The sequence below is a fragment of the Rattus norvegicus genome, chromosome 11 (assembly GCF_021556685.1).
Source record: "Rattus norvegicus strain SHRSP/BbbUtx chromosome 11, alternate assembly SHRSP_T2T, whole genome shotgun sequence".
NCBI classification, from domain to species: Eukaryota; Metazoa; Chordata; class Mammalia; order Rodentia; family Muridae; genus Rattus; species Rattus norvegicus.
The window spans coordinates 88,980,950-89,246,234 of NC_141544.1; the positions used below are offsets into that span (position 1 = coordinate 88,980,950).

The following is a 265,285-nucleotide window of genomic DNA, read 5'->3' on the forward strand; positions in this document are numbered from 1 at the left end:
GAGTACACAATTAGTTTGCTTTCTGATACAAATCTTAAAGACTCAATAACAGGAAACCTACAAGATAGGCTCTGCATATTCTGGGGGACATTGATTATCAGTTGAATTCTCGTGAACATTATTCTTTTAATTGCTACTTACTTTTTGTGACAATTTACAATGTTTTCCTAAAAAAATATCTATTTGCAGTGTCTCTCCCTACTACCTATTGAATGTTTATTATTGTTTATTAAATGCTTAACACTTACTACACCTACATCTGTTCACTTTCTTCCTTTTTCTAGAGTAGATTTGGCAGACATGTCCACTCTGGTTGTGTAGGATGACCCTGATTTTTTTGTCTAGTTTTCTGCTTCTGTGTTTAGCTTTTAAAATTTGTATTCCATTCCTCTCGGGCTTTCTTTGCTTTTACATGATCTCATCTTTCTTCCTCTTTTATCTTTCTTCTTTTCTTTATTTTTCTTCCTTTCTTTGTAAAGCTTGTGTGTGCTTTGCTCATGAGCTCACAAATTGAAATCTGTTTTTTTTCAGTTTTTTTTTTTTTGTGTACTATTGTAATGTATGGAGGAGTAAGTTCTCTTGTGCATGTGATTTTTAATTTAATACTTCTCTGGTTTATAATTCTAATTTGTTTATAATTTCCAAAGTGCAGAATTGCCCAAAACATGATCTAGATGGCCGTGACTTTTTACAACTTCTTTTGTGTTCAATTGTTTATTTAGTTTCATAGCCATCCTTGTTAACCTTATCTTCAAGTATTTAGCGATGCATTGCTAATAGGTCAGTTTATGCCATGTGAATGTGTAAAAGCCCCCACCATCATTAGGAATTTGTGCAATCTCCTTCTATAGTAAACATTGTGAAGCAATATGGATTAGGAATGCAATTGTAAAAACCATAATTATATTATAATTTTGATTAAAATTATTTTTGGTTTCTCTAATTCCAAGCTAAACTAAATAAGTTATGATATGCAGTTTATTATATAGAAAATATCTACAAAATTATATGATATTCTAATTTACAACTTATCAATAGAGTAGTACTTATTTTTTATGTGTCCCGAGGTTCTTAAGACAGGGAGTTATGATCTTCATAAAATCATGGAAACAATTAACTGGAGTCATTTCTGCACATATGAAAGTTGTGGTACACATATGAAAGTATAACCCAAATTTGTGTTGGAGAATAAACAAATAAAACACTTTGGATGCAAAGCTTTGAAGTATACTAACAATGCCATAAATCTTCGTAGTTATTGAAACTGTAATTAATAGTGTTAGCCCACTGAGCTGTCTCCCCAGTGCACTCCTCTATTTTAATTCTTAAGGGAATTAAGGGGGGATTATGACTCAAAATGTCTCAGTGTGATAGCTATTATTATTATATCTCCATTATGGATAAGAGAACTAAGATGCAGATAATTTAAAGGATTGTCAAGGTCTTAGACAGAGAAAATGGTAGAAATATAATTTAAACCTGGGTATTAGATCCCACATCTTAAAGATTTATACTATATACCAATGAGCTAAGCACCGGAGAAAACGTTTAGAAGATCAACTGTTCTCCTAGAAAGGTATACAAATTAAATGTGTATTCCTGTGCCCTTAGTATGAATTATTAGCTTACTAAGTAGTTCTTTGTGAATTCTACCCAGACGCAAAGGCAAACGCAGCATAGATGAGGGCTGCCAAACCCCGTAAGCTGAAGTGAGCCTATTATGATTTTACATTTTATTATTTGTTTTCATAATGAGAGCTTGAATGTCACGTATTGTGGGAGATAGTGTTAAAATAAGCCTTCAGGAGAAAAGTTACACTTGGCAATGTCAGCTGCTCCTGTCACTGAGGAAATGCAAACACGTGAATATTTCAGGTCCTCACCCGGCCCTAAAGTACTCATGAACAAATGGCTTCTTTGAAACTATTTAAACCACTGTGACTTGCACTACCATGGTATATCTGAGTAATGGCCCAAAGCCAGCATCTTCCCACTCAAACTTTGGATTCTAGCTCAATTCTAGTCCCAATGAAGCCAGTTTCAAATTTATCTTTCTCCTTGAAGACATGGCAAGAGTTCCTGCCTACAATATTGCCTCTTATAGGCATGCTATATGAAAACACATTAACTTTTCCATTAGCTTTGGTAACCTAGTGCTCCTTCAAAACTTGGACAATGATTTTAAGGGACAATCATCAATGTCCATCTCATTCTCTAGGTCCTTACATACTGTGCTAATCGCTCAGCAACCTTTCCACTTGGGAAATCTAAACTTTGACTTTAAATGTTCAGTCTTCTGTGATGATGGAACCATCTGTATGCTGAAAATTAACCCAAGTATGTATCCCTTTCTTGCATATTTTTATTAATGCTACTCTTTTTCTTCAGGAACCTCTTCCCCTACCAAGCAAAATTTAACAAAAACTTTACCTCAACTGTAAGACCCAACTCAAGCACCATTTGAAAAGGGGCTCTTTCTCAAATGAATTCAAACTTTCATTTAAAACTTCTAAATTTTATTTTTAAACTTCTGAGGAAGTACAGATTTCATGTACTTGCTCACAATATTTCATACTGAATCCCAAATAGATCAGTTAAACTCTGTGGTTAATGCAGTTGAGGCTGAAAAGGGTAAGAAGCTAGGAGAGCCACAGCAACATTCTCCGAGTCAAATCTATGCTCTACCTTTCGTATGTTTTATGGTAACTAATTCAGTCTTTCTTAGTTACAGAAGGATACACTAGATCTTATCCTTTATATGCTATGATTTTTATAACATGCTACTCTTTTTATTTCCCAAGCAATTCTATACATATAAAGTACAATCGCATTCTTAATACAGCCTGAGGAATTCCATTTGAGTTTTATGCATATGCAATGTACATTTGTGATGGGAATGTGCATGTTCTTGTGTTTCTGTATGTGAGAGGACCTGTTTTTACCATGGCATATGTATGACATATGTATGACATATGTATGTAATCAGAGCACAACTTCAAGGAGCCCCCTCTGCCTTACACCTTGTTTGAAGCAGGGTCTCTCATTGTTCTCATGGTGTGTACCAGGCTAGCTGGCCCACATCCTCCTATGCCACAGGTATGTGGATCATAAATATAGTCTATCACATCTGGATGTGCATGAGTTGTGGGTATAGAAACTTGGAACCTTACACTTGTATGGTGCATGCTTTATCCTCTGAGCCATGTCCTCTACCCTAGAGAAACTCTGGTTTTGTGATGCATCATGAAGTCTCGCTGTCAACTAAGAGGTTTTGTTAGGATAGTCCAACATGCTCTAACATTCTCAAAGCCCAGGTTGATCATAAAGACCCAGTCTAAGAACGAATTTGAGTGTAGATTCAGAGTGAACACTTCATGTAAATAATCACAAGGTCTAACTCAGACGTTTATCTACCAGAAGTACCTTTTAGCAAATAAACTAAGATGTTAAATATTTAACTGAGTTGAAGAGACAAGAGCTAAAGGAGAGGAAAAGTAAAAGAAACAAAGGTGTGTGTAAAGCTTCATTTGGTGTCTTAAATGTGGGGCAAATAATCGCCTGGTTTTCAGAAGATGCTACAATTTTGTGTCTATGACTATAGTTTGAATGTGCAGGTGGACAAAGTTTGCTTTTCTTAATTTTTATGATTCAGTCTAATATATGTGTAGGATTTTTTCATTCTACCAGGTAGTAGATAACTAAATCTTGATCAACTTTAGGATTCCCCTCTTTTTCCTAAATTGCTATCTATGTATGTATCAAAGACATACCTTGTGCGACATCTCCAGAAAGTATCTGCTTCCACATACTCACCCACTGAAAGGGGTGGCTTCCATATACTCACTCAGCCCTTTGATTTGGTTTCTCTGCTTTCTCATCATGGGCCACTGCTTACTCAGTCCTCATCCTCTGGCCTGTGAGATCTCTCTGTGTCTCCACTCCACCTGTGGGACTCCTAGATGGCACTGAGCTACGCAAACCTGGAAGGCTCAGCTTCCACTTCATCACTCGACGACCAGGTGTTTTCCATGCCGCAAGTTTACTTCCTCTAGAGGGTTTCTTGGGAAACAGCACCCAGGTCTCTCGGCTGTCTGATCCCATCACTTTCAATAAGAATTCATAGCACTAACCTCCTCCTTAAAGTTTGGGGTTATAACAAGGTGGCAGAGTCACATATCCAGGGTCCTATGATATTTGCATATTCCTTGCTTTGGGCTGGTACATTCTCGTTGAGTCTGGGTCTAGTTCCTTGTTGTTGTGGAAAGAGTGGGATAAGCATAGGTGTGCAGTGTCTGTCATAGAATACTCTGGAGTGCTGTAGAATTATTTGAAAAGGCTAAGAAAACAATATGGTTATCGTTGAAAGCCAACCATTCCTAGAAATCATCAAGCACTAACAGCATTCACACATTTTATAAAACTGTTATTGTCTAGTAAATACTTTCCAAACAATCTGAGATGCTATACAACCAGCCATTGCTCATTGCTACTGATGAAAACATCCTCTAAGTCTAGCTTTATAGGTAGGCAGGCTCGTCCTAAATCTTCACGCTTCATCTTCCAAAATCTTTCCCTGAAACCACAGGCCATTTGACCTTTAGAAAAATTGAATGTGAGATATTGCTATGCCATCCTTTATCTCAACTGAGGATATTCTACAAGTGCAAGTGCATGCCCCCTGTATTAGCACAGGACACATACACTTCAAATTGGCCTGGCTTAACCAAACAAGAACACATTCCTTCTCAACACTGTTTACCATGGATATTATTGGCTAGCTGAACATTGTTCTACAATCGATCACGTGGGTACCTAGAAGCACTCCCACTTCTAAGATGTGCCTCTTCAGACAGTTAATCAGGTTCTCTCCTTTTCAGGGAGAGCAAAGGAGTGTGGGTTATGCTATGGGTGGTGTTGATTTTTGACACTCCCGACTTGGTTGGATATGAACCCCATGTCTTCTACTTGCATACTGTATGCACACTTTATGTAGAACATTATGTTCTACACTAATGTACAACATTAGAAGGAGCAGTGTGATAACCCATGTGCCTGCTGGGGAAACCAGGCTGCCAAGCCTCCTCATCTCTGATGCACTCTAATAGGTGTATGTTTAAAGTTCAAAAGAATAGTCTCTAAAATCATTCTCTTCTGTTATCCATTTTCTTTGTGTATGTATGTGTGTATGTATGTATATATATATGCATGTATGTACATATATTTTTATTAATGTATATTGCAGGTCAGCGAACAACTGCAGATGTTATTTCCCAGGGCCCATACTTCTTAATATTCAAAGCAAGGTTTTATACTGGCCTGAGCCTCACCCAGTATGCTGAACTGGGTGGTTGGTGAGCTCCAAGTATCCTTTTAATTCTGTCTACCTCCTCTGTGGTGAGATTCCAAATCCAAGCCACGACTGGTGGCTTTGTTACATGGTTTCCTGGGTCAAACTCCAGTCTCCGTACTTACAAGGCCCTTGCTTCACTGACTGAACTAACGGCCCGCCTCACTCCATTTTCATTATAAATAGAATAGGTTTATCTACTTTGAATAAGGTAATTGCAATAAACATAGTACTAATAACTGCTGGAAAAATACTAGCTATCAATTCCATTTTTACTATGAAATAGACTTGATTTGTGTTTCCTTTAATGTTTATGGGATGTTTTACTTGCACATACATGTGTGTTCCACATGCATCCCTGGTGTCCAGAGAAGTCAGAAGGGAACAGCCAATCCTTGAGAAGCGGAGTTCCAAGTGATTGTATGTCTCCTGAGGTTGGTGCTGGAAACTGAGCCTGGGTCTTTTGAAGAAGCACCAACTACTCTCGACTGCACAGTCCTCTCTCCAGTCCCACTGAAATATGTTTTTAGGTATATGAGTGCACTGTCACTCTCTTCAGACACACCAGAAGAGGGCACTGGATCCCATTACAGATGGTTGTGAGCCATCATATGGTGGCTGGGACTTGAACTCAGGACCTCTGAAAGAGCAGTCAGTGCTCTTAACCACTAAGCCATTTCTCCAGCCCCAGAAATTTATTTTAAGTAATAATCTCACAGTCAAATTGAATATTGCCTCTGATCTACTATAACTTAGCTAACTAAAATTGGTTAATATAATTTCTCTCTGAGTATTGCTTCCAATGTTTATATAGAGACATTAATAAGGACTTATTTTGTAGAGGTTCAGGAAGGCTTTAAGGAAAAGGAGCAGCCATATCTGGGAATAGTCGTTGATACAAGGTAAAATCTTAATAAGTAGGTATAAATAAGAAAATAATAAGGGTTTTTGTTTAATTCTGGGGGGTCGTTGTTGTTGTTGTTGTTGCTGTCGTTGCTTTAAACTGCTAAGTCAACCATTATTACTTTAAGCCTGATACTGCAAACCAAGCTTCTACGCTCATCTCTTATTTTTTAATACTGTCACCAAAATCTACACGAACCATTTTTAATGGCTGTGCCCCCATTCCCAATGTTGAGAAAAGGATAAGCTCCGAAGCAGCTGACTTAAATAAGTTATGCAGAGATAGAAAATGTACAGTTACGAATAGAATCCATCGAACCGTGCGCAGTGCTACATTTTAAATGAATCATTTCCTTTTAAGGGGAGATTGGGTAAGAAAGATTTTTCTTATTGTTTTGACTCCTTGTTTTTGTTTTGGTTTACTTTGTCACAGTTTCCCCTTAATCACTCTGTATGTTTGATCTCCAAATGTTTGGGAAAGGAGGATGGTCAAGGTCACCCTGGTCTGCTGCTTTCCCTGAGGCTTGAGGGGATGCATCGGGAACTTAGAGCAGCTGTTCTGAGGCCCTTGTTTAGGGCACTTAAAGCACACTGTCGCTTTATCCTCTTCTAAGTACAGAAATGTCAAGAACCCGTGGAATGGGATTTGACCCATCTACTTTATATTTGGATACCACTCTTACTGAAGATAGATGCAGGGGTGGGGTAGGAAGAGGAGGAGGACAAAGTAAGAGCCTGTCGATGCCAGGTCAAGGGGACCCATATTTTTAGAGTACCTGTCACTTGTGAGACTTTGTGCAGAGTACCTCAGCATTCATGGTCATACTAACCCCTCAGAATGAAAGCAACTTAAAAGAAAGCTAAGAGACAGTTCCCCTGAGGGAGAAGAGAAACTCGTTGAGAATTGGATGTACCCAGTTCCATGGACTGCTCACCCTGAAGAGAACTTTTCTCCCTGAGTGGAAGGGAGCCACCATTCCACTGTCCCACTGGCTGCCTATTTTTATGTTCAGGAAGTAGTTATTGCAGAATCATGAGAATTGGAGACGGAAAGAATCTACTAAGCAATCCATTCCAGCTTGAAGCTACTTAGGAAGAAATTTTAGTCTGCTCTCCAAGGGTGTTTTGGGGCCACCGAATTCCTCTCACTATCTACTGAGCCAAATTTTCCCAAAGCAAAAACCGGGTCAGTTTTTTTTTTCTTTTTTTTGGAGCTGGGGACGAACCCAGGGCCTTGTGCTTCCTAGGCAAGCGCTCTACCACTGAGCTAAATCCCCAACCCCAGGGTCAGTTTTATAAACAAAAGCATAACGGTACTTAAAAGTCTTTGCATACATGGAGGTGGCTTCACTTACCACGAATCAGACATTTTCCCCTCTACATGGCAGCTTTCTGTAAATGAAACTCCCAAACCACTGCATATTGATGAGAATATATACACACAGATTAAAAAACACAAAAACTGCATGTAAAATACATCAATCAATGAGCAATGAGACAAATCAAAATTTAGGTGACAGATAATTACCTCGGTGGTAATGAGATCCATTTTATCAATATTACTCTGAATATTTGCATAATATTCAAGTTAGAATTATAGCAGGAAGATTCCGAGAAATTGCAATCTGTCATGTATTAATAAGATTTTGCTTGGACACCAGCTAAGACTCCATGCGCTGTAGTCAAAAACTGTTGGGTAAAGTCACTCTTCAAAACACTGATGTAAATGTTTAACTGTTATTGTTACTAAACTGTGTCAGCAGGTCTTAGCGTAGTACCTGATGAGATATTTTAGTATTAGTTTAATCTCCTACTTTGAACTGTTAGGTAAATTATGTCAATTACTTCTATAAAATGAAACACTTTAATTAAATCATTCTTAGCCCCTTTAAGAGTTCCAGTAGTTTACCCAGCCTAGCAATTCTCGATCAATAAGACTTGCTGGAGAAATGTTATACACATTTTTACTGAAATATTTTTCATCATAGGATATTAGAGTGTTTTTATTGGGCGTTATCTGAAAATATTGACTTATTCTATGGATGGCTCTATTATAAATGATGTTTCTGTGGTGTGTCCTGATGTTCTAGAAAAATAAATATATACATTTTAGGTGAAAATTCATAAACAAAAATACTATGCAATAGTTAATAACCACTTCAATAATTAGGCTTTTCAGAAAAAAACAAGCAAATGGGGTTTTCATGTGTAACTCTCCCTTCAGCAGGGCGATCTAGCAATTTGAGGACACTATGCCATTTAACTAAAGAACTGCACCAAGCTCATCAGGTTCACATGCTGTGTCCCTTCAATGACTGGATTCTCCATGACCCTGCTAACTCTCCTTAAAGTTGGTTGCACTTAACAGACAGATTGAATGACATGAGACTGCAATGACTCGAAGGGTCTAATCTTTTTCCTTCTGTTTCATGTGATTTCTTCTGCTTTCTGAGTTCCTTTCACGAATCTCCTCCTGTTCTGTGCTTTCCCCAACCCTGATGGGATGACCACTCACCAGGAGGCTTCCCGCAGATCTTCCTAGTACTAACTGCTGTGAAACCTCCTTGGTTGTCTTACTTACAAGTGTCCCTAATCTTTTTCTTATACTTTCCAGTTTTGCAGCTCCAGGAAGAAGCTCAGAAACTCCCTATAAACAACTCTAGATCTTTATGTGGGATCACCAGTCTCAAACACTCAGTGGATTCTTGAAAAGACTATAATTTTATAGGCACCAAACACCAGTGATGGGAGATCGTCAACGCCATGGTCATCAACCAAAGATGCTTGAGAGAGAAAAGGATGGGGTTGCTGTTCAAGGTCACTCATCTGTTAGTGACACCACCAAATTAGAACTTCAGTCTTGTGACTCCTAATATAGAGCTCTTTCCATCGAACAATTGTCTCTTTTCTGGGAACAAAGTTTTAAATACTCAGGATTGTCCAATACCTTTAAATGGCCTGGTGTAAACTCCAAGGACCATTAAGCTTCATTCCTCCTGGGGTCACTCTGACACACAGCCCCGAGTCATCCATCCTCAGACCACTCCAGGCGAAGAGGAAGGTGAGTGTTACTGACTGTGTGTGTACACTAGTTACTACAAGTATCTGCAGTTTTAAGGACTCCTCATGGATTGCATTTCTCTGCAAGTTGCCCTACAGTGACCCAGACACAACACTGACAGCTGTGGTGTAAATAAATAAAAACAGAGTATTTTGATCTTAATGGCAGCAGGGTGAGAGGCCGGGGATGAAGAGAGAGGCAGACAGAACTTAAACAACCACAGCTGTGAAAAGAACACTTGCAGGCCAGGAGAGAGGGGGAGAGGAGGGAGGAGCCAGAAGATTAGGCTCCCACCAATGTCAGAAATGCTGGAGGAGCATTTGGAAAAGGGCACGCATGCTTGGGACAGGTGGGAAGTGTTTACATTAAAACAAGAATATCAAATGCCTTCCTAAGTACTGGCCAGATCTCTACGGACCCAAGTTGACCCAAAGGGGAAAGCCAAAGTCCTCACGCTGAAAACAATCCCAGACAAAGCTTCCAGAATTCCTTATATTCCATTTGAATAACTGGATGTCACCATGTGCATCAAGATGTGCTCCTACCAGTGACTGTGACCTCTGAGCAGTCATCGCTCTCACAGGAAGAGAAATACATATTTCCTAGCCCCATCAGATCTGATTGATCAGAAAACATGGACAGTTGAGTCTGAATTCTGTTTAGTATTTCGGAGACTTTGATACACAATCACCTGAGCTCCTCTGCTGCATGCAGGATGCAACTCAGCTTCATCAGAATTCTGCATATATCTGTCACCCTGGTTCGAATGCACACCTTTATCCATCAGGATCCTGCGGCACCCATGAACTGTTATTAGGAAGCCCAAGTCTCCAAACAGAACTGCCCTGGCAGGAAAATATATGATGTGTATTACCCATGGCTTAGGCACTAGAACAGTTAAATCTACATGGATTAATCTCAAAACTCATGCATTCAGATTCATGGTGTCCAAGCCCATCCCAGCCATGCATCGGTGATGCATGATGGTAATGACCTCATCCCTAAGGCCAGTGAAATAGTCCCCTGCAGTATACGCCATCTAAAGAATGGAAAATATTTTCCAAACCATTAAGTTCCACACAGATGTCCAGAGAAACTTTGGAAATTTGTCCCTGAAGATAGGTCAGTTTATCATGAATAAACATATATTCTCTAGCCCTTGATATAATGATACATTTTAGGTACAATGATATGATGATTTGGCATTCGGAGATACAGTCAGTAATTCTAATTTTTCTGTATATCTCTACCCACACTAAATAACTGCTCTCTGACACCCAGAGACTACTTAACATGTTTTTGGTTTTTGATGTGTTTATAAAAAGATAAAGAGAGGGGGGAATGCTCTATGGAGGTGTAATCAGGTATGCGGGAAGGGGTGCCTTGGTGGTCCCTTGTTGAGGCATCCCTTTTCTCTAAGGGGTCATCCACACAACTGTGTAGTATAGAATAGAGTTTATTCAGGGCATGAGGAGGGGAGTTAATAGGGTAGTTGGGGCAGAGAAATGCAGGGAAAAAGAGAGTAGAGAAGAGGAGGCTGGCCATGGAGAGGAGGTGGGGGAGAGAATGGGGAGAGGCAGGGAAGGGAAGACAAGAGCAAGAACAAGAGAGCAAGAGAGCAAGAGAGAGAGGAGGGGGCAAGCAGCCTCTTTTATAATGAGTCAGGCATACCTGGCTGTTGCCAGGTAACTGTGGGGTAGAACTTAGAGTGCCAACAGTTTTCAATCTCTATCAATAATGTCTTTGATATGAAGTTGATTGGCTAGTTGAGTCAAACTAGATCAATTACTAACGTAAGGGTTCTAAGTTCAAATCTCTGTGTGGCATGCATGGCCAACTCCACTATTGTTTTCTGGATCTGATTGTTAGTTTCCAGATAATTCTGGTGATTCAGTTTGTATGGACTGGCACAGACAGATCGATATTCCCTTTGGAAATGACAGGTACACCCACTAGTATTGCAGCTATACCTGGAAGAACGTGACAAAATTATTAACAATGATCCTATTTCAAAGGAAGACTAGAAGAGTTTGAAGGTCTAGAAACCTGTATTTTGGCTTCATATGAGGCTCTGCCCACATATTATTTCTCTCAACACATCTAAGAAGACTCTCGGTTGCCAAGAGATGCAATGGTAAAATTATATAATATAACTGCTTTCCTTTTTTAGGAACACTGGTGTTAGGGGAGGAAGAAATAATTATCAACGTAGTACTGATTTTATGGAGACCTGTGGTAGGTGCTTTACAAATGAAGGACTATTTCACTGTGCTCGGATGAGGACAGGTCGTCATCCACTTTTCTCATTTTGTCAGTGGGAAGCCTGAATTCCCAAGGGAGCTTCCATTTTGTCTCCTTCCAGGCTCCTTTAAATACTGAGAGGCAAAGCATCTAAAAGGAAAAAGCCTGCCTGGTGTTTGTCATTACCACTACCCAGTTCAAAAACTAACTGCCCTTAAACCTTGCAGATAATGACAACTCAAGTAGTAAAGCTCAAAGAGTACAGAGGCCATCATTCTAACAGGGAATTCCACCAAAAAGAACTTACACCCGCAGATTCTGGGAACTACAAAAGGAGATCTGTAGCTATGGCATTAAAGTATTGTCAAAATCTAATAACGGTAAAGATGCTATAGTGCTAAAGATAGATGAGTATGGGGTAGCTCTCTCTCTTCTCTCTCTCTCTCTCTCTCTCTCTCTCTCTGTGTGTGTGTGTGTGTGTGTGTGTGTGTGTGTGTGTGTGTGTGTGTGTGTGTGTAAGGAAACAGGTAGTAATCTAGTAATCACTAATTAAGAGTCATCTTAACATCTGCCTGCCTGAAATACTTTTTGAGCAATCATAAAGCAATTGTGTGTGTGTGTGTGTGTGTGTGTGTGTGTGTGTGTGTAAGGTATTATAAATATGTAACACCATCAAAAGCTCATCTGTTTTATTTATACAATGGTGGCGGCTCAGACTGTGGGGAAATTATTTCATACCTCCTGCCTTAGTATTCTATCACTAAAATGAAGTTTGTTAAATGGCCTTTATAGGCCATATACATTAATCTGAAAAACAATTATATAACAGTGGGTGTGAATGGAAAGGATGAACTGCTGAAGGTGATATAGGATAAGAGAACACGTTCTGAGGAAATGGTCATCCCTGGTGGTACAGCAGGTAGGCTTCAGCCAGAGACTACAGCCGGCATCCCTGAATCATTACTCATGCCAACCTCAGTCATAAAGCAAAAGGCAAGTCTGAGCTATTCTTTGATTTGTTGTGGTTTTATGCTCTTTAAAACCACACCTACCTATATAAGGAGCACAAACTTACTGGAAACGCATATGAGACACTTTGTCTATTGGGTATACTAACCTCCGGTCCAACCCTTTCATGATAAAGCCAGGTTGAATTTGTTAACAGCTTGCATCTGGTTTCCAAGCCTGCCCTTATCTAACCCCAGGGAACCCTAACTCAGCCTGAGTCTTTAATGAAGATGCAAACCTTGCAGTCAGGCCAAGGAACCCTTGTTCTTCCCAAACTCCAGTCAGAACAGCTTGGGCTTCCAAAGGTACACAAAGGATGTTAGTGTTTCCTACCCTTAATAACCAGGCAGAGGTACCCAGGACTCATCCTGGACTCATTACCATAATCCATTTTAAGAGCACCAGCATCACAAAGCTATTGCTGTGTGTGCTGTTACAGGTATCGCTCTGAAGCTGGGTTCCTGGATGCCTGAAGGCCAGGGAGCTGTTGAAAAGCACAGGCCTCCAGGAGCCCGTGGGGGAAACTGCTGGAATGTTGTTTATCTTCGGACTGCAACAACTGCTCCAGTGTTTCACAACAGGAAGGTCTGACCCGAAGTGAGGCTCAGGCGTTGAAGGCTTAGAGAAGCAAGACCTGAAATAACCCCCACGTGTCTGCTACCTTCTATCTCTCCACGCTGCGGAACCTTTCTACCTCCCCACACTGTCGTTATGGTGCCAGGAGGCAGTCAAGAGCTGAGGCCGTGGAATAGACAAAGTCTTGGAGAAGCTCGTAGTTAACATTGTACTCCAGCTGAGATGGACGTGCCTGATCCTGTGGCTCTAAAGGTGTTGAGGAAACCGGAAGTACGCCTTCTCGATGTCTTACCTCTGTGGATCTAATGAATTATCCCTTCCTGTATAGCATCCCTGTTTTTAATTCAGATTTTTATTCCCTTCCTGATCTCTTATATGAAAAGAGAAAGTGTTATGAATTCAAACATAGGCAAAGCCTGATAACTTTAATTAAGTCACAAGTGATTTGGAGAAGTGAAGTTTTAAACAGGCTAACTCCAGGGTCTTAGACATTTTGGTTACCCTCTTGAGTCCAAATGTTCAAAGAAATAGCAGGAACCTGTGTTTGAACTATAAAAGGAGAAAGTGGCCCATCCTCTGGAAGCATTCGAGTCCCCGTGGGATAGAGCACAGGATCCTTAATGTTCTGCAAACACAATACAGTTGAAGAAAACAGCGGTACACCTTAGACTATATATATGTGCTCAGAGACTCTGCCAGGGTTCTCCTAGAAAAACATTGTCCTATAGTATTTATGAGCAAATCCAGCCAATTCAACTGCTTTTAGACAGTCTACGTCAAGTTGATTTTACTGTGAAGAAAGAAACAAACCTAGAATGAAGAAAGAAATGGGTTTGTTTGTTTGTTTGTTTGTTTGTTTGTTAGCATACCAGAATGGAGAACCAGTTCCGATGAGGAAAGACCAGGAATATTTAAGAAAAGAGAAATAATTTCATCTCCAACTCTTTCTCAGCAATGTCTAACTCCTTATACACTGTCAGGTCACAATTTGCTAGTTTCTGGACAAATTGAGAAATCAGGCCGTTCTTTTAGCCAGCAAACTGCAAACATTTCCCCTGTGGAATAAACAAATAAACACCATCTATTATTTTTTCGTCTGGAGGAGCCTGGAGAAGCGCAGAGAACATAGAACTAAATGATCAGCTCTGACGTGAGGCTCAATAAAACAACGCCTGAGTAACCCGGAAAAAAACAAATGGATTCTGACAACAGGTTTCAGAAAGACCGGCAAGCAATCAAGAGCACATGTCCAGGGCCTGAAGATTTGACAGCATCACAAAGGGTAGGCACAACGACAGTAGAAGCCAAGGCAAAAGCAGGTCACGTGACAAAACCTAGAGTAGCATTAGGAAGTAGCAGCACTTGGTTGTCAACATGGCGGCTGACCTCATCCCGTCTTAGTGGACTCCATCCTCACACGCCTGCAGCACCTATGGGGTTTCTGTAAGTGGCACACTGATCTGCTTCAAAGCGCAGGATGTGAGTCCAGTTACATGAGTTTGAGCCTTAATTCTGACATTGGGTCAATCTACTTTGAACAAGTTTTCTGACTTTTTAAGGCTTCAAGCTCTTCTCCTACCACAGGAAGATAAATAAAATCCCCATTGTGGGTTTTTTTAAATCCTGCAGAACTTCTGACAAAGTACCTGCGCGCGGATAACAAGGGGCATGCGCTATTACGATGACTTACTTGTTTTCTTTCTCTTACTAGATGAAGAAATGTCACAGAACAAAATGCCCCCTATGTTATCCAAATAGTTCCAAACTTAAAGGTGATTTTCCTGAAAACTCTCACAAATACTTGAATGGATGAATGACTGTATCAATAATAATGAGAATGGCCAACATTCTATCTAAAATTTCCTGTTAGCACATCTGATTTCCGGTCTTGTCACCTAGCAGTGCGATCACTATAAAATAGCACTCGCAGCTCAGGACTGCAGCAGGCATCTTGGCTATGATGATGGGAATACTCTTAGACAACTGGAAGTACGGATGCCAAGACGCAGGCAGAGAATGTTGGAGTAGTACTGTTGTTGCCTTCCTCTCTGAAAGACCTCTGCTTGGCCTGTGGCTAAGTTCTATCAACCGCAAAATGGAAAAATAATTACAATGACCAGTTAATAGGGTGGATGGATGGCTCTAAAAAAACTCTTTGAAAGGGTGATTGATTAAAATGTAACTAGATAATGAGGGAGTACTGAATCCAGATAGAACTGTAAGAAATGACATTTAAGTAAGCCACTGTGTGATCTTTTTAGTACTCTTTCCAAATTCAAAATTATTAGTGAAAAAGGCCAATGTTGTCAGCTATGTGCTATTCAAAACTTTCAGATAATTATATAGCAAACTCAAACACAAAATCGATTAACTCACTCTTTTTTGAATTAGACTGTGTACACTCGAACATGTGCACCCCTTCTTTTGGTTTCCTACTGGGCAGCGAAAGATATTTGGCAGCAGAAAAGTGTAAAGGCAAGGGCACAAAAGGTAAGCCTTGGACAGGATGGGGAAAATCCTTGGAGGGACAACTGTGGAGACCCTTTTTGTTGTTACTGCAGGATCTAGAAAGATGGCTCAGTGATTTAGATCGCTCTTAGCTCTTGTAGAAGACCTAGGTTCAATTCCCTTCAGCCACATGGTGGGTCACAATCCCTGTAACTCCGGCTCCAAGGAATCCAACACCCTCTTCTGATATCACCAGGCACAAAGTATGCATATATCTTATAGACATATATGCAGACAAATCTCTCATAAGTGTAAAATAAAATGAATAAATATAAAGCTATTTTAAAATTACTTTTCATGAAAACATCATACCTTATAAAACATTGGCCATTTCTATATGATAGACCCTAAAAAGTTACTTCTATATAAAAACCCATAGCTGGTTTTAAAACCATCGTCGCACATTATACTTCCTGCTTTTATATGAGGAGCCTGATCCTGATACCTGGGTCACAGGGCCTATTGGAATTTTTTTTTAAAGTAATAACAAGAAAAATGGAAAGATTCAAATTTAATAAATGTTGCCAATACCAATACCATAGAAAATAAAAATTTAATTTATACAGCAACACTGATAAATCTAATAAATAAAATACATGCTGACTGGAAGAAGCCAGTCCCCAAAATGTATATTACGTGCATCAGTTTATATGCCTTTTATATGCCATCTTGGAAGAGAAAAAAAAACTATTTATCGGGACAGGAATCTGGAGGTAGGCAGAGGACTATGCTCTATACACAATGTGCATAAGGAAATTCTGGGGAAGACATCGTTCTGAATTTGGCTGGTGGATACAGGGATACATGAACTTCCAAGGCCCTAACTGTATCTCCATGAAGCCCCCTGGGGAAAAAAAAGAGTATGACTAGAAAGAAAGGCAGTGAGCATAAGGGTGCAGCATGATTCAGATGACCTCTGGCCTTCCACCTTCATGGGATTCCTTCTCATCACACGACTTTATGTATGGTTTAAATTTCTCGTCTCACTTCTATGAAGACTGTGTTCAGCCTTGACACTGCACCTTTAAAAGTCTGTAGGCACCTTGGATGACTCTCAAACTAAAACTCTAGATCTTTGTGTCAGGACATAAGGTCTTTGAGATTTCTGATCCTTTCTCTTTAAAGATCACCAAACCTGCTGAAATTTCCACCTCTGACTCTCATCCATCATTCACCTCTTCTTTCCCCCAGGCGGAACAGTACTTTTGCTTGCTACCTTGCACTCGGACCTTGAAATGCACTCTTCTCTGCCAAACTCACCCTACTCCCCTTCTCCCCTGTGGGTATCACCTTACTGTCTCTTAATAGTTCGTCTTTATCAACCATCAGAGCTCAGCAAATGTCAGCTCCCCACCATACTTCTTTTATAGCACATCATAGACACCATATCCTTATTGTTGGGTGTTGAATTGTCCCTTCCATAAGAGCTCCTTGAAGACAGAGCACTGGAAAATAAGCACTACAGAAGTGTATGCTGAGTGAATGAATATGAAAAATTAAAATTTTGGGTTAGAGGACTTTCTAAGAGTTTACCTTTAAAACTCAAAACCAGTGGCACATAGCAAGAACCCCAGTCTGAATTTCATATAAGTCTTAGTATAATCAGTCTCTGTGTTGTAAAAGAGTTTGAGGTCAACCCAAGGACAGGGACTATGATTTCGCAGTGTTGATGTCAGCTGAAACCAAGATTTGCACATTTGCATGAGACAATAATCACGTAACTGCCTTGATGCTAGGCACACTAATATTTTGGCCCTTTCCAAACAGGCTCTGCAATGTAATTAGGAGATATTTGAAAAATGACACCATACAGTAAAATTCAACTTCACCATCTTTTCTTCAACCCATTTCTGATCCCTTTAAACCTCCCTTAGAAATACGTCTCTGTCCTTTCTGTATGTTTATAGAGTGATACTAAGAATCTTTTTTCTGAGAATTCTACATGGCAAACTATCCCTTACTTATATAGTCAATATTTAAGTCTCTGTATTTAAAAGAAACCCAAATTTTCTGGTCAAATCAGGCAGTGGAAATCTATGCTAGACTATATGGCTGTTGTTCTTTGAAGATGCAGATCAGCAGAAAATTACTTTTGGGATTTTGTTTTTATTTTTCTTCCTTCCCATTTCCTGATGATTCGTCGTAGATGTCAATTTCTCCATTTCTCTGCCTTTATTGGCCAGTATAAGGTCAGGTTTGGAGGGGGCCTGATGCAGGATCCTTCCTATAGGTTCCCACCAAATGGCCATGGCTTGCTATGAGACCTTCGTAGAGTTCTCTGCCACTTAGAGGAGGCTTATGCCCACTGCTGAGCAACATTGGCTATTTCACCTCGCCAAAACAATTGTAACGTCCATGTTAGTCTGAACTCATCTTTTAGGGCCAAAAGATTCAAGTGTAATTTATTTGTTATACTTTCTCTTCCCATAGAACTCAACCTTTCTAATGCTTCAAACTTTAATAGGGTTCCTCATGTAGTGGTGACCGCCAACCATAAAATTGTTTTTATGTTTATAGTTACTTCATAACTATAACTTTGTACTGTTATAAATCCTAATGTCAATACTTTTGGAGATAGATGTTTCCCAAAGTAGTCATGACCCATGGTTAAGCATTGCTGAGATAGATTGAGCTGACAACTGCAATCCTACTGAGTCGTCAGCAAGTTATTCTTCTGGGGGTTTGAGGTATGTTTCTCTAAACAAACTTCTGACTGTCCATGCCACTCAAGAATTGGGCCCTTGGACACAATTTTTAAGTGGCCATTCAGAACACAAAAAGAACCAAAGAACCTCATTCTATACCTTTCCCTCAGCTGACATCGGTCTCTCTCTCTCTCTCTCTCTCTCTCTCTCTCTCTCTCTCTCTCTCTCACACGCACACACACACACACACACACACACACACACACACACACACACACGCTTCATTCTGTCTTCAAGTAAGCCTTTCAGCTCACCTTTTCGTGATCCTCCCATGTTCATCGTATCCCCCTCCCATTTAAACAGTCTGTTCAGAGTTGGGTTTGATGAATGAAGATATGAGACACACACACTATAGAATATTTATCAGCTGCAACAAAGGGAAATCATAAAATTTGCAGGTAAATAGACAAAACTTGGAGATAACTTATTCAATGGGGGCCACCTAGACTCCGAAGGACAAACATAGCATTTTGCCTCTTATCAATCAGTTCCTGGATCCAGACCTTTAGATGTGAGTATGTAACCCGGAAAAACTGCAAGAGATAGAAAAAGAAATAGAGACTTTAGTTCAGCGAGCAATGCAGAGGGAAAGAGAGGGTTACCTGTGATTTAAAGGAAAAGAAAGAAACAAAACTGGGGGAGGGAGATAAATGCAGAGGGGGAGAGGAAGGTAAAATCACAATAAGAATATCCAAAGTTATAAGAAACTATTAATATCTATTTACCTAATTATAATTTAAATTATATGTAATACATATAAGGCTGGGTAGTGCCATATAGTTTAAATAAAATGTACCTTCTAGATTGACAATCTTCTCCCAAGGAACCATAGACTATCTCAAAAATTCTCCAAACATTATAGACATTGCTGTTCCCAGGGGAAGTCCCTAGTACTGAAGATGTCCCAGTAGGCATGCTAAGGTTGAGGGGGGAAAAATTCTCATGGAGCTCCAGCACTAGACAAAGAACTACAAAAAGCTAAGAAGTTCTCAGAGCAGGAAAAATAGTCCTCCTAGGGGAAGAACCCACCAATTGGTCGTTCATTACCAAACTGTCAGCCCTGAGATCATGGGCATATGAGTAGCATTTTACAGACTGAGCAAGTTGTAGTTGCATACTTAGGAGTGTGTTTGTGTGTGTGTGTGTGTGTGTGTGTGTGTGTGTGTGTGTGTGTATGAAAAAAAAGAAATAGAGGATATGAATTTGAAAGTCAGCAAGAGGAATACATTGGAAGGGATGGAGGGGAAATGGAGTAGGAGTGAAAATGTTATAATTATATTTTAATTTCAAAGGATAAAAATACAATAAAATATAATACACGAAACTGCTAATTAATAAAACCAAAATAAATAAAGATCCATAACTTACTACTATGTAATGCCTACTTTAGCTCCAGTTCTGATGGCAAAAAGTAATCAATATTTGGAGTTCTTTGTATCCTTAATTTTAATTGTGATTTCCTTCCCAGTCTCTTTTCAAGGGTGCATCTGAGCCCTGAGAAGCTTGTGTTACACAGTGAGGGAAACATCTGTGACTAAGCTAGTCTTAGCTAAGAGATTTACATTTCTACTTGCAGGGTAAAAATGTTCTGCACCTAGCTGCTTTCTCTCCTCATTGACCATTCCCTGTGTTACAACAGGTTGCTTTCGCTTCCTTCCATAATAAGACTTCCAAGTCAAGTGTTGATATCCTAGAACCTTCTTCTCAGACTTCTACACTGTAAATGGCCACTCTATCCTTCTAGTTACTTTTTCCCAGAATTTGAAGTTATCTTTGATTCTTCTTTTTCTCACAGCCCATTTCTATTCTCATAAAACAATATCACCCCCACCTGGCTTCCAAACATTCACTGATTAACCATTTATACAACTCTACACTATAACAATCTGATCCAAATGCTAGCATCTGGAGTACTGACATGACCTCTTTAATACTTTTTCTGCTTATTCCTTAAGCCCTACAAGCTGTGTAACTCGCAACATCTAAAGTGATCTTGCTAAACTCTAAGTCACACCATACTGTTCCTTTGCTTAAACAGCAGAAGTCTTACCACCTCACCACTAAGAGTCAAGTGAACTCTTACAATGTCACGTACCTGGGTGCACAGGGCACTTGGCATCTTGCTACTTGCTACTCTTGCTGCTTGATCAAGCCATGACTTCTCCGTCCTCTCTAGCTCGTCCAGCATGTGAAGCAAGGCAGCTGCTTCCCAGTCTTGTGATCATTGTTCCCAGCTGTGGTCTGCCTCTGTTTTCGCCCTCAGTGAGTTGAAGATTTCAGCCTTGGCTGAAATTAAAATTATCTACTCTCCTCCAGCAATCTCCTCTCAACATTTTTCCTGTAGAACTTTCCACTTCTATGTGTTCCTTTGTTATGCATATTGTCCATTCTTCTCTCTCTTCACTCTTCATCAGCAAAATATCACTTAAGTAGGAGTCTTTTTTTTTCTTTGCCTTATTACTGAATCTTGGTTTATAAAAACAGACTCTTGTATATAATTTGCCCTTAAAATTTCATGGCTAATCCAGATGTTACAAAGGTCTTACCACATGTTCTCCATTTTTTGAATGGCATCTCTTTTTTTTTTTGAAAATTGCAAATAAAAAGTTTAATTTCAGAATCCAAGTTCATCATTTATAAATACACTAAAGCGTAGTCCACGCAAATTCAGACTAAGCCTACATACAGTATTTCAACAAAACATTTTTTTAAAAGGTCAGAAGCAAATGAATGATTTATCCATAATATTTGATTTGAAATGAGAAAATGAAAAACTTTTTTTAGACATTATAAGCAAAACCTTTGGAGTCTGGTAAAGAATCTGACAGCTGAAACTTCATTTTGATTGAATGGCATCTCTTATTGACCAATCCCCAGTGAGATTTTTCCCAGGTCTACAAACTACTGTCACAAGCCCTTACAGAGAGTCACCACTGCCTTCTGAATATCTGTTATCCAAGCTTGAGGTTTCTAGTCTCTGAGGGGCATATATATATATATATATATATATATATATATATATATATATATATATGTGTGTGTGTGTGTGTGTGTGTGTGTGTGTGTGTGTATACATATGTGTGTATGTGTGTGATGATATGATATATTTGTATAGGTATATGGATATGATGTACATATGCATTGATATAGGTATAAGGACATGATGTATATGTACATGTCTGTATTTATTGTCCAGATAAGATGCTGTACCAGTATTTTTTCTGTGCTGTTAAGCTTTATTATTCTGTCACCTTATGACTCTACCTTAATCTACTCATAAAGTAGGCTCCAGTTCATCTTCCACCTCAGTTCACCCTATTTGAGCGAAGTTTATTGAGCCATCATACAAGTTCAGTCAGTTAACCAATGAGTGGAGAGGACTGTTTTCTCAGCACCCTTTCTAAGCTTCTATGGCTTACTTAGTTTTCTGCCAGATGTCCATTTTCATCCAGATAGAGTTCATCTAAAAGCTTCCTATGGAAATTAGTTATTGCTTATACACCAAAACCCATCTATACCACAAGCTTCATTACTGATTTTCAAAATGCCTAGATTTCTAAAAGCCCCAAAGCATTTCTTCTCAAGGGTTTCATCCCTGGCTTTTGAAACTCAAAAATGTACGTTTCTTTCTTTCATGTATTAAAACTTGTGGGCTAACAAGTTACTCCGAGGTCATGAGGCTGGAGTAGAGAATCATAAAAGCATATTCACTAACTTGAAAACATCTTATTGCACACATATATGTATATATACATATATACATACATACATGTATATGTATATATACATACACACATATTTATACATATATACATATATATATATATATAGGCTCAATGGCAGGAAAGAGGAAAACCAACATGCGTGGTCTAGGATCCTGCATGCCCAATCTGTAACTCAACCTTTGTCCCAAGGGATATTGTTGGGGTCTGGGTGTCACCCTACAAATGACTCAGACACTGATAAACAGGATTGTTTATTACAGTTAGTTAAACAGGATGGTTTATTGAACACATACCCCAAGATTGATCCACAATTTCAACAGCTCAAATCTGCATGCTGGACATTTCTCTGGGCTAGCTTATAAAAGCTAAAACTACCAAAAAAAAACCACACACACACACACACACAGACACACACACACACACACACACACACACATACACACACACACATACACACACATACACACACATACACACACATACACACACATACACACACACATACACACACATACACACACACATACACACACACATACACACACAGACATACACACACATACACACACATACACACACAGACATACACACACATACACACACATACACACACATACACACACATACACACACATACACATACACACATACACACATACACACACACATACACACACATACACACACACATACACACACATACACACACACATACACACACATACACACACACATACACACACATACACACACATACACACACACATACACACACACACATACACACACAGACATACACACACATACACACACATACACACACATACACACACACATACACACACATACACATACACACATACACACATACACACACATACACACACATACACACACACATACACACACATACACACACACATACACACACATACACATACACACATACACACACATACACACACATACACACACACATACACACACACATACACACACATACACACACATACACACACACATACACACACATACACACACATACACACACATACACACACACACATACACACACACACACACACACACACACAATGAGCTCATACACTGGTGCTGCAACTGCTGCCCATGGCCAGCCCTGACTTAAGCCATTTTAGACCTAACAGTTCACATTGACCTTTAATTTGATGGGTTTTACGTGAAACTTATAGTTGTGGAATTTCTTAAATAATAAAACTTATAACATACAAAACATAACAGGGTTTGTGGTCAGCATGACCCTGCTCTGAATCCAGTTATTTTTCTGTGTCAATGACTGGCAGGCATAGCTGCTAGGCATGGAACAAAAAGGCTACAGCTATTAGGGCTTAACAGATATGATGAGAATAGTTCTCATTTAAATGCATGATTTATTTGTTTTATATTATTATTTTCCTGTGGAGCAAAAATCACATGAATCAGTACTTCTGGATCTCCTGTCCAGATATGCTGAAAACAAACGTGTTTGTTTGAATAACCATGTGTTTAAAAAAAAAAGGACAGCAACAATGACAACAAAACTGCTTTGTTCTCCTAGGACCTCAGAGAAGTTTCCTTGTCACTTGGGAAACATCAGGAAAGCACCAGGAAAAGCGGTCAGTCAGAAAAGCACAGTCAGAATTGGGAAGAAAACATATGGTCATGAGAAAGGGGAGAATGGTGGTAAGGAAAAGCTTTTAGAACTTGTTGAGAGGCATGGAGGAGGATTTAAGCTGCAACGTCAGTCATTTTATTACATCCCCAGCTCATTTCTCCCCCACACCCCAATTTTGCTATAATCCACTGTGAGCTGAGGTAATGCAAACTCATTTTCATATCAGCGAAGGGGATTAGGAAGGTAAATCTTCCAAGGAAAAATTATTCACGACACGTTTAGAAGCCAAACACCACATAAACCATGTTTATCTCTGACTTTGTATTATTCATGCCCTGGGTCCCAGAGATGGCCGTGAACAAGTAAAGGTAATGAGTGAGCGTCAGCCCTCGATGGTCCACAGGTCACCTGGGAGCCACAGTCAGCTGCACCACTTCTCAGGGCCGCAGAAGGTGGAGTCAAAGTTCTTTGTGGAAACTAAAATCACAAGCATTCCTTAATCATTTTTAAATTCAAAATAGCGTATTTGCATACAACATATTATGATTATGGTTTTCTCTCCTCCATCTCCTCCCAGATTCTTCCCACTGCTCTACCCATCCACATCCATAGCATTCTTACTCTTTCTCTCTCATTGAAATAGAAACAGTCATACAAAATAATAATAATGATAGTGGAAGTAGTAATAGTAATAGTAGTAGTAGTAGTAGTAGTAGTAGTAGTAGTAGTAATAGTAGTAGTAGTAGTAGCAGTAGTAGTAATAGTAGTAGTAGTAGTAGTAGTAGTAATAGTAGTAGTAGTAGTAGTAGTAGTAATAGTAGTAGTAGTAGTAGTAGTAGTAATAGTAGTAGTAGTAGTAGTAGTAAAAAAACAAAAAAAATTAATTAGGATATAACAAAACAAACAAAAAAAGGGTTAAAGAAAAAGCGTAAGAAATATGGGCAGACACTAAGACACAGGTTTTTTTTTTTTTTTTTTTTATTTTTTTTTTTTTATTAACTTGAGTATTTCTTATATACATTTCGAGTGTTATTCCCTTTCCCGGTTTCCGGGCAAACATCCCCCTCCCCCCTCCCCTTCCTTATGGGTGTTCCCCTCCCAACCCTCCCACCATTGCCGCCCTCCCCCCATAGACTAGTTCACTGGGGGTTCAGTCTTAGCAGGACCCAGGGCTTCCCCTTCCACTGGTGCTCTTACTAGGATATTCATTGCTACCTATGGGGTCAGAGTCCAGGGTCAGTCCATGTATAGTCTTTAGGTAGTGGCTTATTCCCTGGAAGCTCTGGTTGCTTGGCATTGTTGTACTTTTGGGGTCTCGAGCCCCTTCAAGCTCTTCCAGTTCTTTCTCTGATTCCTTCAATAGGGGACCTATTCTCAGTTCAGTGGTTTGCTGCTGGCATTCGCCTCTGTATTTGCTGTATTCTGGCTGTGTCTCTCAGGAGCGATCTACATCCGGCTCCTGTCGGTCTGCACTTCTTTGCTTCATCCATCTAGTCCAATTGGGTGGCTGTATATGTATGGGCCAAATGTGGGGCAGGCTCTGAATGGGTGTTCCTTCAGTCTCTGTTTTAATCTTTGCCTCTCCCTTCCCTGCCAAGGGTATTCTTTTTCCTCATTTAAAGAAGGAGTGAAGCATTCACATTTTGATCATCCGTCTTGAGTTTCGTTTGTTCTAGGGATCTAGGGTAATTTAAGCATTTGGGCTAATAGCCACTTATCAATGAGTGCATACCATGTATGTCTTTCTGTGATTGGGTTAGTTCACTCAGGATGATATTTTCCAGTTCCAACCATTTGCCTACGAATTTCATAAACTCGTTGTTTTTGATAGCTGAGTAGTATTCCATTGTGTAGATGTACCACATTTTCTGTATCCATTCCTCTGTTGAAGGGCATCTGGGTTCTTTCCATTTTCTGGCTATTATAAATAAGGCTGCGATGAACATAGTGGAGCACGTGTCTCTTTTATATGTTGAGGCATCTTTTGGGTATATGCCCAAGAGAGGTATAGCTGGATCCTCAGGCAGTTCAGAAGACACAGGTTTTTAAATACGCAGAAAACTGTGAAACCAAAATCAGAAACCATAATATAATATAAGCAAAGGAAAAAACCGAAAGTTCCTTTACAGAAGTGTGCCCTCTCCCTCTCCCTCTCCCTCGCCCTCTCCCTCTCCCTCTCCCTCTCCCTCTCCCTCTCCCTCTCCATCTCCCTCCCCCCCTCTCTCTCCCTCTCCCTCTCCCTCTTCCTCTCCTTCTCCCTCTCCCTCTTCTTCTCTCTCTTCCCCTCACTCTCTCTCTTCTCTCTCTTCCCCTCACTCTCTCTCTTCTCTCTCCTCCCTCTCTTTCTCTCCCTCCCCTGCCCCTCCACCCTCTCTTTTTCTCTCATCTCTACCTCTCTATCTCTCCCTCTCACACACATACCATGTGAAATTCAAGGTAAATGTTGTTAAAAAAGGGAAATCGGGCCAACTGGAAAGTGCCATGTGGTTATTCTACTTCCTCATTGTTTTTTGGAGACCCTTCATTAAAAACCACAGGCTAGACCATTGGTAAACTATGTTCCATAGCCAAATTCTGCAGAGCACAAGGCTGAGAATGGGGCTCTGAAGATTGCTTTGTCAGAGAAGTGCTTGTCACACCAACATGAATAAGGGTGTCCCCACCCCCAATACCCACACAGAGAGCCAGGTATGGCAGCCTGAACCCAGAGTCACAGTACAGCACAACGGAGGGGTAGAAGCAAGGGAGATCCCTGGTATTTACTGATGAGCCCAACTGAGTTAGTCAGCAAGCTCCAGAGTCATTGAGGATAAGGGAAGGACCAAAGATTTTTGCCAACCTCTGCCCTTCATATTCACACATACACTCATATGTGCACATATGCACACATTTGCATGCATATATATAAATGATAAAGAAATAGACAAACATGGAAGAAAGTATAAGTGAAATTATTGATTTGTAGAGTATGTATTAAGTTCCAAAGTTCAGTGTCCCTATCATGGTTTCCTTGAGAGCCAGGCACACACACTGATGTTGTCTGTAGCAGTGATTTTCAACCTTTCTCTTTCTTTTTTTCTTTTTTTCAGAGCTGGGGACCGAACCCAGGGCCTTGTGCTTGCTAGGCAAGCGCTCTACCACTGAGCTAAATCCCCAACCCCGATTTTTAACCTTTCTAACAGTGCAATCATTTAATAAAGTTCCTCATGTTATCGTGACCCCCCAACCATAAATTACTTTTGTTGCTATTTCATAACTGGAATTTTGCGACTGCTATGAATCATAATGAAAATATCCATTTCCAATGGTCTTGGGAGGCCCCTGTGAAAAAGTTGTTCAACCCTAAGAAGTCCAGATCCACAGGCTGAGAACCACTTGACTGTCCAGCAGCAGAAAGGGTTAACTGCATACAGCAGAAACCATACAGCCCTGAAAGCCTGCAGGACTCACTTTCTGTCTGTGTAGAGAGGAGACTGTTGATGAGCTACAGCGGACATCTATGCCTTCTTTTAAAGATAAGCGAACTTAAATCCAGGATGATGTTTCATCACAAAGTCTCGCAGCTGCAATACAACAGAAACCGCTCTAGAACGCAGCCACCTTAATCCCATTTAGGATTAAGTCTCATTACTATATAACCTGAAAGCCCCAGGGATTACAAGGTATCAGCCAGTGACTATGCTATGAGAGCCACAGTCTCTACTCAAAGGCTTCCAGGAAAACAAGCGGTCAATCAATATATTCCCTAAGGACAGGAGACAGCAACCTCTGACAGACGCTGTGGCTGATTCACTTCATGCAAGCATACCCACTACTATGTGACAGGAAGATAAACCCTCTGTGTCCATCTGAATTGAACAGCAGGCCTTTTGCTTGGAGCACTGTGCTGTTTGCACGCATCGCCATCTTGCCACTACAATGTGACACAGGGACATTTCATGTGATGTGGACTCTAGGGAAGCCTTAGAAAGAGATTGTGGACAAGGGAAAGAGTTGGGCTTAGTTTTCTGCGTCAGGGTACATTTTTATTTTTTATTTTTTCCTGGCTGGCACGTGTCTCCTTTTGTTTGGAATAATGAAGATAATTATATATTCAAGGGATCAGACTCTAAGCCCACTGAGCGATTAAGAGATCCTAGTGGAGGCAATCATGAGAAAATGGAAGGGAGGATTACCCAGAGAGACAGGAATCAGACTGCTTTCCACCACTTGCTCAGTGCAAAGGCCTAATTGCCCGCTCATTCTCTTACCCTAATCACAGATGCTCCAGGCCTCCTCTAGGACAAGCGCCTTTCCTAAGCCCTGGTCCTGGGACGTCAGAAGTTTGTAAGGGTCTCTTGAGAAACCATCGCCTCTCTGGTCAAGTTTTATTTTATGTTTTTGTGGGGTCACTGACTTGTAGTCTTACATCATCTAGGTACTGAGGCTCCTGCTTTCTGATGCAGAATCCAAGTTTTCATTTTCTTCAATTAGGGAGAAATCATCCATCTACTTAGACAGCTGTCTATTGAAACTCACGATTGGCCGGTATTCTTTTTGGAAACTGAATCAAACTGTGAGAGAACAGAGTTCTTGACCATAAAACCTGGGTTTAGTTAAATTGGGAACATTGGAAGGAGCAAAGAAAATGCAAACTGGAGACTGACTAACATGAAAAGTCTAAGTGCAGGTTGTCCGGAGGCTACCTAGAATTTTCTTAAATCAATGAATATATGTGTGTGTGTGTGTGTGTGTGTGTGTGTGTGTGTGTGTGTGTGTGTGTGTATAGAATTAACTGAAATGGTGTTAGAGGAGGCATTTGCCACATGAAAGAACATGAGTCACTCAGAAAAACCACGGTAGGGCAAATAAAGCCATAGGAAAGCAGGTAGAACCCAAGGGAGAGAATCTGAGGAAGGGGCTGGGAAGGACTGTGGGCATCTATCAGTAATACCTTCTCAGTGGTGTCCTAAGTGGAATGAAGGCAGCTGTACCTTGAAAACAATATAGTCTCTGAAGGTCTTTCATTAATCATGACTCTGAATGATAGGAACAACTTTGGCCTCTTTCTTCTTACCACAGAGTAACTCTTTTTTACCCGGGGACCACAATATTTTGACTGGTTATGCCATAAGCTAGCTGCGGACATAACCATGACCACTTTAGCAATAGCTAACAGCCTTAGACTAACACACTCTCATCCCTGTGGCAAGTTTGTTACCAGTGTGATTTCATTTAATCCTTAACCCTTTCCTATATAGCAAGCTTTCTTCACTCTGGGAGAGAGATGAGGAGATAGAAATTAGTAGGAGGGATGAGGCTATGCAAGGGATTTTCTTTTGTTTCTTCAGAACAGGATCTGATTATGTAGAGCAGGCTGGCCTCCCACTCTTGAAGCTCCTCTCCCACTACCTACCTCCTGAGTGTTGAGACTACAGGCAAGAGACACCAAAGCCAGCAAAAGAGAGGAGTTAGAACTTAAATCCAAAGACTTTGAGAGTTTGAGTCTAGAGCTGAGATTGAGCATGGGCCAGACAACAAAAAAGAAACATCAAATCAAATTAGACTTCCAACAGAGGTCCTCATGACTGCATCACCTTGGCCTCCCCTCACTTCTCAGTCTCCTTGCCTTTAGATGAGGAGGAATCTGTGATTCCCTTTATTACCTTTAAAATCAAGGCAGTTCAGCCTAGCCACCAAGCTCTTCCAACATGAAAGTCAAGGAACAGAGTTAAATACAATCAACTGAAATAGAGTGTGATTGTGGAAGGTGTATTTCTAAATCTTCCTCCTCCACTTTTCCCTCTCCAGTCCTGTTTCCCAAGTTTTAGAGACTTCCATGAACAGCCACTGTCACCCCAGAAGAAAGCATATGTCACTGTCATCAGGTTTTGTCTTCTTTTCGGCCCATCAACAGAGACAATAATCCAAGCTGTTTTCCTCTGTCAAGTAGGCTTCAAACTGATCAGGGTGAGGCATTGCATCAAAGAAAAACCAACAGCTAAGAACAGGTAGGTGTTAAAAGCTGGCATCAGGACTCTGTGTGAAAATGTGACTAAAATGTATTTGCTGGATTGGAAGTGGCCAACCGGTCCCTTTGTTGATTTTCACACCACCCTGTTACAGAAGAAAAATCAGAATTGCCAGAAGTCAGCCACAGGTGGGAAGAGAAATAACCCGTCTATCTGTCCTTAGGTTGCCGGGGCAGTATCAACATTTTGTCTGGCCTTTCATTCTGGAAACACAAGCCAGTGGTCTCAGCTTCAGAATTCTTAGACTTCTTGGAACCGTGGGTTTAAAGTCTTGGCAAGCCTGAATAATGGCTTTAGTCTCTTGTCTCCTTCAAAAATATGGAGAGCAAATGACTGCTGGTATGTTCTTCATGAAGAGCTCCAGCCCGGCCACTCAGTGGATTTTGAAAGATGCCCCCAGGTATCTTTATCCAAAGACAATCTCTGAGTGCTTATTGTTCACTTTACTAGAGTGGAGACTCTTTAATCATTGTCTCTGTATTTGCTTTAATCTAGAAACTGTCAATTTATTAGCTCATAATGTGCCTGAAGCTCCTCTCCGTCTTGCCGTGAGACAACTAGAATAAATTTAGAAGAGAATTGTGAAAAAGGTCCAGTTGTCTGAGAAGAGGGTAATGTAAGGCCACAGCTTAATTAGAATTCGGAATGAAAGTTTTGTTACCAAAAGACATGTTCCACATTTTACCACAAGTGGAGAAAGGTTCTATGAGTGCCGTCTATAATAACAAGGAGTGAGTGAGAAACCCTAACCGGAACCTTAACCCTAAAGGGATTAGTTAAAGGATTATTTATCAAATACCTGAAGTTACATGCTGCAGAGGATTTCCAACACCAATGTTTTTTGGAAGGCTCTTTCTGAGGTGCTCTAGACAACAAATGCAATAACTACACCAATAAAAGCCAGAGCTGAGACTCAGTGTAGAACACTGCAAAAGTTACCACCAAGCTAGTTACTGGAATAACTAGAGAGTCAAAAGACTAGTGTTCAGAATACAGGGATAGCTTAGCAGTGCAGGGCAGACAGTCCGGAACAGTAGATATGGGTCAGACTAAAGAGAACTGAGAAGAATTCAAAGAAAGGATATGAAATCATGCTGTGGCCTTTGGCTACTGGACTTCCTGAGGCCCAGCCACCATCTAGCTGGTCACTGCTATCACTGCAATTCATCCCAAGGCTTCATCCCTAGGCCCTCACTATCTCAGCCATTCTCCTAGACCAACTCTCCTGCAAAGTAATGCATTTGGTTTGCTTTGCTTTGCTTTATTGTTATTGTTGTTATTGTTGTTGTTGTTGTTGTTGTTGTTGATGATGGTGATGATGGTGATGATGGTGGTGATGATGATGATGGTGGTGATGGTGATGATGGTGGTGATGGTGATGATGGTGATGATGGTGATGATGGTGATGTTGCTATTGCTTTTCAAATGATTCACCTAGTTTCATCCAGTCCTTTTAAGGAAAAGAAAATTAGGGCCCCTGAAAGTTTTGACTACTGGGTCAAAGTGACCCAGGTAGGAAGTATGGTGCAGTAGACAGAGCAAAATTAGATCATCCAGTCTCCAAATTATACGTCACTCTTCACCTTAAGTCTTTCCTAAGAAACTATTAACTTTCTTCTTAATCAAAAAAGATAGGTATTTTTACTAAGTCAAAAAAGAATGCTTGAGGTGGTTCCCAAACATTAGATTTGCATATGTAAGAGCGTATGTATATCCGGGGGAAACAGTAGCCTTTGGAAGCTAACCTAAGTACCGCGTCTGTTTTGAAGGTTTTACTTGTGACTTCCTGATTTGATATAAATTCTGCCTGCTCTACCATTTAGCCATCGCTGCTGTTATTACCAGAAATAGACTGGAGCATTAAAGGGACTTCAATGTCACCTAAATACCTTCTTATGAATGAAAAGAACAAAGCTACGAAAATCCTAGGGTTTGGGAGAGGGGCAATAATAACGGTCTACCTCACTTTTAAATTTAGAAAAATAGACATGCAGAAGGTAATTACCCTAAAGCCTGTTTGCCACCATCCGGAACTTAAAACTGTTCCCATCTTATCATATTGAGTTTGAAATTTTCAGAAAAAAATAAAAATTATACAGTTCATCGGGAATAGCTTTCTCATGTTCTAGTCTCACTCACCTTTAGTGAGCCATCACCTGCTAGCCTTGTACTTGTGTTTATGAATGCTCACACTGTATCACTCCACAGACACATACGTGTGCTGTGCTTGCTGCCCATGTGTCAGTGGCTCAAAAGTACTCTGCTTTTGTAGGACAGTATATTACGGTTTTCCAGAAAGACGCAAAAAACCAGAGAAACGCAAAGTTATGAGCAAAATTAGTCTTATGTACCTACTAACAGTTGAATCAGAGAGGTTCAGTATGGGGTTCCCCGTAACATAGACCAACCATTTCTGGTAATATCTCCGGTCTCCTCCCATTTCTTGACTGTCCTGTCCCTCCTATTTTAAAGTGCTGTGGACGCTTTCACCCCCTCCCCCCAACCCCCATGCCTCCATTCAGAAAGGAATCACCCTGGAGCTGAGGAATTTCATACTAGGAACAATATACTCTTTGACTTCACACTTTCCCCTGAGCAACAGGGCCAGCCAAGCAGACACCAGGCCTCACACGCCGTTCTGAATCTGTCAGCCATTAGAATTCTAAACCCTATTCGGCTTTGCCTTGCTTTAGTCAGCATGTCACTGCGGGGAGGATTATGTGCTTTCTCCACATAAACATCAACAGAACTGAGTGCAGTAGCTTGCGTCCTTGGCTAAGGCATTGCCAGGGAGAATTTTAAATAGCATTCAGCAGACAGGAGGGATCTGGGGCCTTAATGGGCCATAATTAGAGAAGGCATAGCCTAAACTACCCTTTGTGTGAAACTTCAGAAGTCTGAGCTTTGGTGTAGGAGAGATTTGGATACATGAAGAGCTGCTTCAGCCACTCTCCTCTTTCCTGTGCTGGAGAGAGGGAAGAAAAAAAAATCAGAAAAGAATAAAATTCACAAAGTAGTGGATGAGCTGCCACTCACACAAAAGGCCTTAGGGACCATGTCCCCACCCTCTTCATTTAAAGGATTAGAAAGCAAGGGCAAGAGAGGGAAAGGCTTTGAGCATTGTGCAGGGGTGTGCCTGGGACAGAACTTAAGAGTTTACTTTATACACTGCCCTGTACAGGAGAGGTGGAAGGAACCCGAGGACTAAGACTGCCTTAGCTTGCTCCTGTGTTGCTGGGATAAAACACCATGACCAAAACAGTGTGGGAGGGAAAGGGTTTACTTTGTCTTAAACCTCTGCTTCATAGTCAATCATTACAGGAAATCAGGGCAAGAAGTTAAAGCAGGAACATAAGCGGAGACAGAGGAATGATATTTTTGGCTTGCTGAGATTGCTTTGGTTATTGTTGTTACGTTTTGTTTTTGTTTTTGGGGGGATATACATCCCATGACTACCTGCTAAGGTTGGCACCTCCCAGAGTGAGGTTGGCCTCCCACGTCATTCAGCAAAGAAGAAGATGTGCCCCCAACCCCCCTAGATTTAACCTATAGCACAACCTGGTATTTTCTCTTCCCATGTACCTGTAACTCAAATCAAGTTGATTAATAATAATAATAATGTTGATAAGAATCGATATTCTCAAAAAATTCCATTGCAGGTTTACATGGCATCCAATAGCACAGTTTTTTCAAGCAATGCAAAATAATAATAATTAAAAAATGTAAGGACAGGACAAGCATAGGGTACCAAGTGGGAGAAAGACGGTCTTATTTTATCTTAAATCCTGTGAAGATAGTATATGAGCACATAGGTAGAAAATAATTGTGTCCTCTTCTAACAAAACGTTGTAAATGTGATTGGTTACAGAAGGTGGAGGCAGGTGCACGAAGATAAAGGAAAGTTTGACGTATTATACTAATAGCAATAGTTAGTACTAGCTAATTTTAGTATCCCTAAAAATTTAGAACACAATTAGAACAACTACGGTTATGACCTTCTTTTAAAATACAAATGCAGAAGCGGAACCTCAGGGTAACATGTTCAAGGTTATAAACACGGTAGTAATACAATCAAGGTTTAATTCTAGAGGTGCTGCCTGCAGAACATCTCCTGTGACCACATAGACAGGACGGCAGCTGTCTTAGTTCAGCCGGGACTGTCGTGGTTTTAAGTGATATGTTCCATGACAACCACCTAAGAGAAAATTTGATTTCTTTTCATGTGACTAAATGACTCAGTCAATATGGAAACGCAGAGTACATGTGCAACCTAGTTAGTCAGCTGCTATGAGCATCTTCAAGCCCCTCCCACCTAGGACCTGGGGAGACGGCTCATGGGCTGCTTTTCCAGATGACTTGGATTTGTTTCCAACCATCCACACAGTGGTTCACGGTCATCTGTAACTCTAGTCCCACGGGATCTAACACTTTTTTTTTTTGACTCCTCAAAGGACATCCAGTAAAACCAAGACCGGTCTAGATGTTATATCACTGTAACTTCCCCATACACCATTTTTGTTTGTTTGTTAATGCAGGTTTTTTTTTTCTTTTTATTATTGGATTTTTTTGTTTAAATTTCAGATGTTATCCCCTTTCCTGGTTTCCTTTCCATAAACCCCCTATCACTTTCCCCCTCCCTCTTCTTCTATAAGGGTATTCCCCCACCCATCCACCCACCCCTTCCTGCCTCCCCGCCCTGACATTCCCCTACACTGGGGCATCAAGTCTTGGCAAGACCAAGGGCTTCTTCTCCCACTGGTGCCCAACAAGGCTATCCTCTGCTACATATGCAACTGGAGCCATGGGTCTCTCCATGTGTAGTCTTTGGATGGTGGTTTTAGTCCCTGGGAGTTCTGGTTGGTTGGTATTGCTGTTCTTATGGAGTTGCAAACCCCTTCAGCTCCTTCAATCCTTTCTCTAACTCCTCCAATGGGGACCCTGTTCTCAGTTCAATGGTTGGCTGCAAGCATCCACCTCTGTGTTTGTCATGTTCTGGTAGAGTCTCTCAGGAAACAGCTATATCGGGCTCCTGTCAGTATTCATTTCTTGGCATCAGCAATTTTGTCTGGATTTGGTGGCTGTATCCAGCCCCATGCACCTTGACTAAGACATATAGATAAATGGAGGCTCACAGTCCCCCAGAGGGAGAATGGGGGAAGTGTGTCAGCAATGGACTAAGTCTGACCCAATGTCAGCTCGTGGAAAGATCTTGAGACGCCTTTATGGTGAAATGGAGGAAGAGCAGACATCCCCAAACCTGAGACTCCTGTTTGCACTTTCCTCTGATAGGGAAATTAACACTGAGAAATGTAGTCACACACCTAGAATCCCATCCTTCTGATACGAGTTTTGCATGGCTCGCTGTCACTAGCCGAGCAGTATAGTATCAGTGAGTAACCAACACTATCAAGAAGTTCCCTCTTCCCTTCCAGGCTAGGAGCTCTTGGCTCTTTCTGATTGGATGAGTAGTATCCATTCTCTGCATGGAAAATTATTTTCCATCCTTCAGAGCAAGGTTTAAGCTACCTTGCTTAAACACTTAACATGGACTGCCCACTATTAAATTAGCCACTGCTCCTCTTCCTTCTATCCACAACCCCACACTTTAAAGATGGGAATCTTAGTCTACCATACTATGGGGTCACAGCATAGATATAGTGAAGGAGAGTTGCTATATCTCTCATTGTACTGGAATGCCACCTAAGCCAAGTATTTTCCTGTTCCTTCTCTCACTCTCTACCAGAGATATCATCTGCTCCTGTGTGCATGCATCTATGTATCTAGTTATGAACTCTGATGTTTGTACATGGAGATCTGGATAATAAACAAATATATTAAGGCTGGAGAACCATTTCTTTATCATTTGCACCAAGAACTACTCCAAAAATCAATCAAAAGTTAAAGGCAACTGGCTCTGAATAGTTGTATTAGGGGCCCATTCCTACAGCATCTAAATACTGGCTCAAATTATTTGGGGTTAAGAATCATTATCAATGGGAGGGGAGGCCTTTGGTCCCGTGAAGGCCCGATGCCCCTGTGTAGAGGAATGCTAAGCTAAGTCGGTGAGGCTAGAGTCAGTGGGTGGGGGAGCACACTCTTAGAAGCAGGGGGAGGAAGGATGGGATAGGGGATTTACAGAAGGGAAACATGGAATGGGAATAAAATTTTAAATGTAAATAAATAAAATAACAAATAAAAAAAGAAAAGAAAAAAAAAGAATCATTACTCCAAAGAAATAAATACAAGTTATGGAGTCAGTTTCCAATTTCTTCCCTATGACTTAGACTACTACTTAAAGTTTTTCCCTCTTTTTAACCCACACAGTAGGACCACCCTAACAGACGACTACTTCCATTATCCATGAACTCCACATATTGACAACCCAATAACTCTAACAGAGCACTCATCCTTCCACAGGGACATACCACGCCACACTGCTCCAATATTGGCACTTGGAGGAATCTGGATGAAGGGTAATGTCAATAGCAAATCGGTAAAGGACTGATTAAGCTACCAGAGGAAAAGGGGGCCTTGTGTTTGAAGGAAGGAAGCCAAAGACTCTGGAGGGAGGTGATCTGTGAAATTCAGGCTGGGAGTTTAATGAGTTTGAGGCGTGAAAAATCCAAGCTCCAGTGCTGCATTCCCTGGCAGCAGTGAGCAGGGCAGCTTTCCATGCCCTCTGTGGCCGAGTTCTATTTTAGAATATGCTCTGTGCTGAATCCAGCCACACAGCTGTGAATGTCAGTTAACTTTTAGTTACGGCACTCCATTCAAGCAAAAGGAGCTTGGTCAGACACAGACAGATCTGCAAAAGAGGAATGTAGATGAGGAAAGTCAGGAACAGACAAAGTTGATGGCTTTCTAAGGAATGACTATGAACGTGTCAAAAATACAGCAAGCTTAGCCCAATGGGACAGGCAAGATGTCTATATGAAGTCTACAATAAGTAGCATTGGCAATTAACAGTGGCTGGCGCGGCCCACTGAGAAATATTTCATTTAGCGTTCAAGATTCCTGTGACTCCTACATTGTTCATATTCCTTCTTGGTCAAGACATGATTCTTGTGACCTCAACTCATGGAAAAAAATAAGAGTCAAGAGTGTTTTCATCATGCTCCTATGCTCTCTATTCTGAAATCCCCACCAGGACCTAAAGTGCATAGCTATCAAGTCTTGTTCTTGAATGCTTTGGTTAAGTGGGTGCCCAACCCAACATAGGAAGCTGTGTTGGGTTTAAGCTCTTCAGCTGCTAGACACCACGGGTGTGATCACCGTGGAAGTTAAGTTCCTCGTCAATCATTTCGAGACACCCAAGGAGGTCATTAGGATGCCAAAGAGTTGACAGGCCATAGGAAGACTATTCTAGTCTACCTTACAATTTCTATTTGACTACACACTTAAAGGGCTGTTCCCAAAACAGAATGCAAATGACTGTGTGCCAAGCTGGTACAAACAACAGGCCATGATCTGGGGGAGATTTTGTAATTGTGGCCAGTACTGTAATGGAACTCAGTGTCAGAGGTAGAAGCCCTTTGGGGTTATCTTTTCAAAACATGTTTAAAAGTAATAACCAAGGGTCAGAAGGTAACTAACTTGCCCAAGGCTCACATAACTACTTAGAGGGAAAGTCTGGACTAGAATTAGTGTCTTGCACTCTTAATTTATTAGTCCTTCCTGTACTCAGTGGATTTTACTGGCATGATAATAAAAGTTCAGAAGATGTCCCCTCAAGGTTCCTTCTGGGACCCTCACACAGAATGTAACAGTCTATCCACATAGATGTCATCCCTTTTCTTAAATTTTAAACAGTAAGAGACTTTTAACAACTACTGGTTAAAACTGTGGTTCTATCCCAGGTGGCCTCCCTTCCCTTAATCTTTCCTTCAGCTGGTGACAAAATGATTCAGGATAATTCGTCGGGTTTGCAGTTGGTCAAAGTTAGGTAGAAGAAAATAACATGGCTACCAGTCACTTTGGTGAAGAGTAAACCAATTGATTACTCGACTTAAGATTGATAGGTTATTTCTCTACTGCAGGTAAAATGAGCCAATTCAAGCCAGATTGGATTATATTAAAGGCAGGTTTACTGGGTAGTTGCTCTAGGATGAGAGACCCCAAGGACCAACCAGGGCCAAGGAAGTCAGCATGAGGAAAGGGGTGTTAGGGAAAGAAGAGAGAAATAAAAAAGGGGCCATGCTCCAGAGAGAGAAGAGGAAAAGAGGAGTGAGAGACCACAATGTCTGGATCATGAAGGGAGGAGCCTCTGGAAGAAAGGCAGCCCAGCCCGTAGGCTGAAAAGTTCAGGATTAGGGGCAAAGAATGCCAAGTAGGGACTGAGGGATGCTGGGAGAACCTGAAGGCCAGGTCTGCTTTGGTATGTGAAATATGCATGTCAATCTCTTGTCCAGGGGTATGAAATCAAAGATCACCTCCAAAATTATTTCTACCACCAACTAGTACTGAATTTCAAATGCAGGGAAGGACCAAAGCTTGGACATTATAGAGAAAGAAATTGCCCAAGGCATGCTGCACAGAGAAGGGAATGGGACAAAGACAGACTGAAAATACAGAAAATCAGGCAGTATTCTGTGAAAATTCATTCAAAATATAAATAGTATGTGTCAAGAAACTTTTATGTTTTCTTAAATTCAAAAGGAATTTGTAAGTGTTCAAAACTATTGCCATTCATAAATTATGAAGTGAGTGAAACATACCTGAGCTATCAATAAAAATTCTACAAAGGTGCATTTCAGTTAACTAAGAAAACATTATTTTAATTTCATAGAAAATGGTGTTGCAGGACAAAAGAGATGGTTCAGTGAATAAAAGCTCTTACCTCAAAGCTAAAAACCTGAGCTCAATACTAGTTTCCACATTAAGGTGGAAAGAAAGAACCAACTGCATGGAATTGTCCTCTGGCCTCCACACAGGCACACGTGCTCCCTCCATGTGATAAAAGTAAACTTACTTAAGAAGTAGTTCTGGTGGTCATCTATTGTCTCTCTGTAGCTGTTTAAAGGAAGAAGAGAGAAGACCCCCACCCTGGTCTTGTTGAAGTGCCGCCGCAAACATTTTTAAAGTGTTTTTTTAAGTATCTGTTAAGCAGATTCATGGAAGGAATTCTACCATGGTCAAAGGCCACATTGAAATTATATTGAGCCAAAATTTTCACCAAGAGCCCACCAGTCACCATGACACTGAGCACAGAAGGCAGTAAGGAGTGAAGGTCAGGGGCCTACTCGGGTCCTTCTCAGGTGAGGAAGTGATACGCTGCTTCTCTGATTGCAAAATCCAAAACGGCACATCAGGCATTCATTCCATTTACACCAGAGAAGGCAGAACAAGTGGCGAAGCATTTGTCCAACATGAATCTGAAGATGAAGAGAAATTGGCTTTAAAGAAAGACAGAGAAACCATGAGACACAGATTTGAAGTGTTCAAATCCAACAGTGTCGAAATGGTTTAGGTGTCAAATAAAGCATACAGGTCCAGATAGTCCTGATACTGCCAACAATGGGTTTGTATGGCTCAGAGGACTCCCATTTAGTTGTAGCAAGGAAGAACTTGGTCACTTCTTTTCAGGGTTGGAAATTGTGTCAAATGGGATAACATTGCCAGTGGACATCAGAGGTGGAGCACAGGAGAGGCTTTTGTGCAGTTTGCTTCACAGGAGATAGACAAACAGGCTATTAAGAAACACAAGGAAAGAACAGGGCATAGGTATACTGAAATCTTCAATGGTAGCAGAGCTGAAGTCTGAACCCACTATGATCCTCCTCAAAACTCTCATGACTATGCAGTGCCCAGGTCCTTATGAGAGGCCCCAGGCTGGACAAGGGTATAATAGCATTGGCAGAGGACCTGGGATTGAAAGAACGAGGCGGGTGACTATAGTGGATATGATGACTCTGGAGGATGTAATGATGAGGATGGTTTTGAGTCTGATAGATTTGGAAGAGACCTAAACTAATGATTCTCAGGAGTGTGTGATCAGAGATATGGAGATGGTGGGTCCAATTTCCAGAGTACCAAAGGGCACTGTGTCCACATGACAGGATTGCCACACAGAGCCACTGAAAGTGATATTTATTATTCTTTTCTTACCTCTTAAGCCCCATGAGAATCCACATTGAAATAGGACCTGATGGCAAGGTTGAGTTTGCTACTCATGAAGACGCCATGGCAGCTATGGCAAAAAGATAAACCAAATATGCGGCACAGACACGTGGAGCTCTTCTTGAATTCTACCACAGGGACGCATGGTGGGGCTTCTGATCATAGCTATGTAGAGCTCATTTTGAATTCTACAGCAGGGGCAAACGGTGGTGCTTATGGTAGCCAGATGATGGGAGGAATGGGTTCATCCAAGTAGTCTAATTATGGAGGTCTGGCCAGCCAGCAGCTGAGTTTTGGCTAATGGAGGTGGTTATGGTGGTCAGAAGAGAATGATCAAGTTCTTCAGGAAAATGCAAGTGACTATCAATCGAAACTTACTTAGGAAGAGAGGGAGCACCAAAGCTTCCACAGGAATAAAAACTGCATTTATAGGAACTGGATACAGTAGTAGGTTGCCCAGCATATCAATATGATGGTAATTGGGAAATACAATTGCTTCTGATCACTACCGGTCAGCTCCTTTCTTTCTTTCTCTCTCTCTCTCTCTCTCTCTCTCTCTCTCTCTCTCTCTCTTTCTTTCCTCACTCTCCTTTTTTTTAAGAGAACAAAATTTAACATTATAAAAATTAAGCATTACAAGCTTTAGAGTCCTGCTTACTGTAAAGCAAAAGTTATGATTGTCTTCAAACTTTAAGCTCAGCATTTTCAAGCACTGATATATTCACATAGAAGATAAGTTCAGTGTTGTCAACTCCACTTTCAGCTATCCTCGAGTTACTTATGTTGTAAGAGTGTCCTTAAGCAGTAAGCTTATTTTGATTTATAGCAGTTTCACTTATGTTAAATGTTGCGCTTATACCACAATACATTGAAAATGTGAGATGCATGTTCAGAAGCATGCTTTTTCTGTAAAAGTCAAATATAGGAGCTGTGTGTATGATATAAAGTGACAACATTTGGCATGATTGTTAATTCTAGCTTTTTGGTTTAATATCCTATAAGGTACATGAGTATACACTTTCAGGGTTTCTTTGTTTTGTTTTTGGTTTTTGGTTTTTGGGGTTTTTTGCTGCTGCTGCTGTTGTTGTTGTTGTTGTTGTTGTTGTTGTTGTTGTTGTTTTAAGATTTGGGACAATTTTGAGATGTGACACCAATACTTTAGAAGTTTGTGTAATGGTAAATATTACAAAAAGAAACTACCATCCCAGGCTAGTGCCGGCTCCGGCAGGCCTCATGGCATTTGCAGGGTGTTTTCATCTTAATCAACAAAGCGTCTCAACCCGATTAGCTAAGTTTCCAATTTCCATCCCAAGCTGTTGCGGGCTACTCTCTGGGCCCTGCAGCGATCTTGCCACCATGGCTAGCCCCACATTGTTGCTGGCTACTCTGTGGCCCCAGCAGCAGCTGGCCTCTTGTGACTCTCTTGCTGTGGACTGCCCATACTCCCAGCATCCACCCTGGTGTGGTTATAGTCATAACTCCCAGTAAGCTATTAAAATCAAAACTCAATAAGCTTGTAATTTATCAATAAGATTTATGTCTCAAGTTCTCCAAACAATAAACTCTAAACCAATTACTAATGATATAAACTGCCCACCTAGATAAGACAAATTGTCCTATAAAAATCCATCCCTTATAAGATTTTCACAGCCACCTGTGGCTATTTAAGGCCACACAGATCTGGGTCGATTTTCTCTGCCTCCATCTTGGTTCCTCTCTTCTCTCTCTCTCTCTCTCTCTCTCTCTCTCTCTCTCTCTCTCTCTCTCTCTCTCTCTCCCTCCTCTCTTCAAAACTCTGTGCCTGTCTTACTTTTTCACTGCCCAGGCACAGGCCTTGCCTTATCTTGCGCCTGCCTTCACCTGCATATAGACACCCATCTACAGGTTGGTCATGTTGTTTGTATGGAATTCTGAGGCTCTGATTTAAATCTCACCTTGCACTGTGAATTCCATTAGATGTATTGTACTAAGTGAAAGTTGTTAAATAACCCTTCCTCTTAAAAAGTGGAAAACATTTGCTTCTGAAAGATAATTCCATTTTTAAAAATATCATCCTATGAATACACGATCATCCATTCCATAGTCAAAAGTGAGTATGTTTGAAGCATTAGGGGCTATGCTAAATAATTAAGGATTTGTGTTATTTGTTCCTAGAATTTGTTGTTTTGTCATTTTTATCAGACTTATATTATGTGCAATTGGTGAGATTAATTTTGTCATTTGAAACTAATTCACTTTTGTGCCTTAGTTTTAATTCAAAATATTTTTCATAGAGGAGCCTCTCTCTACATTATATAAGGTCTAGGCTCCCTCGAATGTAGGCTGCCATTTTGCTGAAGTGCCACTGTGATGAATTCACACTGATCATAGGAACATCTAGTGTCCTGACCCCAGACATTGATGTCTAGGAATAGTAGTAAGTTCTCATGTGAGCTACGTGCATTTGGAGCCCACCCTTAGCTGCTCTAACAGTGCCTTCCTTGGAGATTGGTGATTTGAGGAAGCATGGGGAATCTTTTCATATTGGTACAGTAGCAACATTCCCTAACAGCAATCCACCTGGTTGGATGTACCTGCTGGTTTCAGGAGCACAGCCTAAGCACATGGCTATCCTTCACCGAGCTGAGTCTGTTCACTGCCTATATCCACAAAACCCAAACCACCCACATAATCTCACTTTACTTTTTACCAAATATATTTCATCTTTGGATGTGTTTGATGTTCAAATTATTCTCCCTCATTTTAGAGAAAGACATAGCCCAATCGTAGAGATGAATTGCTGAAACTTGAACTATTTAATTATATTTAGAGAGTTGTTGGGGGGATAAAAACAAGATAATGCAGAGGAACTATCCTAGCTCAGATGCCAGCACCTAAGTGCTTGGTAAATGTTAGCTTAATGTCAGATAGTTCCTTATCCGTAGCAAAGCATTTGTCTGCTCTGCTTCATGAAGCACCCTAATGCCTTGGAGGCATTTTTAGAGTTCCTTGAAAGAAACTGTGGTCACAGCACACAAGCTTCAAATTTCTTTGCCGCAACACACAGTGTGGGTTGTAAATATGAAACAAGACACCTAACCCACGGCATTTTTGTGAAGCTGAACAGTTGAAAAAATCATACTGAAACCATATCTGTGGAATTTGTCCTCATAACATAGAACTGACTCAACGTTCCAACACCTCCCTTACATAACCTTCATCACCTTATTCTATTCCTCAGCATCCTGCTTCCTTCAACTGAATAAAAGAACGAGGTATTGGTAACATGAATACTTAAGAGACTGAGAGTAGTCTAAATCTTAGAAACACAACAAATTTTACATAGGCAAGAAGATATCATTACACTTGTACTAAAACAATGACAACGATGATGATGATGATGATGGTGGTGGTGGTGGTGGTGGTGATGGTGGTGGTGGTGATGGTGATGATAATGATGATGATGATAGAAAATAAGAAAAAAACCTATAATGAACAAGCAGATGATTTCAGGCTCACCTGCCTTCTTCCACAGGCAGGTATAAGATCAGAGACACTAAAACAAGCTGGAAACACCATAACTTCAAAACAGGAGGGAGCTCTTTACAGTCTGGATAATATAACAGTAAATACATGTTTAAGAAAGGGGCAAAAAATAATAACTACAGGAGAGAATCAAGCTTAATCTCCCTGGTATGGATCTCCACAGTGAGGGAAATTATAGCAAATAAAGTTGATTTAAAAATAGAAATAAATCATACTATATCATAATAATGAATACAAACAAGTCAGAAAGTAAAAAAAAAAAAAACAAGGAAAGGGTAAGATGAGGACAAACTGCGTCATTCTCTTGGGGAGGAAATCAATAAATGACGTCTGATGTGAATGAACGCATGGATAGAAATAGTATCGTACTTCAGCTATTGAAATAATCAAAAAATAAGAAAAATAACTTTTTAAATGACATATTGAGTTGAAAGGCAGATTTGGGTTGAAAGTTATCATTTTTGAGCACATATTCTTAGGATCTGGTTTTCTTAAATGTGGGGTGTAGTATAGCAAAAACATGCAATTAAATAAATGCTTGTATTTTCTAAACATTCTTTGAAAGGATCAGTGATGTCATCATTTCCTCTGCATTGCTGTCATCCAGGACCTCATTACCACCTCTTTTCTTCATACCTATCCTGCTCATTGGGATGGCCTCTAGACAGAAGCAGCTTTATCAATTTAAACTAATTGCAGCATAATAATTTTAATTTTTATGTCTATACCTGTCAAAAGCTCTTTCTCCATCTAAGGGTGACCTTGTACTTTCTATTCTTGTGCCTATTTATGTGGTGGATTACATTTATTGACATACCCATATGAAGTTGTCCTTGCATCTCTTGAATGAGGACCACTTGACCATAGTGGAAAATTAGGGGACCATGAGAGGGGCTTTCGAAGAAGAAGAAGAAGAAGAAGAAGAAGAAGAAGAAGAAGAAGAAGAAGAAGAAGGAGGAGGAGGAGGAGGAGGAGGAGGAGGAGGAGGAGGAGGAGGAGGAGGGGAGGAAGAAGGAGAAGGAGAAGGAGAAGGAGAAGGAGAAGGAGAAGGAGAAGAAGAAGAAGAAGAAGAAGAAGAAGAAGAAGAAGAAGAAGAAGAAGAAGAAGAAGAAGAAGAAGAAGAAGAAGAAGAAGAAGAAGAAAGAATGATGCAGATGATGTTCTAAAGTAGGAATGGTAAACAATGGAGCAGAAAACCTGTGGGATGAAGATAGGACTTGGAAGGGAAGGGAGAATGGTAGAGAATGACAAACACTAAAGACCTTTGAAAAAGTCATATGGAAACTACCACTATAGCTTTCGAAAACGTCTATGTATAAACATATAAAAAGAGTTTAAATGAAGCCTCCCTACAACAAGGGCGCAATGCCCCCCCCCCCCCCTAGACACAATTATCTCTAAATCTAAAGGCCCAGTGTCAGGAATGGGTCACCTCACTAGGCGTTGTTGTTCAATGAAGTTCCCAGAGAACCCCAAAGTTCAACTGTCATTAATGCTCTTGAAGTTATTGTCCTCATAACTCAATAGAAAGACCATATTGCTGATAATATCATGTAATTGTTTCATAGAACGTGGAAAAGCCAAGCTGATGCTCATTCAGAAGCATCATACCTACCGGCGAGCTTTCATGAGTGCTAGAAGGTGCTATGCACACAACTGGAGGAGAAAAGTCATTTTCTGTTCTGTCCACTGTGAACCCTGTGAGCTTCAACGACAACTAGCCTGCAAAGACGTGCTCACTGCTATAATGGTGGCCGTGACTGTAGCAACAGTCTCGGCTCTTACATTTCTGAACGAAAAAAATTTTTAAGAGGGACATGTTGGTGGAATAAACACCCAAGCATTTAAATTGAGTAGAGCGAGCAAAGAAGCAAGAAGACACTTTCTACAGAAGGCATGGGCTGACATGAGCGGCAGGTGTCCCAACTGTGGTGGATGTGAAGCTATGTTCATCTACGGCAGTGGTTTTCAACCTTCCTAACATTGCCACCCTTCAATATGGTTTCTCGGGTTGTGCTGACCTCAACCAAGAAATTATTTTTGTTGCCACTTCAAAACTATAATTTTGCTACTGTTATGAATCATAATGTAAATATGTGATATGCAGATCATCTTAGGCGACCCCTTGTGAAAGGGACCTTCACCCCAAGGGGGCTGTGACCCATGGGTTTAGAACCAATGTTCTACATGTATCCTCCATCCTGTGTCTCCCCTCAGTATTTACTTCCAGAAAAAACATGATCTTCTTCAAAGTGCATATTTTTTTCTAAATTTGAGTCCATTATAACTAGATATAAGAACATATTGTCCTTGAAGTTGAAATGTTCACTGGATAACAGCACTCTCAGAAGGCTTCCCTAATGAGAATGTCCCAGAAATGTATTGGAGGCAATCCATATGGAAACCAGTACCATCCATTTCCCTTTACATCCTATTATCAGGTCCCTGAGCAGGACCACGTAGAGAAACACACCAACTATCTTTGAACCTTAATTACACACTTTCTGCTACCTTCACCTTTCACTCTGTCTTAAGGCTCATGAGCATTCCTACTAATATTCCGTATGCCCCATATTGAGGGGTCTGTTAGTTAATTCTTCCTAGAGCTAACCTACTGTCTAACCTCATACCTTTTAAATTTTATTTTTAACTGAAGTAGAATTAGACCACTCTGTAGTAATGAAATACTAAAAATCCCACCCTGGGGCTTCTTCTCCATCCTAGACCATTTATGTTCTGAATGAAAGACATGCACAACTTTTATATTTTTAATATATCTTAGACAGTACAACAGCTGGGCAGCTGCCTATCCTATTGCTGTTAGAATCTACTTTACAATCAATGAACCCAAGTTATTACTATTTATTATGTTTCATCTAGGCTGCTCCTAACTCCAACTGTCCAGGCCATATGGCCACATTTTTGTGACTCAGCTATCCATGGCAACTCCCCTTCTCCTCTCCTGCACCACCACCACCACCACCACCACCTTCTTCTTCTTCTTCTTCTTCTTCTTCTTCTTCTTCTTCTTCTTCTTCTTCTTCTTCTTCTTCTTCTTCTTCTTCTTCTTCTTCTTCCTCTTCCTCTTCCTCTTCCTCTTCCTCTTCCTCTTCCTCTTCCTCTTCCTCCTCTTCTTCTTCCTCTTCTTCCTCCTCCTCCTTCCTCCTCCTCCTTCCTCCCCCTCCTCCTCCCTCCTCCTTCTCCTTCCTCCTTCTTCTCCTTCCTCCTTCTTCTTCCTCCTCCTCCTTCTTCCTCCTCCTCCTCTTCTTCTTCCTCCTCCTCTCCCTCCCCCTTCCCTTCCCCTTCCCCTTCCCCTTCCTTTTCCTCATCTTCTTCTTCCCTGAGGGCTTCCTATTCTTCCCTCCTCATAGTCCTCTCTCTCCAAGCCTGCAAAACCCCAACCCATTCCAGCTACTGACTGTCACCTTTATTCACCAATCAGAATTAACTTGGGGGTAGGTTCTCATGGGCAGCCTCCGGGTCTTGGGGGTCCACACTTAGTATTACAATGGGCAGTGTAAGAGAAAATTCCAACTTCTTCCCACTCCCTTTTCCTTAATCTCAAGTTGATAGCCTTATTTTCTTTAAGTATGATTGTTTTACACACACACACACACACACACACACACACACACACACACTTGTAAAGTGAGTCTTTTTTGATGAGGGGTATGCCTATCTCTGAGTATAAGGATCAGATTTAGAATGTAGGAAGGAATGATGCTGCTCTTACAAAGCGGAGGTAGCAGATTCTTTTCTGACGTCCATGGCTTGCTAGCCCTGGGAAGCTGGCTTGCCTTCCAGTACCAGGCATGATTTTCCTTGTGTTGACTAGGTCTTAAGTCCCACTAGACAGCTCTTGATTGCCACTGACATGTGGGTGCCACTGCTTTACATTTTTATCCATATCTTGCCAGGTTGGTCATTGTAATGGTTCATCAGTGATGTAGTTGGATAAAGCTGTTTAATTGCTTCCTTCCCTCTGTAGCTTCTCTAGAAACATGGAATACTATTTAGCTGTAAAGAAAATGAAATTTTCAGATAAATGGATGGACCAAGAGTCAGAAAGACAAACCACATTTTCCTTATCCATTCATCTGCTGATTTAGGTGGTCTATTTTTCCTGGCTGTTAGGAATAGAGTGGCTATGGACATTGCTTTGCAAGCATCTGTAGCATAGGATGTGGATCCTTTAGGCAAAAGCCAAGGAGTGGTACAGCTGGAATGGTCATAGGGTAGATTTACTTTTAGGTTCTTGGTTTTGGGTTTGTTTGTTTTTTAAGTTTTTTTATAGTGATTTCCATACCAATTTGTGATTCCCACAAACAGTAGGCAATTAATGATGCTCTATATGGCCCAGTGACGGTGGCAGGGGTTCCTCACTACCCACCCCAATGTTCTGGACCCCCCAATAAAAAGACCCACACATGCAGCTTTATATTTAATATGCCTTAATCATCTCAATGTTTGGGCCACTTCCAAACCACTCTCCTCCCCTCTGCTATTCCTGAATTGTTACTTACTAAAACCTATATCCCATCCTGGCTGCCCCGGACCCAGTCCTGCTGCCCTCCTGGGCCACAGTCCCCAACTCTTACATGTTAGCTGTCTCCCTCTTCTGTACTTCTCAGGCCTTGTCCTGCTCCTTTCCCATCATAGCAGTCCTAACTCCTTCTTCTCTCTCCATCCTCTTGCCTGTGAATCCTAAAGTCCCACCTCTGTATCTTCACCAGCCATTAGCCACTGGCAACTTCATTTACCCGTTGAAACCATCTGGAGGCAAGGACCCTCAGCCTTGTACATTAGGGCTGTCCTGCAATTTTGGGAACCCAATTAACATGATGCAAGCGTTAAACCAAATCCACAATGAAAATGAATGGTGGTTCCTCTTTCCCAACAACGTCAACTGCCAACATGAAAATATTAGACAAATTACAAAACAGAAAGTATGCAGAGATAATCTATCCCTCCCCCAGTGACCCACTTTTATTAGTCAGAACCCTTGAACTGCTAAGCACTAGAGATAGTGTATTTAAACTTGAGCGTGGGGAAGGGAGCAAGTATTTAACATCCAAACGTCAATGAAACAATGAATACAATACATTGAACACTGAAATTCTCCTCTTCTTATATGACCTACTTCTACTAATCCACCACCTAGAAAATCACTAAAGTCAGACAGCTGGTCTCTATGGCTTCTGGCTCACTCCTACCGAGTAGTTGAGCAGAAGCACCTAATCTTCTCTTCTTGTCCAGATAGCTTTTCTGTGCAGAATATCTTTCAGGTCACCATGTTCTACTTACTATTTGTGGGACTTAGTTTTCTGCTAACTAGACTCCAAGCTCCTACTAGCATGATCTCTAGACATCACCCACATGGCCATCCTGATCAGTTTATCCCTGTCTGATGCTACGGCATGGGCCGATGCTACTATGGACCTCTGCTGTAGCTGTAACGAAGTCCCTGAAAACCAGCTTTTGTGAAAAAAAAAATGTCATGTCTTCTCAAATCAAGGAGAAGGCCCAGGTTAAGCCACTGTTTTGTCAAAACCATACTACAAAATGTGGTAGTTTCAGAAAATGTTAGGCACGGGCTACAAAAGACCTTGCTCTCAAAATATCCATAAATCAGCATCATAAAGTACATTTACTGGATTTTTGATGTGAACAAATGTAGGTGTGCATTGTCTATGGAGAAAGAATAGTTTAAGAGTTGTCTTTAGCATTAAGTCAGGCTTTAGTTTCTCTAGAATGGCCATTTTAACCTCTGGGTCTTACTTTCTTTGGTGTTTTCCCCCTTTCTCCAAAATACTTTCTCATGTAGGGTCATGTAGATAGCATTCACATTATATGTTTGAGAAAGTCGATTGCAAATTCATTGGCATACACAATGTAAAGATCCTAATGCACTGTTGGTGTAAATACTTTATAAAGTATTGAGACTACTATGGGGAGGAAGAATGGAAATTTCCTTTCCAGGTCTTGGTCCAGACGATTTCTAAGGAAGGGAACAGAATGCACAATGTGGTGTCTATTTAACTGTGGCAGGCATGGTGTAGCTCAAGATAAACATTGTAACAGAGGCCTTCTCTGGCCATGGCAGCTTCTTGATTACCTAACTTTTTGCCTATGGAAGAGACAGATAATACTTTGGAGGAGGGCCAATTTTGCAGCATTGTTTGGGTAGTTATATCTATAATCCCAGCCTAGAGCTTTCCCCCCTGCTTGTCTGATGAAGGTCTAAGTGTCCTTACATTTATTAAATAAAATATGCCTGTTTACACTGATGTGGTATCACATGCCTGTGGTCACAGCATTTGAGAAGCTGAGCAGGAGAATTGTCATGTATTCCAGTCCACCACCAGCTACACAGTGAGCTGAAGACCAGCCTATGCTTCTATATGAGACACTGTCTCAATAAATAAAGAAGACAGCAACAAATGATGTTTCAAATGAAATGATTTGTGTTATGTAACAATCTGATATTGGCAGAATGGAAGAATTAAGAGTCATGCCTGAAACTATTACTCTGTGGTGGTTTTTTGAGGCATGCTTGTCTGTCTTGGGGCCAAATCACTATTCTAACCCTCACATTTCATCATTCATTGGACAGAAAGTGAGTGGTCCTGAGGCAGATTATGGAAATGACATTCCAATTATTTGTCCACTAGGAGAAATTTCCCTTGTCCCATTTCTTAGGGGTCACAGAAATAATTGCCATCTGTGTCCACTTTTGAGTGAGGCTACAGAAGCGTATGTAAGGCCTTTCTACTCGGAACATTGGTCATCGGGATCTCCCTGTGGGGTTATACCTTAGATTGTAAGAAAGAAAACTATGAAGTAGGAATACAGACAGCAACACTCCAGATATTTGCTAGTGCAGTTCTTTGTGCCCACTGGATCTGTCCATGCCTCCTCTACCTGGTGATGGATGCTTCTGCATTTGCCCAACTTTATGGTTAGAGGTCAGGTAGTGCCATGTATAGCACAGCACCTTAGGCCGCATGAAGCTCAATGCTCACTACCTACCAGAGTCCAACAGCAAGCCAAAGGAAAATAGTTATCTAGCTATATGAAATATGCTAGATATGAGTAGGTGGAGGGGAAGGAGAAGAAGGAAGAGGAGGAGAAGGAGGGGGAGTAGGAGGAGGAGGGGGAAAGGTGGGGGGAGGGGAGGGGGAGGAGGTGGAGGTTGAGGTTGAGGGAGGATGGGATTAGGGGCAGTGGGAGGAGGAAGAGGAGAAGGGGGAGGGGAAAGAGGAGGAGGAAGAAATAAAAGATGAAGAAGTAAAAAAGAGGAGGAAGAAAAGAAAAAATAAAAGAAAAATGAAAACAAAAACAGAAGTGAAAATGAGGGGTATGGAGAGTTCTATGTATAGGAACATTAGTACAAAAGCAGTCTATCTTGTTAAGAAGCTTGATTGATTCCTTGAACCAAGCCACAGGCTAACAAGACAATCCATAAGGTCCACTTCAGAACAGGTCCATGTGTTTCACAGAGGGAGAAGAGAGCGTAAAAGGGGAGGAAAGGAAGATCTGAGTTGTCTGAGATAGCATTGTGGTCAGGACACACAAAAACAACTTGACCATGTGGACAATACAATTTCAACACATTTCTACATACATAATGCTACACTAAGATGCCTCATGTGTGCATTAAAATGAATTAATCCAAGCTTACACATTCCATCCAGTGTCATGTAATGAAGACTTCTGAAATATTTGATAAGAAATCTTTGATGAAAGTTTAAGATAGACGAGACATCGAATGGAGGTGGAAAGGGCCTCATGGCTTAAGGCATCACATTTCACCTTAGCTTCGTGCCTGAAATAAAATCTGGCTAACCTTTTGCCTTGGACTTGGGGGCTTAAAAGGGTCTAGCAGACAATATCATACTTCCCCTTTGTGACTTACTGGGTTGTAATAACCAGATAGAATAACTATTGGTCCAGCAGGATTACCTTTCAAATTGAGTTCTTCCTTAGCATCCAGGGAATGGCATCAGCAAAGAAATCTGGAGGCTTGGCTCCAGAGTGTGTTTGGAGCTCATTGTGGGAGGTGCAGACCAAAGGTGAGTTTACACATCGGTGACTAAAGTTTCCTGTCACTGAGCATAAGAAGTCACTCATGAGCAGCGTCCCTAAACCACAGGTACAGGATGTGGGCACAAACCCTTGTATAATTGTTGGCCAAATGCCAGGGAGCATTTCATCCCTGTGCAAATACTTGGGCTGTTGGGTTTTTTTTTGTTGTTGTTCTTAACCTTTCAAAACCACAGGCATTAGCCTCTCTTTTTCTTCCCCTTGGCAGAAGTCATCTTCTTTTCTCCAACATGGTCTCTTGTGGGTAAAGAATTTCTAAGGAGCTTTTAAGCCCGAATTTAATACTTTTGCCCTCTCCCTGCTGCCCTGCGAAATGCCAGGTAGAGGTAAAGCCACCCTACAAAACATCTGCTGGCACTGCTGGCGCTGCTGGCGCTGCTGGCTTCCGTAGCATTGTTTGGGCGTTTTGATCAGATAGGAAGTCAGAGTGTTCCGTGAGCAGCCTTAGCCTTTAAGAAAATAAAGATGATTTCTGGAAATCCCCCCCAAACAACTATGGCGTATTGTTTTCTCACTCTAGAATTAAGCCACCTATGTGATACAAAGATTGAAATGAGTACTTTTCCCTGGGAATAGGGGTGCTACACTGAACAGAGCAGTGGAGTAAAAATAGGAACTAGAAAATGTAGTCTAATTCCAATATTGTCAAGCATTTACTATATGTTCATTCTTTCTATGCTTTTCTTTCTTTCTTTCTTTCTTTCTTTCTTTCTTTTTTTTTTTTTTGGATTGTTTTTTAAAGCCTATGTTTCATGTGTTTCTGCAAAATGAAAGCATTGGTTTGGAAGGTTTCTATCCTTCCTTAGCCCCAGGGCTCTGCAAATTGGCACCTTTAGTAATGTTTCAACAAAGGGACAATGAAACTGGGTCTCAAGGCAATAGATCTGGGAGCAGCCAAGACATAAGCTAGCTTCTTTTTTCTATGTTAAAGGATGGGCAGAAGTCTGGCGACTAAAACAGTCCAGCCAACCACAGGAAAATCAGGCATGTCGACCATTACCAGCCTTTCCTCATAAAATAAGAAATGTGGCAACCTTACTTCAGTTTCCAAATGCCCTCACACCCTGGCATGCAAAGTTAAACTATACTACCCCAGTCAGCATGTTTTTAAATGAAAGAGCTGGCAGAGAGACACCTCTTGTTCTGAGTCAACAGAATGAGACTTAGGCGAGATGTATCAGAAGCCTGTGAGGGATTTTGCTATGGTAATTCAAGCAGATTCTGAAGGAAGCCTCACTAGAAATTTGTACTGGGAAAAACTGAACGTAACCAGATAGATAAGAAAGACCAGGTTTTGTGGGGATGTGATTTTAGTTTCAAGGTTCTTATATCCAGTCTAGTTTCAAAATAGATGGATAATTTCCATTTGGGAAACTTTAGTGGAACATTTCAGAGGACAGAGGGCAAGATCCAGGTGCACACGTGGCTCCCCAGGTCTGCAGCTGTCAGCTGAGCACAAGAACAAAGAGCCCAGTGACAATGCTAGGCATCAAATAATAGTAGCTTCGTGTGACAAAGAAACAATTCCTTTTGGGAATTGAATTGACTTATTCTGGATGCCTCCCTATTGGTCTTTGGCCAAAGTCATGTTATACAGGCAGGACCTCAGTATTTTCTGTATCAATGAGATGGCTTGACGCCATTTCACTGAGGCTCCACATCTGAGAAATAATCATAATCGGGCCCCGGATTGGAGATTAGAAAATCAATCAATAGGAAAGTTAAAGTTATTTTATAGGAAATTACAAGACTCCTTAAGTTCTTTCCAAAACAGGTATCTAATTATCTGGCTGTTTAACAACAACTGTTTAGAGAATTTTTATATTGACTTTTCAGATATTGTACTACGCCAATGCTGTTCACAGTGCTATGTAATCACCTGTTTAGCAAGTGAGTTGAGGGTCAAGACTTCAAGAAATAGTCCTTCAATCTTTGGATATTTGACACTGAAAAGGTGTTCATGCTTACCTAGAAACATCTCTCAAATTCCCAAGATCTCTTTCTCATGAATAACCCAGAGAAAGCCATGTATGGAAGCTCTGTGCTCAGTCTTCAACATATGAAACAGATACCAGACCTTGGGATTAACTAGACACTCTTCCTCTCTTTCATTCTGCGTAGCTTTCACTGAGGCTGCTACACTGTGTCCTGTAGAAAGTCACGTAGGGATGTCTGAATGAGCTTTGCAAGAGGGACATATATACACAAGGAAATCAGTCATCGAGGAGAGCCTTCAACAGTAACTCAAGAGAACAAGCCAGGCATTTCAGAGGCTTCTGCCAGAAAATGCCACTACCTGGAGGCATATGGGGGGTTTTGGGGCAACAATATTAAAATAATTGGCCAATAACACCTTCTTCAGAAGTGCTGCCAGAACTATTGAATGACTTTTCTTTCCACTACTGTTGACAGGACAGCTAAGGATTTCAACATTTCCTCTCAAGGTCTCAATAGAAGTTCCTTGCCTTAGGGATTGAACAATGTTTGCCATGGTTGGGTGAAGAAGGAGGTGTGACAGAAGGAACAGAGGAAGGAACAAAATAGTAATGGAAGTAAGGAGAAGGAGGCAAGGGCTGTTCAAGTTCTGGTTTTGAATGTGTGTACCAAACTGATAAGTGACTACACCTGAGTCTTTGGTTCTGAGGAAGCAAGGTTTCTAAAAAGAGAAACACTGTAAAGTGAGCTTTGGAGGAGCCAAGAATGAATTACCTGTAACTTTCCACCTTACCATTAAGGTAAGCATCTCAACTTCAAGTCTCAGGAGAGGCGAGGAAAACAAAACAAAACAAACAACAACAAAACCAAAAAACAGACAACAAATAAAACCTTCCTGTAACAATGTTTATAGTAATCCATTTAAGCATCCATGATAAAGAAATGGAAGATTTAAAAATTTTTAAAGGAAGAGACTAAAAGAAATAACTCACTGCCCTGGGTTGTTCAGAGTTACAGCTAAGAGGACAGAAGAAGAAAGGAAAGAAAAAAGATGGGTATAAAGTGAACAAGACAATATTTCAAAGTTATTACTTCAACCCAAACCCTCTGAAATCACAAACTCAACAAGAGAGGGAGCCAGCCCATCACCACAGCAGACATGGTGCTCTTGCTTTTTCTGTTCCCCAGATTGATATTCCACAAAAGATTTCATTAGATGAAATCATGTGCTGGAAAAATACTTGAAAAACCAAGCTGTAAAAGAGAAGGAGCCATTGGCCAGTATTGACCGACTGTGGAGTGTTATGGAGCCATTGGACAGTATTGACCGACCGTGGAGTGTTATGATCAAATTGTGCTTTAGAAACTGACAGTAAGGTACATAACTAATTGAAAAAGTTTTGGCGTGGGGATCCTAATTAAGAGACCGTAGAAACAATGGAAGAATTGATCACTATAAGTGAAGGAGGGAATTCAGGAAGGTAGGGTAATATTTTTTCTTCTTTCTCTTCAGTGCTAAGGATCAAATTCAAGAACTTGAGCAAGTTGGGCAAGCTCTATGCTAATGAGTTATACCTCTACCCTTAGGAAAATGTATTTTAACCTTGGATACAGTAACATGACGTCACATATCCATGTATTAGTATAACAGGATGCATTTGGCATACAGTTCAAACCAACCGAAACTGGCAGGTTTTAAGGATGGATGATAAAATATACCATAGAGAAATCTGGATTTGGAAAATGCTGAGTGCACGGGGGTGTTGGAAACACTGATGTAGGGACAACTGGCAAATATAAGAAGAGCCTGAATATTGGGATACATATCAGAAAAGGAACTGAGGGTTGGAGTGCCCTCATAAACAGTAGATAAAATAGCAGAGCCAGTGGAAGCCTAAGGAGAATAAAACAGGGTCTGTGGGATGGAAATGAAGATGAGGAAAGTCTCTGTGGATGTGAGGAACAGTTTCAATTTCAGCAAATTTAAATGTAAATTGTATCACAGGTGGAAGTTCAATTTCTCTCATGTGACACCTAAATAGTCTATCAGTCTAATCAAGCTTTTAGATTTCCTAAAGCACTAATAAGTCAGTCCTTTAAATATTATCCAAAAATAACTACTATAGTCCAAATATGTAGTGAATTTAAGCAAATTGGTTATACATAGATAATGTACTTTATAACAAAGACTCTCAAAAGCCAACACTCCCACGAGCAAGGGAATAGCCAAGTTTGTTGCGGTTTCCAATGAATGACATGAGCCCTGTGTAGGTCTCAATCAGGATGGGTTGGGTTAAAACCATCAGTTCCTTTCTACTTCCAGTTCCAGCATTCTTGTGGGCATTCTGGATAGCTGGAACAAGCTTAGATGTGAACCCAGACAACTGAAAAACAAAAGGTAAAACATCAAGTTAGCAACTCCCGGGCAGCTCAGGAACATCCCCTCCCTAGTCAGTCTTCAGTTGTGTGATGGCCCAACTGGGGTCAGCAAGTCTTGCTTTTTAACCATGAATGGCTTCTCAGAAAAGTTGGCATTGCTCTTGCTTGGCATTTAATATAATACTCAGCCCACAAAGCATGCACATAGTATTATTTGCCTTATTTATTTTTCATTATTCATAACTTGTACAACATTAAGGAGTCAACTTAATATTTGCCAGTAGCCTTTATGAACTAGACACTTGTTGGGCACTGCTGAATGTGAAAGGCCAAATATGAACAACTGCCACCCTCAAAGTCAATTAACTATGAAGTAGTCTACAAAATTCACCAACTAGAGTAATGCAAAGGTCATTATAGCAAGCAGGAAAAGAGACAGAAAATGCCTATGAACACAAAAGAGGAAAGATCGTGACACAGTTAGAAGATATGAAGAATGGTGTCAAAAGGAGACCCTTAGACAATTTTGAGAGAGCAGCAAGATTCCCGTGGGGGGAAATGAGGTTCTGCAAGTTATCGAAAGCCTAGAGATGGGCACTGTGTTTTCCTTCTCAGCCTCCTTCCTTGCCACAAGGAATTACTCATGCCTCTCATTACTACAAAGACAGAGAAGACATTGAGTCTCAGAATTTCAAAGCATATTCCTTAAGCACAATGCTTGAGCAACAGTGTGGAACTTTTGTTATTGATTTTCTTAGTTTGGAGAACTAAAAGCATGAATATTTTAGCAACCTTATTGAGTGTACATATGTATTCAGAGCTTATGGTCTGTCATTGGACAACTTATATGGGAGTTTGTCCCTGGAGAAAACCAATTCTCCCCTCTGTCTGCTACCACTGACTACTAGAACCAGTAAGGACAGGATCTTTGGAATTTCAACCTAACTATGAAGGCTGAGGTCATTATGTCAAAATCCAGGCATTCATATTTCCCATCACATCAAAAAAGACACTGTCTAAAAGCAGGCATCCTCATCTGCAGGCTTTATAGTCTTTCTATTTCTCTTCCCTTTTCTTCAATGCTCCATGAATGGCTGTGTTGTACATTCCACTGGGGTTGGGCATCCAAGAGACACTTACTCCCTTCATTTTGATCAGTTGCGAATCTATGTAAAAGTCCCCATCTGATACAAAAAGAAGCATTTTTTTTGATGAGAGATGAGAACTACACTTATTATGGCTATAAGAGTAAGTAATTATAATACAATTACAAATAATTGTTTTGAAAATCAAAAACAACACTATTATCCAGAATGTTATTGTAATAGGTAATTTTGCACTGGAGACAAGAGTTGTAAAGAGAAAAAGGAAAGAAAGAAAAAAAGCAAACCAAGCAGGTAGCTTGCTCCAATCTCTTCATTCAAACCAAGGTCATATTTTTATTCTTTTCATTATGCTTAGTTTAGAGGCATGTTTTCCTTTAAAAGGAAAATTATTAATAAAAAGCATTGAACTGCTATCTAACTTGCACAGTCCATAATTCAACCACAACATTTTGTACTTTCCATTTTCCTTCCATGATTGAAAACCACATTCCTCCCCCTTCCATAATGCCTCCCTGCATACCCAATTTAAAAAAAATGTTTTTCTTCTGGGACTGAAGAAATGGTTCAGCACCTTGAAGCATTTGCTGCTCTTGTGGAGTACCGGGGTTCAGAGCCACATGGCAGCTCACAACCATCTGAAACTCCGGTTGCATAGACTCTGACACCTTCTTCTGGTATCCAATAGCACTGGGATATGCAGAGATTTAGGTAAATAACTAATAATTATAAACTAAAAGTAAATGATTAATAATAATTATCACAGTACTTTTCTTCGGTTGCATTTCTGTCTCTCAGACACCTGGAGCACTACTAAAACACAAGAAGTCTCTACTCATTCGAACTTGCATTCCCATCCTGTGGAGCCCTTACCTCTGAACACACACACACACACACACACAGAGAGAGAGAAAGAGAGAGAGAGAGAGAGAGAGAGAGAGAGAGAGAGAGAGAGAGAGAACTTATGTGTACATAGTAGGGGCAGGGTAGTGTAATGGGATAAGGCTGGGATTCAGAATCACTGCAAAAACAATTACAAAGTTGTTTCTCATAAACAATGCATATTATCTCTCCTATTGCCATCATCAGCATCACCATCACCATCCAAAATATACAGTCTCCTAAAAGGTACAACAATTCATCTCAACATTTCTATTTGCCAAGACCACCTGTCTGATTGTAGTGCCTTCTTAGAGATCAGTGTTTGTCAAACTAGATTACTGAACACTTCCTCGGCTCTCACATTAAGCCTCGTTTATTATGGATCCCCTGTGGTCTCAGAATCTAAGCGTTGGAAAGAAAATATTGACACTATTTCATATTCAACACATTGCATTTCATTAGCTACACTTCATTCCCAGCCATGTCTGAAACACTCTCAAAGGAGGTAGGCATGCTTACAGAGACAAGCTGCTCCTTAAAGGAGTGGCAGACAAAAGGCCACGTCCCCAAGCTGGCTCTTGAGCATTTCAAGCACCTGAGCTCAATCTCTGTGACAGGAACGCTGTGTCATCTGATATGAATGCCACCAGCCACATACTTTTGTCTAAAAGCTTTTATACACCCACCTCTGTCTCCCGCTTTTATTTCTGTCTCAAAAACAAAGGGTCAAGTTTTAACAACTCCAGTTACACAGGGGCTGTGTGAGGGTTGAGGTGAAGCACACCAGTGTTCATGGAGGAGGAGGAGGTGCATATGCTTGACTTTACAGCAATTATTTACCAGCTGAGTGCCTGGGCCCCTGGTAGCTTCAGGTGTTGTCTGCCAGCAGCTCCCGCCTAGAATCTCAGTTTTCTTTATTACGACCATCACTTACTTCCTGTTTATACTGGGCAAAGGGACCAGGTTTCATGCCTGCAGGCCCACATTCCTGAGCTCAGAGAGTTTTCCAAGCCTTCAGGCCACAGGTTTTCAACCTCTCTCTGTAGAGAAAGAGGTACCCTGGGATGAGGAGCAAATTGTCCAATACTGAAGATGTAAAAGTACTTGTCAAGTTGCAGTGCTGGTCAAAATGCATGGTGTGTGTGTGAACATTTTACCTGGAATTATCCATTGCTTTGCACGAACCCTGTAACTGTGGATAACTCAGCATATAGATAAAACTAAGAAGATGGCGCACGTTTTTTTCGACACAAGTTTCCACACAATCTGACCAACGTTCTCATCCTGACCACCTCAACTCTCTGCTCTGAAGACTACACACTCTTAAATCACCTCAAGTTTTGCACAAAATGATATGATTTTTGCCACTTTTCAGACATAGCAGTCCCCCTTTCTGAGATCTCATAATACCTTGTAATTTCCTCAATTAACAGTTTTATGAACACTACATACAAATTTGTGAATAAACTTTTCTGAAAGCCACCCCACACACACACACCACAAGTGACTCCAGGGTGAACTCTCTTGAATATTCCTTAGGATTCCAGGTTCCTAACATGCTGTCATTTTGTTGAGCTCCAAATCAGGAAGATAGCCAATAAGAATTTGCTGAATTCATGTGAAAGGAAAACAAGTGGCTAAAGTTAAATGTGGTTAAAAAACTATGAACTCTGTTTCAATTTTTCCCTGGAAAGAATGGGTAAACAGTCCAGGAAAGAGAAAAGGTATTGCAGAGAGGAAAACAGGAAGGGGGACAACATTTGAAGTGTAATAAATAAAATAACCAATAATTTTTTTGAATAGATAGAGTGAAGGTGACTATTGAATGGATTGCTGTGAATTTCTGTAGTTGGTCTGTAATCATTCAAGGTGTCCATGAACTTCAGTCTGGGCCACTAGTGCTTCTCCAGTGGTTGATGCCACAAAGTTGGGAAATTCAGCAAAGCAAGGGTTAAAGGAAAAAGGCAAGGCAATGTCTTCTAAATACAAAATGGGTCAAACAGGTTGAGCCTGAGGGCAAGATAGAAATATATACACGTCTCCCTTGGCATGGCAGTGCATACAGATTCTCCCTTGATTTCAGTTTCCTGCTTGGCTACACACCTTCATCACCTCTCTATCCCTCCCTCCCTTCCTTCCTCCCCCATCTGCTCTCTCTCTCTCTCTCTCTCTCTCTCTCTCTCTCTCTCTCTCTCTCCTCTCTCTCTCTCTGTCTCTCTCTCTCTCTCTCTCTCTCTCTCTCTCTCTCTCTCTCTCTCTCACACACACACACACACACACACAGCATTTCATGTATATATAAGGAACTACTGTAGGTTTATACCAAGTTTCGTGAATATTGGTAACGATTAGGTAGCTATAGATGTATCTTCCTTAATACATGGCCTTAGTTTGCTCCCTTAATCCTTGTGCTTGAGTGCCTTGATTTTTAAAATGAAGATGTTGACACCTATTTTATAGTTTTTGTTAGTTGATTTACCTATCAATATACACTATAAGCAGTAAATATAGTGTAAACTGATATAACAATGTGAGATTCTTTCTGTGTACTATGCAAGGATCTTAAATGCACAGTAATCCAGTACCTTACATTCTCACAGTTGTGTATTATAAGCAGTACCGACCATGGCACATGTGCAGATTTCTGAAGATTTTAAGGTGAGCTGGTAAGAAGATCTTCTGGAAAGAAACCTTTTGAGCCAAATGTCATGTGGAAGTGACCTACATTTGCTGTGATGGGAACAGGAAGTTACATCACACTTGAGAAACAAGATTCGGTGGTAATGTTTAGAGATATGTATGAACTTGAACATCTATATGTATTACTACTTCCTTGTCAAATACCTTCCTAAGCAAATACCCAGTAACTCAGCCCTGATGTGAAGTCACCTGAGCTCAATTATCTCTCTCCAGTTCAACATCTCTATAGCAGTTCAGACCTAAAGTTCTACCTGTCTGACTACTCTACTGATTCCTCGAGCATAACAGCGCATAAGCTAAGCTAACGCTCCCACTCAGATTATCTCCATTAAGAGGTAGCCACCATCTAACAACCAGTTAGTGCCTCATCCTAACTTCTCTACCATTTTCTATATCATGTCAGTCACGTGCTTCTTATTCACTCCCTGACGAGTAATTTGAACTCCTAACTCACAGGGATCTTATTTCTATTATCTCAGTTGTTATATATTCATATCAGGGGAATCTGTAAGATTACACACCAGCTGAATTATTCTTTCTCTGTGGATGCTACATACACCTTTATCAACCACCAGTCTTTTTTACTGGAATCAAACTTCTGTTTCAATTCTTTGGTTTCCACATTTAAATCTCTGCCTATTTACCTGCCTCTTCTGTTAAATGCTTACGTTCATATAGTTCTAATATTATCTCATTAATGTTTGTGTCCTTAGCAACAATTCTACCTGTATTCAGCAAATGCCAGAAAGGGTTCAGGGAACAAAGGGATTCTAAGTAAAGTACTCTGTAAAAGGATCAGTTTGAATATATCTTTAATAATAGGTTATTTCATTAGCTTGTAAGTTCTTTGAACACTTTGGTGACGTGTAACTCAACTTCACAGTTTCTCTTCCTTGGGTGTGACACAGTGTTTGTGAAATTAAGGTGAATTGCTCCATGAGTTTGACTTAGCATTTCTCTCATTTTTCTCTTCCTCCTATTTTATCAATAAGAGAAATTGAAAAAAACATAATCCTTTAAAAAATCTCATGTTACAGGTAATATTCACATAAGCACTACTCAAGACTCAAGAAGCCCTCTTCCAATCTCCTCTTCTACATTAGCTTAGCAAAGTCTTACTCCAACTCAATCCTGGATAAAGCCATGATTACATATAGTTATGACATATAATGCAACAACAAAATGAAGCTGACACTCGGGGACCTAGACCAAAGCTGTATCACCTCACATCCCATATGGAGGTTGTTTGCTTTCCCAGAGGACTGCATTTGGAAGGATCTCTGAGTAAGGACTGGCTTTAGCAAATGAAAGTTCCAGGCTGATGCCAAGAATAAAAAAACAGACCTTGGACATAGATGAATAGTTGAAAAAGTAATGATCTAGCAATGATCTCCCTGACCGTGACCTAAACTTGTTCCTCCAGACTTTACCCTATGAGATGTCCCCCTTGGTCATTTCTGCTCTCATCCCTTGAAGAAACCACCTACTCTGCTCTGTAAGGAATCCTGTCTATGTTCTACACACTCACACAAAGAAAAGGGAACCTTAAAATCAACACATTTCACAGAGCCATATAGTAATATGATTGACTAAAAACCAACCAAACAACTAATATTGATTAGCCATATACACAAAAATGCATGTACACACACACACACACACACACACACACACACACACACACACGGAGCACTAGTACACTAGGCTCTGGTCCCCCAATTACATTCACAAATGCTTAGACAATGTTTCAAACTCCTTTCAAAATTTGACCTTTCATGTCTTTTGAAAAATTATTTGATTTCATCTGTACATAGCCGACTAAAACAAAGTATTATGAGGGCATTGCACTTCTCTGTCACTCATAGAACCTTCTCCTTAATCACTCATTGTAAACTTCTTCCAGCAAAGGACGTTCAGAATTAAGTACCTACTGCATCAAGTCCAAGGAATAAGAGAAGGCGTGTCCCAGGAAGTGATGCATTTAATAACTAAATTACTTAGTATTTATATTAAGAAAATCCAGCCATTAATACAAAATATATATCATTTTAATGATTAAAATTTTTCTTTAAAATAAAAGGATATTCCCTTTAGAAAACTCATGAATATGCTTTTTAGTCTGGATTAACAGGCATCTTAGTAAATGTCTCTTCCATTGCTAATAATGAAAACCAGGGGTTTTGGGAAGATGTTAATTGTAAAGGACAAACGATATGATGGAAACGTGTGCCTCTCGAAGGCACTTCTGAACAAAGGGCGATCTGGTGCCCTGAAGCTGGACACTTTAGAACAAAACCTTCCCTCTGCCTCTTGACGTCTTCAGCAAGTCCAATCTTAGAGCAAGCTGGGTGGAAGCTTTATGGTGCTGGTCTTGGTTCTCACTTTGTTTTGGTTTCTTGGCTGTAAGGGGTAAAGAGTCAACCTGGGAGCTGATGTTGATGCTTTGCCTGTGGGATTGCGAAACTGGTATCACATGAAGTGCAGCAACATGATCCCTGAACAATTCAGTAGGGGCAGTAGTCGGAGCCAGGGTCAGTTTTGAAACCCTGAACCTCCGAGGACACCTGCATGAGTCCCAGGAGGACCTCTAACTTTCCCTGGGCACAGAAAGGATCGAAGGCAATTTCTCTCTGCATTACTGGGAATTAAATTCCCATCTAGCTTCTAATCACAGACATGGTGCCTCAAAGGCTCGTACATTAAGGTTCTTACCAATTTATTTATTTACACTGCACAAACTGACTTGCATAAACGTGAACATTAATGCAAGACAAGAATTCTAACGTGCCAGCAACAGAACTTACCAACAACCAAGTTTTGAATTTATACTAAACCAGTTACAACATTTTAAAGTAAAACAGACATCAAGATAAACATTTAAAAAAAAATGACAGAAAAAATGACCAATCTCCTTCTGTATGTCCATACTCTGTGTATTTGGTTTTGTGAAAATAGCTTGATTTTTCCACTAAACCTTCAGACGCTGCTGTTTTACTTTCTTTGTAGAGTGTCCCTGAACTTAAGTCATCTAGAAACAAGAGGATAGTCCAAGGGACTGTCCCCAACAATGAAGATCTCAGAATCTGAGAGGATGATAATTGAAGGCATGACATGAAACACGGTTGCTCTGAGTTCTGTGGAGCGTTTAAGTATGCTATTCCTTTGAGTGGGTAACAGTTCCGTGAGATCAGCAGGAAGGGTAGACTCGACCACATTCACTCTAGATATGAAACCACCAAGACTTCATGGAAAGAAATGGCTTTGGATGATATGACCACAGAGCCAATATGACAAAACATACTCCACACTATTCCATATTTCTCCCCCAAATATGCCAATTGCCATGTGCCTGTATAGAGAAAAAATCACGTGCACCCTCTTGCAATAAATACAATCAAGCCAAACATAAGTATTATGGTTTTTATAATATTCTATTAGAAGAAAATAACAAGAGGGAAGGGGCACATTATGGTCACATAAATATAGTATATAAATATATATAAATGGTTTCTATGAAAAAGCTATACTCTTCACGGCTAAAGAGGCATTGAACTTTTATCTGACCTTCAGGTTGTGTCTGAAGTGTTTTTAAACCATAATATGTTCTAGACACACACAGCTTTACCCACAGAGCTGACATGTGACAAGGTGCCACCTACCTTGCAGATCTCAAGGAACTTCTCACTGGTGTGCTTCATAGGATGCTCAGTGAAGGTGGCATAGGGGACCTCAGTGGACCACGGGTTCCAACGAGACAATACAGACCACCCCTCGGTGCTCCCCCAGCAAATCCTTAGGCCTTCTCCTGGTCTCCTAAAGGGAGGATATTTTTATTAGATTGACAATGTCTCTTAGATAGAATCAGCACGAAGAACGTGTTAGTGAACTGTGACCCTCCACTGAGGCTATTTCTTTTGGGGTAAGTGGTTTATCTCAAACCAAACTGGTAATGAATGTAAGAGGTGAAAAGATGGACTTGCTTTCAAGCCGGGTAGATGCAAAAGACTGTTGAGAATCCACATGGAAATGTGAGCCTCACTCAGGACAGAGACCAATAGCTGGAAATATAGATGCTGGCCTCATGTTGATGTTCTGATGAGTGGAAGAAGTAAGGAGGAAGTGTCAAACGATGGGACATGAACATAAAGATGGGAGATTCTCAGTGAGAGAGGATATGACATGAGGAGAAGCCATCACTTACTTTTTAAAAACATTTTTACATTTTATGTGCATTGGTGTTTTATCTGTATATATGTGTAAGGGTGTTGGTTCCTCTGAAGCTGGAGTTACAGACAGTCGTGAGCTACCATGTGAGTGCTGAGAATTGAACCCAGGTCCTCTGGAAGATTAGCCTGTACTCTTAAGCACTGAGGCATCTCCACAGACCCCAGAAGCAATCATTTAATCAGAGTAGTAAGCAGAAGGAAGAACTGACAGAGAAAGAACATAAGATCTGACAAATGAATAGCAGGGCATCTATGACCTTCTATGACCTTTGAGAGAGAAGAGGACAGTTCAAAATCCTTACTTTCCTAAGTCAACCACTCCTCCCTCTCCTACATCTCCTGGTCTTCTGCTTCCTGCACAAAGTCTACCAGATGAAGTTGCAGAAAAGGGCACACCAAAAGATTCTGCCTGCTTCTATCTCTAACCTAAGTCCCAATTCCTAAGGTGTCAAAGAAAGCCAATGTCTGACCTAACCTAGTCATTCGTCAAATCCAAATGTAAAAAAGTGAAATTCAAACAGGAGTAAGAAGCCTTTAGTCATGGCAGAGGAAGAGTGTGGATACACTGAGAAAACTTTCCAGTGCGTAGCATCTTAGTCATGATGTGCCCATCAGAATTTAGGGTTTGCGGTTTCAGTGGGTTCAGGATGCAGAGAGGTGCCTGATGGTTAATGAAGCCACGCTCAGGTGCTCTGCATTCAACAAGCTTTAGAACCAAGTTGGCTGTAATTCTAACCAGCTCCATGAAGCATCCCACTTGGCTCATTTCTTCTAGAAATTCAATCCTGGGATTTTGAGATTGAAAAACCAGAGCTTAATTGTGGTGCCTTCACAAAGCCGTCACTTCCTGTATTAGGGAAGGATTCCTTCAGGAATATCGAGTGTTTTCTGAATGTTTATCCATACAGAGGTGATTGTAAACAGTCCCTTGCACATGCTCACACAGCCCCACCCTCCCAATGACTGATTTTAAGCTGTGTCTTACAAAAGGAAAGAAAGAGGGAACCTGGCACAGCTCACTGCCCAGTTCTCAGGTATTTGATGATTATATTTGAAAACTGAAACTCAAGGGTTTTGTGGTACTTAATCCTTTGCCCCAAAAAGTATACAAGGAAAAAAGAAGAAAAATAAGGGAAGGAAGGAAGAAAGGAAAGAGGAAGGAAGGAAGGAAGGAAGGAAGGAAGGAAGGAAGGAAGGAAGGAAGGGAAGGAAAAATGAAAGTCTGAAGCAAGCCTCTGAATTTCCCTTTCAAACCAGCTTTTCAGATGCTCTATAGACTCTGGTCAAACCCTTGTAATTTTTTTCTTCATTTTTTTCTGCCCAGGCAATAAATCTCAAGCTTTATGAACACATGCTTGCTGGTTTATGGAGCATTCTGGCTTGAGCCAATTAAAACAACTTGCACAATAGAAATATTTACTGCTTCACATGTCAATTTAGGCACCAAGCACAATTTTGTTCGTGCAAAAGGGATGAATAAAGTCTAGCAAGATAGCTTCCCTAATGAGCCCACGTTGTCTTTTATTTAAGAAAGCCTTAAATGAAAGTCAATCATAAAATTCAAGAAGGATAATAACTTAAATATCTGATCATTTCGACCTTCCCTGGAACACTAGAATCTGTTTAAGACCCTGGGAAGAAAATATAAAATTAAATACCCCCTCCAATGGTAGCATTTAAAGTGAGCCTTGCCACAGCCCAGATCTGGGAGGATTGGGAAAGTACCATGATTGGGGTGCACTGCATAAGATTCCCAATTAATTAATAAAAATATTAAGTAGAAGGAGACATGTCTGTGGTCTCCATCTCTTCTGTTTATACCTTTGGGGAAATTATGGTGGCTCTACACACCTTTATGACCAGAAATATTTAACACAACAGTACCTTATGTTCCTAAAAGAACACTGCAAGGTAATCAAATAGAGAATGAAGCACAGCCAGACGACAATAGTCTTCCGTCAGTCAGGATTGTGACTCTCAATACAGTAGGGTAATAGACAAGTTATATTTCCCTTTCTGAACCTTTTTGTGAGTTGGGATCTGACTTATTTCTCCTTCTGAACCTTCTGAATATGTTTGTACATACAATAAAATTTATATGACCTCCACTACCACTCTTTAGTCTTTTAGGGTTTGTGACATTTAGTTATGTCAGTATCTAGGAGTAATATAGATTTCCAATCATTACACATATATCAGGGTTTAACACCTAACCAGCTGGAAGTGCAGATCCAAGAACTCCGATGCCCTCCTCCAGCACCCGTTCCCTACCCCACACACATATTTACATGCACATACATATATACATACATGATAAGTTCTTCTTTAAAAAAAAATACATGAAAAAAGGTTTGCACACTGTATGATGTTATTCAATTAACACATATTCAAAGCTTGATACATATTTTATATTTTTTATTTTATTTAATCTAGACAGTCATGTGTTTTGAACTAACTCAAGAGACATAAATGTAATTATAGGAAACAAAGAAGAGACTTAATCAGGTCATCAAGTCAAGAACTGCTAGCAAATCGTAACAAACAGGAGAAAGAAAGCTTCAGTACACAGTAAATCTCAGAAGGGTTTATGCTTGTCAAAGCCATCAGTCCCTCTCGTCCCCATGACTCTGTCCCCAGAATACTTCCCAATGCTGTGACCCTTGGATACAGTTCTTCATGTTGTGGTGACCCCCAACTATAACATTATTTTCATTGCTACTTTATACTTATATTTTTGCTTACTGTTATGAATCTTAATGTAAATATCTGATATGGAAGATATCTGATACAGCAGCCCTATAAAAGGGTCATTCAACCTCCAAAGGTGTCACAGCCCATAGGTTGAGAACTGCTGGCTTAGTGTCTATGATTCCCTAAAGTTAAGTTCTTTGAACAGAACTCTGAGTGAAAAGCTTAAGCTGGCTTTCAATTCTAATTTCTTCAGACGAAATGAATGCAGCTCCTGAACTAGCTTTTCTAATGGGTTAAGTGAGTCTCTTCAATCTGCTCAGAAGTGGTCACCTGTCCCATCCTATATGCCCTGTCTTTAGTGTCACCACTCACGTAGACCCTGTTCATGCAGTTATAGCCAATGAGGGTTACAGACCCCCATGTTCCAGAAGCAAATCAAATGATCTCTGAGCCTCCTTGGCTACCATTTGATCTTTCTAGACCAACACAAATACACACATAGAAACCTTGCAGAAGTGAAAGATTCTCCTTGAGACTTCGTTATTTCTGAGTTCTAGCTGCATTTGGCCTGCATTTCCATAGTTGTGAAGCAAGAAAGGCAATGTGGTCTTTGCTCCTGGTAAACCTCAATGTCTCCCAGAAAGAGGCCAAAATAGAGCAACAGCTTCATGAGAGAGGAAGTCACTCCAGGAGAGAGCTTGGTAGAAAGTTTGTCATGGTCAATTTTAGGACACTAGACTTCATAAGTTAGAAGGAATTTTCCAAGATGTTTTCCATGCCTTCCCCTCCCCTCCCTCTCCTCTCTCTCTCTCTCTCTCTCTCTCTCTCTCTCTCTCTCTCTGTCTCTCTCTCTGTCTGTCTCTCTCTCTCTGTCTCTCTCTCTCCACACATACACACACACACACACACACACACACACACACACAACACTAAGAACTAGAATTTTCAAAAGGCCTCAGTTGTTTTTAGACCCATGTTAATTATCTGTTTTACTCAGTGACTCACAATTCTAAAATACAGTTATCGGCACTGTCGAAAGCCGAGGCAATTACTATTTTCAATCACCACAGCAAACTGAGTTTACCTTCTACAGCAACAAAGCAAGGGCATGCAGAAGGAGTTAGTTTATTACCAAGGAACTGCACACACAGGGCCAGAGGATGATGTGTAGGAAGAAGTATGCTTTAAGTACACAAAGTAGTTCCAGTTGAATGAAAAGAAGCATCCTTTTAATCACAAGCTTTATAAGACAGGATTGAGTCTTTTGAGGAAGGCCTCCTCTCCCTCTTCCTGAACTAGGAAATATGCTCTATCAGTACTTTCTCTGGGTTAAAATTTGTACATTCCCTGAATTTGGGAGAAGCCATGCATTATTTTGCATAGGACAACACAGCCAACTTTCTGACTTCTGTTCCCATTGCTCTCCCAAGAGTCCTCTAGGCCTCCCAAGAGTCTCTGCTAAGGTGTGAGCCAAAATCTGCTCCCCAGAATGAGAAATAGCAGCTTCCATTATTACCTCGTCAGCCGCCCCTCCTTTCCACTCATCTCAAATCTCAAAGCTGTACCACAGAATTAAAAACATAGCTTGAGGCACTGAATGGAGATTTATGAGGAAGCACAGATATTAACTCTTACTCTAAACGCAGGGCGTGTGCTTGTAAGTACTGGTGAGCAAACACGGGAGGCCACAGGAGGGGTGGGGGCAGGACAGAGCAGCTCAGAACAGCACAGCTTATTTTCTTCCTGTCTCCTTTCTCCTACCTCCCAGCTTTCATTGTTAAAAAGCTGATCTTCTAGACCCACTGAAATGTTAGTCCCTTGCTTATTTAATCTGGACAAAAGCAGGGGCCGAGTTGGCATTGTGGTGGGTATTCAAGTCTCCCTTGTTCATTGAATGACCTCAGATGAAATATTTTCCATGACAAGAACCCAAAAGACGCTGGCACCGAGTCAGACAATGAGATCTACAGAATGTGTTTACATTCTCTGGTGTCTCTAGGCTGTTCCAAGCCCATAGGCAGGTGCTGCCTTTATCTACTCTCTTTGCTCACCTGGCTCCCTCCCAGAAGTTTCCAGGGCCTTGGGCTCTGTGAGATTAACCGTTTACTGGCATGGGCAACCAAGAAACTCTGTAGGTTATTAAAGGAGGGAAAAGTAAGTGACAAAGTCAGAAGCACTGCAGACTTCATAAGCAGAGTCTTGGAGACTGTGTGGTTCCATGCAGAACTTTCCAGAACCCTAGGACTCTGACAGATGGCTATCTTACTTGATGAGTTGACCAAGTAACTTCTCTCCAGGTGTTTATCTATAACACCATGGAGATGGTGGAAAATTACCTCTCAGGGTTTTGTTCTCTGTTTCCTTCCTTAAAAGGACCTGTGCTGGAAGTCCAAATTTTGTATTGTATCTGCTAAACAAGATGTCAAACAAAAATGGACACTTAATGAACACCAAAAGGCCTCTGGCAGCTGCTGAGACCTGACCTGGAGTTGGTCTTTAACTGCAGGCATACAGACCTCAAGGTATTAAATCAAAGGCACAAATCAATTAAACTGAGTGAATTATCACAAAAAGGGTCACCAAGGGCTTTGTGGGTGTCCCACTCTGATGGTCCTTAAAGTCCTTACAAAGATTGTCTATCTGCTTGGAACAACTGTGTCTGACCAGTTGAGTCAGTCAGTAGCTGAGGGGAAGAAGACTAAGTCCCCCAAAAGGGGTTTACCCCAAGTTTTTATGATTCATAGTGTTAAAGTGTGCATATGAATGAGATTGTCATATTACGCCTATATGCAATGCTACATTTTAGAATAATAAGCTTCCTAGACCAGCCATCAGCTAAACTGGAGTAGTGGTTTGGACCTGGGTACTTTTCTGAGTCACTATTTCTCTTCTTATAAGATAACGGTAACTACATTAGATCATCTGTGGGGGAGTTCTAATGTATAGCACTTCTTACCCACCAGGAGCAAAGGGTTGCTTCCTTTTGCACTCTGTTTAAATGACATGAAAGTATGACTTTTTTTTTTAAATTCAGAACTTATGAGGGTAGATATTTTTAGAAGGAAGTTATTCTAAATATCATCCACTTATTGTCTTAGATTATACTAAAAATAACTAAATCTTTCACGACTTAATAAAAGTTGTCCCAGTCCCCACATGTTTTGGCCAAGAAAGGATTTACTGTTCATCACTTATGTTCCATTACTCTTGACTCCTTAATGCTACAGAAACAGAGACTGGACTCTGCAAGGCTCCCCTGGTTATACTGAGATCTCACAGGATCTGCATGCTCTCGAGCACTTCCCTCTATGAAAGTAGCTGCCTGCCGACTGCCAAAAGGGTCTAAGCAATGCTCAACCGCTAAGTTTATTGGTTGTGTGTCCTAATACCATCCAGGGCTGTTTTCTGTCATTATCAACACGTTACTCCAGACTGTCGTTTCTCTTCTTCTAGCTCGATTTTTCAAACTATTAACATGAGAACTAGTTACTATTACTACTGGTCACAGGCAAATGGTTAAATAAAAATATCCTTCTCATCAGGCCATTTTCTCTAATGGAAATGCATGTTTCACAGGAAGAATCGGAGTTTCTCTGGGACCATTGAAGTGGAGAGCTAATCCAGCTGACAGTGATGCTAAAAGACAAAATTTACAATTCTTTTAGAGTTGAGCATTTGCATGGCCTATTTGGAGTCTGTATCTGTCATGCTGGCATTAAAAATGATGCCTGGGATTAGAGATAGCTCAAATGGTAAAGTGATTTGAGCTGAAACCTTGAAGCCCTGGCTTTGGACTCCCCAGAACCCACCAAAAAGGCTAAGTGGGGCCACATGAACCTGTAATCATAGAGCCATGGGCACAGAAACAGGAGGACCCCTGGAGCTGTTTGACCATCTACTGTCCCCAAATCAGTGAGTTCTAGATTCATTGGAAGACTATCGCAAAAGGAGAGGTGAAATGTGAGAAAAGAAGACAGCTGACACCAGTCCCTGGCTTTCACATGCTCGAGCAACACATGTACCATCCATAAACACATCACAAGCATACACAGACATAGATGACCATCAGTCAGTCAGTCAGTCAGTCAGTCAGACAGACAGACACACACACACACACACACACACACACACACACATCTTTTTACTGATGAGACTAGCATCAGATTTTGTCACATTTAGAGTCATAGTCTAGCAAACCCTGACATTGTCATTCTCTGGACAACAAGCCTGGTATTCTGTAATGCCTTCAAGTGTTTTAGAGTGTTATTCCCATAATATGTAACTATTACTTCAAATAAACATTCGTATTTGCTGATCTATTTTCTTAAGAACAAGAGAGTGTCTCTGGATTCTATTGTAGTGTGAATTCAGAGAAAGAAACGAGCTCTGACAGTGCAGCCTAGGGAAGAAGACTCCAGTCTGTTACTGCTTACTCATTGAAAACGCATACCAAATCCTACACAAGTTCTTTAAAGCTGCATAGCTCCCAAGAAATCCATACTGGGCTTTATAAAAGAGGTGCTGGTTGACAGAAAGACAGAAAAACTGAGAAAGTGATTTTAAAATATAACATGAAGTTAAGTGAAGATACAGGAACCCAGGATAGCTATATAAGAAAAAAAAGTGCACTGTATGCTATGATTTGGGCCTTTATGTGACAATATTTATTTCTAGTTGGGGTACTACTGAACAAACTTTTGGAGAGAAGCAGGCCGTAAGAACTCTAGAAGTCTACAGAAGTTGTGATGAGAAGTTAGGAGTGGCGATGAGCAAGTCAATGAATTGTCTAATGAAGCCTAATGGAAGCGTCAGTGGGGAGTGGTTTAATTAACTGAGGAAACTTGTCTCTGGCTGCCAAACTCAAAACTGTAGAATGAAGAGGCATTGTGTTCACAGAGGTGAGTGGGAAACACCACCAAGCCAGATGTCCTCCTTGGTCCTCAGCCATGAGTGGGGCCGTGCTCCTCCGTCTGTCAGCCTCCTGCACGTCATCAAGAAGATAAGGGTGAAGGAGGCAGGCATCAAAGTTTGTGTGGCCGCAGTGGTGATGGAGACAGCCAGAAGTGAAAGACTAGCCATTAAAAGGTACATAACAAGCTAAGTAGCAAGCTTTCCATTTTGAATAAAGATAGTGATAAATTTTCTTGAAGATGCACTCTATGAGTAAAAATAAGAAGTTTTGAGTTACATTTACTGCAGGACAGACACTCAATATTTGTTCATTAGACCATGTTGTCGAAAACACAAAACACTTTTACATGTTAATCCCACTGTCCCTTGTGAAGTTGCCATTACTTCAAAGAGATCGTATGAAACACGTATGACACGGAGCTACTGGAATTAATGCCGATATTTCTGAGCTAAGGGAACAGTCACTTCATTTTTCAGTCCACAGATCTGAGCTGAGTCTGAACACTGCAAGTGCTAGCTAAAGGGAACACTGGAGGAAGAGGTTATCTGCTCCTAGCAGTATCTGGAGCTGGACTGTATCTGAAGTGGTGGAAAAGAGCTAAGCTCGCTTGGCCATTGCATCCTCTTGCTAGTTTACTATCCTGGCATTGAACCTGAACAGAAAATAGTTTTTAAAAACTACTAGAAAGTCAGCATTCTTGATATAACTAGGGCATTATTTTTCTCCATTCGAAAAGTGTCACTCCAAAGGATTTACACTGTTTTAGTGCAGTGACAATAACATACATGTTTTAGAAACAGGTATCATCATAAGATAAGGGGATAACCCCATTTTTAAATCTCACTGAAAGCTCACATGGGAGGTTTCCACCCTCTGTTCTACACACAATAAAATGGAGGTCTAAAGCCTTCCAGCAGCACATGCAGGAACTGATACCAGAATTAGATTTTATAGCTTCTAGTAATCCCAATATCTCCCATGACCCAACAAGACAATGAAGAATGGAACCACCCATCCCAACAAGGAGTTCACCCCTGGCCCCAAGCAGATAAAGATCAGTCTTCTGAGAGTGCCCAGTCTTATTGTAAGCCAGTCTTCCCCTGAACCCAACCTAGCCTCTGCCTTTTAAAAAGTACTAGGGCTTTGTTTTGGTTGTTATTTATTTGTTTGTTTTACCACCAAATGTTAAAACTCTTGCTTCAACTAGGGCATCATTTTTCTTCATTCACTCTTTCTTCACAGAGCCTGTATTGTTCTAGTGTAGAAATAATAACCTGTGTGTTTAAGGGATAAGCATCACCATGAAGCAAAGACTAACTACCAACTCAGATTAATCCAGACAAAAATCAGAAAATGGCTCAGGGCCCTCCAGTTGCCCATGAACTTCTGAAACATCCTTCTTGGCCTAAAATTCAAGACACGTTAAGTGCATTTCTGCCACACATAGTATTCGAAACCATAACTTCTCAGAGCTGCAACCAAATGCTTCAGCTTCCTGAGGCTGTCTTACAGTATTTATGAGCGTTTCAATGTCATTTCACTAATATACCATGCAATTATTAGGTGACCAAATGAACTCTGGACTCTTCAGGAAGAGCTTCTGTGTATAAGTCATATCCACCACTTCCATGTTCCCCATCTTCTAATACATAACTAAATGCTTTAAAAAATATTGCATCTACAGTTCTTACTCTAGAACTATTTAATTGAAAAGGTTCATTCCTCAGCCTAGAGGGATCTGGCCACTCTTGGTTTTTAATCTTTTATTAACCTATCATTCCAAATTACATAGATGCTTCAAGGCTGTTTAGATGAATGAAAAAACCCAATGTCAGTTTTGAGGTTTACAAAACGTTGACGTTTTAGAGAAATACCCAGGTGGGAGGGGCTGAATCCTGCATGTACATTGGTTGAGAAGATCTGAGTGTAGTTTACTATAGCTGCTCACATAGATACCGGCCATTTCTATACCAGAAGGTTGCCAGAGAGAGAGAAGAAAAATAGCTCTATGCCAGACTACAAGAAAAAAAAATGTCACACAATTAAGGAAACCTCTTGTGACAACTGTCTTTATTATGACTTGGTTGGGACATTAGGTGAATTACATGAGCCCTTGATTTGGGTTACTTTTCATTTTCATCTGAAAAGGAACATACGTTGGAGTACACTAAATATGCAAGCCTCACGTCTCTATACTATCTAGGTTAAAAATGGATCATATGTTCTGAGAAAAAAAAAAGTTCTTATGCGGTTGCAAACCCCATAAGACCAACCAACCAGAGCTCCCAGGGACTAAATCACCATCCAAAGAGGACACATGGGCAGACCCATGGCTCCAGCTGCATATGTAGCAGAGGATGGCCTTGTTGGACATCAGTGGGAAGAGAAGCCCTTGGTCCTGCCAAGGCTCGATGCCTCAGTGTAGGGGAATGTCTGGGCAGGGAGGCGGGAAGAGGCAGATGGGTGGGAGGGTGGGGGAACACCCTCATAGAAGCAGGAGGAGGGGGGTGGGCTAGGGGGGTTATAGATGGAAATTTGGAAAGCAGATAACATTTGAAATGTAAATTTAAAACGTATCCAAAAGCAGAAAAATAATGTTCCAAATCTAATATTTCCATTTCCTTTCCAGAGAGACTGAAAGTAAATGGTGTAGAATCCACACAGGGCAATGAGAAGAACAGGGACCAGAGCTGTCTGGCATCAGGCTGCATGCCCTTTGGAGAGTGGCGGGATGCCTAGGAGAGTGCAGACTTCAGTGCTCAGCCCATAGATCAGAAGTCCAATCTCTCCATGTACTTCCTCATGGATGAAGTTCCCACAGCCAAGACCAAATTTACTCTTCTGACTTTGGGAGAATTAGAATGGTACAAGCTTTAATGATTGCATATGACACGCATACTTTCCTCTTTAAATTTGTTAGTGCTAGTCCATACAAGTGGTATGGGAAGAGCAAAACTGCTCACCTCTAACTATTTTTTTAATATTTGTTTTAATTTATGACTGTAAGTGTTTCACCCAAATGGGGATATGGACATGATGACTATGCTTGGTGCCTGAGGAGGTTAGAAGAGGGCATCAAATCCCTGTGACCTAGAACTTGGGATGTTTGTGAGCTCCCATGTGTGCACTGAGAACCGGATCTAACTCCTCTGCAAGATTAGCAAGTACGCTTCAGCACTGAAACATTTCTCCACCCCGCCATCTCTAGTGTCTGTCACAGATACAATCTACACTCAACACTTACCCTGGGTTGGTCATGGTCAACAAGAGTCATTCTAGTTGTCCTCCAAGAATCACATGGTTCACTCCCTACCCAAGAAATATCATTCTACCAAATTTCAGATGAAATTCATTTACCAAATACCCCCTGCATTTCATGAGGTACACTGATATAATAATAATAAAAAAGCTATGGTTCAGGGAATAGCAGATTGCATTACATTACACATTACTATTTGACTTTGGAAAAACCACTATAGGATCACATATCCATGTCTATCTGTTCAGCTGACCTGCCCATAAGCCTGTATATAGAGTGTTGACTACCTCTCATTCTAGGTTTGAAGCCATCCTTTAGTAGAACTGAAAGGTAAACATGAAGTAACTGAGTACTCCATGTTCTCGTACCAATTCAGAAATTCATAAGATAAAAAGGAGGAAGAAAGTGAGCCAAAAGAAAAAAAATACTAAGCTATGTACAACAAAATATATCATGAAATTCTAGACATTTCCTGAAATAGAAATGATTCATCCACATTCCGTAGCACCTATTTGCTTTGGGGGAAATGAGCTAAGGTTTCCTGGGGATTTCGATATGTTATTGTGATACTACAGCATTGCTTAGTACATATGAGCTTGAGGTTTTAGTGTCTCTTGATCACTTGAGTTTTGCGTTTCTCCCCAGGTGCAAAGCAACAGAACGGAAAGAGAGCTGGCTCCTCTCTCCAGTCATTTATCTCCAGTCTTAATGTCGTTTCCTCACTGGGTAGGTTTTGCTTCATGGATTAGATAGAACTAGTAATTTATGATTCCATGCTCCATCAGTGGGTTACTCTTCAAAAGAGCACCTCTTAGTCATCGCTCAGTCCTAAGTATACATCCAATGACATCAAAACATTTCCCTTGAATGGAGAAAACTCTCAAAGATCTCACACAGGCCTGCAAAGTCCATGTGGGACCTTTGGGGCAGGGCAGTTCGAAGTCTCAAGGCAGGATGAGCATAGTCTAGCAGTGGCTCTCAAAGTGTGGGTGGGAACCAGTGGAAAACCCACACGTCACATGGTAAGTAGCATCACCACTCAGTAGCAAAATTATAGTTATGAAGTATGAATGCAAGCAAATTCATAGTTGGAGTTCCTAAGACTATAGGAGAAAATGTGACTTGTGGGTTGAAAAGTACTAGTCTAGAGCAATGCTTGACTAACTTCAGTATGCATCAAAATCATCCAAGGCCTGTTGAACTGTAGTTTCTTATTCAGTTGATCTGAGGTAGGCCCAGAAGTTCATGGTTGTGTACATGTAAGCTCCTAGGCATCCTATTGCTACTAGACCTAAGAACAAATAGCTGGACAGAACAATTTGCCAATTCCCTTATACCCAAGGGCTCCTTTTGTGGATGGACACAATGAAGTAAAGGCAATGTGCTTTGGGAAATGTAGGCCTAGGACACAGGTCTTCACTGAACAATGAGAGTGATCATGGGTTTTATCTGATTGCAGGGCAGTAGTCTATGCAGAAGAAGGTTCTAGCAATGATCTACAGGTAACATCAGTCTAAAACCACAATAGAAATAAACATTCTACCATACAGTGGATGTATTGAACTTAATACCTCCTCAAATTAATTTATAATTTGGCTTGTTCTGTGCTTGATCACTTAAAGGTTAAATTGAAACAATTATTTATGATAGATTGTCTCTATATTCAGGTTTGTGTGTGTGTGTGTGTGTGTGTGTAGGAGTGTATGGATGTGTACGAGTATGCATATGTGTATATGTGTGGGAGTATGTATGTATATGTGCATGAGTATGGTATGTATGTGTATGTGTGTATGGGTATGTGTCTCTGTATCTGTCTGTTGGGGGGGACTGTGTGTGTGTGTGTGTGTGTGTGTGTGTGTGTGTGTGTGTGTGTGTGTGTGTTCATCACTTATTTTAGAAGATACCAGTCACAACAAACACCTTATCATTTCAACTCCTCATTCGAGAAGGAGAAAATCCCTGGCCAGCCAGGCTCTTCTTGTCTGTATGTGGTTTAGTTCCCCAATGTCCTTATTAAGATATGTGATCAAGAAAGGAAAACAATACTGTGACAGTGAGCCCATCACTGGGACCATGCCAGGGCCACTTCTCCCTTCTTTTGTAGGCAGAGTACCTACCTCTTAGCCAACATCAACAGTCATTGTGTTAGTGATTTGGCACCCTGAGGCTCACCTGGAGTTCACCCTCAAATAACAGTTTCCAACTTCTGTTCTTCCTACTCCCAGATGGGATTTCTTACAGCAAAAGTACGTGTGGCAGGAACAGGGGGATTTCTGACACTCTGTCCTACCTTCTGCTGCAAAGTACATTGCGAAAAGTTGATTTTTCTAATTGACGTTGGGAGGCATTAGGCATGGAAAATGTACATCATAGCTTAATTCCACATTTGGCAGCTGATCTTTCATAAGGACGCTTTTGATCAGAAACTTTAAGGCAGAACAAACAAACCGTCCTGATGACTTATTTAGGCTAAGTGCTCAAGGCAAAAGCACTGAACGTTGTAAAGTCTCAGGAAGACAGGCACTTAGTTACCATCATGAAGGGTACCCACGTTTTAAAAATGTTTCTGAACTGAGAGGTACAATCTCAATTGGATTCACAAGTATATAACTTGGTCAAAGCTTAAGAAATGGCTTACATGTTCAAAGACCAAATGATGCTATCACTAAAATTAAAAATAAATAAGTCATTATTTTATATCGTCATTAGGAAGTGACTGAACAATTCAATGCCTGGCAAATTAACCTGTGTGTGTTGTAAGTGTCATCCAAATGCGGGTAACAGTCAAGAAGGCAATGTTTGAGCTTGGCTGTTAATTAATCCTGCATCATGCTTAAATCAGACCTGTACTTTGAGAAGACTTGATCATTTACATTTCAAGTCCCCAGAATGTACTTTGGATACAAATGAGGTCTTTTCATACCATGTCTCATGCATTTGTACAAAATGAGTTTAGGATATCAAAGCAGATTCTTGATAAGACTGTATTGGTCAAAGACACCAAGACCTTTTGTGTCTCTTTGGTTTTAACTGAGATGTACACAGTTCAGGTCAAGAAAGTGTTGAATATAATAGTAAAGAACACCACACAAAGGGAATGTAGCTCACCAACATGGTTTATTCAACAAAGTGCACTGAATGGCACCATGCACAAAATACTAGCCTAGGTGGCATGCTCCATGGTTGACCATGAAAATTCCTCTATGCTCAGGTTGCTTAGCATCTGTTAGAAAGAACATTCTAAGAAAGACCGAAGGAGAAAAGCCATGAGAGGAATAGAGAATGCCAAGGATGGGAAGGTTTCACAGTTGGACTTGATCAGTCCACCCTGAAAATAAAATTGCAATTCATTTAAATGTTATGGATATGAAGTAGCTATTCAGAGATTAAAAGAATGCCATTTCTAATAGGAGCAATACATAAGACCTAGTCTTGAAGGCTCCTACCTAGAAAGAAAAATGAGCTTTCATTTTAAGCTTGAAATATTTAATAACCAGTATTTTCCAAGCCCTCCAATCACCACCACCCCAAGGAACTTGGGTAGATAGACAGATGGATAGATAGATAGATAGATAGATAATAGAATAGTCAAGAAGAGTACACCGTATTTACAGACAGCAAAGTTGCGTGGTGAGTGACAGCCTGGAATGATAAGACATAGACCTATTTATTTACCAGGTGCTTTATAATCAATCTACCTATCTCATAGCAATTTACATATCAGACATTGTTTTCTATATTTAACACACAGATTAAAGTTCCAAAAATCTACTCTAAATTGTTGAAGTATTTATTGTCTTTGGTCTGCTGGACCTCAAGGCTTATATTTCCCCCTGAGGAAGCATAATTTATCATCTGTCTGGAGGGATAAGGAGTTGGGTGCTAGCAGGAGCGTGTGGTAATTATAGCTCTATTTCTGAACCAAACATCCCACAAGAGTCTTGTAGAATGAAGAATGTTTCGATTGTGTTAATTTATCGTCGCAGGTCATTTTCTTGCACATGAGGAACAAAGTAAAGCCCACAGATGAATATAGCTATCTCTTGTATCATGTAGAGACATTAAGCTACCTGTCTGCTTATTGCATTCTTTAGAATTTCTTCAAGGGAGAGCTTTCTTTTTTACCCAGCTCCACAGGTTTTTCACGGCAGATGTATGCGGTGACCAGTTGTCTTCATCATCCTTCTCCGAACATAAACTTCACCTTAAACTTCATGCCTGTACTCCATGGACTTCCATCTGGTGAGAAAGGTACTGACGGATTTTCCAGGTAGCTGCATCCTTTTTCTTTCTCTTCACATCCCGCATAGTACAATCCAAAGACAGTGTAAAGTTTTGTACAAAAGCTACTGAATGTCCCAGTATGGCTTACATTTATAGAATAAACCAACCAAAATGTTGGGGTCGGGAAACTCAGGGGCTTAAAGACCAATTGAAACAAGTTATCTTGTCCTGTAACATGTTTCTACAAGCAACAGGGGACAAGGAAAGTCTTTTACTGGGGAAAGAAAGATGAATTTGACCATGACTTTGAATTCTGAAGATTCAGTGGCAGAATTTGACAGGCAGGGTAGATTTTTAAAGAGTATAAACTGAGGAAGACCAAGAAGCAACTTCTGCATGGAGAGGGTGAGGACCTGAATTGGGAAAGTGACAGTAACATAGGGACAGACTTCAGAGTCAAGACAACAGGCTCTTAAATGTTGGCTGGGACATTTAAAAACCACACCATGGGGGGCTGGGGATTTAGCTCAGTGGTAGAGCGCTTACCTTGGAAGCGCAAGGCCCTGGGTTCGGTCCCCAGCTCCGAAAAAAAGAACCAAAAAAAAAAAAAAAAAAAACCACACCATGGACTCTTCTGGCTGTGCCATGAGGCAGCTTCTCTTGGACAGTGAGAAAAAAAGATGGCAGGCCCTAACCAGAGCAGGCCTTGCTGAGTGTTTGAGTGAACAGGGGGATCTACTCCGGTGCCTGCTAAATTAGAGGATTCTGTGGTATTGCAAGCCCATCCTTGACACCTGAGTTTCCTTTCTTGTCACTCCCTCCCCATCTTTCTCTGCCAAACTCCTCCTGGAGGAGACAACCTTGTAGGGATCCAAGGTCCAGGTCAGGAAGCCTTCAATTTGAAGTTCAACAGAAAAGAAGCCGGTGGCTGACCCCTCAGGGCATGTTGCCATCAGTCTGTGGAGGTAGAGATAGTCACTGAGGGCTTCCCTTCCCAACAGACCCAGCCTGCAACTTGCTAAATTTGGCAGTGAAGCTAAGCACCCTGCCAGAGCAGCCGACCCATCACCTCACTTATAACCCGGGAGCAACAAAGCAGATAGTGGTGGACACAATCTCTCCCCACAATTGGCAACACCAAAGAAAAGGAATTCCTGATGAATGACATAAAGCAATTAGACCGGAACTAGACTGAGCCCACCTCTAAAACAGAGGCTTCGGCTCCAGCTAGGTAGAGTGATCTGAGCAAGGCCAAGATGAGCAAATTGGGAACCTTCAAATTCTTGCATCCCAACCTGTGCTGGAATGCATGTTAGGATGCAGAAACCTCTTCTTTGTCCTCCAACTTCTGGGATCAGGCCTGGAAACAGGTCTCTGCGGCATTCTCCTAGGATAATCTAAACAAGCATCTTCTGGTTGACCTGAAGCATTTCATTAGGAAGCATCTGAGAGCCACTCATTAAAGGACACCGGGGGAAGAACTGAAAACGGGATAATACATCACCTTCAAGACTTTGCTTAGATCCTTTTGCAAACTTGTATGGCTTCTTCCATATAAAAGCTAAAGGCCATTCATCAACTTCTCTAGCTCTGACTGTTGAAAGCAGAACCACCACTTGGAGATCTGTTAAAGGCCACAGGCCAGTCCTTAAATTGCATTACTTCTTTATAATTTCCTCTCAAACCAAAGAGCTTGTTGTTATTGCCTTTCTCAAGATTTATTTCCAGTAAGTGTGTATGAGTGCTTTGCCCACATGTATATATCTAACTGGACATATTCCTCGTGCCCGTGGAGGCCCAAAGAAGGTGACAGGTCCCCTGGAATTGGAGTTGTGAACGACCGTAGGTGATGGAAATTGAGCCAAGGTCCTCTGTGAAAGCAACAAGTGCTCTAACAACTGAACCATCTCTCCAGCCTCATTATTATTTCTCCCTCATAGAGAACAAATCAGGGAGGCAAAAGGATGTTTCCAGAATTGCCAAAGTAAGTGGAAATACAAAGTCAAATGTGAGGATAGTATGCTACTTAACCCAATATGGCTGCTATCTTCGCATGACAGTTTACAGGTACTGGAGTGGGGAGAATTGGTTTTAAGCCCAAATAAGTATAAAAAGAAAACCAAAAAGAAAATTATATCTAATCCTATCATGCAGAGATAATCAGTATTACGGTGTGTTTAAATTCTGCAATCGCTTAAGTTTTAACCTATTGCCTGAGTTCCTTCACTAATAATTTTTTAAGTTTAAAATTTGTTTTTGTTTTTGTTTTTGTTTTTTCAAGACAGAGTTTGTTAGTATAAACAAACCTGACTGTCCTAGACTTTCTTTGTAGACCAGGCTGGCTTCAAACTTACAGAGATCCTCCTGCCTCTGCCCTCCAAGCCCTGGGATTAAAGGCACGCACCACGATGCCCAGCTAGAAAGATTTAAACAGATTGTATCTTCTCTCTCACACCCAGAATCATCAAGGCAAAACATAAAGGATATTCTTGCACTTCTGCAAAATGAATTCAAGAAGGAGGTACCACCCCTGCTAGCCTACCGTTTATCATGGAGAGAACTAGAAAGAGCCACAAGAGTGGCCCTATCTTTACAACAATCAGCTGAAGTGAGATGTGAAGAGAGGACCTTCAGGGTCTCTCGAACAATTCTAATGGGAGTCTTCCACAATCACCAATGACATTCTGTGACTATGACCAAAAAGCAGTGCCCCAGCTTCTCTGTGTCCATTCCACCTGGCAGTCATGACTCATGCCTGCTTAACATTCAAGGTTGCTTTCAGGAATTAATGCAGTGAATACTTGTAAAAGCCTTTTGAAGTAAACAAAGCATTGCATAAACAAATGATAGTTTTAAGATTCTGTTTTCATAATAACAGGCCAGCCCCGAGGAAAGAGAAATTTCCAAGGAGTTGCAAATATGCTGTCACTAAATCCCAAATGAGGCTCGAACAGCACCAACATGCTACTGTTGCTATTCTAATCATGCCCTGCCTTTCTACTGAGCATGCTCAGCAGTGGTGATCAGGAAACAAAGATGGTATTCCCTCTTGGATAACATGCTCCTGACACCTTGTATGGATTCCCTACTGAATTTTCATGTGACAACCTAGTGAAGAGACACTCTTCCATCTCACCGATGAGGAAACTGTTATGATACGCACGGCCCCTGCAGAAGTTACTAAGTCCCTGCATTTGGTTCTCATATGGCCATTATTAGTTCTGCTTTGTTGGATGGTGGAAGTGTGATGTGGACTTGTAGAAGTTAGTAAAGGGTTAATAACTGTCCTCCTAAATTGTTCCAATTCATTCACAAAGTCTCAGAAAGTTTGCCAGTGTAGGGAACGGCTAAGTACCCCAACATCGGGCCTCATCCTCCCAATTTTAAAACAGGGTTTTCTGACATCGTCACAGCCTATCTCCTGAAATTACTATTGGACTTACGAAGCTCACCATAAGTATGACCATATCTGCCCTGGACTTATGTGTGGGATGTTTTTATTTACAAGTTGCTATTTCTCCTGTAGGAAACAGTCGATTAATAAGTGTTCATTTAATTGCCAGTTTCATTAGTAGCAAATATGTCTATTTCTTTGTTCTCTGTATTCCCAGTAAAGCTTAAGAAAATATTTTCCACATTAAGGTCTTCAGGGGAAGACATCTTCATGTTATCTGCCTTACTTCTCTTTGTTATCCTCTGTCAATTCCTCAGCAACCCTTGGGCTGCACCACATGGATGAGTATGTAGTAGGGACATGATTAAGTGATTCATAGAGGTAAGAAGGGAGGGGCTAGAGTTCCACTCTGACAGAGGAAAGATGAGACGCATATGGGAACATCAGCATGTCTGATTTAATAAGGTTATAAATTATGTAACTGGAATCCAGGAATGAAAAACTAGAAAAGTAGGTTGGATCCATATTGCAAAAGTCTTGTACATCAAGCCATAAAGTTGACGTTAATATTTCTCACACTTTGGACACTGGAATATTCCCACCACTATAAGACCTGTGTTATTTGACACAAGATTCACTTGCAATCTCTAATTTTGTCACTATGATTATTTTTTTAATTCAACTGTTCTTAAATTAGAGGATCTAAATGCCAAAAGACCCCTCCAAAATGTTAACTCTTTACCTATCAAGCTGTAGGCTCTGGGTACAGCCACCGTTCTTATCCTTCCGCTTCTCAAAGCTGCTGTGGCGATTCTGTTACCTGAGATAGTCTGTAATCCAGTTTGTGGACTCTAAGTCGATAATGAGGCATCACTAAAAACTTGTGAGCACAGAGATGAGATGATCAGGTGGTATTTTAAGAAGATAATCTGATTGTGTTAAACTGAATGAATGTGAAGCCAGGAGAGACTTAGAGTCGGGATGCTCTTCAAATTTCATGGTGCTTCATATTTACTTTAGTGTGTGGATGTGTGCATCGGTTAAAAGCATCCATCCTCACCATCCTATGGAGCACAAACCATACCCCCACACACACCCCTGTGTTCAACTCAGATAAAAAGAAGCAAAGAAAAAACAAGGCAAAGGTGTGTCTCAGCAGTAGTTGGTAAAGGACTGAACGTGAGCCAGTACCTTACAGCCAAGGTCAAACTCTTAACCTCCAGTAGAAGCACAAAGCAAGAAACCTTGATGACCACTGAGGTCAGCCTTGATAAAGGTGTCTACTGGGACCCTGCCCAGCAGGAGGAATCGAAGGGGTTAGGTTTAAGATGTGGGGCAAAGAGAGACTTGACAGGGTTTGACAACCTGATTAGGTTGAAAGGAAGAAGAGGAGCACCTCAGAGATGACTGATTGTTCAGGCCTGCATAATTGGGACGATAATGAGGCCATCGTCATAAATAAAGGTCTTCAGAAGAGGAGCTGAGGAGGCAGAAGCTGGGGGAAGGTGACACACGGAGTTTGAGATGCCCGTGGGGCAAACAGGTGGAGACAGCCAAGGGCGAGAGATACAGGTGGAGTGTGTTTCCCATCACTTGGGCCCCCGGAATTGCTAAATGTCCAATCAGAGTTTGTCAGCACCCAGACTTAGCTGGTGAGTTTTAGCATTTTACTGAACCATACAGGAAGAATTTTCCTTAAGTGCTTCTGAAAAAAAAAATCAGTGTGTGCTCAGATTTATATACAGCCACCTTCAAACCTAGCTACCATATGACAAGCTGAAATAAATCTTGTTCACAACTATCTCAGCCCCCCCCCCCAATTCAGAATATTCGACATGAATCAGTAGCTTGTAAATAGATCCAATAACCAATGGGTATTTCCTCGGGGCAATTTGCTTCTGCTGCATAAGGAAGTCTACTATGCTTTAATGAAATTACAAAGTGACTCAACACATTTTTTTTTGCCTAGGACTGAGCCTGAGAAGCCCCCACCCCACCTGCCCACCCGTGAACAGAAAAGACAGGAGGAGACACTGGAACAGAGAGTATTCAAAGCCCCACCATCGCTAGCCAATCTGCTTCAATGACTCAGGATTCTTGATCATAAGACTGATCGATTTGAGCAAACTGCCCCTTAAATACACGACTTACCCAGCTCACCCCACTGGCTTCAGTACCCTCCCCTTCCTGGAGTTGTATGCTGACCTTTGGAGACACCCTTGCTCCTCGAAGAAGTTTCACTCCGCATTCCAGAAATAACTCTTCAGAATGTATAGGCATCGCTCATAGTTTATCACAGATAACATCTGCTTCTTACATGCAATATGTCACCCACTTAAAAACTCAAAGCAACCACACTATTGATCTAAATCTGAACACTTTGAAAACTACTTTTATTATTTAACTGAACTTGGAGTGTATACACACTCAAACACTTATCTCCTGTCTCTCACATACACAAACATATGATTTCATATACTCACACACATATGCACATACATTCTGACATATACTTTCTCAAGCACACACACACACACACACACCCTCATAAACACTCACACATATGCACTTCAATAGGTATTCACACAGATTCTTACACACAGAGACACAGAGTTCTCTGAGTCTATTCTCTGTGTCTGTTTCTCTGTCTGTCTCTGTCTCTCTCATGCGCGCACACGTGTGCACACACACACACACACACACACACACACACACACATACACATCTCACTGTCTCTGATACTTTTAAAAATATTACTGAAGAACAAAACCACTAAGGTCCCTGGTGCTAAAGTCATATATAACCACTATGGACTCAGTTGTCAATTATTAGTGCCCTCCACACACATTTCCATCTAAAATTATTTTCTTGACAAATAACATCTTATATCTAGGGCAAGATATTAAAGGAAAAAGACATTTGAGTTCTGCTTTGTGAGTTTACCCTCTACTATGTAGCTCATGAGTGGGATACCCATCTAGTGTGTTCGAGATCCTAGAAGTAACTCCTTCCTGAATTTTCAGTCCCTCATTATGAATGTGCTGTGGTTCTCGCAGATCATATTATCTCAGGTTCTGGTTGATCTGTAGAGGCCACCCCAGGACACTGTCTGAAGAGCCAGAGGCAGTAGGACTTCCCAAGGATAACACCCCATGACGAAAGAGTGCGACCACCATCGAAAAACTGCTTTGGTTTTCTTTCACCTCTCCTTTCCTTTGTGGGAAGCCACAAACTCAATGCACTCAATGCAAGGCCATGAAGATGCAACGCCATCTTACAACTGTGAGCATTAGTGATGCCCTGTGCTTTGCATCGAGGACAGCAGGGTGGAAAGATGAATTAAAACAGAGACCCTGATGGCCCCACTGATCCATCAGCCCTGACCTCTTATCAACAAATTAAGCCATGTTAGTTGTCACAGCTATATACACTCCTCAGAGCTCAAATCTTCAAGCTGGCCCAAGTGAAAAGGAAAGCCATCATATGCTTGCAGGGATCCTTCTAATACCCATGAAAAAGGCAAAGCCTGCTGTCTTAGTAGGTAATAACACAGATTGGTAAACACCAACAGCCAGGCAGCCATCACCTCTCTCTTCATCCCAGCTACATAGTCTCCAGTGAACTCTGCATGCTCACTCTGCAGAGGAAGAATTATTCTGTCTTTGACCAGAGATCACAACACACCTCTGCTTCCACTTATACACAGCCATTTTCACACCTGAACTGATGTCTTTTCCTAACCTATTCCCCTAGGTCTCAATTCTCCGGCAGTGTGTCTAATTAGGTCTTACTTACCCTAGGCCCTAGATGCATTCACACAAATGCTTTCAATATGTATTTCCCTAGCCCTCCTCTGCTGGCTATGTTCAAAACACTATCAATAGAGTTGAAAATCAAAGCAAGATCTAGTTCTTACCTTATGGTTCTTGGGGGGAGTAAGAAAAATGTATTTAAGATGCAGTGGGGTTCAAGTAAGATGGCTCATTAATAAAAGCACCTGCCGTCAAGGCTGTGAATATGAGTTCAATCCACTGGACCAACATAGTACAAGTAAAGAATGGACTCCCATGGCACTGGAGAGATGGCTTAATGGTTAGGAACACTGACTGCTCTTCTGGAGGTCCTGAGCTTAGTTCCCAGCACCCACATGGTGGCTCACAACATTCAAAAAGATTTGATGCCCTCTTCTGGTGTGTGTGAAGACAAAGCACTCATATACATAAAATAAATATTTAAAAAAAACTGACTCCCACAAGTTCTCCTATGATATACATAGGGCACTGTGGCACACACACACGCACAAACACACACACATGAATAAATGAAAATATGAGAAATGCTTAAATAAAATGGAAAATTGAATATAAAAAATAAATCAAAAAGATTTCTGTAACAGAAGAAACAACATTTCTATAGGATTACCAACGTTCTGGTAAGATGCTATTTGAACAGAAATCTAAAGAAAGAGAGCATAGTCCTATGAAACAGCATTGTAAACAGAGGACCATCATCTGAACATTAGCTATGCTACTTGATGCAAAATGTCAAAAGCCAATATGCCCTCAACAGAGTGAGCAAGGAGGCAACTGTGAAACGGAATCAAGAGAAGTGGCAGAAGGCACACTCAGGGAAGACTAACGTGGCAGACAGTATTTGCTAAGCACCTATAGCACAAGACAGGACCTTTGGGAAAATGGCCACATGTAGAATGTCACAGAAGCATTCATGGAGAAGGTTCCCAGTCAAATTGCCTAAGAAGAACATGTCATCATCATAACCAGACAGGCATGAACTGGAATTCCAAACAGACTCTACAAACACTATTAGAAATGTAGGACCTGGGGCAAATGAATTGACCTCTGATTTGCAAGGTAAAATGGAGTTAATGCATGCCCTAAAGAATTGTTACAAGAATAATACAGATTCGCTATTGTATAATGCTTGTAATAGCTATTCACGACAGGTTCCAAAGAAAGAATGCCATGCTGTAAAAATTTCAGGAAGCATCTCTGTTTTAGATCCTCATAGTTGCACATCTGCCTAATAATCTCAAAATAGCACATAGTAAGAGGCCTGTTGAATCTTGTGCAGTGCGATCTTGTATGCATGAGTATGTGGAATACATCAAGACAGATGTCCTCAGAGGGCCTTTCCATCTCTGACATCCAGAGAGGGTGCATGGTGTCTCTACAATGGGATGCTACACAACATGGGCCCATTGATCCTGGGTCCTGGTCTTCCAGGCCCCGTGAGATCCTTTCCGAGCCAGAGTCCACTAACACTTCCCCAAATCGCATAGAACACCCTTTGTCTCCTGATAATGTGAACTAGTATAGGAGGAAACTAATGAAGTTTAAGAACAAGAGAGACAAGGATGGGAAAGAAAGGACAAGGGAACAGGGGGAATAGGAAGGCAGCTTTCTTCCAACATCAATGGAGAAACATTAGGCGAAGCTCTGGGACCTGGGCCTAGCTAAGCTACAGTCAAGTTCTTGGAGCACTCGGCTTCAGTCAATGCCTTTGTCCTGCTTCTGGCTTGGGTACAATGTGATCACGTCAGGAGCCGCCTCCAAACACCTTGCCTTCTGCTTACCTTGAAAGTAGCTACTGAGAGATGTGGGGGTGCTGGCCAAGTCCCAGATGCATCTTCCCAAATCTGATCCAAGATTCTGAGTTTTAAACCTGCCTTAACCTTACAGTTCTCTGACCTATTGCAGGGATCCTTCTAATACCCATGAAAAAGGCAAAGCCTGCGTCTGACTTTTCCCTTCTTTTAAAAACGAGTTAGTAATTTTCCGTGTTAGACATACAGTGGGGATTAAATAAAACCCTGAGGTAATGATGTCTAGCCACCCTGGGTGTTCATGATTTCATGAAATGAGCCACAGGCTTGGGCACGGTGACCATTCCTCACCCTCAACCTTTTCTTTCAGCTTTCGGAAGCCCACCCATCCCAGCCACTGTTGTTTATAAGAGAACTGTTGAAATCGTCTGCTTCATAGTACGGAAGTTGTAGCTGTACTCAGCTACTCCCCATTAAAGCAGTCATTACAAATTAATGCAATCTAATTTTGCAATATCAAACATTCCCCCCCAAAAAATCGTATTGTAGAAAAGTCTTGCTTTATCCCTTAAATTCTATTACTGATAGGAAATGGCGTGCTGGCTTTTTTGAAAGAAAATAACCAACTAGAACCTGAGAGCCATGTGGGAGGCATTTGTGTCCTAAATTCTGACAATGCTGAAAGTTGCCCAAATGGGTTTGAAAATTGTTACCAGCCACTCAGTTTTGAGACACCCCATTGCATTAGAAAACTGGCCCAAACACAAGGCACAAACACGGCGGGGTTTGTCAAAATGAAAATGTGTGGCCAGAGAATCCCAAATCCTTTAATAATTAATATATAAACTTTCTGATAATTTAAATTATGGCCTAGGTCACTAAGACCCAGTACACAAATTTACCTTGAGAGTGGGTTGATTTAAAGTTTCCTTTTTAGATATGCACAGTTTACTCTGTAATAACAATAAAAGAGAACCACAAATTCCACACGTTCAGCATCACTCCTTCTGAGCCAGCCTCAGCATGCCAGGCTACAGAGTTAAACCCACACAGCAAGAGTTTAACTTGAGTTTGGCTGGGGGACTTGGACAAGACTTTCACTATTATGGAGACAGAAAATATTAATTATCAGCAAGTCTGTCATTATCGTCCCATGCTCCGTCACACATCCTTATGCCTATCTGCTCTGTCCCCCTCCAGCCAACAAAACGAAAATCAGTGATTCGCTGAGCAGATTGTGGTTTTACTCAAAAGAAAAAAAAGAAGAAGAAGAAGAAGGGGCCAGCTGTGTGCACCTACTCAGAGGAACCAAAACAGAGAGGTGGGAAAAGTGGGCCGTCAAGCGCTCCAGGCGATTCTGTAGAGAAGCCAGAAAATATCACTTCATTGAAGAAGATCTCCAAGATAGGGAAAGAAGATGGGAGAGGCCAAAAGGGGGGAAATGGAAGGAAAGGAAGAAGGAGGGAGGGGGAAAGAAGGAGAGAGAGAAACTAAGGAGAGAGCAGTCCAGAAAGAAAAGGTGCGGGGTGGGGGTCTGGTAGTGGAAGAGAATAAGCAAACAAAAGATGTCCAACCTTGCCCATAGCGCCCTCTCCCCCACTCTCTGACTCCTTAGCTGCATGTCCAGGCAGATACAGTATTGAAGAGATTGTGGAAGCAAGAGCCAACAATGGCCTAGCTTGCTGAAAGGACCAGCAAACGCCCACAAGATATGACCTCACAAGAGCCCTGATGACCCACCACCCAAAATAACACACTGCATCCACTGGCTGACACCAAGAATTCCACGTTTCTTGATTCATGTGTTTGGATAGCGTTTTGATGTCTGTTGACATTTCCCTAGGTTAGAAGGCTAACCGAGCCCGTGTTTGCACCCATTTAAAAAATGTGGCTGTCTTCCCTGGGTAATAGTTTGGCCCTGGGATGGAAGGAGAAACAGGTAAGCTGGCTCAAACTAAGAAAGATCAGTCACTGGGGACAGAATGTAGTTGTCCAACAAACAAGCAGCACTGGAAACCAGGCTGAAAAGGGCTTGGCTTGCATCCAGAAACTCAGAGAGGTGAAAAATACTAATTATCCCTTGATTTTATATTTGTAAAATTATACCACATAATTAAGATATCAAAAAATCCCAATGTCTTTATCTCTATCTCTGTTTCTGTCCCTCTTTTTCTTACACACACACACATGCACATACATGCACACACATACACACATACATGCATACATGCACACAGAAAAACAAAACACAAATGTAGCCTGTGGGTTTGTTGGCCCAACAGTTAAGTTGTGATTCAAGCTAGGCTCGCTTCCTGTTTTGTTGTCTTTACGTTTTACCCATGTTTATTGTCATGATAGCATTACCCATGAAGTCATACCAGGTTTCTCATACAGGGACCGTGATGAAGAATATCTTCCCATTAAAACAGTAAATAAAATGTCTCCTAAACTAGCAGTCTTTCAGTCAGGTGAGAAGTAATGCTGCATACTGACTAGTGACACTAAATTGGGGCCCAGACTCTTGAGTTTGAGCCTAACTCTACCAATTATTAGCTGTGTGTGTGGTTCACTGTTGTTGCTATTGTTTGCTTGCTTGCTTGTTAGTTTCAGACTAACAAACTCTCTGTTCATCAGCTTCCTTATGTATAGATACATTTAAAATTATCAATGACCTCACGGCATGGTGCCCATGTTAATGCATTTAATGCATCGGACTGCCTTAGGGCTGAATAGATAGATACCTTAAGCCTATGGCAGTAAGTGAACAGGAAGGGAGATGAGCATCACTGATTCCTAGGCATCATCGATTTCTAGGGCTACACATCTCTCATGAAACACAACTTTTCAGGGAAAGGAAGATCCATGGTGAAGATGAGTCTAGTCAAGTAGAGGAGGGTGGTGGGATCTGGAGAGACAACAAACACTCTCTGTAGCTCATACTGCCTCCATTCATCAGTGTTGCCTCCCTAAGGTGCAGATAGCATCATGTTCCTGATACTGAATCCAAAACTCAGAGATACTGATCTGCTGCCTAAGTCAATAATAATAATAATAATAATAATAATAATAATAATAATAATAATAATAATAATAGTCACTGTAGGGCTCCAACTTTACAGCAGTCCTGAAGCCCCTCCTATCCTCAGCAGCTTCTAAGCAAGATCCAAAAAGCCATATGATTCTCCAGTTAGCTCTGGTTAGATGCATGCCTTTTCTTTGGCTCCACCCAAGACCATGCAAAAGGTGTTCTGTGCTTGATTTAAACTTGAGATTAGATGTGAATGGATGGAAAATGTGGGTGGGAAACACAAAAAAAAGAAATAAGTTCTTCAATTGTTACTATGGAGGTGGGTTAAATGAATTGAGTTTTCTCTCATTTAAGACACTCAGACCTTTAAAATCACTTCCCCTTGCATTAAGAAGGGCTGAGTTTCAAATAGGACCCAGTCCAGCACTGCAAGTGTCCTGTAATATATTTGGGTGAGATGTATGTTGCCAACAATCCCTGAAACAGATAGTCTAGGACTATGACTATGGTTCTTCTGGATACAGACCTTCAGTCTACCAGAAGATTCTAAATCCTAACTTAGTGACTTCTTCCATTGTCCCCTCTTCCCTTCTGAAGGACCAGGTCCTGGCTGCCTTTCCCTCCATTGTCTCCCCTCTACAGTTGTCCATAGGTCCCTGTCAGAAAATCATCAGCATTCTGCATTCACATTCACAGCCCACAGGCTGGTATAAAGCTCCTGACAGACACGAACAGACAGGGAAGCAGTGTCATGCCTCTCTGATGGGTCATTTTGTGACACTTCCCCACCAAGACACTTCATTTCCTGGAGGCAGAACTCACCTGGTTTTGCTTGCTAATCAGTAAGGTTTTCTATGATCTATGAAGACTGTGTGAGAGACACTGCATTAAGCAGTTCATATATGCCATAGAATCCAGCCCTTGGACTGATTCAACCACAGATAAAATTATGGCTCTTTTGACAGATGTAGAAAATCTACTCGAGCCAGAGAGGATGGTGCATGTCTGTAACCTCAAGACTTGGGAGGCTGAGGCAGGAGGATCACAAGTTCAAGGCTGGCTTGGATGCATAGTGAGACTCTGTTTTAAATGATAGGAAAGAAAAGAGAAGAGAAGAGAAGAGAAGAGGAGAGGAGAGGAGAGGAGAGGAGAGGAGAGGAGAGGAAAGGAGAAGAGAGCAGAGGGGAGGGGAGGGGAGGAGAGGGGAGGGGAGGGGAGGTGGGGAGGGGAGGAAAGAGGGGAAGAAAGGGGGAAGGAGAAGGCGGGGAAGGGGAGGAGAAGTGAAGGAAAGGGGAGGGGAGGAGAGGAAAGTCAAATACTGTGCACAAGTTTGTAAGATTCCTCCTAAAGAGAAGGAAGCAGAGCTATAATTGAGACCTAAGACCTACCTAAGACCTACCTAAGACCAAAGGTAATGATCAACCTTCAGGCCATGCTTGCCCCTTTCCACATCCTAGCTTTGTCAAAAGGTTAATTATTAATCACTCTCCCTTTCCTGAAATATGAAGATGTTCTGGCTGCTATCTCTACCACAATCTGTCTCATGCACATGTGGGGTTTTGAACAGAACAGGATAAAACCTTTCTAGAGAAGCGCCCTACACTATGCTGTCTACTCACTCAAGGAGAAGACGGTACAGTAGGGACCACAGGCTCAGATTAGCTTATTGTCTGTTTTAAAGAAAACTTTACTGGGATATAGAAGCCTTAATTGATTGGTACTTTGTTTATAGCTTCTTTCATACAGCAGGCTTTAGTGCCCATGCAACAAATAGTGCATGGTCCATAAAGTCTAATATATTTAGTATCATCTCCTTTAGGGGTAAATCTTACTGACCTCCAGGCTAGAAGAACTTCCTTGACCTTCAATACATCCAGATTTCTGGTTTGGTTCATTGAATCTTATTTCCTGCTATGGACAATCTTCCTGAGAACACTGACCATAGGATATCTGAATCTGGCAATGTAGCTCCAAGTTGAGGTCCACCCTATCATTCTAGGTAGTGGCATGACGAAAGGACAACTCATCAGACTTTCAAAATGTGGTTTTGCCCACATTGAAACTTTTGCAACTTTTGTGGTTACAGAGTATGCATGATATCCTCAGGTTCTATCCCTGCAACCTGAAAACGTGTAAGGATTAGAGTTCATAAGTAATGGGCCAGCGACTTGAGGAGATAGGGAAGATTCCATTGTGAGCATGTCAGCTAACACAAAGGACTTAGATGGTGAAACCGTGATAGACGGTGAAGCTGGGGCCTGCACTCCATCCACGGACTGCTACTCCCAGTCTTGCTCCTCATTGTCTTGACAGATGCTGTGTCTTGAAACTGACTATATATGTTTCCCAATAGATCTTGCTAATTGGTGAATTGGTGTCTCAAACTTAAAGATTGCAAACCCCCATGTATTCTTCTTTGTACTGCACTGGACAAATGTTTGCCCACTTCAGAATTATAATGAGGGCTACATTTGAGTCATTAATGAAACATGCATTTTAACATCTAGAATATGACTTCAAATTCAGTAGTTCTTTGTGTTTCCCCTCATTCTTACCATGTGTGATTATTCTGACACCTACCTATTAGACCATGGAAATCACCCCACCCTTCCCCCTCTCTCTGATATAGTGTTTTTTGAAATATGCATGTGGTTTTTAAATTCCCTTGGGACCTTACAGTGTGAGGCTCTATGTGTTTGTGTGTGTACATTTAAGGTTCTTTCTTCATAGCCTGGCAACTATGACTGAGTGAGTACTGCATGTGAACTTACCTCCATCCCATGCTTGATGCTTTGAAAGCCTCAGGAGAGCTGGAAATGGTAGGGGAAGTTGCCTTTGTTGGGCAGAAAGCCACACACTACACATTTCACACAGGCCTTCTGTTCCCTGTTGCTTCCTCTCTACCCTTCTGTTGCCAAACCACCACAGTTCAGCTAATTCCTCCTCAAGCAGCGCCTCACCCATGCTGCAATTACAGTGGAGACAGAAATGGAGTTAGAAGTGAAGTAATACGGAGGCAAGGGGAAGAAGGTTCCATGATTCATCTCTGGGGCATGTGGGGTCATTAAAAATATAGATGTGGTCCGGTAATCACCAATTTTACTCAAGAACCAAAAGAAAGGATAAAGAAATGAAAATTAGCTATTTTGGTAAAAACTTGCCTCCCTTGCTCTCTTCCCAAGGAAGCAGCTTGCTTCAGGGGGCATGTATATATTCCAGGCAGAGCGTCAGGCCTGTTATCATAAATAATCGCAATGTATTACTCAGAAGAGCCACGAGCCAAGCCAAGGAAGACGCTGAGAACCATTAAGAGTGTCTGGTCTTTACACTTTGTAGCGAGTATGCGTGGCCTCCTAAGCTGGTCCCTAACAGAACCATTTAGCCAACAATACTTCAAAGAGCTCTTGAGATAGTATCTGGACAGGTGTGTTATAGCTTCCGTTTTCGAGTAAGGAGAGGGGAGTCTTGATGCCATAACTAAGAAACTTCGTTCATGGAATGATCTTATGGTATGAGTTACTCCTGTTTACTGCTCCACTCTTACTCACCATGGGATCCAGTGCATTCCTTTTGGGCCAGCTTCTCCTGACATTTACATCCCTCCCAAAAGCATTATTCTTCCATCCCAGAATTGCAAATATAATTATTTTAACATTTTTTTCTGTCTTTTCTTTTCTGAAATTCTCAATCTCACCTCCACTTCCAGCATGAAGTCAAGATGTAGGGTGTGCCTCTCCCCTAAGATACCACTGTGCCATTTCTATTACTAGGTCAGTCTCTCAGGCTCGAATACCTTTCTACCATGGGGGCTTCCCAGCTTGCCCATTCTCCCTGACTCCCTCTACACTATTTTCCATACAATCATTCCTCCTAGTATCCATATCTATTCTACAAATGGGCTCAACGGTCTTTATTGGAACAGCATTTATCTTTCCCTCCACTTGGAGGTTCTTCGCCAATCTCTAAAACTTACTTTCTCTGGGGATATTTCCCAAGACTTCCTACCGTTGTAAAATGCCTTCCAACTCTCACAACTCCTACAGGAATTATAGTTCTCAAAAGGGGAAGAAAGGGGAAGAAAGGAAGGAAGGACAGAAGGAAGGAGGAAAGTATGTCAATTAATATTCTGCATTGCCTTTCAAGTCTCTCCTACTTTTTTTTAACCTTTATCACCCAGTGAGCATCGATCATAAGAATCGCCATCACTTCACCATTTTCTGAGATTCCCTATCCCTTCTCACCATATGGATTTATTCTCACCCTATATCCCAGGTAGAAAAGCCTCTTCCTCTAACCAAGTTCATCAAATTCCAGTCACCTATGTGTACCCAATCTCCAAGGCCATGCCATAGTCGATTTCCTTTGTATTCCTTAGGTGTACCATGGCTAACTCTTGCTTCAGTATAGACTCATCTCAACTACCATAACCACATTGCACCTCACAGCACACGTTTCCACATCCCTACGTTATGTCTGCTATTACACCAGGCATCCTTAGTAGCAGAGGCTGTGTCACTCGGGTCCATAGCACTTCAACAGCTGAAGTGGCGACTTAGGTATATTCATGTTCTGTGCATGCTTGGTGTATTTAAAGAACGTGTTTCCACTTGACTTCACATAGTACTTCTATGCATGCTGCTGCATTTCTTAGGCAAGCTGTCAAGAACAAGGCTGATTTGGAGGAGTGCAGCCAATGAGTATAAGGCTCAGGATCTCCCCAAAGGTGACAGGCCTTCTGTTCTCTTCTTCTTGGGGTAATAAAAAGATAGACATGCATACAACACCTCCACCTTAGCACGTATTTAATAAATTACCTGCTTATGGGCTATGATTAAGAACCAACAATGATTTCGGTTTTCCACACATAGCATTCACTCACCTTTCCAGGTTTATTCTTGGGAAAATGTAGTGTTCTTTCTTCATAGAATAAATTAAAGTTGTGATCAAGGCTAAGTAAAAATAAACTAGAAACTCTATGTCCTGTCTTATAGTCGGGATGCTAAGGGTTATCTGGGGGGTCATGTGGCAAAAGCTTGGATATAGCCTATAGCAGTGGTTGGACATACTAGAACTTTCTAGAGATGGACCCAGTAAAATGGAGTTAGAGCACAGAGGCACCATCTTGAACTTTGACCCTCCTCCTTTTGCTTTCTGGTGACCACAACCTGAGCAGAGTTCCTCACCAAGCACATCATCCATGGATGCCTCATCACGGGCTCCAAGAGATCACAGGACCAAGAGATCACAGAAACTATAGAAACTGGGCTGAAAACAGATCTTTCCATTTTTTATTTTAAGTTGATTTCCTCGAGTACTTTCCTGAGTGGACAGCTGGCTAAGACCCCTCAACACCTTGGACCTAGAGACATCTGGGTGATGCTATCAGAGTCCATGCCTCAATGAAGAACCCCCTCTACACTGTACACATGAGAACCTTTGCAAATCAAAATCATCAGTCACACAAAGCTTAACTTCCATAAATCTAAAACCCCACCCACCAGACCACTGTGACTTTGACCTGGAAATGCATTCAGGTTAAAGACATACAATTACATTTCAGAGTGTTTTGAAGAAAAGAATCTTTTCTGTGACCAGACTTAGAAATGGGACCCCATATCCCAGTGTTAAGAGGTTTCACTCCAACGGTTGTGAGTAGCCCTCTGTTTCCCATTAGCTACAAGAAAACTGTCTGTCTAGCTAAATTAGATAGCAGGAGTGCTCACCCCTCCTAGCAGACCCTTCCGACCAATGAAAAACTTTGCACTGTAAGAATTTTTGTAAGAAAGGATTTGAAGTAGCAAGGCATCTGTGTCTCAAAATAGGCTGTCATCGGGCCATTTTCAACATATATTTTTTTCCCTTCTGGCTTCCAGACAAATACAACATGATTTCCACATAGGAGTGGGCAGACAGCGCCTTCGTCATCTTCTTTGTACTGGTCAATGGAAAGACCTTGGGGGCAGCTTCTACTATGCCTGGGCACGTTAACAATTTTTGTGGCTTTTTTTCAACAGGGTTTTCCAGTTAAGAACTGTGAACATTCCATCCCCCCTCCCCCCCATAAAGGTCCGTGTCCTGAAAGATGGGTATACCAAACTTAAGAAAGCCAAGACTTAGCAAGGACACAGTGCTAATTTTTTTTTCTAGGCTAACCAGTGGGGAAAAGAAAGAGGGGCCGAGACCAGATAGACAGCAAGGATTAAACAACCTACCACTCTTGTCTCCTCCATTCATCTCTGTGCAGGGACAATGGTAATCAGCTGGGTTGGGAATGCAAGTGTCCTTGCTCTCCTTTTGACTCCCCAGAATGTGTTCCCTGTCGTTTTCTACCAGAATAATCAGCTCAAGGAGGACTGAAATGTAGGAGAGAGTGAATATCTTTCCAATTCTGGCTCTTTTGTGTGTCCTTCCTGTACCCTCATCTGAGTGAATCCAGCCCCCTTCACTCTTTTCCGTGCCGTTTATATACCCACGCCGTATATAAACAAAATACTTACTACTTCTCCAATCTCACCGTATGTCCCGGAAAAGCAATTATTTCACATGTTACTCACCCGAACTCATCTCTAGCATGCTTGGCACGCAACAAGAACTGAATAGATACAGAATTAATGACATGACTCCTAACTCCATCGAGATACAGAGGACAAATGGGTGTAACTCTTAGAGAAGCTGATTTCCACCCAACTCAGGGAAAAATCATGGCATCCAAAGTCTCCCCCGAGTCAATTCTGTTTTACCAGAAATCCTCTGAGGCTGGACGATAACCTGTCCGTGTGACCGGAGACGAAAGCCTGTTTTGAATGGTCACCAGTTTACTGATTCTGTCTGTGATTAGTCCATTCCATGCCTTTAGCCTCCTTGTTGTTCTAAGAGAAGTGTCTCTCGCGCCACCTTTCTGTAGAAGGCGGTACTGTTTCCCGGGTCCGCCTGCTTCTGAGCAGGCAACTGAGTTCTGGCAGTGAATTGGGAAAAAAAAGCTATCGATCAGGAGAGGTCTGTTGCTGGGAAATCATCTTAATCTTCCACTATTGAACGGCTTTGATTGGAAGAGTGATCTCAGCACTCAACATGAAAACTTTTGCACACAGCAGGGGCCTCGGGTGCTTTCACAGAAGAAAATCCACACAAATGAAATCTGGAAACTAATCATATCCACTTTTTCCTCTTTTGAACTATCAATTTATGGATTCAAAAGGAAATTCACCTACAATCCCAGAGCTAGGGCCTTGTAGAGTTGGCACAAAATTCAGCTGATTACAAGGCCAGAATTCATTTCATTGCCCAATGCTGTGGAGCCCACTATAATATAACACTTAATTACACAGGTTTGGTAATACAAGTCAAAGCGTATCCCAAACATAATAACAGATGCTTAAACTCCATATGGGAAAAGCATGCTATAACTTGGTTAGCCTATGACGTGAATAGATTCTGAAGGGACTGTTTGCACTGTGTTCCCATCAAGGACTGAGGGGTCCTCTTGTACCAGGTGGGGAGGGTTAACTGTGCTGTAGACTGTAAAACACATGATCTCACTAAGAGTCCAAACTCCTTTGAGACTGCATATGAGTGTACCATTAGGCTTTGCGATCGAGCACCTGTTTATGCCGACCGACGTCCCTGCAAAGCTGTTATTATTTTCTGTTTGCACTGATGAGAATTGGCTGACGAGAATTGGGAGTCAGCAGGTGAAGCCACTTTGCTTTGTGATCCAAATCCACGAACTTTCCTGAGTAGTCAGGGCACCACGGTTGTTTGTGTCTCTGTAAGTGTAATTTTACCCAAGTCGCTTGGTCTGTCTGGGTCTTACATAGTCTCTAAAGGCCCCTCTACCTCTGGACTTTTTCTGACACAAATATTGATTGGGGAGGGATTTATATATAAATGATGTAGAGAAGTAATGAGACAGTTTTCTTTGAGGTTGTAACCTCTGGTGGTTCAACCACAGGCCAGTGGAAAGCCACATTTCCAGGACTGTATGGGCAAGGCAAATGGACTTAAGAACGAGAAAACAAAGTTAGGTGAGTAGGAGGGGTCTGGGAGGAGTTGGGGGAGGGACATGAATATGTTGTGTGAAATTTTCAAAGTGCTAATTAAAATCGCGAAACCTGACCGAAAATGCAAGCAATGACTAGGAGAGTCAAGTCGCTTGCTGCTACGTTGGTGTAACTGCTGATAACAATTAAGGACCCTCAGTAAAGGAGCAAGACAGTCACCGTGTTTTATGCGCATGTGCACAAGCTTCAGTTGCATACCCATTATGTGTACAGGGGCAGCGGCAGCGGCAGCAGCCATCGCCCTAACCAAAGCCAGGAGTCAGCTAGTGCTGACAGATGTACAGCCTCAAACTAACAGGACCAGCTCGACTCTGTACGCTAGAGCCTAAGGCTGCGCCTCTCCTTTGAAGCAACTCGGAGAACTCATGTGTAAAGAAAACAAGCCATCTCTTTAAAGCACTGTGTGGTGGGAAACAACCTACATAGCCTAGCAACAAAGAGATTCGAAATGTCCCAGGATTTACTGTTTAGACAGTCATTTCATATCGTGACGCCTCAATTTCTTTACAAAATTCAAAATCAACGATCGTTTTTTCTCTGCCATGTGTGTGAGTATACATATGATGCGCGCGCGCGCGCGCGCGCGCGCGCGTGTGTGTGTGTGTGTGTGTCTGTCTGTCTGTCTGTCTGTCTGTCTGTCTGAGACAGAGGTAAGTGTGCAGCAAATCTTGCAGTCCTGCCCTTCCTGCACTTTTCTCAGCCACTGCTGAAGCATGTTTGCTGCCACCCAGCCGCCGCCGGGGTAACTACATGGATTTTAGATGTGCTGCATTAGAGAGGGAAGTTATTTGAAAAAGGCACAACATAGAACAATCATTCTAGAAAGACTCCTCCCAGCAATGACTGTTTAGAAAGGTATGAGGGTTAAGTGCTAAAACAGAGTTAGGTTCAAAGCTCCTGAGGGAACAGACGGGCTCCTCCCAATAGGTACACTACCTGTAAAGTCACCAAACCTTTATTTCACATCATCACATTGTTATTTTTCCCAGAGGACACTAGTAATAATTTGAAACCGTAAAAATTTAGTTCAGAAAAATATCTCTCTAACTCTCTAACTCCATATTTCTTATCTGTCCAAGTGACATGTCATTCCTTAGACACATCGAGAGGGCAGGCTCCTGTTTCCTGATGACAAGAACAAAAATGCTACGCATTGCAAGAATTCAGACCTAGTCAGTGAACAGCCTCCTCCGTTGTGTCAGATCCTGATTCTTCATCCAGGTTCTTTATCCATAAACTGTGGATTAAGACAATTTCTTCCCATCCTAAATATTCAGATTTTAGCTTTTATTTTCATTTATCTATAATAATGGCACCTTGAAAGAATTCAGCGTGTCATAATTAACCTTTTTCCTGCCTCGAATCTGAAGAAACAAATCCTGAACCCTGATGTTCTGTCAAGCATTTCTCAACCTCATTCCATTTCTAGGAAGAATTCTCTTAGGGATAACCTCTATAAAGGCCTCAGGGCTCATTCCAGTCTGGGAAGATCCTTCCACATCTGGGCTGATCTGTACAGAAAATATTATTATTATAATTCCAATGGACAGGGATCGAGAATTAAACCCAAAGTAATATATGTCTCCTTGTTGAAGGACATCTAAGGAAACCATGGCTATAGTTGACAATAGTCCCTGCTTTGGTCCACTACCATGTTTGAGACAGGGTTCCCCTTTAAGCACTTTAAGGCTATGTGTAGCCTTATGGCATGTGATCTTGAGCCTAGACAGAGTTACAATAAAGAATATATGATTAGGACAGATATCACTAGGACTAAAGCATTTTGACTTTTCTAGTGAAAAGTTGGAGAAAATCTTTTCCCCTATGATTTGGCTTTCTAGCCAGCCTCTCACTGGTCTTTCTGTATATTTTTTAAAATAATTTACTTAACGTTATTTCACTTGCATTTTTTGACCATGGCAAATCCCCTGGAACTGGAGTTATACACGGTTGCGAGCTGCCCTGTGAGTGATAGAAGGGAATACATAGAACAAAGAATATTCTTCCCATGAAGAGAGTGGCAACTCTCTGGTGACTGATTAAAAACAACATTACATGTTGTCAGCAAGCAAGGGTAACTCAAGAGAACAAGGGGTCAAGCTTCTAGACTCTGGGACTGCTGGAAAAGAGTCAGCTCCCCAGAAAACCACTTTTTCCTTTGAGTGCCCAAGTCTTCAGTGGCTCTAATTGTGCTTCCGGCTCCTGTCCTCACACCATCACCCTGATGCAAGGGGCTAAGAGCACTTTCTGAAATAAATGCTTTATCTCTAATGTGTTCTTGTTATCCAGAGGAACAGACTTTGACTCAACACAGAGCAGGTGCCCTTGCATTAAACAGTGAGTGCGTTGTAAATTTAGGGTCCTCTCAAGCATTCCTCAGGCGGGGTGGGATCCATCCTGATGTGTGTCAGGAATCCCTAGGCAGCAACTTCCTAAGGAGGTATTTCTCATTTAAATATAACCTCTTGGCAACCAAATATTTATCTGGAAGAAATTGGGAGTGGTCTTGTCCAATTGGGCACCTGGGTTTAGTCCACTGCTCAAAAATAACAGGATTGTGGCATTTGGGGAACGCCTCCCCACAAAAGCTTGCCAAGAAATAGCTCGGAGATCCTCTAGCATCCACCCATCCTTGTCAACACGCCTCCCTGGTCATTATGAGTGAGTGGACAGGGCCACACCCAGGATCAAGATCAAGTCCAGGGCATTCTTGGCACTGATCCCCAGAGGCAAAGTCAGGGTGTGCGTGACAAAATCCCCTGTTGCCTGTCATCAACTTGTGATACAACTTGACCTTTTCTGAGGATGGTAGGTCTATAAACCCCAAGGCAATTCTGTTTCAGACTTTACACACTTTCAAGCAAATCTTGAGTGACCTTGTGCCTCTAACAGGGTGACAACTCAGAGTTTTACGTATAACTTCTCCTGCCAATACCTCTCACCTGGACTTGTTCAAAGTCCCAGTGGTACTTTTCCCAGTGGTCTAATCCATCCCACATACCACCCAGTTCCAGTTACGCACTTAACATGCACTGAGCACGGAGCGACGTGCTTGTCCCACGAGATGCTGTACTACACATGGTAGAACAAAAAGGTGTGCAAAGCCTCCAGGCTTTAAAACATTTGACTGAAATTAGCCAATCAAAACAAACAAAACACTCTGTCCTGACTCTGCAGGCCGTGAGCATGCGCTCCTCTGTCTATCCCCTCTGCGCACACCCCAGTTACCCAGGAGGCCCTGCGGTGGTTTCCTAAGCAACTTGTTACAGGTTTATATCTTCTTATCTCTTTGGCAAATTTCCCCCCTCAGTCTAGGAGCCACTTCCCTCTTCCATATCAAAATATATTCTTTGTGAACGTCCCAGCCCTAAAATAAAATTGCCTGGTCTTTACGCAGCCTCTCTTCCATTTTTCACTTATACGTTGTCAAGTTATGTCTCATAAAATTCTTTTGCTGCATATTTATCTTTTAGTATACAATGAGATCTCAAGCAGATTGGGAACAGAGACAATATATTTCATATCTTTTTTCCATACAAAGACTACTAGTCTTCCAGTTCTTGTATAACCAGATTGAACTTAACATAACTAATAATTGTTTCTGACCTAGGTGCTTAAAATTCTAATTTACTACTAAAGGAAAGAGACAGTCACGAGAACACGTGGCAAAATGCACAGGCTACCCTGAGCTCACTATGGAGACCAGGGTTGTCTCAAACCACCGTGATACACCTGCCTCGGCATCCCATTGAGGAAAATGTTCATATTGTTTGGAATTTCACAGGCCATGGTTACCCACCATCCCTGGCTTATAAACCATAAAGATCAAGAGAGACTTCTCACTTAAGGATCTTGGTTATAAGTTACATTTTGTGAGAACAAGCTTCTCCTCATCATCAAATGTTCCAAACAGAGCCACTTGTGCTCTATGTGACCATGTAACGATTTTAAAATCTTGCCCTAGACCTTTTATATGTATTTCCTGTTTGGTCTGAATTGGGGCATACCATTGCATTCATCTGGGCAATTTTATAGGTAACTTCCTGGTCAAGAAATAACTTCTCTCTCATCAATAGCACATCATTGTCTTCCTCTGGCCATCAGAGACCTGACTCCCACTGTCTGAGAGTCACAGGTCTACTCCAATGAAAGGAATGACTAAGACCCCTCTCCTCACAACACAGACCTGTACCTGCCTTCCCTGATCCAGGACTCAGTGGCTTTTCAAGATTGGCTACCTATTAGGATTTGTTCTATCTCCAGGATACTGAGAAGAAATTACCATCTTCCAAGAGAAGAAAAAAAGTAAAATAAGCTGAAAGGGAAGCAAAAGAAAGCTAGCGTGTATGGAACATGTTACTTGTTTATGAGTGCCACATACATACATATATATGTATACATAGACAATATATGCATACATACATGTGTATAATATGTTTATTACACACATACATGTATATGTACACATACATGTGTATAATATGTGTGTAATTTACATATATTACATATGTATCCCTATATATTATACATGTATGTATATATATGCATATACATATATACATCCATACTTTTTTTCAAATGGTATTAAGCTCCGATGTTATGAGCAAGGGCACATTTTTTTCTCTTGATGAAGAAAGATCAACAGTGGGCAGAGGAGGAGTATAGAGGGGACGCCTGCCTACTCCTGCTCTGCTGTCGTTGGTCCCACATTAACTTTAGAGGGGAGGGAAGAGTGTATCCTTAACTACTGTACTGGACCCAACTTAGACCAACTTAGGGAGGCTAATCATGTGTCCATGGTTTAGTATTTCAGTTAGGTATATGACTGCTTCAATAACTGGGGTATCCTCTCAGAAAGGGAGGCAGAACTGCCAGGCACTCACCCTTCAGCATTTAATGTACCTTTCTCCTGCTGATTTAAGAGTTTGAGAACAGAAAGTTCAAGATGCTACCAGAACAGAGAGGTGCAGAGAAAAAAATGTATTCGTGACTAAAAACTCTCTGTGGAGAAGCTGCTTGCCATCGTGGAAGAAGAGGGGCCCTACGTGCCACACCTTTTCCGACTTGAGGATGTTCTTCCGAAGAGAGGGTGCATCTTACCTTGCTCTACTAAGCACTTATACGGACAGCCATAAAAAGGCTTGTGAGCCTAGTCTCAAAAGAGGTTGTGGTCCTCTCCACTCAAGCGAAGATAAAAATACAAACCAAAGGAAATCACAAGGAAGACCAGGCCCATGGATACTGATATCAAATTAGCTTCTTTCCATCATCCTTAGTTTTAAAACCTTGGGGAAATACTTTTTAAGGGCGTTTCGGTGACATGTTTCAAGGTTGCTTACACCATGCCTATATGTCTCCTGGATAATTCAAACCTGTTTGCAATTGCTTTTCAGAGTTTAGCGGACTTCTTATCCTGACTCCTATGGACACTAGAGACCCATTTCCATAGTTATTTGCAAGAAAAGAAAAGAAGTGTCCTATCTTCTTGAGTCATACTGAAGAGTATTCACAGAAGGAAAGAATGAGAAGTCCAGGAGGCTCTCCATAGGACAGACAACCACCCCAAAACCTGTTATTTTTCTCAGCCTGTCCTCTCAACGAAATTTCTTCCATTCCTCTCATGGAGAGATAAGCCTACTTATCAGCTATATGTAAATAAATAAAATTTGAACTTATTTCATGTCTAACTATATTTGGTATTGCTGTAGTTGTTCTAGTTTGAGGCAGTCTCACTTTGTGACCCAGAGTGGCCTTGAATTCTGTCCTAATCCTCTCAGTACCACAACTACACTAACCCAGCTGATTCCTAGGTGTTTTTAATAGGACAAAAAATAGGAATTATTACAGAAAAAAAGTAGGATTTATATGATCATGGCTGAGGGTTTGAACTTAGAAGGACAGGAATAAGAAAAACAGAAAAAGAATATTCGAATTGAATGGAGAAAAGAAATAGCGGCTCTGACCTGTCTCCCCTCTCCCTCATCACCCTTCTTTTAAAGCTGTACAATAAATGGGTCTATGCCAAGTGTACCATTTATTTACAATGTTAAAGATTCCCAAAGCAAAATACAACATGGCTTCTGGCTACTATGTACTTTGACCCTAACAGAATTCTTATTGTTCCTCACATAATAGAAGAAATGTTAGAAACTTCTAACATTTTGATTAATTAACACCAGGCATGACAGAATTACCATTACCTCATTTTAAACCTTTGTATGTTAATGGAGGGGAGCAAACCAGGACGCTGCAGGAAGAAGCCTTATGGCAAGCTGGAGACAGGCTTGAAACAAACCAGGTTTTCTTCTCCAGAGGTGGAGACTCTGTATTGTGTTTGTAAGTAGTTGCCCTCCTTTAACTAGGATTAAAAGGCGCAGCTGCTCATTATAAGTGAATTCACTGGAAAAGCAAGACTTCCCCCTCCCCACCCTCCTCTCCAACCCAACACTATCCCGACCACCAGCGATGCTCTCCTCTCTTGATTTTTTACTTGAAGTGACCCTTTGAAATCTAATGCCATGATATCCAGATGCACTTCTCACTTCAATCGTTCCCACCGCTCCTCCCTCAACAATAAAGACGTCTGTTTATATAATGTCTTCCACTTCAGAACCTGGGTGATTTATGGGCATTATCTCATTACACGAGATGTAGTTATCCTAAGAGGTAAGTGGACGCTTTTCCTCAGTCTCATACTCTGAATCAGACCCATTTCCCCACAGCTTTGTGACAGTGCTGTCCAGGCTGATCTAACTAATCAACCTCATCACTCTTTGGTGAGTGCCCATACAAGCAACACGTAAAATATGACTGTCGCGGCTGTCCCCTGTGGTCATAGCTTCTCAATGGATAAGTAGAAAACTCATCTTCATGTCTGTCCTTCAGGCCTTCTGCAGCAGACTGGAGTCCCAGTAACATTCACAGCTCCTCCAGGGTTCGTACTCCCTCTCTACTTTGCATCTATTCTTGCTTTTTTGCAACATATTCTTCACAGTGTCCCTCACCCTAACTTACGGCCAACACCAGAATTCCTTTTGTAGGGAAGTCTTTCCTTACATGCAACCTCACCACTTCAGTCTAGGTCAACGACGGTAATAAAGGTTCTAGTGTCCTGAGAGTGGGAAGCTGTCTGTCAGTGGCCTCCAGCAATGTCTACTCTCTGATCTGCATGTCTTAGGTAATAGCCTCCCTCCATAGGTGAGCTGGTTTAGTCACTTGCCTCTAGAACAATGCAGAATGTTGTAGAAATGATGAGATGTTCCTTCTTGGATCCGGTTACCAAACACTGGCTCCTAGCTTACTCAACTCCTCTTTCCCCCACCCCTCTTTCTTTCCTCCTCAAGAGAAGTCAGCAATCATGTTGCCAGTGGCTTTATGAAGAGGCACACATCACAGGGAAACTGATTCCTCTGTCAACTGTCAGTAAAGACCCGGTCTGCCAACAGCAAGTGGAAGTGGTATTCTTTGACAGTGACTTTGTATACCACTGGCAGCTTGATGGAGATTTTAGGAGAGAGTCTGAAACACAGGAGTATGGCTGAACCAAGTTTTGGTTCAATTGTAGCAGTTATCTCAACTCTCTTCTTTTCCCTGGGTATCTTAGGCACTCTAAACACTCTGTAATAATAGGCACATAGAGCATCTTCACTAGTAAGCTTTGTCTGAACCCCCTTCCCCTTACCCATATCACAAAAATCCCATCATGCCAGAGAGCCCAGTCTGGCCACGCCTCCTCTAGAGCCCTCCTTATTTCTATCCACCAGCCCAGATGAAAACCCTGTGATTTTCCAATCCTACTATTAGGAGGTTATCTCCTAGCTAGGCACTTTCTCTGGTTTAATTCTTTCCCAACCAAACCATTTCCCATATTGTTACTACTCTTATCTTCTAAAGGAAAGAATATAATGGTTTCTGGATTCCCCACTCCCTGAACTCTCAACACCGTGCCAGGGTGTGACTAAACCCCAAACTCCTCATCCTGTCATTGCAGATCATTCAGAAATTTCTAACAGGTGAGCCCTAAGATGCTGAGCCCTAAGACCTTGGAGATTTGGCACATCATAATAGTCAAACATGCCCTATTCACCACTCCTGGGCTGCTGTCTACAGGTGACTCTAGGGGGACCTTTCCGTTTTACCCCCTTCCCAGGCTCTCTTCATTACTTCCACCACAAATTCTCTCCCCTTGCCCTGTGACCATACTGGCTGGCTACTGGAACCCAAACCGGAAGCAGCTCAGAAGCGCATGCACAGTGTGTACCGATCTGCCTCCCTGCAAGTTCCACATCTTGGAAGCAGAGACTGTCTTCTTCCTCTGCGGTACTCAAAATGCACACACAATGGCCCGATCTCAAGAAGGACTCACCAAACGGAATTTAAATATGAGTTGGAAAGAACGACATTTATGGAGCTTTGTTTGATTTTCAAAATGCTGCTGCAGGGAGGGAAGATTATTAATAAGTGGCTTTAAAAAAAAAAAAAAACTAAAGCGAAGACCATTAACCACCTCTAAAGCCAAGGGGGAAATGCGATTAGAAAGAATTCCATAGGCATCTTTAATCCCCCTGAGTTTGAGAAAACAAAATACCAGCTTGCTCCAGATCATTTTTTCTTAATTAAAAGTTATTCAGATTCTTTTGGTACACTCGATTTTCTGGTCAGGTCAACACAAAAGTAACTAGCATGACTTCGTAACAGCATCCACACCTCCCTCTGTCTCCCTAGCCCTGCTCCTGAAGTTATGCAACCCTTGGGGGCGGCATACACTTCAGCTATTTGCTCTGTGCTCATAATTACATTGTCTAGACAGGAGATGTTGCTGGAGCAATAGGAAAATATTTTACAAGGTGTTCCGCAGAACCACACTTATAACAGTGATTAGAACACACTGACAGACGCGAAGCCAGCAGAATCAGCCTGGGCCGGGAGCCGATTTTACGCAGGGCAGAAGCTCTTTGAAGCTCTCAGCTGAAGAAGGGGTGCCAAATTGGAATGCTGGGGGCATGGAGCATCACTGTGGCCTTCAGATTCTTGGGTTCACAGATTCAAGGCTGAGACTATAGAAGAGTGTATAGGAAGGTCCAGCTTCCCTTCTCTACATGCTTATCCCTAGTCTCCCCCAGGGGCAGAGGATACTCGAGTTGTATCTCCAGAAATGGAACAGGTGTTGATCACAGAAACCAGCTGAGGTCTGTGAGCAAATATCCATGTTTACAGAATGCAAATGAAAACTACATGGAGAGATATACGTGTAGGAAGACATTTCTCGGTCTGGGCCACTCATCTTTGGCTGGCATATCAATGTGACAGCAACAGTATTTCTCAGCAGAAATCCTCTTTTTAGAGCTATTTTTCACAGGAGGAATTGATTGGGTAAAATTTCGTTCACAAAAAGGAATGGCTTCTGTAAGATTGCTACGCCAAGAGAGGCCCGTGTGCGCATACGAATGTCAATACCACTAAGAAACACGGAAGCCCAGTGGTGTTATCACGTCGGCAAAATGAGATTCAGAAAGGTCAAGAAACCAACAGACATGTCAGGAAACTTGGTCAGGACAAGGTCCCGCCAAGCCTTTGCATGTGCTTCTGTCTCTCAAACGCTTAGTCCTCATCAGATAATGTTCCAGGTATGGCGCATGTTTAACTCATCAAACCCCAGCACAGGCCCCTCAGAGACTGGCATTATTACATCCCCCTTCCAGGTTGCAAATGAGGAGACTGGGGCAATGGACTCAAGTCATTTGCTCCAGTCATTCAGAGGCAAATCTGTCTGCTAGGGTTCAAAAGAAATCACAGTGAGAAGTGGCCCCTCAGAAATTTAAATGCTCTTGAGAATGAGAATTAGGTGAATCTGGTAGGTGGTGGAGCTGGGCGGTGGTGGTGTACCTCCTTTAATCCCTCCATTCCAGAGACAGAGACGGGCTGATCTCCGAGCTCAGGGCCAATCATATCTACAGAGTGAGTTCCAGGATAGCCAGGGCTACATGGAGAACTATGCTTCGAAAAATCATGCAAACGAACAAAAGAATAAATAAATAAGACAGAGAACCCCTACCTCAGATGACTCGACCTTTTTTCCCAGAAGCAGGAGAGGGCTCTGACTACTCAGAATCTGACCTTTCTTCCTATCCTCTGTGAATATATTTTTAACATCAGAAAAAGTGAAAAATCAACGTGAGTTTTTTTTAATCTTTAAGTGCATTTACAAAATACTTCCGTACTGATCACTCAAGTCTACCTATGAGGTAGCCAATAAGGATTTTATTATTTTATTTCTGTTTTATATTTATATATATTGTAATTTAATTACATTATTTTGTTATGTATATTTCATCAATTAGAAATTGAGGCACATTAGAATTAAAGCTACATCAAGAATGGCGACACAAGACTACAGCCCTCTTGCTCAGGAGATGGAGCCTGGAATTTTATTAGTTTAAGGTCAGTCCGGACCAAACACTAAACTTCTGTCCCAAAAGGAAAATAAAAAAGTTTAGTGATTTGTCCAAATTCACACAGCATGGAATATATGGGTAGGATTTACTCCTTCGATTAGAGGCCAGGCTTCCCCTCCGCTTATTTGTTCTGAGAGATTGCAAACACAATTATGGAAATAAGTTTTCAATTAAAATCTGGGAATAGAACTAATTAATATAGAAATAACATTGAGCTCCCATCGTAGAGACTGGGCTTCTTCCTGGCTTTGTCTATGGTGTACGCTCTAATCCAAGAGAATCTCAGCTTTCGTCTGACCAATAAATGATCTCTACTCTTTAAGGTTCTCTTGCCAGTACCCCTCCTTTTCTTTATACCACAAACAAACTGAATTAAAACAACAGTTCCATAAAGACCAGCATATGACACACACTGGCTCATGCTCCGCTCAGTTCTAATGGCCTCTGTGGAGGCCTTAGGAGAAGCCATAGTTGCAGTAGCAGGAAGTGAGGTCTTCACCCTGAGTTGCAGAGACAAAGACAAGAAAGATCAAGAGCATAGGCAAACAAAACAAAACAAAAAGCCAACAACAACAAAAAACAAAACAAACAAACAAAGAAAACAAAACAAAACAAAAAGTAGAACAGAAGCCAAAGGGGAGGGCTTGAGATAGGAGACTGGAGTGAAGGGGAGGAGAAGAGAAGGGAGGGAGAAAGGGAGGGCAGGAGAGGGGATGGAAAGGGGAGGGGAAGGAGAGGAGGGGAGAGGACAGAACAAAGAGGGATTTCAAGAAAAAGGGGACATTATAAATTATAAAAAGGAAAAAGAGGTGCTAGAGAGATGGCTCAATGGTTAAGAGCACTGACTGCTCTTCCAGAGGTCATGAGTTCAATTCCCAGCAACCACATGGTGGCTCACAACCATCTGTAATGGGATCTAATGCCCTCTTCTGGTGTGTCTGAATATAGTGACAGTGTACTCAAATAAATCAAATAAAAAGGTAGAAAAGAGAAAGAAAACAGGTTTTAGGCCCAACTTTAATAGCTGATGGTACCTGGACCCCAAACTCTCACTTTTCTTAAATAGAAAAGCCAAACAGTCTTGCTTATTCCTGGCTGTTGAAAGTCAATGGTTTTAGTGAAGACAGGGACCCTTCCATATCAACTCCACCTGCAGCCAGGGCTGTCGGAGTTCTTGGCTGTTGTTTCTTGAAGGAAACTCACTGGTCGAGGATTCTCTCAGGAGTCCATTGTCTTCCTCTTTTGCAACTGCCTCTCCCTTGCCTCCTACTCTGCCTGCTGCTGCTGCCTCATGCCTGACCTGAAAATGGTGGCTTAATAACTGAGAAAGGCCAACTCAGTTGGAAGCAAAGATAACAATCAACTGAATCTACTAAGTTTCACGTTAATAAAAGCTTTAATGTAAAAGAAAAGCGGAGTTTGCTAGCACCTGAAAAGCATAAGTTATATTACAAAGTGCTTTCTATCGTGTCATTAGAATGGACCTAATACTAAAGCTGTTAATGAAGCAGGACTATTAACTGAGGTTTTTTGAAGATGAGGAAATAAAGTTAACCGCCACAAAAACTGGATATGGATCCAGAGCTGTGTTCCTAACTAAGCACTCTGATGTGGAAGTCCTGCTAACTCCCCCTCAACAACGCTCACTCAGGAACTCCTTTATACCAGACCTCTGGTGCTCAACAGCAGGCATCTGGCCCAGCCTTTCTCACTCTATCTGCAGAATACAAAGCCAGATATATCGACACAGGTTAATTAGGAAGTCTGGCGTTACATCAGTTCCTAATAGAAATAATTGGATACCTCATGGGAGAGTGAATAAAATATTCCATAAAAGTATAAAGTGTTTGGTGAAAATAAGGAACGAAGGAGGCAAGGATAGGAGACTTGAAGAAATTTGCAGAGCTCTCGGCTTTCAGAATAGCTGCTCAGTGTAAATGATGAGAGAATGTTAAATGGGAGCATTACTCAAGAAAATAATTGTTAAAGTAGCAATGTTTATTGTAAGCAAAATGTATTGAAGATTAATGGTGTAGAAGTAGTGAGGTAGAAAAGATAGAATATTGTGTTCAGTTACCCTTGGAACCAGTCAACAGTAATATGAGACACAGACTACAAATGTGAATTTGGAGGAAAAAACCCCACAGAGTTTAAAACAACATAAACATAAACAATGTGGCAATATATTTCTAAACTATAACAACAAATCAAGGTAGAAGAACTAAGACCATGGCTATTATCTGACTATACGTAACCGTCCATCTTAAATACCCTCCATTCTGGATTGTAAGGTAAAATTTAATTTAGGCACTACATGCTAACACATCAAAACCAAAGTGATTCAGAAAGGTCAAATTTAAAAATAGGTAATGATGGACCATAAGAAATTTTTTAAAGAACATAAGGATTACAGAATATGCAGTTTATAATTAAAAATATCTTAAGCACCTGTGAAAGTTTGTACATAAACAACACCTTACCAATATCCATAATGTATAATGTAATTTGATAAAGGTAAAATGATCACAACAGAAATAAAAAAAAATGGAATTCTTCTTTTTCATCCCAGATGGATGAGGTAGCCGGGAAACTTACTAAACAAATGGGCAAAGAGAGGAACTATAAATGCAATGACTGTGTGTCTGTCATTAAGCAAACCTGGAACCCAGAAAGCAAAAGCATCGTTTCCAAGTATGTGTGAATTAAGAAAACTAGGTGTCTGAACGAAAAATATTCAGTAAATTGTAGACAGTTGAAAAGGTATGAGATTATGTGGTCATCCTCAGAGATCAGCAAGCCACAAAACATACAGAGTAATCTCACATACATATTTCTGGATCAAAGACACCAATCCGGAAAGTCTACACAGATATAACTATGTGACATTCTGGAAAGGCAAAACTAAAGACATAAAAAGAATGCCAAGTGTTCTCTAGTGGTAGGTATACACGTAGGCTTCAAGAATACTACTGAACATGTTATGAAATGCAGGACAGTTGCCCAGAAAAAATATCTCATCTGTCCAAGCCGCCAATAACGTTAAGGTTGATGATTTCTGCATTAAATAACCACAACACATACCATAGATGAAAGCCAATGGATGAGCTAGAATCCAGGAATGGCAAATATGTGGTCAAAATAAGAGCAAAAAGGAACAACAAAACCAAAAGTAAAGGAAAAAGATAGGAAAGGAGTGACAATATCCAAATTCACGAAATGTGGTTGTGGTTGGCCAGGGGCTGCTGTGTTTAGAATGCTAAATTCTGAACCCCAAGATCTGGTTGGCACTGCTGAAAAGATTCTCCTATTCGCCAGCCTTTGTTGTGTAAATCTTGCTCCCCAAGTTAAAGCTATTTGTTAAAGATGGCTACATCCAGGTACTGAGAAGACTAGAAGTAGGCAGGGTTTCCTTTACCAGGCTGGGGGTCACAGATAAGGACCATGAGGGAAGAGAAGAGAGGAGAAAGAGGGAGAAGGAGAAAGAAAGACAGGGAGAACAGGAAGTTTCCATTAGACATGATGGTTAAGAGGACATGTCCTAGTGAAACTCCCCTAAGGACTGACTGATGGAGCAGAAATAACCCAGGTGAGACACAAGACAGCAAGTATCTGAGGAGCACAGCAGAGAATTAACAGTCTAGAACAAAAGAGATTAGGGGTGATTGTCCCAGTAATTGTGCTTAAGCTGATTTCAAAATTCCATAGTACTCTGCCTTCATTATTGGAAGTGTGTCTGGGCCATATTAATAATTTTATTTAATAACATTTTAAAACACCATTTATAAAATGTGGAATGAGTGACTATTCTAGTTAAAAGGGAAATGTGACCAGACTTGATTAACTGTGTGATCTCTGGGATTGCTACAGGAAACGGTCAGTAAATACAGAGAGTAAGTAGAGAGTAAAGGACAAGAAAGGAAGCTCGATGAGAAAAGAACGTATAAAAATGGAGGTGCTAAAATAATATCAGATTTAAAACAAAACTTTAAAACACTGGGCTCTACCAAAAATAGAGGAGGAAACTTGAGGAGCTGGAGAGGTGTCTCAACATGTGAAAACACATGCCTCTTGTTGAGGATCCCAGGTTCAGTTCCCATCACCAACATCAGGTGGTTCCCAACCTCTTGTATCTATAGTTCCACAGGCTCTGATGCCCTCTGCTGGACACCTGAGGCACATACATGCTTATGATGCATATTAAACTCATACTTAACAACCCATATTTGAAAGGGTAACTTTGAACACTCATCACAGAAAACCAGACAAATCCTACATTAATAACCTGGGTTTCTCCTTTAAGCATCTATAGAAGAGGAAAAGTAAACCCCGATAAACAGGTGAGGAAAACTGTGGAGAAAAAAGCAGAAGAATTTCAGTAAACAGTAATCAAGTGGTGGGAAGTATAAGTAAAAGGGGGCAAAAGGCATGTCCATCTAAGACAGTTAATAGAAAGTAGAAACTTCAGAAGACATAGACCACCCTTCATAGGAAGTGAAGGCATTGCTAGCATGTTTTACTGACATCAAAGGGGAAATGACGACTATTTTTAATAACTTTACACCTTCGAGCCCAACTAAATATGCTGAAGAGATTTCTCGAAAAACTCAGCTCACAAAAACTAAAGTAAATCAAAGAAAGTATAATTATATAATATTCAAGAATTGATTTTATTTAAGAAACTATTCCACCTAGTAATGTCAAGACTTCCCATGTAAATGCTATCAAATATTCTACACGGAATTAAATTACTCATAAACAAAATCTGCTAGAAAAATAAAGGCAAGAATATTTCTTAACTTACTGTATGAGAACAGCACAATGCATATATTAACCTCTGACAACACAAAAATAATAAATGACAGACTAATTAAACCTGTTCTGTGCTTTGATGGGCAGAATAGAATAAAAATGCAGAACTATCCAGAGATGTGTAAGGCAGGGGATGTATGATGCAGGTGCATTTCAAACCACCAGAAAGGTGGACTACTGAATGAATCATGTAGAAAAAATTTAGCTGGTTGAATATTTCCCTACTCAAGAAAATTTCAGACAAAATAACAACTTAGCCATGTTTAGAAGCTGAATTATGAACTCAAAACATGGAAACGTATATCATAATTCAATTCCATATCGTGCCTTCCTCAAAAAAGACAAATTTCCAAACCCTAACATAATGATAACTCTTACGCTTAAGAATCAGGGGCCTTAAAATAATGTTATAAAGCTGTAAGTGTTGTGATATACAAGGACAAAGTAAGTACAACGTACACAATAGAAGAGATACATTCTGACACACAAGCATCTCTTCAAACCAGAACAGACAAATATTTCTCTGATATAAATGGTCAGGTCATCTTACAGAAAAAGATTTTCCCTTCTCATTTTTGCAATGCAAATTAAATGACAAATGATTTCTTTAATCTAGCTGCCTGGCAAGGTAAGAAAGTTTCATGACATTCAATGAACTAAAGGCTATCCTCCTGTATCAATATTTATACCTCATTTGGTAGGCATTTGACTATCTCTGTGATTCAAGATTCACTAGACTTTAATCTATCAAATCCTACCCCTGGAACTCTAGGTTACAGATGTCTTTGCAAAGTTATGCAAAGTCCCACAGGCAAGAATATTTACAGGAGCACAGTTAGCAATGGCAAAGCTATATATCCATCATGAGAAGCTAACTAGGTAGGTTTAGACAGTAACACTCTGCAGTAGTAAAGACTGAGGCTGATCTTTAGCAGTAGAGAGTTTAAAGATGTATACACAGAGACTTTTTGGTATATCATGTCTGTAGACAACCTCTTCAAAAGTGGGAAATAAATTACTGGTGTCCATGTTAAAAAAAAGTTTGATACAAGATCTAAAGAAGAAATCAGTGGTCTTAAAAATAAATATTTTGTAATGTTTAAATATATCTCAAATGTATATTATTATTATTTTAAAACCTCCTGTTCTAAAAGTCAATAAACTAAATGAATTAGTTACTTTCTATACCCACGAAAAAAATCAAATTAAGGTCAACTTTTTGGTAGGGTAAGCTTTGGTGAAGAAAACTATATGCTTGTTCAAGGTGTTCTCAGATCTTGGAGCACTGAATGTGCCAAACCTAATACCAGGTATGCAATAAAAACCAGAAATGTTGCCTACCTTCTGTGAGTTCAGAGTTTATAAGAAGAGCTCACCTTCACCCATTGGAGAAGATGGCCAGCCTAAGGCTTATATCTGTTATATCTATAAGGGTTGGAGAATACATGTGCTTCCAAGATCAACACAACAACTTTCCCAGGTCAACACTCCTCCTCCATAGACCTCAGGTAGTCTCTTGTTAATGGTCTGAGCCTATTCACCTCCCTGGAGGAGTTTGAAAGAGCTACAGAGTTACTGGCTATATTGAGATCTGTCCATCTTGTTTTACAGAACAACATGAATCACCACCATATCATATGCCACCAACCCAGCCTTACTCTCCCTCTTGGAATACTATAACTATCTCCCTGTCGGGGTAACTCCTACCCAACAGCAAATACTAGCTCAAGTGCTTCTCCAAGGTCCAAGGAAACCTTCTCCAATTGTTTGCCATGTGACTTGAGAAGGAAACTTTCCTTTTATTCTAATTGCTCTCCCTCCCTAAATACATTTAGCTATTTACTTAGGTTCTTATTCTAGAGTACCGGTTTGCTTTAAGTCACATCTGCAGTGTTTAACATCAATTAGAAGCTAACTTAATACTTTGATGAGCTAAATGGAAAGATTTCCCTTCCTCTCTGTTTTCTTCTAGCCCATATTACTCAATTGACCATTGTTACCGGTTTCCCTGCCTGTGTCTGCCTTGCCTCACAGCTTCTTCAAGTCCGGAGCTTTATACTCACTTGTCCAGAGACATCCCTGGGAAAACAAACTTGCCCAGGCAGATGCGGCAGATGGCACTCAGGGGAACCTGTTGCGTCTGCACACAGCTGAGCATGATGAAGTCATATTTGCAGATCAAGAGGGTCTTGTCCGTGAGTAGCAGGATCTTCTCTTTCTCGTTGTTCCAGTGATCAATCCTGAAGGACCAAACACAGGGAAAAGGAAATTACTACATAGCCTCTTGAGTACAAATAACAGGGTTCTGTAAGACATCAGGCAGCACAGAGAAAAGGGGGCTAAGAAGTACCCTACTGACACCCTTTGTCAGTCTGCCCCAGGTATAGGAGATGAGGGAAGAAAAACAGAACAAGCAAACAAACAGGGAAACGAATGTCTTCTGAGCACAGAGTTGAAGATGCCTCCCATTAGATAAACTCATTGAGGAAAGCAAAGTCTGCATCATCTTGGCCTCAAGTCAGTTTGTGTTTCACACCCTCCCTGCTCTCCAGGAAACCCTCCTCCAATGATGCCTGCAACTCAGGCTGTACCGCAATGCCCTGTCCCTACCCAATAGCTTACAGTGATCTCCAGGAACCATTATCAGTTATGCGGTGATGAAACAGAGACTTAAGTGCAGACCGTCATGACCTAAGCCCACCTCACCACATCCATCTGGCAAATAGATAACCAAGAAAGTGAACAGCGGATGCTTGGTGAGTATAGACTGACTTGATTTGCTACTAAAGTGAGAGCTTTTCGGGGCGCATGTGAAACATTTCACTGTGAATAAGAATCCTGGAAGAAAACAGGAAGGAAATAACAACCGTGCCTTCTAAGTAAGAGAAAGTGATTTCTGCATATTCTCCATATTCTTCAGCTCCTGCCTGTCCATCTAATATATCTATCAGGATATAAGATGTTATGACTTATGGGCCTGGAACAATGGCATAGCAGTTAAGACCTCTGATTACTCTTCCAAAGGACCTGGGTTTGATTCCCAGAACCCACATGGTGGCTCACAACCATCTGTGGTTCCTGTTCTATGGGACATGACGCCTTCTTCTAGCTTCCGTGAGCATCAGAAATATACATTGTGCACATACATGCATGCTAGCCAAATATGCATGTATGTAAATATAAGTTAATTTTAAAAAGCCTTTCTGACTTATCAGAATTGTTTTAGTGTGTGCTTTTCACTAAAAGACTGAAACACTATTTTATTTATATCTCAGTTCTGACCACACATAATCAACAGAGTGATGGTTATGGGCACCACGTTCCCAACATTACCTGAGCAATAACCATGGGGGAGATCAGAAAATATAAACTGAATGGTGTTGCTCCCTTTACTCTGCTGCACGGTATCCTTTTAACTTAGGATCAAATCTAAGGCTTCTAAGACAAATGACAGACCTCTATACGGCCTGGACTTTTCCCATCATCCTTCAGTCAGTACAGAGAAAACTCAATGTCTCAGTCATGCTTCAAATGCATCAGTTTCTTAGGCTGTTTGATGAGCCTGGCCCTTTATTACGCTGTCTAGGAGCACCCTAACCCTTTCTCTTCCCATATATATCTACACAATTTAGTTCTCATTTTAAATGTATTACAAACATATTGCACATTTATTGTATTTTATTACATAATTACAATTACCTATAATATATTATAATTGCATAAATATATTTGACAGTGAAAGTATAAAATCCAACGTGAATCTCTACAGTTCTCATTCTAAAAGGCAACATTAATTATATGGAAGCTCATCAAATTGTAAAGTCTTTGGGTCTGGCATATTTTATTGCCTGAACTTTTTAATCTACGTGATTTCTAAGAAAGAATTATATACAAAATGTTTAGCAGTGGGTACCAAAAAGTCACTGGCCGGGCTTAATAATTACTGATTACAGAAGGTAACGTAATTCAAGTAAGTATGGGCTATCCACCGTATTTGTAAGAAAATGCATGGGGATGTGTGTATGTGTGTATGAATGAAATACAAACATGTCTGAGTAAATAAGTGGATGTCAAACTTGACTTTGGATCCTTTGTGGGAAATGACTACATGAGTGAAAAATGTGAATTTCTATCACTTAATAACCCTGTACGATTGGACTTTAAAACTTCCTTTGACTTAAGTAGCTTGTCTCTGAAATGGACACAAGACTTACCTCGTTATTCTGTGGGGAGGAACATGGGAAATAACTCCATTAGGGTTCTAAACCTAGCAGTGCTTAGGGGTGCTGTGGACACAAGTCACTAAGGGGCTTCGGATGACTGACTCCATATGCCACCTTCTTTGTAGTATTAGGATGGGAAAGAGGAAGTAACAAGTGCATCCATGGCAGAAGGAATGGGATAAACATGAAAGAGGAAGTTAGAGGTGATGGAAAATAGTAGGAGAAACCGAGGAGGAGCAGGCACGGAATCTGAGCCCATAGCACAATGGCCATGGTGTGTTCATAAGTATTCACTTTCCATGTGCCCACAATCCTCTGAAGGAGGTTATATGCACAATCATTCAGCTAGAAAATCAGGTCAGAGTCACAATATGGTGGAAAGAAAGAGCCTTGAACCCAAGAGGTCTCTCTGAAGTCTTGGTTCTGTGGTTTTCACCCAGGCTATACAAAAGCAACATTCAACTCCTTCTCTACTGAGAGATAGTTCTTGACAGCTAGCTTCACTTGTTCTGTCTCAGGAACATGGAGACTTCTGAGAAGTCTGGTCAGCTAGCTACAAAAACTTCGATAAATAGATTCTATCTACTTAGCTGCCTAATAAGCCAGACTTGCTTTTAGTCTGAGAAAAACAGAAAAAGAAATAGAGAAAAAAAAAAATTCAGCTTTTGGTTGAATGGTTTTACTGAAAATGTCAGCACTCCATAATGAGATTTATTTTAAAAGGTAAAGGATTCTGGGCAAAAGGAGAATTCTTTTTAGGAACACAGCATGCTCTACTGTGACACAGACTCTGCATAATTTATATGTGGGAGTGTCTCAATTCAAGTAAACACTCAGGCCTATAAATAGCTCAGGTCACCAGATCCAGCCCCAAGGTGGCGGTGTTTATTTGGACTTGAGTCATATCGTTACTTCTTAAGGAACTCATGTAAACACAGAACCACATAGTCCCAATACTAATACTCTTGAAGTTCAGATGGCAATAATAACAAACATAGAAAAAGGAATAACAACCACACAGAACTGCTGTTGCTTGGGGAGATTACTAAGGCCTAGGACCTCAATGTTCCCCTTGACTCCCCACAATAACCCTATAGACTGAATGCAATCACTCCTGTTTTAAAGATAAGCCATCGGAAATGGCACACTCGGTATGGTACACACATATACATAGGGCCCTGGAACCAATATTGAGGCATTCAAGTACGGTTTAGTTTCGGCTGTCTCCCTAGTGACACCTCCAACCTAAGGACCCTTATTATGCATGGAAGAGTGCTCAAACACCTCTCTAAGTAGATACATCCCCACATGCTACCACCAGAGCTGCGCTCTCTAGCAAACGTCTCCAAACGTATGTGATTCCCAGCCATGTCCTCTTGCACTGGACCTCCCCCTGGGCAAGAACTTGCAATCCACTTCTGCTGGCTTCAGTCATTGAAATTCTTCTTTGCATGTAACAATCCTAACATTTTCACTACAAACTGTATCTAAACCACCCCTTCTCTCCACCTCCACCATCACCATCCGTGACAGGTAGACTGATCTCCATGGATTGAACAATCGGCCACATACATTTCATATATACTTGGCTCTGGTGGCCATCCAGACCTGCTTTACATCCTCAACCTACTTCATCGAAAGCATTCCTGTCCTGAGTTCCAGTCCTGTCCTGTCATGTGCTTATTAATTGCTTGCCTGCCTGCCTGCCTGCTTGCTTGTAGAAAAATTTCCACTCATTCTGCTTAAAAAGCTTAAGTCGTTTCCTGTGGCTCTCATGACAAATGCCAGAACAGGCTGGCCTTAGACTTTTGAGAACACTCTCCCTTTTTCTCCTATGTTCTGGAGTTCCAAACACGTGCCACCATGCTTAGAAAGTGACACATTTTAGCCCTGCTCTGCGAGCTCAGCCTCTGTCAGCGTCATTGCAGGCCTTTACTGCATTCTTCGTCTCTGGTGCCACTGATGTTTTTCTGTGTGTTTGTTCGGGTTCTAGTTGGGTTTTGCACTGCGTCCTCTTTAAGAGTCTTTGTATGTGTTGTCCTTTTACAGGCTACGATTTTGGTTGCCTTTGTCTAGGTAATGCCTGCAGACTAGGTAAGCCACCCCTGCTCGCTACAGCATACCCTGGTCTCTGAGAACACGTCTAGTCTTTCTAATATGCACAGACAGAGCCCCACTCATTCCTTTTTCCCGGGTGGAATCTTATGGTTATTTTTATGATTATATAATTTATGTCTCACTCATCTTGTACAGTATGTTCATGCTGTTCATGCTGTCTGGGGATTCCGATCATGATTTTCAGCAAATCGAAATATCCCTCCCCCATAAAAATAGAACATTAAAAATATCAGTACATTTTGGGAGAATGCTCGAGCCATAATAATGAGAAAATAAGATGTAAAAGTGAAGTACTGTAGGCATCAAAACCTTCACATTCGTTATTATTCTGGAATGCTGCATTTTCAAAATGATTTTTCTTTTCATGTGTGGTTTTATTTACTAGAATTCAAATTATTTATTTTTTACATGTTTATATGTACAAATATATGTGTATATATATGTGTGTGTATGTGCATGTTTGTGTGTGGTTTTGTTTACTGGAACTCAATTTATTTATTTTTACATGTTTATAGGTACAAATATATGTGTATATATATATATATGTGTGTGTATGTTTAAGTGCATATATAGAGAAAATGGATGTGTATATGGAATTTTATAAACACACGCATACACACAAAGAGAGACAAATAGAGACAGAGAGAAACAGGGAAAGACAGAGAAAAGGGGCAGAAAAAGACAGAGGCAGAGAATATTCATGTATGTCTGCCATGGGCACATGTACATGTATGTTCTTGCATGTAGAGGTCAGAGGTCAAAATCAAGTATCCCCAGTTGCTTCTCCAATTTCTTTTTTGAGGCAGGGCCTCTCACTGAAAATGGAGCTCACGGATTGGCTGGAATGAATGGACAGAACACGGGGGGGATTGTTCCCTCTCTTCCCCCCGGTGTGGGATCTTTGGGTGCCACAATGCCCAGTTATATGGGTCCTGGGGATATGGACTTGGCGCATCATACATGCAGAGCACACACTTTAATGACAGTTCTTTCCCTAGCCACTAAAATGGTTACTTTTTTTTTTAACTTGGGTATTTCTTATTTACATTTCGATTGTTATTCCCTTTCCCGGTTTCCGGGCCAACATCCCCCTAACCCCTCCCCCTCCCCTTCTTTATGGGTGTTCCCCTCCCCACCCTCCCCCCATTACCACCCTCCCCCCAACAATCACGTTCACTGGGGGTTCAGTCTTAGCAGGACCCAGGGCTTCCCCTTCCACTGGTGCTCTTACTAGGATATTCATTGCTACCTATGAGGTCAGAGTCCAGGGTCAGTCCATGTATAGTCTTTAGGTAGTGGCTTAGTCCCTGGAAGCTCTGGTTGGTTGGCATTGTTGTTCATATGGGGTCTCGAGCCCCTTCAAGCTCTTCCAGTCCTTTCTCTGATTCCTTCAATGGGGGACCTGTTCTCAGTTCAGTGGTTTGCTGCTGGCATTCGCCTCTGTGTTTGCTGTATTCTGGCTGTGTCTCTCAGGAGAGATATACATTAAAATGGTTACTTTTAAACTTAGAAAATATTTGCATTTCTCTGATTGATAAGGTTGCCAAACAGTTTTTTAAAAATTATTTCTTAGCCATTTTCATTCCCATTGCAGGCTTTCCAGTCGGAGCTAGATCTGGTTCGTAACTGAGGTTGTTTGGTGTCTTGGAGTTTTAAGATCTTTGTGTACTCCGGCTGTTAACCCGTACTGGATGCACAGCTGACAAGGCTTCCTCCCGCCCTGTGGACTTCTTTACTTAGTTGATTGTTCCCTTGGCAGAGAAAAAGCTGTTTGCTCTAGGATTTCCTATTTGTGAAATTTGGGGAGTGATTCCTGAGCCCAGGAGGTCCTGGCTTAAGATTTCATCTCATGCTCGCTAGAGAGGCTAAGATGAGGGGAGACCTGATAAGGGAGTTCAAGCTGGTGCAGCCACTATAGAGATTGATGTGAAGAATTTTCAAAAAACTAAAAGCAGACGCATCATAGGATCCAGCTATACCACTCCTGGCATATACCCAAAGAACTCCATATCCTATCCCACAGACACTCGCTCAGCCTGCTCATTGAGCTGCGTTCCCAATAGCGAGGAAACAGAAGCAGCCTAGATGTCGGTCAGCTAATGCACAGCTAATGAAAATGTGGTACATATGTACCATGGAGTTCTATTTACCTATCAGGAAATTAAAATTTCCGGTAAGCCGATGAAATTCCAAACCATTATACAGAGTGAGATAACCCAAACCCAGGAAGACGAACACTGCATAGTCTCTCTTATCTATGAATCCTGGCTCTGGATCTTTGGGTTTGAGCATATAACCTGGACCAACAACAGAAGCCAGGAAAGGAAAACCGGATCACTGTGGGTGAGGAACTCTAGGGAAAGGGATAGAAGGACTGGGTACTATGAATGGGGAGTGGAAAAACTGGAGGAGGTCTTAACTGGAGAGGAGGGAGGGAGGGAGGGAGGCTAACACAGAAAAGGGGGGAGGGAGGAGGGAGGGCAGCTAACATAGAGGAGGGAGGGAGACTAACATGAGCATAGAGAAGGGGGAGGGAGGGAGGCTAATGTGGAGGATGGAAATGGGAAGGGAGGAGGGAAGGAGGCTAACACGGAGACTGGAGAGGGGGGAGGGAGGAGGGAAGCTAACACAGAGGGTAGAGAGGAGGAAGAGAGGCTAACAAGTCTAACACAGAGGAAGGGAAAGGGAGGGGTTGATGGGTGATATTGAGGACCAGGGTGACTGTCTCATAATAATGTCTTCTGGACATGACAGATATGCTGTTCCCATGAAATCTCAACAGTACACCTCTGTCAGAAGACCTTCACGGACCTCACGAGGCGAGAGACCAATAGGCTGGGATGATGAGCCACAGACTGGATGCTGAAGGAGGCAGAAGCTGTTCATTGTCCCCAGGGAGGAGATCCCAATCCTAAGTAGTGAGCTTTGAGCCCGTGCACAGAAGGACAGCAATAAGAGGATTCCGCCATCCCCGCTCCTTTGTACACACACATCTGAATAGCTCATTAATTTGAAAGGGAAGGATTGGAGGAACATGTAAGGAGTTGGAGGGGGCTGGGCATGATGTAAATATGGTGTGCTCATTTAAAAAGAATTCTCAAACAACTTTCAAATAAAATAAAAACTAAGAAAATTGAATTAAGGGGCTGGAGAGGTGGCTCAGTAATTAAGAACACTAGTTACTCTTCCAGGGGACCAAGATTCAAACCCCAGTAACCATACGGCAGCTCCCACCTGTCGTAAACTTCAGTTTCAGGTGATCTGACATCCTCACATAGACATACATGCAGGCAAAATGCCAATGCATATAAATTAATAGTCAACAAATCACTTAAAATGTTGAATTCAAAGACAGGAAATACAAACTCTCCTTCAAGTTCCCATTTTAAAAGCTACCTGTTGCAGGGACCCTCACCCCCAAGTGGATGTCGTTTCTTCAACATGTCTTCAGTACCTCTCCTATGGCCCTAGTCACAGTTGTCTCTCTATGACAGTTTATTTATATGCTGATCCAACCAATTGCTCACCTCGGATACTGAGCGGTCTTTTATCTAGTGCAGAATCTGTACCTCATTTATTCCTGGGTCTCTGTTCTGTACCCAGCAAGGTCTCAGAAAACACGAAGGAAAGACCAGAAGGAGACACATGACCTATCTCCCTCTGTGGCACACGAACCTCCCTGGCATCACTTCCTGTTTGCCAGTGTTCCTCAGCACCAGCATTCCCTTCATCTCTGGCAGGTTGAGAAGAGACTCTGTGACTAGGTTAAGAGAGCATGTGAGAGCTCCAGCGTGAGCTTCCTGAAATGACGAGATTCACCAGCAGAGGGCAACAGCGAACTAGCAATGACAGGCCATACTACTCCCGCAAGTTAGGCCAGTATTCCAGTGACTCGGGTCATCCCAGGTGCCCCTCCTGCAGCCCAGACCTGTGCCCAGTGATACTTCTGTGGCTGAGTTGTTCTTTTGAGACTAGAAAATCAATTTGTTGTTTGTAAATGATCTTCTAAAGAAGATTTTCTTCTAATGTTGTCTCTCTTTGTGTATGTGGATGTGTGTCTGTGTGTGTCTCTGTGTGTCTGTGTGTGTCTCTGTGTGTGTCTCTGTGTATCTAGCTCCCTGTGTGTTCATCTCTGTGGGGGGTGGGTGTGTGTAAAGAGAAAGAGAGGGGGCATACCTATAACTTAATACAGACATTTTTCTATTTTTCCTGATGCTTAATAAAGCTACTTTCTGTGATCTACAAGTCAAATTAAATATGCTGCTCAAGCCCTTGAAGAGCAGAGGAAGACAGCAGCCTGGCTAGCCCAAAGTCAGCAACGCAGGGAGAAAACACTGAACCATTCATTCCTCACTCATTCCTTGAGCACCCACAAGGTTCTAGAGCCCAAAGAGCATCCAATTTTGGGTTTGGTCTTCAAACACAAACAGATGAAAACTACATGGCATTGGAGCAAAGCATCTGCACCCCGAGTTAAGTGGAGTCTTGCGAAATGTTTAACTAAATCACCCGCATACGTTTCTTTCAGTCACTTGGTTAGCTTTTCTCTAAGGCACTCCAGTTTGTTTAAAATGGGAGACCCTCAAAAGAAACATGGTTTCTAATAAAAATCCAATACCTTAAACTTTCCCTATAACCAGGTCTCCAAACCTAACTGCTTATGATTCCCTTGTGTTTCCTCACCACCCTGAGCCATTGCACACTGGACTCTGTGTCCCTCCTTAGGGATCCTGAGAAGGTCTTATTGCCCTGACACACACTGCTCTGTGTTTTGAGAAGGAACACATACAACGAAGAACAGCACGGTGCCCAGTGGTATGATGTGACTGGAAGAAGGTACCTCAGAGCCACAGGGGTAAACTGTGGTCTTATGGTTCCCTACCCACTGCCCACAGGGCTGAGGAAAAGAAGTGTCTGGCACCTCTTCCATGCCCTGGCAGAAGGTTCTCTTAAAGCATGCCATTTCTACAGTCTGGGAAAGATCTGAGTGCTGGGAAGGCACAAGCTGAAAAATCTGGATGACATTTTCTAAGGTGAAAAAGAGAAAAACTCAGGCGAATTTATTTCTTGAGTAGATTTTTTTTTAAACGTGCACCTAATATTGGGCAGGTGAAGCATGCCCACAACGAGCAGGTAGGAAGGGAAAGGAACACAGCTCAGTTGATAAACTGCTCCCTTTGGAGGCACAAGGACCTAAGTTCAAGTCTCAAAACCCATATAAAAATGCTTTCCATGGTGACATGTTCTTGTAATCCCAGCACTGGCATAAAGTCAGGCAGATCTGTGGGGCTCTGATAGTCCACTGGACAGACAGTATATCCCACAGTCAGAGTTCTAAGCCAAAGAGAGTCCCTGTCTCAAAAAAAAAAATCAATGAAGATGGATGGCACCTGAGGGTCAAGTCTAGTTGACAGTCCACACACACACACACACACACACCTTCACCAGACAACATTCACACATAAAGATAAGTAAACTGAGTCACAATAAACTGGTGTTGCTTGCTCAAATCAACCCTTATGTCAAAGCCTTGAACCCAGGGTAATGGCATTAGGAGGTGGAATCATGAGAGGTGGTGTACTAACTGGTTTTGTGTGTGTTAACTTGACACAAGCTGGAGTTATCATGGAAAAAGGAGCCTCCCTTGAGGAAATGCCTCCACGAGATCCAGCTGTAAAGCATTTTCTCAATTAGTGATCAAGGGTAGGAGGGCCCATTGTGGGTGGTGCCATCTCTGGGCTGGTGGTCTTGGGTTCTATAAGAGAGCAAGCTGAGCAAGTCAGAGGAAGCATGTCAGTAAGTGACATCCCTCCATGGCCTCTGCATCAGCTCCTGCCTCCTGACTTCTTGAGTTCCCTTCCTGACTTCCTTTGGTGATGAACAGCAATGTGGAAGTGTAAGCTGAATAAACCCTTTCCTCCCCAACTTGCTTCTTGGTCATGTTTGTGCAGGAATAAAAACCCTAATGAAGACAGGTGGTTAGTTTTAGATGAGGTCTTAAGAGAAAAGCTTCTTCAGTACAATGCATACCCTCATGAAGAAAAAACACTGGATCCCTTTTTCAGCTCAAGCACATAACTAGAAGCAACTTCCGATGACCAGAAACAAGGCCCTTAATGAGAAGCAACTCAGCTTTCAGGATCTTAAGAGTTTGAGCCTCTGGAGCAAAGGGGAAAACTGTCTGCTGACTCACCCATGCAATATATAGTGCTCCATTATGGCAAATTAGCAAGACAGGAAACTAACTTGTGAGTAACATAACCAGCATTCATCCAAGATGTTTTCAACATATTCTTAAGCTTGCCACATTACGATGTCACTATCCATGGGTAAAGATATTAAATCTCTCCCTTTAGTCAGTAACGGTTACTGAGTGTCTGTGTAGATAGATCTATGTATAGATGCTCCTCTGTATTGGACTAAGAAGGCCTTTACCATGTTCCCTGTTCTCTATAAAGTGTATACTCTAATGTGAGGAAGATATAAGAAAACTAAGTGTTATGTAGAGTTATAAATGAAATGCAGATTTACCCAGTAAACAGTTAACATTTACTTGATGTTCCTTTTTAATAAGTTTTTCTCTGTGTGTATCATGTGGACTGCATCCTTTAGACTTTTGACAGGTCTGTGAGGAAGGTCACAATACCATCGCCATCACCATCACAGATGAGGAACCACAGCATCAAGAGCTGAAGTACCCTGCCCAGAGTCACATAGTGAAGCATTGTGGATTTGGACTCAATTTACCTCAAGAAGCAGTGCTATATTTACTATATTTATTTATTTATTTACTTACTTACTTACTTATTATTGTGTGTGCGAACAAGATACTGATAGCACGGCACATGCTATGTCAGTGGACAATTTATAGGCTTCATTTTTGTCTCCCCCAGTGTGGGGTTCAAAGATCAAATTTAGCTTGAAAGCTGTAGCGATGCTTAACCTTACCTGCTGAGCCTTCTTACCCATCCCAGCCAATGCTCCCAGTTAACCACTCTGCTGAAGAAAGCCACCTAAAATCACCTGCAAAGGCAAGGCTTTCATGTGACTTGTGTTTGAGGGATGTCTTGAGAGATGATCCAGAGACATAGCTAGATACACATTTATTAAATTTAGAGAGAAAGAATTTTGTGACTCCCCCCCCAAGACAGAACTTGTTACAGGATGGCCGGCAAAACGAGATATGTTACCTATGAGAGTATCAAAATCATGGAGGTGGAATCACTCAGAGATGTGGGCTGGAATTCATAAAGTCTGATTCAGGAGCAACACGATGAAGCCCAGGCATCCACTACCTTTAAAATATGAAGCTACGTGTTGGAGGAGGATTTGTGGTGTGGTGATGAACCTAATATTTCCCGGACCCATTTAAGGAACTGGAGTTGTATCTAAAAACATTCAGCCCTCCTGGTAGGAAGGAGGGTTCTTTGAACTGAGGCCTGAAAGGTTTTGTGGATGGCATGGAAAGATTTGTGCATTTACGTAACCTTTTATGTTGGAATACATCTGAAAATTTCCAAGTATTTCTTGTCCAACCCAGAGAACTAGTCCCTAACTGTCCTAGGCTAGGGAAACCAAGATGAAAGAATGCTATTGCTTTATGTCACAGACCCGGCCTAGTCTGGGACAGAGAAACCAGCTTCTAAATCCCTTTCTTCTCTCATGCCCCTCCATGGAAGACCATCTCCATGCATGCAGAAACTTTATCAAGATTCTTAGGAGCTCAAATTGTAGCAAGAAATCAATCTTTATCTTTGGCTCTTCTTCAAATGCTAGATTCCTGAGGGGGAGCCATCTCTCTGTCACTCAGGCCATGAGTGAGAGATGCAGTTCTGCCCTGTGCCAGCTGCTGAGATCATACCAAAGTTACTCTTGCTTTCTGAGACTCACCCTCCATGTCTGCAAATGAAGATGACACCGTCGTATAACCCAAGAGCCGTATAGGGACGTTTGTTGTGAGGCTAAGGCATGCTCCATGCCCAGAACATAACGAAACACAAAGCGTATGTGAATGACTTCATCATAATTGGCTACTAATACAATCACGATGCAGGAGACAATTTCCAAATCCCTTGAAAATTGTTGAAATACATATTGAATTCACAAACCAATTAGTGAGTGATTAGGTCAAATTCACTTGAAGAGACTATCTCAAGTCTATCAATCTTTTCCAGATATCCAAATGCCTATTTTCAACTTTCTAAAAGTGCTAAGAAAATATTTATTAATTCCATACATGTAAGGCAAACTTCTGTTTGTCCATTTGTCTAGCATGGCTGTTTTTATTTCCATTATATTAGATGTCCCATTCAACTTCTAACTCAAATACAAGCCATATGTGAAGTCCCCACTAAAGGTGGCCAGTGTGGGCTACTCTGAAAGATAAGGAGTTCCACAGACAAAACACAGTAAGAGGATCAATGGAAGCAATTGTGCTCCACCCTTTTAGCTAGACGGAGCAGACCAGCCAACAGCAGACTCCTGTATGAACACAGCTCAGAAGTCACAAGGCAGCAGGCAGTTCAGGATTGTGGCTCAAAAGAGGATTTGAATTTTACCAATTTGCAGTCGAACTTCCTCCATGTAATAAAGATTCTCTTTGAAGGAGCAATACCAGTGCACTAGGTCAGAAGTAACTGTTATCCTTACGCATCACCAGATAAATATGGGCTTTAGAATGGTGCTGAGGAACCAAGTACACACTTATGCTTCTTGCATTCACATTCCAGGACATGGATGGATGCATGAGGGTGCGGAGTTCTGGCAAAGGAGATTGATGAGGCGCTTGGGCAAAAACACCCATATACATAAAATAAAAAGCACATTTTAAAGCAGCATCTGAGGAATGTCTGCGGGAATCGCACTCAATGGAGAAAGTCTGCAGAGTCCCTGAGATGTATTTCAGAAAGAGTCATACAGGACACAGGGAACGGGGAGGGAATTTAAGCAAGGACCAATCACAGCCACATACAGAAGTGATCACGATTTCTTTGAAACTTGCCGCTTTTCACACCACATGCCTATAACGTGGCATGGACCTTGCATGAAGTGACCAAGGCAACAGCATGTTCAGCAGTTCAGCTAGTCCAGCCAGTATGTAGTCCATTGAGCTTTCCTTTTATGTTTCCTGTACCGTGAGACTATTTTTCTCTCCCCACAATGCTACCACCAAGAAGACAGCATTTTAATAGCTACGCGAAAGAAAGGGATCTGGAAACACCCTTCTCTTTACTTCCCCCACAAAATTAATGAATAGATGTTAAATCACTCAAGTCGTCTACAGCACACCAAGAGCCTGTAAGAGGTCCAACCCCTGGATCCTCTCCTCCCCTGAATTCTCCTTAAGGAATTCATTTGAGCAGAAGCCAAGAACTCGACCCCATGGTGAGGAGCTAGAAGGAGGATAGAACAGAAGCACAGAACAGAACAACTGCATACATCTCTCATCCTCCAGTGGTTTCTATTTATTGAAAAGCAAAAAAAAAAAAAATCTGTTCGATGTGGTCTATTAATTATGCCTTTCTGGGTACAGAAAGTACAGTCCAAACCAGTCAAACCCAGGAGGAGGGTAGATGCTATAAAAATACATGGGGAATCCCACTGAAATCCAAGAGCAGGAACCAAGCACAGATAGGTTCCATGGGACCCAGAAATTCACAAGGAGCTAACGATAGCAGATCTACTCTTTAGAAAGTAGTGTCTATCAAAACTTCTGTGCCTCTTTTACACAGGCCTGTCTCCTTTTTACTGCAATGGTCCTAGTGTTTGTGGTCACTTTTAATTTTTCTGTAGTTCTGCCTTGCCTCAAAGTCATCTGTTACTTCCTTTGCAGATCTGAATCTCTCCCCTTCAAATCCTCAAGAGAGAGAATTCTGTTCCACACAGATTAGTTCACTCATGTGAAGTGTCTCTGGTTTTCAGGCAGGGATTAGCCCCTGAGTCTAACCAGATGTTCCACAATGAAAAGCTTTGGACTTGAAGGACCAAATTGGAGAGACCCTACACATTTTTCTGCTTCTTTGTGAATTTAAGGCAAAGTATCAACTTTAATAATTTTAAAAATCCTAGTGTACAGGATGTGGTGGTGAATGCCTTTAATCTTAGCACTCCGGAGGCAGAGGCAGACGACTGTGAGTTCTAGGCCAGCCCGGTCTCCAAAGAGAGTTCTAGGAAAGCCAGGGCTACACAATTTTTTTGTTTGTTTAAAAAACAATAAACAAAGATCAAATCCTCATTCATTCTAATAGGGTCTAGGAAGTTCCTTCCCTTTGAAGTCACAATAGGCATGTAGTTGGTGTTTCTGCTTGCCTGTCTATTACATTTTGGTACCTGGCTTACTGCCAATTGTTGTTTTGTTATTGCTCCCTCCTTTCTCCCTCTACATGCAGAGGGGGAGGGTCACAAACCCAAGAGAAAACAGGGTTTCCCAATACAAAAGAAGAGTAGAAACGTGGAAAACAAATAGAAAAGACACTGTCTACCCCAACAGACCTTCACATCACAGTAAGAAAAGGCCAGAAGTTTGAGAAAAGGCAGTGACTTCTGCAAAAGCATATGCCTTCTCAGTAACTGAACCCAAGGTACTGACAGGGCTAAGTGCCAGAGAAGGAATTCGGAAGTCCAATATTTATAATTATCAGTAACATTAAGAGTATTCAATTAGATAAATACAATAAGAAAAACAATTCAGAACCTGGGAAAGAGAATGTGCAAAATGGATAAGAAACTCTGTGAAGAGGAACTGGACCCCTCAGTTCTGGATTACATGCATGTTATCTACGTAATTTATGTAATTATCTTTATTCTTCAAGAATGTATACATGTATACAGTAAAAGACAGTCATATGTACTCTCCTTTTCTCCAGGTCAGCTTCCTCTGGATCACACACACACACACACACACACACACACACGTGCACACACACACACATGCACACACACATACATACACACACATGCACATGCACACACATGCACACATACACATATACACACACGCACATGCACACACTCACACACACATGCATGCACACACACATGCGCGTGCATGTGGACATGTGCACTGAAAGCAACTGAACTATTCTGGTTTCTTTTTTAATTTGAAAATGTTGTAAATAAGTAAGTTACATATAAAGAGAATAGCGAAAATCAACATCAAAACACAATAGGAGAAAGGATATTATTAATAAAAGACGACACTAAGCAAGCCTAACATTCAGACAGCACGAACAAACAAAATAGCTCAGCGGTAGTGGCACAGCTTTTAATCCCAGCACCTGGGAGGCAGAGGCAGGTGGAGCTCTGTGAGTTCCAGGCCAGCCTGGTCACTACAGAGTGAGTTCTAAAACATCCATGTCTTGAAAATATCAGACCAAACAAAGCAAAACAAAAAACCGAATAACTAAGCATGATAACTGTCACCACTGTAAAAGTGGTAGGACCTGGGAGAACGAAGCTGATAAATGAGGCAGACCAAAGCCCCATGCAACTGTCACCTTTCTTCAGAGCCTCAGTGTATACTCTGAGGGTTAAGAAAGGTCACATAAGTAAAGTTCTCATGAGTTCAAACTGTATACACTCACAAGGACAAGCTGCATGCTCTTCCAAAGGGGCATAGAAAGGGTAATCATTAAGCGAGTAACAGTAGCAAACAGTAAGGAGCACTTGAAGAAATGTCTCTCTGATTCACTACACCTGAGAGAAGCGTGAAAACCCATTAAAAATTCCTAGGATTAAGTAAAAAAGAAAACAAAATTTGCCAGAATCTTTTGATACAGGCAAGGTATTTCTAAGAGGGAACTCTGTCTGTGTTTACATTTTTTTAAAAATCAGAAAATATTCTAATGACATGCTTCCAGGTCTCCGATAACAAAAACAAGACAAAATCTGAACCTTTGGTGGACGAGAATACATAATAAAGATCAGAGTGGAAATTAAGGAAATAGAGATTGAAACAACAGTTCAAAGAATCAAGAAAACCCAATTTGTTCTTCAAAAAGATAAAAGATACTGATATCTGAGAGTAGTAGCCCACACCTTTGATCCTAGCACTCTGGAAGCAGAGTCAGGCAGATCACTGAGTTCAAGACCGCCTGGTCTGTAGAGCAGGCTGCGGTCTGCCATAGTTACCTACACAGACACTCTCAAAAGACAAACTAAAATCAAAAAGAAACTGACAAATTGATAGATTCAGAGGAGATAACTAATTTAACATAATGGATATAAACAACTTAAGATCTCTATGCCCAGCAATGAGACTAAATCAGTAATAAAAACAGAAATAAAGAGGCTCCCAGGACAGAAAACTCTAAACTCAGGTGAATTCACTGCTGATTTCTGTCAGACCTTTAAATAATGCCAGTGTTTCTCAAACTCCTCCATGAAACAGAAAGGGACAGAAAACTAGCAGACTCTATGAAGCTCTATGAAGCCAAAAATTCTTATACCAAAGAAAGAATAATACTAAACACCATTTTCCCTGATGTACATAGATATAAAACTTATCAATAAAAGTAATTCCAGGCCAAATTAAACATGTTGAGAAGACTATAGAATATAACCAGATTAGCTTGTTTCAGAATGTAAGAGTGATTGAGCATACACCAATCAATGTAATCCACAGACTCAGAGGCAGAAATCACATGATCATCTCAATAAATGAACAGAAGGCCTTTGACAAAGCTTGGCATCACCTGGCTAATTTCCACTGGCACTTACAGCATGCAAGTCATGTGGGTACGCACTCTACGTCTTGTTCGTGTGATTATCCTATAACACTGGATAATTTTCACTTCTCTACTGCTAGCTGTGGGCATCCTCAGCACTGATTTAGACATGGTGATCTTGTGTCTTGAAACTTGGCTAAGTCTTCATTAGTTGTCAGTTTTCTCCTTCGTAGTTCTTGAAATTATCCACATAGACAGTCATATCATATGCAGAGAAGGATTTCTAGATGAGGTTATGAGGGTCCAAGGTGGTATGGGTCCAAAGTGGTATGGCCACCATAGACAAATAGAACATTTTACTCAGTACTCCAGCCGTACCTTTCAGTCCTCTATTTGCTTTGCTTGGATAGCCTAACGTTCTAGTACTTTGCGGAATGACAATGGAGAAACAGATGCCTCCTTTTCTACTTCAGTCCCAGGCAGGAAGCCTCAGTCTTCTCGGTGGCATGATAACACTTCTAGGACCTAAGCACATATTACAGAGGAAAACCCTGCACTGGCATTCTGAGACTCCTTCTGTTCTTCAGGGATGGCTGCTTAGTGTCCTCCAAATGCTTCTTCTGGACCAGTTGAAATGGCCATGTGGTCTTCCTCCTTTAGATGGTTCACATGTTCCAGTACACAGTCCAAGATTTTTCAATACCAACCCTTCCCTGCATCCCTGGACAAAACCCATTTAGTCACGATATATAACTATGGATTGGTATCTATATGCAGGTGAGGGCAGGCACAAGATAAGGTAAGGCCTGTGATTGGGCAGTGAAAAAGTGAAGCAGGAGGAGAGTTTTGGAGAGAGGAGGAGGGAGAGAAAGGGAGGAGAAGACGGAGGAGAAGGATGACCCACACCCATGTGGTTTAATTAGCCACAGGTAGCTATGGATATCATATAAGGGATGGATTATTACAGGGCAGTTTTTCTTATCTAGGTAGGTAGTTTGTATCAATATCAACTGGCTCTGAGTTTATTGTGTGGACATTTTGTGGAGTGAGAATTAAAGCTGATTGAGAGCTTTGATTTTTACCAGGACAATGGGAATTGTGACAATAACCATAGGGGGTGGATGCTGGAATCATGAACAGAGTTCCAAGCAGAGAGTCGCAAGAGGGTGGCCACTGCGGGGGCCACAGAGTACCCGGAACCAATGTGGGGCTGGCCGCCAGGGACAGAGTAGCAGGAGTAGTGTGGCATGCTGTCTAGTGCTTTGCAACTATTTTAACTATTTACCCACTACATATAACTGACCTTACACATTGCTGAATTCGATTTGTTATCATTTCAGGAACTTCTGCACCGGTATTTGATGAGGAATATTATTTTTTCTGCTTATTTTTATCATCTTTGTCAGGTTTGGGGACGTTGTCTCAGGTTTGCTTCATAGAATGCTTGGAAGGTGTTTCTTTCTCATGCTTTCTGGGAAGGTAACCTTGCTTTTGCCTTTTAGTGTGAATACTCAGTACAATTCTCTGGTTAAGACATCTGGACCTAGACAATTCTTATAGAGTTGCTTTCTAAAACAAAATTAAATCTCTCAATTATTATAGGAGTACCCAAAGTTCACGTTTTGTGTTCATTGAGCATTTGTGGTGTGTGTGTGTGTGTGTGTGTGTGTGTGTGTGTGTGTGTGTGTGTGTGTGTGTGTGTTTAAAGCTAGAAGCATAAGTTCTTACACTTACATGATAGAGTTGTGAGCTGTGATTCCTTGCCATTTCCTTTGATGTTTGCAAACCCCGTAATAATAGCACAACCCAGGTGCCCCGCCCCACCCACCCTCCCACCGTCCCCCTTCACTGATGGAGTTGGTGGGATCTCATTTATGTGTTATTTTAGTAGGAGTTGCCAGTTTGATGGATCCTTCCAGAAACCCCACCTTTTCTTTCACTAATTCTCTCTATTGTTTTTAAAAATTGGTTTCAGCTTCCGTCCTCACTGCTCCCTTTGTCTTCTAGCTTTGCATGAGTTCTTCTTCCTCCCAGGTTTCTTGGCTGTGGAAGCTGATTTCACTTTTCCTTCTGTGCCCCAAGCACCCTTGTGGCGGTTTCACGTCATCCCACACCTAAGGTCCATGCTGGGTTTCCACTCAGTACACTGCACTGTGACGCCAAAGTATGTTAGTTAGTTTCCCAGAACTCAAATATTGTCCTGGCCACCTTTCTGATCTTAGTTTCTCCTCGAACTAGATTTAGGTCACATTTCTTTGGTGGCTCTAGATTTGGTGCATGAGAGCATGCGTTGTGCTTACTCTTGAAAAGCACGTGTCTTCTATCAATTGAGATCTAATCTCCAACTGTACTGCTGGATCTGTCTCTGCTTTCATTCTACCCCTTTCTATTCCTCGAATTCTTAGTACTGCTGTTTGCTTCCCGCACATTTAGATAGCTATGTCTTCTTAGTGGATTGGATGTATTCACCACACGTTATAACCCTCTTTGCCTGATCATTTTCTTTACTTAGAACTCCAAGTTTTAATATATATATATATGTTTCTCCCATCCTTCTTTCCTATGACCAGACATTTGTAACAACTGATGGACCCAATGAAATGCAGATAACACTTCCAGAACACTACTTGTGAATCAAGCAGTATTTTGACACAGAAGAAACTATGATACTTTTAAAAATAACAATTGCGATATCTCATAAGTTTTAACAACTTCAATGTTAGGATAAAAATGTATATTTTTTAAAAGGAAACTTGTATTGGATAGAGTTCTAAATAATCAAAATTAACTTTAAGTAACTTAATTATCGGGCAATTGTTTTCAGAGCTAAATGTCTTCCTAGTAATGCCAATCCCCTATTTTATAACATTTGAGAGAAAAATACCTACAGTAGGAATGAATAAAAGAAACATACTGGCAACCTACATGTCAAAGAACCCTGAATAATAATGTTATGATTTTAGTATAAATAATTATCACAACCAGTGTCAGGGTACCAAGAAGTGGTCACAGAACACTTTGTAAGAAGAGATGTAGCTGGCTCTCATAAGTAAGTAAGAGATGATTTAACTCACTCTTGCCTCAAGGAAATGGAAAGGGGACAGTTAAAGAGGGGGGACGGGCCAGGGACTCTTGCAATCCTGGGAGCGCAGAAATGGCTTGTGGCTAAACAGTGTGTACCTCTGTGAGGAAGACAATTCACCTGTTTAGCCAAGTATTCAGAACTGTTTCACTCTCTGCTTCCTTCCTATTTTTCCAGCTTGCTCAGGCTCTCTCAACATGGTGCAGTCTAACCTAGACATGGCACTGATCGCGACGTCCAGAGCTTGCCTCTTACTTCACGCATGTGCTCTCCATCATCTGGAATAATGCTGCCTCGTTTCCAGTCATGTCCTCTTTGACTCATTGCTCCTTCTTTAATCCTACCCATTCCCTTTACTCTAAGCAGTAATCTCCAGTCATAGAATCATGGATGGGACAGACACTAGTGTGTGTCATATTCTGATGTGATCTCATTAGCTGTCCTTCTGTCTCATAAGGCTGTGGGCCCTGAACAACTGGAAAGGGCCACTGGTTTTCAGCACTTAGGGAAGAATCTGAATTGTGAAATGGAATGGGCAAATAAATAAACAGATGCATGATAAGAGACTGGTAGTAAATAATGATAAAAATGGAACTGTGATATGGGACATGACATGAAACAAAAGTTACAGGAATCGCTGATCAGATTCAGGTAATTTAATCCTTGACATGACCTTTGCAACATCTCAGTTTTATAGATGATAAAACTAAGACCCAGTGAACATAAAAGATATGTACAGCCGTGTAGGAGAGCTAGGGAAGTAACTGAGCAGGGCATTTAGAGTCATGGGACTTCTTTTGCCTTTCGGCTCTTTTCTGAGTCCTCCTTAATTGGTTGCAGTCATGGGAAAACAAGCACTTCCAAGTACAATTGTGACTGCAGTAACTAAATGCTCGCACTGTCCTATAATGCAGGTCACTAGGGGAACATTAGCTCTCTGGGTGAGGTTGCCACCATGGAGAATTTATAGAGAAAAGCAATGTGTTTAATTAAGTGGCTGCTGAAAACACCCACCAGGACAAATAGATTCTGGCAACAGAGGTGCCTTTGTTACTGCCAGAGCCCTGCCACAGGTCACTAAGATCTCGATAGATCTGAGGCGCTTTTCTGCTTCATTACTTTCACCCAAGGACAAGGCAAGTCATCTGGGGCTTCAGTTGCTTGAAGGCCCAGAGAGTTGGAAACGGGGCCCTACTAATATCTGTGGACGACTCTATCAGAATTAAATTAGGAAGGTTCTGAGCCATACCATGTAACATTTGCTATACCTAGCTTGAACAGCTTACTGCTACCTGTGTGCTCTGGATGTTATGTGAGTCATGGAAAGACTCTACCCATATTTACCATGATCCCCCTTTTAGAAACTCCATCAGTTTTCACATCTTTTTAAATTCCTGATGCTGTGCTTTGGCTTCCTGATTGTGTTTATCTGGTTTCCTCTCCTTTGCACATTGTTACTTCCTTGTAGTAATCCACACTTCTGCTGTCTGTGCTGGCTAGTCTTATGTCAACTTGACTTAAGATATAGTCATCTGAGAGGAGGAAACCTCAATTGAGAAAATATCTCCATAACACTGGGCTGTGGGCCAGTCCACAGAGCATTTTCTTACTCTGTAATTAATGGGGAGGGCCCAACCCATTGTGGTGATGCTGTCCCTGGGCTGGTAGTCCTGGGTTCTATAAGAAAGCAGGTTGCGTAAGCCACATTGAGCAAGCCAGTAAACAGCATCCCTCCATGTACTCTGCATCAGCTCCTGCCTCCAGGTTTCTGCCCTGTTTGAGTTCCTGTTCTGACTTCCTTTGATGATGAACTGTGATATAGAAGTGTAAGCTAAATAAATCCTTTCCTCCCCAACTTACAAATTGGTCATGGTTTTTCATCCCAGCAAGAGAAACTCTAAGACACTGTCCTCCTGAGACCCCAAGTCCATAGAAAAGGACCATATTAATTCAACCAAAGTGATCTTCTCCCTTATTCTTTTATTCTATTTACATAGCTCCACCCACTGTGCACACTGTGGAGACAGCACTTTGATGCACCGTTGTTCATGGATGAAGACCAGAAGACTGATAGAGGCAGATTCTTCTCAGATTTAGTGTGTTTAGGAATCTTGTAAAAATGCAAGATCAGGTTTAGCTCTGGGGTAAGGCCTGAGGGTCAGTGCTGCTATCAAACATCAGGCGATGAAAGTGCTACTAACGTCTGGACCACAGATTCAACAGTAGGCACCTAAAATGCACTCAAGTGAAGAGAAAGTGAATAGAGCTGGGCAGAGGCAGCAGCTTAGCATGTTAACGTAAGTGGCATAGCGTCCATATCCTTTAGTTCCTTGCGATTATAAAGGATTAGAAATTGACAATTTCCAGTTTTCTGGTCTTTTTCCCCTTCTAATTATTGTTAGCTGTATTTTCCATTACGGAGCTGTTTTGTAGTCCTTATAACATAATTAGTCTGTGACAAGGTGGAAGTGTGGCTGGCTTCGGTCCATCAGCGTCACTCACCATCCCCTCCAGGCATTTGACTATTTTAGTTGTTTCTGAGCGAAGACTAAATAAAGTCAAATGAACAACCCACAGAGAGAAAGGCTTGGGGAGGGAGAGCGGAAGGTCTCCAATCATGCCCAATGCACCTCTGACCCTCTTCCCTGCAAACAAAAGCCAATCAACGGGAGAACCCAGACACAGGCACAAAGACCATTTAACCAATTTAAACCATAGTGATCTCTGTGTCAGGAGAGTGAGAAATCACAAAAGGCCCCAGGAGCACTGTAATGGAAAGACAACAAGGCTGGGAGAGAGAAGTCACCAAGTCAGGCGTGCCTCTGACATTTAATAAGTGGCTGCCTTTGAACAGGTCATTTAATCTCTGGATTTCTTCATCCATAAAATAAAGCCAGCAGCTTGCATGGCCCTGCCCTTGTGGACTGCTTGAGCAGAGCAGGAGGGAAAGAGGCCATATACACTGCAGCTCTGAGAGTGAATGTGGCCCAGAGAGCCAACTGTTGGTAAAGCAGGGTGCCAGCTCACTTGTTCTCAAGTATCCCTGTCTTTGGTTAAATGTTTATTTAAAATTCTTTGTTTTTGGTGTGTGTGTGTGTGTGTGTGTGTGTGTGTGTGTGTGTGTGTGTGTGTACCTGCACGTGCGAGTGTGCGTGCACGGAGCGGGTCAAGGGACAACTTACAAGGGTTGGTTATCTACCTATCATGGGAGTTCTTGGATTTGAACTCATGGTGCAAGGCTTTACAGCAAGCACCTTACCTACTGTGCCATCTCAATGGCCCTGCCTTGTTTTATTTAAAGATCTGGGGGAACCAATCTGAGAAAACTTTCTAAGTCAGCAGAGATGACTTGCACTTACCACACCAAAGCCAAGAAACAGGATTCTCATTATCTAGCCATGTTCTGTGGAAGGAGCCATGATGGAGTCTTGAAGTGATGTAAGATATAAAAGAAGTTGTCCCTGCCCATCATGAGGCTTCAAAACAAAGCCAAGGCACACATGGAGAGTATTTTAGGCCAATTCATGGCAGAATGATACTTAGTTTTGCTACTATAACTCTAGGTATCTTAGAGTTTTATTACTGTGAATAGACACCATGACCAGTGTAACTCATTGAAAATACATTTAATTGGGGTCGGCCACTATTAGTGGTTCTTCTCACTTATGAATGAGAACAGTCCCTTCCACCCTTGTGTGTAGAGGGAAGAGCCCACCTCCTCTGCCCCTCACATCAATGGAGACATAAGCACCTGGAGCCTGCCCACTGGACTGAAGAAACTCCAGTGCCATCGAGTCTCACTGTCTGACACTCCACAGAGTGTCAAGATGTTCATGGTGTTGGCTTAATGGATCTCTTCTAAAAGTACTCACACAAGTTTTTAAAATGTCCTTTTATAGAAGGGCCAAGAAGGAGAAGAGGAGGAAGAAACGTTGAAATAAGCATCATGTTTTCTTTACAACTATAGAGCCATAAAAATCCTCTTTAAAAAGGATGGCTGTGAGCCCGCATCCTAACAGTCTGCCTCAAGTACTTGTGATATTTTAGCAAACTGGGATCTAAGTGCAGTTTATGGCCCCCTCTCCAGTTCATACTCCCAACTTCTCTGGCCATTGTGTACATCCACTTCCCAAATGCCTTCGACTCTTTTTTTTAGTATTACTAACTAGTATATTCATATCTGTTTAGAGTATCATGAGATACAGATGAATTTATATGGAAGACAGCTTTGCTAGCATGTATTTATTCCTTTTGCTTCTATAGAAGCCTTTCTACAAGAAACAGCCAAGCTAAGCTTACTCCCAATACTAAAGAGAGTGTTTGAACCAATATGTAGAGGGACCCACTCAACCTTTCTTTGAGAACACCCTATACCTCCTTTTTTCCTTAAATTTGTCCTTCTTTCTGTAAATGATTAATAACAATACTTGCAGAAGGATCGAATGGGGCTGTGAGCCTGCTTCCTCTAGTGTTTCTTACAGAATGTTTCTTCAAAATAGTAAAATTGTATTGCCTTTTAAACAGTGACCCAATCAATCTATCATTTTTCTAAGCTGAAACCCAGAGTTACTATGACTTTTCTTACAAACAATGAAGTGCAAAGATTCACAAAGCCCATCTGGGTCAGGTATCAGTTTTCCACTTTCAATAAAAGCCCTGGGATAAAACAATGCTATTCTTCTCCTCTGCAGTGATAACATGTTAATCTTCAGTGATAGAGGGCACAGCAGGCTTATACGGGGTAAAGGAGGAAGATTTCCCACCTTCCAGCATAGTCAAGTGCAGAGAGAACCAGAGAAGACAGTCTCAGCCACAAGCCCACAGCAGGCTCTGCAAACACACAGCTTCCACTTTCAAAACATTCCTAAAATTTTATATGCAAATTTTCCATTCACCACCAGAAAGGGCAACTTCTATCAGTTGGATGGCAGACTAATACTCCATTAGTTTTTAAATGTTATCATGATGCTAATGTAACCAGCAGGGTGCACCTGAGCTTTATATCTGCACTGTTAACATGTTTTCTGTAACTGTCTTAAGTTTAGACAGTCTACAAAGTGATGGGCTATGAAATTAAGTTATGGTCTGTGGTGTTTTCCAATTTTGGAAATACTGGTGTAAATATTGTTGTGATGCTGAATTCAAGCTCGCTGGGATCAGTGTGCTTATCTTTCCTAAGCAAAGCAAACTTACCATCTTTTAGGCCAAACGGGGACTCTCCTTTTGAATTAGAGATGGGGAAGGGGAGTGAATCGTAGGTTTGTCCAAATGAATTAGTGGGAATTTCAAAGCCTATGCTGTCCTTTTCATTAGTGATGACTCAGAGATAAGAGAGATGGGCAGGATAGAAATGAAAAAAGGAGAAAGTGGAAGGAAGATGGAGATGAAAAGAAGCAAAAGCAGGAGAAGGAACAAAAGAGCAGAGAAGGAGGAGCAGAAGAGGAGGACTGGAGGAGGAAGAGAAGAGGAAGAGGAGCTCCTCCTCTGCTCCCCCTCCTTCCCCTCCTCTGCTCCCCCTCCTCTGTTCTTTTGTTCCTTCTGAGGATGTGGAGCGGAGGAGGGGGAGCAGAGGAGGGGAGCAGAGGAGTGGAGGACAGGGAAGAACATTCACAAAAGTTCACAGTAATATCTCATTTTTCCTCTCAAAATCACTTCCATCTCATTTTATAAATAAAGACACAAAGAGTAAAATGTAACAACAAAAATGTCAGTTTTGAAGTTTCTTTCCTTTCAGGTCTGGGAAGATGTTTGAAAGAGTTGTATAAAACGTAAATCAGGGGGTTGGGGATTTAGCTCAGTGGTAGAGCGTTTGCCTAGGAAGCGCAAGGCCCTGGGTTCGGTCCCCAGCTCCGGAAAAAAAAGAACCAAAAAAAAAAAAAAAAAAAAAAAACGTAAATCAGTCAGGACTAATTCTCTTTCCTGCTTGTTGAAGACTCCATTTTGCCTAGCCTGGATGGTTAGCCATCAAGGTTTCCTTCTGGAAATTCAGACATAGAAGCCACCCTGCTCCAGAGGAAAAGTCTACCCATTTCACCCTTGGTGAAGGATTACTGGGTTACTGAAACTCACATCCATTCCCCAGCTTGCAAACAGTATTCACTGAATCCACCGAGACCCGAGGTGGATGTTTTAAACACTTCCACACAACATTATGAGCTCTGTAGTAGGCAAGCACCGGCTTTTGCCTTCTAAGATGTATCACGGAATGTGTGAAGGTCACAGGCAGTGCAGTTTCTAGGAGGGGTAGAAAGGTAATTGTTGCTATGGTAATATTCACAAGGGAAGCTCTTTCTGCTACGGGAAGTCTTGAAGGCAATGGCTGGTGTTACAAGAGCAATGAAGGCTGTTATGCTCTTGCTATGTTTTCTTGGTTCTTCCCTAACTTTCACCAGTGGCCCCATTCTACCTGATTTCCCTGGTATCACAGTCCATACCCTACAGAGAACACAGACTATGTATTAGACTGCATCTGTGCCTTTCGTACTCTTCTCTCCTGTACCTAGAAGGATGTCAAGGGTAGTTACAGACAGCATGCTGTAATGGAGAGATCAGAGCTGGGCCCCTAGGAAGCTACTCCAATTATCCTCGAAAGCAGTGACATGGACCCGAGCAGTGGATGCAGTGGTTGGGTGGGAATGTCAACCCAAAAAGATGGAGTCAAATCCATCCACTCAACTAGCTAAGGAAAAACAGATCTCCAGTTGGAAAGGACAAGAAATCACCTTGTACGAAACCCAGAGGAGTTTCTATGACACAACTATCTCTGTTTCTGTCCCAGTGAAATCACATATTTCCATTTTTCTTCAAGCAGCCACATACTCACTCTGTCAGGAGCCAGAAGCCTTGAACAGTCTCCCCAGAAGTTTGTGCTATGTGACCTTTCAAGTCTTCCACAGCAGTCTCCATGGCCCCTGGCTGAGGAGGAGAAGAAATCATTTCACTTAGAGAAGATTGAACACACTCTGTACTTAGGATTACTTAGAATGGTCACACCCCCTCCTCCTCCTCCACATCCTCCAGGAGACTAAGTGTAGTTCTTGTATTTGTATATTCTGGTCACTGCCTGACAAAGAACTTGGTCTTGCACTCTGTTTTACTGTTAGCAGTTTTGTCCTGACCAAAAGAATTTCAGGTCCTGTCTTCTCAAATCATACGCTTTCTTACTAAAATCCTAATAGCCATGTTTAAAAGAACACTCCTTCCAGGGAAATAAGTGTATCAAGAAGTTCAAAACATATGTGTGTGTGTGTGTGTACATATATATACATATGTATGTGTGTATGTGTGTGAATGTATGTGTGTGTGGTATGTGTATGTGTGTATGTATGTGTGTACATGTGTGTAACTCATACATTCTTCCTGAATTCCAGGAGAACATGTTGCTAAACACAAAAAGTAGCTTCCCAATGTTCTGACTTTCAGTGTTGCTGACTCAGTCTTTCTCTCTCTCTCCTCAGTTTCTTAACTTTTACAAAACAAGTGTTCCTACTATCAAGCCTAGTTATTGGGCCTAGTTCTATGCAGAAACTGATTGACCCTTGTTCTAGTAAGGTCATGCCTTCCCTAGTTCAATGATTCTTAAACTTCAGTGTGCATAGGAGGCATATTGAAACATATCTAGGATATATCTTATTCAGTTTCAGATTCAGTTAGCATGGATTGGCACTTAAGACTGCATTTCTAACATGTATCCAGGTGATAGTGTTGGTATAATGACTGTTCTTGAATCAATATATTTCATTTATTTATACTGATGTCAACCAGTTCTCTCTATGCAGTTATTCTCAATGCTTAAGTGTACACCAGAATCATCAGGCAGCTTCAAAAAAATCCTAACTCAATATACATACAAGTCAATTATATCAGAAACCCAGTGCACAGATACATAAGTACATCTGGAATTTTTAAGGCTACAGACTCTCCTGTAGGAGAATCTACACAAGAAAAGAGTGGTGATGCCTCAAATGAACTATGGGTAAACAGTGCAGGATTTGAGCTTTACCCCCACACCAGCTGTCTGGTTTGTTCTGTACAGCCCAAGCCATCAAGAAAAGGACAGTATCCCTACAACAAGGTGAGTAGTGAGAGTTGCCGATAATTAGCTCTACAATTGGAACTCAATACTTGGCTTGGACAACTAACAGTCTGAACTGAGCCAGCCTTCGGAGCCACTGTGATGACCGTACTACATCCTATATATCTTCAAGGAAGGGAGACCATAGCTTTGTCGTCCACACCCTGATTGCATCGTTTTAGCCACGTACTTGTTGAGTTGGAGAGTCAGCTACTGGACTCAACGATGTTTTGCCACTGTGTCATTGTACTGCTACTGGTTGAAGTCTGGTCAGAAATCTAATCTTGGCACTCCACGCTTCCTGAAGGGCATGTGTCATAAAATCAGCAACTTCTGGGCTTTCAGTCAAAATCCCTAGTACCTGCTGCCAGACAAGTCTACAGTGATGTCACTCATTTCCGGTGACACTGCGGCTGCGGGCAGACAGTCTACCCTGGAGGGAAATGCCTGTAATCTCCTGGCTATTCTCAGTTCTCTCAAGCTTATTTCCCCGAGAAGCATTCAGATTCTCTCGAGCCCACTTTTCAAAGTCTTCCGAAATACAGTGTGCTCTTTGATGAGTCAACATTGGTATTTTTCAAACAATTTCTTTACATAATTTTAGCCTCACAAATATAGCTCACTTGTGAAACTAATACTTTTCAGAAAAAAAAGCAGATAGAATTGGAGAGTAATTAAATAACCCTAAAATAAACATTTTGCTGAATGTTTTTTTATGCCAAGAAGTAACCCCGAACTATGTGAAGATGAATATAATAATGTATAAAATTTAAAGCCTTAGTATCTTCCATACCAAAAAGCAATTACCAAATCAACCCAAATGAAAAATTATCTATATTTAATCCAGATATACCTGTGTGAAGCTATTCTTCAGAAATTCTTGCACGTATGAAAAATGCCTTGGATAGAGAACTCTCTACCGACTTGTTTGTAGACAGCAATAAATGGGCATTAAGAAACAGATACTAAGCAACATTGTGATGTTGAGTCATCTAATATAATGAAGGCTTAGGGTTAGTAAAGCATATTGATAAATGAAAAGAAAAAAAAATAAAAGAGGAGAGGATTAGGTAGGCCTGCTTCCTTATAAGCAACTGTGTTGAGTAAACACATTCTTGTTTGGTGACACACAACTAAAGTAACCATCAAAAGGGCTATGAAAAACATTGATGCTGGTTTCCTCAAACAGGAAAACATGAGATGGAAATAGGACATCAAAGTGATGCTTTCCTATCTACCTCTCCAAAAGCTGAACACCACAAGTGTGATGTTTATGGAATACTTTGATGCTCTCTACAGCTGTCAATGTTCTTGTTGTCCACACAACTACTTTTTCCAGTACAAATATTGTTTGGGCTCTTTCAGAATATAGAATGACAGAGAGCTGTGTTTCCTTACCTTTTAGTATTGTTAGTTAATTGATTGTTTTACTGTTTTAAAATTAATAAATTTGAATCTGCTAGTTTAGAGTAAAAAATGTAACAAATATGTAGGTACTAATGTCTACTCTCAATCATCCTTATGGTTATGCAGGATTCAGGGGGAGTTGTCCTGACACCCTTAATTAGCTGGTTCATTGGTTAGAGTGCTCTGATGATAATTACTATAACTGAAGTATTGGGAGATACAATGGAACCCTGTACATTAACCAGTAACAAACACCGAATAATGAAAGGCTTTACCTTATTCCCATTATTGATCATATTAAATAAGAGGGAAATGACCACACTAGAAGTCAAAGACCAAATCCTTAGTGTAATGAAGCACTTAGCTCTGAGGCTGCAGTCTGAGACAAACAGGAAACCATGATCAATGCAGCACCTCACACAACATAGTGACTCTACTGTCTCTCCATTTTAGCCCTTAGTAGTTCCAGGCAAAGAAACCCTCTTGGGAAATTCCAGACTCCCCTATCTGTTCCCTTGCATTTCCATGATCTAGACTAGTCCACAGCCAATGCTGACCCAAATAATACCACTTACTTTGTTAAGGGTTTCCATGTAATAAGCTCCCTATCCCTATCCTTGTCCCTGTCCCTGTCCCTGTCCCTGTCCCTCTCCCTCTCCCTCTCCCTCTCCCTCTCCCTATCCCTATCCCTATCCCTATCCCTATCCCTATCCCTATCCCTATCCCTATCCCTATCCCTATCCCTATCCCTATCCCTGCAAAAGGAAGAAGCAGATGTTCAGGAAGGATTACTCTTGTCTGGCTTTCAGGCTTCTTCTGTAGCTACATTGATGGCTAGATAGAAACCATTTTTGCAATACATCTTAGTAATAAATTAGCCCCAAATCAGCCATAATGTGTAAAGGCCAAGCAAATTTGTATTTCCTTGGAAAAATGATGAAAATTCACCTTATCACAGCATCCCTGTGGTTCTGCTCTCACAAAAGAATAAATCATCTTTATGACAATCCTCAAGGAGTTTCAATACAATGGAAGCTGAACAACCTCTTACCCAGTGAGATGTTTATTTTCTAAACTAAATGGAAGCTCACACAGGCAATAACAATAAAACTAATAAATGTATTTGTTCCTAATGTGAGGGCAAGTCACTAGGAACCCTCTAGCAAGAGAAGAGGAAAAGGGAGAGAGAGTATGAAAGCCAAATTAGTGTCATGGAAGCAATGACATCTCACCACACAATGGGAAGTCCTGAACCTGCTTATTAAAGTCTCGCTGCTCACAATAGAACACAGGCTATAAAAAGGCCATAGGGAACCATTAATTAAATATTAAAAGATCAAATAGTTTTAGTCCCATTAGTTTGTATGTAATTTACATTCTCTAGTATAAATTTAGAGATAATTCTCCATCTCAAATCGCTTTCAACTTTCTGATAAGGTATCTGCAAATACAGAGCCCTACAGGGAGTTTAAAAATATCTTTCTCCATGTGGGCTAAGCATTGTTCTTTTCATAAAAAGTTGCTTTTGAACATCAGTCCCCACAACTAAGATGATTATCATAATATACCTCAAGTTATTAGCCTTGAGGGATACTTTTGTTCGGAGAAGGCATGAGGCCCTTTTAGATATGTCTAAGCAGTAATAGCAGATACACTGAAACAAGAGAAAAGGGTTGCAAATGGACCAAGAGCAAGTGTTTTAGACTTTTCATTTCTGTGACTTCTTATTCATGTCCCAAGGTCACAGATAGTATGGTGGCAGTATCAGGACTAATGATCCTAGGAATGCTGGTTAACCACAAAGAAGTAACACACCCTTCAGGTACTTTAGGATACTCACCAGGTCTCTCGTTCTCTGAGAAAAATTCCCAGGCTTGGCATGATCCTAGGGGTGCTGGTTAACCTTGGACAAGTAACACTTCCTTCAGGTACTTTAGGAAGTTGACTATTTTTCGGGTGTCACTTTCTCTGAGAAAAATTGTCCCAAACTATGTCAGAAAGGCATAATTTTTATACATAATGATAATGACCAGCAAACCACAAAGGGGGTTTAAAAGATCAATAATTTATTTTCTGATCTGGTACTTAGGCATGTGATATAATATCTGATATTATGATACTAAAATTACCACTTATTTGTCAAGATTTCCTAATTTCATGCTAGTCGTTTCTTTGTAAATCCTTCTTGAAACTCATAGAACTGAATCACTCTTCTTCCTCTGGTTTCCTTGAGTATCAATTCCTGGCACCTGACAAAGTGTGCTGTGTTCTCACAGAAAGCCAACAAATACCTTTCATTTCCAGATCAGTGATATGAACAGAAAATATTCTCAATATCCAGCTAAAGTTAAACACATTGTAGTATATATCCTCATTGTGGGATGCTATAATGCTAATAAAAAATGATGTCACAGAATAGTGTAGCCATAATTAATGAATATTTTTCATAGATATGCTAGTTGCATACAGAAATTTTGTATATGAGAAACAAAACAGAAATTCACTCACAAGTGTGTAAGAGTCCATGTAATTCATTTTTTAGTTAATATTGAACTATGACATTACAGTGACTTTTGTGTATCTAAATTTTCTAATTTTATTTATCAACAAGATACTTCTTCCGTGATAATCCTAAAGTCTTCCAATAAAACCGTTCAGCAACAAATTCTCCCACTGATTCTCTTCATGCTCTTAGCAATTTGCAATGCATAGACTTTAAATTCTTAGCCCAGAATATGTTGATTTGTCTGTGATTATGGCATGGAATCATAGTACTATAAATAGGTAACTAGGAAACTAGTTCTAGCCCTAGGTTTTCTGTTTCGTACACTCTTGGGAAAAGTCAAATCTCACTCACTATTGTGTTACCAAGAAAGAGTAACTCAAGCAGCAAGCGCACATCAGTATTGGCAGAACACTTATAGAAATGCAGAATCCAAATCGTTCGCCAGCTGGACCACGACATCTGAGATCTCACTTCAGATCTAAGAAGTCATCACGTTATGATGACTCTCACACATCGGAAACTTCAAGTGTTGTGATCTTACTTAATTATTCCTTGAGAAAGTCAACTAGCCTCCTCTTTACTGCCACAGACCCTTCTGTCAACAGTTACATCTCACCCTAGAGATCATGGTGAGGTCATAGGCACCTTGCTGCCATTTCTATGACTATTTATAGAATTGTGAATGTAAGCAAAAATAAGAGAGAGGAAGTTCTGAAAGTAACAATGTTTGAAATGTTTATAGATGTGTCGTACACTCTATGAATATTGACAAAGTTAGCTCTTTTGGGGCTCTATACAAAACTTGTGTTTTATTTCTACTTTTCAGGTTAAGAAATTGAGATTCACAATACATACATTCTCTCATTTATTTTTAAAAACGTTTGTGGGATAATGCTCATCCTATAATACATAAGGATGTATATAGAGTAATTAAATATATAGGGTAGTCAAGCTCTCTGTGCTAGTGTGGGTTACTTCCTACTGCACTTTTGATTAGGTGTTTCCCTGAGACCCACAAAACAACATGGGTTATTGCCCTTATTCTTGATCACCTACCAGAAATTGATGGTAGGACTATTTGTTGCTGAAAGCATCATGCACTTTAGTCATGGGACATGATCTCGCATTGGATCAAGCCAATCAATGAAACAGCGCTCTCAAAGCCCTGTCCCTAGCTGAGGATTTGTCATCAGTTTCTGACTGCTAGAAGAGGGCCAGTCTTCTTCAGCAATGTGGCTCGTGGTGGCCTATGCCCCTTTGCATGTTACTCTACACCATAGATATGTACAAGCAGCATTAACCAAACTCAGGGGGTTATAAAAATAGAAGAAAACAAAGGAGGAGTTGAAAGAGAATGAAAGGAGAAAGAGGACATGACATGTTATGGGTTATGGATAGGGGTTTTGGAGGATTTGGAGGAAGACTCACTGGGCTGAAGCAATCTAAATTCATTGTATTTGTGTATGAAATTACAAAAGAATAAATTAAGAAACATAAACTGTGGCTGACGGTATTATGTTAATTCGGGTCCCCAAAACTGTAGGAGAATTCACACATCTACATGTAAGATACTGAGGAACCCTGCGCCCAAGTGGTTCTGATTGGTAAATAAAGATGCTGGCAGTTAGTGACTGGGCAGGGCAGACAGAGGTGGGACTTTAGGATTTTAACAGGCTTGGGACCAAGTTGTAGAGAGGAGAAAGAGAACTGCTGTGCTGGGAGAAGGAGAAGAAAGAGGCCACACGTGAGAAGGTGCAGAACAGAGAGCATAGACATCATGTAGGAGTCAGGGTATAGTGGTCCAAGAGGGCTGCACTATGGATCCAAGATAGCCGAGATGGATTTTGTAAGTAATTTTTTGTAAGTAATTTTGTAAGTGATAACTTAGGAATATCAGAGGGAGGTGGATTATACAGGTGGAGGTTAGGAAGTAGCCCAGTCATTGAGCTGATTAAGGCATATCAATATATAAAAGCTGGGTGTGTGTCCTGCACTTGGGAATCCAGAAAATTGGGGGTCAGGTATTGAGGGAGGCACTGCCACCAGGATCAACTTGAGTATTTACCTGGGTAATGCTACAATAAACTGATTAGCATTAAGTGGCAATGCATTATTTTGTCACAACTACATCTTTACTGTGCTCCCACTTTTTTCATGTACACTTAATGCACACTCATTATATTTGTACAAACTTCTGTACTTTATCTGCTGGCCTGAAAGGGAGCAGGGTGCCCTTTACCCTCTTGGGCCACAAAGCATCTCCACAGTGACTTAATCCTGTTTAAGACAGTTGTCCTCAGAAGCGCTTGAGAACTTGGACTTGCTTTCTAGAAGTTTGATGAAGAGGGTACCATCATATAAAGATTTATCTATGTTGTAACATTTTTCTAGGAAGAGCAGTAGACACGCAACATCTAAATGAAGTTCTTGTACTCTGTGGCTTAGCTGACCTTTTTCACTTGACATTTTTCACTCTTTTAAAAAATGTTTATTTATATCTCATGTATATAAGCATTTCGCCTGCGTACATGTAAATGTATCATGTGAGTACCTGTTGCCTGTGGAAGCTGGAAGATGTCTGATCCTCTGGAAATGGAGTTACAAGTGGCTGTGAGTGACCATGTAGGTGTTGGGAACCAACCCTGCATCTTCTGTAAAAGCAGTAAGTGCTTTTAACTATGAAGTAATCTCTCCAGCCTCTTGTGTATTTACTCTTAAGACAAAGATAGTATGGTCTGTCCTACCTGCTTTCCTGTGTTGTATGGGGTCACGGTTCTTAAACAGAAGCTGTAAATATTTAATGACACATGTAGTAGCTGTGTCAATTCATCTAACTCCATGGTTTAGCTTCCCTGTATATTTTCAAATGGGAGTTAGTCTCAGAGAAATTAATTTCAATAGACAAACATGAAACTAATTGTTTTACTTGCTGAAGTTCAATTGAAGTCACTCTGCACTACAGCACAGTTCAGGAAATTGCTGCCCTGGCTCATTTGCTGGCGAGACACAGCATAAATACTAACATCTCTGTTCATTACAGTCTGACTTCATCCCTAAGATTTTCACATCGTCAGTTCATTGGCAAAGGCACTAGCTTCTAAAAGTGACTTTCCATTAAGATTGTGGAGGTAGAGATTGGTGATAGAGGTCAGTTTTTTTCTCATGAGTTTTACTTGTTAGAAATTTCAGTTTTACCAGGATGATATTCCCTGTTCCTACATAGAGAGCCAACTGGTCAACCTATGCCACTTTTAGGACTACTGTCAGAAGCAAAGCAAAGAGCTGTTCATAGATTGTTCAGCCAGCTTTCATAGCTGGGCCAGCTCCAATCACCAGGCCATTATTGTGTACCACAGCTTTGTACATTTCCATCAAACCATCGCTTCATCCATATCTAGATCATAAAACTCCAAAGGGTGCTAACATTTCCTTTGCAGTTCCATCTCCACTTAACTTTGCATATTCAATAAAGTTCACATATTTTGGAAAACAGACCATATGCTTGACATATGCAAAAACACTCACACAAACACAGATAGCATAGCACCTACCAAAGTGCCTCACACATAGGAGTCTACGTGATGTTTAAACACACACATATGCATACACACTCACACATTAAGTTGCTTTAGTTTGAACTTTATCTTAAACTAAGGTATACATTTAAAGTCACGAAGCCAGGATTCATTCAGGGCTATAAATTGCCTCAAATTCTTGACTTCCAATTATTTATGATATTGAGCTGGAAAATATATCTTGAAGGGCCAGAAAGATGAAGATAAAAATGATACACAAATCAGAGAACCTAAGCATGATCTCCAGATACCACATGCCTGCGCACACCTGCACACACACAAACACATACACACACGAACACAAATTTCAATCCTGTGGGGCACATATGTAACTCCAGCACTCTTGTGAGGTGGTACATGGAGATGAGAGAACTGGCCAGAAGCTTTCAAGCCAGTTAGTCTTGAGTATGCGCCATGGTAAACAAAAATCCCCACAAGAAAGTTCCTGTCCCAGATGTAGATCTCTCCCGAGAGACACAGCCAGAATACAGCAAACACAGAGGTGAATGCCAGCAGCAAACCACTGAACTGAGAACAGGACCCCCGTTGAAGGAATCAGAGAAAGGACTGGAAGAGCTTGAAGGGGCTCGAGACCCCATATGAACAACAATGCCAACCAACCAGAGCTTCCAGGGACTAAGCCACTACCCAAAGACTATACATGGACTGACCCTGGACTCTGACCTCATAGGTAGCAATAAATATCCTAGTAAGAGCACCAGTGGAAGGGGAAGCCCTGGGTCCTGCTAAGACTGAACGTGATTGTTGGGGGGAGGGCGGCAATGGGGGGAGGATGGGGAGGGGAACATCCATATAGAAGGGGAGTGGGAGGGATTAGGGGGATGTTGGCCTGGAAACCGGGAAAGGGAATAACACTCGAAATGTATATAAGAAATACTCAAGTTAATAAAGAAAAAAAAAAAAAGAAAGTTCCTGTCTCAATAAAGTAGATGATGACAATCAATTTCCAAAGGTTGTTCCCTGCCCTGATGTACAAAATCACTCCCACACATGAAAGAAATGAAGAAAGAGACAGAGACAGAGAGGCAATGATAAGAGAGATAGAGACACCTAGAAAGAGAAGTTTATTTTACAATGAAAAGGTACCCCATATATACATGAAAACTGTATTTTCATGGTTGGTTCACATTTCCGTATTTTTCCTCAATAGATTATGGCTATTGTGTTAATAAGAACTTTGGAGGATTGCAAAAGATCAGTAAGTATAAAAAGCAATCAACAAAGGAATAAGAAATCCATGAAGTACTTTCCATTTGGTCCAAATGCTAAAATATATAAAATAAAAAATTATAAAATTATAAAAATATGGCCTTTTACTCCAGTATATTGTCCATTTACTTTCTTGGCTCCAATGCTCAGGTGAGAACTCTGAGCCCCATGCTGCAACTGCAGATAGAGTTTCAATTTAAAAGCTTTGTTCCCATGGTAACACCAACATCCCAGCATCCGGGCTCAAATTCCACTCAGCCTCAGCAGTACTTTCTACACCACAGTCTATGTCTTTCTAAAACAATGAGTTCACAGTTTTACCTTCTAGCAACTACATTACATGTTCTCTAGCTATTAAGCATTAATTCTTTGGGGCCAGATTTTGCATCCATGAAGGAGTGAAGCCAAATCATGTAGAGGCCACAGGAACTGAGTCTCCTTGATGCTGTCTGAGAGATAAAAGTTGACGTTGACAGGTCTGGTTTGTCAGAAGTTTAAACCCTTCATCCATACAATGAGAATAAAAGCAATTACATGAGGATCATGGTGACTATTAAAAGAGGTTTATAAGATATGTAACCCAAGGCAAAATGCAGTATAGAGAAGGTGGTAAGATTTCAAAAGAAATTTTGAATAGAAGTGGAATCATGATTTTACCCGTGTTACAAAGTACTTCCGTGAAACATAGGGCTGGTGATAAGGATTGGGGTACAGTGTTGCTTTAGTCAAACTCTGCTGTCTTGAAATCTTTCTTGGTCCTGAGTACTTCTCCGAGTCCCCCTCCTTTGTGGACAAGTGGTCATTCTCAGAGGATTGCTCCTCTTCCTCTTGCTTCAGAGACACAGGCTGGAATCCTTCAAAGCTCCCAATTGTTGACATTTCTTTAGCCTAAAACAATGAAATAATTTTTTCATTAGATGATAAAGATTCCCACCTGTATCCTGGCTATGGCAAAACAGTTTACAAGGAGGGAAAGATCTTCCAGAAAGGGAAACGGTCATACTTTGATTAGACAGAGGCACCAGTGGACAGTGCAGCACAGTTAGCTAAGTGTCACCCATGTGTAGTGCCGTCACCTGGGAAGAGAAGTAGAGACTCTCAGGGCTGAGAAAATGAAGCTGTGACTCACGCCATTTCCTCAACTTTAATACCAGAACATAAACTGAACATAGGAAATATAGCATGAAATTGCTGCCAGGTAATTCATCTTTGTGATTGCCTGGCATTTTTGTCTAAAACTCTACTAACTTGGTTTGTATTTAAGAGTGAAAAGCAATGAGAATGTTTCCTCTGATCAGCTTCAGGGGACTGGTGTGAAAAGTATGTGGTTTGAGTAAGGATGGTTTCCATAGGCTCATATGTTTGAATGCTTGACCACCAGGGAGTGGCACAACCTGGGAAGGATCAGGAAGTGTGGCCTTGTTGGAATAGGTGTGGCTTCATTGGGAGTGGGAGTTGAGGTTTCAAAAGTCCAAGCCAGGTGGGTGTCTCTCTCTTCCTCGTGTCTGTGGATATGAAGGAGAATGCTCAGCTGCCTCTCCAGCACTATGTGTATCTGTGTGCTCCCACGCTGTGCGCCAGGATGAAAATGGACTCGACCTCTGAAACTGTGAGCAAGCCTCTAATTAAATGTTTCCTCTTCTAAGCTTTGCCATGGCCATGGCCATGGTATCTCTTCACAGCAACGAAACACCAAGAAAGGATATAAACCACCTGGAACTGCATATTTTCAAATTAATGTACTAATTCTAACATTTTATTTTAATGAAACAATTCAGAAAAATGTCCAAAGACATATACACATACTTACAGCCTTGTATTACATTATGTAAGTTCTTTGATAACACCATTATGTCTAGTAGAGAAACGCTGTATGTAATAAATACCAATATTAAACATTTGCACAATCTTGCACTTATATGAAATAATCTAAATGAAACAAGTATTTTTCACTAGTAGAGAACTGGACAGGTGAATGTCAAATATAGTGCCACTCTTAAAATATGAAAACATACTTTATCATAGAAAGATGTCTAAAAATATCTTTATGAAAAAGAAATTTTATGAATTATATTGCTCAGTTGTCTTATTGCTCAGTTGTCTTAAATCATTCATAGAGAAAGAAATGCAATTTTAAAACATGTATTTTCCTATGTGTATCCATCTACAAGTGGCCACTATTTCAAACTGAAAAAAAAGTCAAATAAAATGTTAAAAGTAGTTCTAGTTTCATAATTTTGTGGCTACCTCTCTCAATTCAGTTTCTGTGCCTCTGGGTGCTAACAAAATAGCCATTTAGCATTTAAATACAAACAACAACTTGATTTCTATTTGGGAAGTGTCTTGTCTTTTTTGCTTTGCTTTGTTTATGAAGACAAAATAGAAGGCACATGCAGGTCTGAATAAAATCTGCCTGATCAGCCTAGCGCTCTGTTTTCTAGCAGAGTAAGAAAACCACATGGGGACATTGCCTATGCCTAGGAACTTTGCCCAATCATCCAATCATCCCCACAGGAGGCCCACTCACTAATGTGTCCTGGAAGCTGGCTTCATGGCTAGGGTCACCATTAGGAGTGACGTCTTAGTCTCAGAGCTGGCTCTATGTTCTTAATCAACTAAAAGGCAGCTTTAATTCCATTTCCTTGGTTCCTGTGAAATGCCAGAAAGTGGGGTGGGGAAAGCCTAGTGTGCCAGCATATTTTCACCCTTAAAATTGAGACAAACCAGAACATTCAAAGGAGGTAAAAATAGCATGATCACACAGTGTTGTAGAGAGCCCTTTCCTCCTAATTGAAATATTATCTGTGGGAGGAAGGAGAGAAGCTCACACAGCTGAGGCTGAGGAAGCGCAGCAAGTTACTGGAGTCACAAGGCTCCTAGCCAAGGTTTAGAAGCAGGAACAAAGGCTCAGGAAGGTGACCCTCCAGCCAGCCCAGCCACTTGCAAGTTCTGAGAGTTCCAGGAATGCACTTTCCTGCTAGGGTGGGCTTTGATGATGCAGCTGTCTTTGAGTCAACTGTGCTCCTGTTAAGTAAAACCTCCCTAAGCTACGAAAGGCAATCACCCCAATAAACTTCACTAAGGTAGTAGACCTGCACTGAATTGTCTATTTGGTCAGCTGTTTGGTGCTCTCCATTGGAGGTTAATAGACTTTGCTCACATCTCTTCACCTAAAGCAACACACGTGTATTGGCCAAATCAAAGCACTTTGGCAAAAGATGATGCTACTAGCAGTTTTGTCATGGTGGTGGGGGTAAACAGAACCATCTCTGGCAACTATGGATGTCACTTTGAGGGGGTTGAATTTAGTAGAAAATACAGTTGGTTAAATTCGTGGATTGCCTTATGCGGTTCCCATTCCATTTTATCTGAGCTGACCCTCAGCTCCGAGACCTCAGCAGTCACTGTCCGGATTCTGTCTAAGCGCCAACCCACAGTTACCTGGCAACAGCCAGGTATGCTCCGCCCCATAGTTGCCTGGGAACAATCAGCTGTGCCTGACTATAAAGGGGTCTGCTGACCCTCTCCTCTCCCTCTTGCGTCTCTTGCTTTTCCTCTTCTCCTGCCTTCTTTGTCCCTGTCCCTTCTCTTCTCACCCCCCCCCCCGCCCCACGTGCCCATGGCCGGCCTTTCCTCTCTTCTTCTACTCTTCTCTCATTAAATCTTTCCACATAGAACCATGTTGGTTTGGCGTGTTCTGTCTGGGCACGAGCCAAGGTTTAAACCCCAATGGTCACAGTCGTGTTTACTCCTCATGCATCCGTCTGAGGATACAGAGTAGGGAGGACCACCTAAGGCATACTTGGCAGTACTTATGGACATGCTTTTGAGTCCAGCTTGCCCAAATAGGCTTTCCTGGACTATTTGTGTAATGTTATAAAGGCAGGTACACAAAGGTTGAAATTGGCCTTTGAGAATAAAAGGTAATGGAGAAACAGAAGAGGGTAAGGAAGAAAGGAAGGGAGGAAGGGAGGGAGGGAAGGAAGTAAGAGAGAGGGAGAGAGAGAAGAAGGGAGGGAGGAATGGAGAAAAACAGAGGCAGAAAAAGAAAGAGACAGAGACAGACCAAGAACCAGAGGAGCACTTCGGCCTTGCTAACTGTTCTGTACTCTATGCCTGCGGGTTGGCACCTCCTTTCCAGTGGGTGTTGGAAGGAAATGCATTTCCAAAGTTCTTACGAAGGAAGGTTTGTGTCACAGGGAAGGGAAGCCTGCTTCTGTATTTGTGCACTCTGTGAACACACTAACAACAGACATCTGCTCAAGGCTCCTGTGCCTGGAAAACAGAGGGAGGATTTAATTAGCACCACTTCCTCTCCCCCAGGCTGTCTTCTCTGGAAACACTTGGGGAAGGCAGCACTCTTAGCTCTCGAACTGTCTGAGATCCAGGAACTGAGGAAACTCTCAGCTCCATTTGCATTCTTAAAGCCTGAAACCCTGGAAGCCCCGCCAGCCTTCTTGGCTTGCATTGGAATGCTCATCAGCCATGGGAGTGGGGGATAGGTGGGGGGAAGGTGGGTTGGGGACATCACCAAGGTCAGGGAATAAGATTCCTCAAGTCTCCCCATTCAACGTAGAGGAGGGTAGGAATCTATCTAAGCACCCCATTTGGTTCCTTGGCCCTGAAAACTACCAAGTCAATAGAAAATGCCCTCTCCTCTCCGCTTAGAAACACTGTATACACTAAAGTAGTAAGAACACAGAAATCAACACCAGTAACCAATCTTCCCTAAATAAATGGACCCATTGCTTCTGCAGTGCAAATTCTGCATGGCAGTGGACCTATGGAGCACCGCCTAGAACTGGAAAGGGTTGTCCTTCTGTGATGTGTCCTAATGGATTTATCTCAACCTTGACTGCTCCGGTAGAGGCAGCACAATGTTATAGAGAGGTAAATTCTCCAGCCTTAGAAAAAAATGTGATTTGGCAGCCACTGTTGGCAAAATCTTCCCATTGTGGGAATTTGGGCAATGAAGATCTCACCTAAGAAAGAAAGTTTTCAATATTGCTTGTTTATTCTGGGTGGAACTACTTAGCCACCTAATAGTCAAAGACACCTACATACAGACATGAAAAATAGAATCTCAATAGGTAGAGCAGCCGCATGGGCCTCTTAAAAAAAATTAAATGAAAAATGGAAAGCAGCCATTGGCCTTTGCAAAGAGATGATTCAGATTTATTGAAGGAGTGGGATTAGAAGAGATTTCTAAAGATTAAGTAATTTTACTGCTGTATATGTAACTAAAAAATACATATAGGAATAAATGCCAAGTAGTTTCCAAAGAATATGCTACTTTTCTTTCAGTTAGATAATACAAGTTCTAAATCGCTCAGTTGTTAGAAAAAAATCAGAGCTAATTTTCACATATATATATATATATATATGTGTGTGTGTGTGTGTACATATGTATGTATATGATATGCAGATAAGTTACTTCTAGATCTTTGTCTAAGTATAACTGTCTCTATTCAAAACTTCAATTATCCCTCTGTGGCTGTTTCTAGTATTTCAGGATCATGTAGGGCATAAATTATAACTAGAGGATTATCATCTGCTCCAACTCTTTGATTTTATAAACACTGGCACAGAACTGTGGAGATGAAGGACTCACTCAAGGTCATGCAGCTTCTGGGATCACACACAAAGAAGAACAAAGCAGGAGGAGTCACAGAAGGAGTCCTTAAAAGAAGTGTGGGCAAAATGGAGGTCCTGGCAAAATGGAGGCTCTCTGGCAGCCAGGGGATTGGAGACACAGCTCCATGAAGCAGGGCTCATCAGCAGTTTCTCCATAGTAAGCCATAGTCATTGCTGTACACTGAAGCCTTTCTTGTTCCCCAAAATCAGGGTGCAGAGAGCTTTCAAGATCCTATAGCGTGTTTTGTATTCTTTTCAATATCAAAAGAAAAATAACATTTTAAGTTAAAAACAATGCTTTGAAATGTTTTTGTCAGATCAGAAAAAAAGTAAAATCTGTTACATACCCAAATAACCTGCTATACATAAGAGGGACAATTATCAAAGTATTTCAAGTCATCAACTCATGATTTTTAATTTAACTAATTTACATTTATTTTTATCCATATGTGTGTAGGCTTGCATGTATGCATACATTCCACATGTGTGTAAGATCCCATCAAGGCCAAAAGAAGGCATCAGACCCCTGGAACTCGATCTAGTTAGATCTAGCTATATCTAGTTAGATCTAGTTCGAGTTATGTGTGAGCATTGGGAATCAATCACACCAGGGTACTCTAAGTGCAATTCACCACCGAGCCATCTCTTCAGCGTCAACTCACAGCTTTTATTAGCAGTGTTATTACAATGGGAAGACTCTCAGAGCAATAGGGTCTTGGGCCCACTGAGATGATATGCTTCTCTGGCTCAACTCTACACCCCACTGGTAACATCCCCACTGAATATTCTCCTCACATTCTTAACCTTCCGAGTCAGAAATGTTCTCCCAAAAGTGTTTTCCCCTTGCTCTAATCCCAGAAACTCTGTCCCATGCTGGAGGTTCTCTCTCCACTATGGAAGTTATATGATCTGACAGAATCATTTCTTTCTCTTCTAAAATCAAAGGCAGAGGCAGGATGTTGATCCCAGGACACATTTGTTTCTCGGAGACATGAATGAATACCTATTCTGAAATAGATTAGCTGAAAAGGAGCTGCCAGCCACATTTGCTTGGCCAGGACTTGAGTCAAAAACATCAGAAAAGGTCTTGGGAAAATTTCCTCTCCCCAGAGTTCAATGAAAAAAAAAATAAACAAATAAATAACAAAACACTTTGTATGTAAGAAAAATGTGTCATAGTTCAGATCAAGCACACAAGACTGATGTTAACCAGAGACGGGTATAACTCAGAGCTCTTTCCTAATAGGCCTTTTCCCAAGGCTAGAGCAGATCTGTTTTCAGACCCCTTACCTCTTTCAGGACCACCTTCTTGGTGAAGATGCACAAACAAACTCTCACTCACTGTATCTCCCCATTACCGACACCTTATAAAGTTACATACACTTACTTTAAAAACACTGACATGGGTATCTTTAATATCTAAGTGTGAATTTAATACTGAATAGTTCAGGCTCTTCACTGGTCTCTAAAACCTTGGGAAGACAGGTTTCCCCAGTACCAACTCTGATCAATGTTACCTCCCACTGTATTAGTCCATTCAATCTGCTATAAAAAAGTCCCTGAGGCTAGATAAATAAAAACAACATGAAACTATTCTCATCACTCTAGGGGCAAGTCCAAGATGAAGAAATTGGGTACTACATTTTGAGAAGGGACCCAACAGTGTCCTAACATGGTACCAAGGACAGAAAGGGGTTAACTAGACCTGACTAGTTAACCACAGCGCTTTCATAAGATTGGCAAGAGACAAAACCTCATGCTCTAGTTACCTATGGAAGATCCCACTCCTAATACTGACACACACACATGGGATTAACACAGAATGTGAATTCTTGACAGTGCACAAATTAGAGCAATAGATGAGAAAAACTAAGCCCAAAAGGATTATGTGTCTCTTGAGAACCTGTGAGTTATTAAACTTTAAAAAGTTAAATGCAGACGATAAAATTCAAATTATAGGCATCCTAGGACAACAATATCATGCCCCAGAGAGTTCTTGTGGTCAGACTTAGACCTTAGAAAAGTCTTTAGCTTGTTAAGTAGAACGATTCATTTCTCACCGGTTGCTATGCATGTGGTAGGGGAGGGAACTTGAATGTTCGTTGCTGGGCTGTGTGCTGCACTCAAAGGTATCGACTGTGCTTTCCCACTGATGGCACAGCTACCTACACGAAGGGGTTAACATTCTCCAGGCATGTCCCCAAAATAAAACTCCACTTTTAATTTTGACATTTTGTAAAGGTAATTTATGTGAATTTATGTGTGCAGCCTTTCTGAGTCTCTGTGCAAGCAGCCGAGGGATGTGTGGCGGATAAACAACAATACTCCAACACCTCGCAGCTCTCCGGCAAGCTCGCTTCTGTGCTAGTGGAGATAAGAATATTGGCAAATGATTCTTCACAATTTCACATTTTGTGCATTAGCGATAGCACGCTAGCAGGGATGCCGAGTCCTGAGGCAGGAGGAGTTGAAGGAGGGTCTCATCCCTCCCAGGCCTTCCTGAGTCAGATGAACCCTCTGTTCTGCATCTGTGCCTTCACCTCAGAACAGCTGGTAGTGTCGGGGCTGAGGAAAAACACAGAGCCACCGAGGGACACAGACTGTATCTACAGTGACCAGGGCCAGTAAAGTCACTTCCTCACTGCTGCTGTCTGGACTGCTGCTGGGGCCAGACTTGGTCTAGGTGAATTGTCTGTCTGGAAACTGCAGAAGATGTCTGCAGGGAGAGTGAATGGAGCCTCCGGTCTCCAAACGCATTTTAGGAAAAGCAGATCCATTTATCATTTGTGGAACGTTCTTCTTACCCTTTCATGTCGGTGAACAATGGCACTCAAGTTTGAAAGCCGACAGCGTGAATTATATTTAAATTTCCTTCCAGCTCAATGACTTTACAAGATCTCCCTGAATTTTACAGTTATAAGCCCACAGAGAAGGGTTGGGGATTTAGCTCAGCGGTAGAGCGCTTGCCTACCAAGCGCAAGGCCCTGGGTTCGGTCCCCAGCTCCGAAAAAAAAAAAAAAGAAAAGAAAAAATAAGCCCACAGAGATAGCAAAGGGATTCTCCTGACTTGTAAATGCTGTGAGACCAAAGTCAGAGAGAAGAGTACGGTGGCAGTCATCAAATTGGATGAGCATCATGGAGATTCTGGGACACGGTGCTCTGGCTTCCCTCTGCCTAGGATGGGAACCCACATGGACCAATTAGAGACAGCAACAATGGAGAGCAGGACATTTAGCAAGGGCACAGCCAGAGATGGGCCAGCACCTCCATATCTGTTGATGCATTTAAAGTAGCAAAGAAATGAGAGGTCTACGGAGCATCTCACAAAATGTCAATGCATAGGGGGGAGTTCATCAAAACTATGTAAGGGAAATATAGTCATGTTAAGAGTATTGGTCTTAGACATACTTTTTCGTATACATCTTTAAGAGAACTTCTCCCCTCTCTTTTAATCTTGATTAGCACTTTGGTATTGATCACCATGTTCTAGAACTACCATTCTCTTTCCTGTCTTCTCCTGTGAGCAGCTTCAGAGCAAGATATACACTACACCTATCTTCATGGACCAGTGGTTGATATGGATAGGACCAGATTTTCTAGTGGATGGGTGGCTGGCCTACTTGTTTCTCTGCCATGTTTGAGCTTTGACGGGCATAGTTGAGTGCTCTGAGACTACCTATGAACTGAATAGTGTGAAACCTTTCCTACACAGAATCTCATGCTACAGGCTAGCTCCAATCTACGGTAGATCACAGACTAGTAGAAGTGAAAGGGTGTTTGCAAGTAGTAACAGCTTTGATGATTGAGTCGTGGTGGCAGTTTATCCATGATGTATGCTGGAAAGGAGAGAGGATAGCTGGTGGGTGGGGAGAGAGAAAGAGACATGTGGAGAAAGGCACCTCAAAGCTAACCACACATTAGATAGGCTGAGGGCATTCCAGACAGAGTTATGAGGTATGAGAAGGTGTGTGTCAAGGAGAGCAGATAATATAGTATGAGTAAGCCACATGTCAGCTGACCAGCTCTGAGCACTGTCCTCGGTGAACTAGTTATGCTTGCTGGAAAATGTCTTTGGTGGGTAACAGTGAGAAATCCTGCTGGCACTTCCTCTGTGTTCCCTTGTGTTTGAATTCAATCCTCCATATCTGCAGGGAAAATTTCCTCCCAGAAATGCAAACATAGTCAAGGTCAGCACTATAATGACTCCATTTGCCTCAAGGATTTCATTAAATTAAAGATGTAGAGGTCATAGAGAAATAAGTTCCATTTGTGTTCACTCCAGCATGACATCATCTATCCATTTCTCACATCTTTCTTTCCAAGTCAACAAACCCTTTCTTGACTGTGTGTTTATTTAATCTATTTCACTTACAGACTGACGTATCTCCAGTTCTTGACTTCATAAACCCGTAAATATAAACTCTAGAAGTAGATGTTCATATAACCCTACACAGGGACATTTTAGACAGAGGGCATTTGGCAGAAAAGATTTGGAACACAGTATAGAAAGAGGCCCATCAATAACCCAGGAATGGAGTTGGGAAACTTCACTCGGGCAGTAACCGTGTCCTGTTTTGAGCAAGTTAAAAGCCATATGCAAGAAACCAACCTAGAAGAGGACATTGGTTCTGGTGTGCTTCAGACTGAGGATAGGACTCAGGTCTTTATGCATTAGTGAAAAGGGAGCCGAGAGACTCAAGCAGGCAGCCAAGACTAATAACTCAGATCTCAAGGCAGCTTTTCTACTCTCTTCAAACACAACAGGAGCCCTAACTTTGAATTTGTTGATTTGAATGAAAAGGAATACAGTAGTTAGAAATTAGACTAAATCTCAGTTCTGATTACTAGGACATCATAGAGAAGTGTGTGGATTATTATCCAGCAAAGATTCCCACATTCCTGTCCAGCTCAGACCAGACAGAAAGAGGAACAGGCTTTTGATGACTACACACTCTCAGGGGCCAGCCTCCATTTTAAGTCAGTGATGTCTCACATTCAGATTCAAAAAAATCCAGGGTAAATCCTCTATTCAATATTGATAGTACAACATTTCACTGAAATAAAATTTCAAAAAGAGTATAAGAGGTGAAGTAATTAATATACACTAGGAAAAGCTAGTCTATGAGATCTTGAAAGATACATAAACTGTAGTTTATTGTTCCTTAATGAAGATTTTGTGAAGAAAATGTTTCACTGAAGTACAGTGTGTGTGTGGATGGGCTGACAAATTATCACAGAGTAAATCCACCCATGCCACTTCCCCAAGGTCAAGGAATGCCTGCCACACGAATGGCTTCCTGGAAGCAGTATTTCTGTTTTCAAAAGCCATGTTCACTCAGTACCACATGACAGACACCCAAGGCCCTGACACACATTTTCACAAGCATCATTAGTCACTTTACAAATAAGAAGACAGGTCCTGAGCTGAGGGCAGGGTAGTGACAAAGCAAATTAGAGGTTATAGCAGGGCTCCAGGCCCCTCTTTCCTGTTCACAGCCTAGGATTCCTAAGAAGGTTTAGCTAGCCTCTGAAGCAAGAGAAAACTGTTGTCTGGAGTAATTCCTTTCTCCTTGAGTCAGCACTTAGTTCTGCTCTTTGACTCCAGAAGCAGACTGTGAGCACTTTCCTAGACCCTGCTTAAAATCCCATTTACATCATTGTTTCCTGTCAGGGGCACCCAATGTATGCCAGGCACAGGGATAAATACTTCAGTGAATTAGCCAAGAGACCCTTCCTGCTTTTCAGCAGATACTTTCCAAACTCTTCGGTTTCTGTGAACATTCTGTTCCACCACTTGGTGAGGTGACAGGTCTCTTTTTGAAAGGTAGTATCACAGGGGTGACAAGGGACCACTGACCCTGTTATCAGAGGAACAATGGAGACATTTGTTAGAGAAGAAGGAAAATATACCGATGTTGACAGGAGCAAAGAGCACAGTGATTTCATTTGACCTTGGAAAGCATAAGGGGAGTTACTGAAGCTCTTGCTTTTCATGGCCAACCTTGTCATAAAGAGGGAAAAAAAAAGTGTGACCATTACTGATTGTCCTGCTTTGTTGGCTCGGTAACATACAGCAAGCTGCTTCTTGGTCATTGTACATCTGCTCAACAGAGTTCTTACTGAGACCGAGGCCATATGGGCACTGTCCACTCCTTGTGTCTCCGAGCTCTTTGACACTCCTGCCTGGTGCACAGCCATCCAGAATGTCACATCTCTCCTGCTCCTTACAGCTGGGGTTACGGGTTGTTTCCTTACACGTGGGCTATAGTTTCTTCCATAGGCACATAAGCATACAATGCCCTCACAGAGCCTTATATGCTCTTGTTCTTCGACCTGTACGAATTAAAGCTGTATAGCTGTAAGATGTAGGGCCTAGCTGGAGGTAATGGGCTTCTGAGGGGTGGTGCTAGTCCAGATCACAGTTCCAGCCCAAGCTCTCAGTTCTCTGATCCACTGAGGTATAAACGAGTAGCTTCACATTCCGATCTGGCCATCACAACTGCCATAAACTCTACCATACTTTCTTGACCATTATGGACTGAGCCCTTCTCAAACCATGAGCATAAATTAATCAGTCCTTGCTCGAGTTGCGTTACACAGGTGCTTTGTCACGGTGGTGAAAATAGCAAGTAATACTGAAAGCATCTCTCCTGGGCTGATGTAGTGGGCTGTAGATGAAGTGACTTGCACCTCAGGAGGCTCAGTCTCTCTTGCTCAAATGCAACCTCTCAGCTACCCGATTTCCCCTCTTCTATCTGCCATCAGCTCAGTTGTTCAGGCTGCAGATCATGTCTACAGCTGCTAACCAGTTATCTTGATTCACAGGAACTTCTAACTCATCACAGCCAAAAATAAACTTAGCATGCGTTTACCTCATCCATAAATGTATTGGTCTCTAGTCAAAATCCAGGGAAATATATCACAATAGTAAAATTCCCCTTGTCAGAAAACTCTTTGAGTCATTTTTCTTGTCCAATCCTTACCCATCAAACACTTTCACTGCCTTCTGAGTTAATAGAAGAAAGAGAAAGGAAAAGAAAAGAAACATGACTGTTCCTAGGTCTGATGGAGGAAAAGCATGTGGGCAAGCATGGCCAGTGGCAGGGATATGTGGGAGAGTTCAGAGTGGACAGAAGCAGACGGAATTGTGTCATGTGGGGAGGAGGTTGAAAAGGAGACGGGAACCAGGTGCAGCATCAGAAGGACCAAGGGGTACAAAGAAGGCAGGTAACCAAAATGGCTGGATTATAAGGGAAGAGCATCTCAGCCCCCTGGAGAGTTTCAGGTAGGGGTGGGTTATGCCAGCCAGGAGAGCTCTGTAACAGGTGGGGACTGAGGTGTTGCAGGGAGAACCTGGAGGACAGGTTCCTGTTTTGATATGTTAAATAAGCACTCAACCATTTGTCCTAGGTTTTAAACCTAACACCTTCCAATCCCTCAGTGCCTACTAAACTTTTTACTTTGTTCCATTCCCATAGCAGTAGCTGGTAGTTAATGTCCTAGAGGTCACTGATTGACTATTCAATTGTCACCTGTGGTGGTTAGTAGTGATAACTGTCAACTTAATAAAATCTATAGCTACCTGAGAGATAGACCTACGGTCATACCTACAAAGATTGTCTTTATTAACCTGATGTGAGAACATGAATCTTGATCAAGGGCAGGACTCTTGATGGGGATCCTGGACTATATGAAATAAAGAAAATGAGCAAACACTAGCAAACTTTAATGGTTTGGAAATGCTTGCCCAGGGAGAGGTGTGGCTTTGTTTGAGTAGGTGTGGCCTTGTTGGAGGAAGAGTCCCACTGTGGGTGTGGGCTTTGAGACCTTCCTCCTACTTGCCTGAGAGATCCAGTCTTACCTTAGCAGCTTTCAAATGAAGGCATAGAACTCTCAGCTCCTCCTGCACCATGCCTACCCGGGCTGCCATGAGCCCACCTTGATGATAATGAACTGAACCTCTGAACCTGTGAGCCAGCCCCAATTAAGTGTTGTCCTTTATTAGACTTGCCTTGATGGTGGTGTCTGTTCACAACAAGAAAACCCTAAGGATGACACACAGATATTCCTTGCTCTCTTGTTTCTTGACTGTGGATGCATTTTAACAGCAGCTTTAAGCTCCAGATGCCCTGACATCCCTGCCAAATAGGATTGACTGACTGTATGCTGAGATGTGAGCTAAGATACTTTCCCCAGGAGGTTGCTTTGGTCATGGATTGTCACAGCATCAGGAAAAAAAAATCTAAGAAGGTGTCCCATCATTTTATTTGGATGTACAGATGTGTCCCTCCTAATCTCCTTGCTGTACTTGAATAAATCCAAACTCCAGTGAATGGTGAGCCCCTGGTCTGAGCAGGTACCTTCTGGTCCTGTCTCACTGTCTCTCCTGTACCCTATCTCCTCCCATCTCTTCTGTCCTCAGTAAAATTCATTCCTTCTTTCTTAAATTACATTGTGAGTCCTACTTACTCACCAGCCTTCTCATTTCCTTTCTTCCATGATTCCCTTTGCTCTACATAGAGCAGAAACAAGCTTCCCTCAACTAATCTCTATCTCATGCGTTAGTGTTCACTCAACCATATCTTCCCATAGACTATGGCGAGCCCTTCAGAACTCCTGACTTGTACTGTAGCTCCCCATTCATTGGTCTTAGCTTTTATATTCTCTCCTCTAATACAGTCCTTGATGATGTTAGCCGTGTTTTATTGGTACTCTGGCATTTTTAGCATCAAGTGGAGCATGTCAGATGCGTTCCTTATGTATCAGCTGAACAAATGACTACATAAGTGATGTCTTCCAACTGATGAATATATGACAGAAAATTTGAAGGACTGTTCATGCCTTGGGCAGTTTCAACTTGTTGTTTCAGCTCATAGGAGACTGCATGGGTAGGATGACCAGAGTCCAAGAGTATAGATCAGTGTGTGCAAGACAGCGAAATCCTTCTAATTAAAACAAATGAACAAAGAAAGACAGAAAAGGCAAAGAAGACTAGAGAATGTCTCTCCTCGAGTCAGACTGACATGACAAAAGATTTGAGGTCTTTCTTCTAGGTCCAACATCCAGCTTGCTGTTTCCAGTAGCCTGTCATGAACAGCAATGTAGAAGACCAATTTCTATTGCTTGCCAGGTACCAATAGGTTGTATCAACAAGTTCTTTGTCTTTGCCCAAGCCTGGGCTCTGTGAACAGTAAGGTTTGGTGAGGGAAAGACCTAAGCCTGTTCTGGCCGTCAGGGATACCTACAGAAGTCAGAACCTGTGTGCAGCACAGTATACACGGTCACAGAGGATACCCCAGAGGTAGCTTGTGCCACCAGAGACAGACAGAACAAGAAAACACTTGCTTCATCCTGAAGCCACCGAATGACAATCTCAGTGCCTTTCCTGAGAGCAGCTCTAGTGACAGAAGGGGCAGGAAAGAAGCTTATCCTGAAGCCAATGGACACTCTTCCAGCAGGCACATGAGGATTGTGGGATAATACAGAGAACCAGAGAGCAGTGATTCTCAACTTTCTTAATGCTGCGACCTCTGAATACAGTTAGTTCCTTATGTTTTATAACCATAAAACTATTTCATTGCTACTTCAAAAGTATAATTTTGCTACTGTTATCAATTGTAATGTACATATCTAATATATAGAGTATCTGATATGCGGCCCTCAAGGGAGTTGGGACATACATGTTGAGAACCACTGCCCTAGAGTTTTAACAATTAACATCTCACTGTTGGGCATTGTCACTGAAAATGTGTTGGAGAAGTAATGAAACTCACATGAAATTCAGTATACGTCAAACGCTAAGCAAGGCCACACTTTAGACTAATTAGCTAGGAGGTCACCTGAGAATAGTATCATTTCAAGGCCAATTTTCATACTTCTGCTCTGCCTGCTAGAAGAGGTTAACACCTGGAAAGCCAACCTGTTCTACAAGATGCCAAGACATTGAAAGGAGTCTAGAAAGTTCCACCCAGGGAAAGAAAAGACCAGGGATCTAGAGCAACACAGAAGGCTCACTGAGATAATAAGTACCAAGATGAAAGTCATTCTGCATGAGAAGAGCCTTTCAGACTCGCTCTAAGATGACTTAAGGAAAGTTAAAGAAAAAAAAAACCCAAAATAGTTTTACATGTGATTGTCAACAGCAGACAGACATGAGCAAGAGCGACATCTGCTCTTCTTTTTGCCCCCAATAAGCAAAAACAAAACAACAACAACAATACAACTCTATGGTCTTCTATGGAGCATTCAGGAAAATGGTGCAGGAAGGTTAGTAGTTCAAGACAAGCCTGGAACACAGAGCAAGTTCAAGGCTGGACTTCATCTCAATAACAGAAAAAAAAAAACATAAGAAACGCAAATATTTAAGTATCGTGTACATAAACATGGCCAGAGTAAGAGAGTAAGGAATGTTACATTTCGATGGGTGACCCGCTATGAACTCGAAGCAGGGAGCAGTGGCAGCCACAGTGCACAATAAATGTGCCCAGAAAGCTAAAATTCCTGCCCAAGACAGTCACACATCTCTGTTTCCCTGCTTGTGTATGTCTGAGCAAGAACACTGGGGAGAAATGGTATTTGGTTTGGGTCAGCCTTCCTGTAAATGTGTGTAGTCATTCAAACACTGATCAAGAGGGAACAGAGGTAAGAATGAGAAGGCCAGTCAAAGCTCTTTTTACATAGCCTGATCAGTGTTGCCACGTTGTTTAGTAAGCTGTAATAATGACTGGGCATGTCTCCAAAATGTATTAGCTAGGAGAAAAGTTTGCCTCTTTTTTCTCTAACACTTGGGTCTGCTCTTGCTTTGTGCTGTTTAAGATTTTTCTCTCTTTCCTACCTGACTAGGCAATGTGAGGCTCCAAACACCCTGTATTTGACCCCAGCCTCTGACTCACTCTTCCAAAACTTTGTCAGGAGATGGGCTTATTAGAAAATGCTGGAGAGTAATCAAACCAACCGTCCTCCAGGTAGCAGGGCTGTGGTCATAGAATCTTTAAACCAGGGAAACCTTGCCCATTCTGGTTTAGCATCCCAGTTATCCGCTGTCTCAACGATTGCTAGCTTGATTTACTAAAAGTCTTTTTTAACCATAGGTCTAAGACTCACAATAAATAAAAAGAAATGTGTTAATCCATTACATCTCCATAAGCTATTTAGAGATAATTGAGTTCATGAAAGAGAGAGGAATCCCTTGAAATAAATTTTGTCTACAGGTATGTTTTTAACTTACCACACTCCCATGGTAAGCCCAAGTATGGCCTTTATTCCACTTTCCTTTACTATAGACAATAATGTCTCATTCATAATAATTTACTAACAGGAAATGAAATCTATCCAAAGTTAGTGTCAGTGGAATATTATATAGCTATTGTAACGAACAGTATACAAATTATCAAAAGGACCCCAATATACTTTTATTTTTAATCAAGCAACAAAATAGAATATACCACATAGCATAACATTGGGGTTATAAAGATAAACTACAAATACATAGGGAAAACACTGTTACATTCATCGAAGTGATGATGCTAGTCTTCTCTGGGTGGTGAGAAGATAGATGTTTTCTTCTTTATTATATTTTCTAATTTTTTTCAAAGAGAATTACATAAGGACTATCTAAGGAGCAAAAGTATTATGTTCACAAAAGTATTGAGGATAGGAAATGCTGTTCTTTGCGCACCCACACCATCACAGACTTCCCTTTCCTCAGAACATTCCATTATGGAAAAATCTGTTTCGCACAGAAAATATATCAAAATCTGATTTTTGGAAAATCTCAAAAAGCATCAAAAGTCAGAAAAAGACCAAAATGAATACCAGGGAGAAATTTTACATGATATTTAGAAAGTCAAATTGGTAACTTACTTTGCTGCCCTTTAATATATAAATCATTCCTTCAGAAAACAAAAACTAAAGCTCCTTTGGAGAGATGAGGACAGACAATGTGTGCTGGGAAAGGATTTTTGCACAACGAGTTATGAAATTTGTTTGCGAGCCAAGAAGTCACAAACCTGTTATGTAAATGATACGAGCATATTGCAATTTGAATGATATGTCTTAGATAAGCATAACGCTTCCAAGAAACCAACCAGTCCTCTGAGAGCTAAGTCTTCACTTGCAGATAGACTGGACAACTTGGCTTGGCTGAAATGTGAGTGTTCAAGCAAAAGTCTAAGGATATGGAAGACAGAGGAGAAGTGGGACTAATTGTATTTTAGGTTTGGAGAGAGAATGGTTCAAGAATGCTAACCAAGACAGTATGCACCCTGACCTGACCTAACCCTTAGGCTTAAACCCAGTCAGGCACAAATCAAGCCGAATGAAACCCTTCCATATTTTTCCTTCCATGCTATACTAACCATCTACAACACAATCTTGAAGGCTCAGGGAACAGGAGCAGAAAGAGTGTACGAGCCAGAAGATCAGAATATTTCCTCCCAGGTAGTGTCTTCTATATATGACCGGGGGTCTGCACAGGAAACCTCAACAATATGGTTCCCTCCATAAGATCCGAGCAATGGCAACGTGTGGCATGCTAGTGAGGGTGGAAAAAATTTCACAAAGCTCCACCCCCTAGATGAAAAGCTCGAGGGAATCAATGGCTGTTGAGAGTGGGAGAGCAGTAGGTCTACAAAAATATGATAGGTTATCATATCCCAAGGGTGATATGATACCAAGGTGAGAGTATACAGAAGACAAATACAAATAAATATAAATAAATATTCAATATATATAACATATAATATATTTTCTAAATTTATATATGATATACATTATTTATATAATATAAAGCATAACATTTAAATACATGTATTATGTAATGTAAATATAGAAACATTTATACAAATATTTAATATATTTTCTTCATTTATATATAAAATAGACTATATGTAATATATAAAACAAGTTAAATATATAAAATATAAATATAGAACAATTATATACTATAAATATACATACATTTGTATGTAATTACATATGTATGTAAATATCTCTAAAGCAGTAATAATTAAAGAATAAGAGCATATGAACTTGATAGAGAATGGAAGAGACTGGAAGAAGTTAGAGGGAGAAAAGTTTTGATGGTAAAATGATAATGAATACAGTTCTCATATGTGTAATTTTCAAAAATGAAAATGGTCCGATTGTCTCTCCTAGGATACATCTTCACTGTCCTTTGTGGTATTGTTCGTATTTGTAGTGAGTGGAGTTTCCCATCATCCATAGATTTTAATTTTTTATGTTTCCCATTGCTGTAGTCCCTTCTATCAGCTGTAGGGTGGAGTAGCAAAGCCAGAGTTGAGCTTTCTTTATCGGAGCCTGAAAGATGTCTGCACTTTTGATTTAAGCACAATGTGTGGGTTAAGTGTAAAGATCACTCACCTACAATTTGAAGACACAAATGTTAGGAGAATTAATTAAGCCAACCCTTTCACAAGATAATGGACAAGGAACAGTGAAGACATAAATTGATTCATTTGGGGCAATCAATATTTTTTTCAGGGAGCAGCACGGCAGAGGTAGAGAGAGCTTTGGGGTCAGCTGGGCTCGAATCCAGGCTCCACAGCTTACCAGCTGCCTGAGGTCATCTAACAATTAAAACCCCTCAACTTGAGTTTTCTCAAATGTGAAGGGAATCCAAAGCATGCCTTGGGGAGAAGTTTAATGATCGTGTGCGCTAATGGGTCTAAAGAAAACCAGCAGAGTATTAAAATATCATTGGAATTCAGAACATAGCTTTTTAGGTGGAGGGTCTGGAAGGGGTGTGATAATCAAGTGAGTCTGAGAAATAGATCAACAATCACGAGCCAAGCAAGACATGAAGCTGGTGGTGGAGAAGGCACTGGGTCAGCACCCGCCTGGAATTCTGCGTTCAGAAGGAAGCAATGTCTCATCCTGAACGTCATCTTTCATTGGTTTCACAAGGAGTTTACTCAACTGCTTACTCTCAAGGTTCCCTCCAATAGCCAGGCTAGGGCTCTTCCCAGGCCAGGTGGAATACCCCCATTAAGACTAGAGAGAAAGCTTAAAGCCATTTACAAAGGTGACCAAATAAAAAGAATACGACTGAGAGTGTCGTAATATATTTATTTAATCATCTTTATCCTACTATAAATCAGAGCTTTCTGAACTGGACTTTTTTGTTCAGATAAACTTGTAGAGACATAGCAAGACAGCCGTTACCCGTATTCTGCACCCCTCCTTCAAGAGCAGAAGCATTGCATGATGGAAACTTCCTGGCTTGTTCAAAATATAGCCAATGAAAACACTTTGAAAACAGTCTATGTGGGGTACTGTTCCAGATAAACCACGCTTCCTGTTCCACCAGCCTCAACTGGTCACTGCTGATTCTGTAGCATCTGTTGTAAGCCAACCATGGTTTCTGGAATTCCTTTACTCAGAGAAAGGTTCCATTTAGAACTTATCTCCCACAGCCCAAGAATATGATCATTGTTCCTTGCTTAAGCTAACTTGAATAATGAATCTAAAATAGATTTCATTGCATGCAATATGCAGCCTAGTGGGAGAATGAGGTATGTAGCAATAGTAAATTGAAGGCGTTCAAAAATCCCAGCACTCAGAAGGCAGAGGCCCGTGATGCCAACTTGGTCTACACAGCGAGTTTCAGGACAGCCGAAGTCCTTCTGTCTGACCCTTCTCTATTCACCAGCCCAGCCTTTCTTTTTTTTTTTTTTCTTTTTTTTTTTGGTTCTTTTTTTCGGAGCTGGGGACCGAACCCAGGGCCTTGCGCTTCCTAGGTAAGCGCTCTACCACTGAGCTAAATCCCCAGCCCCCCAGCCTTTCTCTCTGGAGGAAACAAAGCTCCTCTGGGTCAGAAAGCATCCTCCGGGCTCTTTTGGACTTTATAGCCAACACCAACAGCAAAGGATCTAAAAGGTATAACCACTTACTGAGTGTGCTCATGGCAGACCCCACTTGTGGAAGAGCAGAAGACAGAACAGAAGATAAGGGGTCTCTGAATCGAGCCCCTACCACTGCTAGCCATTGTGGTGCTGACCTACTTAAGTCGATGCTGACGTTTGTAATGAGAACAACTGAGTAGTCTGAGAGCCACTGTGCGACGGATTCACAATGACTGAGTTTAATAGTAGCGTGGACCCACATTTCTCCCAGTGCCACACAACGGCAAAAGAACTCACCATGCGGAAGTACAAAAGGAAATGATTTGGATGCGAGGCTCAGACTTTTCTAGTTACCTTTTCACATTGTTACTTTTTCCCACTTTGAGAGTAGAGAGCCTGGGTAACTACTGTGTCCCGCACCCCCTTTTAAACTTGTAGGAGCAAGTCAATACTGACCGAGGCAGCGCTGTGACTCAGCTCATCGCAGGCCTGTGCTCGGGCTCTATCATCTGCACTTACAGATTAAGGAACAAAATCTTTGAAGAATAAGCAGTTTTCCGGGTCACTCAGAGAGTGTGTGGCAGAGCTTAAACTGACCAAAGGTCTCTGTGCCCCACTCCTTTACTGTGTCACTTAATGAATAAATAGTAAAAAATTGGTGAGAAGGTACATTCTATATGTTCTTCTCTCTGCTTCTCTCCATTTCTCCCTCTAAGTGATATAATAGTTGTGTTATTAGATTTTTAGCTTAATCGTAATTATATTGTTGTATACATATGTCGAATCATCAGCTGCATGCTATGACTATTAATATATCCTGATTTTATTGATAGCAATACTCTAATAAAAAGATGGAAGAAAATAAATAAATTCTAATAATACTGTGCCAGTGCCTACATAGGATCCCACTGTACAACCATACATTGTTATTTAACTAATCCTCCACAATAAATTATTAACACCATTCCCCTATTGTTCGATTATATGACTATGAGCTAAACTTCTTTATAGTTAAAACTCGTACACCTCAATTTATTATCCAATATTATTTCCTAGACACAGAAATTATGAGTGAAGATGCATTGATTAGTGTTTGATTATTTGTGACTAAACTGCATTCCTTGAAATGCTTTACCAATTAAATTTTAAAAATTTATTTACTTTAGTTTTAAGGCTCTTTTCACTTTTTTTGAGATTATAATTTAATTGTTTTTCTCCCTTCCCTTTCTTGCCTCTAACCCTTACTGTATAGGTTTTAATATTTCTTTTCAGTTGTGTGTGTGCATGTATGTGGTTGGGTAACCACTGAGGACAGTATTGAATATGTGCAGTTGGACTTATACGTGGCGTGTGTTCCTATAAGTGTGTTAGGACCAAAGTTGGGTCCTCTTCAAGAGCAGCATTAACTCTTAATTGATAAGCTATCTCTTCATCATTAATTTTTAAAATTTTATTCTTTACTTACATTGCATCCTTACCATAGTTTCCCCTACCTCCAATCCTCCCAGCCCTACCCCTTCCTTCCCTCCCCACTAGATCCACTCCTCCTCTATTTCTTTTCAATAAAAGGAAAGCAGGCCTCCCAGGGATATTAGAATCCACAAAGGTCGACTTCAGGACAATCTGCAGAGGGCTTTATAACTTTCAATGTATTTATTAGTCATTTAAAAATGTTCGGCCGACATTTGTTTTAATAGTACTTGGTCAGGTATTGTGCTGCACACCTTTAATCCCAACACTTCAGAGGCAGAGGCAGGCAGATCCCTGTAAGTTCATGGTCAGCCTGGTCTCCATAGATCTCAGGCTAACCAAGGCTGCATAGCGATACCCTGTCTCATAACAACATAAACTAACAATCATAATAGCAATGGCAGAACTTCCTTTTTACATTGTGAGACCGAAAGGCTGAGGTGTCTAGGTTTGTATAGATGTTTTTCTCATTGATAGTTCCATGCTTTCTTACTGACCATGTAAGTTCATCTACTAAGTATACTCACAAATAAATGTCCATGATGTCAGCAAATTTTAATAATCATAACAATACAATTCTGAGTTAAAAGCATGGGTAATAATGATGTCAGATTTTCAAAGTATACACATAAATTATTCAAATTTATGCTTCCCCGACTCAAGAGGAAAATGAATTGCACTAGTTGGTTTCTGAAGCTTTAGACTTGATTTGCCTAATTAATTAATTCTGCATATAAGACTGTCTTGAATCTGGGTACTTTACTCTTTTTTTTCCCTGTCTGACATAAATTAAATAGCCTAGTGCTACTCTCCATGATATAAAAGAACACCTCCTTTATTTAATTAATTAAAACATATTTGGTGGAACAGTGCTTTTAGCTAAGGACCATACTGGAAAGAGAAGTAGCAATTAGGAAGGCATATACACACAGTCTCTGCCAGTGAGAACTATATTGCTGAAGAATTGGGTCTTTGGCAATATGGATAGATAGATCCAATGGAAGATGGATCATTGCACAATGTCTAGGTTAAGGCAGTAGACATCTAGAAAATGTGTATCAAGAACATTCTAGTTGTTCCATAGAGTCATACTGACTTGTGCTACTTATGGGTGGAGGAGGTTTTCTACAAGGCATATCAGTAGGAAAATACCTAAGGCCGAAGACCATGGTGATGGATTCTTCAGAGAAGTTTCTATTAGGAGCCATCAGTGATAGAAGAAAGATACCCCGCCGGAGGAATGGCAAGGGGGAGCACAAGCTTCCCATTCTGGAGCTGAAGGGCTATGTCTAAAGAATGTGTACTTAAATGTAGTCCTTATAAAGAACAGCAATGTCCAACTGGGAGTCCAGTAGCCCTGAAGACCCAGGAGAACATGATTGGAGCCCCGTGTACAGAGACCAGTGAGTATGTATGACACTTATAGCATGCGAATGTACCAAGATGTCGGTAGCAGAGACCAATGCTATTCTAGGGGAAGGGAAAGGAGGCACCGCATCCATAAGCATTGGTATCTGAAACTTGACTCCTACACTCCAGCATGAGGTAGTCAACCTGAAGCCTTGATCGATAGACACTATTTGGAAGAACTTTCACTGCTGTGCGTGCTAAGTTTTAGTTCCTTCCCAGGGCCCCAAATTTCCCACACTTAGTGCAAAAGTGCATCGAGTTCAGGAGAAATCGCTGAGAAGTGTGAGTTCCCTGAGAGAAAAGGACTGTCCAACAGTAATTGCTCAGTGACATTTCTAGAGAGTTCTAAAACTTTAAGTTATTTCCAAAACCACATGGGTAGACTCTTCACTGTGAGAACCTTAAGCTCGAGTTTTCAGGACTCAGCCTTAAATCCCATCTGCTATTGGTATTGAGCAGATGACTTTAAGCTCCTGAGCCTGATTTTTCTGTAACGAAAGAATAATATGATGGTAATCTCATCTCAGCTGCTCCACATGGTTTATAAAATATTAAATACGATGCTGTTATCTATGTGCACTGATCACATTTTAATCCCTAGGAAAGTATATTTCTAGCATCTTTCTCTCACCTTTATAAAAAGGAGTCCCCACTTCCTTTTTGGCTAGTACCAGTTTCCCCATTTCATAGACTCTCTTATGGGTAATAGATGAGTATCTACAGCCATCATTTTCAAAACCTCTCTATTTTCTCTTCAACGTCCACACTGAAGACTGTTCTGTCCAGTTCTCACTCATGGCTGTTTCCAGCCCTGAGTAGCATCCTACCTGCTTGTGTACCTTGGTCCCAGACTGAGCATACTTGTGCAGTATGTACGGCCACTCTGGATGTTGTTCCTCTAGCTCCTCCCGTGTTGTCTTGGAACCAGAGTGAGCAGTGAGCAGGGAGCAGATGGTGTGCTAAGTGTGGTCTGTGCTAGAATGTAGGTGAGAAGAGAATATACTGTCCACACAAGTACAAGGGAAATAATCTCTTTGTTAAGATGGGATGGAGATCATAAATGATTCTAGTGATCAAATCCTCTTCTGAGCTGGTGGAGGACCCCTGGAACCTTTTCCTGTTTGGCACACCACTGGGGCTGTGCCTTCTTCAACCTCTGTAACTCAAAGAGACCGCAACATCCCAGACGGCAGCTAAAAATGCTTATGTTTTCTGTCTATACTATTTGGTAATTTTAAACCATGTATATATATGCACATGTACACATATATAAGTATATATATATGTACAGAAATATAAGTATGTACACATTTGTGTGTATACATATGTCTGTATATATATATGGATAGACAGACAGACAGATGATAGATAGATGTGGAAATATTTTCACTGAATTCTACATTATTGACAACTCAAATTCTCAAACTTTATGCGATCCAAAGAAAGCCCCTAATATTTTTCCTGAAATCGGTTCATCTCATGCCCGTTTTCATTTGAGACGAAGCCACTCCTTCCTACCACTCACTCAGGCAGTACAGGATCCTCTTTGCCTTTTCACCACACAATTGTTCCCCACTCAGTTAAACAGACACAAGCATCCCAACATTCTGCTCAAATACATTGTAAGGTGTTTGCCCTTATGGACACAACACTCACCCTCACACTTTTGCTTGTCCTAACCCCAATCTACCCCCACACTTCCTTTATGCCACTCACACATTCTCCCTGCTGACACTTAGCATTTTCCTTCAGTCTCGCCTCTCTTAAAGCAGGCCTACTCACAGGGTTAGAGAATTTGTTTGCAAAATACCCAATATCCAATAAAAGGCTTTTAACAAATGAAATTGTAGCATTTTAACTTAGCAGTTGCTCAAAAAAATAGCATTAACTGAATGGATCTTGTTCAAATACTTCCTTTTATCTAGGTCACAGTGCCCACTGACCTCCTTTAAAGTAGACATTTATAGCATATGCACAAACAATCATGCACCATGCACAGGAAAATGAGAAATCCTGGCCTATTGCCAGCTTACTGCGGTCAGTGCAGCAAGATTCTGTCACCATCAATCTACCCACCAGGACCACTGCAGACCTCATACCTGCACTTCTCAAAGCATTACTACCTCTTGGGATAATTTAGTTATTACGGGAGGATAATTTAGCAATACTCACTCTTCAAATCACACATGATAAAGAGTTCAGAGGAACCTGTGTAACACTATTTTTTTATGACTTTCCAATAATCCAGAAAATGCCAGGACACAGATTAAAAACTTTATCGCCACCTTGCAAGAGTTTCTCAATGTGTGTACATCATCCTAAGAAGGGTATATTTACCTCCTTGGGTCCCTTACTTAGCCGTAGTTACTACACTTAGAAACACTGGGTCATGGATGGTTTTTGCATGCTAATTTCCCTGGAAGCTTAAAGCAGATTTAAGGCACACTCGAACAGGTGTTCTGTTCCAGCCAAACTGTGGGTTTCAATAACGAGGAGCCTAGCTCAGTGCCTGGTTGAGGGTGACAATGCTCACTAAACTCACTATGCCAGCATGTGATCCAGTGTTCTTAGCTGGCAATCTGGGGCCAGATTTCCAGCCAGGTTCTGTTTGAACTCGCCAGCCCCATCCACAGTCACAGAGAGCTCCATCTATCCTTCAAAGGCTCGTGAGGCAGCCTTGAGTTGCAACTTCATTCACTGTCCTTTCTTACAGGAAACTCTCTAATCTGTATCTTTCTAAAGCTCATGTCAAATGTGTCTTCTTTGCCCTCAGGAGCATCTCCGGTGGCAGTCCTCTCACCTGTAGGGAATCTTTCCTTACCCTGTGGAACCACTGCCTTTGTGTCCTTTCTGAGGTATTTGTTGCTTGTTTCCCTGTGTCCATGGCTTTTGTTGTTTGCTTGTCCCCCCACCTTCCACATTTTCAACAATAGATGAAAGTCCCTTTAGAGAAAGATTGTATCTACTGTAATTATTCAGCATAAGAATGATATGTACTCGAAGCAATCAAGAGGTAATTATTGCATTAATAACCATATGATTAATAACTATAACATACCAAAGATGTATTATTGGCATACTTTCCCAAAATCTTATCAATTTTGTTACTTCCTCTGCACTGTGGTACATATAATCCCTTTCCTTAACTCTATGCAATTGATCTTTTAAGTAAAGGATGTTGGTCTGCTATTGGCAGCTTTCTTTTCTGTCTATTTATGGTTACATAGTCATAAAGACTATGCCAAAGTTCTGTCATCCTGAATAATGTTGCAGCTTTTGTATTACTGAGTCTTGATATCAAGAAAACAGCCTACATAGGTACCCCACCCAGTGGTCATCTACTGGGTCATCTTCACATCTACCTTCTACATACACAGAAGCCTGGTCCAAGAAACTCACTTCACTTCTCCCTTGACACTGATCTGTGGGCTGGCCCACCCATCCTATATCTCCAGCATGCCTTTGAAAGTGAGTGATTTAAGACTCTGATCCTTAAGAGGTTCCATGAGATCAAATGAAAAAACACTTGGAAGCTTCAGTAAGGACAGACGGTATGGCTGTGTGGCTCTGAGGAGTGCATGTTCTGCCTCTGGGGGAAAGACACCACAGAGATGCCCCTGGTACCCTCTCCATCTGAGTGTGGATCCAGCATCATCAAACTCTTAACCATTCTGAATAATTAAGCATGTGCCCTGTGTTTCATTAAACACTCCCATTAAATATTTGTAACTACTTTGGTTTTGTTTAATAGTTCAGTAAAATCAAAACACTTCTGCGCACTGGATTCATCTGTGTCTGCTGAACTATAAGACCTTTAGATAAATCGAATTCTTAGACTTGACCCGCCATAAGGTCCTAGTGAGTAAAATCCGATTATCTTATAAGATTTGAGGCTATTTTACCTCTTTCAGAGGATCTCAGAGAAATCCATGTGAGCTAAAATCAGGGACAACATCGGTTCTTGACCATCTTCCTAACTTATATCTAAAGAACAATCCCCAAATCTGGCTTGAAAAATGTATAAGAGCCAAACGTTGCATCCCTCATTAATGCCCCTACTCTACACAGCACTGTGATATTTCAGCCAGGTGCTAAGCAGAATATAAAGTATCTAAAGCATATAATGGGAGGAATCTTATAGGATGACACCATTGCCATGCTGAACCAGCCAGCTGCTGCTGGAGATACTCCACATCATTCACTACATGCTATGTCAGCAAAGGCAGAAGAGACCTGCCTTTGACTTAATGATTCTCATGATGACCAGTAGCATCATGTCTCAACATCATGTTACTGTTTTGGGAATAAAGTTTCTCTGTTTTGCATTAGGCGATTGATTGATTTCTTCAGGACTCTTCCTAGACTCACTCTTTGTGATGGCCCTGTAGGAATGAATATTGGGCACTTTCATAATAAACTCAGCAGGTACAGGGGATGGGGTGGTGGTGGCATATGCTTCTCTAACTGAAACTGATCTACACCTTTGAGAATGAAGGGAGAAATGATAACTAAGTCACCATCTTAAAAAATAAACATCTCGGCCACTCACTGAGGCTGAGATTTTCTTTAAAACAAGAGATAAGATGAGAGAGGTCCTGTAAGACGAGGAATCACAGGAGTTGCTGTGAAGGGATTTGGGGCACTTCGGCACCACTGAGACTTATTTTCATGGTGAGAACAGGAGTTATGGATTTCCCTAGGACTTCATGATGCATGCCTTGCAAGTGCTGCTGTGACATTCGTAGATGGCCATTCAGCCTCAAGTTCCAATTTCCTTCCGGAGACCCAGCACACACAGCAAGTGCCAATCAGTCATCTCATGCCTGCACATAACCTTGCAATTTACAAGTTCTTCCTTTCCCATCCATCTTTTTACTTGCTGTCTAAAAACAGCTGTATGTGATGAGGTCTATATATTAATATAAAAAGTCTCTTTCAATTCAAATTTTAAAAATAGGGCCAGACATAGTGCTACACATACCATTAATTGCTGCAGAGGGAGGCAGAGGCAGGTGGATCTCTAAGGTCAAGGCTAACCTGGTCTACAGATGGTCTCTCCTAGATGGCCAAGACTTTACAGAGTCTTGGAAAACACCCCCTCCTCCCCAAAATCCTTCATTATAATAAGAAACAATCACCCTTAGTTTATCATTAAAAGTTCAAGAAGGTCCTTCTACTCTCTTGGCTTCTGACTGGACAGGATGACCTTAGGGGGTAAAGAACAGGAGCAAGAAAGAAAAGCCAGATTTCATCTCGTTTTTAAGCAGTGGTTCATACGTGAATACAACCCCTCAACTGACAAGGCCTCAGTTTACTGAGCCACAGAATGGAGAAAACTGTGCCAGTCCTACAAAGCTCACAGAGAAGTTATGATTTGTTTTTTAAAAAACAATCAATGTATAGATGAGTATGGCAACTGACCTTATAGCCTGAGAACTTGTAGTCTGTGAACCTTGAACAGTAAGGATGGAGGAATTTCACATGCAAGACCATGGGCCTCTCTTACCTGGTGAGGCAGTAGTAGGTCCTCAAGACTCTTCTTCTTCCCAGACAAGGGAGGTAGATCACAAAGAGTGGCTACTGTAGCTCTCTCAGAAGGCTGGACAGGAGAATACACAGGAGCTGCCACCCCACCCCTCAGCTGCACTTCTGTAGCTGAGCTGAGAGCTAACCGCTCCCTCTCAAAGGGGCAAAACTGAGAGAGAATGTTTACAGGGTGGAACTCAGGTGTCAGAGGCAAGGAACTAGGTTTGTGGGTGGAGACTTTCTGGTTCTGCAACAACTCACCTAGCTCATCTCTCTCAAGAAAGTCTGCAATTTTCTGCCAACTTCCTGTATGACCGAATTTGACCAAGGTGAGAAGGAGCAGCTTCGCTCTTGGTGTGCTCTCAATAGTTAAAACCAAACTGGACTTTGAAGACCATGATTAATACTAGTTACCAAATAATCCCCTGACTATTTATGAGAACCCCATGACTTCTGTGTAAGATGTATAGAAGACACATGTGGCACTCTGTCTCTGAAAATGAGCACATGCACACACAGAATCTCTCCTGAGTCTCCCCTCCCATCAACTTGCCACGTGTGTGACTATAGATAGTGACAGCAATGGCCACATTCTATTCTCTTTCCCACAATGCTTAGCAGGTCATGAGAAATCACTGTAATTGAATGAATGGCAATCAAGTGATATCTATTTGATGAGTCTTGATTTCTCCTTTAGTTTAACAGATTCTCAGCTCCATTTTTGGCTTTCTGATTTTTTGTTGTTATTGTTTGTTTTCTGGCTTTTTAAAGCAATCACTTGTGAGCATCTTTCTTCCTTCAGAGATGTAGATGGAATTGGAAATACTGCAGTGTGACGGTCAGAGAAGCCCCCACACAGCAATGATGATAAAAAACGAGATGAAAACCCACTGGGCACATCTTAAAACCTAAACATGGGGGCCTTCCATGGAGAGTTGGTATGAAACAAAGCGTGTTTGCCATGAGGAGTGATTTGTTGGAGACAGAACAGAGAACAGAGTGGTATGAGCATAGGACTTTCAATTTCCATTGTAAATCTTCTGTCACATTCATCAGACTAGTAAAGTCCTGTTATGTTTATTATATGGGTGGAGAACCAAGAATAAAGTGTAAAAGAAGTTTGATTGGGTTCCACTCTTTGAAGAGAAATAATAACAAACCCCTCAAAAACAGTGTATATATAGTCCTGAGCACACTAGAGCCTTGAAGAGATCTATTAGTCTATCAGACACAAAGTTCACTCAGCTATGGCTTTCTAATTCTCAATGAGTTGATCGCCCTTTTGCCTCCTTTGTAATGTCAAAGTCCTTGACATCCAGTTATTCACTCAACATCAATACAGTCACTCAATAAACAGGGAGCTGAACAGCCACCTTAGCCAAGCACAGCTCCCTGTATAGTCAAGGTGGGAAATAAGCTGAGGGTCTCATTTTGACACAGGATGTTTAAAGAGCAGGTGAGCAAGCCGATGTGCCATGGGGCAAAGGCTCAGAACAGTGCTGTGGTCATCTGGAGAAGGGAGCCATTGGTTGTTGGAAGCTGTGAAAAGGAGGAGGTTGGCTTTGGGTCTCAGGGCTTAAGGAAGACTAGGAATTCAACAAATGCAGAGGGCAGAGTTACGCATGAGTGTCTTCTGCATGGGGCAAATAGAAGTAAAAGCAGGTCGATACTGGGTGACGCCCTGGCCTCTTAGGAGTAGGAGCAATGGAACTACCACTGTTTCAGCCACTAAAGTTAGAGGGCGAGCACCTGAGGGAGCAGTTGCTTGTCATTGGCTTGGCAGTGGCCACTGGGTACCTCTCAGTCTGGGTTAAGGTCTTGTCACACTTCAGCTTTCAAAAAATGGCGTGGCAAACACTGTATTCCCTGGAGGAGCACAACAAAAGAAAAACGTCACTGTTCCCACACCTGCCATTCACTGACAGGGAACCTTGTCACCTAGGTCTCAGCTGCCTCTCTTGTAAAGAGTGGGAGTCCCACACCCAGCTATTGAGAGAGGAAGAGAGATTGTGGGGCAATACGAGCTCTGTAAACCAGAGCCACTGGCATCAATACGAAGAACTATCTTTCAGAACATGCGACTACATTTGACAAAGGACTGGTTGTGCATAGGCCCCCCATTAAGAGGCAGAGTCACAGTACACATGTACAGGGAAAAGCATTTAAGCCTTCGCTTCTGAGACTGAAGTCATAGCTTTGCGCACGCTAGGCTGGGCAAGAGCTCATTGAGCTATGTCCATGGCCCATGGTAGGAATCGAGAGACCATTTCACATGGTGTCTTATCTAACATCTCTCTTCTGTGATCACACTGGCAACTTCCCCTCCTCCCAACTCCCCCTCAGACCCAGTGTCCATAAGAAGGAATAGAAACAGGTGTTCATTTGGGTTAGGAATATCTGGTTGATTGCATCAGCCTTCCTGTCATTTCCTGGAAGGTGAGAGAGTAGCCTGTGCAAGATCACACAGTCAAACCCTCCCTGGTTAGCAGGGTTATTCTCTAACCTGCCTCCTGGGGCAGCAGAGAGACGAGAGAATTCTGAACAGGTTTAAACTGTAACCTCCTGTTTCCCAGGTCTCCCTTTACCCCAAGAGACCACTCAAAAGATTAATGCATAGACATACATCACCAGGGTGTCTAGACCCCATCTACAAGTCTCCCATCCTGATTCCCCAGATATATCCCTCTTAGTAATAGTCTTGAGAGAGCATAAATGATGTCTTGATTCTGGCATCAAGTTTTCAAGCAAGCAGGAGCAGGCTAAAAGGCTATAAACTGAGCTATTTAAGTTTCACTAACACAAAGCACACATCGTTGGTACAACTCTCTATTATAATCAGTTTCCCACCTTTATATACATATGGCTGCCTTCCTTATAAAGTCTGGACACTAAGCATCCTTTTGAGAGTGGAGCATAGTGCATGCTAACAGCAGATACTCTATAGATGGGTGGCTGAACGAACAAGGAAACAAATATTTGAAAATTCAGCTTTCCTTCAGATTCTGAGAAGCACTTGCCTTGGATTTTAATAAGAGACTAAATTCTTCCCAAACATCATTTTCCCTCTGTGTTTATGCTGTATAAGCCACCCCTTATCCAGTGAGCTCAAGGCTGCTGGGAAGGATGTATATTTCACTTGAAAATGTCTGAGTCTTACAGGTCTGATTTGTGCTACAGACTTTTGTCTGATGTGCTGCATGCTGTCAGATCAGACCAGGGACTGCCTAGGCTTTCTAAACTGGTTTGTCTTTTCCAGTCAGGTATCATTTGTCTGCTTCAGTCTTCTTCTGAATTTCCAATTTAACTCCCAGTAAAAGAGAATAATTTCAGTGCTACCAGGCTCCATGGAGGGCCAGAGAGGAAGGGCCAGGAAGACCAAGGGCCTTGGAAGGCATTCACGTTCTACCAACGAAAAGGGTACAGCCGTCTTGGACACTTTTTCTCTTCTACAAAACCAGATCTGCTTTAAATATCCACAGAACCTAAGCACAGGAGCTCAAGCAGGGCACCAGGCTGCAGCAAGGGTTGTGCCCTTTCTGTTCAGTGGGGATGAGAAGGGCGGGAGCATTGACTTGGGTTTAAGGCAGTTGTCGAATAGCATTTGGCCTGATGAGGCCACTGCTCACTCTCAACCTACATCTACATCTGACTCTGCATGGCTTGGCCCTGCTGTGCCCATCCTGAAGTTCACAGACATTTTTCAGTGAAAGGACCATGTTTTGACTTTTTGATGTCTTGCGTGACCTTTGTTCCTCCAAAATACTATAGAACTCTAAATAACTAAGAAGACAACAAAGGCACAGCCACACCAGCCATTACTTGGAGGGATGAGGGCTTCCCCAAAGCACAGTAATGTTGCTTTCAAGGTTTTTCTTATCAAACACAAATGCCAGGAAAACTCAGAGGCAGAATTTTTACCACAGGCCCCACTTCTGTGAACCCTCCCCTGCTGGATAGATCAGGGATCTGACTCATGTCCAGGGTGGAGCTCATCATTCCTGCTAAACACCTAGGCCCCTCCCTACCCATGAAGCTCAGGAGGAAATGAGGGTGACCTGGAATGAATGCCACCATTCAATGACACCAGATAGGAACAGAAAGCAAACCTTTGGCAGCCCACATAGTTGCTGCCTTTATCTGATGGAAACACCACCCATTCCATACTGGAGATTGCGTACTGCCTGCCCACTCCACAATAGAGACTACACGGATGCAAGTTCACACACTGAGCGTTTGAGTTCCCATGTCCCTCTCAGCACCTGTTCTCTTGAATTTCTCTTTTCTATGCCTACGGAAAAAACGCATAGCCCTCTTTCCACATAACACATCATAATCCCATGACCAATGTAGTGAGCAGAGAGGCAAAATTAAAAAAAATATTTTTTTAGAACAGAAAATGACTTAGATGTTTTAAAAACGGCGGTGCAATCAGATGATTATTTCTGCTCATTTCACCTATGCAAGATTAGAATATGACTTAGTCATTTTACATGTCTTGACAAGGAAGAAGCCAAAGGAAGAAGGTGAACAAATTCTAAAGACGTAAATAAGAGCGGGTGGTGAATCACAATGCATAGAAACCAGCCTCTGACTCAGAGGCTCTAAAGAAAGTAGGAAGGGCATCAGGCCGTCAGGGTACAAGGTGTTCTGCATCGATGTAAAGGACAGAGGGTCACTGCTTAGACCACCAACTCCTGGGATGCACTTTTGCAAGTGGATTCTGACAAGATTCTCTCTCAGCTCTCTTCCTTTTCTGCAAAATAAAAGAGGTTTAGATGTGTTCAGAGTAAGAACTTCTTAGAGATATTCTTTTAACATTTTTTATCTATGCTGTTTGTGTGCGTGTGTACAAATATAGATGTACTTCTGGGGAATCAGTTCTTTCCTTCTACCTTTCATGTGGGTCCTGGAGACGGAACTCAGGTGGCTTGACTTAAGCAGCAACAGGGGCCTTGACCCTCTCCAGATCTGGTCGGTCCAAAGTGAGGACTTTCTGTGAGTTGGAGTTCTGTGCTTTGACCTCTTCAACTATTATCACTGGGACTAATTTTTAGGGCAATGTTTAACTCTGTCAAAATAATGAAATGATCAGGGAGGAAGCTGCAGGAAAAACAGGCTGTTAGCTCTGAGATAACTGAGGGGTTGATGGTTGTTGGGTCTGAGCGCCAGGAGTGGTCCTGAGACAGGGAACAATTCAAACTCCAAGTGATTTCATCTGTACTACATCCCAGCAGCAGGTCCAGTCACCCAGCTTCATATTTGAAGACATTGAATATTCTATTTTGTAGGGATATCTCAGGAATGAGAATTCTAAGGCCAAGGCCTTGGATTATACATTTTCATTAATTTTCATCTTCATTATGTGACTAATTTTGCAAATAGACAACCCAAGTCATGTAAGAAAAAAATGGACAGTTTTTTTGTCTTGGTTCCTAAGCAGCCATACCCCTGATTGTGCTTCTATAACAGACGGAGTTTGTGTACTTTCCTACATCCACAGCACAAATGATTCCTCACAACACCAGTCTTAACCCAGACTTCATGGCAGGACGTTGTTTTGTACATATCAAAGTTAACTCTCTTCCAGAAGGCACTTGATATACAGACAGTCCATGGACCACCTGTGTGAAAACCATGTATTAAATTACATATTCTCAGGCATCAGTCTTTATTTATTAGATTGGTATCTCCTGAGGCAGGTCCAGAAGACTCCCTGTTAGAGAAGGCCTGCCAAGGAGTTACCACATTCATAAAAGATTAAGACCCAGAGTATTGCGACTTCTCCATCCACTCTGATAATCATTTCAAAATTTCAAATACAGGGAAAATTTTACAAAACCCGGAGGCAAAGGCAGGAGGGTGAAATTGTCCCATGGCAAGGAAACATCAGGGAGACTTATGTGTCCAGAACACTGGCAACATTTGAGGTATAGCCTGTGCTATCAGAAGGTGCGGGTGGCCCCTCCATTTTATCTGCACCTCGCTCCTTTTCCTCATTGTTTAGTGAGTTTCTGGCACAGCCCTGAAACTCCAACTGTCTCCATCCATCCTTGACCAGGATACCTTTACTCCCCCAAATTTCCCTTACATAATAGAGGTACTTGCAATAGAGGTGTAATTACACCAGTAATTGTATAAAAATACGCACAAAAGAAAGGCTGCAGCTGTTGGGAGCAGGAGTCTGCTGGAAGTCCTGCTTCCATGGTACAAGGCTACCACAGAGCCACAGGATACTGGGGACAAGTTGGAGCTCTTTAGAGTTTACTTCAAGCATGTTGGGGACCCCAGGTGACTTGAGAACTGAGGAGGGAACCTGCCACACAACATTTCCTATCCGTTTTCAGAGGGTGTCAACACCCTCCTTCCCACACCTGCTGTTCCCAAATATCACAACCTGATTTTTTCCTCCAACCTCCTGTCTTGATGATGCTGTTTAAATATGCATGGGGTGCTGTGATGCCAACATACTTTGCGAAATTTCAGATACCTTTTTTTAAACAGAGGCTTTTTTTTAAATTCCTCTTTTAGTTGATCTCAGTTTTTAAGAGAGGTAAGATGAACGACAAATGAATGACAGATGCAGGCGGCTGGAAAAGTAAAAACCAAGTCTGCAAAATCATGCTTTGAATTCAGAGGGTCTCACTTTGAGATAAAAGATTTAAAACAAAATGAACACCCCAAGAATTTACAAAGCAGAGACACAAAGGAGCAACTGGTCATATTGGAAAATAATCATTTACTTTGCCATAGGATCTAAAGTTCCCAACTCTGCAAAATCCAGGTAAATTTGTGTAAGCATATAATTTTTATTTATTATGAAAAGATCATTATTTGTTATACATATATATATACAGACACAAATATTTAATATTATTTTCAGATTACAGACAACTTACGGACTATCATTTTATGCATTTATTTCGAATAGATCTTACTGGGGGTTCTATCATGTATGTCTGAGCTGAGATCAGAAGAATCCCAGGGCGGAATATGAACAGGTTGTCGACCCCAACTCAATCAGAGCACTGCTTCTGCTGCTTGGCTGTCCTGTGGAGGCACACAAAGTACTCCTGTTTAAGTAGCTATGGAAAGTCCCCTGTAACACCCACAGAAATCTGGCTCCTTAACTCTAGAGTTCTCAAAACTAAAACAGAAATGTGTCTGTCTCAAAGTCATAGACGTCATTATTAACGCCAGTAGAGTCCTTCCATTGTTCACTGTCTATTGTTTTCCCATGGACGGAGTTGATCATTTTGTTAAATCAAACTGTCTCACTGTCTGGCTATGAACTAATCACACTGAAGGTGAGCCACAAACAAATCTTCCCTTGAACAAGCCTGGCATTTCCCAGAGCTCCAGATGCACTGAATAATTCCAGTGTTCATCACTGCTCTGTCTTGAGTTGGAACAAGAAAACTCAAGCTACTGCATGCCAAAATAAAGTTGAGAATATCAACAATAGCAAGGTGTTATCCATCTGAATCAATGCCTCAGTGGGGAGTTATCAAAGGAAAAAAACCCATAAGAATCAGGTATTGAATCCACTTGAGTACTAAGAACCTTCTATGGGATCAATTTATTTCCTATATTTATTTCAAATTATTTAACACACATGTAGGTAGCTTCTATTGTGTGTCTGTAGCTGTCCTGAACACCTTACAGATATTGCTTCGTTCAGTCTCTGCAACAACCCTGTAACAGACACTATATATTAATTTCATGACTCTCTCCAAATTTCTGTTTTTATAGTGTGTTCAGATCATCCCAAATTAATCTAATTTCAAGGAATTAGCAATGCTTTTCACCTGCATGCTGTCTTCCTTACTGTCCTATTGGCCTGGAACGTAGACACTATTCTTCCTCTCTCTCCAGGACTAGCCATCCTAGACCAATTCTTCATCTGTCTGCCCCTGGACTCAGATGTAAATTCCACCACTTTCTGAGAGCCACTTCCTGCAATCCTGTTGTCATATTTCTTACCCTCCTACTCAAAAGAGTTCTGCTTCCTTGTTACAAATCAAACTGAATACCAATGCCTTGTTTTGTCATTGCGGACTCTTTATAATAATGGCTGACCCTTATTTCTCATAATCCTTCTTAGCATGGCATCTAGTCTAGTCAAACTTAACTGCCACCATGCACCAAGTATGTCTCATAGGCATCTATAGCCAGGGATTTTCTTAGAAGGCTGCCTCTTTCTTTGTTCTTTGCAGTCCCCTCCACACAGTGCCCCAAATTCTATGTCTAAGTTACTTCTGTGAAGCTCTGTCAAGTGTCTGTCTCCTCTCATTCACTCTTGTGTTCACCCAGACCCTGCAGATCCGATGGCTTTCTTACAACACACATGGTATGTGTCTAAGACACAGTTCTAGACTATGTAACTCCCTGACCAAAGTGAGACTTCTCTCTGAAGATGTCAGTATTCACCATCATCCTTAGCATGACAAATGGAATGGAGGAAAGATATAACAATGTATCATTATTGTTGCCTTCGTAATCTGCTTCTAGAATTTGAAAGATAGAGAATTGAATCTTTCATACTGTAGAGCCTCGGAAATAAATAAACAAATAAACAAACAAACAAATAAATAAAGGATTGGTTAGTGACAAATGGGATTGCAGGAAAAAGAAATAAGAGAGATACCTAGTCAAGAACTGGCCCAATGAAATAAGAACTTGATTCTCAAAACTTAAAATTTAGATGACCAATACAAAGACCATAGGAATTAGGAAATGCAAGTTAAAAATGTGTTACAATTCTATTGCAGCCCAATTAGTATAATTATCATTAGGTTAACAAGGAACAACAGGAAGTAAAAAGAATGTGGAGAAAAGAAAGATTTGTAAACTGCTTGTGGGACATAAATTCAGCTATGATGCAAATCCATATGGAGGTAACTTTAATAATAATAACAATAATAACAGTCCACACACACATTTATTGCCCCCCTGTTCCAAATGATGGAATCGCCTAAATATATGTTACTCAAAACAACACTTACAAACACAAAGAAATCAAGCTGGTACTGAAGTGGGAAATCCCTCCCTAGTGGCTGGCTATGTGCTACATATGCTCCTGTGGGAGGAAAATGAATCAAAACTGTTACCTAGCCACGCACCCTGTAAAGAGTTGACCTTTGGCAATGTAGAGAATAATGTCAATCACATTAATTAAATAAGCAACCACTTTGTGGTTGGACTTAAGGGCCACTCCACAGTCCAGAAACTCACAGAGGGTCCTGGACAATGGGCCAACAACTTGTGGTTCAGAAACTTAGAGGTCTGACATCTTATGGCTGGTCTCCATGCTGTCTCACCTCTAGCAAAATAACATTTTCTTTCTCTTCTCCGTTTTCTTCTTCTGAACATTTGCCACCCTTGGGTCTTTCTTTTAAACTGTAATATAATTGGTTTTAAGCTTTCAAAAGTGCAATTTCTTTCTAACACGCTTATTCATGCTGATCCTGATTTTTCTGCAATATTATTTTCTAGCACTCCTAATGTTCCTAGCTCATAAGATTAATAAATTGGGTTAATCAAAGAAAATGTGGCACACACACACACACACACACACACACACACACACACACACACTGGAGTTGTATTCAGCCACAGAAAGGAAGTAAATTACATTATTTGCTGGAGAATAGAAATAACTAGAGATTATCCTATTAAACAAAATAAGTCAGATACAGAAAGTCAAATGTTGCCTACCTTCTCTCACTTGCAGGCTCCGAAATTTTTAGAAATACAGGCATTTATTCTATTGTGTATGTGCCATAGACATGTGGTTGAAAACAGAAGAGACACTAAGGGAAGACACCAGAGAGTAGGAGAAAGAGGGAGAAAGACTAAAAGGAGGCACTGGACGGAGGTGAAGGTGTTCCAGGTACATGGTGTTCATGAAGGAGACTGTCTCTAGCGCTATGTGCAATCACTGTACATTAATGGTAATGCTACAAGAGAAAAGCAGCTCGCCGAGGGGTGTAGAATAAAGCAATGGAGGGAAGCTACAGGGCTAGCCACGCTTGCTTTACTTGCTTCCTATAGTACCTATCCATGCTGTAGTCAGTGGGACTGAGGTAATAATAATGGAGTACACTGACCCTTCATGGAGGTAGCCCACTCCTAAAGCCTAGAAAACATAGGAGAAATATATCAAGGTGTGTGGATAGGGCAGAACCCTAAAACACAGGAGACAAAAACAAAGATAGACAGAGATACACTGAACTAAATATCTCACCCACAGCCAAAGAAACACTTCAGAGGAAAGAGGAAACCTACAGAATGGGGAAGAAAACATGGATATTTGACAAGAGAGTACTATCCAGATCCTATAAAGAATCCCAAAACCCAATGGCAAAAAAAACAAACAAACAAAAACCAGTAAAAAAATTAGAAAACTATTAGCCACAGAGATCTGATACTCTGCTAGGCACCAAAAGATAAGTACCATCCGATTGCATGTGTAAGTGGAATCCAAAGCAGTGCCTCTCATGTCATTTGAGAGGATGTGGTCATCCGAGGTTGGAAAGGGCAGAGTGGAGAAGTTTGAGTAGGAGAAGATGACTACAGACACTAGGTTTTAGCTGCACAGGCACAGAAAGCCCTGGTGTGCCTCACAGTAGTGTAACTATAGAGAGTGCCAAAGCACCAGGTGTTTCTAAGGGCTAATTGTTATGGTGTCGGTAGCAAACATCCCCAAAGATTCCTGTGGTGATGGATTGGTCCCTAGACGATGGTGCTGCAACCAATGACTAGACTATGACCCAGTTCCCAGAAACTGAGACCTTGTTAAAGGAATTGGTCATTGTGGTGTGAGTTCAAGTGGACCTTGTCCTCACCAATTCTCTCTCTCTCTCCCTCCCTCTCTCTCATAGTCTCTCTGTCTCTCTTTCCTTCCCTCTTTCCCTCTCTGTCTCTCTGTCTCTGTCTGTCTCTGTCTGTCTCTGTCTCTGTCTGTGTCTCTGTCTGTGTCTCTGTCTCTCTCTCTCTCTCTCTCTCTCTCTCTCTCTCTCTCTCTCTCTCTCTCTCCTTCTCAACCAGAGTAGCTTTGTCCTTCTGTGTCCTTTGTCCATGATATACACTGCCTCATCAGGACCCAGAAACAATAGCACAGGCAAACCCAACAACAAGACAAATCAGTCCCTTTTAAGTAGGCTCCTCTCAGGTACCTTGTTGATTAAGGCACTAGTAGAAAGAATTTTAGTTTTCACCCTAAAGAAAGAACAAATGTTTAAGGCGGTAGATGCATTTTTCCTGATGTTGCACAATGTACATGTGTCTCAGAACATCACAGGAGTCCCCTACAGGCATAAGTGTTTTAAGCATTCAGTTCAAATGATTTTAAATTTAAAATATGATAATTACTACTGATGTATATTACTTGCCTCTGATGTACCAGTCAATGAACAGATACATTTTATTATTCCAAATTCTCCCCACTGTCCCCTGAGATAGTGGCCATTAGTCTTACAACAGGAGGGAAAAAATGAAGTTCCATGAGGTGTCCACAGTCAGTCAGGGTGAGAACAACCACGCAGCCTCAGTGCAGAAAGGCAAAGGCAATTCCTTCTCTTACATTCTAGCCATAGTGAGACATAGTGAAGTTATTTTTAAAGCCACCCTTCAAAGGATGAATTGCTAGTTTTTAATATGAAGGATGATCCTTTGGCTGATCTCAATTCTCTTCCCCTGGAGAAAAACATGCCTAGGTGAGGTCTGGGCTGATTCTGTGGCAGCCCAGAGCCTACACGCTTCCTCTGAGCTTTCATCTTTCCCTGGAGTTCTTTTATTTTGATTCTGGTTGCTACCATCAAGCCCCGGCCCTCTCTTGGGTTACAGAGGCAGAAGGATGACAAATACTTTCCCTCCTTCCTTCTCAGCTTAAGGCAAACAGTTCTTTTCCTTCCTTTCCATAGCAGGATGGAGATAAGCTGATGTACTCAAAGTGAAGTTTACCAAGACAGGAATATCCAAATGAAAGTAACATGAAAAGAGCCCCAAATACATAACTGCTTTGACCTTGGAGTGCATGTGTATTGTACATAAATGTTCATACACAGGTGTGAGATCATTTCCTCACTACAAAGAAGAAATAAGCAAATTAACTTCTCTATTTTTCTTTCTGAAGACTCAGTGCACATTTGCTAAGAAGTGTTATGTTGCATTTTTAATCCCCAAAGAGTCTGAGTGCCCGGTCAGCTCACTGCTTCCCCTCAGCACCTAGCAGATACCTGTACCTACTCACCCCGTCATCCACTATTGGGTCAGTGGATGCGACAGCACTCCTTTGCAATTTGAATGCAGAACTTACCATGAGATTGATCATAGAGTATCAATGTGTGAGAAAGTTACTCCCCTACCTTACTGAAATGTTCATAGAGACTGACAACTGTGCATCTCTGAAGCTCATGAAGTTCTTATTGAAACACTGCTTTCAAATGCCATCTACTACAGGAGACTTTACCAAAGGCTATGAGTATAAGCGTGCAATACCCTTGCCCTCAAACAGCAGACTGAGGTGTCCAGCTTCTCCTTTTCCACCCCACATTGCATGATCAGTATCAAGATCAGCATTCCAGATCTTTCTACTCCATCAGTCACTGAATGAGATCATTACTGTTTGGAACTCAAGACTGACGTCAGGGTGCTGGTGTCAAAACAAGAAGAATGGACTACATCAGCACACTACTCCTGCATTGGGGCACAGATGCTAAAAGCTTTTCCATCTCCTAATTCTGTTGAGAGAGTGGGGATTTGATGTATTTTCTCTTCCCATTCTATGCCTTCAAGCTCATCCCCCATGTCATCCTCATCTGCTTTCTGTCTTCTCCTCCCATTCTCTTTGCCCAAACCACCAACCTCCTCTATTTCTTTCATCATCTGGTGACTGTACCATCTTCCCAAGGCCCTTCCTTGTGAAACTTGTAATTCCCAGAACTGGCTCTGCCCATGTATAGCTCTGTCTCATGAGCTGGCAAGAAAATTTATCTTTTTTTAGGTGCACAGCTCAGATTAATTACCATTTTGAACATTTTGTAAAATATACTATAGCACTGAAACAAAAAATAATGTAAGCACTCCATGGCACAGACCCAGGGCAGCGGGGTGTAAGCGCGGTAAGAGAAGAACTACATTTTATCATTTTGGGAGTCACTGCCAGCTACTTAGGAACTTCTGGAGACAATAAACTTTACTACCTTAATAGCTTTCACAATTGCTTCGAGGGAGAAAATTTCTGTTGTCTGAGACAAAAAAAAATGTTAAGTTGTCAGGATAAGATATTTGCTTTTGAGCACAACTCCTGAGAAATAGATAAAATATTAGCAGAGAGAATGAGGATCATTTAGTTTGATAACCAGGAAAGAGAGCTCGAAGGAAAGAGATTAGGGCTATGAAGTAAAGAGTCAGAAGCAGGGTAGACACAAAGATAAGCTGGGTAAAATTGACAGAGAGGGAAGGGATGCTGTGGTCAGGCAGTGCATTCTAAGAGTGATGCCTGCGCCTCCCAGGAACACAACGTTCTAAGGGTTTCTATTCTTCCAAAGAGAACACTAAGGAAGCCATATTTATTGAACTACCTGGGGGGTCTATAGGAAAAAAACTGGATAGGAACAGTTCAAAAGCCAGAAAATAATAACAGTAACTATTTCCTATCTGTGAGGCCTTGGGGCCCCCTCCAATGGTATTAGTAAATAACCATGGTGTTGACCTTCATTCAACAGTTCTTTGTTCAAAACAATATTGGCCAAAATCCTTGTATCAGAATGGTCCTTTGAGAGCCCGTCTACCAAGTATGTGGATGATGTGTTTTGCACCCATTTGCTCTCTTATTTGAGCTTGGTTAGCCTCTAGAATACTCATCCCATAATACTTAACACAAGTAGTTCAATGGGAATGCTGCTAGAAATACTGTATTTGCCATAGTCAGAAAGTAGCAGAAGTGGCGGTCCTCGTGGTGACCCTAGAATGCCTGTCACACAGACCTGGCAGGTTCTGGGCCTTCCCTGGGACTCAAGAGGGCAGGCACTTTTAAAGCCAGCCTGCCATCCACTGGGACCGAACACAGTTTTGTTTTTGTTTTTTGTTTTGTTTTTGTTTTTTGTTTTGTTTCTGTTTTCATGGAAACTTCCTCCCAGAAAGTCAAGGATACTTCCTGTGGCCCTCACACACTAATCTTTTTCTTCTTTGCTTTGCCCATTCTAGTTGTCTTTTGCCAAAATAAAGGTAGCCAGAACCTGGGCTCTCTATCCACCCTCCAGAACTCTCCACCAGATTAGGGCCCCTCACTGAGTCTGACATTCCATTCTCGGTCTAGAAAAGAATGTGTTCCATCTGCCCTGGACCCCCTTGAAAGGCGTCTGTGAGTCATGGCCAGTTGGAAAAGGCAAGGTTGCCAACCAACTGCAGCCTGGACAATGGCAAACATGGTCAGAGGAAAGCCAGATAAGACGGAGGCGAGAGAAGACAGAAATAGGTCAGTGACTGCTCCTTGGAGCCAGAGGCAGACAGCGCTGAGACTCTGGATGGCTGAGAACTCACTCAATCTCCACAGGTTGTGCCCTCTCCTCAGACACAATTCTGTTCCCTGTAGGCAGGGTCTCATTCCCCTCACTTTGAAATGCTTGTTAACTAAATTCCACTGTTTCTGTGACTCCCACAACTTTAAATTTACAAAGAAGCGAGGCCATGCAGTACAGCCCTTCTGTACCAATATATGCACTGTATCTCTTAGTAAAATGTCCTCCAGGCTTATCCATGATTTTTTCAAATAGCAAGACTTCTTTATTTTAAGATTCAATTACATTTCTCTCTCTGTCTCTTTTTGTATATCTGTCACTCATGTCTGTGTCTCTCTTTGTCTCCCTCTGCATCTATGTATTTGTGTATGCATATATGTATGTATGTATGTATGTATGTATGTATGTATGTATGTATGTATCTGTGGATCTCTATCTCTATATATGAGTCTTTCATATATAAATTTAGGAACATATCTAATGTATATCAAAATCATCTATATTCCCCCTCCCTTCCCTCCTCCTTCCTGTATTATCCATTTACCAATTGATGATCAGTTACGTCGACTTTCATTCTGGCCATTATGAATCATAACCTTTTCATTCTTACTCTACTGTTTCCCTCTTACAACCACCCTAAAGACTGCATAATGTGTACCATAGCCCAGAATAATTTCAACCTGAGATCTTTAATTGCATCTACAACATCTTGTTGACCTTACAGTTCCCAGGTATCTGGACAGGGACATGTTTGGGGGGATTCTTCAGCCCACTCCACAGTCACATTCTGGTTATCTTTGCACCATCTCCACAAACACTATCTAAACTCAAGCCTCCATTATCCCCCAGCATTCATTGCGGTAACCTCTGAGCCAGACTCTGTCTTCACAACCTCCATTCTTACAAATGGAAGTCTGATCGTGCCAAGCTACTCCTCAGAAGACTGATTCTCCATGATTCAACCTGCCCCCTAAAAGCCTCCCAATGTTCTATCCCTTGACCCCCCATCTTCTCTATAGTGGCTTTCCTCCATGTCCTTGAGAATACCTGGTGAACTGGGGCCTCAGGAAGCTTAGGATTCTGTTCCTCTCCCTACAACTCTGCCTCCACCTCACTCCTTCCCTTTCTTACTATCCTCTCCCTAGTCCTCCACTGCTCCATCACCCATTTTCATTCTCTTTCCTACTCCTGCTCTTCTCCATAAGGCAGACGGATGCCTCTCCTCCTTCCCTGGTGCTGCCTGCAGCTACCTCTATCACAGGTTGAGGCATCTCTAATTCTCTGCCTCATTCTCCCATCCCACAATTCACAAAACTATGTACTTGGCAAGAGCATGACCTTTTGCCTAGTTTGCTCGATGTTGCGTCCCTACACTGGGAAGTACCTAGAATTAATAAATACGCATTCAGTAAATAAACAAATGAACATACTTGATCTCTCTAAATGGACCAATAAAGTTATTTCTCATTGCCTACATCTCTACAACTAAAAAGAGAGGCACTCTGACCTATTTTGCAAGTTTTACAGGCATTCTGGCCATCAGTAAGGGTTTCTGGTTCAACCCACATCCATTTGACTTCCTTCTGAGGATGTTATCATGGTAAAAGGAGACCCTGTGCCTTCCCAACACCTAGAAGAAAAGAGGCACCTCACGCCCCCCCCCCCACTTCCAACACATTAACTGTGGACGTGTGAACTAGATTTGATTAATCAGTTACTTCTGCTCAGATAGCTGTGTTGACAGCAATGCAGAGAAGCACTGTACGGTGGCTATGGTAATGCCCAATGGCATCCAGGTATGATGCTCTTCAAGTCAATCAACTATAAATAGGAGCACCTTCAAGGGCTCAGTCTCTACAGTCTTGACCTCTGGGCTTACCCTGGCTTCTGCCCATCGTCCACATCTGCTCCTGTTCTCTGTCTAGCCAGTTAGCCCCTATCCCTCCCAATACCTTCCTCTTATCACCAGTACTAGTCAAGAGTTTCTCTTGCCTGAAGCTGGAATTTCCTCAGAACATTTAGAGGGAGCCATACACTGGATGCTAGTAGATGTCCATCTCTTGACAGCTACAGTTTGTATCCTTGAATGAAGAGGAATTACTTTGGACTAATGGCAGAAGGTTCACCCAAGACACAGGGGTTATAGCAAGCCCAACATCATACATCCCGTGACCGGTAGACCCAGAGTTCAGAAGTGCAGACCACTTCCACCAGGTTGAGGGAACTGTCCAGTATGGCTGACTTCCAGTGACTCAGAACAGGGCTGGATCTCACAGCAGATCACGCTGCTGTTTATTCCTCGTCCTTCTTTCTCCCTCCTCCCATGAGGTTTCTGGGCATACCCTCAAAACTCATGGCCCCTTCTCAGGATCTGTTCTTAGGGAAACTGAAACAAAACAGATCTTGACTGATAACCATGTGATTGGAAATGAAGTATTTATTTAAAAAACACTGTCTGAGCCTGGCAAGTTGTAGTGAAGCTCAGTGAGTCATGATGGTTTGTGAACTTCCAGCAGCTGCACACAGTATCTGATGCAGACCTCCCCACCCGCGACGCCATCTTGTGCTGTGACTGCCAGAAAATAGTTTCTCTTAGACTAAGGTTTGTTCTCTATATGTTTTATGTTTCCTTGTATTTTTTCTCTAAGATATATTACACGATATTCATAAGGTCGCTATGGAAACAGCAGGAAAAAAGAAATGCTGTTTATTCTTGGCTTTTCATGTCACCAGTGGGAACAGCACAGTGGGACAGTGTACCTCTCCCATCATTATAAGGAAATGGTTGGTGTACAGTTTGTATTTGGAGGTGAGAACTCAAGCCAGCTTAGGAATAGTCATACTTAGGGGCTGTAGAGATTGCTCAGTGGTTAGAGTGTGTGCTGCTCTTTCAGAACCCTGAATTCAGTTCCTAGCACACATGATAGGCAGCTCACAACTGTTACCCCAGTTGCAGGGAAAACATGCCTCTGGCCTCCATGAGCACCCACACATATCTGCATATGTACACATATACACAAAGACACCTGAACACATACCTGCATGTATACACACACAAGCCTGTGCACGCGTGCTCACACACACACACACACACCTGCATACACACACAGAGACACACATACACATACCAGCATACACACACACCATCATAGACATACACACCTGCATACACATACATACCTGCATACACACACACCTGCACTCACAAACATACCTGAATACATACACACCTGAATACACACACTCCTGCATAAACACACATCTGAGTATATACCTACATACAGAGAAAGAGACACACACCTGCATACACATACCTGCATTCACATTCACACATCTGCATATGCACATATATACATTCATATATCCACATATACACACATGAACAGAGACACACATATCTGTATACACACCGTCATTCACATACATACCTGCATACAAACACATGCATGCACACATACACACCATCATACACATACATACACCTGCATACACACACACACTTCATACATACATACCTGTATACATACAGCTGCATACATATACAGAATTAATGTAAAATAAAACCAATCTTTAAAAAGGAAAGAAATGCTACATTGATATGCTAAAAGAAAGTACTAAAGCAAAATGTCCATGTGCCAAAGATTGCCAAAACAGGGTACTTAGCAACTGTGGTTTGACTTGAAGGAAAACTTACCAATTAGGGGGCCACAGTAGTCAACCATAACAATCAAATTACATCTCTCTAGACCACTTAATACAGAATCAGTGATGCAGCTTACAGGTACAAAGAGAAAAGAATAATTCTTAGAGAAGCAGAAACTGACATAGAGTCGAGTCGTGCTGAGGTTGAAACACAGGAATAAGAGCTTGGTGCAAAAGTGAACCAACCCCACAAAATTGTCCTCTGACGCACATGTGTGCCATGGAAGACATGTGCCCCCACACATATCACACACAGAGAGAAAACTAACAATAACAGTTTCATTAGAAGACTAGGAACCTGTTGCTCTGGCCCCTCCAACCCTGAGACCAGACCACACTTAGCACGTCTATTGCTGCTGTGTTATACTCCTCTCCTAGAGAAAAGCACTGAGGAGCCTGATGTGAAAGCTGATTTGGCTCCTGGTAGAGCTGAAAGGAACTGCTCCTACATAGTGTGCCCTAGGAACAAACCCTCCATTACTTAAGTTCAGTGGGTTTCTCTCTCACACACAACCAAATTAACTTACCACCATCAGTCGTCGAAGACAAAGCTATAACCTATTCCAAAGCCCTCTGCCATCCAAAGGTTTTAGCCTACTTAGTGGCCTGATTTGTATCTCTGATGTGTGTCTTGGATATTTACTGCATAATCTGCTGCTGAAGTTAGGAGTCCGTAGTGGGGCTATCAGCTCCATCTTCCCACTTGCTGGGCTTTCCCCAGGCTGGCTCATTCTTCATATTCCAGTGTTCTACATCCACAAACCCCCTTTGCTCTTCTGAAGATTTCGGTCTTGAAGCTCCAAAGATATCCAGCATGAGGGCCACACACTCTGGATGTGTCAGCCTGAGGGCCATGCCTATGCACTATGGAGGTGTGCACCGTGTGAACTGCATTATCAAAAAGAAAAAAGAAAAATGTAAACCAGCACTCACTTACTATTGGCTGGAAATTACTCAGCAATTTTAATCATTGGTCAAAGTTTTCGCCTCTTTTTTCTTTCTTCTTTGGTGTTTTGGGTTTGATTTTTTTTGTTTTTGTTTTTTATGGTTTTGTGGATGTTTTATTTTTTGTTGTTGTTGTTGTTGTTTTGTTTTATTTAAAAAAAAACAGGAAAGAGAATGAAAGAGGGATATTTGAGACCAAATCAATTAGAAAGAAATTCAAGGTACTGTCAAAAATGGATGTTTCTAAAAAAAAAAAAAAAAAAAAAAATCAAGTCAAGCCTTCAGTCAAGATTAGCTGAGGTCTTAACTGCCAGCACTTCCCTGGATGGGGTAGGGCCATCTAGAGATGACCAATCATTATCCATCTCTCTATTCACATCTGTTCATCTGTCCTTAGGGAGCTTCGGAGAGAGGTGAGCAACTGCAGTAAGAGGGGAGGAGCCCCGATACCGTGAGCCCCTCCACCTCACTTCATCTCATTTGAAAGGATTCCAGGAAGGAAAAAAAAGTGTAACCACCTGACTTTGAAGCATCTTTAGAGATCCCCAATGTCATCAGCGTTCAAATGGTCCTTGTAAGTGAAAACGCACTGTACAGACAATTGATCCTATACTGTGGTTGAAGAATCATGGCTCCCTTGCTCTAGAGTTCAGTTTGCTGAGGGGAGGCAAGCACGAAAATGAAGAGTTCTACAACTGACTGAAATGCCTAAGAGTCTGCTGCAGCTCCTGTCCCACTGCCTTGCCTCTGTCATCAAAAGCAAGAGGCCGTGTCACTCACATTTCCATCTCCTTTAATGAAGGTTAGAACACCCCAAAAGCATTATCTGTGGGATGCGATATTCGCTTGCTTAATGTTTATTGAACTTGGCAGCGGCCATATAAGAGAACTCTGGTCTAGGAGCTCTCAGGGAAATAACAATGAACCTAAGGAAGATTCATTGTCAAAGTAGTTATATCAGCCACAGGGAGCACACTGAGCACTGGAAAAAGTCACCGAGTGAGTTAGCATCTTTGTATGAAGGCCTCCAAGGAGAGGTGGGGGCCGGGTGGGAAGGCATGGCGGATAGTGGCCAGATGGGGAGAAGGAGGCAGTTCCGGACACAGCCTTGAAACGGAGAAGTTATGTGGGAGAGTGAGAGCAAACTGACCCTGCCGTGCAGAGAGAGTGGGCAAAGTGTGAGTAAAGACAAGGAACAAGAGGGAGAATCACAGGAAATACTGCTTCGTGGGTGGGAACTTGTGGTTGGCATCTGAAACTGTATTCGGGAATAGAATCGTCTTTGCCCAATGAGAGGCCACTCATGCCAGGTCAAATATTGGTCTGAAATATCTCACCTGTCGCAAATGCCATGCAACTGCCACGCGCTGTCACAAAACGGAAACTCTTGCAAATCGGGGTCCCTCAGTCATTCAGCGGAAAGCTCTTGAGTCCAAAGTGCAGTTCTTAGAACGAATGCCGCGGTGAGAAGCGAGACTTTGTTTCTCAGGACTGTATCGGACGATCTGCGGGTTGGAGGGTGACATGTACGTTTGCAGATACAGAATGAGAGTTGATACACGAGGTAGCAGACAAAAGATGCTTAAAGAGACTAGAGAGATGGCTAATCTTCACCTTCCTCTCACACAATAAAACTAGAAACTAGGGCTGGAGGATCTAGGTCATGTTTGGAAACTGACCAATAAAATAGGGATGGCAATGAAATGAAATATCTAGAACAGGTCTAGAAAAAGGGAATTACGGCTCAGAACTGATTTATAAGTATTCTATTGTAGGCTGCACAGGATTCAGTGAACTCTAAAACCACAAAGCGGTTGATCATATAAGGTCAGAATTCCCCTCATTCATCAGGGCTTATCAAATGTGGCTCTGTTGAGCCATTTGATTGAGTATTGGTATGTACCACTCATGTGGGACACGGTGTTGGGATGACTTTTGACCTAAAAACTCTGTCTTCAATCATAACCACAATGTTTCTGTCTGCTTCAAATAATGGCTGCCACTGATGAAGATTTGGAAAGCTGGTGTGTAGGCACTGGAGTTCTGCCTTTTATCAGCAAAATCTGACCCCATTATTTCCTGACTTAATGAACTGGAGTCGACCTGCCTCCTTGGTTAGGCATTTCAAGGCTCCTGGGGTCTGCTATTGTCTTTACCTCAGCTCTTTCTTGTCCTCTCTTTCCCATACTCCTTACCAACAAGTCAGGTGCTAGCCAAACAAGGGGACGCTCTCCCTATTTAGAACAAGTCTCCTTTTTGTCACAGTGGTACCTACAAGGGATACTGCAAGACTCAACTCAAAGGTGTTCTTTGCCATGCTGCTTCTACATAAAACCTTGCATATTCTACTTAAAATGCTAGCATGACAATTAATTCCATTGGACCGTGAGTCCCTCAAGGACAGGAACCATGTTTTTTTCATTGTCTCCTTCATAACTGATCCTTCTCTAAGTGAAGAGGCTAATTTAAACTGCAGTGACAAATGATGACCACCAGATGGCAGTAGGTGGACATTTTGTCTCTGACCCATCATGAAGAAGAAGGGTTTGTAACAAATTGCCTTTCATCTCTGACCTTGCAGACAGACAAACACATTGCTGAAGACAGAAAGAAACCTTTGACTGGCTAGTCACATTCACACACACCCCGAATAACAGGTGGCCATTTTAGTCTCTGTTTTCTGTCGGCTCTGCTCCTTAGACGCAAACGTAGTCCATGAGGCAGGAACTTAGATTTTTCAGTTTGATCTTCACAAGGACAAGGTGACCATATTCTCAGTGACTAGAAGGAATGGTCACCAACACCCACTGATGGTCAGCATCTGTTGAAGTCCCAGAGCTTCCTGCCCACACCCATCTGCCGGAGGACAAGCAGTAGACAAAAGTCAGCCGAGTATCCGTTGCTTACTTTTCTTCTAAACGTTATAGTTTTACTTGACATGTATTATTGGTGTACATTTTTTAGGGGCTGTATGGGTTAGATATAAGAATACTTTGTGTAATAATCAGTGTGGAATTTTAGCATATCTAATTACCTCAGCCGGGATAATTTCTTTAATGTGAGAGCAGCATTCTGATTTTTCTTTTTCTGATCGGTATTTGTATATCCGTACAGCAATATTTGCTATAGTCATACAGTTGTGCTTTAGAGGGCCAAACGATCTTCCTTTTACCTAGTTAGGCATGGGCCGGGCTCTCCCCTCCTTCGCCCCCTCTCCTCCCCGCACTGTCTGATTACCACTTTCCCAGTCTGCACCTATGACATCAGCTTGTTTTGATTTCTCAAATGGGTGAGGTCATCCTTGTGGTATTTTTCTTTCTGGGCCTGTCTTGTTTCCCTTAGCTATGCCCTCCAGACTCAATCACAATATTGCAAAGTTAAGAAGTCAACAAATTATAATAGCCAAATAATATTCTTCTGTGTATAGATACACTTTCACCATAAATGATTCATTGATGGGCCCTGCCATTGATAACAATCCAAGGCTTTCATGGAAAGCACCAGCAATTCCCTGTGCATGTGTAATACTGTGAAGCCAGTGTCTTCCCTGGGGATTTGCCGGCTTCCTTGGTGAGCCCAATACTCATCAGTGAGACGGCCCAAAGCTTCAACTGAGAGGCAGCCTAGAGCCAGAATCCCTGGCTTCTTTGTGTATGCTGGTCTCTGAAGAGCCCCAGAAGCCAAGGGGCTCTGGAGTGATGGCCAAACCAGCAAGATCTCTCAGCCCTAAAGTAAAGGGCATGAGAGTTTCCCTTCCTCATTCCTCTGTCATTGCTGGCTTGCACTCTTCTCAACCCTCTATTGCCTATTGGCATGATAACCAGAATATGGTAAACAAGAGAAAGTGGCTATTACTCTTGCCATAATTCTTGACGGTCCAGCTCCACTGGATGTGCCCCAATCCTATTGTCCTGGTTATTTTTTGGCAACTTGACATTAATGGAGTCACCTGAGAAGGGACCCCAGTTGAGAAAGTGCCTCCAACAGACTGATCTGGAGACAAGCCTGGGAAGGGTTTTCTTAATTGATGGCTGATGTGGATGGATCCAGCTCCCTCTAGGGAATCTTTCCCTAGGCTGCTGGTCCTGCTTGCACAAGAAATCAGGCTGAGTGAGCCAGCAGCCCTTATCCATGGCTTCTGCTTTAGCTCCTGCTTGCAGCTTCCTGTGTTGAGTTCCTACCTTGCACCCATTCGATGGACTGTGACTTGGATACATAAAGCAAATAAGCTTCCTCCCCGCACCCCAAGTTGGTCTTTAAAATCCCAGCAACAGGAACCAAACTAAGAAAACTATGTGCTTTTTAAAAAACCACTATTAGAGCAAACATCATATTCAAGGATGAAGCCTAATATTTCGGTAAGATTCCACAAAGACTAGCTTCTCTTAAATAAGCACACCTCCTTCAGTTCTAAGGGACTCTAGGTGTCTTCCCTGGAACTGAGTTTCTGTAAAAGTACCCTCCGTGAAAGAACGTTTCACGCATCATGGAGTGGGTATAATGCTTATGTCAAATAGACCAGGAATCAAATTCTGACCCAGTCACATCCTGACCCCCTTTTCGTGGTTGGGTTACATTGCCTCCGCCAATCCAAGCTTCCTTTTCTATAAAAGCAGCTTAGACTGTAAGACAGGCAAGTGTTGAGAGTACCAGTGTGCAATGCACAGAATAAGTGTTAGCAGTTATCATTAGCATTCGAATCTGCAGAAGTAGAAGCGAGGAGACAGCTCCCGAAAAGTAAATCCTGATGTTATATTTAGCTGATACAGAAAAATGTAAAGATTCCAAATCTCTCCATAAATCATACCAGAACCCATTCTTTCAGGGAGATCCGTGTAGAGCCCTTTCTTCACTAAGACTTACTCAGTTCCTAGGCTGTAACAAGATAAAACCAGGTAAAGAAGATACAACATTGACAGCATCGTCTCTGCCCTCAGTGAGCTCTTGGGCTATGGAGATCTGCCCACAATAGTTATTATTCCGTGGGAGAATGCACTAGCCTGATGCACACAGATTCAGAAGTCAACCAGGAGAGAGTGAAACTCCCTGGTGTTCCTCAGAGGGCCCTGCAAGGCTGTCACGAACTAACCTTGGCCTTCCTGGGAATGAGTCCACCCAGTAGCATTGTCTTTTGAGAATGCATCATGATGGCTCATACCTTTAGCCTTGGCACCATACTTTAACCTTGAGCTGTCTTCTCAGAATACTCACCTGCTGGGAAGTGGAAAACAGCCACAAGTGTTCCTCATGAGCTCTGGTAGCCTGACAGCTCCTTCTCCCCCAGCTGGGATCTCATGGCAGATTTGAGCTACACGTGTTTATTAAGAAAACCAATATTCGGGGCTGGGGATTTGGCTCAGTGGTAGAGCGCTTACCTAGGAAGCACAAGGCCCTGGGTTCGGTCCCCAGCTCCGAAAAAAAGAACCAAAAAAAAAAAAAAGAAAAAAAAAGAAAAACAATATTCCATACCTGACATACATGAACAAATTTCGGTGAACACCTCCCACCACCAGTGCTCACCACATGTCAGTCACAAGAAGAAAAGTCAACAAGCCACACAGAAGGCCTTTGTTGCCAGGTCACCTAGATTCCTTAAAGGGAAATTGCTATAGGAAGGCTTCTCAGGCCATCTAAATTCTATTTCCTTTTAACTCCTTTCAACTTTATATTCACTCTTTGAAAGATTGCAAAACAAATATATTGATACTCTCATTGGCCTGAAATCCCTTTGTATATATAAACATTGACATGAGATCTCTTTTACTTTTTATTTTCCAATGCGCCTGGCTAATTGAACTCTCACTATCACATGCTTTTCGGAGTTTGTTGTGTGATAAGCACTTCTATGTGAATTGATGCTTTGAGTACTGTCCTGCTCCCTTCAGTACCACAGCTACTGAACTTCTCAGGTTCCACTTCTCTCTGTCATGTTGATGCCAGTCCCGTTTGCGTAGTCCGGGTCATTTAAGATATGACTCTTTAGTTACCATTGTTATTATTGCCATTCGTTTGTCGAAGAAGCACAAGGAAGCCCTGGCACACTTCCGTTTGGATTCTTGTCTTTCTCCTGTCGCTTCTTGATGGGTAATGAAACTGAATGTGGAGAAGCACTGTCTGCTCAGAGTGGCCTTGCTGCAGATGCCTTACATGATCAACAGGCAGTCTCTTTTTCACTCATGCTACTACAGTGCGGGCTCTGCACAAGTCTGTGGACCCGTCTTTTCCATCAACACACAGTTGTACTTGTTGAAGATCTGTGTGGTGATTCGGTGAGATGCACAGTGACTAGGGATCCAGCCAGAGGAGCCACCTTTTGTGCTGAACACATACAAGTTATTAATCCCACTTTGCTACCTGACTTGATGTGCATATTTTGTTGTTGCTAATTATATTCACACTGACATCTCATATGAAAGAACATGAGAACATACTCATCCCAGCAAACCGTCTCCCGAGACGCCACCCATGGATCAGCGTTCCCAGAGTTTGCTTTGAGCTGGGTGCTGTCTGCAGATGCACTCATCCATTTCTTTTAAATAACCAAGTTATTAATACAAAATATTGTACCAACTAATATTGGCATCCAGACCTCCCCAGAAACCTGCTAACTGACATGGAAGTTCTGTCCCCTTTAGAATCCATGTTGATCTCATAATGAAGAAAGAACCGAATGTGGTGCGAGCCTGCTCTTATCTCTTTATCTTTACACACAGTCCCAGCACAGACTTAGCAAACCCAGTACTAACGCTTTTTAGGCTGCAGACTTAACAACCCTAGTGAGCAGGACAGAAAACACGGTGGTTATGGCAAATTCATCAGTGCCTTTCTTCAAGACAAGAGTCAACTGCACAATAATCCTTTCTGAAAATTCAACAGAAGCCGGCATAAAACCCCCCTCTTTCTACGTGCTTCACATAGCCTGTGACCAACAGTGAAATGCTCCCCTTTCTGTAGAGTGACCAGTGAACTGCTGTCTGCTCCTAGGGCTCTTGTGAAACACCCCTCCTCCTCCAACAGCTATATTTCCATGTTCAGCAGAACCATCTTCAGTTTTAATGTACAGAGTCACATCACTATTTCTTTACTTCGTCATCTTCTTCTTCATAGCCTTCCCAGGAAAAGACTTACCTTACATTTCTCACCTCCAAATTAAAGGAAAAGAAAAAGTAACAGTCATCTATGAAGCATGTGGATGCTTGAAGATGCATCGCAACCCAGTTTCCATGATGCAAACGTGTTATGTCCAAGTATGCAGAAGGCCATGCTGAATGGCAGGCCACTCATCACTGTACAGCCGGAAGTGTAACAAGGGCTCAGGAACAAACGGGAAATGAAATGATGAGACTATGCACGAGAGCATGTGAATTCACACCAACATCCACATGTTAGGTTTTCTAGACAGGGAGTGTAGACAGGAGACCATAGGAAGGGTTCCTTGTGCTCCCTGGAGCAGGGAAAGAAAGCCATTGAGAGAATAAAGGAAGAGTGTAATTGAGACTCAAGAAAATGTGGCCCATACATATACAGCCATGCAATTAGACAAGATGGATGAAGCAAAGAAGTGCAGGCCGACAGGAGCCGGATGTAGATCGCTCCTGAGAGACACAGCCAGAATACAGCAAACACAGAGGTGAATGCCAGCAGCAAACCACTGAACTGAGAACAGGACCCCCGTTGAAGGAATCAGAGAAAGAACTGGAAGAGCTTGAAGGGGCTCGAGACCCCATATGTACATCAATGCCAAGCAACCAGAGCTTCCAGGGACTAAGCCACTACGTAAAGACTATACATGGACTGACCCTGGACTCTGACCTCATAGGTAGCAATGCATATCCTAGTAAGAGCACCAGTGGAAGGGGAAGCCCTGGGTCCTGCTAAGACTGAACCCCCAGTGAACTAGATTGTTGGGGGGAGGGCGGCAATGGGGGGAGGATGGGGAGGGGAACACCGATAAGAAAGGGGAGGGGGAAGGGGGATGTTTGCCCAGAAACCGGGAAAGGGAATAACACTCGAAATGTATATAAGAAACACTCAAGTTAATAAAAAAAAAAAAAAAGGAAAACTTTACTAAAAACAATGCTCTGCTGTCAGCTGTCTGTGTCACTGGTACATCTGCATCCTAACGGTAGTTCAAGTTGCCCAGAAGGGCTGTGGACATCAAAGGAGACTGAGGTCAGGAAAGCACAATAAGAAGCCAGTGTTATCTAAGGCTGTGCTGGGCTCTGTGGAAGAGGAGAGCAGTGGACTGCGCAGATACATCTCAGTTGGACTGACACACTCTCTCAGGCTAACTCAGGGAGATTTCGATGCAGCAGGAATGCTCATTACCAGCAAGGGGCAGCTTCAAGACTACATTCATCCCATTCCAGGGTCTCCAGACAGCTTCATACAACACATCTTAAACTAAGTCTGTTGCCACTCCCTCAAAACCAGCTTTGTTTCCAAAGCCCCTATTTATGTCTGACAGGACAGTAGCTCATGCCACTTTTGCTTAAAGTCTACATTCCCATTGTCAGCCTCAAGTGTGCAGGTGTGGAGAATGTTCTCCCGTGCGGTCTTTGACTCTGAGTCTTTTTTTTTTTTTTTTTTTTTTTTATTAACTTGAGTATTTCTTATATACATTTCGAGTGTTATTCCCTTTCCCGGTTTCCGGGCAAACATCCCCCTCCCCCCTCCCCTTCCTTATGGGTGTTCCCCTCCCAACCCTCCCCCCATTGCCGCCCTCCCCCCCACAGTCTAGTTCACTGGGGGTTCAGTCTTAGCAGGACCCAGGGCTTCCCCTTCCACTGGTGCTCTTACTAGGATATTCATTGCTACCTATGGGGTCAGAGTCCAGGGTCAGTCCATGTATAGTCTTTAGGTAGTGGCTTAGTCCCTGGAAGCTCTGGTTGCTTGGCATTGTTGTACTTTTGGGGTCTCGAGCCCCTTCAAGCTCTTCCAGTTCTTTCTCTGATTCCTTCAATAGGGGACCTATTCTCAGTTCAGTGGTTTGCTGCTGGCATTCGCCTCTGTATTTGCTGTATTCTGGCTGTGTCTCTCAGGAGCGATCTACATCCGGCTCCTGTCGGTCTGCACTTCTTTGCTTCATCCATCTAGTCCAATTGGGTGGCTGTATATGTATGGGCCAAATGTGGGACAGGCTCTGAATGGGTGTTCCTTCAGTCTCTGTTTTAATCTTTGCCTCTCCCTTCCCTGCCAAGGGTATTCTTTTTCCTCATTTAAAGAAGGAGTGAAGCATTCACATTTTGATCATCCGTCTTGAGTTTCGTTTGTTCTAGGGATCTAGGGTAATTCAAGCATTTGGGCTAATAGCCACTTATCAATGAGTGCATACCATGTATGTCTTTCTGTGATTGGGTTAGTTCACTCAGGATGATATTTTCCAGTTCCAACCATTTGCCTACGAATTTCATAAACTCGTTGTTTTTGATAGCTGAGTAGTATTCCATTGTGTAGATGTACCACATTTTCTGTATCCATTCCTCTGTTGAAGGGCATCTGGGTTCTTTCCATTTTCTGGCTATTATAAATAAGGCTGTGATGAACATAGTGGAGCACGTGTCTCTTTTATATGTTGAGGCATCTTTTGGGTATATGCCCAAGAGAGGTATAGCTGGATCCTCAGGCAGTTCAATGTCCAATTTTCTGAGGAACCTCCAGACTGATTTCCAGAATGGTTTTACCAGTCTGCAATCCCACCAACAATGGAGGAGTGTTCCTCTTTCTCCACAACCTCGCCAGCATCTGCTGTCACCTGAGTTTTTGATCTTAGCCAATCGCACTGGTGTGAGGTGAAATCTCAGGGTTGTTTTGATTTGCATTTCCCTTATGACTAAAGATGTTGAACATTTCTTTAGGTGTTTCTCAGCCATTCGGCATTCCTCAGCTGTGAATTCTTTGTTTAGCTCTGAACCCCATTTTTTAATAGGGTTATTTGTTTCCCTGCGGTCTAACTTCTTGAGTTCTTTGTATATTTTGGATATAAGGCCTCTATCTGTTGTAGGGTTGGTAAAGATCTTTTCCCAATCTGTTGGTTGCCGTTTTGTCCTAACCACAGTGTCCTTTGCCTTACAGAAGCTTTGCAGTTTTATGAGATCCCATTTGTCAATTCTTGATCTTAGAGCATAAGCCATTGGTGTTTTGTTCAGGAAATTTTTTCCAGTGCCCATGTGTTCCAGATGCTTCCCTAGTTTTTCTTCTATTAGTTTGAGTGTGTCTGGTTTGATGTGGAGGTCCTTGATCCACTTCGACTTAAGCTTTGTACAGGGTGATAAGCATGGATCGATCTGCATTCTTCTACATGTTGCCCTCCAGTTGAACCAGCACCATTTGCTGAAAATGCTATCTTTTTTCCATTGGATGGTTTTGGCTCCTTTGTCAAAAATCAAGTGACCATAGGTGTGTGGGTTCATTTCTGGGTCTTCAATTCTATTCCATTGGTCTATCTGTCTGTCTCTGTACCAATACCATGCAGTTTTTATCACTATTGCTCTGTAATACTGCTTGAGTTCAGGGATAGTGATTCCCCCTGAAGTCCTTTTATTGTTGAGGATAGCTTTAGCTATCCTGGGTTTTTTGTTATTCCAGATGAATTTGCAAATTGTTCTGTCTAACTCTTTGAAGAATTGGATTGGTATTTTGATGGGGATTGCATTGAATCTGTAGATTGCTTTTGGTAAAATGGCCATTTTTACTATATTAATCCTGCCAATCCATGAGCATGGGAGATCTTTCCATCTTCTGAGGTCTTCTTCAATTTCTTTCTTCAGTGTCTTGAAGTTCTTATTGTACAGATCTTTTACTTGCTTGGTTAAAGTCACACCGAGGTACTTTATATTATTTGGGTCTATTATGAAGGGTGTCGTTTCCCTAATTTCTTTCTCGGCTTGTTTCTCTTTTGTATAGAGGAAGGCAACTGATTTATTTGAGTTAATTTTATACCCAGCCACTTTGCTGAAGTTGTTTATCAGCTTTAGTAGTTCTCTGGTGGAACTTTTGGGATCACTTAAATATACTATCATATCATCTGCAAATAGTGATATTTTGACCTCTTCTTTTCCGATCTGTATCCCTTTGATCTCCTTTTGTTGTCTGATTGCTCTGGCTAGAACTTCAAGAACTATATTGAATAAGTAGGGAGAGAGTGGGCAGCCTTGTCTAGTCCCTGATTTTAGTGGGATTGCTTCAAGTTTCTCTCCATTTAGTTTAATGTTAGCAACTGGTTTGCTGTATATGGCTTTTACTATGTTTAGGTATGGGCCTTGAATTCCTATTCTTTCCAGGACTTTTATCATGAAGGGGTGTTGAATTTTGTCAAATGCTTTCTCAGCATCTAATGAAATGATCATGTGGTTCTGTTCTTTCAGTTTGTTTATATAATGGATCACGTTGATGGTTTTCCGTATATTAAACCATCCCTGCATGCCTGGGATGAAGCCTACTTGATCATGGTGGATGATTGTTTTGATGTGCTCTTGAATTCGGTTTGCCAGAATTTTATTGAGTATTTTTGCGTCGATATTCATAAGGGAAATTGGTCTGAAGTTCTCTTTCTTTGTTGTGTCTTTGTGTGGTTTAGGTATAAGAGTAATTGTAGATTCGTAGAAGGAATTCGGTAGGGCTCCATCTGTTTCAATTTTGTGGAATAGTTTGGATAATATTGGTATGAGGTCTTCTATGAAGGTTTGATAGAATTCTGCACTAAACCCATCTGGACCTGGGCTCTTTTTGGTTGGGAGACCTTTAATGACTGCTTCTATTTCCTTAGGAGTTATGGGGTTGTTTAACTGGTTTATCTGTTCCTGATTTAACTTTGATACCTGGTATCTGTCTAGGAAATTGTCCATTTCCTGAAGATTTTCAAATTTTGTTGAATATAGGTTTTTATAGTAAGATCTGATGATTTTTTGAATTTCCTCTGAATCTGTAGTTATGTCTCCCTTTTCATTTCTGATTTTGTTAATTTGGACGCACTCTCTGTGTCCTCTCGTTAGTCTGGCTAAGGGTTTATCTATCTTGTTGATTTTCTCAAAGAACCAACCTTTGGTCCTGTTGATTCTTTCTATGGTCCTTTTTGTTTCTACTTGGTTGATTTCAGCTCTGAGTTTGATTATTTCCTGCCTTCTACTCCTCCTGGGTGTATTTGCTTCTTTTTGTTCTAGAGCTTTTAGGTGTGCTGTCAAGCTGCTGACATATGCTCTTTCCTGTTTCTTTCTGCAGGCACTCAGCGCTATGAGTTTTCCTCTTAGCACAGCTTTCATTGTGTCCCATAAGTTTGAGTATGTTGTATCTTCATTTTCATTAAATTCTAAAAAGTTTTTAATTTCTTTCTTTATTTCTTCCTTGACCAGGTTATCATTGAGTAGAGCATTGTTCAATTTCCACGTATATGTGGGCATTCTTCCCTTATTGTTATTGAAGACCAGTTTTAGGCCGTGGTGGTCCGATAGCACGCATGGGATTATTTCTATCTTTCTGTACCTGTTGAGGCCCGTTTTTTGACCAATTATATGGTCAATTTTGGAGAAAGTACCATGAGGAGCTGAGAAGAAGGTATATCCTTTTGCTTTAGGATAAAATGTTCTATAAATATCCGTTAAGTCCATTTGGCTCATGACTTCTCTTAGTCTGTCGACATCACTGTTTAATTTCTGTTTCCATGATCTGTCCATTGATGAGAGTGGGGTGTTGAAATCTCCCACTATTATTGTGTGAGGTGCAATGTGTGTTTTGAGCTTTAATAAGGTTTCTTTTACGTATGTAGGTGCCCTTGTATTTGGGGCATAGATATTTAGGATTGAGAGTTCATCTTGGTGGATTTTTCCTTTGATGAATATGAAGTGTCCTTCCTTATCTTTTTTGATGACTTTTAGTTGGAAATTGATTTTATTTGATATTAGAATGGCTACTCCAGCTTGCTTCTTCTGACCATTTGCTTGGAAAGTTGTTTTCCAGCCTTTCACTCTGAGGTAGTGTCTGTCTTTGTCTCTGAGGTGTGTTTCCTGTAGGCAGCAGAATGCAGGGTCCTCGTTGCGTATCCAGTTTGTTAATCTATGTCTTTTTATTGGGGAGTTGAGGCCATTGATATTGAGAGATATTAAGGAATAGTGATTATTGTTTCCCTTTATATTCATATTTGGATGTGAGGTTATGTTTGTGTGCTTTCATTCTCTTTGTTTTGTTGCCAAGACGATTAGTTTCTTGCTTCTTCTAGGGTATAGCTTGCCTCCTTATGTTGGGCTTTACCATTTATTATCCTTTGTAGTGCTGGATTTGTAGAAAGATATTGTGTAAATTTGGTTTTGTCATGGAATATCTTGGTTTCTCCATCAATGTTAATTGAGAGTTTTGCTGGATACAGTAACCTGGGCTGGCATTTGTGTTCTCTTAGGGTCTGTATGACATCAGTCCAGGATCTTCTGGCCTTCATAGTTTCTGGCGAGAAGTCTGGTGTGATTCTGATAGGTCTCCCTTTATATGTTACTTGACCTTTTTCCCTTACTGCTTTTAATATTCTTTCTTTATTTTGTGCGTTTGGTGTTTTGACAATTATGTGATGGGAGGTGTTTCTTTTCTGGTCCAATCTATTTGGAGTTCTGTAGGCTTCTTGTATGCCTATGGGTATCTCTTTTTTTAGGTTAGGGAAGTTTTCTTCTATGATTTTGTTGAAGATATTTACTGGTCCTTTGAGCTGGGAGTCTTCACTCTCTTCTATACCTATTATCCTTAGGTTTGATCTTCTCATTGAGTCCTGGATTTCCTGTATGTTTTGGACCAGTAGCTTTTTCCGCTTTACATTATCTTTGACAGTTGAGTCAATGATTTCTATGGAATCTTCTGCTCCTGAGATTCTCTCTTCCATCTCTTGTATTCTGTTGGTGAAGCTTGTATCTACAGCTCCTTGTCTCTTCTTTTGGTTTTCTATATCCAGGGTTGTTTCCATGTGTTCTTTCTTGATTGCTTCTATTTCCATTTTTAATTCCTTCATCTGTTTGATTGTGTTTTCCTGGAATTCTTTCAGGGATTTTTGCCATTCCTCTCTGTAGGCCTCTACTTGTTTATTAATGATTTCCTGTGTTTCCCTAAGTGTGTTCATGTCTTTCTTGAAGTCCTCCAGCATCATGATCAAATATGATTTTGAAACTAGATCTTGCTTTTCTGGTGTGTTTGGATATTCCATGTTTGTTTTGGCGGGAGAATTGGGCTCCGATGATGGCATGCAGTCTTGGTTTCTGTTGCTTGGGTTCCTGCGCTTGCCTCTCGCCATCAGATTATCTCTAGTGTTACTTTGTTCTGCTATTTCTGACAGTGGCTAGACTGACCTATAAGCCTGTGTGTCAGGAGTGCTGTAGACCTGTTTTCCTCTCTTTCAGTCAGTTATGGGGACAGTGTGATCTGCTTTCCGGCGTGTAGTTTTTCCTCTCTACAGGTCTTCAGCTGTTCCTGTGGGCCTGTGTCTTGAGTTCACCAGGCAGCTTTCTTGCAGCAGAAAATTTGGTCTTACCTGTGGTCCCGAGGCTCAGGTTCGCTCGTGGGGTGCTGCCCAGGGGCTCTCTGCAGCGGCAGCAACCAGGAAGACCTGTGCCGCCCCTTCCGGGAGCTTCAGTGCACCAGGGTTCCAGATGGTCTTTGGCTTTTTCCTCTGGCGTCCGAGATGTGTGTGCAGGGAGCAGTCTCTTCTGGTTTCCCAGGCTTGTCTGCCTCTCTGAAGGTTTAGCTCTCCCTCCCACGGGATTTGGGTGCAGAGAACTGTTTATCCGGTCTGTTTCCTTCAGGGTCCGGCGGTGTCTCTGGCAGGGGTCCTGCCGCTCCTGGGCCCTCCCCCACGGGAGCCCAGAGGCCTTATACAGTTTCCTCTTGGGCCAGGGATGTGGGCAGGGGTGAGCAGTGTTGGTGGTCTCTTCCGCTCTGCAGCCTCAGGAGTGCCCACCTGACCATGCGGTTGGGTCTCTCTCTCACCGGGTCTGGGAGCAGAGAGCTGCTGCGGGCCGGGATCCGCGGGTGTGGGACTTCCGGTAAACACAGACCGTGCCTCCTAGAGAAATTCTGCTTCCGTGTCCCAAGCTCACCAGGCAGCTTTCTTGCAGCAGAAAATTTGGTCTTACCTGTGGTCCCGAGGCTCAGGTTCGCTCGTGGGGTGCTGCCCAGGGGCTCTCCGCAGCGGCAGCAACCAGGGAGACCTGTGCCGCCCCTTCCGGGAGCTTCAGTGCACCAGGGTTCCAGATGGTCTTTGGCTTTTTCCTCTGGCGTCCGAGATGTGTGTGCAGGGAGCAGTCTCTTCTGGTTTCCCAGGCCTGTCTGCCTCTCTGAAGGTTTAGCTCTCCCTCCCACGGGATTTGGGTGCAGAGAACTGTTTATCCGGTCTGTTTCTTTCAGGTTCCGGCGGTGTCTCCTGACTCTGAGTCTTAATGTCTGACCTGTGCGATGAAGGTAACTCCATCTCCCCCAAATCTTCATTAGTATCTTCTGAGAATCGACTGGTTGATGGAAAAAGATTCCTAAAAACTGTAAAATGCGTGCGGAAAAAGAAGAGTGGTCTTAGTAATTGCGATGACGCAAAACTACCCTGCCTGCCTTTGTGTGGCCTAAGCAGAAGACTGAGTCCAACACCCCATCTTTAATAATACCAAATGCTATTGGTTCAAAGACTTGCAACTTCCACTGACATAATTGTGCTGTTTGTTCTTTAGCTCAATAGCTTGACTCTGTGGCATTTTGGTGCTGAGCGAATTAAGAAAATCATTCCCACATTAAAGGTGTAAAAATCTTTTGAATAAATTAATGAGGTGGTAGGAAGCAGGCTGACATTAAAGTACTTTGGAAGTTCTCTAATTAAGCCAAGCTAATGAGTTTTTCCACTCTGCCTGAGCACTAAGCCCAGCAGCCCAACAGAACACTGACTTCTGTGATCTCCATGAAAGAAGGCCACCAGCGGCTGAAGCTCATGTTCATCATAGGCTGTCTCCTCCTCTCCCACCTTTGGGTGGGACCTCCTCTCTGAGCAACTGCATCCCACAGTACCCTGTGGGACTGAGGCCTGAGCCTTCCAAAGCTGCCGATATCAAGTACCACAGAATCGGCACACTCCGTCAAGGTCTAGAGGATGTCATGAGGACCATCGCAGACACCACGTCAGAGCTGGGAACAATGTGCAAGAGGAAATGGACTTTCATAGATTAAATCTGATTTATTTAGCAATAATTGAAGATGGAGTGCTAGGCAGAGCACAGTTAGCGACATAGTTGTGTTTAGAAAAAGAAGAGGTTGGGGATTTAGCTCAGTGGTAGAGCGCTTACCTAGGAAGCGCAAGGCCCTGGGTTCGGTCCCCAGCTCCGAAAAAAAGAACCAAAAAAAAAAAAAAAAAAAAGAAAAAGAAAAAGAAAAAGAATAACAATAAAATTATAAGACAATTAGCCTCTTGCTAAATTAGCATTATTATCCATTGCTTTGAGATCTCCAGATATGTCAATCCCTTGACAGATTTTGCAATGCCACTTAAGATCTGGCCCAGGTACTCTTACTACTTCTGCCCATTCAAGACAGGGTGAGGTCACCCTCTCAGCTTCCTTCGTGTCACTGCTTTGTATATCAGAATGCCTGGCATCTTTACTGACTTTAACACATCTGCCAGCTTTTCTGTTGTGGGACAATGTGCTGCATATGTATTTGGTGCAGTTTACTGTGAACATACATTGTTTTCAGTAGATGAACTAACTTAGAACTAGAACACTTTCTCCAGCTTGATCTGGCCTCCTAAGCTACTCTCCAAACACTGGAGTATTACATGTCAGCACTTTGGTGTCTCATAAACCTTTGGTTTTTCTGCTTGGAGAACCAACCATAAAATATACCAAAAAATTATATAATACAAGTGAGGGAGTTACTCTCCTAATTTTTTTCCCTCCACAACATTATACAGGGACCCCTTAGCATGGGGGCTTAAAGTATAAAATGATTCATTCACAACTGCTTTTTGTCATTGTTCCAAAGATTGGTCCATTTATATACACAGCACAGTGAACTTGTGTGCACCTAGCTCTTCTCTGTGGCTGTGCTGAAGAGAGCAGGCAAATCCATACTCATTAACACATAGGACTAGACGGTGTCTCAGCAGCTCTCACACTGAGTTCAGCCTGTGCTGCAGTGTCAAGTGAACATAGACAACATCAAGTACAAGTCAGCTTGCTGTGGGGCTCGGTGTTTTCTCATGAAAGACAACAGAGTGAGCCAGTCTCTGAAAGAGAACAGTAGATTAAACCTGCAGGTCCCGTTCAAGGTGGAGGAAACATTTATGTTAAATAAAACACAAACATTTCATTTATGAGCAGAGCACCTTAGAATGGTGAAAGATCCTGGACACCAGTGGGTAACAACACAAGAAAGAAAGTGCAAACAAACAGGAGATATTGTGAGAAATACAGAGGTACCTCATCTCAAAATGGAGATGGTGAGGAAGACTTTGTCTACCCAAATGGTCATCATTTATGGAGGCAAGCACAATACTTAGGCAATTAATGCTCCAAAATGCCCTCAGCTGTGATGAGAATTCTGTTTCCCTTCCACTTCACAGGTGATAAAACTCAGGCATACAAACCTTCAAGTATCCAAGGTCAGTAAACTGTGAGGGATAAGATGCAGGGTTCAAATGTAGGTTTATCTAACTCTACAGTCTACTCTACTAGACACAAAGACTGCTGACACCCTGTCACACTCTAGCTATTCTGAGATTCCTAGAATATTGAAATAGTGAGAAACAGATTATATAGTAATTAATGGAGCTGACTTCACCACCTCCCCTTTGTCCTCCAGTGGAATCTCTATGCTTGTGACTACAGACCATCCAACCAAGTTTCAAGTTTGTGGTGTGTCAGTATGTATGTGTTCATGGATCTGACAGGGCTGGTTCACTTCAAGTAACCAAGTATGTCTTTGGACAGCTCTTGTCAAGATCCATAGAAGCGCCAATTCCAAAAATATGTTTCTTTAGTGGTTTTTTAGGGTTCTCTGCTTTGCACGGATTGACAATGTGGTAACAAGAGACATTCTGGAGACTGGATTTAATGCAACCATATGCTAGACAGAATGAGAACCCATATTGCAGCAGGCCAGCCGGTACATTTCCATGTTAACAGAAGCTTGATTGCAAATTACATTTAGTCTCAACAGCTCAGTTCACTGCACACAGATGCCATGGGGGACTGTAAAGTTAGCGAGATGTGGGGGAGTACGACTAACATTTTTTTTGAAAAAAAAAATCCTTTAGCTGATAGAATGCCAAAAAGCATCAGCGCTGATGCTCAAAAGAAAATGCTTCTATATTTGTTTGCCAGAAAAGGAAAAAATAATCATTGTCGCGAGTTGTTAGTGAAATTATGAATAGGAGCATGGCTGGTAATTGTCTGATAATACAAACAGTGATATTAGGGCTGTCAGATGCCGCACACACTGCATGACAGCTAACATGTACACGCTCTCTGAACAAGGAAGAACACCACTGATCCTAACAGCCAGGCAGACAGAAGGGCGGTGATTAAGGGAAATGACCCTGGATCCTGGCCTCTTGTCCAGAGCTGGAACTGAGTCAATTCCTGAAGTGTGGTCAACATCTCTGTGCCGGGGAGAATCTGTGTAATTGTGGAAAGACACAGTGTGGGTTTGAGTTGCAAATCTGTCTCATTTGCTGTGTAGCCCTGGGTAACCTCTATCCACATAGGTTTTTCCACTTCTAAAATGGGAGTGATAATTTTCCACCATGTTGTCGTCTTGGGGTTATCGTGAGGGTCTACTTGGAGCGTTGGTTGCCAGCTTAAGTAAACCACATGCTACTCACTGAGACTAGAAGCTGTCTGTGCCGCTGAGCTTCCATTTGCTCTTATTTTAAGAGCAGAGCTAGAATGCTCTCTTGTCCATTTTCTTGTGGTTGGAATAGATTCTTTAAAAATCTAAGTACATCTCTTAATTATAATTATTCATTATAATTCCCTTTCCAAGCATTTGGCCGAAAGGTACTGCTCATCTAGAAGCCTCTCTGATTTCTTAGTCCTCTGTCTCATCTGCTCGGGGAAACTTCTGAAGGCTTTGAGCAAGTCCTGTTATGTCCTGCCACATGTGCATAATGTCCTCATTCTCTCCACTCCTGATTCTGCATATTCCAGGCCATGACAGGGACAGTTTTTAAACAGTATATGTTTCCCAGGAGGTCTTGTAGTTAAGTATGGTCATGTGACTAGGTTGTAGTCAAAGAAGAAGACCAGAGATAAAGTAAGAAGCCTCTAGACCTCACCTTTAAGCTCTCTATATGTGCCCAATGATAATCTTTACATAACTGGCTAAGTACAACGCAGGAAAAAAAGGAAGATGTGGATCAAAGCCAATGATGAGAGATCCCTAGGCTTCTAGTGACTTCCTGAAGGTTTAGCCCCTCCCACACGTATTGGGTTGAGAAGTAAATGAGGCACAAACGTCCACTTTCGTCATCCTCAGAGATCAGTTGACTACTTATTAGAGTAGCTCTCTCACCTTAACATCCAAGTGCCTTCAACTTAATGTCACAACAAAGGACTCTGATACTAGAAACACAAGCAGCGCCTCACTGTACTCCCAGGATGCGAGTGCTTTTTAAGACCTGTCCAGTTTCTCTCTACCTCTTCACACACACACACACACACACACACACACACACACACACACCACACACACCACACACACACACCACACACACACACACACACACCACACACACACACACACACACACCACACACACACATACACACACACCACACACACACACACACCACACACACACACACACACACACCACACACACACACACACACACACACACACCACACACACACACACACACACACACACACACACAGCCTGTATTTGATACAGGGCTTGATATGAGTACATGCTGTGGTGGGCATGAAGGAGCATACCCTTACTCAAGTAAGCCTCTCTAGCCCACGGCCCACGCCTTGTCCATCCAGCATCTTGTGAGAACCCTGCTGATCATTTGTTTGAGTTGAAGCCATAGCTAGTTCACACCTGACTCCAGCACAGCCAATCAGCTAGGAGTTCTGTTTTCAGCAGAACCTGGATGCTCATGTCAAGCAGTGCTTTGTACAGCTTAAAACACTTTTCTGGGGTTCACTATCATACGGCTGCTGCCTTTGCTCACCATTTAGGTTTGGGCCTCTCCTTACCCACCCCCATCCCCCACATGCATTTGGAATGCTTCTCAAGATGATTTTTGCTGTCGTTTGCTAGATTCTTACACACTTCTCAGTCTGCTGCATCAACCTTTGAGTTGGCGTTAGGTCATTTGATTAGTGAAGCTTGTGGGGGGTTCTCAGGGACTTCCACAGTACAACTATGCAAACGGAGTCTCTGTTGGGGAAAGGAAGCCTGGGTTTGAGTTCTGGCTTTTTGAAAATAATAAAACGATCATGAGTCCGTTTGTCTCTGAACTAGGTATAAATGAAGACAGCAAGTCTGTCCTGGAGCTCTTCAGTCCTGTTATAGTGCTGGCTTGATCCACTTTGTTCAAAATTTCATCTGTGCCTCGACCCCAGCACCTGGTATGTGCTAGGCCCTCGTCAAAGGTGGCTGAGTGACCGAATACTGTTTTAGAAATCAAATAAAGTAATAAACAAACAAACAAACAAAAAAACACTCCATAAATTCTGCAGTATTCAGGAAAGTGTTATTATTGCACAGATGGGGAATTCATGGACTGTCCCCAAACTGAAGAGTTACTTGGCTATTTTAAGACGTTGGAAGGCACTTTCCCAAATGTATTTCAAACGTACATCAGTTGTGTGGTCCAGAGCTGTAATACAAATGAGGCCTGGTCAGAAAGACAGTATGCTATCTTACTAGAGGTAAAAGGAAGAAAGGCCTGGAATGTTCCTTAGTAGAAAGGAATAACACATAAGAGAGGAATCTTGTACTTGCTTGTTAAAACAAACAAGATTTTTTTCCCTGCAAGGAAATCTTGCCCTTGGAATGTAGACTTGAAAAGGAATGTGGCCCCAAAGAGTGACTATTTATTTCCTAAGGTTTTTCCTACTTATCTATAGTTTCACCAGGAATGTAAAATGACTTGAGGCAGAATTTGTCAAAAGTGGCCTATCCAATTGACAATACACTGATCAAATCCCTGTCCTCAAAGATGGTGGTTTAAGAAAAAGTGGTAGGGTATGTGTAAACCTCAGTACACAGGAAACTCAAAGCTAGCCACTTTCCCGACACAGCTTTTCAAATCACTGGAGGACTGAGAACACTGGCCTCGGGCAAGAAAAATTCCAACAGATAACCAGAAAGGAGAAGTGAAGGTATGCCCACTTCCTGCTTCACCGAGGTTCTACTCCCTCTGGTTCCTGTCAGTTCCACATCAAGCGGCTTCTTTGGCTTCACATTCTGACAAGTTCATGTTCTTAAATGTATCTGTTATTGTCCAAAAACACTCAAAACACTACAAAAAAAAAAACCTCAATAGAAGGAAGAGGATGCTAGCAAGTCTAATAGCTAGCCTGCTAGAGGCTCTTAGAAGGCCCACCCATCTCCACAGGTCTCAACGCAATGCCTCTCACAGACAGCTGCTTGGTAATTTAGAGTGCTGATCTTTAGGGAACCTCTCTGTAGGAGTTCCTCCTTCCCAAAAGCCCTCTCCCAGGAGACTCCTGAATTATAACTGTAGGGATGTTGTCCTCTGTTTTCAGCATCCACTGTTCCCTTTGCTACCATGCTCCTTTTGCCCATATTTCTCAGGCAGAAAGACAAAGATGGCTGGGCACACTGTGTAGAACGATCTTCAGTCTAAATTATTCCATGCTGTAAGGATGTGAAAGAGTCAGTCAACATACTAGACCCTCGGCTCACAAGCAAGAGAAACGCATAGCTCCCATCTCTTAGGAGACCTTAGAATTGTTGGCAGATACACTTAAATATACACAAACAGCATGTAATTTCAGAATGCCAGTAAATATTTTCTGCAATTTATATATAAATTAATAAATATGTAATAGACTTGTGTCTATAGTATAGAACTATAAGATGGCATATTTTACATAGCATATGCTACTAAATATTACAGTGGAGTCATGTACGTGGTCCTCCAAAAGCACAGGGGTCATGCCAGGTCCTGAGATCAAAGGCGGCTTCAGAGAATAAGGAACATTTGAACTGAGCCGTAAAACAACGTAGGCTTTCCCGATGGCAGGAGCAAGGAAGAAGGGCATTCTAAGCAGAGGAAATAACAAGTTTAGTGACAAAGAGGGGTGGACAGATGTCACAGTGAGAGGGAACTACAATTCATCTGGAAAGGCTAGACCAGTATATCCCAGAAAGTGCCCTGGGAGTAAAAAACAATGTTCCATGGTTGGAAAATGGTTTGGAAAATGCATCCTATTTAGAAGCATGAAGTGTAGATGTGATCACCAGTGGTTGCGAGAGAGCAGTTGAGAAGCTACCTAGTCCAGGGTGGTACAGCAGAAGGCCTGAGTGGAGAAGGGGAAGTGCACAGAAAGGAGGCTGGCTGCAGAAATGCTCTAGAGGGGGCATGGTCAGAACTTACTTATTGAAAAAAAGAAATAGATGTAAAAGAACAGGTTTTAGTTTGTTGGAGTGAGTAGATCTCAGAAGGAAAAAGTGGGACCTGGGGATAGCAACATGGACTTTGCTTCAGCCATGTTGAATGTGAGTTAATTACAGAGCAAGCACCTGGAGATGCCATGAGAAAATGGACAACTCCAGGTCCAGGTTCCTGAAGCGATGTCTTAATTCAGGAAAACCATTAAAACCTCTGCATAGCTACAGGACTGCATGAGCTCAGCGTGATAATATACATGAGCTCAGGAAATCTTTCTGCCCAGAACTCTTGACACTGAATGGCCAGAGAGACTCCAAGTTTCAAGAAAAGAGTGTGTAGTCGCTCTGTCTGTCCGCTTACTGCATCCAAGTGCATAACCTCCTGCAGCTGGCCGTGAAGTTCTGCCCACATGAGGAAGCGTGACAGCTGCATACATCCCAGTGAAAGGAAGTGGTTTTTAACAGAATGAATCCAACTACTAAAATGTTGCAGTGACCCCGTTAAAATGATTCCCTTGCTGTTGGTCTGGCTTTATGTAGAAGAAATAATGAAAGCATGGTGTATCCAATAAAAATTATAGCAGGGATGAAGAGGCTGCTCTGGGGTTAGGAAAACTCACTGCTTTTTCAGAGGACCTGAATCCAGTTCCTGGCAGCCACTTTAAACAGCTCCTAACTGCCTCTGCCTCTGGCTCCACGGTAGCTGATGCTCTCTCCTGACCTTGAAAGGCACTTGATCACATGCAGTATACAGAGTTCAATATGTATATAGATATGTTTACTTCTAGACATCAGTATCACGTGCTTGGGGTAGGAGGAATGGTGCCCAGAGTGAGGTGGCTGAGCTTAGCCTCTGGACTAGAGCACACGTTACTCTATGGCCTTTTGAGCATTATGTATCATTTAATGTATCATCTATTAGCCCGTCTGTAAGACATACATGATGACAGGAGGGTTTAATTGGCTGGCTTTGCTTGTTTGCTTATTAACAAGAAGATTGGCAACAGGTGCTTCTTGTTCCCGACACACAGCTAGACTATTGTACCATACTCCGTTCACACATGAGGAATGTAGGACCAGTGGGAGCAGGTGATTCACCCACCCTCAGACAGAAAGCCAGGGCACAGCTGCCTGAGGGAAGCTCAGCTTTGCAGGGATCCCTGTCTTCCAAGGGCTGAGACTCAGAAAGAAATCAGTTGTGTGATAGTTAACACTGACTGTCAGTTTGACCAGAGGTAGAGTCAGCATGGAAACATTCTTTAAGTAAGTCTAGATCTGGTTCATTGAGGTGGGAAAAGACACCCTAAAAGTGAAGGTACGATTCTACGGGCTGGGGTTTCAATTTGAATGAAATGAAAATGAGGGCCTAGACAGCTTTCATTATGCCTGCTTCCTGATTCCAGATGTATCGTGACCCATTGCCTCCTGCACCTACCACCACTGTTTCCATGCCACCGTGGCCTGTACACTCTGGAACTGTAAGTCTAGATCCATCCTTCCTCCTTAGGTCACTTTAGCTGGTAATTTACCACAGCAATTAAAAAAGCAACTAGTGCAGGTTGGAAAGGAAATGTGGGTCAAGTAGTGAGCCTGCGTCAATCAAAACCTCAAGTGGCAAACACATTATGAGGGTAATTGTTCCCTCACTGCCTGTCCCCTATGCCTATCAAGTGAGCATTCTGTGTTTGTCAGTATCGCTCACCTGGCTATAGTTTTTAGGTCCTATCTCCTCAGCTCAATGACCTTAACACACACCAAAACATGAAATGAAAAAACATTAAATCCATGTCTTCCTCTGATTTGATACATCAATGTCATTTTCTATGTGCTAAGTCCAGGGGGGTGTATGTTGTTCTGGACAAGCATCCAAGTGACAACCAACTGTTGTAGTTGATCTTCCTGATCTTGCTTTACTTCATCCTCCCTGCCCAAGGTTGGAGTTCACATCTTTCCATAGTCTCTGCTTCTTCCTGTTAAAGGCTCCAAGCCTTTAGCGTGGCACTCAGTGCACCCCACATTGGGTCCCAGTCACTTGTCCCAGTTTTCCGTGCTATTCTTCCTTACCCGTACACTAAATTTTAAGCTACACCCGGACTTAGTGCTAAAGTCTAAATTCAGGAGACCTCTCTTCCAACTGGCCTCTCCACCTAGTAGGAACCACTAGAATGTTCCTCTGTGCTGCCACACCCTCTCAGTCTCAGGTTTAAAGCACTGCCTTCCTCTTACAGTTTCAAAACACGTGCCCTGGCCTTCCTCCTACCCTCCTTAGATGGCCCTCTGCCATGATCTCTGTGTCCTGGAGTGTCAGCCTGGAGGAATGACTTGCAGTACCTGAGACGGAATTAGATGCAGACGCTAGAAGGGAGTGATACTATGGAGAGACACAGAAGAAGAAAAAACCCACACATAAAAACAAACCACCAGCTTTTGGCTTCCGATGAAAGTATGTCTATGCAGCATCACATCAGAGCTGGGTGGCTGGTTCTCTGGAGAAGCACCTGGAACATTGTTTACCAGCCCTTTCTCTTGTCTGTTCAGTTGTCTGAGATTCTTTGAAGTCTGCAAAACTACTATCTCCAATCAGAGCTGGGTTTCCTCTCCAGACAGGAAGACTGCCCTTCAGCAGAGAAGCTATGCTTCTATTTGTGGTCTGACTGTAGCCATGACTCATCCAGTCAAGCCAGAGGCTGTTTTGATCCTTTGCTCTCCAGAGTCTGTTTACAGTTGTAATTTTCTCTCTTTCCTTTTGTCTCTCTCTCTCCACTCTCGTGAATTATCAGAAGGATCGTACACATTTGACAAGTGTAACGTGTATGGGAGAGAGTATTCAAAGTGAGCGCACTTTTTTGCATGACGGCCACAAATAAACGCTCGTGTTTACAGGTCTGACGATGGAGTTCCAGTAATGACTTGGCCTTTTTCAACTTGATTGAATATTCCCCTGGGCCTGCCAGTCTGGACTTCAGTTATTTAATGAGGACGTTGGAACACAACCTCAAGATGTCTGCAGAATTGACCTTTTCTTTGGGTTTACTCCCAGAGCAAAGTAAAGCCTTCGTTAGACTGGGTGGCTCCAGAATACTAGTTGGGAATTCACTCTCCTCGGGATCCCACCAGATCCACAGGAACCGTTGGTCTGATGATTTAAATTCCACGGTGCACTTGGAGAAATAGAAAGTAAAGCAGAGACTAGGCAACCTGTCCCAAGTCACACAGTGCAGTCACAACACGACAGTCCCAGTGAGTGGCTTCAATTGGACATTGAGCCTCCAGGCTGAAGGTTTACTATTTACAGTGTACAAGCGTTATTCTTTTCTCTTCTGGTTGGGAATTTCACTGGCCAGAGGGACCATGGCCAGAGCAGGGAAAATGAAAGACAAACACAAAACTAACCTTTTTATTTTTTAAAAGAGCTGTCTTATGGTTAGACTTGGAGATAATACAGAACACTCTTAAGAGCCGTGTGAGCAATCTGAAATTAAACCACCTCAGAGGGGCTGGGCCCACCTCCTTTCCTCCAGACCTTCATTTTCAGTCTATTCACTACAGCAGAGTTAGTTGACACTCATATGAAATTTGAAGGAGAAAAGAGAACCATAAAGTACGTTAAAATGACAAGGACTCTGTTCTGTTTGTGAGTGCTATATCTCAACTATGACACCTCATTTTCTTCAAAATAAAGACATCAGCTAACACTTCTCTACTCTAATATTCAAGACTATCCTTTGGTATAAGTTTTACACAGACTCGCTCTGGACCACTGGGAATGCGTATGTAGAGTGTTTACACAGAAACAAAATAATTCCTAAACTAAAGACCCCTATTTACCACACATATATTTAGTTAGAATCAAATTACAACAATTTGTAATTGTGTTATAAGAGATCTGCAGATCATTGAAAAAGGAAAATATATACATGTACAAGCACACACATGAAACACCCCAGTAGAAAGCACTGAACTTTAAGGTGTCTTTTATAGCACGGGCCTGGCTTATCAACAACTGCCCTTCCGTCACCTTCAGGGGTAAGAGCATGTTGGGGGTTCCCTGAGATCCTCCTAGACAGCTACCACAAAAAAGGAGGAATCAGCTGAGGGCATTATTGAGGATGGAAAAAATCACACTTTAATCATTGCACTGTAACAGAACAAAGAATTTGAACAACGTTTGGGCAACGTGGGGTACGTGGTTACTCTGCTTGCAGCCGTGGAGCAATTCAGGAGTTGTAGCGACTGCAGACATGGTGAAAACTAAAATGGAAGCCCTCCAGAATCAGACACATTAGGGCCACTGGAGCTTCAGATCCTCGGCTCCGTATCCAGCATACTTTCTAAAAGTGATGTATGCTACTGAACCTCAACGCTGTCTTCTCTCAAATGCAGACTCCTCCTGAATCTCAACCCTTCCTGCTCCTCAAATTCAAGGTATTGCTGCATTATATCAAAATATAAATGACAGCTCGGGCCATTTGATCATAGTGTTTAAATGCAGGGTTCAAGCCCCACCCTGTTGAAAGACTATTATAGCTAGAATCCTTTGATAGGTTTTCCTTTGATAGATTTTTACGGTGTTAGTGTAATGAAGTGGGTACGTTTTATCAGCATTAGGGGTGTATCCAAAATAGTCCACATGCTAACCTATAAATTGTTTCTTAATAGAGAAAGAGATATTCCATTCATCCATATTTGCACACCAGGAATTTCAAAGAACTTTGCTAGTCTTTTTACTTATTTATTTATCTATTTATTCATTTATTTTTTGTGAAACTGAAAAGCTTTTTTTTTATTTTTTATTTTACTTCTCAATGTCTTTTTTTATTGGATGACTGAAGTACCATTAAAGGGAAATTATGCATCTTTGAAATGTACAAGTCTGTCAAATTGAGACTTTGCCAATTTAATATGTATTTGACTATACATTTTTAATAGGATATTTTATTTATTTACATTTAGAATGTTATCCCTTTCCTACTTTCCCCTACACAAACCCCCATCTCCTCCCACTCCCCCTACTGCTATGAGGGTACACACACACACACACACACACACACACACACACACACTCACTCACTCACTCCCACTTCACTGCCCTGGCATTCCTCTACACTGGAGCATTGAGCCTTCACTGGACCAAGGGCTTCTATTCCCATTGATGTCAGATAAGGGCATCCTCTGCTTCATATGTGGCTGGAGCCATGGGTCCCTCCATATGTACTCTTTGGTTAGTGATTTAGTCCCTGGGAGCTCAGGAGGGTCTGGTTGTTTGATATTGTTATTCTTCCTATTGGGTTGCAAATCTCTTCAGCTCCTTCAATCTTTTCCCTAGCTCCTCCTTGGGGACCTAATGCTCAGTCCAGTGGTTGGTTGCAAGCATTGACATCTGTATTTGTCAAGCTCTGGCAAAACCTCTCAGGAGACAGCTGTATCAGGCTCCTGTCAACAGGCACTTCTTGGTATCCACAATAGTGTCTGGGTTTGATGTCTGTACATGGGATGGATCCCCAGGTGGGCAGTCTCTGGATGGCCTTCCCTTCAGTTTCTGCTCTGCACTTTGTCGCTGTATTTCCCTCAGACAGGAGCAATTCAGGGTTAAAAGTTTGGAGATAAGCGGGTGGCCCCATTCTTCAACCAGGGGCCTTGCCTAACCTCTGGATATGGTCTCTATAGTTTCTCCCTCCCCTTTGTTCATCATTTCAGCTAATCTCATCCCTGCGGGCTCCTGGGAGCTTCTTGCTTTCCTGGTATCTGGGACTTTCTGGTGGCTACACCAAGTTCCCTATCCCCCCATTGCTATACACCTCTGTCCAATCTCCTGACCTTCTGTATGTCATCCTGCCTCCTCCCATGCCTGACCCTTCCTCCCTTCCCCCTCCTCCTCCTCTCTTCCCCCCAAGTCCTGCCTACCCTCTGTCTCCCATGAGTATTTTGTTCCCCTTTCTAAGAAGGACTGAAGCATCCACACTTTGGTCTTCCTTCTTGAGTTTCACATGGTCTGTGAGTTGTATCATGGGTATTCCCAGCTTTTGGTCTAATATCATGACATCTTTTTGTCTAATATCCACTTAGCAGTGAGCACATACCATGTGTGTTCTTTTCTGACTGGGTTACCTCTCTCAGGATACTCAGGATGATAGTTCCTAGTTCCATCCATTTGCCTGCAAATTTCATAAAGTCATTATTTTTAATAGCTGAGTAATATTCCATTATGTAAATGTACCACTTTTCCTGTATCCATTCCTCTGTTGAAGGACATCTGGGTTCTTTCTAGCTTCTGGCTATTATAAATAAGGCTGCTATGAACATAGTGGAGCATGTGGCCTTGCTAGTCTTTTTAATGATGTTATTTAGTTTCATTATTTACAGTGTATGTCCACATGTGTGTGCATACCTGTATGCATGCCTGAATGTGTGTGTGTGTGTGTGTGGGCACCTGCATGTGTATGTGTGTGTTACCATAACATCTCATTTTGCTCTAATGATATTTAGGTAACTAGGATTATTTGGACCAGTTAAAAATAGAGAGCACCCAGACTACTGGTTGGATGAAAGGCCTATGTACATGTTAATCCTCATCAATAACAAAGGGCAATATTTAAACTTACTGAAACCTCATAATTACTCCCAGATAAAAAGGAATCACAGGTCCTTAAAGCAGCTGAAGAGAGTATCTTGAACCAGCCCCTTCTCTCTGTTCATCCTGAGAAAAAGGTCTCTGTTCATCCTGAGATAAAGGCCTGTGAACTCAACCCTACAAGGGCCACACATTCACCATGATCATCTAATTGGGGGTGCTAGACACAACACATGAGAGTGCTACACATGAGGGTTCCAAAGACGCACCATGACACATCACACAACAACATGCACCATGACGCATTACGCAGCAACAGTCAACAACAGAAGCATTTCTCAGTTCAAAATTTAGTTGAAAAGTTTTGCTATGATTCTCATAATATGTACCTTCAATGTTTCTCTTTGATTTCTTGGTCTTCTGGGATCATTTGCAGATCTCTCTTGTCCAGAATGACCCATATAGAAGCAAGTGTTGAGTCAATACCAGGGAAGTGTATTATCTTCATTTCTTCCCTTCAGAGACTTGACACAGTCATACTTTTATTGTACATAAAATGCTGCTTCATATGATCATAGGTCATAGAACAAAACACTTGGAATTAAAATAAATTATCTTAAATAATGGCTAAAGCAATGGTTTCTTGAGACTAAAAAGCTAGTTGATGAACACAGGAAAAAATGGAAAATAAAATTGAAACAATAATAATAATGGTGTTGAACAAGATCACTAGAAGCTAAATTTTATTGTACCTGAGGATGTAAGTACTTGATTAATAAAGGTTAATGTAAAAACAAGACATTTTTGTGCCCTCATTGTTCTGTCTGAAAATTTTTATCAAACAAAATGGGAATAGAGTAATTTACAGTGAAAATACCCAGTGAAAGTCATCCTAACAAGGCAATTAAGATTAAAGCCACCATTAGACCTCAACATATCCTGAGAAGGACAGATCTCCATGTCATTGACAATACCTTTCCCATAAACATGATAGAGCTAAGTTGGATGACATTCTGCAGAATGACTTCTTGGTTCTCATCATAAAGCTCAATGGTGGAAGAAGACGCAATGCTGGACCTGTTCCAGTAGCAGGAGGTAGGGAAATAATATACAAGGCTGAATGGGAAGAAAAAAGTGTTTCCTAATAATCGATGAGTGTGGATGAAGTCTGAACTGCACTTCACCCTAGTGTATGAGACTGATTTCTTAATCACTGTTCTGCAAGTATGTAAGGTGGGAGATGCTAATGTTAGGAGAAGCCAAAGAAGGTCACACCAGTGTCTGCTCTCTACAATGAATATAATAAATGTAAAGCTATAAAAAATTGAAAATATGAAACTAAACAATACTGTGCTTGGTGCCAACAGCAACACCCATCACACCCTTAGGTAAGTCATTACAACTCTAACTTCCCCTCTGACCTGTTCTACAGTTGGGAAGAGTACTTCTGTCATTGGGTTACTGCAAAATCAGGCAAGAAATGTGGGGGCAACATGAGAGCTATCACCTAAATTTTAAAATATAATTTATTAGCCTATCTTGTCCTGTATAGCCTTGGTTACCAAATAAAATGTAGAAGACTCAGAAAAATTTGAATTTGCAATAAAATATAGTTAGTTGAGGCATACTAATTCTAAGAAACATGGTATTTTTTTTACTTGAATTTGTATTTAATGGGATGTATAGTATTTTAATTTACAAATCTGATAAACCAGTGTACCCAACTTCTAACATCCTATCCTATCCTATAAGACAACCTCCCCCCTCTCTCTTCAGTTTGTCCTTATATAAGACCAAGGACTCCAGCACAGGATTCCATTCAAACACCACGGTAGCTGATCCCCCAGAGAGATGCATTAAGATTAGTCAACACCATGACCTCGGTGACCACAATTCACCAAGAATACACGACTCCTTGGAGAGTTTCTTCCTCTGACCAAATAGTGGTTTTGCAAGATTTATTTTAAATGTTTGTGATACTTTCATAAACAAATCTCACAACATACCAATGTTACAGGTGCCCTGAGATGTTCATTTTGTGAAATAAGAGCCACCACAGCTCACAGGATGGTCCTAGTAGGTGATGGTGCCAGCTTGTTGTAGCTCAGGAGGATGGATGGGAGAGAAGATAGAAGACTGAACCCCTGAGATCACTTTACGTTAGCACAGCATCATTTACCTAGAGAAATACTGAAGCTAAGGAAACAAAAGTAATATACACTCTCCCTTTCTCATGAGGAAATGATTTTCTTCTACTAGGGCCTATCTTTTGTTTTTTTCTGGGCTACACTGGACAACAAATACTAGGAGTATTCATTTAATACACAAAAACTAACAAAATCTGTTGATTAAAAATTTAATTAATGTGTATATATAGAATTTAATTTTTATGATGCATGCCAATACTGATAAATTAAATGTCCTCAGATACAGAATCTGTTCAGAGAGTGTTGTGAAATCATTGAGCAAGTCCTAAGTTTGTGGACATTCATAGATAAAATGATTATATCAAATTAGTAAAGCTTCATTGACATTTGTGCATTTTTACTGTGAACAATAAAAAAGAGGCCAACACAAAATTAGTGGGGCATTTGATACCACATTTGAGAAATTAAAACATCCGTATAGAGTTCAGTCAAGTTACAGTTCTCAGTGGATTCACATGGAATTCATCAGGGATTGGTGGTTTATTTTTACTCTACGTTGCTTCATTCTCACAAATATAGGTGGTGCTGAAAGCCATACCATTAATGGAGCATGGTTGTTAGGCAAATGCTACTGACAATCATTGCATTTCTCCCAAGGAGTTAACACAAGAACATGTGAGCTCAGATGAAACCAGTTCTCTTCTGCCGAATTAAAGCAAGATTAGATAAAATTCAAGCTGTGTATACCTGCATATAGTAAGAACATGTGTGGACTTATTCTGTGTGATCATGATGCAATATTGACATTTACAAAGGTCACCCTCAAGAAACACACCAATTTTTTTCAGTTACAAAAGTTTTCTCCCCACGTTTTAAATAAGTTTCTAATTTTGTGAGGGGGTATACAGAGTCACATGCAGCCCGTGGACGATGAGCTGGGTGACCATGCTCTGGCCACATGCTCCATGTTTCTTCTTCTATAGCATCTGCCTGTCATGGTTCTACATAAAGGCCCCTCCCCTCAGGTTCCATAACTCAGGTATAGCTTGATTTTCTCTTAATATTTACCCTGTTTTTATAGGACCAAACCATTTTCTTGGGGATTATAAACATGATGATCAGTATTCTATCTGGGGTTTTTTTTGTTGTTGTTGTTTTGTTTTTTGTTTTGTTTTTTTTTTTTTGGTTTTGAGATGAACTATTTTATGTGCTCATGGCAAATCATTGTATAATATCAATCAGTAAAAGTGATGCTTCCTAACTGGGCAGTAAAAGAGCCGACTCCTTGGTCCGACAGAGCAATTGCATAATCCACTTCAGACAGTAGACAGTTGTGAGAAATCAAATTTGGTCAGTACATTCTGATTGCTCTCCTGTGTATATGTCCAGATGACCCCACTGAATGTTCCCGTTCTCACATGCTGAACTCTAGGCCCCTGGTTTCCTTCTAATAGAAAGGAATTTCAGTCATGGGTTTGTGGCGCCAACATCTCCTGCAGTTACTGAAAACATTTGTCTATGGCAATCAACTCTCTGTTTTCTTGGAGATTCCTACATCTTTCCTCCTCACTTCATACATGTATCAGATGTCTTCTATAGAGTATGTTTTGTGAGCTGAGAACTTTGCAACGTCAGAAGTAGCAAACATTCCAGGATCAACAGCATGAAATCTATGAGGAGATATCCCTTTGGGTCAAATTGAAGATGCAGTTTTGTACTAGCAGAAGTTACAGGCTCCAAGCATACAAGAGAATTTTCCTGATGGGTGTAAGTCTCTAATATATATTTAGACTTCAGATTCCTCCTGTCTATTCTTCCGTTTTCTGTGCTTTGGTCTATCTGTTATTTCACAATGCTTTGTCAGAAATCAAACGATACCAAATAACATCAAGTTACAGAGGGCATACTTTACTCCAGGCACCAGACTCGGAGTACTTCAGATGACTATTTAAGCCCTCATTTGTCTGTAATTTTGGTACTTCAGTTTCGGTGTGACCGATGAGGACAATAAAACTCAGTGAGTTAAGGAAATTCAGGAAAAGCAAAGTGCTACAAAGAAGTGGAAATCAAAGCCCAGCACATGGATGCCTCTAGAACCCACATTTGCACACTTCTCATTGTGAAAATGCTATAAAATGTAAAAGAGTATCCGATACATAAAAATTCTATTAAATTCTCTTAACACAGAGATCGATGTTGCTGTTCTCTTCTATAATAACCAGTTATCAGCCTCATCATCCTCCAGCAAATAAGTAGTAAGGCTAGGCTCTATGCCTCTTCTCTGATTTGTTGACCAGATTTCTTCAATTAAAACCAGAAGCACAACTTTCAAGTTCTGTGGGAAACCCTTGTGTTTCCAATACCATGCTGCTTTCCACAAGTCTAGCTCTCCTCTTCCCATGCTGTCTGAGTCAAATTGACTTATTATATCTGGAACAAAGAGTTTTCCCAGTGTCAGCAACTCATAGCCCAAAATGGACTTCTCTCTGTCCCATGCATCATTCTGCAAAGCACAACTGCCAGCAAAGCCCTCCTTCTAGAACTTGTATTCTGTATAATGATGCTATGAAGCAAGGGAAACAGCCAGCTCTAGTTTTGGGCATCAGCAATGCCACAATGCTGGCAGAGAGAAATCCACCTTACCCTTTGTCAGGAAAGTCTGGCTGATTTGAGGCAATAGAGGTGGAATGCCATCAGGGTGATTTGCAGGGATTTTTTTTTAACTCATTAAGGATATCTAAAAATAAAACAAAATTTCTTGATAGAAATAGAAATTTACATGACATCACTTTCTGAGCAGGAAGTAAAACTGCTCGCTACTATAAGTGCCGTAACGATAGTTTGCCCGGAAGAATGTTTATTTCTGAGATCTGAAGACCTTAACCTTCCCGTTCCTCACACAGACTTCAGTGGTGTTCCTTCATTGGGGCCTGATGACTAAGAAGGCACATAAACAGAAAGACCAAAGAGTGTATATGTCAGGGGAGGAATTGTTTACATAAAAGCTGCATCTTTTTTATTTCTTTGCCAATCCCTTACCTTTGTGGACCTCATAAGGGATAGGGCAGGGGAAGAGGAATTAACCAAGTACAAATAAACAAGCCTGGAAGAAGATCTTATGGTCTCACAGCTCCAAGGCTCAGGGAATAATAAGCACTTTTGTTTATGTGGAATTTTATAGTTCAGTGTACAATTTCAATGAGACCATTTCTTTTGATCCCCAAAATATAAGTGAGGTCAACGGGACCTATTAGCTTCACTCGACATCTGAGCAAACTGACACCAAGAACCCTCATTACATGATTAGATTAGAGCTGAACCCCATTCTGTGAGTTCATAGCACAGGATATCCCTCCTAATACCACATCATCCTGAAGGAAATATTGAAATTGGTAGGAAATACCACCAATTCCATTTCTTTAGGTGGTTGCCTAGAAATTAATTAAATGAATAAAATCTACTACTGTATACAAAACTAGAAAACGAAAAATATTAGTAAAGATTCAAAGTGGACAGGGCAGGAACTTATAGATGAAGGATGGTCAAAGTTAAAGGGAATTCCTAAGACTCTTATTGCAAGTTCTACCATTATTTTGATTATTTCACTTTCAAGGTAATAAAACAAGGAGCAATGTTTCCTTAAGGTGTCCCATTCTTTACAAAGGCAGGCCTAGTCTGCCACCATTAATGCATTCAAGAAGCTTCTCTCTAATCCCATGCCCATTGCTGACCTTGCAGCACTGAATGGGACAAGGTTTCGGAGGTTCAATGTCTTGGGGGAAGAGATACAGAGCACTGATTTTAGCACTGCTGTAAAATGGCCTATGCGTATGCAAGACTTTCCTGATATGTAAAAGGATGACATTGCCTTCTGCTGCCACAGTATTAGCGCATTAAGAAGTCAATAAAGGACTAGAGAACAGACATGGAGCATAGGAAAATAAAATGAAAGTATATGTTCGAAACAAGAGAGACAATTCTTCACATGAGGAGAGTTGGGCAATAGGAAAATCCAGGCTCTAGCCTTGTCTCCTGTCCTCCCCACTCTCAGGGCTCAGACAGTACAGTATGTATGTTGTTCCTGTATGAGTCCATGAAAGAAAGGTCTTAAACCTCTTCCAGCTCCCACTGCACACTGCAGGTGCCTTTCTTCTAAACGTCCATGCATGTTGGCATCAGGAACATCTCCATGCTCTGCCATGAAGTCTTCTCAAACACACGCCCTTTGTCTCCTCATCCCTGTACCCACTGCAGAGCCTTCCTACGCTGTCCCCAATGTGATGGCACATGCTAGCCCATGTATTAATGAGCATTTCAAGTCTGTGAGTGAGTGGTATCTTTGAGAGGTTAATATTCTGTGGAAAAGGCAGAATCATCAGAACGAACATACACAAGTCAAGACAGGGCCATGCTGGATTATTCTAATAAATTTCAAAACCTAAACCATCACAGGAAGACATCTCTGTGCTACAAAAGGAGATGCTTGCCTGGGAGATGTTGTCATGTGCAATGACACAACCCCCCTTGTGCAGTGAGGTGGCCAAATCCTGCGGATTAGCCAAGGTCAATAGCCTATGCGGCTAGCCATTTTTCTCCTTGCTTTGGCCAAGGAGATGCTTGATCAAATGCCAGCAAGCACAATGAATGTCATACCTTACAAATGCTGAGGAGACAACATGTTCCTTTTAGCATTAATTGCTTCATTCAGAAGAGGCCATTTAAAACTGAGTCTGGTCTTTTTTCTTGATGAACAATTTCAGGCCGCCTACCAAAGCTTTTTGTTTGTTGGGAGGCGAGAGGAAGGGAAGGTATTTTGTAAGACGTTTTAATTTTCATATTTAATGAAACAGATTGGAAAGCAGGTTCTTTCAATTTTATTTTTCTGTCTCCCGAATACCTCCTTGTGGATTACAGGATCTTTGGGAGCTTCCTGTAAGAACTTTTCTATATCTCACAAGTTAAGGCTGTCACATGTTAGCCACAGAATCAAGCATAAATATATCTTATAGCAACATTCGATCATTATTATTGTAACGCGCCAATCATAAATCTCCAAGCTGGAGAGGAGAGGAACATACACTCCTGCCTCCCCCTATTCTCCCAAGCACATAAAATTATATAACTCTGAAGCTCCCTTTTTATTGTTGCATTTAAAATGCTCTGCCTTCTTTGCAGGCTAAATTCTTTAAAAGGATTACCTCTTCACAGTAAAGGAGAATTAATGAATCCATCAGAAAGCTCATCTATTTTAATTGATTAACAAAGATGTAGAAAAACAGCATCGGAATGGAGGCAGGAAAGTGAGCTTGCTCAGATTGCCATTAACGCTCACAGTGTCTTCTCGTTCATTCTTTCGGATGAAATGAGAACACCACCTCGGTCCATTTTTAGAACAAAACCAGAACAATGCCTGGCAGACATCGAAGTTCAATTACTATTTGTGGAGTAAATGAACAATGTAATTCGGCTATGGAACGTAACTTTTTCTGGGTCTCCATTTCTACCCTTGTTCAAAAAAAAGAAAAACTAAAAAGTGATTGGTAATATCTATGTTTCTGCCTCTTGTGCTCATTGTATCAGATGAGATAAATTATGACTTTGTGAGCTGCTGTGTGATGAGCAGAACTGAAGAGGCAGAGCCATTAGTGACAGAAGCCTGTGACCTTTGGCAAGCCTGGGACCTGTGACCTTAAGCAGGACATTTCAATTTTCTAAGCCATCTTCTCCCCAGTGTACAAGACTGGATTGAGCAACCTCTAATTTTATTTCCAGCTCAAACCAAGCTCTTTCAACAGCAAGTATCATGCTATGCAAAATACCCTTCTAGGAAGAAACATTTACAAAGTTCCACGAGATTTCAAAGAAAAATAAAATGCACTGATTCTCTAAAATATTTTGTCCTGGTTACAGTTTGAAATATAAGAGCAGACTGTCAGGGAACAGCATGAGGAGACATGAAAACCAGATTTCATAAGAAAAGTCTTTTGGGGAAATAAAAATTTGAGCTAACTTTTGGTATGCATCCTGGGGAGATCATTCTGACCTTCCAAACTGCTTGTGTAACAAACTTGGATTTGGTATTTGCTGTTGGCTTTTGCAATCTACCTAATGAGAAAGAGTCTTAAGAAAAGCAAGAGTGGGCTGCATGGAAACATGCAGGGAAATCTGGAGGTTGGAAGCAGTATAAATATGCTATTATGAATTAAACAAGCCACTTCATGGGACTGTCAGGACAATTCAGGGCAGTTCCAGGCACATAGAAAGAATAAACACCCTCAAAGGTTTTACGAGAACTTGTTGAGTTACAAAGCCAGAAAATTTCCTACAGAATTCAGCTGGAGGAACCAATCCATCAAAAAGGACCAATGGAATGAGAATAGCAGATACCGCCAGGAATTAAATGGGAAAGACAGTTTACTCTTATTAATAAAATCGCACATGATTGGCAATTAAATATCCTCACAATACGACACTTGCAGATTTAATCTTGCATGTTTAGTCCTCACAATTACTTTCTTTCACTACCCTTATTTTGATAAATTCTGTCTTGTTTTACACACACACACACACACACACAGAGAGAGAGAGAGAGAGAGAGAGAGAGAGAGAGACAGAGAGAGAGAGACAGAGAGAGAGAGACAGAGAGAGACACAAAGAGAAAGACGGAGAGACAGAGACAGAGACAGAGAAGACAGACAGACAGACAGACAGATAGAGACAGAGCTTATCTTGATCCCTGATTCTTCATTTTCAGTATTTAATGAACGTTACAACCCCCATCAAGTAGCAAAGGAGTCATAGAAACACTTCTTAGGGTTTCATAGGGAATCATTTGTGGTAGACTAGGATCTGCTTTAGGAACAAACAGGGGAGGAGATGCCACAATGTCAATGCCACCCGTACTTACACCTCAATTGTTTCCCATTGATGAGATGTACATCTGCAGTGCTCAGTAGTTCTTCTAACCATGATTCTAAGATTCGTTTTGTTTCTCTTCTTTAGCTGCAAAAAAAGTTTTATGTTGATTTCCAAATTGATAACAAAAGAGAAGACAATAGAGACTATATAAGATTTTCTTTTTAAATTCCAAGCTTAGGATATTCATGGGATAGACGATTCAGTGGATAAAAGTGCCTGCCATCAAGCCTGACAACCTGTGTTCAATCCCCAGCATCCCCTTGGTGGAAGGGAGAAAACTGACTCCCACGAGAAAGATTAAATGTAGTGATTCAATACCAGCTTTCACATCTGCTCTTGGTTCCTCGTTATAGAATAAAAGACTTCACTCTGCATCTAAATCTTCCTGTCTCCTATACCTCCCTCTGGAACTGCAGGGATATGGAGACTGGGGTTCAGGTGATGTATGACCAGAATAAAAACGTAAGTCTCCAAAATACTAAAGACCCTGAAGGACAACATTGAGGTTGGCCAAGTTTGACTCTCAGATATAATTAAGATACAATTTACTGAGTCCCATTGATTTCTTACATCCTCAGCACCAGTTACCCCACAACCCCCTCACATCCTATGAGCTGATCCTAGATAATATTTTTCTCTTAGAAACATTACTGCAGAGTCTATTAGGATACCTGCTTTAGTTGACTTGAGTTTGACACACATCCTGTGCCTGCCACCCCGTTTTGTAAACACATGTATTAACATTGATGTTCCTCGACCTGTAAGCTCAGTGTCATAGATAGTCCTAATTCATTATGGTTGTATCCTTTTATCATAAAACTGTGCCGGTCCTCAAAATCATATTTGTTGAATGAATGAGAAGAACATTTCAACTAAGTAGTTTTGTGGCAGCCAACATAGGGAAACAAGAAAACTATTAGCAACCAATAACACATCAGAGAATTTCATGTGCACCACATCACACACAGCTTGGTCTTGGAACCCTGAATTCAGGAGGCAAGGAAATGAAAGGAAGGACACCCAGGACACACAGACGCACATACAGAAAAGCCAGGATTGGGTGGGCTCTGCTCACTTGGATGAAGAGCAGCAATTATGAAAGCAACTAGCAATCTGTGTTTATTATGTAAAGCACAAGGGAGAGATTATCGATCATCAATGGGAGGTTTCTGTCATCCTAGAGGAGAAGCTGCCGTTGATAGACTTTACACATACTGGTCAGTCATTCTAAACCCTCATGCTTGCACTAGAGGAAGGCGTTGTCACTTCCATAGGTTTGAGGCACTGGCACCCATGACACAGCCATCCCTGTGCCTATCAATTCACACAAACGCAGAGCTTTATTGGCTCTTTCACATCCAGTCAAGGCTTTCTTGGCTCCCCACACATATGGATGAGAATAAGACCACTCTGAGACTCTTGAAGAACCACTCTGGAAATAGCAGACTTCCTTCTAAAGCAATGTCACTTTTGCGACAAGAGCTCTGGTCATCCCAACTTATCAATGCTCATGTTTAGAAATTACACAGTGACTGGGAATTTTTTACATCCTGAAGCATTATTATATGAGCTTGGGTCAACGTTGTCCTTATGATTTTACCAACATGGTGAATTTTGCCAACCAAAACAATTTGGTTTTCAGTTGAAACCTCAAGGGCTGTAGGCATAACTCACACAGTCGTAACTGCACAAGCATGAGAAACTGAGTTTAATTCCCAGAACCTGCATGAGAAACATGACACCCAAGCTCCCCTCTGCCTACATGCACATGGGCACGCTTATACATGTGCACAGTCCTGTGTGTGCATGCACACACACAAGTACAAGCACTTACACAGAGACACACACAAGTGAAAGCACACATATCCAGATGGGGAGGGGTCTTTTGACTAATCTCTTAATTCCGTGGAAACTATAGAAAACAACTGCCTTGTCTTCTTTAAAGTCATTCTAGAAACATCAGTGGAAGTAAGCCCCCAGTCATCCAGACAATGCCTTCGTTGTTCATATTCTTCCATCCAGTATATGAAATCCCGACAACGTCCAGGCCCAGAATGACACTGAAATCGACAGTGATATAAACCTTTTGGCACTGTGGTAAGGAAGCATTCATGGTACAGTAGCTGCTGCCACTGGTCTGTGGGGTTTTGCTGCGACAGCCTACGGCAGCTATACTTACCCTCACTGATTATGGGCACTCCTCATCGATGAAGGCTTTTCAGTTGTTTTACTCTCCACTGAAACCCAGTCTGTTGACATTTCCATGTTGGATATTCACTTTAGGACCTCACTATTCCACTAGATTGATGTTCACAGCAAGGTCTGGCATCATCTTTAACCTGCTGGCTGTGTTTTCTTTTAGTGTGTCTTTGCTTGGGCCACAGTTAATAAACCTTGGGTTTATTCAAGCCCAAAGGTTAGAAAGTTTCCACTGGCTCACAGGCTTGTGGGAGACTCTAGATTCATCTCTAGCACCACTCCCCTGGCTAGGGTATCCTCCACACATCAGGTGAAAGGGGTATATGGCTTGGCTCCCCTAGGAACTATCGCTCTTTAAACCTGAAGGAATGAAGTTACTTAGGAGAATGTTGACTACTAAATGAATGGTGAGGAGAGCTGACATATTCCGTCCCTGCCACCTTCCAGTTCCATCCCACAAGGCTGAGCCATCACTCCAAACTTTTTATTAATATGTGGCTGCCTCAGTAAACAGCCTCTTTAGATCTACTTAGGCTCTTTGCCATCTTGCTGCTCACTCTGCCAGAGAGGTTCATCCCAAGAAATTGTTACATTAAGCTTGCCTCAGATAGAGGAAGCAAGGCTACTTAAAATAAAAAAAAAATTCTTATAATAAAATTTGAGATGCTGGAATATTATTATGTGTATATTATACTGGTTCTCTCTAATAGAGTATGTTTATATATGTATATATGTGGGGTGATGTCACAGGTGAGGCAGGTACAAGATAGAAGGAGGCCTGTCATTGGACGAGAAGGAAGGATGGATGGGAAAAAAGTTTGAAGGGAGAGGAGGAAACTGGAACAGAAAGGAGGAAGAGACAGGAGGGACAGGGAGAGAAGCCGTGGCAGGACAATATGGCAGGTGATGCTAAGAGTCCACGCTGTACCTTTACAGGTTGTTATGAATGTTTTTAAGGGATGGATGTGAATTGGGTTTTGCATGTTTAGGTGGGCAATTATATCTCATCAATTGGGCCAAAGGTTATTGTGTTGTGTGTTCGTTCACATAGAGATTTAAGTGTAAGAAAGTGTGCGGCAGCTGATCTGGGCCACCACGGAGTTGGGATGTGTGTTTCTGGCATGGAAACCTGCCTTAGGAACTAGATAGGTAGAGAGATTGCTGCCAGGCTCAGAGAGAGGCCTTCAACAGTGTGATATAGGATGGAGCAAAGCGGGTGAGAGGCTTTGCTGACTGAGACTTAAGATATCTAGCGGATATCTTGGGGCACTGAGGTGCCGGGCGTAGTGGGGGATAAAGGACAGCACTTTTAATTTTTATATTTTTACAATAGGTGGCGAACCAATGTGATGGGCAAGAATCCATAGAGTTGAGAAATCTTTAGAGTTGAGAAAAAGTTTTAGTTTCTAAGTAAGAGGAGGCCAGCGCCATGTTAAGTCATATGATATCTCAAGCGTGGGAATTTAAACAAAGAAACAGGGAAGCAGCCAGAGTTGGCAGGCTGTAGGTCCCCTGCTGTGTGATAAAGAATGGCAGTTAGAGATTAAAAGCTGCTTTTTAATGAAAGTTGTTTAGAAAGCCTTTCAGGATACTCATATTCCTTCTAATGTGGGCTCCACGGGAATTTTGAGTTGAAATCCTAGTTAGACAATCTACTTCTTAATGACAGGTATTATTAGAAGGTGATTTAAGTTTGTTTTTAAGGAGAGACTACAGAGATTACCCAAATCATGTGGGGATTTTCACCCATAGTTCAGAACATAAGGAAAATTAGTCACTGACTCCAAGTAGAGAGTTGTGATAAATGTCTGTAACACCAGGCAGAGTGAATACAGATATATATTATAGAAGTATTAAGGTTAAATAAATATCTGTGGCTCCGAGTAGAGAGCTTAACAGATGGATATACTTTGGGCAAAAGTCCTGATTTTTAAGTTGCTTATTGGTATTAGAATTAATAGCAGGTGTTTAAGTTTGTTTTAAGGAGAGTACAGAGATTATCCGAATCATGTGGGGCTTTTCATACATGGTTCGGAATGTAAATAGGAAAAAATTAGCCACTGACTCCAAGTAGAGTATTGTGATATTTACAAGTTATTAAGGTTAAGTAAAACATCTGTGGCTCCGGGTAGAGAGCTTAACAGATGGATATATATTTAGGGTATTAAGGTTAAATAAAAACCTGTGGCTCCGGGTAGAGAGCTTAACAGATGAATATATTTTGGGCTAAAGTCCTGGCTTGATACGTTGCTTATTGGTATTAGAGTTGATAGAAGGTGTTTAGTTTGTTTTATGACTTACCCCACTAAAGGCCATATGGCTCATTGATTCCAGCTAGCGAGGGTTTGTGGTTACTTTTGATATTTACCACAACAGGAAACTCAGATTCTCTTAACAGGAATTTTGTGTTTATTTCCTGATAGTACAGAGTACAAAAGCCTATCAGGCTCATTGTTTAACACTATTGTTTAGTACTTCCTTTTTTTTTAAATTGTTTAATCTTCATAATGGGTGTGACTTTGAGCTTTATAGTTATATTATTATACTGGGAGAGAGTGCAAGATACAAGCTTTTCTGGTTACAGACTAAGGAACACAGTATTTTTGGAGAAAGATTTTGTCTTTGTGTTTTTAAAAAGTGTAATTAGGCTCTGGAAACCTCACAGAGTCATACTGATTAGATTTGATAGAGGTAGACTGCCTGGAAAATTAGATTCAGGAGAATCAAACAAAAGGATACCTCGATTCTAAACTTTTGTCTTGAGAGCTGTATTTTGCAGAGTGTGCCCACTTGGATTCCTGGTCTCAAGGACTTCCAGCTGGGCTCAGTCAGGACACATCAGCTACAGCATTTGCTTCATTCTTCCTACCTCCTACCCCTAAGGATCGATATCTCAACACCCTTTTACAGCTTGAAGAAGTCATGGAGGAATTGTCGCCCCAATTCCCTAGACTTTTGGGGGCTGAAAGTGGTTGTTCTAAAGTTTTTTATGAGGAATTTAATATTGGTTGTAATTTAACAGAAAGGAATTAGCTAGATTGAGTTGTACAGTCATAATCTCATTTGGTAACTAAGCTAAAATCATATCTTTGCTTTGGTATAGAATTTATTTGTCAAAAAAAGTTTAAAAGTACAAGGTTTAGAGCCAATCCTTCTATTGATGTCATTACAAACTTCTGAGTTGATTACACCTGTGAGTTAAGGGCCAAATAGCAAATTCACGGCTCTGACTTTGTAAGAGTACTTTCAAGATAATATTAAGATATAAAGACAACAGTCCAGATTGTGTTATATAGATGGTTTTCAAAAACATCAGAAATCCACAAAATTTGAGATTTAAAGCTATTTATCTTTTGTTGAGACACATCTGCTCCTAACAGTTCCCCTTTGGCGGATTTTTTTTTTTTTGGTTCTTTTTTTTCAGAGCTGGGGACCGAACCCAGGGCCTTGTGCTTGCTAGGCAAGCGCTCTACCACTGAGCCAAATCCCCAACCCCCCCTTTGGCGGATTTAATGAAGAATGTGAACATCTCTACCTCCAGGTGAGGCAATACTTTGTGACTAGGCAGTCACTACACGAAACTGCCTGTTTCATCTGCAGACTATGCTGTCCAGAAAAGGACAAATTATGCAGAATAGTTGACTGATAAACCCTGCCAAGACAGCCCTTCAAAATCTGAATTTCAAGAGTCTGTCAGTTGATTTGGGGCCAGAAGCCTGAAGACTTGCGCTCACATGTTGCTAACGGGACTGTGATAGTGGAGATTCGTCTCTACAACCTCTCAGTTCTGAAAGCCGTGTTAGGCTTCCTATGTGTATAGAGATTTGGTCATTCTCAGATTTCTGATGGGTTTGAAGACTGATTATAGTCTCATAGCCTACCAGGCTGTTTAACTCTAGAAATACATATTTTATTAGATAATTATCAGATAGTATACAAGCTAGCCTAGACATAATATAGATTTTAAGTCTTTCTTAAGCTGGAATGGATAACTAAATGTACTGTTTAACTGATATAGTGTTGGACTGGGTGTTAGATATATTTTATGCTTTTAATTACAAAATGATAACAGTTGTACTCAGCTTATATTTGAGAGAAAAGGGTTTTTTTTAATTGAACAAAAAGGGTGAAATGTGGGATGATGTCACAGGTGAGGCAGGTACAAGATAGAAGGAAGCCTGTCATTGGACGAGAAGGAAGGATGGGTGAGAGAAAAGTTTGAAGGAAGAAGAGGAGACTGAAGTGGAAAGGAGGAAGAGACAGGAGGGAGAGGGAGAGAAGCCGTGGCAGGACAATATGGTGGGTGACGTTAAGATTCCACACTGTACCTTCACAGGTTGTTATGGATGTTCTTAAGGGATGGATGTGTATTGGGCTTTGTATGTTTAGATGGGCAAATATATCTCATCAACTGGGCCAAAGGTTATTGTGTTGTGTGTTCGTTCATGTAGCAATTTAAGTGTAAGAAAGTGTGCGGCGGTTGGTCTGGGTTGCCACAGAGTTGGGATGTGTATTTCTGGCATGGAAACCTGCCTTGGGAACTAAATAGGTAGAGAGATTGCTGCCAGGCTCAGAGAGAGGCCTTCAACAGTGTGATATGGGATGGAGCAGAGTGGGTGAGAGGCTTTGTTGACTGAGACTTAAGATATCCAGCAGATATCTTGAGGCGCTGTGGTGCCGGACCTAGTGGGGGATAAAAGATAACCATACATTTTTTATTGCTTATAATTTTACAATATTGTTTTAATTTGTATATATGTATATATATAGGCACATCATGGATGGATAGATAGATGATTGAAAGATAGATAGATAGATAGATAGATAGATAGATAGATAGATAGATAGAGATAGCACAAGTCTAGAGACTATATACTCATATACAGCAGCAATGTAAATTCATAAAATAACATTTAACAAGTATCATTTGCAGCAGCAGATAAATGCTTAAATGTACATCTGATGAAATATCTGTAAGAGTACTATAAGTAAAACTATATATTTTAAAAATGAAATAAGGCTAAGAAACCTAAGTCATGGAGAGGTGCACTGTCCCTGTGTCCCAAGGCTTCCACATTGTTCTATGCTAATTATGCCAGAACTGACCTACAGAGTCAAGGCAATTGAGTCAAAATTCCAGCAGGACTTCAAAGAAATTGATAAACTGAAACAAATTAGTTTTGTAAAAAATAACAGTAAAATCTGAAATGCAAGAAGGGACTAAGCAAGACGAAGGATTTTTCAAGGCTTGGATTGGGATCTTTGCCCCACCATAAAACAGGGACAGCGGCATTGTCACAGAGGATCTAGCAGCTCACACATGGTCCACTGAGCTTCACTGGTGAGGCAGAGGCCGTAATCCGAGCAGAAGTGGTCTCTTGCATGAATGTTGAAATGACTGGAATGTACTTAAACCAATTAAGATCCTGGATCCATCCCATGTACTTTATAAAACTTGCATCGAATGGGTCATAAACATGAAACAGTGACATTTGTATGTACCGACTATAGGACTTCTAGACATAAGTGAGACTTCACTTTGGAGTAATGAAAAGTATATAATATAAGTAAAAGTATAACAAATGTTGTTGGTTAAATTAAAAATTGAAAAAAGTGGGAAAATATCTCAGCAGAATAAAAATCAAGTGAGACTAATTTAAAGCACAATGCAATCTCACTAACAGAATTTAATAACAGAATCATATGTTGAAACAGGGTCCCTCTCCATTGTCCAGGCTGGCCTTCCAAGTCAAGTGATTCTCCTGCCTCAGCGTCCTGGGTAGCTGCAACCCTAGGTGCACACCATTGTACTCAGAATAATAACAGTGCTTCAAATGAGAACCCAATACATCAATTGATATTCCTCACAGGCTGCTAAGAATCCCAACTGTTACAGCCACCTTGAAATGTGTTTGACACAATCTCACAAACCTACATACACCGCACAGTGCAGCGACCTCGCTCCTAGGCATTTACCCAAGTGAAAAGAAAGCTTGCATTCCCACCAAACCCCACATGTCAACATTTGTAACAGCTTCAACTCAGCCCCTCAGAGCTGAAGCCCAAAGTAGATACACATAATCAAATCCTGGGAAACAAAAGAGAAGCAAACTTCTTGAAGCAGGTGTCAACATGGTTTCATCACAAATGTCTGTCTGTAAGGGAAAGAAGTTGAACTCAGGGGTGTCCCATGTTTGACTCCATGTGTATGACATCCTTGTGAAGCTCAAACCACACAATTGAAACAGATTGAAACAGAAAAGTCCACAGAGGAGAGAAAATACCTACACAGGAGTACTGGGTAGTTGGGCCATTGAGAGAAGCATTCTGTATTGACTGTACAAGTTTGGGACCATAAATCTACATAATTGTATTCAAAAAGGGAATTTTGCTGTATGTGAGTGTTAAATTAATTTTTTTATTGGGGGAGCATGAAGTTGGGTGAGTGGGGAAGCAGGGAGGACCTGGGAGGAATTGGGAAAGGGGGAAACATGATAAAAATACATTATATGAAAAACTTTTAAATACAAATATATTGTCTTTTTATTGTGAGCAGTCACATCTATCTGTGCACACGTATTTTAATTTCATATTATCTATATCTCTGTCATGTTTTTCCTGACTCTTTCTGGTTGGGTTGGAGGTAAACATACTCAGTCCTTCCTGAGACTCCTCCAGGTCATGCTAAATGGAGCCACACTTCCAAGGACGGAAAGCCTTAGATGCTCAGCTGATCCATTGTCCCTCAATATATGGTACTAATCTGTTTTCACATCTGCCTCAGGAAATGGGTATTTTTCTCACAGGGAGAGCATGTATCTTTTCATGCTGTACATGAGGTGCCTGGAAACCCTTTTCTCTTTGGGACCTTGCTTCAGCTCTGTAGGGATCGCTGGAAGAAGACAGCAAGATCCTTCTTCTCTGAACCACAAAGCTGTCTTACTTGATTTGTTTCCTTCCCATTTCTTCCCTTCTCTCTGCCTTCCTTTCCTTTCTTTCTTCCTCCTTTTTCAGTTTTCTTCCCCTCCCCTTTCTATCTCTTCCCATCCTTCCCTTTCTTTTCTCCCTTACACTCTCCACCTATCCCCTCTGTTCCTTGTCTCCTCTCCTCCCCTTGCTCTCCTCTCTTGGCTTTCCTCCACTCACAGTATCCTCTCCTCCTCTGGTCATGTGAACACAACTTAGAGGAATGTTTTATTATCCCAGTGCTTGTGTCTGGTGTAAACAGTTTGTCTATATCCTAAAATACCAACATTTTACCTTCTCCACGAAGCTCTGCATTGCCTTAAGGGCACAGGGTTTCTGGATGTGAGGAATAGAGTTGGGAATGTGCTGGAGTCTGAAAGAGGACAGGCTATTTCTGATTTCTAGCTGGTCCACCTATTCCCAGAAGGAATCAAGGTCAAGAATGGACTCCCAGGAGACAGGAAGAGCAAAGCAAAGCAAGATGGAAACACTGTTAGGAAAAACAGATTCCTATCCTGAAATGCATCTCACCTAGGGAAAAACACGCTTAACGAGCTGCCTTTATTCTGTTTCCTGGAAGACAAAAGTCCCATAAATGTGGATTATTGACTTGACATTGTTAAATTTATATTATAAAATTATTATTTTCCAGGAACCAGAAGCAGATATCATTTTCAGGATGAGAAACTGTGTGAAACAAGAAGAAAAGGAATGCACATAAAATATATTTAAGAAAGTTGTGAATCTACCAGTGTCTGTGCTATTGTTCTAAAACACACACACACACACACACACACACACACACACACACACACACACACACACAAAACCAACAAAGTAAATTTTTAGAAGCATTAAGAAAAGAAACCTCAATGAAAAGGAGTAATTAATTCACCCACTGCTTATGAAAGGAGAATCTGGATACTCAAAGAGTCTTGAAACATTCTCTTTCTAGAAGCAGTCAGCCAGGAATCTCCATGTTCTACAAGCTGCTGCCAGCTTGCCCCTGCCTCCTGCCCCACACACAGCCAGCCTGCCTGACTACTAGACAGTCTAAACAGTGGCAGATTGGCTCTCACTGCAGAGCACGCTCTCCAGATGTCCACAATTCGGGAATACTTGGACACACTCTTCAGACATAAATGAAGCCCTCTCTTTCACAAGCCAGCAACCTATTGGAATGGTGAAAGGACCACAGATAGTTGGGTAGGAAGCCAGGCTGGTTTCCTTTGGGTGAACATGGGAGCAGTGAGATATCACAGATCATGGTTTTGTTGTCATGCAAATTATTCGATAAAAATACATGATGTTAGCGGACAAATTAGAGACAAGATTGAAGAGAAGTCTTAAACAGCCTGTAGAATTTCTTGCTGTCATATGAGTATAACTATACAAAATAACTTGTTTTCAAGAAGGTAAACAAAAACCGTAAGAAAAATTTCTTCTACAGCAAATCAAAATCTGGAAGATTCCTTGTGAGGATACATTCTGGAATTGCATATCATGGGAGAAAACTCATAAGTCAGTTCCAAATTAGAGGTTGTTTAAAAAAAATATATATATATATTTTAAACATTAGTAGGAATATATGAGGGGTGGTGAGATTACAATGGAATTTCTATAGAATTTCCTCAGGTGAGACACTGCCTTCAGGTCTACATGTCATTTCAAGGCAATGTACACAAGAATGTAGGAAATTAATAGGAGAAAAAAACAATTTCTAGTGCACATGTTATAAAGAGAAACATATACTCACAAAACTTTCCATCTTTAAGCCACTAGCTAGAACAAAAGATTTTTTTTTGTCATTTTGGCCACTCATAAAAACACACCCTTGAGTATTCACAAAGAGACATCTTTTTTTTGTTTGTTTGTTTTTTTTTTTTGAGACATCTTTTTTTTTAATGCTTTTAATCAGTGTATATTACAGATAGCCTGCCTGACCTCCTGTGACACTCAAATGTTATTATGTCAGTGAGGTCCTCCTCTTCCTTTAATGTACACTGAAAGTCACCTGAAGGAATTAATTTATGTAAAGTTAGAGTATGCTAAAAAGTATATGGGAAATCTTTGCACTGTCTTTGTTGAGTACTTTAAAGTTAGGTTTTGTTTTGTTTTTGTTGGTGGTAATTTTTTACTTTTTGTTTTGTTTTTTAAGTCTACAGTGGTTAAGTTTTCAAAAGACTTTTAGTGTTATTGACCTTCCCCGTATTTTTTTCTTTATCCTCCCCCACCCCATGATGTCCTGTTCACTCCTATTCTAGTTTCTTCTTAATCTCTTTATAACACTTTATAACATTTTATTTCCCCTTCTTTAGATAACTCCTCTTCCAATAAATCAGTGTATTTCTCCATGCTCACCAGAAACTTACAATAAACAGTAGAGACAACTGCAGAGACCAAGAGCCGTTAAAGCACTCAGTTCCAAATGGAATGTCTCTATAAAATCCCTCTCTCAAGGCTAAAGATCTGACCAAAAGAGACGATTGTAGAGTGAGAAGGGGTAGCAGACACTGTAAGAAACAGTGTCTTCCAGACACATCAGGACTGCTATGTTGCAGTTGCCAATTAACTTCTATTCAAAGAGACCCTGTGGTGGTGGCATGTTCCTTGCTACCACTCCCAAGTTCCAGGTTCCTGAATGAAAGACACACATACATGCACACACCCACAGCCTTCTACTTTAACATGCCTTGAACAGTTGAATGTCAGGGCCACTCCACACCTCCAAGTGCCTAGCACACTCTCCCCTCTGATAGTCCTGAATTATGACTTACTAAAGCCTAGATTCCATCCTAGACACCCCAGACCCAGGCTGGCAGCCTCATGGCCACGATCCCTGACTCATATGTTGGGAGTCTCTCGGTCCTACTCTTCTCAGGCCTGGTCTTTTCCTTTCCCGACATGGAGGTTCTAAATCCTTTCTCTTTCTGTCTGCTTGCCCACAAATCCTAAGGTCCCATCTCTGTATTTCTGCCCAGCCATTAGCAACCAGCAACTTTATTTACCAGTCAGAACCAACTGGGGACATGAACCCTCAGCATCTTACATGTGGATCCTCATGCAATTTTGGGAACCCAATTAACATGATACAAACATTAGACCAAATGCACAACACTAATACACATATAAACTCACAGAGACTGTAATGGCACACACAAACCCTGCACAGGTTCAAACAGCACAATATCCCAGCACTGAGAGGAGGAACTAGACACAAAATCTCACCCTTAACCCACAAGTTATTTGCAATAGAAGCCTGCTGGGGAAGGGAAAATCATTTTTTCTCCAAGGGATTGTCACTGGGTAACTCAACCACACTTGAGGGCAGGACCCATGCCCAGGACCAGTCGGCTAACCTCAAACCAACCCCATGGTTTGGAGAGAGGAGAGGCAGAAAGGGAAGAATGGAAGGAGGGAGGGAAAGACTCTCTGTGTGTGTGTGTGTGTGTGTGTGTGTGTGTGTGTGTGTGTGTGTGTAAAACAATAATTAAAGCGCCATGAGACCATAGGTTTGAGTTTCAGTCAAAACTGTCCATGGAGCTTTGCAGAAGTTTAATTGGATGAACTACTTGATAGAATTGGGGGGAAATTTCTCTTTAGCAAGTGTCGCTGGGGAAACTACACACACACACACACACACATACACACACACACACACACACACACACACACACACACAACTAGATCTCCATCTCTCTCCATATTCAAAAGTCATTGTCTTGACCTTGTAACTTTGAACCTCATGGAGAAAGCAAGATAGGCACCTCGGAAGGCTTTCTGAGTTTGTCTGCAATAGCTCAGGAATGGGACTGCATCAACTACAAATCTTATGCACAGTAAAGGAATCAGCATGACCAAGAGTCAGTCTAGAATGAAAGAAAATATTTCCCAGCTATTCATCCAAGAGAGGATTAATACCCAGAATATATGTAGAAATTGAAACTTTAACAGATCAAGCAATCCAGTTAAACATATGAGCAATTTAAGTCAAAGAAGAAAGAGGAGGGGAGAAAGGAGGAGAAGGGAGAACAAGAAGAACAAGAAGAAAAAGAAAGCAGAAGAGAAGCAGTAGCAGCAACACATTAGCTAATTGTACAAAAAAATAAAATATTTAGTCATAAGAGAAATGCAATTCAAACCACAATGAGATCCTTTCTCAGACACAGTCCAAATGTCTATAAAGGAAACAAAAATAAAAATACTAATATTTAAGAGAATGTGAGAAAGAGAAAGACATTATATGCCAATAATGGAAATTTAAGGTAATACAGCCAGTATGAAAATTAGAATAGGGACTCCTTAAAAATTAAAATCTCGAACTATATTATGATCTAGCCATGACTCTCCTTATAATCAAAGTCAGCATATAATGGAAATATCTGCACAGTCAGCACTCTTCTCAATAACCAAGACTGAATTAATCTGTTTCCATCAGAGTGGATAAGGAAAATGGAATGTATGTATGAAATCTCGTGACAATCACAGAAAATGGGTGGTGGGGACTGTAGGCCATTATGTTATACCATATAATCTAGGCTCAAAAAAACAATTGTGTATTATTCCTCTGATATGTGGGATCTACAAGGAGAATAAATTAAAAGGGAAGAAAAAGGGATGGTAATAAGGGGGAAGATCAAAGCATATAACATGCATGATGAAAATAGTGAACTTATTCTATATAATTAATGTGGGATAAAATAATAAATATGTAAAAGATAATTTACTGTGGTGAATCCTCACTTAATTTACATCCTTAATTAACCCAAGATCAAGGGCAAAAAGCTTAGATAGCCTTTGTTGACTGTGCTACCCACCAGTTCTATAGTATTTATCTTCAATACAAAGCCTGGAAGGTAGGCATAATTCTCATCTTTCAGAGGAATAAGAGACGGAATGAGAATAATTCTTTTGCTTTATCTACCAATTCATTTAATAAGTCAACATACTAATATATTAAGCACTTTGTCCTACCACTGAGGGTGTCTCTTCTGTGCTATCTTCGGGGCTGTGATTTATCTTTTTAGCTATATTTTCTTTATTATTATTGTTTAATCTTCTCAAAAAACTAGGAGATATGGTGAGCCTTTTTGATTCTCAGCGTAAGGACATAAGAGTGAATGAAAAGAATGAAGCTGACACAATGAATAATAGGATCATAAGACAGATATCAGGTTCCCAAGGTATCCCTATATCTGCTCCAGGACTGTTCCTTTCCTAAGGTGCATATATATATATATATATATATATATATATATATATATATATATATATACTCCTTAAAAATTAAAATCTCGAACTATATTATGATCTAGCCATGACCCTCCTTATAATCAAAGCCAGCCTATAATGGAAATATCTGCACAGTCAGCACTCTTCTCAATAACCAAGACTGAATTAATCTGTTAATATATATATGAAACTCTCTCAGTTTGTTTTTGTTTTCTTCTTATTGCTTTGGTAAATATCATCATTGCCAAAAGCAACCTGCGAAGGGATGTGTTCATTTCATTTTACAGATTAGTCGTTTGCTTAGGGATTTCAAGGCAAGAACCCAGAGCAGAAAACTACAACAGATTCCATGGAGGAACTCCCCTTACTAACCTTGCTCTCAGACTCATGTCCAGCTAGCTTCTATTTCTCCAATAACTCTGGACTGTGTCAAGTTGACAGCTAAAGCAAACTAGGAAACCCTAGCCCTTGTCAATTTGATACACAGACCTATCACCTTAAGCTGTAACCTTTTCTTTCTTTCCCCAAGAACTTGACAAACATCAACACTTTGAAAAAAAATCAATCAGTAGCCCTACACAGGTGCAATGACCAGAAGAATGACAAGTTATCCTCAAAGATGTAATTGTGGCAGTTTTATCGTGGGGGTAACTCAAACACCTCTGTCCTGGACTTAAGGCCCATTAACTAGCAGGGAATTCATGCCTGACACCGAAAACTTAGCTAACCATACCTAGATGATAAAGCCATGGAACCTAGAGAACCTGCTATTACTATTCTCCTAAACCAGAAACCTTTCTTGCTGCATTCGAAATACCTTATTCACGTCAATTACTCTTACCTTATACACACAGATAAATGTTGTTCTCACCCAACATCAAAGAAGCATCTCTTTGAATCAGAGATCACTACTGGTCAGAGACACTGTCCACTCCTCATTAACCCTTCCACCTAAAGCTTTGGGAACATCACAGAAGAGAGGCAAAGAGATAGTAAGACCAGCACATCTGCTGTGAGATAGCCTCTTCTGAAAAGAAAAGGAAAAGAAAAAAGAAGGGGAACACAAAGTGGGAGGGCAGGAAGGGGGGGGGGAATCCTCTGGGAAGAGTGGGCAAGAGGAATGGGAAGGTAAATAGGATGAAGATATAGATATATTGGACAAGATTCTCAAAGAATTATTTTAAAACTCCCATACTTTTTTGCTAGGTCAGTGTCTCTTTAAAGTGCTTTAACTGTGGCTCCTGTAAAACCAAAAGAAATTAAATACTTTCTCTTCCAAGAAAGGAGGAGAAGTAGGACATAATTACAATCAGATCAACATAAAACAGAAGTCCAGTAAGTCACTCTATGTCACTTCTGGGACTCACTCATGACCTAGTTTCAAAAGGCTTGGGTAACTCAGTTTCTTCAGCTCTGCCAGCCATAGCTGTCTAGTAGTCTCAGGTCACCTCCATGAAACAGCAGCCACTCTTCTTGGTGTATGCCCCATGGTTCTCACTCCAGGATCCTGAGGTCCCCACTAAAAATGATACTTTCACCAATTTCCTTTCCTCACCTTGTCACATGCCAAATGCCAGCCACTCTCCGTACCCCTCCTTGGTCTTGCTTCCAGTGCCACATGGGTGATCCTTATACATTATCAAGTTCAGCTTCCAATGTTAGATTTAGAAAGATCCCCACATCCACACCCATTCATAGCACAGCAACTACTGTATGCTAACCCTGTGGAAAAACTTCTGGAAACATTTCACCTCAATAATACTATCACTTGTTAATAGTAACTTATATCTCAGCCCCAGGTAGGCAGCATCAATTGTCCAGGAAAGAGATTGCATCCCTAGGTTCTGATCTCCTGTCAATCACAGATGATTCTTCAGCCCCAGCTGACCAAAATCCAGATGAATCAAAATATATCACACAAAGATCCTCAACAGAGACTTTTATTCCCTCTCAAACTTGAAGAGCTGGACCTCCATTGTCTTGATTTCTCTCAAAATTCTTATATTTAAGTGCTCACGGAACAGCCTATTAAGGTCTGAACACTCAACATATTTTCCAGTTCAAATCTCCCACAAGAACTTGAAACAGAAACAACAGAGTGAGGAATTCTGCTTACTCTCTGGCTATCAGGTTCATGTTATCAGGTACTTTTCTTGGACAGCCAGTGCCAACCTGCCCAAGGATGGCACTATGCACAGTGGTCTGGTCCTCCTATATCAATTAGCAATCAAGAAAATTGCTTCTTGGACATGCTTGCAGCTCAGTCTGATTGAATCAATCCCCTAGTTGAGAGTCCCTCAGATAAGTTAACTAGGCAAGAATCCTTCAAAAAGTGATGTTTATTTTTTATATCAAGTTTGAGTTTTTTGTCTTTATTGTTGTATTCCTAGCAATCTATTACTGTGTTATGTACTGCAGATACAAAGATTAAAAAGTATGCATTCCTGTATTGTGATATGTAAGAGGTATTTCATAAGGGCACAAGTATGGACATAGAACATTACAACAGGAGTGACTGTCAACAATATAAAATAGAGATGGGAAGATTTGAACTGGCATCCTTCAAACATGCCCTTCCCTTATTGATCCTCTTCTGCACTGGCCTCTTCAGTGAGACTCTCTCTGGCAGTCAGCTCCCCTCATCTCCTTCCTGATGTGCTGGTTTCCTTTTATAAAGCTTCTTAATGAGCTCATGTTCTAAATCACATACCCCAGATTTCAGTTTCTCTTGGCTCTCAACTAAGGCACTTTGGCTTTCACCAAAGTGAAAGAGTGTCTTAGAGACATCTATTGATGCAATCAGACAGCCAGTTGACTCCTCCCCTAGAAAGGTATCTACCAGGACAGGGCAGTCTTTACCAGTGCTGCAGAGAGCTAGTCTAACCTTTCAGTTGAATTCTGCTAACTCCATCACACATGAAGTCTAAACTCTGAAGGCAGGAATTAAGTCAGGATATGAGAGGCCAGTTGGTGACGAGAACTTGGAAACCACACATAGATAAGATATATTTTGTTCATGCTAGGGGAAGGCTTGCTAGGCAGGCAGGCATCCAGCACACACTGATACACACAGGACACACATAGGTAGGAACACAGAAACAGACTAGCACACAGGCAAGCTGATGAGACAAAGCCACATTAATACAGAGCTTTGAAAGGTGGCATTCTGTCATAACTAGTTATATGACAAATTACACCACAGTTTACTCTTTGGTTTCCAGGATTTCCAGGGTCAGTTATTTTGTGCTGATTCATAGACCTGTGGTTGTATAGCCACCTTGGCCCACACTGGATATAAGCAGCATGCTGTATAAACATAAACTGTTCCTTCTATTTCTGTGTTCCTTCACATGGGCAGGCAAGCTCCAAGAATATGAGGAAACTAGTTAGGTTACAGGAGGAGAAAAGAGAGGCATCGCTGCATAGGACAGGGATGCAGAGTTTATCGAAATAGTTATATCCAAAGAGATATAGTAATACCCAACAGCCTTGCTTGCTAAGAACTGGGATGACAAACCTAGTAGAGAGTATAATCTTCAAGTTTCCAAAAGAAAATTTGCAAAAAAAAAAAAAAAAAAAAAGAAAGAAAGAAGTGTTTTGATGGAAAAAGAAAGCAACACCACCAACAGCAACAAGTTCAAACAAACAAACAAAACAGGATGGTATTTCCTCAGGGTTCCAACTGCTACAAAAACATAATGCCTCCAGGGGGTTTGAAAGAACAATAACTCTGTAGCTAGGAGAACGTACTGCTCTTCAGAAGACTGGAGTTTGGCTCCCAACACCCTTTTCGGGCGGCTCACCGTGACTGATAACCATCTCCAGGAGTTCCAACACTCTTCTGACCTCCACAGGTATGTATACTCATGTGTGCATGCACAGAGGAGTGCATTCAGATTCACATGCACACACTTCTACATGTAACCCCCACAGACACTTAAAGAAGCAAAATGTTTAATTTTTAAACATATAATGCTTCCAAATTTTATTTTTCTTGATTTCCCAAGCTGGATCTTTTTTGGTAACTATCGTTACCAAATCATTTGTTATGTAACCATTCGAGACACACTAGAACCAAAATATTAAGTGTGATCGAACAAGGTAAAGGAGAACCAAAACTACAAAAACGTTCTTGAGAGTGAGATTGGACCTGGCCCTCAGACGATGCATTTGGTTTTCTTGAAAGACTCTGTCCGCAACACCCCTTCCACAGCTGCACTGCACTGAAGCTGAGGTGTTTTGGTCTTTGGTAGGGTAAAAGGCAAGACCTACTGTGCTGATGGAAGGTATGCGCAGTAGATGGAGATCCTAATATGTCATAAGGAGTTGTCTTCTCTCAATGGCAGTGTCCCTCTCTGGCTCCTGGTCGGCTCCTGGGGCCTGACCTCCTTTTTCCAAACCTTAAATCACCCTGCTGCTCAGGCTGACCTCCTCCAGCTGAATCTTGTTTTTATCTTGCCCTCCTTCCTTCTCATCTAATTCCTTTAGGCCCTGTGTTCTTAATTCTTGGAAGTGGATAGAGCCAATCCCCTGCCTCTGCCCTGGAATTGTATTTAGACATCATTGGTCTATGTGAATCAGAAGAGAATTCGGTCAGATTTCTGGTAGAAGCTTCAAGGGAAAACAACTCGTCTTCCACCATGGGGCGTATATGACCCAGCATAGAGAAACGAGGTGACGAGACTTCAGAGGAATAAAAAAGAAAGAGTAATGCCTTTCCAAATAGCATGTACAGTGCAATCAGACCCACAGTTAGCAGCCCTTCCCTGAATATCCTTGTCAACTTTCCATTTTGAGTTGCTGAGTGACAGCAGGACTCAAGTCAGGCCCCACATCTTATACTGTTTTGGCCCAACTGAGTCCAAGCAAGGTATGGAGTTAGAAACCTACCTGCCTTGCCACATAAACAACAAAACCACACCCAAATATTTCCCCAGATTCCTCTGCCACTGATTTTAGGCTATGCCTCCACCTCCGGGAGCAAACGACCTCCTGGAAGGTTACAGATGATGGGATTAAAAATAAAAACTGGTTTCCCCCTGCCCGTTTTCACACCCCGCCTGGCCTGACCTGCCTCCCTTCTCTACTTCCACCCACAACTCCTCCTAGTCCCCAAGGGGTGCTATTCTTGAGCCAAAATCCACTTTGTCAGCACAAGAGCAGCTCTGCCTTCTCTTGCTCCACACGCCATGTGACCCTGGAGATCCTCCAGGGCATATTTCATCTGGCATCAACATCTCGAGGTCACCATGACCCAGAACTTCCTGCACTCAGGGGCCAGCCAAACAGCACCTGCCAAAGCCAGCCATGGCAAGGACTAAGTGCTGCGTGGGGAGAGCTGACCAAGTGTGGTGCCGGCAGCGGTCTGCCAGCAGACGGTAGCACTGGTTTTCCACTGTTGTCCATTCACCAGACTTGGCGAGCTTTGTCCCTTCCCTAGGACCAAGTCAACAAACTAAAACGGAGGAGTTGTGCAGCTCGGGCATGCAGCGGAAAGCTCTTTTTGCCTTGATGGGGACAGCTAGCTAGCCTTAGTGGACCCTGGAGACTCTGGTTTACCAAATGTCCCAGCATGGCACTGTGCCGAACACTGCAATGTGGTCATTCAAGAGTTTTTGAATTCTATGGATTCGCTATACAATTTTTTTTCCCTCATGAATAAGCGAAACTGTTACAGAGGCAAAAGACTTCGTCTTGTATTTTGTTTGGGTCAAATGACTAAGACCATGAAAGTGATGTTATTTTACAGGGTCCCTGTCTATGCAAGGCCATAATGTTTGAGGCCTATGAAATACTTTAATGCATAAATACATAAATAAATAAGACCTGTGGTCCTTTATCACGTATACTAAGGAGTCCATTGAGTGTCAGTGGAAACAACCCACTCCCTGCCCTAGAAAAAAATCACAGCCGTTCCAGGTTTCCTCACAATTTTGAGAAAGTAGAGACTCTGGAAAACCAACTGTAGATGGTTTTAATTTTGTTTTGTTTTTTCATAATACTAGGGATTGAAACTAGGTCCTGTAAGTGCTGAACCACTGAGTTATATCTCCAGCCCTCCTCTTTTTTTCTTTAATGCGTTTAACATTAAGGGAGAGTTTTACTAGGCCTCTCTGGCTTGCTTTGAGCTCAGTCTGAAGACTAGGCAGGCTTGACCTTCTGCTTTCCTGTTTTATCCTTCCCAGAAACCCGGATTACAGGCCTGAGCCACCCAGCCCAATTGTAGTATTCTTGTCTATCTCCAGTCCACTTTCTTTAACCTTCCAGGACACCTATTTTTTCAGGAAGGGAAATGGAAACCCAGAGAAGATGTTAACTATTGCAAAGAGTAGCTGATTAGGTCCTGCTGAGCCCAGGTCTCCAGCCTCAGGGGAGACTGTGCCATAGCTACTGCTCTTGGGAGCTCTGTCATCCCATTTTTCTTTCTCTTATGGTTCTTTTCTCCATCTGTTCCTCTCCGATTCTCTCTACATTACTCCTTGCTTTTGTACAGTTCATTTCCTCTTTGATGTTTCAACACCTTAGCCTCTTTACCTACTTTCTACATCAAAGTTCAGAAGCCCGATCAATTAGTGAGTCTTGGTCCTGTTGTTCTTGATGAACCAAAGGTCATAATGGCTAAGACAAAGGCTTAGAATTAGTCTGTAGAAAGAAGGAAAGCAGGGGTTCTGTCTACCATCAATCTACAGGTCACATCTACTGCAAATAAGTCTTTTGGATAAGTCTGTCTAAACAGGCTTTTGAAATGACCAGAGAAAGAATTGGAATAGCAAGCAATTGTGTAGGTCAGTGTTTCTCTACAAATGGTCCTAGGAGCCCAGGGGTTTTCTGAGACACATGCAAAGAACTCATAAGGTAAACACTATTTCTCAATGGTGCTAAGATTTGATCTGTTTTTCAAATGTTTCACTGATGTATACAATTCACATCAGATCAAATTACTGGAGCTTCAGTGTACACCAAGGTAGCAAAGCCAACATGGAGTGGCTTCATCACCAAGAGGAAAAGTAAAAACGGAAAATGACCTTCTCTTTAGAATACCTTTAACAAAGCAGTTACTATTTTTTCCAATGAAATTTGCACAGCCATTTTTTATATTTCATAATAAACTAGAAACTGTAGAAAATACATTAGTATACCAAAAGATAAGAGTTATGTGAATAAGAAATGATGAGCAAGTGATCTAAAATTTCATTTTCATGGAACATTACATCGATATGGAAGAACAAAGGACAATTGTTTGTTTAAACATGAATGGTTTTGGTGATAGTGCAAACATGTGCAGCCAATATGACAAACTGTGAGGAAGCTAGGAGCACATCTACCCCAAGTGCCAGCTGTACTACTCTTGTGTAGACACCTAAAATAATTTATGTTCTACTACAGAAGCACTGGCTCCACCATGTTCACTGCTACTCTATCCATAACAGCCAAAAACTTGAAACAATTTAAATATCTTACATATCATCTATCAACAGATGAATGAATAAAAATGTGGATATTTCCACAGTGGAATATTACTCAGCTGTTAAAAAAAAATCATGGAGCTGGATAGATGGCTCAACAGTTAAGAACACTGACTACTTTTCTAGAGACCCTGAGTTCAATTCTCAGCAACCACATGGTGGCTTACAAACATCTATAATGGGACCTGATGCCCTCTTCTGGTGTGTCTAAAGACAGATACAGTGTACACATATGCATAAAATAAATAAATAAATCTTTGAAAAAAAATAATGAAAGTATCAGGAAAATCGATGGAGTTAGACAAAAAAGAATAAAAAGAAAGAAAGAAAAGAATCCCAAGTGAGGTTAGCCAGACCCTGAAAAACACCTATGGTGTGTACTTGTTTATATCTAAATGTTAGTTATTTAGTCTTCAATAAGCAGGCTAAAATTTGTATCACCACAGAGATTACATACAGAGGAATATATTAGCAGGGAGGAAACGATATCTCTAGGAAGAAAGAATAGATAGCATGGATAGTTGATGGGGTGGGATTTGTAGAGCTGGAATGGGAAGATCAACTAGGGAAAGGAAGGGAAGATGGGAATGGAAGAGAAAATATGGGGTGCCATAGCTAAAATTACGGGCCATTGGAAGGGTCAGATGGGAGCCAAAACAATAGAAGCTTTCCATACACACAGACACACAAAGGTGCTCTCAATGAAAACGCCAGGTAACAGGAGAGACGGAGCCTAACTAGATATCTTTCATCACCAATTAAGTTTCAGGTACATCTAATGAGTCAGCTATGTCCCATGTAAACCCCTAAACAGCCCCACTTATTTCAAAGTCTATAGATTGCTCTCTACACAACGAGGCCCTGTTGCTGAAGACAAAACATTACTCACCAAAAACAGGGAAGTCAAACTGGTGCCTACTTCAAGCCTTCACCTCTGCTGACCAATATTCAGGATACTAGAAGTTACTCTGCAGGCTACCAGAGGAGAAAGGCAAACACCACCCCAGCTACAAATCCTGCATTCTACATTAGTGATCAGCACACAAGAGGTGTCCGTGCAATAGTGGTGTAAAAGCTGTAGGAGTAACCAACCACCATCTGATTGTGTGTGTGTGTGTGTGTGTGTGTGTGTGTGTGTGTGTGTGTGTATACACTATGTGTCTGCCTAGTGTTTTGGAGGTCAGAAGAAGGTACTTAAAAACCTGGAATTAGAGTCATAGACAATCCTGAATGTTCTGTGGGTACTAGGAATTGAATCTGCATTCTGCACAAAAGCAGCAAGTGCTCTTAACTGCTAAGCCATCTCTCCAGGCCTGACAGGCTGCTTTTAGAAGAAGGAAAGCTGCTCAGGGTGATGTTCACTTACTGACAAGACAGTGAGCTGAGGCCAGCGCTATACACGATGAGGGGTCAAGCTCTAAGTTCACCACTGGGGGAAGATAGAACATGCAGATCAATAACTACTCTGTGCAGAGAAGAGCCTTGGGAGGGAACAATCCGACTGCTACTAGAAATCCACTCCAGCAGAGGGAAATGAGATTTAAACAGTCTCCAAGAGGAGTAATAGAGGCTTCAGAAACATGAGAATAAAATCTACCTCCAGGATACAAAACTAGGGAAGACGCCATGAGGATGGGAAGGGATTGCTAGCAACCAAGCAGACGTCATTAAGTGAAGACCAAGCCTTCCACTGGACACAGTGAGATATAGTACTGATGCCTCCTAAAGGAAACCTTTCACACAGCTGGCTTTCTGTAAATGTTTGTCAGGTGATTCTGCACATGAAAACAATGACTTAGTAGGCCAGTGGTAATTTTAGCTCCATCTTACCCGTTCCCTATGGTATATAAGAAAAATCAGGTGATTTATGCCAGGTGCAAACCAGATACCAACTTGGGCCCTGACCAAATGCTATTGCCTAATTCCAAGATTTCCCTCACCATACAATCTTTTCTTAAGTTCTGTCTGCCCCAACATGAGAAAGACACTGAATGAGAAAAGAGATATCAGACTTGAGAGTCTTCCTGTAAAAAAACATCTGAATCCCTGCTGGTCTATGTACCAGACACTATCTGCGAACTAAGCAGCTGGCCAGTGCGAGAGCAAGAAGTGACTGAGGTAAGCTCGGCAGCTTCTAGCAGCAAAAGCTTTGGGAGAGAACTCTCTTCTCTAAAAGTGTCACAGCTCGTAGATGACAGATGCTCTCAATCTTTGATGAAATAACTCTCATGCTTTATTCCTCATGGACAGGGTCTTATATACATTTTGGGGTGGGGTGGGTGTAAAAGCAGTTGCTGTCTATGGGCTTGGTCTGAGATGTTAGGGATGCCTCATCTGCATGTGGATGGACTTCAGGCATTGCCCCATGTAACTGACTGTCATGTCCTCTCCATGGGGTACCATGGTCACGTGTGTTCCAGGACAGGAACCTGGTCAGGAGTAAGTGAAACACTGTTCTCAGGTATGAGAGTACCAGGCTTTCTGAACCCACTCAACCTTATCAAGTTTCCTGGCACGCATTCCATTGCCCCCACGCATCCCCACTCTTTGCTTTGCTCAGTAGGGATTCAGAGCTGAAAAGAGGTCATTTCACTTTCGCCAGGAGAAACCAGGAGCCTCATGTGTGGACCACAGGCCTTCCCTAGTGCAGAGCACAGAACAAGGTCCACCAATAGTGAAACTTACCAGAGGGAAAGGAAAGACAGCCTGGCAGATTGTAAAGAATGGATGCTGACTGAATAGAAGACACTAATCCCTGAATTCGAAGGCTGCTAAAGAACACTGGCTGGCTGTCTTTATTTACTTTTAGATCTCTAAAAGTTAGCTCGGCAAAGATTTTCCGTAAATGTTTGTCTGATAAGCTACTCTGAATGCACAGATAAGGAAAGGGTATGCCACCAAGGCACAACTGTCTGCAGTTCCACACTCCTTGACTCGATTAGAAATTACATCAGTCTTTGCTACAGAACCTGTCTCTCACAGACAGCAGCTCCTAGGACTGCAACAATGAGGTGTAAGGGGTCTGCACTGCTGAGAGGGGCGTTCAGGCATCCAGAACAAATGAAGTGGCAGGCAATGTAGGTCAAGTCTCCGTTTCACCTTGAGAAGGCCTCTCTTCCATCACCTTCTCTAGCAGAGCAGACAGAAGAATTGCATCAGT

At 41.5% G+C, this 265,285-nt stretch overlaps 1 protein-coding gene, 1 long non-coding RNA gene and 1 pseudogene across 2 annotated transcripts; 1 reads left to right on the forward strand and 2 right to left on the reverse strand.

Annotated features, from left to right (window-relative positions):
• The first annotated feature begins 31,706 nt into the window (after positions 1-31,706).
• Positions 31,707-40,216, forward strand: LOC148002664 (heterogeneous nuclear ribonucleoprotein H2-like; annotated as a pseudogene).
• Positions 40,217-55,534: 15,318 nt separating this feature from the next.
• Positions 55,535-183,044, reverse strand: Tprg1 (tumor protein p63 regulated 1). Its single transcript, NM_001108320.1, is given in 6 exon segments — positions 55,535-55,781; positions 64,121-64,274; positions 117,145-117,321; positions 143,993-144,084; positions 154,619-154,849; positions 182,843-183,044. Coding segments are annotated over 5 exon segments (837 nt in total). The 5' UTR covers positions 154,841-154,849; positions 182,843-183,044; the 3' UTR covers positions 55,535-55,589.
• A 6,539-nt stretch (positions 183,045-189,583) lies between these two features.
• Positions 189,584-207,572, reverse strand: LOC148002665 (uncharacterized). Its single transcript, XR_015633590.1, has 5 exons — positions 207,243-207,572; positions 204,677-204,887; positions 203,369-203,536; positions 201,614-201,974; positions 189,584-189,909 (listed from the first exon to the last, which is right to left on the reverse strand). It is a non-coding gene; the product is annotated as an uncharacterized LOC148002665 (long non-coding RNA).
• Between the last annotated feature and the right edge of the window lie 57,713 nt (positions 207,573-265,285).